General features: G+C 40.5%; 5 protein-coding genes and 1 pseudogene across 9 annotated transcripts; 3 read left to right on the forward strand and 3 right to left on the reverse strand.

The window, feature by feature from the left end:
* Positions 1–4,843: 4,843 nt before the first annotated feature.
* LOC127653246 (meteorin-like protein) lies at positions 4,844–22,274 on the forward strand. Its single transcript, XM_052139866.1, has 4 exons — positions 4,844–5,202; positions 10,048–10,436; positions 19,585–19,644; positions 21,401–22,274. Exons 1-4 carry the CDS (start codon positions 5,105–5,107, stop codon positions 21,712–21,714), a joined length of 861 nt encoding a protein of 286 aa, XP_051995826.1. The 5' UTR covers positions 4,844–5,104; the 3' UTR covers positions 21,715–22,274.
* A 37,492-nt stretch (positions 22,275–59,766) lies between these two features.
* LOC127652985 (ATP synthase subunit d, mitochondrial-like) lies at positions 59,767–63,506 on the reverse strand. Its single transcript, XM_052139452.1, has 6 exons — positions 63,416–63,506; positions 61,836–61,967; positions 61,306–61,402; positions 61,136–61,207; positions 60,262–60,324; positions 59,767–60,061 (listed from the first exon to the last, which is right to left on the reverse strand). Exons 2-6 carry the CDS (start codon positions 61,955–61,957, stop codon positions 59,930–59,932), a joined length of 486 nt encoding a protein of 161 aa, XP_051995412.1. The 5' UTR covers positions 61,958–61,967; positions 63,416–63,506; the 3' UTR covers positions 59,767–59,929.
* Positions 63,507–74,826: 11,320 nt separating this feature from the next.
* On the reverse strand, positions 74,827–109,723 carry LOC127652250 (nuclear distribution protein nudE-like 1-B). Its single transcript, XM_052138385.1, has 9 exons — positions 109,595–109,723; positions 101,883–101,977; positions 89,440–89,593; positions 86,465–86,613; positions 86,118–86,254; positions 81,305–81,478; positions 80,023–80,114; positions 79,700–79,845; positions 74,827–75,894 (listed from the first exon to the last, which is right to left on the reverse strand). Exons 2-9 carry the CDS (start codon positions 101,966–101,968, stop codon positions 75,804–75,806), a joined length of 1,029 nt encoding a protein of 342 aa, XP_051994345.1. The 5' UTR covers positions 101,969–101,977; positions 109,595–109,723; the 3' UTR covers positions 74,827–75,803.
* On the forward strand, positions 108,980–113,861 carry LOC127652286 (RING finger protein 222-like; annotated as a pseudogene).
* A 2,268-nt stretch (positions 113,862–116,129) lies between these two features.
* Positions 116,130–208,263, reverse strand: LOC127653119 (rho GTPase-activating protein 44-like). Of its 5 annotated transcripts, none has more exons than XM_052139652.1 (22): positions 208,051–208,263; positions 175,968–176,007; positions 175,727–175,846; positions 175,558–175,634; positions 167,161–167,272; positions 166,883–166,959; positions 166,677–166,794; positions 161,568–161,636; positions 161,239–161,320; positions 160,925–161,052; positions 159,357–159,468; positions 158,477–158,558; positions 157,004–157,084; positions 156,290–156,403; positions 154,145–154,236; positions 153,875–154,058; positions 151,580–151,600; positions 149,314–149,487; positions 146,543–147,055; positions 141,959–142,104; positions 140,023–140,097; positions 116,130–122,305 (listed from the first exon to the last, which is right to left on the reverse strand). In XM_052139652.1, the coding sequence occupies exons 1-22, from the start codon at positions 208,101–208,103 to the stop codon at positions 122,157–122,159; spliced, it is 2,619 nt and encodes an 872-aa protein (XP_051995612.1). In that variant the 5' UTR covers positions 208,104–208,263; the 3' UTR covers positions 116,130–122,156. The 5 variants fall into 5 exon arrangements, with proteins under 5 accessions (XP_051995612.1, XP_051995611.1, XP_051995609.1 ...); XM_052139651.1 differs by having other exon boundaries at positions 116,130–122,308; XM_052139649.1 differs by having other exon boundaries at positions 116,130–122,308; positions 139,720–140,097.
* A 34,133-nt stretch (positions 208,264–242,396) lies between these two features.
* Positions 242,397–260,453, forward strand: LOC127653111 (heparan sulfate glucosamine 3-O-sulfotransferase 3B1-like). Its single transcript, XM_052139639.1, has 2 exons — positions 242,397–243,087; positions 258,580–260,453. The coding sequence occupies exons 1-2, from the start codon at positions 242,591–242,593 to the stop codon at positions 259,196–259,198; spliced, it is 1,116 nt and encodes a 371-aa protein (XP_051995599.1). The 5' UTR covers positions 242,397–242,590; the 3' UTR covers positions 259,199–260,453.
* Positions 260,454–288,358: the final 27,905 nt, after the last annotated feature.

The following is a 288,358-nucleotide window of genomic DNA, read 5'->3' on the forward strand; positions in this document are numbered from 1 at the left end:
ATGTGATGAGGAGGAGGGCGTTGCCGGGCTGTGATAGAGCACGGTCGGCGCTGAATCAACAGCGGGACAGTAAGATAAGGGGCAGCCGGAGACGCCGGTTTGAGAGAGAAAGAGACGCATGCGGACACGTTGCATGTGTGTCTGTGTTTGTTTATGTTATTTTTATGTCGAGTTTTATCATTAAACTTTGTTTACTGTTCAGCCAGTTCCCGCCTCCCCCTTGTCCGTTTGTTATACTGTTACATGGTAGTATCACCCAGAGTCAGGTGATAAAGGAATGTACGTGAAGACAAGGCCGGCCCTGAATCGGGCTGAATCAGGACTTTTTTTAATATGACATGATATTCTGAATATTTATAAATAAAAATAAAATAAATGTAAAAAATCTTTATCTACAGTTGGATTGATTTGATTCAGATGGACAGATGTGCGTGTATACAGAGAGCACATTTCAAAGTTTTATGAAACACAGTTGTCTGGCTGACATTTTTGTGTTTACTGGCATTGTGAAACTGCATGAACAATGCAGCATGTCCTCCTTCTTCCCTGCGCAACACACTTGAACGAGACAGCTGGTTGGTTAATTTCCTGCCTCACTGTTTTGGTATGTTTATCTCCATGAGGGATTGGTTCTCAATTTACAAAGCAAGACAGAACGTTTCTTGTCATTTGGAGGTGTGAATCAGTGAGTGGTGATGTCATCCTATGATACATGGTTCTCCGAACCTCTTGTATCCTTCTTTATGTACACACACACACACACACACAGAAACACACCTTGACCACAGCAAACTCCACTTTGCATTTGCTTTTCAGTCTGGGGACTTTTGGTACACAGCTCAGGATGACTCATTCCCTACATGCAATTAGGCAATAACAGAAACCAAAAACAGCCAGAACAAATATCCAGTTCATTCCTTCTGAATCACCAGTTCTCTCTTACATGCAGGGTCCAAAATTAAATTAAACAAATAAAAACTGCAGGTTGGTAGTAACTTTGAGGAGCTTAAAGGTACTTTATGGAGCATAATACAATACATGGTTTAGTGATATAAATTACATTAAAAATAAAATAAAATTAGTTTACTGCAGTGGACATTTTACCATAAGAAGTTTTTCGAGATTGCTTTTTATTTCCAAAAGCTTTTTCTCCATGTGGCATAGACATATATGTACAATTCCTTGTATTTAGCCTCCCAACTTTATACAGTACGTTTATATATATATATATATATATATATATATATATATATATATATATATATATATATATACACACATATATACACAGTGCTGTGAAAATGTATTTGTTCCCTTTCTGATTTCTTCTATTTTTGTATATTATTCATGCTAAATTGATTTAGATCTTCAAATAAGATACAGTATTTAAAACAAAGGAAACCTGAGTAAACACAAAATACAGTTTTCAAATATATATATATATATATATATATATATATTATTGAAGCAAATATTTTGTCCAACACCTATATCACCCATGTGAGAAACTAACTGCCCCTTTAAACTTAAAAGCTAGTTGTGCCACATTTAGCTGCAAAAACTGCAACCAACCGCTTCCAATAACTGGAGATCAGTATTAACAACACTGTGGTGGAATTTTGGCCCACTCTTCTTTTCAAAACTGCTTTAGTTCAGCCACAATGGAGGGCTTTTGAGCATGAACTGTCCATTTAAGGTCCTGCCACAGCATCTCAATCGGGTTCATGTCAGGACTTCGACTAGGCCACTCCAAAACTTTAATGTTGCTTCTTTTGAGCCATTGAGAGGTGGACTTACTGCTATGCTTTGGATCATTGTCTTGCTGCATAATCCAGTTGCGCTTGAGCTTCAACTCACGGACTGATGACCGGACGTTCTCCTTTAGGATTTTCTAGTAGAGAGCAGAATTCATGTTTCCCTCCATTATTGCAAGTTACCCTGGCCCTGAAGCAGAAAAGCATCTCCACACCATCACGCTATCACCACAATACTTGACCATAGGCATGATGTTCTTTTAGTTGAATTCTGTGTTTGATTTACGCCAGATTTAACGGTACCCGTCTTCCAAACAGTTCCAATTTCAAATCATCAGCCCACAGAACATTCTCCCCAAACATTTGAGGATCATCAAGGTGTGTTTTGGCAAAATTCAGATGAGCCTTAATGTTTTTCTGGGTTAGCAGTGGTTTTCACCTTGCTACTCTTCCATGGATGCCAATTTTCCACAGCACTTTTCTGATAGTGGTCATGAACAGTGACCTTTATTGATGCGAGAGAGTCCTGCAGTTCCTTGGATGTTCTCCTTGGCTTTTTTGTGACTTACTGGATGAGTTGTCACTGTGCTCTTGGAGACATTTTGGAAGGTTGGTCACTTCTGGGAAGGTTCACTACAGTGCCAAGTTGTTTTCTCAATTTGGAGATAATGGCTCTCACTGTGGTTCTTTGGAGTCCCAAAGCCTTTGAAATAGCTTTGTAACCCTTCCCAGACTGGAATTTCTTTCAACCTTGGCATAGTGTGCTACTGGGTGAGGCCTTTTAGCCAACATCATGCTGCTGAAAAAGTTATATTTAGGTGTTGATTTGATTGGGTTAGGGCTGGCAGTAATCAGGCCTGGGTGTGTCTTGTCCAGTTGAACCATATTATATATGCAGTTTCATTGATTTGGGGATTTAGTAACTGAGGGGGCAAATACTTTTACACAGACCCAGTTGGTATTGGATAAATGTTTTGCTTCAGTAAATAACATTATCATTTAAAAACTGTATTTTGTGTTTACTCAGATTGCCTTTGTTTTATGAATGTTGTTTAAACAGTTTAATATGAGATATACTCAAAAACAGATGAAATCAGGATGGGGGAACATACTTGTTCACAGCACTCTTTCTCTCTCTCTCTCTCTCTCTCTCTCTCTCTCTCTCTCTCTCTACTCTCTCTCTCTCTCTCTCTCTGCTATATATATATATATATATATATATATATATATATATATATACCCTGTTTACATGACAATGAACCACCATGTTGGTTTTGTGCACCCCACCCCCCTTAAAAAAACTCAAACTTTTCTTCTTACCATTCAATCCTTTCAAATCTCTTTTCTCAAAGCAATAAAGTGAGTTAAAGTAAAAACAGAGGGGCACAGCTGTCAGCCAAAACACAAAATAAGATCCCCATGCACTAAAAAGAAACCCTTTCAGCTACCAAAGGTCATGAATGTGGGATGTTTTGATGTATGCTTGGGATTACAAAACCTAAGATGAACTGTATATATATGAATTGTTTACATATACAGATGCTATATATGTTATAGGATCTCTGTTCTGCTTGTTGTCTCTTCAAAGACATACTTATCAGCATGTAAACACTCACAGAGAAGGCATAATACGTGAAAACATCTGCAGGTGTCTCTGATTTGTGGTGCGCTTGTCCTGACATGCACAGGTTTAAGGAGGAGCCATATCATTATCCTGAGAGACAGCAGCAGGCCAGCAGTCAGCCCTTATTAAAACAACATATACTCGCGCGCGCACGCACGCGCACACACACACACACACACGCATCATGTATTGTGAAACCAGTTAAATAACTGTCTTTGACACCTCTAGTCTCTCCTGTCTATCAGGTTTCTTGACAACATTTGAGTATGAAGGAAGAATATACAAAAGAATATACTTTTATGTGCTTCGGTTTCAGTGAGACAAGTACATGTGAAATTGTGAATAAACCCCAATAAATAACAAGCCCCGAGGAAAGAGTTGGATAGTTTACTGACATCTAATTGTTAGTTTTTGTTGCCTTCCCTTAGAAAAAAAAAGTAGCCTACTTCGGCAGTACCAGAGTGCAGTGGTGATATCAGTTGGTAATGTCATGGTACCATGATATTGACTGATTAACCTCTTCATGTACCATATTACATGGTAATCCAAGGTAATTCAAAGTTAGTAGGAACAATAACTGATCTGAGTTTTACAGTTTTTACGGTAGGAACAGTAGGGAACACACAAGGGATTGCTCAGATTGGATGGCATGTACCACAGAGGGAACAGGTGGTCACAGATCAAGATGGCTATTTAAAATATATCTTTTTGACAATGTACCAGTAAACATTGAAACTCTTCTCAAGGCTCTTTCTCCACAACTCACTTTTTAGCTTGAAAAAGAAAGATAATAGAGGACAGAGAATGAATACATCACATGTATGAGTTTGTCTGCCATGTTTTTTACTTCACAGCACAGCTTTCAACAGATGCCTACACCAGAGTGTGTTGCAACAATAGTTGAAATGTTCTAGAAATGTTTTAGAACACTCTCATCTCAAATCATGCTGTGATTATCATGGATCATCAGATTTTAGTGGACTCATGTTAACTTGAGTGACATTCCAAAAATACTATGAAATTGTGAGATTCATGTAAATTATTCACTTACATTGTTGTGCTGATAATGTGATTTGTTATTATATTATAATAATACAGGAAAAATGCCATATAGAAGTATTATCGGTGGTGGTCACTGACTTTAGAACCCTGTATGTTTGCAATGTTTGTAAGGGCAAACAGATATAATTGATGACCTAATCTTTGCCATTAAGCAGGATAATGTTTTAATTATATGACAAAATCAATCATAGGTCTCGCAAAACTGCTACGGCGTTATAATTCGTCTTAATTAAGAAATAAACAACTGTAGTCAAAAACGCTTCTGCGCAAGCGTCGTGTCAGTCAGCTGGCGGTGACGCGCAGAGGAATCCAAGCAGATCCGCTCAATGAACTCTTGAGGAACGCGCCTCACTGGAGTAAAAGCGCTGCTGCTCACTGCGCATGCGTGTTCCTCAAAGCTCAACGAGCGTCCCTGCTTGGGTTCCTCTGCCACCTTCACTCGAGTAGAGCCGCTAAAGCGCTACTACACACAGAGCGCAACATGGAGTGAGCGAGATTTAGCTTTACTTTCGATGCTTGAGGAAATACTGGCGGTAGAAAGTCAATCGATACTGACGCACAACACGATGTAGTGAAAATACAGACGGTGGACTGTTTAATTTCGCTCTTGCAAAGCAGATCTATCAAGTATCGCGCTAGAGGAGTAGACAGCGGCTGGACAAACATGCTCTCGCCGTTCTTGGCGTATTTGCTGTCGGTTCTGGTTCTGTGTCGGATTGCGCGCTCCCAGTACTCAAGCGACCAATGCAGCTGGAGGGGCAGGTGAGACGTGCTCCAATGTGTTTGTTACAGTGCTTCCTCATTATTTACATTGTGCGTTTAGTCCATTGTAATTATAAATGTTACTTTTAAAACCTAAAGTACTGTAAATCTCAATAAATGCTGTTAAAAAGTTTAAAAACGTTTTTTATGTTTGATTATAATGACTATTATTATTTGTATGATGATGATGATTATTATTAGTAGCAGTTGAGGTAGTAATAGTTATATTAGTATTAGAGTTATGTTTATATAATATGTTTAGTATTTTACCTAATATTATTTAATATTTAAGTGGTGGTGGTTTTTACTAGCTTGTTGTAAATGGTATTATGGATGGTTGTAGTAGTGATTGTCTACATTAATTCGTTTATTTTATTATTAAATTTATTTATTTTTTTGTAAAACTTTTTTATAACTCATTTGTTTTCTTGGTATTTCTGTACGGACAATTTTCTTGACAATCTGCCTATAGCATTTAGAAAAAACAAACCAAGAGCTAACAGAACAGTGGTTTGATTTGACCGAACCAAAATTATTCATATATTTTTATATGCAAAGCACTGCATTTTTATGCAAAACATATTATTTTGTAGTTCTTACAATTTAATTTTGAATAGGCAAATAAGTGTATACTGTATACACTGCTAAGAAAAATACAGAAAGTTTTATAGAAAATCTAGAAGAACTTTGACTCCTGGGCATATAAAGAGCTTTTTATGTACTATAAAAACCGTAGTGGGTCGGAAAGTGGCTTTAAACTTTTCAACCTTAACGTGCAATTAAATGTGAAGGCTGTTTGGTGATAAATCTTTTACTAAAGAGGAGTTTTGTTGATGCTACTGATTTCTCCACCACATAACTTCATCTCATAACACTTCTGTTATTATTCCTCAACAATAGCTCCCTTCCTTTTGAGAAGTCCTCTAACATTACAGATTTTAGTCTCTATGAAGTCTTTTTACAATAATAAGAGTGACTGTGCTGTGCTCTTGAGTGTGGAGCCATAATCTGGTATTGATTTGCCAGGTTTTAGTTCAGCCTCTCAGTGTGGCTGAATTTCAAACGTTCTTAATGAAAGAGGAGACGTTATAAATGAGAAGCCGACTGTTTGTTAGTCTGCTCTGCACATGTGTCACCCCGGGATGCACATAATGTTTTGGTCCTCAGCTCTCATTTTGGTAAGATCTGAATGTGGGGTTTGGGCGACCTCAATTGCAGCAGGCCTAAGTTCAATGCTGATTGAAGATCTGCTCAAGGGTTCGGAAACAGATGGCTCATTTTCTGCCTAACTGACAACGAGCCGCAGACTTAAGGTGCGGAACCGCAGAATAATGTCTCAAAGTAGTGGAGAGAGTCTTTTGTGCTTTCGCTGGACAGCGGGAGGACTGCTGCCCGGACGTGCAGCTCCTTTTTTGAGGATTTGAAAGCGAGGGGAGGTTCAGTGCGTGACCTGCATTTGCACTTGCAAGCTCCAGATTCCGCTACTGTCTCCACACTTGTCTGTGTAGAGGCCCGTGTGTCCTAGGATCCTTTGACTTAAGTTGCAAAAATCCTACCCACGGCAGAATGCCAGTGCTGGATCTTGCCAAAGTGTTAGAAATGAGAGAAGAAAAGAGAGACGTATGTGTGTGTGTGCGCACATGTCCGCATGTGATGGGTCATGCAGCAAGCCTTGCGCATGGGTCTTAACACCTTGTGTGAAAAGACATTAAGTCATTCTTCCTGCTTTGATATGAGCTTTGGACCCGAATCTGGCGTAGACTGTTAAGAACAATTCCCCAAATGTTTGAAGTTTCCTTTGCTGTGTTTTGGACACAAGGCAGCCAAAGTAAAGCTGACAGAATTTCCACCATTATTTAGGGAGTTGGGTTAGGGTCACTTTCTTTAAAATATACTTTTAACAAAAGTATTTTAAGTTGTTAGCTGTATACAAATTAACCAGCCATTTTTTCAACTAAATGTTAGAATTTGGTGAGTAACATTACAAAATGATTGATAATAGCTCAAAAACCAAGTGAGCTGCCAACCTAGACAGCATTTTAAAGGCGTTTTAAATGCTGGTTAGGTTGGCAGCTCTCTTGGTTTTTGAGCTATTATCAATCATTTTGTAATGTTACTCACCAAATTCTAACAAGAATTCTAACAAGCGTGGTTGAGCACCTCAGCCTTTCTGAGTATACTCATTTGACCATGAGCCCAAACTTATGCTTTTGATGCATACACACTATGACAGCTTTGTGATACTCTTTAGTGGTGCATGCACCCACGATGGGCAAGACGCTGACTGTCCACGCATCTAGAAGTTTAGAGGTCGACCGATAGTGGATTTTACCAATATGATAACTAAGTTAGGCAGTACTTGCCGATAACCGATTAATCAACCGATAGTTTTTAGAATTGATACTGAATGAAAATAACACTAAAAGTAAAATATTGCTTTAATACAAAAATAAGTTATTTTGTAAATGTATTACAAAAATAAACCATACTGACTAAACCATGAAAAGGTATTATACTTTTTAAATGAAATAAATATTAGGCCTGTCGATTTAACGCGTTAATTCAGTGCAATTAAATTTACAAAAAATAACGCGTTAAAATGTGTGTATCGAGGATCTATACACATCTTTCCTGACAAAGCATTTAAATAATTTATTGCTTAATCTGAGAAACCCTTATAACAGAGCAGGACACAATGGCCAAAGAACTCCGCCAACTGTAAGAGGCTGTTCAGACCGAACGCTTTTGCAACCATCCATTTCTTTTTCCATGTTAGCGCATTAGACGAACGTCTTTATTTCCCTTTGTTTTTGTTTATTCAGCGTCTCGTGCAGGAGCACCGTTAGATGATGTGTCGAATGAAAAAATAACTTTAAAACATATTGAGACACCTGCTTTCTGTTGAACTTTATTTGTTGCACTGTGTCTAGCCTTTTTTAGCACAAGAATGGGATTGATCTGAATCATCGTATTACAGTGAGGATAAAAAAATTGAATTGAAGTCAGATGTTTCTGATTTGTTTATACGTTTCTCTCGACTGCATGAAGATATGAATTTGCTTTCTCACATTACTAGCTTTAAATATGCAACATAGCTGGTTAACGAATGCATAAAGTGACCAGCTGAGTGTAAACTAATGCAAATAGATGGTAATGGATGTTAACAATCGTGACATTTAAACATTTGTGTAGGACTTTCGTGTTTTTTTGTCACATTGTTCTAACCGCTTGAGGTTAGCTTTAATGTTAGTATCCTCTCAGCCTTGTCGGCAAACATACTGCTGTTCTCTACTAATACAGCATCTAGTCAACAAATTAATTACTTTATAATGATATGACAATGTGTACTGTATTCATATCTTTTCATTGTTGATGTTTTAAATCGCATCTGAAGTGTTCTGCTCCATGCAGAGTGTAGTCTCGCGTGTCAAAACAAACACCACAAGGGATCAGTGAAGTGATAGTTTTTATTGTGTCTCTAGATGCCACTTTCATACTGTATAACAACAGCGGACCCTTCCAGCCGCTCCAGCATTGGAAGCAATGGGGCAAAACTATCGGTGTGGATTTTTGCAGATAGTTCCAGAAATCTGTTTTCGGTGCCTATTAATCGGCAAAACCGATATATCGGTCGACCTCTCTTTTAGAAATAGTTGGCTGCACACTGGAAGTCCAGGCGTACTGAGCTAATGCACGTATTTGCGAGATGTATTGGATTGACGAAAACCAAAATATACTTTGGCCTTAAGGCATCATAGGTGTGTTCCAGATGAGAAGGCTGTTCCGAACAGTTATGCTGCCTCAAAGGCGTTGCCACATTTAGTGTTGCATGGCGAAGTTCTGTGGGCTACAAAAGCATGGGTAGAATATAAGCATGTGTGAAACCAGCAAAAAACAAATTGGCAAACAGTCTTTTTTTAATGCTAGACTTTAAACTCCACAAGAGTGAAGTTAAAAATAAACTCACCGCTAAGATGATTTCCTTGTCCGATGTTAATATTCAGTGCAGCAGTGTAGGAAGCACCGACCACACAGAGGTCACTGCCAACTTCCTATTAACGCTGCGAAATCTGTGAAGGGAAATTCTTCGCTGCCGGAAGTCCATCACTCGAAATTCATGATCCGCAGATTCCCATTGAAATTGGCATTGAGACTGTATTTCACCTGCAGAATTTTGCGGTGCAAAGGTAAATGTGACCGTGAATACGTTTTGGTCAAATTCACACAAAGGCAATCCTAGAATGCATTGCGCTAAGTGTCTTGATAAAAGTCATTAGAGATGGAGGATTGAGTCAAGAAAGAATGCCAATTATAAATATACTGAAGAGTAGGCATAGCCATACTAACGAGAATTAAAAATAAAAATGTATTCTTTTCAGATGTTTTGATGTACAGTATTAGCTAGGCCACTATTTATCCATTTTAAGATCACACCATTTACTGATAACTGTGCCCACTTGGCCATTTATCAGAACTGAAAATATTCATACAGTAGAATACTTTTGACCAAATTATACTTCGATCTTCCGCGTGCCGATACACGTTTTTTAGTGTATTGAGTAAATGTTGTAAAACAAAAAACATTATAATTTCATAATTTGCTCAGCAACATGCTCAAGTCAATCTACAGGAATCGACTGCGAGTTGAGTGTGAACTTTTACTCTTGTGAGCTTTGCACGAGGAACGCTTTTTGTATGTTGCTGTCTATGAGCATTTCCGTTTTAGTTATTTATAAGGCTACATTTCGCTTTGGTTGCTGCCATAGAAGGTAGCGCCGTTGTAGCGAGACCAGGGTTTGAAACAGAGCTTATAACTTATTTCTTCCTCTTTTCGTCTTGCTGTAGTGGGCTGACCCATGAGGGTCACACCCGGGATGTGGAACAAGTCTATCTCCGCTGTGCCCAGGGGTTCCTGGAGTGGCTGTACCCCACAGGGGCCATCATCGTCAACCTGCGCCCTAACACGCTGTCCCCAGCAGCCTCTCTTCTTTCTGTCTGCATCAAACCATCTAAAGAGTCCAGCGGAACCAACATCTACCTGGACCGGCTGGGCAAACTGCGACTGCTGCTCCGTGAGGAAGATCAGGCAGAGGGGAGAGTGCACTGTTTTAGCATCCAGGATGGGTCGCTGTTCATCGAGGCAGTGCCTCAAAGGGACATCAGCCGGAAAATCACAGCTTTCCAGTACGAGCTGGTCAACCACAGACCAGGAGCAGACCCACATTCATTATCTGGTATAAGTTTTTGATGTTCTCTCTTTTCTTCAAATGGCATCTTTGGCAGCAGTTTTCTTCCCTCTGTTGAGATATTTTCTACTGAAAGAGGAAGTTTGGTCAGAAGTATATGCTGCATGTTATAAGATAATTTACTTTTAGTAGTGCACTAGCATAAAGATGGACCCAAAAGCTAAAAAAACCCACCTATTTTGATTTCATGAGTTATTTAAAAGGACTCAAAAATGTAACTTCTGCTAATTTCTCCTTAAGAAAATCTACTTATCCTCATGTCTTGTCTTATTTGTCCAGGGGCCAATCTTCAAAGAGGACAAATAAGCAGCATAAATGTAGTCCTTATGACTTGTGTGCTTCATTTCAAGTCTTCTAAATTCATGTTTGAGAAATTTAAGTTGTTTCATTTTCATTTTTCAGATTCTCTGAATATTTATTTTTGCATATACTCTCATTTTTAGCATTCCAACACTAATGTAATGGGCTTTATTAAGTTTTCATGATTCCATGGTTTTTGTTTTAAAGGTTATTATTGCACGCAATGGTGAGCGTTTGTTTATTTTGAATAGTGTGCTAGCTGCGGCCAATATTTTCATGCCTGGCACTGTATGGTTTCTTTTACCTCAGGAAACATCCACCCCTCTGTGATGCTGAGAATGGCTGATCTGTGTTCATATTTGCACTGGAAAGTGATACTGATTTAAACCTTGTTTGCCATAATGACTGTATTTTCCAGGACTTGTGGCATAGTTCCCTTGGTATCATACTGGGACGATATAAGCACCCTGTTGTTTATATCAGTAATTTACTCCGGAAAAGCCTGTTTAACAGTCAGCCACTATTTAGAAATTAATTTTTTTAAGCAGTGCACCTGCCCAAACTGAATTACTAAAAGGCCTAAAGCAGTGTAGATACAGTTTATAAGTGGTCTGTTTTTCCACTCCCAAACAAAGCAAAAGTATTGTTCACTGTGTTCTCCCCCTCTGGGGGTATGCATTCATAGATGGCATGTAAATCTGGCTCTGATAAACACAGCACTTTGCAGTAATTTTGTAGTCATGGACACAGTTTAAAGGAACAGTTCACCCAAAAATGAAAATTCTGTACTCACTCTCATGTATTAAGCAAGATATAAGATATTTAGACTGGCTTTAAGAGAATGTATCTTAAATATAATTTAAGATATTGTATTATAGTGATAGTGTATTTTGTTTGTGTATTTCTTTCACTTAGTTATACTTCTGCAAGTGCAGTCAAGACAAAATATACTTTTATTCAAGATCTATTCTCTAAATATCTTAACAATAGCAACACTAAATATCTTAAAAAAAATATTCTGCAGTAGAGCTGCTAAGATTTTTGAAAAACAAAATCAAATCAAAAACGTATTTTGTTGCAGTGTATAATGTTCACTTCGATCCAACTTTAAAAAAAAAAAACTCTCGTATTAAAAAAGCTGTGTATTGCCAATTTTCATCACAATAAGAAATGCACTGAGACATATATTATGATACGATAAGTCACGAGCCATCACGTTATAATCTAGCTGCATTAAGTGAGCGTGCTCGGGATGTGCGTAAGCAAGGTGCATTTTCAATCTCTCCCCCTTAGATCGGGACACTTCATACAACTCATAGAAGAGGCGCTGGCCGCACAGAGAAATGCCAGTTTCGGAGTTTGTTGTTATTTACATGATCTGCTTCCATATTATCTGAACTTTAATAAAGCTATAACGTGTTAAATATAACCACATTTAAGATGTAATGCCGGGGTGTTTCCTTTAAAGATTCTCGACACGCAAGTTTTGCTTCAGCAGAGCGGCATCTCCAGCTCTGCTTATTCCACAATGAGAGTGCTCCTGTATTTACTTATTTAGTATTTTTGCATTCTAATTCCCTCATACTTTGCGATCTATATCACCTGAAACTGTTTGGAAAGTTTGGAGTGCGTCTGGACTGTGAGCTGTGTAATTCTTCCTCTCCTCAGTCTGGCCCGAACTGTAGTGCTGCTCTCATCATTAGAGTTTAAAGTGATCTCATGTTTCATTAAATTAGATCAAACGACTATTCGACAACGAACATTTATGTAGACAATTTTTTGTTGATAACGTTGACTAAACATTTCAGCCCTTTTCCGATACCTTTTGTTTTTTTGTATGAGTACCGATATTATCTTTTTTGTACTCGCCGATACAGTCCAATATCAGTTTTATTTTATTTTATGTCAGCACAACACCGGCTCCACACATCACAAGCACTTATATTTAAAGCACTGCATATGCAAACAATATATTTATTTATCTCATTAAATCGAAGCTTTTAAATAATCTCACTATGACGTGATTGTAATTTGTGCACTGAATGTTTACGTAATGTTCATAACATTTTTACGATTACTTGAGCGACGTATCAGACCCGATTACGACACCAGTATCGGGCTGTCCATAATTAACTAATATTAAATGTGTCAATTAAAGTAGATCTAATCCTGTTGCTTCAATGTTCAATTACATTTTTATTTGACATGTTTTTGTAACGTTTGAGTATTGTAACCAATCTCAGACAAGTCTGTTGCTCACTTCTGTGTATAATTTATAAAACATTTGAATTAGTGTTGTTTTTTTATGCTTCCAAATGGGCCAATGTGAAGTTGACCATTTAGGCAACTAGTCTTCATTTACAAGAATGCAGATGTATCGCACTGTCAATGTCAGATGTCAATTCTATTGATCGAAATTTATCGTAATTACAATATCAATGGAAATAATCATCAATTATGATTGATTTTGTCATAATTGTGCAGCCCTATCACTAGTTCTCTCATTAACTTTCATGAACGCGCCAAGGAGAGCTAGGATGAATTTGTAATTTTTTGGTCTGTTCTTCGCACGTTGTATTCTTCAAAAATCTTTCAATATAATGCATGATGCATATAGACCACTTTAATGGTGCTTTTTCTGTCATTTTGGAGCTTGAAAGCCCCAGTCCCCATTAACGTTCATTATATAAAAGAATGACCAGGATATTCTTAAGACCAGGATAAATATGCCTCATTTTCCACAAAAGAAAGTGTTGTGGGTTTGGAAGGACATAAGGGGTGAGTAAATAATGACAGAATTTGTTTAATTAAATTTTTTGGTGAACTATTCCCTTTAAGCAGAGTAACTTTAAACTGTGTGGCATTAAACATGTGGGCAATGTCTGTTTGGATCTCTCCAGAGAGGTTGTGTTTACCCCTTTTGGCAGAAAGTTTGTGATTTCAGCAATCTGAGTGGGCAGATCTGTAAGGTGACCTGTTTTCCTTTTTCAGAGCTTGCGAGGGTTTTTGCTGTCACCTCAGGAATGCTGACTTGCTGTGCTGGAATTGAGTAGCTTTCCATCACTTCAGAATGTCTTACACCAGCTGTTGGGAGGACATATTATCTCCATCTCCTTTTCTAACTCTCTTCCTCTTTCCCTCTATTCACCTCCATCTCTCTGGCTTCCCCTCCCTCTCTTTTTCCTTCATTACTCTTCTTTCTGTGCCTCTGAAGTGGTGGGGATGCAAGCAAAGTGGAATATGAATCTTTACTCCATTAGCGTGGAATGCGTAGGGGACCAGATGTAGCAGGGACACTATCTTCCCCTTCACCCTGCCAGCGTGTGAAGTGGTCGCGATCGCAGCAGCGTTGCATTAATTTGGGGTAGCGAGGGCCGCTGACTCAGATGCCAGTCCATTCCTGCGGTTCTGTTTCAACTTTTGCTTGTGAGCTGCCGCAAATCTTTGAAAAACCCATCTGCACTCCAAGCACGGCTTTGGTGTTCAGCATGTGAATGCAAGCCGCATTAACGCTTCACATCAAAACTTTACAAGGCCTAGACTTCTGTAAGATCACCAACTTTGAAGCTTTGGCTTTTGCCAGCTGTTGCGAAGCTGATGCCTGGATGACCTCTGGTCCCATTGGTGGTGCTTTGCTCCTTGTGTTGCAACAGCATCCAAGCTCTGGCCCGCTCTCCTTGCCCACAACTTCTACAGCAGACAAGACTGACCACATCCACTCATATCTGAAGGGTCAAGATATAGGCAACACTTTATACATTTTATAGTTTTGGCCTTGTTCCCAGATTTATTTACAGAGAGGGGGATGGGAAATTTCATGAGACCAATTCGAACTTGCAATGCCATCAACAGCACCATGGCTCAATGTGTTGGAGCATGTGTGCTAACCAGTATGCCATGGATCTAGTTAGGACACTCTAACACTCTTAATTAACACTCTTGGGTCCTGGGAGTACAAATCCCATTTAGTTACTCCACTGGGAATTACATTTTTAATGTCTTTGAAGGTTATAATAATAACCTTCAAAGAAAGACCCATTGTGAGCTTTGAGATTGTTAATCGACGGTATATGCTTCTGTTGAAGCCATCAGTCTGTTATTTTCAAATATTATAACAAAAGAAAAAAATTGTTCAATACCAGAATTTCTGGTGACGAACTACACCATGACGCACTGCGAATGATGCAACCAAGTTGCTCTCCCTACACTCTCAAAATACTTGGGGGATGTGACCCAACTAAGCCCACCCGAATCTAAGTTTGACATGTTTTCTAATAGCAATGTTAAAAGCCTTCCAATAAAGTGAGTATTAAATCAGTGATTAATCTCTCATCTAAACACTCAAGTTAGGTTTTATCATAAACTGACTGAATTAAGTTACTTTATTTAAATGTGAAATGTCTGGAGTGGGCTTATATGTAGTGTTTGTACCATTTAAGCCTACATAATTAGCCTACGATGCTTTTTAAAATGTAAATACTTTACATTTTACTAAATACATTTGTATTCATTTTTAGATTTGGACCTCTAACAGGTGTCCAGCAAACCTTAATCTTATTTGGACAGTTATTAGATTTTTTTTTCCCTGGACTGACAATAGATTTAGTCTGTAGAGTTGACAATTAATTCAGTTAACATGTTTCAATGGGTTATTTGCTCAGTGGGCTTATTAGGAACAATAGGGATCAATGGAAAATAAACCTCAATAATTTATAGTAGAGTCAAAGTAAACAATTTTTTTTTTTACATGTATAAAAAAAACTGTATATTTTACAGTGTAGAGCGTGTTTGTTATTGGTGTTTAAAAAAAAGAAAGTTATATGTCTAGATTATAATTACAGGCAGAGCACTAAATCTTGTTTGAACTCAAGAAGCTTCTTACATATTTTCATTTAATGTGGTTATCTGCTGTTTTTATTAATTTATTTTCTTTTACAGCTTTGTGAGCATCATTCAGGCAGTGTCCAGCACTAGCTCCAGAAACCCATGAAATCCATCTTTTAAAATGCAAAGTATTGCTGTTATATACCAAGAAAATAAATAATATCAAGGTATATTTGATTTATTAATCTCTTAATTTTTTTTAATCATTCCTCACCCAGTTTCTTCATCTAACTCCAGAGAAATAGCTTATTTTTGAGGTCTTCAAAAACAGAACAGGGTAAAGTACAAAAGTACAGAAAAGGTGAAAAGTACAAAAGTAAATTTTGCGATTTATTGTGTTAATTCAGTGCAATTAGTAATATAAAAAATAACGCATTAAAAGAAATAACGCAAGTAATCATGTCCCTGGAGTTTCAACTTTCAAAATGGCCGCCAAACATTTAATTGGCTCTAAATAGAAAGTAAAACAATACCAACAAATATGTGCATTTCCAAGAATCGTTTTATATCTATTTCTAAATTAATTGTAATAACATTGTGGACTTATATGGTATGTGGGCTTAATAGAGTCACTTTCCTTAAATATTTATATATAAATATTAGGGCTGTCAATCGATTAAAAATTATTAATCAAATTAATTACATGGTATGCCGATTGATCGAATTGATCACATATGTAAATGTTTGCTTTGAAAGCCCATCAAATAAAAATAATGATTAAATATTTGTAAAAAGTTATATTTAAATCATTAGTTAAGTTAAGCATTAGAAATATGGTAACTCAATAAGGTTATTTTTTTTTAACATTAGTGAACAACATTAGTTAACATGAACTAACAATGCACAATACTTTTACAGATTTTATTAGTCTTAGTTCATGTTCATTTCAACATATACTAATACACCTCTCAAATCAAAAGTTGTGTTTGTTAACATTAGTTAATTCACTATAAACTAACATGAACCAACAATCAACAATTGTATTTTTATTAACTAATTAACAAAGATTAATAAATGCTGCAAACAATATATTGTTAACTCATGATACCTAATGCATTAACGAATAGAACCGATTCAAAGAGTGGCTTTAGTATGCAATATATGTTTATTTCCATATTATTGAACTAATGTCATCTGCCTATAATTGGCCTACAGTTCACACAATACATTTTGCAATTGAATTCATCAATCAGTCAGATAGAGATTTATAATGAGGTCTTTTCTAAGGACACGTCAATGCACACCTGCATCAGATGCTTTTGGAGTGTCTTGTTTGCAGCGTGTCATAAATGCAGGTTTTAGGTAGCAATATCAAGCTAAACATAGTTTGAAACTTGGAAAAACATGTCTTGAGATCCCTGCATTAGTATTTGTGCTCCATCAAGCTGTGATTGAATGCAAGTGTTCTCATCTTGTTTTGTCTGCTGTCAGTGAGTGTGGTTTGGTTTGTTCTCTTTAAACGCGTTGCCTATATAAGTGTTGCTTACTCTCCCCTGGAGAAAATGTACTTCAAGCTTGAATTGCTCAGATGGAAGGAATATTCCTCATCACGGTCCATGGACATGATTACTTGCGTTATTTTTTATATTACTAATTGCACTGAATTAACACATTAAATCGCAAAATTTACTTTTGTACTTTTTACCTTTTCCCCCCTTCAGTGTTTTAATACTTCTTTTTTTTTTTGCTTCAAATGAAAGTTTGTGATTTTGTGTTGTGATTCACTTTGGAGCTGGTTGGTTTGGTTCATGGCTTAAAACTATTTGATGAAGGTTTTTATGAAATCCTAATGAAAAAATTAAAATATAAAAAATATTTAAGGAACAAAGAAAAAAAAAAAGTGGCCACGCACTGTTGCACTCTTTAAGCAACTAACTATCAACCACCCAGAATAACCTAGCAACCACATAATAATTGTGCTAAAAATCCACAAACACTCTAGTATCATGACAATGATCTTTGCAGGCATTTTCTTCTGGAAAAATCTAGTCGTTATTATATTTATGGAAATATTTTGAAGCCCTTTTGCCCACCTGCACTAACAGACACTGAAACATTTGGTCAGTTGCTTTGAATTACACCCCAAAATGCAACGCTGACAGTGCAGCCTTCACTCACAACCCATAAATCCATAAAACACCCATAAACCTCCACGCAGCCACCTGAATCAACCGGTCACACGCTTGGCCCTCGCTTGGCTGCAAGTGTAAGGGGGTTATGCTGGATTATATCTGTGCATAGGGGCCGTAATGACCCCTGAGCCACAAGACTGTGCCCTGATTTATATGTAAGAGAAAACATGCTGATCAAAGCCGACATGGTGCAGGCCGTGTTTAGGTTTTACTGATTGCCATGTTGCAGTCACATGAATGAGCGGCGACCTGAAAGCAAGGGAGTGTTATTCTCTTGTCATGTGTTGATATGGGTTGTAAAATGGTACAAAATGTTCAACTCAATCTAGGTTGTTGGCACAGGTGTGATGCAACATTGGTCCCTTTGGGCGTTTTTTTTTTTATTTATTTTTTTATTATTAATTAATTTATTTATCCAGAGCTACTTGTCCTTTGCTTGTTTGAGTTCTTCTCGGCTGGATCTCATTTGCGTTAGGGTGTGAAGATGCTGTGTGTGTTTGTCAGTGTTGTTGTAGTGGGGGAAGGGGTTGATCTCTTGTGTAGCTAGACTTTTGCTTTGACTAAACTGCTAAAAGTCTATCCCATACTGCAACTTTATTTGGCCAAGAACCACCCACTTATTAGAGCCGTCTGACTAACATTTACAGTGATCAATGAGTGCGTTTCTGTGCACATTCTTGCACTATTATGCTCATGTAAATACAATAACCCACATTCCTTTATCGGCGTAGAGGCCATAAACGGCTTCTGAATAACCCAATCAACACGGGCAAATTTTTGCCCATTTCGCATGCCATGTAAACACCTTACCCGGTGTTCTTACCGGCTCATCCATTGTGCACACATGTTGAGCGCATGTCTCGTCACGGTTTGACATCAAATGTAGAGAACAACAGGATTATTTCAAATGTCATCTAAATGCGGATTTCTTGATTTTTTTTTTCAATTGGCTGATTTTAGAGAGTAATCGGTGTATTGGTGTGCATGTAAATGGGCTCAGTGACTGTTAGTAATGTTCCTATGTGCCGTTTTGGGGCAGGGTTTTCTGAAACAAAGTAAGTTCATTGAAATAATAACTGCACCGTAGTCTGTGAGAACAATTGCATAGAAAATGCATGACGAGAGATGGAAATGTGTAGAGACTATTAAGTACATTACAGAAAATAAGTGCATAAAATTTCACAGACCTAACTAAGAAAGCAAAGCAGAATATGCTGTTCTAGTTTACTTTCAATGATGTACCTCAAATAAATCAAAGATTTCAAGGCAATAACCTGGCAAACTTTGGCAAATCCAGTGATTATTTAATGTAATTGTATCAACCTGGAGGCATTTAGAAACAATCAATCATTTTGCATAGTTTTGGGCCAATGCAGTTCATGGTAATATACATTTTTTTGTTTGCTTTTTGTATGATAGTGCTGTATCACCACCATTTACAATATCAATTCTGCATCCAAAAGTACAAATGGTTTCCCCACTGTTGTCTATAGAGGTTTTTTATTTACTTTATTTTTATGTGGTGCCATTTCTCATGGGCAACCCCTCATCTCCGTTTGGATAGATACTGACAAGCCATGAAGATAAAGTCAGCCTCCGCACAGTCAATAAATAACCATCTGCAGCAGATATTATGTCTTTGAAGGTCCAGTTGGGCGCAAGTGGCTGGTGTAGATGCATTAGTGTGCTGTAGGGTTGGCCTCTTATAGAGATTTCTAAAAAATAACATGGTACATCCACATATGTTGGTTCTTGTTTTGTTGCTTTTTGTGTAAGTGTTGAGTGTTTGTTCTGATTTTGTTCTTTTGATCTCTCTACAGCACCCTGCCAACCCTGTACCGATGGTGAACTCCTCCTGGCAGTTTGCACCAGTGACTTTGGTAAGACAAGAAGCAGCTTTAAGTAAATGTCTAATGTTCTTGATGTCAGAAATCCTAAAGAAATGTGTACAGAAAATTTCTATCATTGTTTGGAATCAATCCTTAAGGAATATTCCGGGTTTAATACAAGTTGAGCTCAATCAACAGCATTTGAGGCAAAATATTGATTATCACAAAAATGAATTTAGTCTTGCTCCTCCTTTTTAAGCAACAATCTTTGTTAAAGTGAAGCACTTACAGTGGGAGTGAATGGGGCTAATGTGTAAACGTTAGATCACTTACTGTTTCAAAAGTAAAGCCTCAATTCTTATTAACATGATTTTAGTGTGATAAAACCGCTTACTAACCTTTTCAGTGTAAAGTTATGGCCAATTTTACAACTTCGTTGACATGACGACGTTACGTGCAAAACCTAAATCCCTTAAATGACAAAGAAAATGGGTTTAAACAACATTACAGCTCAAATTATTCATGCTTTTTAACTGAATAATTAATGTTAGTGATTTTATACAATTATAAGCTTCACATTTCTGGCTTAAAACCCTCTAAAAATTGGCTCCATTCTCTTCCATTGTAAGTTCCTCACAGTAACTTTAATTTGTGCTTTTGTTTTAGTTTTTTTAGAGAAGAGGGACGAGTTGAATGTAATTTTTGTGGCAATCAACATTATGCCCCAAATGCTGTCGATTGAGCTTAATTTGTATTGAACTCGGAATATTCCTTTAAGCATAAAACAATTAACTTTCTTAGAATCTAGTAAGATCCGACTGAATAAACTGTAATTCCTACAGGTTTTTTAAATTTAATTCTTAAAGAGTAGAACTAGACTGATACACAGTTCTGGGCAATGAATCTGCCGATATTTGGCCATTTTGAGATTATCGGCTTTGGCGGGTAACTGCTTGGACGATTAACAGAAATGTTAGGAGCCATTCACACCAAACACGTTTCTTCTAAGTAAAATGCATTTGACGGATGTCTTTGACTGTTGTGCATCATCTCATGCATGAGATGCTGTGTCAAATTAAAAAATGTGTCTCAAGACATCTGCATTTTGATCCATTCGTTGCACTTAGTCTAGTTTCTATAATGCAAAAACATGATCATTGTTAACAGTCCCTTACTCCCACCTTCTGGTGTTAGTTCCCAAATCAACTGGTATCCTTGTCAATGGATAATAAAAAAAAATTTCAGTGAATTAAGTAAAGTCATAGTAAAATCAGTGTTCATTTAATCTCAACAATTTTGTTTACATCTTATTTGTAGTACCGGTATGTACATGTTGGCATCATATCGGCCACCCTACTCTTATCAGTACCAGTATCAGCACTGGTCATTGAAAAATCCATATGGTTCAAACACCAAATAAAGAGTTGGATATTATGTTATTTTTAAACCCTACTTCTGTTGTATTTTAATAATGTCTTGCCACTGGAGAGTTTAAAACCCTGATCTGATCTAAAGAATTTTACATTCCTGTTAAATTCCAAAAAGGACATTTTATCCTTTTGGCAATCATAACATTCATATTGGGAACGCTGTGTTCTAAAAGATTTAGTTTTTTTTTTTGTACTATATGAGAAAATTCCTAGTTGCTTCCCAGTTTTGAAAGAAATTTGAATCCTGTACACATTCTTAGAGGAGCGTTTTCACTAGGGATATCCTGTAGAGTAATCGATAAGAAAATATTACTATTAGACAAATAAATGAATGAATGTGGTTTATTTGGATTAATTTCTGTCTCTCTCCTCTACAGTGGCACGGGGTACTATACTAGACGTAACCCAAGAGGACAATCAGACGTCCGTCACTGTGTCCTTGAGTCGCCTCTACAGACAGAAGACACAAGTGTTTGTGTCAGGGGGTGGCCGTGCCAAACGCTGGACAGGCTTTGTGAAGATGCCCAGCCAGTGCAGGGTTAAACCCGGGGAGGGTGAGTTCCTTTTCACTGGGACTGTGCGATTCGGGGAGGCCTGGCTCAGCTGCGCTCCAAGGTACAAGGACTTCTTTAGGTTGTATCAGGACGCACAGCAGCAAGGGACAAACCCATGTCACTTGGACACAGACTGAACTCTCTCCAGGAAACCACATGGTCCACCCCGTCGCGGAAATCTGTGACCCCTCGAGCAGCCGTCTGTCTCTTTCACTCTGAGTGTGTGTATGTCTGCAGACAGGAACGGTTATAGATCAGTATAGACTGGAATATTGCCCTAAAATCGTCTTGCATGCTATCCCAGAAATCGCTGAGAAAGGCTCATGCACATAAAACATCTTACAAAGAAAACTAAAGTTGGACTTTTTAATTACTAAGCCAATGCAGATTTCTTCTGACATGTCTTAAGACATTTTCTGGTGTTTTGTTTTCCTTACAGTCACAATGTAGCAGACCTTGCTGTTGAATGTGTAAAAATGTGAAAGAAAATTCTAAAATGGAAGTCCCAAATGCTTTGTAAAAAGCTTGTTGTACAGTTTTGCAGTTGTTTCTATGACAGAAATATATTGAAGAAAAAGCCTGCTTTTTTAAATTGAAGTGCAATTCCTGCCTGTTTTTTGTCTTCAGGCTGTTCACTTGCAGATGTGTCTTTCCAAGGATTAAAACAAATGTTTCTCTTTGGAACAAAATCATGTGCCTGTGTTTTATGTAAAGTAGTTCAAAGCGCAGTTCTCTGCCATCCTTTTATGCATGATGCAACTACTTAATTTTTGAGCAAAATGTAAAATATTCAAATATGATTTATTTTGGGCCAGGGTAGCTCAGCGAGTAAAGACGCCGACTAACACTCCTGGAGCCACAAGTTTGAATCCAGGGTGTGCTGAATGACACCAGCCAGGCATCCTAAGCAACCAAATTGGCCCAGTTGCTAGGGAGGGGTAGAGTCACATGGGGTAACCTCCTTGTGGTCACTATAATGTGGTTCGCTCTCGGTGGGGCGCGTGGTGAGTTGTGTGTAGATGCTGCGGACAATGGCGTGAAGCCTCCACACATGCTATGTCTCCGCGGTAACGCGCTCAAGCCACATGATAAGATGCAGAAACAACTGAGATTCGTCCTCCGCCACCCGGATTTAGTTGAGTCACTACGCCACCACAAGGACTTAGAGTGCATTAGGAATTAGGCATTTATTTATTTAAAAAACTCAAATGTTACATACTTGGAGGTTGTTTTAATATGTTGCTAGGTGGTTGCTTACTAGCCCAGCTTAAAACAGCCTTTATGAAATCTCCGGTCCTTAGATATGGCTTGGGTCCCTCCTTCAATGTAATGTCTGGGATTTTATTGCCTATTTAATCAACCACCTGGTGAAAATTGTAAGTCGTGTTACAAAAGGATGTGTTACAAAGTAAAAAATGACAGTTTAAATATTAGAGTTATGGGTTTGTACTAAGTACTTGTTGCTTTCCTTAGCAATTACCACTAATCACTAGGTGTACTGGTTTCACAACAAACTAGATGATCATTTAACATTTACTGACATGGCTTTTTTCTTTGTGAAACACTTCCCTCTCTTAAAAAAATTCCTTTGTCAGTATTCACCAGCCTCATGTTTGTGATTAGCTGCCCATCCTCTGCCTCTCCCATTATTATTAAATCAGGAACATAATGCATAACATTCTTTATCCATTGAGATATCCAGACTCCCTGTGAGATATGTGAGGCTCTGTAGGTGGTTGTTCAATTGGTCCGCACCATATGAAATGCATTACTTCTGGCTTTAGAGCCGTACAGGAGTGTTATCATTCACTGGAGGCAGACGGGGCAGATTCCTCTCCACGGGTTGCTGTGGTGCCCAGGGAGGCGCTCAGTCAAGGTCAGAGTGAAAGGGCCCTTTGTGTTAGCAGGGACCGGTCTGAGAGAGCGAGACGGCTTCAATAGAGCCCTGTAATGCCATACAAAATGGAGGTATGGACTATTTGCACTTTGAGTTTGACCATTTCCGACTCATGTGGCTTATTTTCAGGGCATTTATTTATTTAGAACTATCAAACGGAAAGAGGGGAAGCTGTGCCAAAGAATTTCTAAAGTTACTAAGGAGTCTTTTGGTTACTGAGTCTCAGGTTGTAAGTTTTAGATTTGTATCTTATATGGGTTTTATATTTAATTACTATGCTTACAGTGTGCTTTCTTTAAGCTACAGTAAAAGCCTCTCTAAAAAAATCTTAGTCTTCAAATGAGAAATGTACTTTCTCCTATCCCAGTGTAATATGCAGAGACAACAATAAGTAAAACATTCATAGATTAATTTGATCAAAAACTGTAAACACTGTGTCTCTTTATAAATTCTTGTTCGTTTTAAGCGACCTGTCCAGCTTGACACAACAACATTGACTCTTTTGGGGGCAGGACTATCTGTTTGACCAACAGTGTAATCGGAAGGCTGTTTAAAAACTATGTTCATTTTTGCATTTATTTTAGAGCTGGTTCTAGTGGTACAGAAATTCATTTTGAGAGAATTTGTTTTTTGATTTTCATAATGAACCAAGTTAGAAAGTTCCCTGTATAATTTACAGCATTGGCTGAGAGATCATTTCTTTCATATGGTAGAAAAATGGACATTATAACTGAAATATACCCAAATTATTTTAGGAACCAATCAAATCATATTAAATTAAGATCAGGTGCTTGTGTATCGGAATGAAATCATATTGGGATATCTATATCGAAACCCAGCTATGGCCGTTGTGTTTTGGTTTTTGTTGTTTTTTGATTGTATGATATGCCAAATTAAAAAGTCTTAACTTTTAAAAAATTTCTCAAGATCCCCCTCCATTCTGTTGGGCTCTGTTTAGCTGTTTTTGAACGTAACAATGCATTTTATGTAAATGCCCCTAAGACATGTTTTAGATCAGGCTCAGATAAACCCAAAGCCTGTATTATTATAACCGGCTTCCTGGAGGCCGATTAGTCTAATAGTTGTTCTCGCAAACCACAGATTAGTTGATTATGAAAATGCATAGATTTACACATTCCTAATTTAAACATCAAACATAATTAGGGAAACTGTTTGTAAGAATAAGAAGTTCCTTCTTTTTGGTAGAGTTTGCCGTTGGTTCAGGGTTTTGCTTTGCGTATTCTCATTCAGTTTTACTTTGACGGAAACACCCTTGTCTCTCTGTAAGTGGCCAGAATTAGACAATTGCTTTTCCAGACTGATCTGTGTGCTGAATGGAGAGTCTGAATTCCAGTTCAATGGCAGCAGCCCTGAAATTACTCACTGGGAAATGCAAATAGTGTTCCCATGACAACGATGTGGTGCTCCAAGCTCCTATGAGGAGAGAGAGAAAAGAAAGGAAAAGAAGCATGGTTGTCCATTTTCACCGGCACTTTATAAGTGTCTCGCTGGCGGCACACTGTCCAAGTGTATCCAGACCACATTTGGCATCCTTTCCAAGTATGTTTGGAAAAATGAGGGGGGTTTATGAATAAGATATTCCCTAGAACTAGAATATGTCCTTGATGTAAAGGCACATTGCCAGTGGTGTAAAGTTGTTGATGTAGATTTATATATAAACTGAGGAAGTGAACCTCTGCCCCAGTCACCAAGATAAAGTTGCTATGTCTTGTTGAACGACCTTCCCCAAACTTGTTGTTCATTTGCACCAACACTTTATGAGTGTCTCGCATACCACATGCGACATCCTAATCATGATCATAGAGGAGGTTTTATGGATAAGATATTCCATCTGGAAAAGACTCAGACCTTGGTGTACAGAAAGGGCATACTACCACTTGTGTTATGTTGTTGATGTAGACATAAATAAACTGAAGAAGTGGACCTATGCCCCCAGTCACAAACATGAAGTTGCTCTGTCTTGCTAAATGACCTTCCCTAATGCTGTGAATATAGACTCCTCTGTTCTCTTGAGCATAAATCTTGCTACAGCCTGCAGTTTAGCAACCATTTACAAATCTTAGTAAGTTTCGGGCCTCTAATCTGATTGGATGAGTTTCAGACTTGCTACTCTGGTTTTGGTGTGTTTGCAACATTCCAGATAGGTTATAACTCTCTATGTTGCTTTGTGACATGCAACAGGTAATCATGCTTTGACTTCGTCTGTAATTATTTCTGTTAAAAGAGCAAAAATAGACTAAATAACTGGCCATATTGTGTCTAAAATGGAAGTTAGTTGATATTAACTTCTTGCTTGTAGAACTGTCATAGAGAAAGCCGGTGGCCAAAACTGATCTTACAATGAAATTCAGCTAAAGTGGGTCAAAAGTTTTTCAGCTAAAAAAGTCCACTGAGTGGAAAGCAAGTTGTTTTTATTGTAAATTATGTAATGCAGAGAAGAGGAATGAATTATTACCATACACTCTAACCCAAAACCTAACCTTAAACCAGTGGATTAAAAATTTGATTTTACAGGAAAACTGCAGCATCTTAATTGCATTCACCATACATTATGTGAATGCGATTATGTCCTGGTTTTGACACGAGTCTACTAGTGCAATATGCTATCAGTAATGCCACAGAAAAGGTAAACAAGTTAGGATTGATGCAAAAATGTCTGATGTGGGATGCCTTATGTCAGTAATTCAGCAGAATGGGGTCAGTAGTCACTTTCACACATACAGCCTTTTCCAAAAAATTAACAGCAATTTTTTGGTTAGGGGTCATGTGTGAACACAACACTTTCAAAAATATGAGAAGATACATTACAAGAAATGTTTTGATGCTATATGTGAACAGAGTTGTAAGATTAATGGTTTAAGCACATACGAGGTCAGAATGAGCTGAAGTAAAACAGAGATGATTTGGTTAATCTGGAGTCCAAAAATTTAATAAAATTGGACATACATACAGTTTAGTGAAATTATTCTATTTATTTGAAGGTGTAGAGGATTGTGTAGGAAGGACACAGGAGGCAGGTTGCTCCAAACCAAGGTAAGACTTTTTAATTAGTCACAAAGTAAAAATAACATCGCAACAGGACTCTCTCAGTCTCTGACTCTCCCTCGTCTGGTGGTTCTGTGGCCGTTTATATGCCTCTCTCCCCATGCTCACTGCAGTTAGAGACTGGTGTTAGACATAATTTAGCTCAGGTGCAAGCGCCCTTACCACATTCTCTCTCTCCGGACGGGTGCTTGACCACGCCCCCGCTGCCACATACCCCCACCGACCTGCCTACCAACACCCCCCCCCCCCCCCATTTCTGGAAAGGAAGTCAGCAACAGTCATCTGCACCCCCAGTCTGTGGACCACATTGAACTTAAAAGGCTGGAGGGCCAGATACCACCGGGCGTTAGTGTCCTTTATGCGGTGGGCCCATTGGAGTGGGGCATGATCCGAGAAGAGAGTGAAGGCCCACCCCAGCAGGTAGTATCGGAGAGTGAGGATCGCCCACTTGATGGTCAGACACTCCTTTTCCACGGTGCTGTACTTGGTCTCCCTCAAGGAGAGCTTATGGATGATGTACCTCTGTCTGAAGCGTCCGTCTGTAACAGGAAAGGGAGAGGGAAATTAGGTGCATGTAAAAGCGGCCCCCCACAAAGTGCGGCTTTAACCTGCATGAATGCCTGTTGGCACTGCTCCAACCACTGGACCGGGTCTGGAGCTCTCTTTTTAGTGAGGTCAGTCAGCGGGCTGGTGACATCTGAATAATTAGGCACAAACCTCCTGTAATAGCTAGCCAGCCCCAGGAACTGCCTCACCCCCTTTTTGGTCTTGGGTCTCGGACAGGTCGCAATCACCACTGTCTTGTAAATTTGGGGACGCACCTGGCCATGGCCCAAGTAGAACCCCAGATACCGTACCTCCACATGCCCAATCACGCACGTCTTGGGGTTTGCTGTGAGCCCCGCCTGCCGCAGCGATCTCTGAACCGCCCTCAGATGTTGCATGTGCCGCTGCCAATCATTGCTATAAATGATGATATCATCTAAATACGTAGCGGCGTAAGCTGTATGCGGTCAGAGGATATGGTCCTTGAGGCGCTGAAACGTAGCCAGGACCCAAAACACATAATGGAAGCGTCACAAATTGGTGCAATCCGAACGCCGTGGAGAAGGCTGTTTTTTCACAGGAAATTTTGACCCTTTGTCAAATACAATGTTTAACTAGAAAAAAAGTTTGTCGAGACAAACTTTAAGTTGGCTTGTGAAAGTTTGGACCAGAAAGTTTGAAGAAGTTTAAAGTAGTTTGAAGTTTAAATTAGTTTAAAGTAGTTTACAGTTTAAATTATTTTAAAGTTTAAATTAGTTTGTAGTTTAAAGTAGTTTAAAGTTTAACTTAGTTGCTAGATAGATAGATAGATGGATAGATAGACACGTTTTTAGCATGTTTTAGCACTTTGCTAGGCGATGCTAGCATGTGTTAGCATGATGCTAGCACGTTTTTAGCATGTTTGAGCACTCTGCTAGGCGATGCTAGCATGTGTTAGCATGATGCTAGCACATTTTTAGCATGTTTTAGCACTCCGCTAGGCGATGCTAGCATATGTTAGCATGATGCTAACATGTTTTTAGCATGTTTTAGCACTTCGCAAGGCAATGCTAGCATGTGTTTTCATGATGCTAGCACGTTTTTAGCATTTTTTAGCGCTTCGCTAGGCGATGCTAGCATGTGTTAGTACAGTTACACCTGTACTAGTCCCATCACCTGTCATTCATTTCACCTGCACCACTCATTTGTTCCTCTATAAATATCACAGCACATTCGTCTCCCGCTTGTTGGTTATTGTATTTAGTTTCCCGTGTCTTTGCCCCCCGCTAGTCTCGTCTAGTTTTGACCTCCTCTCGTTCACCTCTTAGCTTGCCAACTCCCACTTGTTATTCTTATTCTGATTACCCCGGCTTTGACCCCCTACGCTCTCGTTGACCACTCTCTCCTGGATTTGCCCTTTTACCCTATCTTGATTCCCCGGCTTCGATTTAACGCTCACCCTGACCATTCTTCACTGGATTTGCCCTGTTTTTGTACTGTTGTCTGCTTTGTTGGAATAAAGCAGTTTTCTCCAACATTGTGACTGTCTCGTCTTGTGTTTGTGTGTGCGGGTTACAAAATAACCAACCTCACCGTAGACAGTCACAATGCGTCACACGGAGGATTCGCGCAGCTCACTAGAGCGGAGAAGCACGTCACATTCGGCGCGAGGAGCTACAGTTTGGAGGCAGGACCAAGCGCTCGCGGCCCAGGGGCAGCAGGTATGTTCTTTGTCTGACTTATGTCACCCTGTTTCACCTGTGTCTGCCCCTGAGCCCGTTTATGCCTCCAGTGCATTTCTGAGCGCCGTGAGCCTTCAACCCCCTGAGAGGTTTGACGGCTCTTCGGGCGCTTGCCAAGAGTTTTTCATGCAAGGCAGCGGTGGTGTAATGCACGTCCTTGACATTATGGAGCCAGAGGCCCGACTCTTGGTTTTGCGCCAGGGGAGCCAACCCTTGGAGGCTTATATTATGGATTTTTGTGCCCTGGCCAACCAGGTGAATTTTGATGAGGTGGCTCTGAAAGACATTTTTCAATTTGGACTGAATGAGCCAGCCTCATCATTCATGCCTGGTGGTCACTGCTCTCTCAACCTGGCTCAGTTTATTGACCTCGCCCTACTGTGCGCTGGTTCCTCGTTTACTGTGTGGGAGGCAGACACTGAACCAGCGCTCCATACCACGGCCCCCGTCTTGAAGCCTACCACAGACCCCGTCTTCAAGCCTACCGTGGCCCCCGTCTTGAAGCCTACCACGGCCCCCGTCTCGAAGCCTACCACGGCCCCCGTCTCGAAGCCTTACACGGCCCTAGCCCCGAAGCCTGACACGGCCCTAGCCCCGAAGCCTGACACGGCCCTAGCCCCGAAGCCTTACACGGCCCTAGCCCCGAAGCCTTACACGGCCCCAGTCCCGAAGCCTGACACGGCCCCAGTCCCGAGGCCTGTCACGGCCCCAGTCCCGAAGCCTGTCACGGCCCCAGTCCCGAAGCCTGTCACGGCCCCAGTCCCGAAGCCTTACACGGCCCCAGTCCCGAAGCCTGACACGGCCCCAGTCCCGAAGCCTGACACGGCCCCAGTCCCGAGGCCTGACACGGCCCCAGTCCTGAGGCCTGACACGGCCCCAGTCCCGAGGCCTGTCACGGCCCCAGTACCGAAGCCTGACACGGCCCTAGCCCCGAAGCCTGACACGGCCCCAGTCCCGAGGCCTGTCACGGCCCCAGTCCCGAAGCCTGTCACGGCCCCAGTCTCGAAGCCTGGCACGGCCAGCGAGTCAGCGCCCATGCCCGCCACGGCCAACGAGCCAGCGCCCATGCCCACCACGGCCAACGAGCCAGCGCCCATGCCCGCCATGGCCAACGAGCCAGCGCCCATGCCCGCCACGGTCGGCGAGCCAGCGCCTGTAGCCTCGACCGTCCCCATGGCCACGTCCCCTGTTGGCCGAGGACGCAAGAGAAGGAAGAGGGCCCCTTCTCCCCAGTCTCGTCTTGTGCTCAAGACCGCAGAGGTTCCCTCAGAGTCTTCCACAGCTCAACCGACCTCTGCTCCGCCCTCAGAGTCTTCCACGGCTCTGCCGGGTTCTGTTCCGCCCTCAGAGTCTTCCACAGCTCTGCCGGGTTCTGCTCTGCCCTCAGAGTCTTCCACGGCTCTGCCGGGTTCTGCTCCGCCCTCAGAGTCTTCCACGGCTCTGCCGGGTTCTGCTCCGCCCTCAGAGTCTTCCACGGCTCTGCCGGGTTCTGCTCCGCCCTCAGAGTCTTCCACGACTCTGCCGGGTTCTGCTCCGCCCTCAGAGTCTTCCACGGCTCTGCTGGGTTCTGCTCCGCCCTCAGAGTCTTCCACGACTCTGCCGGGTTCTGCTCCACCCTCAGAGTGTTCCACGGCTCTGCCAGCCTCTGCTCGCCCCTCAGAGCCCTCGCGGCCTCCGCCTCACAAGCCTCCCAAGGCTCCTCCTCCCAAGCCTCCCAGGGCTCCTCCTCTCGAGCCTCTCAGGGCTCCTCCTCTCGAGCCTCCCAGAGCTCTACCTCCCAAGCCCCCCAGGGTTCTGCCTTTCAAGTCTCTCGAGCCTCCCAGAGCTCCGCCTCTCAAGCCTCTCAGGGCTTCTCCTCCCGAGTCTTTCAAGGCTCCTCCCAAGCCTCCCAGGGCTCCTCCTCTCGAGCCTCTCAAGGCTTCTCCTCTCGAGTCTTTCAGGGCTCCTCCTCCAGCCTCTCAGAGCCTCTCTCAGGGCTCTCAGCTCCCTCCCGAGTCTTTCATGGCTCCACCCCTCTCAAGCCTCTCAGGGCTTCCCCTCTCGAGTCTCTCAGGGCTCCTCCTCCCCTCAAGCCTCTCAGGGCTTCTCCTCTCGAGTCTTTCAGGGCTCCACCTCCTTCCAAGCCTCTCAGGGCTTCTCCTCTCGAGTCTTTCAGGGCTCCTCCTCCCCTCGAGCCTCTTAGGGCTCCGTCCCTCGAGTCTCTCAGGGCTCCTCCTCCCCTCCGGCCTCTCGGGGCTTCTTCTCTCGAGTCTTTCATGGCTCCCCCCCTCGAGCCTCTCGAGCCTTCCAGGGCCCCACCTCTAGAGCCTCTCGAGTCTTCCACAACCTTTTTCCCCGAGCCTCTCACGGCTCTACTCCCAGAGACGCCAGATCTTTCTATGGCTCCGCCTCTCGGGCCTCCTACGGCTCTACCCCCGAGACTACAGAGCCTGCCAGGTCGTCGCCTCGGGGACCTCCCACGGCGCCACCTCCATTGGCTCCACCTCCTGAGCCTTCCAGGCCTTCGCCCCTAAAGCCTCCTTCGGCTCCACCTCCAGAGCCTTCCGGGGCTTCACCCCTTGAGCCTTCTACGGCGCCACCTCCTTCGGCTCCACCTCTAGAGCCTTCCGGGGCCCCACCTTTAGAGCCTCCTACGGCGCCACCTCCCTCGGCTCTGCCTCCGGAGCCTACCAGGGCTTCATCCCTAGAGCCTTCTACGGCGCCACCTCCCTCGGCTTCACCTCCCTCGGCGCTGCCTCCAGAGCCCACCAGGGCCTCGCCCCTGGGGCCTCCTGCGGCTCCACCTCCCTCGGCTCCATCTCCTGAGCCTTCCTCGGCTCTGCCTCCGGAGCCCCCCGAGCCTCCCTCGGCGCCGCCTCTTCAGTCTCTCAATACCCCGCCTGCCGAGTCTCTCACGGCTCCGCCTTCCAAGGCTCCATCTCCCAAGTCCTCCACGACTCCGCCTTTCACGGCTCCGCCCCTCGAAACCTTTCCTCACTGGGTCTTGCCTGCTCCCCTTGTGACCGTTCCTCTTCCTGCCCCCTGGCCTCTTCCCTGGCCTCCTGACCCTGTACGGTGGCCTCCTGACCCTATTCCTGTTCCGTGGCCTCCTCCCAGGTCCCCTAGTTCCGTCCCTGTCCGGTGGTCACCTTCCAGGCCCCCGGACCCAGTCCCTGTCCTCCAGTCGCCTTCCAGACCCCCTGACCCAGTCTCTGCCCTATGGCTGCCCCCTAGATCTCCCGACCACCCGCCTGTCCGCTATGTTCCCCCTGACCTTGCCTTGAAACTGCCCATGGACTGTCTCATTTCCCACTGTGCCCCTTGGACTGCCCTCAATTTTGTTTGTGTGTTTTGTGGGTTGTCTGTTCAGGGTTTTTTTGTTTGTTGGGATCGTCCAGCACCACTTCCTCGCAACCGAGCGCGGCCGTCAGGAGCCGTCCGTTTTAGAGGGGGGAGTACTGTCACGAACCCCGCTCCTCTGCCCCATCCCCACTTCGTCGCACACACACTCACTCCTCAAGCTCGCACGCTCGTTCCGCCCCCTCGAGCTCGCACGCTCGTTCCGCCCCCTCGAGCTCACGCTCATTTTGCTCCCTCGAGCTCTCACGCTCGTTTTGCTCCCTCAAGATCTCCTGCTCGTTAGCAGGTCTCTCTCCTCGGGCTCACATGCACGCTCCTATGGCCAGAACATTATGACCACCTGCACTCGTCTCAATCACCCCTTTATTCGTTACACCTGTACTAGTCCCATCACCTGTCATTCGTTTCACCTGCACCACTCGTTTGTTCCTCTATAAATATCACAGCACATTCGTCTCCCGCTTGTTGGTTATTGTATTTAGTTTCCCGTGTCTTTGCCCCCCGCTAGTCTCGTCTAGTTTTGACCTCCTTTCGTTCACCTCTTAGCTTGCCAACTCCCACTTGTTATTCTTATTCTGATTACCCCGGCTTTGACCCCCTACGCTCTCGTTGACCACTCTCTCCTGGATTTGCCCCTTTACCCTATCTTGATTCCCCGGCTTCGATTTAACGCTCACCCTGACCATTCTTCACTGGATTTGCCCTGTTTTTGTACTGTTGCCTGCTTTGTTGGAATAAAGCAGTTTTCTCCGACATTGTGACTGTCTCGTCTTGTGTTTGTGTGTGCGGGTTACAGTGTGTGTGAAAATGACAGTTGGGATTTAAATTTCTGAACATTCCGCAATGTTAAGTCAATGGGAGTTTTTTCCGAGTTTGATCGTCATTTTTAGGAAAACCGTAAGTCCGATCAGTTAGAAAAGATATAGCAACTCGAGTCGGAACAGTTTGAGTGTCTGAGCCGAGTTTGGAGTATGTGGAGTTAAAGCTCTAGGAGGAGTTAGATATAGAAATTTCAGAGTAAGAAGAATAATAATATTAAGTTTATATAGGATTTCAGTAAGTTGGCTCTCACAAGCCAACTTAATAAAATCGACCAGTACCTATCCGATCAAGCAACTCATCAACACAGTACATCGGGTACACATCAAATTTAGATGTTAACTTTTCTATAATCCACACAGAAACGTACAGACCCATCACTCTTGGGAACAAGAACAACCGGGCTGGCCCAATCACTGTATTCACCTCCGGCCCGATCTCCGCCCCCTCTCTGGAACTACCGTAGCCAATGTCACAGGGACCGCCTCCCTCCACAATTTCAGGAGGTTGAGATGATATATTTGACATGAGCCCTCTCTATTGGTTCACTTTACCTCATAATCGAGATCCCCCACTCGTCGTGTGACCTCAAATAGCCCTTGCCACATCGCTGAGGTTTTGTTTCAGAATCCCCACCCGTGAGATTATTTTGAAGAGTGAGCACTACGTGCTGAGATGTTGCTCAGAGGCACTGCTTCCGGATATCGCGTCCACGCACTGTCCGCTCTAATGGCCTGATGAGGTCCATTCCAATACTCTCAAAGGGTACTCGATTAGCGGAAGAGAGCACAATGGTGCTTTTGGGATGGCCAGCGGATTCACCAGCTGACATTCATGGCATGCCGCGCACCAACTGCAGACATTGCCACCAATGCCCGGCCAATAAAAACGGGCTATTAAGCGGTTCAGTGTTTTTCTTTCCACCAGGTGACCTGCCATCGGATTGTAGTGAGCCACCTTGTAAACCATTTCCCGGCGGCTCCGCGGTATTAAGAGCTGGGTTGCATCTTCTTTTGTATGAGCGTCCTGCATCACTCTGTACAACCGCTTGTTTATAATTGCAAAATAGGGATATGAAAGTGCGACATTCGGGCACTTGCGTCAACGGACACTTCCACCTGAGGGGGAGAGCGGCGGGGCACTGTAGAGGTGGGGGGGTCTGTCCATCCCCTCGCATGGGGAACGGGCTGCGGTGGCGGAGCTCCGCGCCTCCAGGGGGCAGGAACAGGTTCTGGGGAGATAGCAGAGTGATGGGGAGGGGGGAACACACAGGGGAAAGGGGAAGAGAGAGGAGAAGAGGGCTCTTTCGCCCTTGTGTGCGCTGCCATATGGTCCTCCGCAAACTACAGTGCCCCTCCAGCGACAGCGGGCAGTTTCACTAGACCCACTCCACGGTACCCCTGGGTAGACAATGGACTAGCTGCTCCAGCACCACCTGATCTAACACACCCTCGATGTCGCGGGCTCCCGCCAGTAGCCATTTTCAGCATGCGTCCCGGAGCCGTTGAGCGAACGCATACTGCCGGTCGGTCTGCCCCATCTTCAAGGTCCAGAAAAGCTGGTGGTGCTGTTCCGGACTCCGACACACCCATTGCAAGATGGCCTTTTTGAAATCCTCATAGGCCAGGAGATTAGCCGAGGCAGTTGTTGGGCAGCGAGCTGGGCTTCCCCAGACAGCAGCGGAAAGAGCCTGGCTGCTCACTGGTCACACGGCAAGCACCAGATCTCTGCTGTTTTCTCGAAGAGATCAAGGAAAGCCTCAACATCATCATCCGCCCCCATCTTCGGGAGCATGGGCTGGGGCAGGGAACTGTGGCTGTCCAGGGTTGGAGCCGGGGCTCCAAACCAAGGTAAGACTTTTTAATTAGTCATGTCAGCACTTACAGCTTCACAAGTAACAAAGTAAAAATAACATCCCAACAGGACTCTCTCAGTCTCTGACTCTTCCCTCGTCTGGTGGTTCTGTGGCCGTTTATATGCAAGCTCTCTTACCGCTTTCTCTCTCCGGACAGGCGCTTGACCACGCCCCCTCTGCCACAGAAGGATATAAAAAAATATAGATATTTTAGAGCTGACTATAGAAAAAAACCTCAGTATATGATGCTCCAAAAATCTAATCCAAAGTCATATGATAAGAAGGCTAAGCAGCCAATGAAAGTTAACCGTGCGCGTCCATAACACTGCACCACAAAGAAATGGGGATGGCAAACAAGCGTTCAAAGTGGAGAAAACATTTAACTTACCACCCAAGACTGCACCCAAATGCACTCAGCCCTTTTCTTTTGAGACTCAGAACAGAGAAGCAGTAACATCAACAGTAGTACAACCATATGTACATCCATGTTTGTTTACATCTGTCATGCATCTCCTAGAATGGGGCGTGTGTTTCCACATGAGTTTGTGATCAGATTGACTTGAAAGCCAGAGTGATTCTCTTTTAATATGTGATGGACAGTTTTTGTCTGTAGCCAGTGCATCACACAAGTCAGTAAGTGTGTGATTAGTATTTTTAGATTGTGATCGCATTTTAGAAGTGGTGTATTGTAATTCAGCCTTAAAGAGCTTCTCTTCATCCAAGCGGACGAAGAAATTTGTTGACCGATAAAATAACTAACAACATTTCAGAGTTTAATGGCATTTTGGTGCTGATGTGTGAATGGTTGCAAAATGGTAAAAAGATGGAAACTGCTGCATGTGTGAATAGCAGATGTGGTACATTTACCAGCAATCCAACAGTTTTACTGCAATTTACCAGGTTGTATGTGTGAAAGGGGCTAATGTTATGGCACTGGAACATTTGGTAGCAACATGTCGACTTTCCGTGTAATCATGTTGGGTGGCCTTATTCCTACAGCCGAATCAAAATATCGTTTAATTATTACCACCTCAAGACATACACACACTCACACTTTTTGAGAGAGAATCCTTTGAGAGTTTTGTCACAGTGCAAAGAATATAATATAGCCAGCTGCATAAACAGAAGCCTTTGCCTACTGGTAGTGTCCACAGTGACCTTAAATAAAGCTGTATGGACCTAAGTCAGGTTAGACACCAAATTTTATTTGATTCAAAATTGAAATGAGGCTCAGGCAAAGAATTATAGTCTGTTCAAGGAGTTGTACTGTCTTCTAGGTCACAATTAAGTTCTACAACAGATTTTTCCCTAAAAAAAAATTGTAATTGAGAACATTTTGTTAATACGAATTCTGTTGCCTGAAACGTCAATGCCAAAATACACAACAGTAAAACCTATTGAACCATCTGTGTGTCTATCCCTCACAGCTACATTTCCATTCATATTAAATTAATATGGTGTTTACCCTGATTAAGATCAGCAAATCAGTTAGGACTACTGGGCGAACATAATTAATAATCACAAGCAAAGCTGAGACTTTTTTCTATTGTGATCCACCACTTTTAGAAATTTCTATGTTCGAGTCCTCCCAGATAATCATTAAGAGGTAATCGTTACATTTTAAGAGTTTCATTTTAACTTATCACAGTGGGAAGGAAAAAAAAAAAGGCAACTAGCTCCATAAAATTACAACTTCAAGACCAAGCAGAACCCTCTGCCAATAGATACTAAGCGATATGCCGAGCACTTACTTTGATTTTCAACAAATCAGTTTATACTACTAGGCAAACATTACGTCAATGATGTTTAGAATTCATAATCACACGTAAAGCTGATACGTTTAGTATTGTGTGTTCCCAGTCACCCCGCACACGCTTTTCAAAACGTTCCTACGCCCAGAGTAAAGCTATTTTCATTGCCCAGTTCTGTCCAAGGTTGAGGTTTGAACAGACAACACACAGTTTCCTGGATCCTAAATCCTATAATCACAATGAATGGTTCTGGTCCAATTAATGCTGAAGCATACATCCAACCATACAAATTATGAGAATACGGGAAACTATTCATTGAGGACATCCTTGGGGTGGACCGAATAAACATTGAGCGGTTAAGATATTTGCAGTAACAGCAAATTGCACATTGACTTGGCAGCAAGAGAGAAGGAGAGGGAGCCGGGGGTCCCGAGGGAGAGGAGATGGGCAAGTGAACAATGCAAGTGATTGGTGCTCTGCAGGCCAGTGACATCTCTCCTGTAGGGAAAGTGGAGGAATGCTGGGAATGTGTTGACTTCACACACGCGTACCTCCCGCAGAAGCCTGGCCTTGATGAGGGGAATCAATAGGAGTTCTGTGGTGTCTGCACGTGGCACCTCCTCCAGTACAAACACTACGCCTCAGCCCGGAGGACACCCACTGGCAAAACACTCGTGCGCAGACAAAAACACATACATCTCTCACTTGCAAATGTCCTTACTGCACCTGTGACCATGTTTTAAGCTTTTGCTTTTGCTTTATTTTTGTTCACTTAGCACTGCTTGTGCATGTCTAACTTTGAATATGGGAACTGAAAACTGACTTCACACAGGAAATGAGTGAAGGATCCACAGTATTCCATTAATAGCTTTAGTTATATGTATGTATACTCATACTATTTCTGCAGTATACACTACGTATGTACCCATAAGGGAACGGCCTATCCTGTATCCTGTAAAATAATAGTGTATCCTGTAAAATAATGCACTTGTCTTTCCATTTCTAATGTAAAATCAGACCATTATTTTCTTGACTCACAAAATTAGATTAAAAATGCTGAATTACCAAATCTCTAAAATGAGAAGCAGCTGATTTACAAGCAACATAATGAGGTCATGTGTCAAAAATGTACAGTTGAGGTCAGAAGTTTACCTACACTTAGGTTGAAGTCATTCAAAACAATTGTTCAACCACTCCACAGATTTAATATTAGCAAACTATATCTACTTTGCACATGACACTAGTAATTTTCCAACAATTGTTTACAGACAGATCGTTTCACTTTTAACTGACTATCACAATTCCAGTGGGTCAGAAGTTAACTGTGCCTTTAAGCAGCTTGGAAAATTCCAGATAATTATGTCAAGTCTTTAGACAATTAGCCAATTAGCTTCTAATATGAAGTGTACTGAACTGGAGGTGTACCTGTGGATGTATTTTAAGGCCTACCTTCAAACTCAGTGCCTTTTTCCTTGACATCATGTGAAATCAAAAGAAATCAGCAAAGAAAAAATTGTGGACATCCACAAGTCTGTGTCATCCTTGGGAGCAATTTCCAAATGCCTGAAGGTACCACATTCATCTGTACAAACAACAGTACGCAAGTATAAACACCAAGGGACCAAGCAGCAATCATACCGACACGTTCTGCCTCCTAGAGGTGAATGTAGTTTGGTGCGAAAAGTGCAAATCAATCCCAGATCAACAGCAAAGGACCTTGTGAAGATGCTGGAGGAAACAGGTTGACAAGTATCTATATCCACAGTAAAACAAGTTCTATATCAATATAACCTGAAAGGCTGCTCAGCAAGGAAGAAGCCACTGCTCCAATGTCCTCTGGTCTAATGAAACAAAAATTGAACTGTTTGGCCATAATGACCATCGTTATGTTTGGAGGATAAAGGGTGAGGATTAAAAGACAAAGAACACCATCCCATGGGGTGGCAGCATCATGTTGTGGGGGTACTTTGTTGCAGGTGGGACTGGTGCACTTCACAAAATAGATGGCATCATTAGGAAGTAAATTTATGTGGATATATTGAAGCAACATCTCAAGACATCAGCCAGGAAGTTAAAGCTTGGTCGCAAATGGGTCTTCCAAATGGGCAATGACCCCAAGCATACCTCCAAAGTTGTGGCAAAATGGCTTAAAGACAACAAAGTCAAGGTATTAGAGTGGTAATCACAAAGCCCTGATCTCAGTCCGATCGAATATTTATTGGCAGAACTGAAAAAGAGTGTGCGAGTAAGGAGTCCTACAAACCTGACTCAGTTACACCAGTTCTGTCTGGAGGAAGCCAAAATTCCAGCAACTTGTTAGAAGCTTGTGGAAGGCTACCCAAAACGTTTGACCCAAGTTAAACAATTTATAGGCAATGCTACCAAATATTATCAAAGTTTAAATAAACTTCGGACCCACTGGGAATTTTATGAAAGAAATAAAAGCTGAAATAATTAATTCTCTCAACTATAATTCTGACATTTCACATTCTTAAAATAAAGTAGTGATCCTAACTGACCTAAGACAGAGAATGTTTTTTACGATTAAATTTGAATTGTGAAAAACTGAGTTTAAATGTATTTGGCTAAGTTGAATGTAAACTTATGACTTCAACGGTAGCAAACTACTGTTTGAAACAATGAGAAGTTGAAATCATAAGAATTTGTATGAGGTGTCTGATACAAAAACATACAATGTTTATCCCATAGAAAAAAATAAACAAAACAATGAACATTTATTATGATTTTTTTCTAAGCTTAACCCCTAACCTAACTTGAAAAGTCTAAATTGGTTCACACACATTTACTTTCTTAAAATAAAGTGTTGGATAGGGAGCTAGCTAAAATTCGATGCCTTTATTGTACTGTTGTCTCTATGGGAATAAAAGTCATACCTTTTCATGCAAGCCAAGTGTTAAAATATTTTATGATTTCGCCATTGTTTTTATTAATTATTATGAGTTGTCATGATAGTTTGTTGGTTTTAATTGTTTAGCTTTGCATAATGTGTACTGTTTCACATACAGTAGTAGTACTACATTCAGTGTATACTGCTCAGTAAGCAGTACACTAGAATTCCATTCTGATACATTTTTGGTTAAACCATTCTTGCATAAATGATCACATTGAATTTATTAATTTATGTGTTTCATGCCTCTAGCCATAGTATACAGTGCATATACTATAATTAAGAAATGAAATATTATCTACAAAATCAATACCCAACAAGTGGATGAATCTCCAGAAGAGGTTCTGGAAAATCCATTAAAGTGTTTTACCTAATAAAAATAACATTGTGGTAAAAAATTACTTTTGAAATAAAGGGCTTGGATTAAAATGACACGGCAAGATCCTTGACGGCAAGAAATGTTCCATAATAATCAAATAGAGAAATCGGAGCACACTCCAACTAAATCATGCAAGACATCAATCCTTACTTTATAAGGAAAAAGTCATTCTTGCCTCGGTCATAGCCTCTTTATAAATGCTCTTTAGCTGTTTTATTCTGTGCAAATGTTTCACATAAACCCTATAGAGCAAAACATGCACATAGCCCACATAGCTTATGATAATTAGATTAAGTACAGGTCTGAAATGGTCACTGAATGTGAATGGCCAAAACCGAGCATGGAACTGTGTGGTGAGGACTAGTTTGAGTGTTTTATGATCGCCAAGTGCATACAAGTCTGTGGAAGTCCATGAAGACATCCCATAATGCAAAAACTCAACTGGATTTTGAAGGGGCATGGAGGTCTTCTGTCTTTGAGCAGAGCACATATATTACTGAAGCCTACATTGACTATACATTTTATATGTACTTTTACACCTATGCACTGTCAACCTCTTAAAAACGTCAAACAAACCCAGGTGTGCACCAAAAGTGTGGCCCCACTTTAAAAAAACATTAAAACATTGAAATACATCCAATAAAATGCACTTATTCTGTAACTATATGTTGTTTTTCAAAATGCACATTTGCTGCTACTGAGGTTGAGGAACTGTTAGGTTTAGGGTTTAGAGTGTAACTACAAATGTAATTAATTGCGGGTACTTTAAATTTAAGTGCAATAAAACAACACATTTGTACATAATATGTACATTGTATTAAATACTTACTGAAAGGACATTGTAGTTAAAGACATCTAAATCAATGTAGGTACAAAAGTACTAGTGTGAGATCACTCTAACGGCACTTTTCCACTGCATGTTATGGTTCGACTTGACTATACTCACTTTACTTTTCTGAGCTTGCTTTTCCACTGCAGTTTAGTGCAGCCTCAACTTGGGATACTAACACACAACAAAGTAGCAATGAATGAGTGGTGTTCTTGATTCTCAGCATGTGGCTGTTTTTCACAGCAAGATGACAAACATTGTTTTAAAAAAGGCTGATGGCAGCAAGATAAAATACAGCTAAAAAAAAAACAGGAGAGTTTGGGAAATCATACACCAAAGCGCAGATGAGGACATCACTGTGTTAGCTCAAAGACGACGCATGAGGGTAAGCTAACCTGCCATCTAGCTTATGGCAATGACGCTGGTAATGACGATTTAGTATCGGCTCGGGTCGCTTGTAACCTCGACCGAGGTGGAACTAAAAAAAGTAACAGGTATCTATCCACAGTGGAAAACCCCCCAAAATGTGAGCAGAATTGAGCTGAGCCGTACCGTGCAGTGGAAAAGCCCCATAAATGTACACTCACTTAACACTTTATTGGAAACACTATGGTCCTAATAAAAGTGTCAGACTTCTGCTGTTGTAGCCCATCCGCCTCGAGGTTTGAAGTGTTGTTCATTCTGAGATGCTGTTCTGCTCACTCCAATTGTACAGAGTGGTTATCCGAGATACCGTAGCCTTTCTGTCAGCTCCAACCAGTCTGACCATTCTCCTCTGACCTCTCTCATCAACAAGTTGTTCTCAGTGATTGAATATCTGCTACAAGTTTATTTTGACTTTAGCTTTTAGCTAAAATTCCAACCCCATTTGGAGGTCTCCGGCCTGCAGCTATGCCTACTTGGAAATGGACACTTAACTAATCTGTGAATTAAATAAAATGAACAAAGCCTTGCTATAAGCCTTGCTATACAGTGATTTTACCAAGAGTTTTTACCATGATTTTATCAAGTGTTGTTTTAAGGAACAAAGTGAAGCGGGACTATTATAAAACATTGGCATCAGCAATATGATAAGGGACACCAATAGGGTTTCCACCAAAATAGTAAAATATTATTAATTTTAGTAAAATACACCTTGTAAAATACGGGATCGTCTTGTATTTAAAGACAAAATGATGCTTCCCTTATCGAATCAATACGGGTTGCAATTTGTCCCGTATTTAAGCTGGTCAGATGGCGTCATGGTGAAATCGTTCCAGATCGCTTATTTAACAATGATATAAACTGGAAAATGTGACTACAGTGGGGTAGGGAGCATGTGAAAAGTCCACAAATGGTGCAAATAAAAATCACTGTGGATTTTTGTTTTATATAAATGTTCAATGAGATCAACAATGTATGTGTGTACAATACAATCACTGAGTGTTAAAGACAAGTACAGGTGAAGGGAAAAATTTTTAAAAAAAATTATAATAATTAAAAAAATACATATAAACCAATCAAAATACATACATAAATAAGATAAAGACAAATAATCAAAAAAATAAAAATATTTTTTAAAATATAAAAGGATATACTATTTTTATCAATAACGCATATTAACATAATGCATTTATTGCTAAAACAGTGGAGGATGTGGTCAGTATGTGGACTTTGCAACGAGAGGGGCGAACGCGCTTGATCTTGTTTACACAAACATCCCAGGCGCGTACCGGGCGGAGCCCCGCCCCCACCTCGGCTACTCAGACCAGATCTCTGTTATGTTAATTCCAGCATACAGACCGCTCGTCAGATGCACAAAACCGCTTCAGAAGCAGGTGAAAACCTGGCCAGCAGGAGCCATCTCTGCTCTTCAGGACTGTTTTGAGTGTACTGACTGGCACATGTTCAGGGAGGCTGCAACATATGGCGATTCTACCAACTTGGAGGAATACACAGCATCAGTGACCAGCTACATCAGCAAGTGCATTGATGATGTCACTTTCTCCAAGACCATCACCACACGCTCCAACCAGAAGCCGTGGATGACTGCGGAGGTGCGCACGCTGCTGAGGTCCGAGACTCCGCCTTCAGAGCAGGCGATAAGGCAGCCCTAAGAACAGCTAGGGCCAAACTGTCACGGGCAATCAGAGAGGCAAAGCGCGCACACGCCCAGAGAATCCACAGTCACTTCCAGGACAGCGGTGACACGCGGCGCATGTGGCAGGGCATCCAGGCCATCACCAACTACAGGACAACATCAGTTGCCTGTGACAAAGATGCCTCCCTTCCAGATGCGCTGAGCGACTTCTACGCTCGGTTTGAAGTGCAGAACGATGTGATGGCGAGGAAGTCCACCCCTCCTCCCAGCGACCAGGTGCTCTGTCTTACCACGGCAGATGTGAGGAAAACTCTACGTAGAGTCAACCCACGGAAGGCTGCTGGACCAGACAACATTCCTGGCAGAGTGCTCAGAGGATGTGCAGACCAGCTAGCAGATGTTCTTACCGACATCTTCAACATCTCTCTGAGCAGCGCCGTTGTTCCAACGTGCTTCAAGGCCACCACCATCATCCCCATGCCAAAGAAGTCTTCAGTGTCCTGCCTCAACGACTACCGTCCCGTCGCACTTACACCCATCATCATGAAGTGCTTCGAGAGGCTCGTCATGAGGCAGATTAAGACCCAGCTGCCCCCTCACTAGACCCACTGCAGTTTGCGTATCGTTCAAACCGTTCAACGGACGATGCCATCACCACAACCCTCCATCTGGCCCTCACCCACCTAGACAATAAGGACTCATACGTTCGAATGCTATTCATAGATTTCAGCTCAGCATTCAACACAATCATTCCCCAGCACCTGATTGGAAAGCTGAACCTGCTGGGCCTGGACACCTTCCTCTGCAACTGGATCCTGGACTTCCTGACTGGGAGACCTCAGTCAGTCCGGATCGGGAACAGCATCTCCACCACCACCACACTGAGCACTGGGGCCCCCCAGGGCTGTGTGCTCAGTCCACTGCTGTTCACTCTGCTGACTCACGACTGTGCAGCAATGCACAGCTCGAATCACATCATCAAGTTCGCCGATGACACGACCGTGGTGGGTCTCATCAGCAAGAACAACGAGTCAGCATTCAGAGAGGAGGTGCAGCGGCTGACGAACTGGTGTAGAGCCAGCCAACAACCTGTCCCTGAATGTCGACAAAACAAAAGAGATGGTTGTTGACTTTAGGAGAGCACAAGGTGAACACACTCCGCTGAACATCGACGGCTCCTCTGTGGAGATCGTCAAAAGCACCAAATTCCTTGGTGTTCACTTGGCGGAGAACCTCACCTGGTCCCTCAACACCAGCTCTATCACCAAGAAAGCCCAGCAGCGTCTCTACTTTCTTCGAAGGCTGAGGAAAGCACATCTCCCAACCCCCATCCTCACTACATTCTATAGAGGGACTATTGAGAGCATCCTGAGCAGCTGCATCACTGCCTGGTTTGGGACTTGCACCGTTTCGGACCGCAAAGCCCTGCAGAGTATAGTGAGGACAGCTGAGAAGATCATTGGGGTCTCTCTTCCCTCCATCAAAGACATTTACAAAAAACACTGTATCCATAAAGCAACCAGCATTGTGGACGACCCCACACACCCCTCACACAAACTCTTTACCCTCCTCCCGTCTGGCAAGAGGTACCGAAGCATTCGGGCCCTCACGGCCAGACTGTGTAACAGCTTCTTCCCCAAGCCATCAGACTCCTCAATACTCAGAGACTGGTTTGACACACACGTGTCCTGAGTTGCACTTTAATTACTGTCACTTTATAACTGTCTGCTACCCCAATAACTGCTATGTGCATAGAACATTATCTCATAGTATGTTATGTTTACATTTTAGAAACTGTCATCTTTTTGCACTACTGAGTACTGGTCGGCACTGCACTGTCTATTGTCCTGTTCATTGTCAGTAATTTGTTGTACTGTCCTGTACTTTTTGCACATGTTTGCACGTGTACTTTATATAGGTATATATAGGTAGTTTATATAGGTATTTTATTTCGTTGTGTAGTCTCATGTGGTCCTATGTTGGTCCTTTGTTATTTTTATGTAGCACCATGGTCCTGGAGGAACGTTGTCTCGTTTTGCTGTGTACTGTACTAACTGTATATGGTTGAAACGACAATAAAAACCACTTGACTTGACATGACTTGACTAGGGACTGTGAGTCGTCCAGTGCTGTTTTTATTGGGGCAGTTTATGTCTCTATTGATCTGTGCCGTGGACTCAAATGATGAATAAGTATATGAGTGTGTTAAATAAAATTGAGTCCAAGATATTATAATTCTGTCACACTGGATTTACAAACTTCCCCTTCTGCCATTCACCAATTCTGACTGTGTGTTGAGCCTCTGTCTGCTCACATGAGTGGATGAAGCCATTTACGTGGGACCTGTGAGTAAATACACACAGGGTATAGGGCCATCGAGAATGGCCCTCTCAACTCCCCCTGAAAGAGCTGTGTCTAGTTGTGAGAGGAAGATGTTGGACAAACACACTACCAAAGGCCATTTTGTTTACTTTCCCACCTCCCCCAGTCGCCATTTACAAAAAGCTGGCAGTGCCATTTCAGTGGCCCCATAGCAACAAGAGAATGTCACTGGGGTAAATACTTTCTCATGATGTCATGAATTCATTATCTTGGCACAATCAAATATTGCATTGTCTGGTACTCTGATAAGCCCATCAGTGAGGGGGATATGTTTATGATAACTTGGAATGATGCATCTTTAAATCAAGATAGATTTTTCAGTAAATTCAATTATATTGTTTACTGTAGGTAAACAGAATTAGTGTGGGGCCAGTGACCGATTTGAAGATTTACTTCACAACACACTAGCATCATGATTAGGATGACCAGATTTTTCAAGTCTCAATCCGGGACATTCACAGAGGGTGAAGCATATAACTTATAATTGATTTATTAAATTGTTTGGGGAAATGCCCACCCACTTTTGTCTGAACTACTGAAAGTAATAAATGTAGTCCTAAAAGATGTAGTTTATTTGATCAAAATTAGAGAAAATGTCTTTCAGCGTAGTGTCAAGTTTAAGGCTAGTGTATTTAAGCCTAGTTCAGCCATCTTGCTGGTCACCTCCCTCCTGTTTTATTCAGTTTCCCAAATTGTTATACAGAATTAAATGAAAATAAAATAAATAAATAACTACAAATATATTGTTTGTTTAAAATAAACATTTATAGTGACCGCAAAGCTATTTCTGTAACTTAGCCAGCTAGCTAGCTTACTTGGTAAATAGCTTGCAGTGGGAGGAGAACGTGCATAAAGTTATTGTTACCATTATTGATAACCAGATACTTTTCATTCTGATTTACTAATAGACACTGAATGTAATTAATATTAGTTAAAAACAGTGAATAAAGTGACTTGCCAACTCTCCAATAGCTAGAAGGAAAATGAGGTTCATTTTAAGCAGACTATTTAGCACAGACAAGACCACTTCTTTTAAAATGAATGGGAGACATCAGAACCCCCAACACCCAGCTGTTGCAGAAAAGGAAGTCCTTCCTTATAAGTAAAAGAGCAGCTTTTAGATACAGACATCGAATGTCAGTCAAACTCTATCTAAGTGACGCTCATGCTAAAGAAGCACATTGTATGATACCGTTGTTGTCAGGTTTTACTGCTGATTTGAAAAAAAATTTTTTTATCATAATCTTGACCGACCGTTTTGGAGATTTCGGTCTTTTCTCATTCAAGTAAATAGGAGCTGTACTTTCATGCCACTTTTTTTTTTTTTTACATAGAAAATAGCTGCACAGAAGTGTTCCAAAGATGGCCGCCAAGTGCATTGACTTGAATTATAAGGCACTAAGTTTTAAGACAGGGAGGCTAGCAACTGAAACCTAGACATTTAAAAAAAAAAAATGTGAATTGGAGGGACATTAAGACACACCTCATGAACCAGGACTGTCCCGGTAAACCAGGATGCCTTGTCACCCTAATTATGATGGTATATTGTAATTTTAGGACCCTAGTTACTCAAATCACAAAGCTCTTTTCAGTTCAGTTTATCAATATATGAAAAATATATATCAAATCTCTATTGTGGGCCTGGGTAGCTCAGCGAGTATTGACACTGACTACCACCCCTGGAGTCGCGAGTTCGAATCCAGGGTGTGCTGAGTGACTCCAGCCAGGTCTCCTAAGCAACCAAATTGGCCTGGTTGCTAGGGAGGGTAGAGTCACATGGGGTAACCTCCTCATGGTCACGATTAGGGATTCTCGTTCTCAATGGGGCACGTGGTAAGTTGTGCGTGGATCGCGGAGAATAGCATGAGCCTTCACGTGCTGTGAGTCTCCACGGTGTCATGCAAAATGAGCCACGTGATAAGATGCACGGATTGATGTTCTCAGAAGTGGATGCAACTGAGACTTATCCCACGCCACCACGAAGACCTACTAAGTAGTGGGACTTGGGCATTCCAAATTGGGAGATAATGGAATAGAAAAAAGCACTATTAACAGAGTGCATTGGTGTCAGTGTAGGCTTGATCTGCTCCCAGATCTTAAATTTGATGAGTGTACAGACATTAGCATTTGTAGAGGAACAACATCTCCATTAATTCAGAAGCAGACATCTCAGTCGCCTCTTCCACACTTAAATATCAGTGTTGGAGTCAGGCTGCAAAGCAGACTGTTTGTTCAGAGTACAGAGCGTTTGTGGTGTTACCGCTGCTCTAACGGAATCCCTGGCAACCATAGTGTCCCAGCCTGACCCAGACCCCTTCAACGAAGACGTAAGTGGACCTGAACTAACCCAGGATAAATTGAGTCATTAGAATAAGGGCAGACAGGGTCACAGCAGAGTCCCACAGACAACAGCCATTGTGAAGTGACAATGTTGGTTTGGTCTCAGCAGGAAACAGCAGTCGGATGGACTGTGATGATGGATGGATCTCTCTTTGGCACAATGGACAAGGAGATTGATAGGTGGGAAATGGAGACAGAGGGCCACACAGAGGTGGATGTATGCTGTTTGCTCGAAGGCAAAAGTGACAGTGATGGAATGAAAGTGGGCTTGAAGGACATTGACAGATACATTGATTTTATTCCACAGATGTGTGTGTTAATGTTTGTTGTGGAAAGATGGATATTTATTTTTGTGCAAATATTGTGGGATAAAGTTTATCCCACAAAATTGAATGAGAGGTGATGTTACAGTGATTTGACTACATTTAAGGAATATATTTAGGCACAAAGTGAACAGAGGGATAAAAGACACCAATGTTCAATAAATAATTGCATTTATTACATTACATTTTTATTATTATTGTTATTATCTTTCATTTTTATTACTATCAATCAAAATAAACTATCAATTAATATAGTTCATTTTCTTAACTGTAGCCTGGTTACAGTTGCCAAAGCAGCATTAATAGTTTGCAGCAACTTAATTATTATTATTTAGTCCCTATTTCGTCATTTATATATATTTTTTTAAATAAAGCAAAAATCGCAGTTACAGTGAGGTGCTTATGATGACAATCAATAGGGCTTTCTTATTAAAATACCCTATGTTTCCAAAGTATAGCCACAAGATGTAAACATTATAAATGTTACAATTATTTTATTGTGATAAAATTACTTAACCTCATCTGTGTAACGTTATATCCAATATCGCAACTTTGCTGCCATGACGAAATAACGCTGTTAGTCTCTGTAATCTGTAAATGCTGTAAAACCAATAAGTCCCTGATTTTATCATACTAAAATCACGCTAACACAGTACACATACTGACTGGCCCCATTCACTTCCAATGTAAGTGCCTCGCTATTTTCTTTTTTTTTTTTTTTATTAAATGAAGGATGAATCAAATAATTTTTTGCTGTAATCAACATTATGCCACAAATGCTGATGACTGAGCTTAACTTGTATTGAACTCAGAATATTCCTTAAAGTCAGATTCCTTTAGGTCAGAGTGCTCATGATTTACCTGGGGAAGTGATGGCACCAGGATACACTGTGGGAAGACAACAATCCTTAGAAGGGTGTGTGATGCTCTGGACAATGTTCTGCTGGAAAACCTGGACCCGGCCATTCATGTGGACATCAATTTGACACATGCCACCCACCTAAACATCATTACAGACCAGGTACACCCCTTCATGGCAATGGTATTCCTTGATGATCTTTCAGCAGGATAATGCACCCTGCCACACAGCACACATTGTTCAGGAATGGTTTGAGGAGCATGATGAGGAGTTCAAGGTGTAGTCCTGGCCTCCAAATTCCCCATATCTCAATCCGATTTAGCATCTGCGGGATGTTCTAGACCAACATGTCCGATCCACAGTGGCTCCACCTTGCAACTTACAGGGCTTGAAGGATCTGCTGCTAATGTGTTGGTGCCAGAAACCAAAGGACACCTCCATGGGTCTTGTAGTGTCTATTCCTAGGCATGTCGGCGCTGTTTTGGCAGCAGGCCAACAGCATATTAGGTAGTTGGTCATAATGTTTTGTATTTTGGATGTATATAATAAGTTTATAAAAGCCTTATAGATGGATTGATTTGGATTGTTGGGTTGCTAAGGTATTGCTTGGAGTGCTGGTGGTGGTGAAGTGGGCTAAAGCACATATCTGTTAATCAGAAGGTCACTGGTTCGAGCCCCATGGCTACCACCATTGTATCCTTGAGCAAGTCACTTAACTCCAGGTTGATCTGGGGGGATTGTCCCTGTAATAAGTGCACTGTAAGTCGCTTTGGATAAAAGCGTCTGCCAAATGCATAAATGTAAATGTAAATGCTTAGTGGTTGTTAGGGTTTTCTGAGTTGATCAAGTAGGTATAGCTGCTGGCTGGAGATCTCCAAATGGGGGGAATCTCCAAAAGAGGGCAGGGTTACTCCAAAAGGGGGTTGCACCAACTCAAAAAGGTGGCGTTACTTCCACACATGGTTAGGGTTAGGAAAAGGATAAGGTTAGGAGCTCCCGCCCCTTTTTTGGAGCTCTGCCTGCAGCTTCATTCTTCTCGAGTGGTTGCTAGAGTGTTCTGAAATGTTGCGAGGGCATTTCTAGGCAACAGACAGAGATGGATAGATGGATAGAAAGATGGAAAGATAGATTATTTTCATAAAATCTTTCAAGAAAATGTCTCATCATATTTAACCCCAAACCATTAAAAAAAAAAACTTCTATGCTGCATAAAGAAAATAAATCCGACATTTAGGATTACATTATTTTCTACATTATTTTCAGGACAAGTAAAGCTGATGTGTGTAATTTCTGCACCACTAGCGCCACGAAATGGAATTGCAAAAATAATCATTGTTTTCAAAACAGCTTTCTGAAAACGCCCCCTGTCGGAGACCTCCAAACAGGGGTGGAAACTCCAAAAGATTGTGGGAAAACTCCAGAGGGGAGTAGGGCTACTCCAGAAGAGGGTCGGGCCCTCTCCAAAAAGGGCAGCACTTACACCCATGGTTAGAGTTAGGTTAAGGGTTAGGTTTGGGCTCTGTGTTTCTTTGCAGACAGTTTGGATCTCCTGCTTCTTTTTGGAGCTCTGCCTGCAGCTATTTCTTACTCCCCTTCTGTTGTTGATCAAACAAACTGATAGTCCCACCCCAATTCATGCCATTGGTGGAATCAATATTGTTGTCTCTCTTGAAACCAGTTGCTCAAAACAAACAGAGCACTAAATAGCTTTCTTACAGTTGTCTCTGCATATTAAAATGATAGTTCAGCCAAAAATTTAAATTCAGTCATTATTTATATTTACTCACCCTTGTATTATTCTAAATCAGGGGTCGGTAACCTATGGCTCACAAGCCACAACTGGCTCTTTGTTAAAAATGTGGCTCGCGGGGTGTCTCACCATGCACTAACACATGATCATTTAAAACTTCTAGAGATAATTTTCCTGCAGAAAGTGTGGGTGCGATTGCAAAGCAATGACATGGTTTTGATTTCCTTTCTACCGAATTTGTCATACAGCCTACTCCTGGTGAACAAGGTTTGAAATTAACACCCGCCAAATGCATATTTTTCATGTGGAGTATTTTGCTGATGCACCAGCCACTGTGAAAGGCAACCTGTAAGACTTCTCAGAGTGATATATTACAAGGACCTAGACACAAAGACGCGCGTTTGACGAAACATGTGTAATTATATTTTGAAGAACAGACGAAAGAAAAACCGCCGATGCGTGTCTGATTTGATATGTGTGCGCAGTGAGCTCTGCTGTTAACAAGTGCAATGAAAGACTTCTGGGCCTTGTTTCCCAATAACTATTGATCTTAGCTGTTAAGAGCATGAATGATCATTATTTTTTATGTGCGTCTAGGGTATGAAATAGCACCCGTCACCTGTAAAATGTGACAAGGCTCAATCCAGTTCGAGAGCTCCTCGTTCAAATGCAGGTATTTCATGTGCGAGTGACCTGTAATACGTCTCAGAGTGACACATGACAAGAAATGCTATTAGTCAAAAAGACACGTGCTTGAAGAAACACACTTTATTATATTTTTAAGAACAGGCAAAAGAAAAGCCATCAGTACTCGTGTCTGATTCGCTGTTTGTTCAGAGCTGTGCAACTTTTTCTCTGTTTCATTCAATTGAAAACTGTTTGCAAGAATAATGTAGTCTATGAGGATGCTGCAAATGATGTCTGATCATCTCGTGAAGTACTGCAATGGAGCAGTTCACTCTTACACATTGTGAACGCAACTCTGCAGGTTCAGTAATATATACAGGTATCTTTGCATTAAAGAAACATAGATAATAAGTAAAGAAAAATAGAGCATATTACTTCGGTGAAGCAACCAAAAGCTATGCAGAATTCTGTGAGAGTGAGCACTCATTTTGTAGAAGGTTTTTTTTTAGGTTGATGGTTAAGGGGCCACAGTCAAAGGAATGATGGGATTCATTTGTTGGGACTGATGTGAGCAGAGGGGGAAGATCTAAGTCAGCACCTGATAGGATTAGGGAGCGAAGACGGGTTGAGACTGGAGGTGGTTCCAAAGCGACTGCATGTTATGTTGTCTGAAATTCCTCACTATGGTGGACACTGAGAACCTGCTCAGGTTTGGTTGAACCCGTTGTCCAGCTTCCCTCATTGTCATCCCATGAACAATGACATGATCAATGACGGTGGCATGAATTTCATCAGAAATTGGTGCTCTTGAAACTCCTTCCTCTTCCTCCTTATCCACCACCTCATACATTTACCTTTCCTCCTTGTCCGCCACCTCAGATGCAAACTCTTTCTCCTCTGCCTCAGTATCAACATTCAGCAGGCCCTTGCCACTTGCACTGGCATATATGCCATTCACCAATTGGTTTCTTCATTAGAAACAACTGCTAACAATTTTGAGTCTAAATGATGACAACTTTGTTGAAATTGTGTTTAACTTTTGCAGCTTGTGTTTATAATTTTGCATTACAAATGTGTCTCCATGCAAAATTTGCTTAAAAGTATAAGAATGTTCTTAGAGTTTTGAAAAAAATGTTTGAGTTCTGCAATTTGTGTCCAAGTAGGCCAATAGTGTTTAAGGTTTTCCCAAAAGAGTTTCATTCGACAAATGGGTTCAGGCAATTGACCGTTTGGTTCAGAGAATGGGTTTTAGTGTTTTAGCAATTCAGAAAAACTGTAATCTCCAAATAGCCACATAGCCAACTCAAAGAACCATTAAACATGGTTGCAGGCTTAACCATTAAATAACCTTTTAAAGGTGTATGTTAAAAAATAGGCCAAAATGAGCAAACACCTAACCAGACAGGATATGAGTAATACCAGTGAAAAGTGTCAGGTCTAAAATGTGTCATACACTGTGAAGAAAGGAACTTAAGGAAACATGAGAGAGGTGTTGTTATGCATTGGACGTCATCAAATTATTATCATTACACTATCTATGGCCTGTCCTGGTGTGATGACAACCCGTATGAACAGGGACAAGTGTGTGTGACAGCTGAATTATCAGATGTATAAAGAATGGCTGAGCAGAGAGAAAGTAGATATTAAACAACAGTCTAACAGTAAACACATGTGCACACGCTGTCCACCCTGGTTGCTGCACACGTGCACAATGCTGACATTATTATTCCTCGTATGGGCAACACTAAGAGATCTCTTTAGGATCTGACCCCTTGACCCCTGAGAAAAACAACTACATGCACAAAAAAGAAAACAAAGATGACTTGCATGTGTTTAAATACAGCTGGTGGGAGAGTAAACACAATCATGAGTATATTATGAGTACAGGGTAAACAGATTTTGAAGAGATGGGGCTGAAAATGTCAGTGTCTGCAGGATTCCCATATGAATACATAGGAGTAGGTGTGTCTAAACTTTTGAGTACTAGTGTACGTCCAGGAAATCTCCTTCTGTAATGCCATCCAGACACTGTTTCTAGCAGTTTGTATGGTATTCTCAGATAAAGAGTGATTTGTCACCATTTCCTGGCTGTGTAGTTAACTGTGTGGGTCATGCTCTGCCACAATGAACAGGGCATCAGATATTTCAGCAAACATACCATGAGCTCAGTCTCCACTCACTGACTGCATGCCTGACTGCTGAAACAGTTGTTGCTGTTTGCTGCTGTGAGCTGTGAGATTGATTATGGGTGGACAGACGTGCTTCTTAAACTGGAAAATGTGCTGACAAAAATTCTCTCAACCTCGGCTATCTATAACATGTAGAGCTGCTCAGGAATGTCAAATGCCATGAATACCCCAGTTCGACAGATACTTTGAGTAAATGGGAAATGTTCTATGAGTAGATATATGCCAAGACAATCTTTTTCCTCATGATATTTAATGAAACAACTGTTACATTAAAAAAAACAAAAAACATTTATGTAAGGCTAAACCCAGCATGCATGGAACGTTCAAACTGAACGTCAGAAAATGGTTCCTGTTTGGCTATTCTTTGGGGACCAATTCCTAATGTCCTAAAATGTTTAGGTTTTATTTTGATGTCCCTTTCAAGGCAAGTCAGTCCACTAGCGTTGCCATCTTTGGAACACTCCCGGGCAGCTATTTTCTCTGGAAACAAGTGGTATAAAATTACAGCTTCTATCTACTTGAATTGGGAAAGAATGAAAACGCTAAAACGGTTAGTCAAGATTATGATCATTATGACTGCAATGGTATAATTAATTGTGCTTCTATAGCTCTCATCATGCTAAAATTACGCTATTTTTCAGGCTTGTCCAGCTAATGTGCATGCACATTCTTGAATTGACTGACAATGATGTGTGTGTCTAAAAATTGACTGGTTCTTTTACTGGTTCTTAAGGACATCCTTTGCTACATCCACAATATTGGCCGCTCCATTTTCTCCCATTTATTGTAATACAAGTGTTCAGTCTCTAGCTAAATAGTGTCTGGTTTTATTTTTTATAACCATGAATAACATTCCCAAAATGTTGCCATGATATTTTTGTCTGCCAACTTATAAAAATGTTATACTAATGCAACCATGCTTTTTTCTCTCTCTCTCTTTTTTTTTTTTTTAAGTAAACATTTTTATATCAGTTTTTCTATCTTAAATTGGCTCCATTCACTTGCATTGTAATTTTGCTTTTTTTTAAGAAAAGAAGGAACGAACCAAAATAATTTATTGTGGCAATCAAAATGATGCCACAAATGCTGTCGACTGAGCTTAATTTGTATTAAACCCAAAATATTTCTTTAAAATAAACACCCAGTGACTGTAGCAAGCCAACAAGATAGTGAGAGAGCTAAATAGAGAGTGTGACATTAGATAGATAGATAGATAGATAGATAGATAGATAGATAGATAGATAGATAGATAGATAGATAGATAGATAGATAGATAGATAGATAGATAGATAGATAGATAGATAGATAGATAGATAAAAGAAAGAAAGAAATAAAGAAAGAAATTGAAGCATTGAAGGTCCCAATGAGCACAGTGGCCTCCATCATCCGTAAATGGAAGAAGTTTGGAACCAACTGGACACTTAGAGCAGGCTGCCCGGCCAAACTGAGTGATCGGGGAAAAGGGCCTTAGTCAGGGAGGTGGCCAAGAACCCGATGGTCACTCTGACAGAGCTCCAGCATTTCTCTGTGGAGAGAGGAGAAACTTCCAGAACAACCATCTCTGCAGCACTCCACCAATCAGGCCTGTATGGGAGAGTGGCCAGACGGAAGCCTCTCATCAGTAAAAGACACATGACAGCTCGTCTGGAGTTTGCCAAAAGGCACCTGAAGGACTCTCAGACCATGAGAAACAAAATTCTCTGGTCTGATGAAACAAATATTGAACTCTTTGGCCTGAATTATCTTATCACCTCTTAACACCTCTTAACACCTGGTCAATACCATCCCTACAGTGAAGCGTGGTGGTGGCAGCATCATGCTGTGGTGATGTTTTTCAGCGGCAGGAACCAGAGGTGGAGCCAGAGGGGTGTCCGGGGTGGCACTGGTAAGTAAGTTAAGGTTTAGCATCATGTTTGTTTGCTGAATACATTTTATGGGATGCTGTGTGAGTTAATAAGGCTCCAATAGGCTACAGGTTAATCAGATTAGAGAGATCGTTTCGCAATTTAGCATAACAATCCTTACGATTACATCTGCGCTAGTAATACATGCATATATCATGCAGTATAGAAGTTACAGTATACAAAGGTTTAGCTAATGTGGGGAAGTAGGATACAGCTTCAGCGAGTAAACATTTAGCCGTTTGAAATCGATTAGCTAGTTCAGTTACTTCAGTTCAGAGGAGGGCTAGCAATGATCAAACTGGTAACTTAGACTGGTTGTTGATTTTAATGTACAGTTATGAAAATGAGGATTTGTAATTAAGATAAAAATGTTGGTAATTGGATGATTAGATGTAACCATAGGCTGTCATATTTTTGCACAGGATCAATTAAACATGAAAAGAAAGGGAGAGATATCTTTTTAAAGGGAGAGTTCTTTTAAAGAAGCACAAACAGGCAGATCAGGTACAAACAGACCCCAGCCCTTGCATCACCACTGACCCCAGAGCAGCTCCCTAGCTGAGGCTAGTCGGAGTCAGTGTGGTCAGACTTCAGGACCACCAACAGGTCAGAGCATATACAGACACAGGCAGTCAGTCACATGCCAAGTTCAGGAATTTACGTTGAGATGATTTTGTCAGATTAAAAGGATAGTTCACCCAAAAATAATATAATAATCGTTTACTCACCCTCATGCCAATGCAAACCTGTATGACCTTCTTCTGCAGAACACAAAAGACATTTTGAAGAATGTTGGTAACCAAATAGTTTTGGGTTCCCGTCGAATTCCATTGTATTTTTTTTTTTCTATACTATGGAAGTGATTGGGAATCAAAACTGTTACCAGCATGCTTCAAAATATAATATTTTGTGTCCAGCAGAAGAAAGTCAGTCATACAGGTTTGGACGTTTAAAGTGTTGGTTCATGTGTGTTCTTGTTGTTGATGGCTGTGGCATTTATATTGTGATTATACACAAATTGTTCTTGTGTTATAAAAAGATGTATCAAGGGATGACACAGAGACTTCTTGTTCTGAGAAAGACAGTGAGCCACAGCTGCCAGGAAATGTTCAACACTTATAAACACTTGTAAATGATTTCCTATCTGTAAGTACTGTGTGCACAATTCTTTTATGTATTTGTTTTGTAAATGTGAGTTTTTTTTTTTTTGTAACTAAACTCAGCATTTAATGTAACAGACACATGGTACTGTATCTTGTCTCCTTGGTACTTAAGCATTATTTTCTAAAAATATTTAGGATGTTCAACACTTGTAGACACAAACAGAGTGACCCAATACTTTCCTCTGTGAGTGAGTGTGTGTGTGTGTGTGTGTGTGTTATTACTATCAATACCAGAAAAACTAATGTAAATCATACATAGCAATTTGTTTACATTTATATATTTAAGTGATGGATAGGTTTAGGGGATAGAAAATACAGTTAGTACAGTATAAAAATCATTATGGAAATTCCCCATAAAACATGGAAAACCAACATTGTGTGTGCGTGTGGACCCCGAAAGTAGCAGTGGCTACCCCAAATATAAAACTCTAGTTCTGCCACTGGCAGGAACTGGGACACTAGTCAGGATCGAGGGAAAGATGAATGCAGCAATGTACAGAGACATCCTTGATGAAAACCTGTGTGCCAAGCTTGTAGCATCATACACAAAAAGACGTGAGGCTGTAATTGGTGCCAAAGGTGCTTCAACAAAGTATTGAGCAAAGGCTGTGAATACTTTTTTTTTCATTTTTTATTTTTAATAAATCTGCAAAGATTCCAAAAAAACTTATTTCACGTTGTCATTATGGGGTATTGTTTGTAGAATTTTGAGGAAAATTATGAATTTAATCCATTTTGGAATAAGGCTGTAACATAACAAAATCTGGTAAAAGTGAAGCGCTGTGAATACTTTCTAGATGCACTGTAGATAGATAGATAGACAGACAGACAGACTAGATAACACACAAATGAGACATGTGATAATTATTTATCAGAAATGTATTTATCTAACTTTTTTATTTTAATCACTTTTATCATACTGAATTTTATAAAAGCAATAATTCACTCAGTCTGTTACAGCAATTTCACTAGTTATGGAGGTTTTAGGCACTTCATACGTTTTAATGTTTAACGTATGAAGTGCCTACGACATGGCATCAGGTGATGTATTGCTTTATTACCCTTAGTTCGTTTTTACCCCCTTTGAAGAAAAATACTTTATAGTCATTATAGACATTTTCATGCCATCTATCTACATTTCTACTTTCACAGCCAATAAGTATTATATAAATAGATCAACTGTGCCCTCTAGTTGATGAGGAATCAAAAGGCACTCACAAGCCAAGCAACGACAGGATTATTTTATACCAACCAAGTACTCTAGATTCTGAATGGATGAGCTGCATTCAAAGCTGTTGTAAAATAGTCGATACATGCACGCATGTGACAACACATTCTGTATTGATATTAATAGCTATTGTATTGCTGGGCAACCGTAAAAATCAAAAAGTTTGGCCAATTAACTATATTATGTAGCAGCAAATTGTTTATTCTATTAATTATTATTAAATAGCTATTTATTGAACATTGTCTTTTTATGGTAGTGCTGTAGCTGACATTTTTAAAGCAATAGGCCACTGAAGGCTGTGCATTACAGTGATTTTACCACAGTTAAGGGGGTATTTAGACATGATGTGGTCACCCATTTCCAGTGGAAAATTTACTGTGAAACAAGGACTTATGTGGCTTATTTCTTTAATTAATATATGAGACTGGACGTCACGTGACACCATGCAAGGTTCGGACGTGTGAACAGCGAGCTTTGTGCACTTTGCTAGTTTTAACACTATTATTGTCATAAACCGGTGAGATTCGATACACCCTGTTCCATAATTGTTCTAGAAAGACAATATTTCAAAGAATTCAAAATCCTTGGGTTCTGGAGACATTAAAATACACTTATGTGCTCAAGCTGATGCCCCTGAGCAGCAGGCCACGGACCAGGGTGTCGATATGGCCGGTGAAATGCGTGAAATTCGGCAAGAATTGTTGAACTCGACTTGGAGGATCTTGCTGTAATACGTACGTGTAATACGCTGAGATGGATACAAGAGTGGGGGATGTCAAGAAACAGATTGATTATCTGGAGTCAACAGAGAGGGAATTAGCTGCTAATTCACTAGAGACCAAGGCGGTTGTGGAGCGCATCTGGGAGAAACTGGAGGATATGGAGGTAGTTAGCAGAATAACGTCCATATTGTTGGAATTCCTAAGGGAGCAGAGGGTCAGAATATGGTGGAATTCCTGAACGGGCTCTTAGTCTGATCGAAATAACAGGCCATAAGCTGGAAATTGCGCAAGCTCAAAAGGCTCTGGTTCGGTGATCCGCTGAGGGAGACAGGCCCCGATCAATTCTGGCCAAATTTCTGAGATCATTCGATAAAGATCTTGTGTTATGCAAGGCGAGGGAAGGCTTCTTGGAAAAAAAACTGCATTTACTTGTTCCCAGATATTGGGCTTTCAACAAGAGACAAACGGGATTGCTTAAAATATAAATATAAACAAAGTCAATGGAGTAAGTTATTTTGTGGTACTCACATTGCAACCGAGTGGGCATGACATTCACTGATTGAGGAACAGAGTGCCGGTTTTGTTTCTTTTTGTGCTGGTTCTGCCTAGCGGCTGGAGTTTGTTTTGTGGAATAGCACTTCTTCAGGACAGCATTGTGGATGAATCTGCAAGTTCTTTGTGATTATGCCTGCTATTGGCTGAAGTTTGTTTTGTGGAGTATTTCTTGCAAGACAATGGAGTGATTAGGTCATTTGTTGCACTTATGTAGCAGCTGAATAGACCGGCTTACTTAACATTCGTTTGACTGGTTGGGGATAGGGAGGGGTAATAGTGGTGTTAAACATTGATTCTGTATATACACGTTTTTCTTTTCTTTTTTTATCTACACTACCATTCAAAAGTTTGGGTCACGTAAATGAAATGTTTCTCATGATCTTAAAAATCTTTTGACCTGAAGACCTATGCTTAAATGTTTGAAATTAGCTTTGTAGACAAAAACATAATTGTGCCACCATATTAATTTATTTAGTTATAAAACTAAAATGTAATAAAAAAAATTTTTTTTGAAATGGATGACTTGGACCGAATAATTAAAAGCAGCCAGCATACAGATGTGAACTCCTTGAATACTGTTTAAAAAGCATCCCAGGGTGACACCTCAAGAAGTTTGTTGAGAAAATGTCAAGAGTACATGTCTGCAAATTCTAGGCAAAGTGTGACCAATTTGAAGATGCTAAAAAAATAACACAGTTTTTATATATTTGGTATTTTTTTGTCACAACAAAATTCCCATATTTCCACTTCTATTAATCCATAGTTGTGATGACTTCATTATTATTCTAAAATTTTAAAATAATGATGAGTAAGTGACCCAATCTTTTGAACGGTCAATAAAACGAATCAATAAAAAAATGTTAAACAGAAAAAAAAAAAAATATATGAGATTTGAGGTACTACCATTTGCTTTTGTTCCAAAACGTTTAGTTTTTTTTGCAATAACAAAGCTAGTCCTTATTTAAACAATTCATATATTTGATTTATTTTTACCAAACATAAAACAGTAATGACTAATTTCAAGATTGGAATCACTTCTACAGTAGAAGCATTATCAGACCAGACTATACAGAGTCTCATATAGATGCATCACTTAGGAGCTGTGAGCATTGCTAATAAATTACAGGTCAGTGATAGGCTTGTGTGGCCAGTATGGATGTTTGGCCTTGTCCAGCTTGGTCTCTGGGAAGGTGTGGTTGAGATCTTCTATGGTCATCTGGTCAAAAGGAATCATGTTCCTGAACTTCTCAAGCTGCCAAGGATGAACAATCATAGAGGGAGAAATGAACAGATTTCCTTTCAATACTTCATTATTGTGAATTTTATCATCAATATCAGAAATTCTGAAGATTATGGAGGAGTTTTCTTTATACACGTTTTTGTTTATAACTGGATCTAATACCTTGCTTTAATCAATTAATATAATGCAGTAGTGGTGCATGTTTAACTCACCCCCTTCTCATACTCCGCAATGCGAGCTTTAGATGCTTCCAAATACATGGATGCGTTTTTGTTCTGGAATAAGTAAAGAGAAAACACAAGGTAAGTTTGTATCACAGTTTTCAATGCAACACCATTGTAGCCATTCTATATAACCTATATAAGTCATTCAAAGTTGGTAACATTTGTGAATAAATCAAAATATAAATTTCACATATTTATCACTTACATTTTAAAATACAAATAATAAATTACTTGTTTTTGTGTAGGTTAGAATACTCGAAAATGCCCATCCCTAATTATAACATACATGCCTTGGCGTGTAAGGGATATATTGAATATTGAGAGATGTTTCTGGAGAAATTACAAATTAAACACTGAGGATTTTGCAATGAATTTTATAAACTTTTTACTCAGCCAGTCAGTTTCCTTGTCAGATGACTTGTGAATGAGAACTTCAAAACAGAGATGTTTTATTTAGAGTCTTGGTTTTACACTTCAGTTACAAAAGTAGCATCCCTGTATTTTAAACATTTGCATTAAGAATTTTAAATATAATTGGCCATAGTGGTTGTTTGGTCAAAATCAACGTTCCTCTGATTGTGAAATAAAACAATAAAATAAACTTTTTTTTTTAAATCCTTTTCAGAGTAAAATACACCAATATTTATCACCAAAAGGTTGAACAATATAGAGATTATTTTTTCGGCTATGTTGCCCAGCCCTAGTAATGACTGTGATTCAAAGCATATTGCTAGAATGGAAGTGATGGGATGATTCGTAACAATTAAAATGGTTAAAGAGGTACACGTACACTTAATCTGCAGAACAAACAGTATCATATTTATCAGACATGACTGATTCTGTGTAATAAACAGAAACTCACAGCCTCCTGCTCCTGTGAATCAATCTTTGCAGTCTGAGTGTCCACTGGCTCAGGGACTGTCAATACAGCAAACTGTAGATTGAGAGACAGACATAAAGAAAGAGAATCCTTTATACACACTGCAGCAGAAGAAATGGAGTCCATGTTTAAGAGAAATCATTGAACCTTACCTTCTTCTCAAACTCGTCCACCATGCCCGCTTTAGCCACAACACTTCTGTAGTAACTCCAGTCGATGGGAGCTGGCTTCTCTGGTAAGGACGTAAGTCTACCAGTGAAAATGATTTCACATAAATTACAACTGAATTAGTGAATCTATTATGTAAATTTCACAAACTTTAATAAAATAAATACATTTCGATATCCTTTATCAAATGCTAACCAATTTGTAATTTAACTGAAACTTAAAAGCAGCATACAGAACACAAATGGAGCTTCAGTCAAGGTAAAAATCAAACATGACCAAAGACATTAGGACAGTACAACCCATTAACCATTGTTACTGCACACACCTGACCTTCAAAGCCTTGTTTTCAATTGCATATGAGGTCTACCCTGACTAAGGTCAATTTCAGTCTGTTGACCTGCACTTGACCTAGGGTTAAGAAATGTCCTCAAGGCCACAACGATGATCATTAATGGATCATCCATTGCGGGAAGAATATTTCATGATCTATACGTGTGGCAGTAAGCAGACGCACTTTGCTGTGATGGCGTCACTGCGGGTCTTCAGGCTGTTGAACATGGCTCTCTGGTTCGGTGGGACCCTCTCTGCAAAAGCCAGCCAATCAATGGCCTTTACAGCTGCGCGACGCCCTGCCATCTTTCTGTTCCTGTCAAAATATTAAAAAGAGATGGTTATTGGTAATGATATAAACAAACCCCTAAACAAGTTCAGATGTCATGATTTGGGTTGTGATTAGTTGTTTGCTATGCAAGTTTATCCCAGGGGCTAAATAGCTTGCTTTTGTATTATTATTTTGGAGTCGTAACAACGTAAACGTATTACAGTTTTTCCTCAATCGCTTTGGCTCAATTCTTGAATGAGAATTATTTTTTTCAAAACATTGTTCAAACTCTGAACAATTAGTTTCTTGTTCACACCAGATTGTAATGTCTTATTAATTTAAGCAAATTGCACGTGCTTTGGCACATGTGTGCAAAAGACTCAATACAATTGTCTACAATTTGTACAATAACTAAATGCACATGGCTTGCTGATCAAAACTGATGAGTTGATTCTCAGTGAAATTGTCACTCTTCACAACTTCTAAACATTCTTTCATCGTGTGTTTTTTTTTTTGTTGCATGGATGTTATTGAGGCAATTATCTGCTTACTGTATTTGACTTCACATATAAGAAATGTGTAAAAATGGACATGCAAATGTGAATTTTCTGTTTACATGTAACGCATTGCTACAAATATAAATTTACTGTAAACAAATGTGCATTTCCTTTTTCTGTGTACTACAGTATTGTACAGTACTGTTCCCTGTAAACTTTAACCTACTGTTGAAATCGGTATGTAAAAAGCTCAATGTGATACAAAATAGCATTCAGCTAGACAAAACTGACATTCTTGTATATTACAGTAAGCAGTCAGTGTCAACATAAAAGTAGAACATTTTTTTTTGGTATATAACAAACATTTCCAGGGTTGACTGCCATGGTGAAATAACATCTAAACGTTTTGAAAAGTACAGACAAAAAAAAACAAAAAAAAAAAAAAAAAAGTTTTAATTTAGGTGGCATTGGCCAATTTACTGACATAATAACTAAGTTTTGAAGCATGAATGAAATGTTTTGGGAGAGTTACTACATTTTGCAGACATGCAATAAAATTGTGATGTCTAATAAAACAGTTGTGACAGTTGCACTTATAGTTTAGATAATGTTACGACTGTTAAGAAAACTGTAGAAAAAAACTAAATATATCACACACACACAAATATTCAGGCACAGGTTGTTCTGACATTCAAGCGTACTGAACACATGCATCATTATCCAAAAATGTATTCAACAGTCAAAAATCACACTTTAAGGTTAATATGGTCATTTAAACGAATTCAAGATTAATGAGAAACTAATATCTGCTGTTTTGCAAACAAGTCAAAAAGACAAGGTCAGGACATGACTTATATAAACCAAATTGAACGATAATCACCCAAAAACAGTATAATTAATTTTATAAACATGAAAGATAAAGACTATTTTTCAATGTTAATCTAGCAATCTGCGCAGTTGTATTTAAGAAAGGACTGTATTTCGGTACGAACTTACTGCTCAAGAATCACAGCTGCAGCAATGACAGAAGCGTGATGGCCGCCGGACACCGGAAACACGATTAAGAACGGAGTGTCTCTCTACTGGCACATAGCGGACTGGATGTTTACTGAAACATTGTGTCCAGAGGTGTGTTAACTATGGGTACGTTCCAGTTGCACAATAGTGCCTTGTGAAGTGGACATTGTGGAGATTCATAGTAGTAGGGAGTGTATATGTTCAGCCCGAAAGTGTACATCGATATATATTTCAAAAGAAGTGGACAGGAAAATCTAATCATCATTCATTGTGCACCAACCTCGGTTGGGGTCAGTACAACAAAAAGTTTGAATACATTTGTAAAGAATTAATGCAGTGAAAAGGACCAAGACAGTTGTTTGCGAACATAAAGCACACCAGATCAGACTGATCACACAAACAACTGAACAATTGTGCCACTTTTGCGTGTGGTATTTCAATGAAAAAATCTGGGTTGTATTTACCACACCCAATCTAGTTTAACCAGATACAGTCATCACAGAAATACCTATGCATCTTGAGTATTTAATTTAAGTAATTGTCATTTCTTTCCATGCAAACACACCTCCTTTCTATGTAAATTATGCTAATTATAAATGTGCTTTATTCACAAAGATGGATCCTATTCGCCCGGTGCACTTAGCATTGCACTATTACCACCCGAGGTAAGCAGGCAAAAGAGATGTTTGCAATCATGGCAGCAGTAATTCATCATATAATGATCAAAATGACGGAGAAGATCCAGAAGCACGGTGTGGTCCAGTGCTCTTAACCATTTAAGCTCGACACAGCCTGCCAAGAGAGAAATAATTATCAAATTATCGTTGAGTCTTGAGCAACCAGTCATTTTAAAGCTTAGAAGATTTACTTTACAATGCATTTATGACCAAAACTGAACAAGTTCTTTGAAATTTGCAGACAAATTAGAAGTGTTCCGCTTTGATAATTTATTAATAATTTTGCACTGTATATATTATTATAATCGGCAGAAACATCAATCTGATCAAATGACCATGTGTCATATGTTGTTGGAAAGCTCTCAAAGAGTAGAATACAACCAGCCTTTATTTTACTCACAGACAAAAATATAGTGAGTAAAAACGAATGTCTTTGATATTCATGTTACATGTAAACAGTTGTTGCTTATAAGCTGCATTTTCCCTTTTTTCAAATGATGAAAATAAAATACCACAAACCATTACTTAGAGGAGGGGATTATCTTTAAAACGACCCCAACACAACGTAACGATGCATAGATCATTAGTTAATACACAATGTGCACACTATCTGGCTAAAACAGGTTTTCCTGGATCAGGTGACTATTTTGCAAATTATATAGTACTTAGTCCAGCGTCATGGAATGTTAAACCAATCATATCAGGATTCAGATCACTGCAACCAAAGGTGGATGTCAACCAAATATGGGCAGAGAGGATTGTTCACACTAATTACATATGGCCATCAGGATATGGCACCAAGTACCTGAAACAGACTCAATGATGGCTCAAATGACGCAGAATGGAACTGAATGAGATCATGTTAATCATGCCTGAATGCTCTGGAGAGAGATCATACCTTTATTCATTGTTGTGTATTTAGTTATTATGTACAATTATTTTATTATTTGTTTGGAGAGGCTTTTGGACACTTGGAGACGTTTTTGGGCACTAGAATAAATTATCTCAGTTACAGTTGACACAATTGGGGAAAAAACAGCAGTTTCTCGGAGCTACCTTATTTACATCCTGAAGTACAGTATATAATGTCAAATCAGAAAAATAAAAATGGCTCAAGTTCTTTTGTGATTTTTCAGCGGTTTCTTAATCTGAATCTAAGAATTTATCATAATCTATATCATTAAACAATTTGAAAAGTTTTTTCAAATGATACCAAACACTTCATCCTCTTTCGTTTTTTTATCAAGTAATAAGCCTTAAACCATACAGGATGCTGTTTGTCCCATATTTAAGCGTATCACACCCAAACTGCTGAGAATGCATCACAATCCCAGAGGAATGGACTTTAAACACACACCTTTCGCTAGCTGTGTGAGAGATTGGCCTTTGCTATGCTATAAGGATGGCACATTAGAAAAAAAGAAAAAAGAAAAAGAAAAAAGACTCAAGCCTAATTATGGGGAAATATTGTCTTTTTCCATTGATTGCAACTTCCTTCTTTTGGCAGAAAGTGGTCTTAACAAAGTTCGTCTCTTATGGAAGGTGGAAGTGAGATTCATGTACATTCAACTCAAAACGTTTTTTTTACTTCCCAGCTCAAAAAAATCTCTGTTCAGAGGAACTTGAAAAAACACAGTCTCTGAATGCATGTATCTAGCTCTCCCTCTCTTTCTCTCTCTCTCGCGTCTCTGGCGTGGTGCCTCTTTTTTATCTGTAGCAAAACGTGGCTCGCCTAATAGTGACTACGCCACCCCGAATTACCGGGGAAAATACTCTAATAAACAGGACACAAGTCCGTTTGCTCAGGAGAGGCAGGAGGCGTGAGTTCACGTTTAAACAAACAATTTTTATTAAAGAAAACCATTAAACAAAACAATAAATTCTTACTCCACAAATGAAAACAAAACCAAAAGAATACAGAGTGTAGATCACTGCCGGAGCTGAGACCCCCCGAAAAAGCAGGCTAGCTATAGCTGTATACAGCAAACAACACACAAGTTGAAAATCACACTCACTACAAATAGTGATCAAAGATAACACAATACTACTAACCCCTAATTAAATTGAAGCCTGTGCAGCTACAACCACCAACCCACTTCCAGGGACACTCAGCTCCTGTGAAATACAAAAAAAAGAAAACAAAGAAAAGAACAAAACCAAACAATAACGACAGAATCAATTTATAAAATAACAATCATCCATTAGAACAAAGACAAAGAAAATAACCATTGATACCAAAGCAATTACACATTCAAGACAACATTGTCACATCACACAAGTCACACGATCGGTCATAAAACTACACCAATGACCGAATCATTTGGCGGCGATCAAACCACGCATTACATCACCGTCATAAAACAGCGACGGTCATGCCGCTAAGGACTAGTGACGAAACCAACCAAATTCGTACAAAGACACATAAACAGAAACCAAATCATAAAACAAAGTGACCTTTTAAACCCACTCGAGTCGCCGAACAGCAGACGAAATGGGATCACTACAGTGATTAAAGTTCTAATTCCCTTAAAGCAGCAGACGTGGCTCACAGAGCAAGGGATGCGGACAGCAAGTTGTTAAAGTAGCTGCTCAACCTTGCTTTAATGCAAGCAGAGAGAACTCCTAAATGCAAATATTTATTAACAATCTAATTAAAAACGTTTAATAAAAAGTTACAAAAAACAATAGACAATGTACTCACCCTGATTTAGTATCGAGCACACACGTAACCACAGGCACACCAAAAGTCATACGATAAGTCCTTTAGTGAATCAAATCACAACAGCTGATACCCCGACACGGCTATTAGAAGGTGCCTCACCGATGGAAGCCCTGCCAGACTAAAAACGTATTGCAGATCACTCAAACAAACTTCCCGAAAGGTTACAACGATACCACATTAAAACTTACCTAAATGTGGATATCACTCCGAAAACACACACAGCCTCAATGGCCTAGGGTCACACTAAACACAAAGAAATAATGCAACATCACTTAATGCTACAATCAAAACAACCAGCTGCATAGCTGAAACACATACCTCTGCGGTCTCTTGGAATGAAAACAAGGGGGCGGGCTTTCGACAATGACGCATCCCAGGAGGCACAAACAACGAGTCTATATACGCTAAGGGTGGTACCCCATTGGCCCTATACGTGATTAGGATAACGTCACTCACTTCGCCACATATCTATATAATTCTTTTTGCAAATCGGATGCACAACCAGCACAGACAGCACGTGCAAATAAACAGTGCTTTTACAGGGCACAATTAATTCTTAGTGAATTCACCCCAGAGTGTGTAGAAGGGTGTAAACAATGTGTAGGTATCCTGTCAATTGCAATGCAGCTTATGTTTCAGTTGGCCAAAAAGTCCGGCAGGAGGTAGTATACTAGGACTGACACTGTAACAGCCAATGTTTTCACACTCTGTGTCTTGAGATGAAATGCCCACTTAGATAGATGTGTCCTGGTAAACGATCTCTCTCCGTCACACCACCATCCGCAGTTGGCCTTTATCCCTCTCAGAGGCTTAATTAGCCTGATAAGGGACCGGGTGTGTATAATCACGACCCGGACCCACCCTCCGCCCTGTCACAGCCAAATGTTGGAAGATGATGTACAGTAACTACACCATTCTGGGTAAGAAAATAATCTTTCTCAATTAACGACCATTCAGAATTAGCCATGTTCTCTTGAGTAAATCAGATCCTACATACAGCACAGTATTCTTGCATGGGGAGGGCATCCTGATTCAATTATATACTTCAAACCTCTCTGTTAATGTGTGAATAGACTGTAATTTGGTGCTGAAATAGAGTGTTTTCATGAAAAATGTAAATAGTCGCTGTTTGAAGAAAACTAATGTCCTTCATCTGCATATGTGTAAGGATTTTAAATAGGATGATCTGTAAATCAAATGCAGCTATTGTGTGTACACTGTGTATTTGTGTGTTTACAACCAACCATGTTTATTATTGTTCAATGGCATTGTCCGTAGGCCACATTTACATTGTTCTTGTGGAGTGCTGCAGTTGCTGTACAACAATAATTATTGGCAGGATCCTGAGCGGGGTGGGAATGGTGGCCAGCTCATTTGCACAGACAATGGCAAAGCTGTATATCTCTGCTGGCATTATCACAGGTGCGTATTTGGGTGTCCCATCAACTATGTACATTTTTGGCTCTGTCAATTATTTATTTAACCCTCTTAAAACACACTTTTCACACTTTCACTAGTTTACTTACAGTAACTAGTCCGCTAACAATTAGTGTTGTGTTTACTATGTGACCTTTAACATAAGGAAAAAGTTGAAATCAGCAAGATATTAAAGTGCCCGAAGTTAAAGAAACACTTACTGTATATATTACATAAATGGATGCAGTGGTGTGAAAATTATTTTATTTCTCAGTAGGCCAAATGAAATGGACTGAAACATTATAATCTTTACTTCTCAGTAAAAGGATTTTGTTTGTCTTTCCAGCCATCAGTCACCTTGGTGGGCCAATACTTTGTGCATCACAGGGCTTTTGCCAATGCCTTGTCTTCTACTGGCACCGCTCTAGGTCTGAGTACCCTACCCTTGCCAACTATCTCCTCAGCAGGTTTGGTTTGTGGGGGAGCTTTCTGGTGATGGGAGGGGTTCTGCTGAACTGATGCATTTGTGGGGCCATGATGCAACCTCTGGAAGCCAAACCAAAGACAGACGAAGAATAACCAACCAACTACCAAACAATTTACCATTCCATCATTATTATAGTTTGTACCTGTTTTTCTAGTTACCCTTCTGTCACTCACTCAGCATTGTATCGATATAGTGACACTAGGGGTCACTCTTGAGAGCCCTGAATACCTCCCATTCTTTGAGAAAAGGCCAATGAGAATTTGTGAGTGTAATTTGAATGGCACTACCCGGACATACGGGTATGAAACTAGCTGGAATGCCACTCCATTCAGATTTTTTCTTCGGAGTCAAGCAGTTGTACTATCAGCGAGCTGAATAATACTGCTGATCCATTCACCTCTTAAGAAGCGTATGCTGTAGGATATACGGTGCATTTCAAGCGGATTTCTCTCCGTTGAATGTCTTTTTGAAGACGCATCTTTATAAAGATGCCTTTCCGTCTTGGTGTGATTCCTGGTGCTGCCGTTATCGCTCCGCTTCCGATGGCCACGGGCGCTGCCTCAAGTGTCTGGGCAGCGATCCCACTGAGGCAGCATTTGTGGATGGTATATGACCATGGCAACGTTGTGGTCGCGGCTTTCCTTCTTCCGCGGGAATGCCCCCCGCGCTGTGCCTTCTGCCCACGGGTATGAGGCCAGACCAGCTGGAGCTGGAGGCAATTTTGGGAGTTCAATGGGCGTGGTCTTGCCGTGTAATTCCACGCGGACCTCCCGTTTCCCATCACACCCGTTTGCTCCCATCCGGTTCTGAAATGAGACCAGCCCGTCTCTCGGCCAGCATGACGTCTCTTTCAGGGCCTGCGAGCAGGATGAGTCTTTGATTGCTGCTTCGGAGAGCATACTGGCAACATTGGATACTGGCCCCAGTCTGAGGCTGATGCAGAGCTGACCACCATGCTTGCCCGGTCTGCCGAAAAGCATCGTGATGGACTGGAACCAACCCCTGAGCTCAAGATCCCTCACCCCATCTGCTCGCTGAGAGCATCCCCCTGCGGCGGCGAAAGCCCAGGCAGCTCCGCCTAAACCCGAGGCCAGTTCTTGGCCCCAGCGTACAGCCCCACGTGGGAAGCTGATGCTCCCATCTCTCGGGCTGGCACGAGGACCCAGAAGGCTCCTAAGCACCCCTGAGACAGACGACCCAGGGAGAGAGACATCCACTATGGAACTAGTATCCAGACCATTCCATCCCCAGCTGGAGGGCCGGGAGGTAAATCCTTTGTTTCCTTTTCTGTTTTGTTCACCGCACCCCGAATGGGCTGTGGTACCCACATAGTTAAAAAGAGAGCAGCTGTTGTCACGGCCACTGGACACCGAGCACCCGCAGCCAGGGCCCCATGAACACGGCCTCGCCGCCTTCGTGCTCCCGGCTGCACCACACTTATGGCCCGCCGGTTGAGACAAGTCTCGAGGATGGCCCAAGAGGCCTTCCTCCTCAGTTGCTAACCCGCCCAATGCCGGTTTCGAAGAGCAAGGTAAGTGCTTTGATCTCCCCCTCAGCAAAGCCTGCCATAGACAGAAAGAGTAAGAGAGAGTAGTATAGTAGAATGCCATTCCAAACTCGGCGATGTTTTTCAAAGTTTCAAGCATTTAATGTGATTACTTCGATTAAAATTTGTTAAGTGATTTACGACCCATTTTTTATATATATATAAATATAATATCAAGCTATATTTAAAATATACTGTGTTTAATTTTTATGATATTATTAGTTACGTTTGGAGTCATGAAAATGCATTTTAGTTTAGTTTCTTTTTTTTTTCTTCTTATGTTAGGTTTAGGGTTTTTATCATTATTATTTCATTTTCGTTTTTGTTAACGATAATAGCACTACTTTCCATTCATAAGGAAAGAGAGGGTCTGAAAGTTTGCCTGTTGGAATAACTTGGATGATGCTGGGCTTCATGGTGCCCCTAGTTTACCTGGTTCCACATGCCACCATGTATGGTATAGATCAGGACCAAGCAGCTGATTGCCATCCTCGGCTTAATAACTAGAACATCACCGTTCGGCCATTAGCAGCACTGGTGTTCGGTCTGCCTCGTTTCAGAGGAAGCTATAGCTTCATCTACCTGTTATCAATGGCAGTTCTGATCAACGGGTTGAGCAACTGTATCTGTGGGATGGCCACAAGTTTCTCAGTACTAGTGACTTATGTTATAGTCTTTGGCATTTCTATGAGCCTCATTAGCTCCTTGTTGTTCACTGTACTGATGGACACAGTCGAGATGAGCCACTTCCCATCCACCCTGGGTCTCATCAGCCTAATGAACAGCATTATGCTACTGATGGGCCCACCACTAGCAGGTAATGTGCATATCCTCATCCTGAGGGTTTCTTTCTATGTTTGACACTGCTGAAAAATTCCCATGCGTAGGCTTTTATTTGTTAATTGTGTGGGCTTTAGTATAGTGCTTTTATAGTCCTTTTTCTTTCTCCTTTTGTGGAAGCTAAAGAAAGTTAAGTCATAAAGGTTTAGAATGGCATTATACTGAGTAAATAATGAAAGAATTTTCATTTTTTACTATTTGACTGTTCCTTAAAAAATTTTAAGGTGGAAGAAGTCATAAGGAAAATTATTATTCTGTCCAGTTTTTCGGTTTGTGTGTTTGTTATTGAGGTGCTATTAAGGATATGTAATCGAATTGGGAACATTTCAGGCCTGAACTTATGTTAGGTGACAAGATAGAAAGCTTTAATGGGGCAGGACATCAAGCACTGAGGGAGTCCTCTCCAGTTACCAGTACCAATGCCAATGTCAAGGCACATGGCAGTGGCTGCTCTCACAGGTGTGGTGCTGATTGACACTTGTTGAGTGCATGATCAAGCAATGATGCTATCACTGTCTCCTCATTACCAATAGATCACAACAGTAGGGTTCCTGAAGTAAAATACCCATTTATTTTCTCCATAGAAAAAATTTATTTTTGTGATAATAATTACATCTTTCAAGAGAGATGTACAGTGAGCTCCAAGGTTGTTTATCAATGATATAAATGACTCCTCCGGAGGTCACATTTGTCGGCCGCATGCGTCATCGAGGCGGTCTCGTTTCAGAAAAGTATAACATTTCGAATGCAGTCTTCGAATGCAACCTTTTTTCACGGTAATACGGAGGATGCGTGAGGTGTATCCCTCGTGGGCACTCACAACCCACAATTCTTTGCATCAACGGAAATGTCTAAAAAACGACACCAATTTGCCCGTAAATATGATGTTCAAACACAAGAACTGTTAATTGCCAAGTTGAAGTACCTCAGTAGATGGGTGAATAGTATATAATATGTATAATTATATATAATTAAAATAAAGTATTAGACTAAAAGTAACCTGTAACATCTATTTTCTTTTCTCTTTACATCATTATAACACTCCTAAAATGTACCTCATAAGTTCCCTTCTAAAGGGACTTTCTTCCCGTCTCGCTCTCGTTAAAGAGTGGCGTGCTGACATAGCAACCATGTTACATTCCGTTTCCGTTTGTCCTATGAAGGCTGTCTTGTTTAACCGATGCTTGTTTAAAGGAGGACACTCGGTATACTGCTGCCTTCAATGGACGCCTCCTACCTAGCACACAGCCTTCGAAATGAGACACAGCCATTATGACCACTCACAGGTGAAGCAAATAACATTGATCATCTCCTAACAAGGCCTCATGTCAAGGTCTGGTTAGAAAAAAAGATTAGATGGTAAGTGAAAAATCACTTCTCATGTTCAGTGCAATGCAGGAGAAATGGGCTGGATTAAAGACCAGCGTGACTTTGACAAGGGCCAAATTGTTAAGACCAGACGACTGGGTAATAGCCTAATGTTTTGGCTCATCTGTGTAAATAACTAGAAGCATAATAATACCAGCATTTAGTGGTGTGGACTTATAAACTATCACACAACCACAGGATGTACAGCAGAATATTACTCAAATGCAGTATAATTTTCTAACATCTGCATTTATTGTAAACACAAGCTGGTAGATCATTATCTTGTTGCTGTGTCCTTTTGTCTAAAAGACATTAATTTTCAAAAGCCAAGCATTAAGATGACAATTGATTGTGATTAAAGTCAAGTGCCTTTAAGAAGTAATGTCAGAGACATTGAGACCAATGTGTGAATCAGGCTGCATGTTTCCCAACCCAGTTCCTGGAGGCACACCAACAGTACTCCTTTCTCTATTCATCAGCTGGTTAATAGAGACCACAAGACCTGAAATGGATGCAACCTATCATGGAGACATCCAACATTTTACTGTTGGTGTGTCTCCAAAACAGGGTTGGGAAACACTAGCCTAGAGTACATTTCAGCACAGTGATTTTGTTCATTTAAAACACATGATGTGTACAGTTTCTTTGTCCTCTATAGAAAATGGATTGGATCAGAACTGCAGACCTAACAATAACATTTCAATTATTTTCTATTTCATGGTGCCATGTGAGAATTAAAAATCAGTTGAAATCATTCCAATTCAACACACACACAAATAATGGATTCGATATAAATAGAGAAAATGTGCTGAAAAGCCGCCTTCACGTGATGTGTCATAGCTGCAAAGATTCACAAGGGTGCAGCAGTGTTGTGTAACTGGTTACGGCAAAGACACAAGCGCCAGAACTCTTCTACATTTGGGCCTACAAGCTTAGCATAAAAAAATAGCATATGGGCGGGGTACACTGGTGATGAAACAAGATGCCGTTTTTTAAAGGATGTGTATGGGGAGATGCTTCATTACGTTAAATGAACTGCTTTTGTGAGGAAACAACTCATTATTTAATCAAGCACCAGTCCGCTAATCTTCAACATGTTTTACAATAAGAAATCCTTTTGGAATGAACTGTGTATGGAGTTAAATCGATAAAATTGCATATGGACAATTTTGCGAAAGGTGGGTGTCAGTTTACGGCTCCCCCATTCATTTTTATGGTATCCGCAAACGGCGACTTACTGTCGTAACAAACTAGTTGACAGTTACACTGACAACCGCTCTCACCATGTAAAAAACCCGAAGATTGTTTCCAGTATAGAAAATCTCTAGCAGAGCATTTACGTTCCCCCCTCCCACTGAATGTCAAGAATGATGTTTGCTATATGTTATTTTGTGTACAGGTTTGTGTACGTTAAGGAGAGCTTAATACAGTAATTAATACTGGAAATGTTAATGATATACCTTTTTTTTTTTTTTTTACATCTCCCACACATTTTTAATAGAATTAATTTCTACTATTTTTGAGTCGTGCATAATTATCAGCCAACTATGTATCCCTTGTGCAACCTTCGGGACCTTTGTCTTTTTAATTTTAGTTTTTACGATCATTTTGTCTGTGTTAATGCCAACGGCATAAATGTTGCCAAAGGTGTGTATTTTGGGGGGAATTTTGATATTCCAACCTCAGTTTCTATAACACATCTATTATATATATATACACACGGTGTACACAAAATAGTTACACTCAGGACCTCCAGGACCAAAAATGTCTAAATGGAAACCCATTATTTTGATCCCAGTGCCATTAAAGCATAAAATCATGAATTCTATGATATTATGCTTTCATTCCAGAGGCCTGGCTTCAAAGTTCTTATTTAATATATATATTTTCCACCAGATGGCACAGTTTTCCTCATGTTTAGCCTATGGAGCAAATACGTGCCAATTTTCTGTATTATAGAGCACTGCAGGCCAATTGAATAAATGATGCAGCTAAAATTGTGTGGGTGTGTTGGTATGGATGTCAGAGTGTGTTTTGTATTGAGAAATGTGTGTGCGTGTAAAAAAAACGACAGTGGCATTATATAAACAAAATGACATTTAAAAGAGTTAAAATCCTGAAAATAAATAAGTTATAATCAAGGGTTAAATAACTCTAAAAGAGCAATTCCTAAACAAAATATCTATCAAGTTGAGCAGAACTATATCAGGCCCGCAAATCATACTTAATTTCCTAATATTCTCAGAAACCTGCTTATATAAGTAACAATTTGCTGAAATTTTAAAATTTACTTCAAGCATTTTTCAAGAAACATTTACTTGACACTTTTTCCCCCTTTTATTTATTTGCACATATTAGATAACCAATTCTACATCTTAATATATGATTTTAAATCAATGCACAGTATGTAAAACGCGATTGTGTGTCAACACATGCCATAAACATTCTGAAATAAATTAAACCGTTCATTGGCCCACTTTTAGTATCTACAGACTTTACTGGGCACTGCAGCTATGTTTACAAATCTATATACATGAAATATTACAAAATAGCCAACAAAGTGCGTGTTATCTGTGAAATAAAAAAATACATGGATAAATTAATACTTAACATGTGCTTCTATAAGTTTGCCAAACATAAAAAAATTGTGATAAACATAAGTTGGCTTCAGCTCCTCAAGTGAAATAAATAAACAGTGAGTATCAAACTCGCCAGAAGATCCAGAGGCACATGGGATAGAAATGAGGCTCATACATACATTGATAACTCCTGTGACGATGGTCACATTGCATGGATACTGATTTACAGTGAAAAGAGTTGATCAATGTAGGGCGATGCCATCATTACTTTTGCAGCGTGAGGAATCTAGACCCAGTAAACGTGAAAGTGAACATGTAATTCAGTCATTGCCACACACACGTACACGTGTACACACGTGCACAGTTCAGCATACAGCGACATTCACCTCAAAGAAAATCCCTTTATCGCCATTTTCTAAATATATTTTAAATTGTGCAACTCACTAAAACAAACTCACAAAGAAGCTGTGGTCTGACACAGACCTTTGTCATTTTGCTGGCTTCGGGTGAAGACAAAACTGAGAAATGCAGAGACCTTGTGAGAACTCAGGTCTACAGAGACACACGGTCACAGGAATGAACCCTTGCATGTATATGTCGGACACACGTGAGGCACGTCATTTCATCAGTCCCTTTTACACACACTCATACTATCACGCACACGCTCCTTCAAGTGTCCTCTCCATGTCCATGTGGTGTTGGGGCATGTGTGGAGGATTCTGGGAAAGTCCCTCACACACTGAGAGGGAGCATGCCAGGAGGAGGGACAGCACGTGGGGCAGCCATGGCGGTGAGAGTGCCGGGATCCAGCCCATTCATAGTCCTGTGAAGAACAGCAATGAGCAATCAATCGGTCAATGCAAATCACACATATTGACGTCATCAGGGATAGTTATGGTACTTTGATATATAACTTTGTATTAAATGATTATCATAGTCATATCACCATGATATTCAAGGTATTTTAAAGAATATAATGCTTGTAGTAACACCTGTTTACTCCAGAGGGCAGTAATTGAAATTTCAGCTGTATGAGCAACACGCAGATTATACAGTGAAGAAAACACTTCAGTAGGCAGAACAACACAAACATGTGTTATGTTCCTTCGTTCAAAACACTTGGAGCGCATATTCGAACTAAGGGATCTCAAGATGTGTTTAAAGATTGAGTATTAAACTATATTTAACTTGACACAGTGACCTAAACATTTTATGTTTATGATGCAACGCACCTGAGACGCTACACAAGCATGTCTGACGCAGGTGTACATTGACGGGTCCTTAAACAAGCCCTCATAATAAATCTCCAACTGATTGACAAATGCACTTGTGAAATGGATTGCTGTGAACTGTATGCCAATGTTTGACTTATGATAAATAATATGGTAGTAAACAATACATTGTATTCTAAAGACACTTTTTGTATTGTCTTATCAATGATGAACTCTTCTGCTACAAGAATGTAATGCATTTTAATTACCTGAATATTTTTTATTTGAGAGAGATATAGATCTTATATAGAATCTTGACTGCCCTATTAAGGCAATAACAAATTGTCAACATTATTGACACCATTGACCAACAAGGAAAGAAATCGTAAATACTGTCAAATAGTGACCTAACATTATGTAATTTTAAACCCAATCAGTATTACGCAATTTTTTTGGGTAATTAGTGGTGCTTGCAAAGCATCACTATTGCAATCTCACATACTTATTATTTTTTATTTTTATATCTCCATGCTACTAAAACTTCTGGCACCTAACTCGTCCCAAGCACCGTTTGGCGTGAGACCCACGAATGAGGTGTCAAATCGAACGGCCTATTGAGGACACGTGTGCTATGACTTTTATAAGCGTATCGGGTACGGTATTTGCCCCAGGGGCAAAAAAGCGGCCGAAAAATCCCATAGACTTAACATTGCGACAAACTTTGACGCATCACAGCTCCGAGCCAGGATTTCGCAGAAACGTGTCATTTGCTACATTTGAAGAGGCTGGCAGGCTCTGTAAGAGCATGCCTCAATATGGGGTAAAAGTTGCACCCCTGGGGGGCAGGAGCTGCCCAAAGTTGCCCCTATTGACTTACAATGGTGTAGGACGGACCATGAAATAGGCATTTTGTATTGAACATAGCTCTGGATCACAGTGTCATAGAGACAAGGGGGCGGGCTCATTTTACTCAGATGACCAATCAGTCTCTCGGGATCATTGTGAAGCTATCAAGCCACGCCCTAACAACAATTTAAAGCACCTTAGCAACAAGTCCCATAGACTTCTAATGAAAGACATCAAAGGGATATCTCCGGATAGAAGTGTCATAGAAACACAAGGGTGGTCTCGTTTGACTCGGGGCAGCAAACAGCCAATCATGAATCACCTCAACACTTCCTAGCCCCTCCCTACCAACCATTGTCGAGCACCTTAGCAACCAAAATCCATAGAGGCATATCTTCCATTCTGAATGTCACAGAGGCATGGGAGTTGGTTTATATCATTCATACTGATAAGCAGCCTTTGAAGTTTCACGATTGGCAGCTGCCAAGCCACTCCCTAGCAACTAAACAGAGTACCCTAGCAACCGTTTAGCTATAACTATATCTCTGCACCAGAAAATCAGAGAGACTTCTGGGTTGATTTATTCCAATCAGGATGGCAAGGACACTTGATAAGTATCACTACGGTAACTGCCTAGCAACCACATGGGGTTACCCTAGCAACAGAGTAACAAATCACATATCTCTGCATCAGAAAAACGTACAGACTTCCGGGTTGACTTATTTCGCTCGGGATGGAAAGGAGCCATGTATTGTATTACCTTGGTAACTGCATAGCAACCACACGGGCTTACCCTAGCAACCGAGTAACAAATCACATATTTCTGCACCAGAAAATCGTACAGACTATCGGGTTGATTTATTTACGACCGTGATTTTTGTTCTTTTCGAGTTACAGCATGCTGTTTGACGAGTTCAGCCACGGCAAGCACCACTCACATTTTCTTCAGGAAATGTACCCATCTAGTTTTTCTTCTTATTATTATATCTCCGTACAAAATTCGGCACCTAACTCGTCCCGCACCGTTTGGCGTAGACCCACGAATGAGGTGTCAAATCGAACGGCCTATTGATGACACGTGTGCTATGACTTTTATAAGCGATCGGGGGTATGGTGTTTTCCCCAGGGGCAAAAAAGCGGCCGAAAAATCCCATAGACTTAACATTGCGTCAAACTTTGACGCGTCACAGCTCCGAGCGAGGATTTCGCAGAAACGTGTGATTTGCCACATTTGAAGAGGCTGGCAGGCTCTGTAAGAGAATACCTCAATATGGGGTAAATGTTGCACCCCTGGGGGGCAGGAGCTGCCCAAAGTTGCCCCCATTGACTTACAATGGTGTAGGACGGCCCATGAAATTAAATTTCAAAGGGATTTAATATTGAACATAGCTCTGGATCACAGTGTCATAGAGACAAGGGGGCAGGCTCATTTCACTCAGACGACCAATCAGTCTCTCAGGATCATTGTGAAGCTATCAAGCCATGCCCTAGCAACAATTTAAAGCACCTTAGCAACAAGTCCCATAGACTTCTAATGAAAGACATCAAAGGGATATCTCCGGATAGAAGTGTCATAGAAACACCAGGGTGGTCTCGTTTGACTCGGGGCAGCAAACAGCCAATCATGAATCACCTGAACACTTCCTAGCCCCTCCCTAGCAACCATTGTTGAGCACCTTAGCAACCAAAATCCATAGAGGGATATCTTCCATTCTGAATGTCACAGAGGCATGGGAGTTGGTTTATATCATTCATACTGACAAGCAGCCTTTGGAGATTCATGATTGGCAGCTGCCAAGCCACGCCCTAGCAACTTAACAGAGTACCCTAGCAACCGAAAGTAACAAATCACATATTTCTGCACCAGAAAATCAGTACAGACTTCTGGGTTGATTTATTTCAACCAGGATGGCAAGGAGACTTCATTAGTATCACTATGGTAACTGCCTAGCAACCAGATGGGCTTACCCTAGCAACCGAGCAACAAATCACATATCTCTGCACCAGAAAACACTACAGACTTCGGGTTGACTTATTTCACTCAGGATGGAAAGGAGCCATGTATTGTATTACCTTGGTAACTGCATAGCAACCACACGGGCTTACCCTAGTGACCGAGCGACAAATCACATATTTCTGCACCAGAAAATCGAACAGACTTCTGGGTTGATTTATTTACGACCATAATTTTTGCTCTTTTCAAGTTATAACATGCTGTTTCACGAGTTTTGCCACGGCAAGCACACTCACATTTTCTTCAGGAAATGTACATTCTAGTTGTATAGTATTATAGTGAATGAAAGTAAGATGTTAACTACCTAAAGAATGAGACTTTTAAAAAAAAAATTTTTTTTAAGATAAAGTTGGTGTAAAATTAGGCGAGGGTAGGCCAATTACATTTTTTAACTGAATTAAATGTTTCATTAAAAAAAAACTTCAATAAAAGCTAATTAAAATGCATATTTAAGTAATGGTTTCAATCCTCTTGTCTTTCAAAATGAACATGCCAATACCATTGTAATTTGAGACTTCGTATTAGAGAGACTGAATAGAAAAACATCAAGCACTTACGTCTTGTCAAAAAACGTAGTGTGGATTGAATGAGAGAACTTTGTTGAGTTGCTGTTGATGAGGTTTCCATTTGCTGTTGCGTAATTTTTCCTTGCTGCCTGGTCCTTGGCAAAGTTCCTACAGGCAGCTAGTTTAGACTCCAGAGCCTGCACCAGATGAAATGTCACATGATTTCCCATTATCAAATATTTAGTTTAATTTTGTTGTGGAGCAGACCAAGACAAGTGTTCACAAACTGTTCTTTACAAGTGCGGGACTGGGTGTAAATGTGTAATTTATGAAGGGCCAGTTTCACACTTGAAAAGCTGAAATTCATGACTTACCCCGACTTTACGCAGAAGGTCACCAACAATATTAAGGGCTGAGATCCGTGCAGATGGTGTGAGGGGGGAGTTTCCGCAGCCATTGGTCAATGCTTTTAAAAAGAAAAAGAAAAATGAAGCAACATGGATGTGAAAATACATGTTCCTGCAGGTATTTGTGGTGCGGTCGAAATAGACTTGCGTTTCATCCACTTCCATTCAAACAAATGGAAACTTGGGAGAGTGTAAACGCATATTGTGTAGACATTTAATCTATGCTGTGTACCAAAGTTTTGGTATTGACCATGCAACAAGGTTTTGCAAAACAAGTTTACAAAAAAATAGTTTGACTAGCCTAATCTCATAAAATTTCCATGACCATGGTAACATTTTTGCAAACCAAAATGACACGCTGCGTTACACGTTTGGCTGCAGTTTCCCTGTGAAATGTCCAGAGGGGGGCGCCAAAAGTGAGTGAAATTGTTAAAATCAGACAAGGTGCTTAAGGTGAATTTTAGATGGATGTTTTAATGAGTAAAACGCATTTCCTAACCTAACACTTTAGCCTAAACCTAACCAATAGTGTCCTAAAAGATAAATGAGAAATGAACAAAACAGACATCCTTACCCTAAACCAACACCTAAACCTAATTGATAGTATTTTTGTCACAAATGCAACATAAAAAGCACATTTTCTGAAGCAACCACGTCATTTTGTGTAACTTCTATGTCATTTTCATCTCACTTGTCAGCTTTAATGCTTGCTGGGCTCAACACTATCAGGTGAGCTACCGTGGAAACTAACCACACTTGAATACACGTGTAAATGTAGGTGGCTCTGCAAAAAAATTTTTTTTCAAATGATACGTAAAAGTAAGAGTGACAAATAAGTGTTTATAAAGTCATAAACAGCCATTGTACTCATGATTTGTGTAAAAGTAAATAAAACACAGTTGTTGTAGCGCCTCTAGTGTTAATTTCACAAGGAAACTGTGGTAAAATATAGAACGTGGCAAGTAAAACTCAGTTTGCAAAAACATAGTTATAGTAACGTTCATTAAATGAGACTAGGTTGAGTTTGACCTAAATCAGATCTAAACATCACATCTCAACTCTATATGAGAAAAAAAAGTGCTCTAGATTATGCATTTTGAATAACTTTTTGAAAATAGTAGAACTAAAATTTGCTTTTTAGAATTTATAAACAGAAGCCCTTGCAGTGGCAGAAAACTTTTGCATACTTCAATTATAGTGTGACCACACCTTAAAAGTGTACTGAACAGGAAAAAAAGGGGACTTCTACCTTTCTGAGAAATGAAAGGATGTTCGATGGTCTTTCCAACAGGTGTGGCAGGGAGGGACAGGGAGGCCTGCACAGCTGAATCAGTCTTATCGATGTCTAAGGTGGGAGAGCTGGGAGCCGACATTCTCGAAACATCTGTCGTCCTCTCTCGTACAGCCAACTCCTGTCTCAGGTCTAAAAGAACAAGCAAATTTAGCACTGATAAACCAATGCAAACTGTGTTTATTACAACTTAAGCTCAGTCATCAGCACATGAATCAAAAGTACATTTACAGTCATACACTTACATGGGAAGTCTATGGGGCAAGTCACTACCCTGGAATAAACTCTAAAATAGATACAGTTTTGAACGTATGGCCTTAAGACTTAAACATATGTTAATGGGAGAGTTCACCCAAAAATCACTCATGCCATTCCAGATGTGTCTGACTTTCTTCTGCTGAACACAAACAAAGGTTTTTAGAAGAATATTTCAGCTCTGTAGGTCCTTACAATGCAAGTGAATGGTGGGAACTTTGAAGCTCCAAAAAGCACATAAAAGAAGCATAAAAGCAATCAAAATGACTCCTGTGGTTAAATCTGTCTTCAGAAGCAATACAAGTCAAGTCAAGTCAAGTGGTTTTTATTGTCGTTTCAACCATATACAGTTAGTACAGTACACAGCAAAAGCGAGACAATGTTCCTCCAGGACCATGGTGCTACATAAAAACAACAAAGGACCAACATAGGACCACATGAGACTACACAACGAAATAAAATACCTATATAAACTACCTATATATACCTATATAAAGTGCACGTGCAAACATGTGCAAAAAGTACAGGACAGTACAACAAATTACTGACAATGAACAGGACAATAGACAGTGCAGCGCCGACCAGTACTCAGTAGTGCAAAAAGATGACAGTTTCTAAAAATGTAAACATAACATACTATGAGATAATGTTCTATGCACATAGCAGTTATTGAGGTAGCAGACAGTTATAAAGTGACAGTTATTAAAGTGCAACTCAGGACACGTGTGTGTCAAACCAGTCTCTGAGTATTGAGAAGTCTGATGGCTTGGGGAAGAAGCTGTTACACAGTCTGGCCATGAGGGCCCGAATGCTTCGGTACCTCTTGCCAGATGGGAGGAGGGTAAAGAGTTTGTGTGAGGGGTGTGTGGGGTCGGTCCACAATGCTGGTTGCTTTATGGATACAGTGTTTTTTGTAAATGTCTTTGATGGAGGGAAGAGAGACCCCAATGATCTTCTCAGCTGTCCTCACTATCCTCTGCAGGGCTTTGCGGTCCGAAACGGTGCAAGTCCCAAACCAGGCAGTGATGCAGCTGCTCAGGATGCTCTCAATAGTCCCTCTATAGAATGTAGTGAGGATGGGGGTTGGGAGATGTGCTTTCCTCAGCCTTCGAAGAAAGTAGAGACGCTGCTGGGCTTTCTTGGTGATAGAGCTGGTGTTGAGGGACCAGGTGAGGTTCTCCGCCAGGTGAACACCAAGAAATTTGGTGCTCTTGACGATCTCCACAGAGGAGCCGTCGATGTTCAGTGGAGTGTGTTCACCTTGTGCTCTCCTAAAGTCAACAACCATCTCTTTTGTTTTGTCGACATTCAGGGACAGGTTGTTGGCTCTACACCAGTTCATCAGCCGCTGCACCTCCTCTCTGTATGCTGACTCGTTGTTCTTGCTGATGAGACCCACCACGGTCGTGTCATCAGCTGAACTTGATGATGTGATTCGAGCTGTGCATTGCTGCACAGTCGTGAGTCAGCAGAGTGAACAGCAGTGGACTGAGCACACAGCCCTGGGGGCCCCAGTGCTCAGTGTGGTGGTGGTGGTGATGCTGTTCCCGATCCGGACTGACTGAGGTCTCCCAGTCAGGAAGTCCAGGATCCAGTTGCAGAGGGAGGTGTCCAGGCCCAGCAGGTTCAGCTTTCCAATCAGGTGCTGGGGAATGATTGTGTTGAATGCTGAGCTGAAATCTATGAACAGCATTCGAACGTATGAGTCCTTATTGTCTAGGTGGGTGAGGGCCAGATGGAGGGTTGTGGTGATGGCATCGTCCGTTGAACGGTTTGAACGATACGCAAACTGCAGTGGGTCTAGTGAGGGGGCAGCTGGGTCTTAATCTGCCTCATGACGAGCCTCTCGAAGCACTTCATGATGATGGGTGTAAGTGTGACGGGACGGTAGTCGTTGAGGCAGGACACTGAAGACTTCTTTGGCATGGGGATGATGGTGGTGGCCTTGAAGCACGTTGGAACAATGGCGCTGCTCAGAGAGATGTTGAAGATGTCGGTAAGAACATCTGCTAGCTGGTCTGCACATCCTCTGAGCACTCTGCCAGGAATGTTGTCTGGTCCAGCAGCCTTCCGTGGGTTGACTCTACGTAGAGTTTTCCTCACATCTGCCGTGGTAAGACAGAGCACCTGGTCGTTGGGAGGAGGGGTGGACTTCCTCGCCATCACGTCGTTCTGCACTTCAAACCGAGCGTAGAAGTCGTTCAGCGCATCTGGAAGGGAGGCATCTTTGTCACAGGCAACTGATGTTGTCCTGTAGTTGGTGATGGCCTGGATGCCCTGCCACATGCGCCGCGTGTCACCGCTGTCCTGGAAGTGACTGTGGATTCTCTGGGCGTGTCGCGCTTTGCCTCTCTGATTGCCCGTGACAGTTTGGCCCTAGCTGTTCTTAGGGCTGCCTTATCGCCTGCTCTGAAGGCGGAGTCTCGGGACCTCAGCAGCGTGCGCACCTCCGCAGTCATCCACGGCTTCTGGTTGGAGCGTGTGGTGATGGTCTTGGAGAAAGTGACATCATCAATGCACTTGCTGATGTAGCTGGTCACTGATGCTGTGTATTCTTCCAAGTTGGTAGAATCGCCATATGTTGCAGCCTCCCTGAACATGTGCCAGTCAGTACACTCAAAACAGTCCTGAAGAGCAGAGATGACTCCTGCTGGCCAGGTTTTCACCTGCTTCTGAAGCGGTTTTGTGCGTCTGACGAGCGGTCTGTATGCTGGAATTAACATAAGAGAGATGTGGTCTGAGTAGCCGAGGTGGGGCGGGGCTCCGCCCGTGCAGCGCCTGGGATGTTTGTGTAAACAAGATCAAGCGCGTTCAGCCCCTCTCGTTGCAAAGTCCACATACTGATGGAATTTAGGGAGCACTGTCTTGAGATTTGCATGGTTGAAATCTCCGGCGACAATAAACAGTCCGTCGGGGTGAGCGTTCTGCAGTTCAGCTCATAGCCCCATACAGTTCACAGAGCGCTTCCTTAGCGTTAGCGCTGGGGGAATGTAAACTCCGGTTATGCAAACAGTGGTGAATTCCCGTGGTAGATAAAAGGTCTGCATCTAACAGTCACAAGCTCCAACAGCGATGAACAGTAACTAGAGACTAGCATAGAGTTCTTGCACCATTCCGTGTTGATGTAAACACACAAGCCACCACCGCGAGTCTTACCGCAGAGAGCTGTATTTCTGTCGGCACGAAACGAGGCGAGCCCGTCTAGCTGAATGGCGGCATCCGAACTCTGTCGCTGAGCCACGTCTCCGTGAAAACAAAGACGCAGCAGTCTCTAAACTCACGCTGCGTAGCCTGCTGGAGTCGGATATAGTCCAGTTTATTGTCCAGGGAGCAAACATTTGAGAGCAGGATAGGCGGGAGAGCCGGCCGGCTAGGGTTTGTTTTAGCCTAGCATGGACCCCGCCCTCTTTCGCGCTTCCGCTTTCTCGCACACCGCTTACGACGTCCTCTCCCGGCCACGGCATCAGGCGACGCCGAGGGCTGGAGGCCTGGTCTCCGCAGCAAGCCGAGTACGCGTAGCGCCTCCTGCAGGTCATCATGCAGCTTGGTTTTTGCATGAGTCTTATATTTGAGTAGTGTCTGGCGATGGTAGACACGAACACTGGTTGCTCCGATGTCCATGTGTTGCAAAAGTCGGGCTTTTTTAACAAAAATAGCACCATTGTGGATCCGGAGTGGCCGCTGCGTGCTACCGCGCCGCCATCTTGGATAGACAATAGATGTGGGTCAGAAACAAACAATTTTTAAGTCCTTTTTACTATCAATCTCCACTTTCACTTTCTTCTTTTGTTTTTGCTGATTCGTATTATTTGTGCATATCGCCACCTACTGGGCAGGGAGGAGAATTTATAGTACAAAAGGACATTAATACTGATCTGTTGCTCACCCACATCTACCATATCACTTCTGAAGATATAGTTTTACCCTCAGGAGTCATGGGGATTACTTTAATGCTTCCTTTATGTGCTTTTAAGACCTTCAAAGTTCTGATCAGCATTCACTTGCAATGTAAGGAGATACAGAGCTGAGATATTCTTCTAAAAACCTTAGTTTTGTGTTCAGCAGAAGAGAGAAAGTCAAACACATCTTGGACGGCATGAGGGTGAGTAAATGATAAGAGTATTTTAATTTTTTTGGTGAACCATCCTTTTAATTAGCTTCATAAAATCGCTTAATACGTGCGAGGATAAAACGAAGCGACGTGACACAAATATTGCTTTCATGCAGAGAGCATTAAAGTAGTAACTCATAAGAAATTCAGCCTAGAACAGTACTGCCACCACTAAAGCAGCGATTTAGACAAAATGTCAGCTCCATTAACATATTTTTGTACAGAATAACTATGTATAAGTGCTCATATAAAAATGTGTGCTGCATATTTCTGCTTTTAAACCCTCTTGCCCATAGTGTCATTGAAAATGCATTACTGTAAAAGCAATTCTTGTCTGTAGTAATGCCACAGATGCTGTCAACAGAGACGCTACTTCACTGACAAATGTGGTCTGAAGTAATCTACCTCTAGCCTCATCTTTCAGCCTCTGCACAGAGACCAGAAGTGACTCCTTTTCATCCAGCTCGCTCTCCAGGAAGGCGTTCCGCTCTATAGCCTGATTTAACCGCTGTTCGAAGTCCTCCAGAGATGTGATGGTGGCCCTGCAGCAGTCCAGACAGTCATTTTAAACATGCGGACCACTCATGCTATGTATTTAGGTTAGGCTTGGTAGGACTTGGTGAAATGTAAGCTAGTCTTGTGCTATATCAAAACTGTTTTCACAAATGTAGCATAGACATGCAGGAACTCTGGGTCAAGTCAGTTTAGAAAGACAAAGCTGGCTTGTGTACTAGGTATGTGTGTTTGTGTACCTTTTGGCTCTCTCCAGGTCGTCGTTGGCCTGCTCCAGCTCCCTAACATATCTGTGCAGCTGCTCCTTGATGCTGCGCGTTTGGACTAGGTCATCCTCCAGCATGGCGATCTGCTTATAGCTTTGAGCGTACTGATGCTCCAGTTTCTCCTGCAGTCAGGGACACACGGGAGACACATTCTGAGTCACCAGCACCCACAACTTGGGGCTCGAATAAACTTTACCACAGACTGCCAATGGAGGGTGAATTTGGCCATGAAACTGTATTTTGCATAGTTTTTGTTAAAATTATATTGTATGAAGAATTTGTATTGAATATTGATTAAAAAGAAAATAACATGATAAAATTAATGCAATTATTACTCCCCCTGACCCCAATTCCTTCTCTAGTTAAAACTGCAGGTGGTAATAAAGTTTGTCCAAACTCTGAAAATCTAGTGGAACATCAAATTATGACCCTGACAATCTTCGGTTGAAGGCGTTTTATGAAAAAAACAAAAAAAAGAAAAAAAAAACATTACATTTGTGTTAAACTTTCTAGAGCTCATGGTTTATTATTCAGTTATTATTATTTGGTTGATATTTCCAATTGTATTTATGATCTAATTTGAATTAGTATTTTTCCACCTTGTCGTAGAGTGATTTTTATGGTGGCAATACTATAATTTTGGCCACTTCATTATTTGGATTATATTTTAAAGTGTAATTTGAATGAAGAATGGATTAAGTTTTTCGTGTTTCAATAAATAAAGCCAAACCGACCTGAGCCTGGGTAGCTCAGCGAGTAAATACGCTGACTACCACCCCTGGAGTCTTGAGTTCGTATCCAGGGCTTGCTGAGTGACTTCAGCCAGGTCTCCTAAGCAACCAAATTGGCCCGGTTGCTAGGGAGGGTAGAGTCACATAGGGTAACCTCCTTGTGGTCACTGTAAAGTGGTTCTCGTTCTCGGTGGGGCGTGTGGCAAGTTGTGCATGGATCCCACGGAGAATAGCGTGAAGCCTTCATACGCGACATGTCTCCACGGTAATGTGCTCAACAAGCCACGTGATAAGAGGCGTGGATTGAAGGTCTAAGATGTGCAGGCAACTGAGATTGAGGCGAGTCACTACGCCACCATGAGGACTAAGAGCGCATTGGGAATTGGGCATTCCAAAAAAAAAACAGACAGCCTAACCTGATGGCTGATACAATCACTGTTAATACTATCCAGGATTTGTGTGCCAGTTAATAAATATGATAAATAGTATTCTCTAATTTAACAGGGCCAACATCAAAGTCCTGATGAGAACAACATTTTCCATGAGTTTAAAATAAGCGTGTCACTTTCATAGAAATGTGGCCTGACATTCAATAAGGATGCAGTTAATGCACAAAAGAATGTATGTCCATATTTCTATTTTTCTAATTCCTTGAATACAGACAGCCCATTTTTACACTAACAACTTATATATGAATATGCTGTCTTTTTTCATATTGCTGGAACTCCGGCAATGGAACCTCAGAATTATATTTCACTTGACCCAGCCCATTAGCGCATTCATGTGCAATTTCACAAAACCCATTTGCGCCTAGACTTAGCACATGCTTACACGAAAATACCAAAACATCATGGCCATGCCCATTGACTTTGCATGTATGACCTATCAAGGGGATCAGGAATTGGCTGGTTAGCAGGTCACTATAAGCCCAAAGGGCTGGTAGATGCTGGAACTACACCACCAGATGGCAAAAAGCACGTTTCTCCATAGACAGCCATTCAAAAGTAGCCGTGATTTATAACAAAATATTTTTTTATTTCCAAGAAACATTCCAATCTAAATGATTTAATGACATTATAGTACATCTTCATCCGTTGATTAATTGCTTTTGAAGGGCTTTTAAAAGCGTGAAATTTATTTTTATTTTTCCAATATATTCCCATTAACAAGTGATCAGTCATGTGACACCTAATCCCGGAACCGAGAGCAAAGATGGCAGCCTCCATTTCGCAAGCTACCTGGGAACACTGCACTAGCTGAGCACAGCCATAGAGATGAATGGGAATGCTAATGATAAATGGTCTGCACTTATATAGCGCTTTTTTTAAGCTTAGAGGTTACCAAGCGCTTTACACTGTCCCAATCACCTACTCACCTACTCACACACTCACACACACACACACACACACACACACACACAGCCTGCCATTGGGAGCAACTTGGGGTTCAGTGTCTTGCCCAAGGACACTTCGGCATGTGGAGTCGTGTGGGCCGGGAATCGAACCGCCAACCCTGCGATTGGCAGCCGGCCCGCTCTACCACCTGAGCCACATATAAATGGATTTATCGCATAAGGCTGTGCTTAATGCTCTTAGAATAGGGCCCTTCGAATTTAGCACACAAATCATTTGGACTAAGTTATGGTTATTTTTGGAGCTCAGTCTCAGTCTCTATTAACTTTAATTGTATGAAAAAGAGATGTTGTCTTTTGCGACATCTTTTGTGTTTTACGGAAGACAGTCATGTTGGTTTGGAAAGTGAGGTTAAGTAGATGATGATGACAGTGGCAGGACAGTGGACTTGAATGCTCCTCTAGTTAACCTACTTTATCCACTTAATTTCTATTAGCATATTGAAATAAGCGTATTGCTTCGGGTCGTGGCAAAACAATTCAGAAACATACTAAGGTCAATGGGCAATACCTAATCCTGCATTTCTAAAAAAAAAGCTTTGTAAATCAAGATCTCTGTTATGTGTCTACCTAAGCCCAAGCTATTATGAGGATACTGTATTTCGGTCTGGATTTTCAAATAACAACTTTGCAGCAAGTGAACTTTTCTGTTGAGTCATTAGCTTTCTATTTTCTTCTTCTTGATCCTGACATCCAATTATATGCTGCATATTACAGGGTAATGTTCTTTACCAAACACAGTAGCCACACTGCTGATCACTGCTGAAGGAAATCCCATTTAAAGATAGGAGTGAGGACCGTCCTACCTTGAGTGTGTCCACCTCACTCTTCAGTCTTTGATTCTCTGACTGCAGGTCTCGGATGCGATGTTCTGCCTGGCCCAGCTGAGCTTCCAGTTCAGCTTCCAGCTCTCGACTGCCCTCCTGAAACTCCTGCAGCTCCTCCTGAGCATCATGATAACTGCAGATACACAAACGTCAAAAGTCAGCCAACTGGAACAGCGGTTGCACATTCATCACATTAACTACACAATGCAAATCGTTTAGGACAAGTCAGCTGATGCTAAAGTGGATAATGAATTAGTCACTCATGTTTGGCCATTCAGACTGGAGCTACTTTGTAGGTCCTCGGGCTGGAATTGAAGCCCATTTTTAGCTAGGACACCTGTAAACAGGGTCCAAAATTTACTTTTTGCTATCCCTGCCAATGGAAAGGTAAATATAGGTACAGAAATGTTTTCTTTTGGTCTTTGCCTTTGACTTAATCGCATCACTCACAGTATCACGCATCACTTATGTCTCCAATTTGAACATTTTCACTTAGGGGTGTACTCACTTTTGTTGCCAGCGGTTTAGACATTAATGGCTGTGTGTTGAGTTATTTTGAGGGGACAGCAAATTTACACTGTTATACAAGCACTACACTCACTATAAATTGTAGCAAAGTGTCATTTCTTCAGTGTTGTCACATGAAAAGCTATAATCAAATATTTACAAAAATGTGAGGGGTGTACTCACATTTGTGAGATACTCTATATTAGAAAGTGCCATATTATTAGTCTTACAATTCGAATTTAACCATGCATTATTTTACAACTGCTAATAATAGGTGTCCCTTTCTGTAACCCAACCATCACATGCCCCACAATCTCAACCATGACCAAGCTCAATTTGATGTCTCAGCTGTCTGAAAAAACAGTTGTGAATGTCAGATGCATATCTTGGGCCAGAAAAGGTACAACTGCGATGAAGATCTACTTCATGCATTTCTGCTTTGACAAACAAAAACAAATGTTCACTTTGACCCCTAAAAGTCAGAGGTCAGGGGTCACATCCAGGCTTTAAATGAATAGTGGGGGGCAAAGTCTTTATAGCAAGTCAGTCCACTGTCAGCCATCTTTGAATGCTCTTGGGAGGCTATTTCCAGTCTTGCCAGTGCAGCTCCTGTATACTTAAGTAAAGAAAGACCAAAATCCCAAAAACGGTTTGTCAAGATTACGATCAAAGAACATAAAAACAAAAATCAGCAATAAAATCTAACAATACTGGTATCATAAATTGTGATTCTTTACCTCAGATTACACTAAATAAAGCAATTTTTCCAGCTTTTATAGCTAGTGCACATGTGCGTTTGATTGAGAGGTTATGTCTATATTTGAAAGGTGATTGGCTCTTTTAACTTAAGTCAGGACTTCCTTTCTACGTCGGTTGACCATTGGGCGTTCAGAGCTCCGTGGTTGAATGTTCCAATTTCTCTCATTCATTTAAATAAAAGTGGCCAATCTCTGCTAAATAATCTCTGGTGGGGGTCTGGTGGAAGGAAATTAGCTCAACCGTCTGTCTGCATGGTCGAGGTTGTTTTTAGACAGTGTTTTCCTAACCCATGTGGTACAGTTTGACAGGACACATTACTTTACCCCAGGCATTTTCCCACTGGCCTTCTCCTGTCATGAGAACATGGAACCTTAAATCAGTCACCTCCTCCCTCCCTTACTGATATACTAGACACAAGAGGCCTGCTTCCTCAGCACACTCACTCGATAACAGGAAGCTGCTCTGAACACCAATCAGATTACATAAATTATATGGACAATACATGTTTTTATTTTCTCAAGATAAAGTGAGTAGCGCTTGCTAGTGCAAAACTTGCCACTACAATGCTAGGGTGTTGTTAGCGGTTGTCAGAATGTTGCTAAGGTGTTCCGACTGTTTAAATATTGCATTGCTTTGCACTTGCTAGGAAGTTCTGAGAGTTAGCAAGGTGTTTGCTTACTGGGCCCCAAGTCTGTATGATATTCTGGTCTCTAGATATGGCTCAGGCAACTCTTTCAATACAATTCTATGGAATTATTTAGTCCATTTTGTCATGTTTGTTTGTTTGTTGTGTCTTTTTCCAATTACAGGGTGGATTTTGTGTAGTCTGTTTGTGATGTACTTATCCCATTCAGTTTGCCATTTGTTGATGGTGCAAGATATTATGATGGGTTTGAGATCTGAGGGTGGCATTGAGCAATTTTTAAGATCAGTGACCAAAGCCTTTAGCAGCAGTGTTTGCTTGCTCATATCCTGGGATCCAACAATGGCTAGGTATCCAACAGAAGTAGATAATTAAAATTCAGTGCCTCCAGGGACAACGGTTTGCTTAAAATCTTTGCTTTAAGAGTTGAGTGGTCTTTGAGGGATTTCAGGGCTTGAAAACATGATTTTGAATCTATTTTTATAAAACAATTTCTCTGCTGTGCAGTCTGAAAATAATAGCATTGGCCTCCGCTGTAAAAATCGAGCTTTGTCTGGGGATCCATATTCTGTCATCCGTCATGCGTTAATTCTACATTAAATCAAAATAAAAATCACAGTTCTTCTCAACAAACCCCAAGATTGTAGGCATTATGTCCATAGCACAAACGGTGTAGGATGTGATATGTGCTGATGTTTACTAAAGGGTTAGTGCTTTGTTCAATCACAAAAAGCAAAGTATGAGCAATAATAATAATAGAGATGCTGGCCTTTGCAAACAACCATTACCAGTAAATACGATTACGAATCATGCAGTCCCATTACAGGCCATTGGTTTCCTAGAACTTAATCGAAATAATGAGACAAAAACTTTTTTTGTTTTAAGTGAGCGTGTTGTTTTCATAGAAATATGGCCTAACATTCAATTGGCCTTGTTTCAACTTTGTAATACCAGTTATTTGATTTCATAAAGTCAACACAAAAGTCTTGATTCTCTGTCAAGTGAGTTAAAGGGCTTTAAAGACCAAATCATGTACAACTATTTCTACGAAAGCCTGTTTTGGTCCTTCCTTAGCAGGAAATTCCAGGAATTTGTGCACTTCCTGTACTCCACCAAAGCTCCGGGGCAGAGGAGCTGGAGCCCAAATGAGTGTGAGCAAGTGTTGAGTCGGTTTGAGAGTTGAAAGCAGCGGTGTGGAGGAGACCACCATCAGACACACGGTCAGCATTAGTGTCAGCAACAACTGTGAGCTGCTATTCCACTCATGATTAAGGCAAAAAAAATAGTCTATGCTGCATACTACCAGTATGCAATGAAACATTCATCAGGGTTTTTCCTGCATAGAGAATTATGAGGTGGCCGCCTCCGTCAAATTTCATGCCGCCTCCGACTGTGGATGAAACTCAGGCAGGCTGTCACATGCACATTGTCACATGAAAACAAATATTCTCTGTATGAAACCAACGAGAGGTACAGACTTTCCCATTTGAGCTCATTATGGTTTTTGGAAGAAGACACGCTGTGAATTTCCCTCAGAAGAAGTGCGTGATCAGATACGACATTTCTAACACAAAAACGGTCACAAAAGCACATTTTGTGAGAGAAAACTGGAGTCGATTATTTGTTTCATGGCCATGTTTCAGTTACTTAATTACTAACCACGCACAACCCTGATTTTCTCAAAAATGCAAACATGTACATCTCATGTTTGGAGGCTCTTATGTTACAACACTGCTGAGAAAGTGATGCAGTTAATTATTCATGCTTGACATGATGACTACAATCATGTCAACTGTATCTGGGCAAAAATTTTGTATTATCTCAAAGCAAGTTATGGCATATTGAACCAAGGTGGTGAGTTGAGCATGGAAGCCAAGGTGGATGGCGTAAAGCCTGAACAATCCGTGTGATAAGATGCGTGGGTTGACCATCTCAGACATGGAGGCAGCTGGGATTCGTCCTCCGCCACCCGGATTGAGGCAAATCACTATGCCACCACGAGGACTTAAAAGCACACAGGGAATTGGGCATTCCAAAATCTTACATATAACCACCTCCCCAAAGCCAAACAATTACCATATCCAGTGGCCCAATTTGCCCTCACATAAGCATCTGTCAAAGACACCAGGTGAAAAATTACTAATAGCCTACAAATTAAGAACTAAAGACAATTATAAAAATTTCTCATGGTTCGGTTTGTATCGCGGTTTTAGTGTCAAAGTTTCGGTATGGTTCAGCATTTGTTATGTTCAGGGAAAAAAAAAAATATTACTGCCAAATCAAAAGATATTCTATTTGGTAACAGACACTACAAGAGATTTTCCCTCACTATAAATCACCATGGTTTTACTGCAGTAACCATAGTTAAACATTGTATTTGTTGCAAAATCATAGTAACCACAAAAGTAAACATAGTTACATGGTTACAGTACTATAGTAAAATCAATGTTACTTTATGTAAAGTACAGTATGACTGTTGCAAAACAATGGTTAATTTGATCAAAGCTATGATTTCTGACAAGAAAACAACGGTGACAGAAGTCATTGTTACTTTAGTCATGGCTAATACAATATTACTATAGTAAAACCATGGTTACTATATTGCTACTACAGTATTACTACATAAATCCATGGTTAATTATCAAAACCATGATTTCATGCTTTCATAAGAAAACGTATCGGTTACCTAACGTAACCTCCGTTCTCTCTAGATGAGGGAACGAGTATTGCGTAAGCTAGCTTACGCTACGGGAAAGATTCATCTTTTCTGAGATATTGAAGCCAAAAAATTATCCTTCATTTTTGTATCCATTGTCAACGCAGTGCGGCAGCTGCAGACCTTGAGCGGGCTAGCTAGCGAGCTCATAGGTTGCTCTGCGGCAACTGCTGCAGCCTATAGACGAGCTTGGGCGAACTCGCATCCAATGAGAGGCGTCCGCGCGCTCACTGCATCAAAGCCCGCCAAAATGGGCGTGACTTGAGTGCATATAAGCGTAGTTCGTAGGCTGGAACCCTGGTTTTCATTGACTGAAGCGAAAAGTCGCTCGTGGCGCGAAGCACGGCCGGCTACGCAATACTCGTTCCCTCATCTAGAGAGAACCGAGGTTACGTTAGGTAACCGATACGTTCTCTTACGAGAGTTCTCTCGTATTGCGTAAGCTAGCTTACGCTACAGGAACCCATTGTCAACGCCGTGCGCGCCAAGCATCCACTGTATGAGCCCCAGGGAATTAAGGGGGACCCGGGAGCCCGTATGAGTGGGGAAATAATATTTGGCCGGCAAGAATGCGGGTCATTGATTGTGTAATACATAAGCACATAGTGGGAAGGGAACGACAGAGCAGCGGTGCCGGTCTGTGTGGAATGTGTCCCATCAGTGCAGCTCACCAGGGGAGCTGTAGCGTATTAAACCGCTAGTAGTTTTGCCTGCAGAGCGGGCACTTCCATATTGTAAAATCTGACAAAGGTGGAGGGGGAGGTCCATCCCGCTGCCACACATATGTCGTGAATGGAAATCCCGCTGGACCATGCCCACGAGGATGCCATGCCTCTAGTGGAGTGAGCCCTAATGCCCAACGGGCATGGCAGGTCTTTTGACGCGTATGCAGCAGCAATAGCGTCCACTATCCATCTAGATAGTGTCTGTTTCGAGCGGCGAGACCTTTGGTGCGCCCTCCGAGCGAAACGAAAAGCTGCTCAGAGCGTCTGAAAGCGGCGGAGCGCGCAGTATACAAGCTCAGTGCTCTGACCGGGCAAAGGAGATTGGCGTCGCGTTCGCTATCGGGTGCTGGCAGCGCCGATAGGGAAATGACCTGTGCTCTGAAAGGAGTACCGATCACCTTGGGAACATAGCCGTGTCTAGGCTTTAAAATGACCTTGGAGTCACTTGGTCCAAACTCAAGACACGCAGCGCTGACAGACAGCGCGTGAAGGTCTCCCACACGTTTGACTGATGACAGGGCAGTCAGAAAAACGGTTTTGAGTGAAAGGTATTTCAAATCCACGGATTGAAGTGGTTCGAAAGGGGGGGCTTTCATAGTTTCGAGAACTATAGAAAGATCCCAGATAGGAACCGATGGGGGTTCATCCTTCTAGCTTCCCTGAGGAAGCGGATGACCAGCTCGTTTTTACCCCATGACTGGCCGTGCAGGGGTTCAGCGAACGCCGCAATGGCCGCCACATACACTGAGCGTGGATGGGGATCTGCCCTTATCCAGCAGCTCTTGTAGAAATACGAGCAGCGACGACACCCCACATGTCCGAGGGTCCAGGTCTCTGTCAGTGCACCATTTTGAGAACACAGACCATTTTGACGCATAGAGTCTTCTCGTGGAAGGGGCTCTAGCGTGTATGATGGTGTTTATTACTCCTTCTGGCAGAGCGACGGGTAGTCGTTGATCACCCATGCATGCAGCGCCCAGCGCTCTGGGTGGGGATGCCACATTGTGCCGCGAGCTTGAGAGAGGAGATCTGCTCTCACTGGGATGGGCCACAGCGCTGTCAGTGACAGCTGCGTAAGCTCCGGGAACCATGTCTGATTCTCCCAACGCGGGGCTATGAGGAGCACCGAGTGACGCGTTTCCCTGATCCTCTGCATTACCTGTGGCAATAGCAAGATGGGAGGGAAGGCGTAAAGCGGGCGTCTGGGCCAGTCCTGGGCCAGCGCGTCCTCGCTTTTCGAGAAAAATATTGGGCAGTGAGAGTTCTCTTTGGACGCAAAGAGGTCTATCTCTGCTCTGCCGAATAGGTGCCATAACGTCTGGACTGTTTGAGCGTGCAGGGACCATTCCCCTGGGGGAATATTGTCTCTAGACAGTCTGTCCGGGCCGTCGTTCAGGTGGCCTGGCACGTGCGCCGCCCTCAGCGAGTGCAGGTGGCACTGGGACCAACTCAGTATGCGTTTCGTCAGATGGAATAGGTTCCTGGATCTGACACCGCCCTGACGGTTTAGGTAGGATACCACAGATCTGTTGTCCGAACGGACCAGGACGTGGTGACCCTGAATGACCGGGAGAAAGCGCACGAGCACGTACTCGACCGCTATCATTTCCAGACAATTTATGTGAAGGAGCTTTTCCTGAACTGACCATAGGCCGAAAACCGGAGAGCCCTCGCAGACCGCGCCCCAACCCGTGTTGGACGCGTCTGTCGAGATGACTTTTCGGCGAGATACAGCTCCCATTGTCACTCTCCTCTGATACCATTCGGCCAATGTCCAGGGCTGCAGAGCTGAAATACAGGTCTGAGTCACCTTGATGGGCTGGCAGCCTGTGGCCCAAGCCCGGCGAGACGCGCGGGTGTTTAGCCAATGCTGAAGCGGGCGCATGTGCAGTAAACCCAGCTGAAGTACTGCTGCGGCTGAGGCCATGTAACCTAGCACTCTCTGGAATTTCTTCAGAGGCGTGAGGCTGTTCATCTGAAAAGATGCGGCTAGTAGCTGAACACGGCGCGCGCGCTATGTAGATAAGCGAGCCGTCATTGCCACAGAGTCTAGTTCTATTCCAAGGAAGGAAATTGCCTGACTGGGCTGTAGTGAGCTCTTGGTCCAATTGACTGCAAGACCCAAACTGTTCAGATGGTTGAGGAGAACTGCTCTGTGAGACAGAAGCTCCATATGTGACTGTGCCATAATCAGCCAGTCGTCCAAATAGTTCAAAATTCGCAAACCCTGACTCCGCAGGGGTGTGAGCGCCGCATCCATGCACTTCGTGAAAGTACGGGGTGCTAAGGACAGGCCGAACGGAAGGACGGTGTATTGATAAACCTGGCCGTCGAAGGCGAATCTCAAGAATGGCCTGTGACGGGGATTTATCTGAATCTGAAAGTATGCATCTTTCAGATCGAGAGAAATAAACCAGTCCCCCTGGCTCACATGCGCGAGGAGTTTCCTGATTGTAAGCATTTTGAACGGTCTTTTTGCAAGCACCTTGTTCAAAACCCTGAGATCTAATATGGGTCTGAGGCCTCCGTCTTTCTTGGGAACAAGAAAATAACGGCTGTAAAGCCCTGACTCGCTCAGAAAGGGTGGCACTTTCTCTATGGCCCTTTTGCACAGAAGGCTTGCTATTTCTGAACGAAGCATGCACGCTGCTTCCGTGTTCACAGTGGTTTCGAGCCGCACTCTGAAGCGAGGAGGGCGGCGATCGAACTGTAGCAAATAGCCCTGTTGTATTGTGCTTAACACCCACTTGGATATCCCTGGAATAGCTTCCCACGCTTTGAAGCATAACGCTAGAGGGTGAATGGCCAATTCGCTCTGATTGCCGCACACAGAGCGCTGAACAAAATGTGTGAGCGCGTTTAGTGTGTTTATGCATGATTGCTCGCAGACAGCATGAACAGGCTGTTTTGTGAGTGACTTCCCGATTGGAATTAATGGGGAAAGAGTCACATCTGTTACGTGATGCGCAAGCATAGTCATGGGCACGGGACTTACACACAGAGGAATGTTTGCTGGCTGTGTAACAGAACGGGCAGAGAATGGGCGCGCGCACGTATTCGTGGGCGCATTTATTGACTCTAGCGCTCGAGCGGTTCGTAACCGCTTTATGTGACCGTGTTCTGGTGGGGACACGAGACATGCAGCGCTTGTGTGTAGAGGTGAACACTGGATTGTGGGCACATTTTCTACACATAGGGCTGGTAGTGTGACAGAGCGGCCAGAGAATGGGCGCGCGCACGCATTTGTGGGCGCCTTCATTGACTCTGACGCTCGAGCGGTTCGTAAACGCTTTATGAGAGCGTGCTCTGATAGGGGCACGGGATGTGTTATGCTTGTGTGTAGGGGTGAACACTGGGTTGTGGGCACATTTTCTACACATAAGACATGTTTGCTCTTTACAAGATTTATTTGGGTCGCCGTGAAAACGGCGTTTGAGTGCAGGCAAGCGGGCAGTGTCACCGGCTTGTTGGCTGCTAAATTCACCACTGCAGTAGCCTGAGAGAAGGGGACTGACGGGCGAAGCTTTGACGGTGGTCCGGCCGCGGCGGGACTGAGCCGTCGTTTGTTCAACAGTTAGGAAGACTTCGGCTGCTCGGGTTTCAGCGTTACCTTAGATCGAGGCCCGCGGGGGGGCAGCGGTCTGCGGCGGCTGTCTGAGCGCGATCGAGGGCGGCCGCCCTGTCGACGCTGAGAAGTCTGAGTTTGTTGAACTGGGCGCTGTGAAGAGGCTCGTGCAGGATGCTGATCACGTGAACGGCCTGCAGAGGAGCTAGCGCGACGCGGCAGGAAGAGGTTCATGGCTTGGGTGGCTTTCTGGACTTCTGAGAAGCGGTCAACAATGCCACTCACCGCGGAGCCGAAGAGAGCGGCGGAGAGAGCGGTGCGTTGAGGAACGTGGAGCGCTCTGCTTCTACCATGTCGGCTAGTGTTAGCCACAAGTGTCTCTCGGTCACAGTCAGCGAGGCCATGCACTTCCCTAGAGCTTGGGCTGCAGCTTTGGTAGCCTGAAGGGCGAGGTCTGTCGCGCTTCAGTAGATCAGTAACAGCCTCTGGGTGCCTGCCTTTCTCATCCCACTCGAAGAAGGTCTGCTTGTAGGATCTGTAAAACGGCCATTGAGTGCAGAGCAGATGCGGCTTGGCCGGCGGCGGAATAGGCGCGGCCAACATAGGTGGAAGTCGCTCTGCAGGCCTTAGACGGGAGCACAGGCTTGGAACGCCATCTCGCGGAGGGCGGACAAAGGTGTGCTGCTACCGAGTCCTCGACCGGGGGGATGGAGGAGTAGCCTCTCTCAGTGGCGCCGTCCACCGACGCGAGAGAGGTGGAGACGTGGGAACGGGACCTGGCTGATAAAGGAGCGTTCCACAACTTTGCAAGCTCCGTGTGTAATTCCGGCAGGAAGGGAGCGGCCTGGGCCGCGGGTGTAGAGCGGCGATGGCTTTGAAGAAAGCAGCCGTCGAGTCTGTTGGGTGCCTGCTCAGGGGGCAGTGACCACTCGAGCCCGAGGCGGTCGACGGCCTGTGTGAGGAGGCGTGTTAACTCCCCTTCGACTCCGGCGCAGGTCCTGCTGGATTCCTGAGCCGAGGCGGCGGCTTGGGAGCCTGACCACTCCTCGCTGTCCGAAGCCATGATGGAACAGCGGCCATGATCCTCCGCCTCGTCATCCGAGATGGCAGCAGTGCGGCCACTCGGCGGCAACTGCGCGTCCCGGGGGGGCGGGGAGGGTGAAAGCGATGCTCGAGGGAGAGGCTCCGGCGAGGCAGTCGCTTCAACCACAGTTTCCGGCAGCCTTTGTGAGCGGCGCTTCTTCCTGCGCAGCTGAAGGTAAGGCAGCGCGGCGGTTTCTGCTTTGAGCGCTTCAAGTCGAGCCCGCAGGGTCGACATCGGTAGCTCCTCGCAGAAATCGCATCCGCCCTCAGTGAGGGCGAGCTCTGCGTGCCCCAGTCCCAGGCAGAGAGCGCCAGATGATGTGGCGGTCTCCTGTGCTGAGAAGGGCGCGACATGAGGCGCAAGTGGAGCGAGGCATCTTGAAAAAGATGCTCGTACTCTTTTGTGAATAGTTCAGTGAGAACTAGCTTGCTGAATAAAAGGATACGTCGTCGGATGGCGTAGCTCGCAGGATGGCTGAAGGTGGCTGAGACGGCCGGCTTCTTCTAGCGCTGTCCACGCTTGCTTGATGCCCCTCGAACGGCGACGCGGCTTCCAGGTCAGCGATGCGAAGAGCTTCGCTGAAGAGATGAAAATCAGGGTTCCAGCCTACGAACTACGCTTATATGCACTCAAGTCACGCCCATTTTGGCGGGCTTTGATGCAGTGATGCGCGGACGCCTCTCATTGGATCGCGAGTTCGCCCAAGCTCGTCTATAGGCTGCAGCAGTTGCCGCAGAGCAACCTATGAGCTCGCTAGCTAGCCCGCTCAAGGTCTGCAGCTGCCGCACTGCGTTGACAATGGATACAAAAATTAAGGATAATTTTTTGGCTTCAATATCTCAGAAAAGATGAATCTTTCCCGTAGCGTAAGCTAGCTTACGCAATACGAGAGAACCTCTCGTAAGAGAACCATGGTGTGAGCATTTCCTGTCATTACAGTCATGGTTGCTACAATATGGTTACATTTTCATTAGGTAAATTTTCATTAGGGTCCTTAATAAAAACAAAAAACGAATTAACTCAATATTTTAACTTAACACCTGTATTACGCTAAATGCATTAGTGTATTTCAAACTCTACTCAACGTATATCCAACATTCAGAATCTGTACATCACTATAGAAGAAATAAACTTGCTATTAAAATGAATATGATAATGGATGTTATAATGTGACTCGAGTATTTTAATCAGATGCGGAAATGCCACATCTTCATCAATGAAGGGCAACATAACTTTGGCCATGACAACACCCCAAGCACATTAATTCTTATTTCATGTCTGTCCGAACTAGCACAGGGTGCCTGTTTTAAGATGGAAGGGAGTGTATCTGTGTGCCGTTTCAGGCTCACCCGTGTCTCTGAGCACCGCATGCTATATATCCTCAGGTGATGTCAGCGTAAATAGCAAATCAAATATTGGTGTATTACCAGTATACGTCACTCGCGTCGAGCAATGTCTGCACACAGTGCCTCTTTTTTTCATGTTTTTGACCATTGCTGTTGTTATTGATGCATAAAAATACGTTCTCAGACAGGAGACTTAAATGACGCAGGGGCTTCTCTCTTGTGGCTTGTTTTCTCCATTTGCCATTTTGCCAACTAACGTGTGCGAACTGTGATGTCATCAACTGATTTAACATACTAACAGTTCGTAGGACGGCTTCTCTCTGTAGAAAGTGGGTCACACTTGAAACACAGGCAGAGTGGGTCCATCTACAGAGCCATACACGAGCATTAGCGGAGGTTACAATTGCATGTCTGTTTGGTGCTTCATTTTCTTCACCAAACTGTATGATCCAGAACCGTAGAGTTCATTCTAGTTACCACAATTTGAAAAAAATATTATTATTTTTTTAATTCTGTAGAGGGTACTTCAATACATTATTAGTAGTACTCTCTACAACAGCATTTTATTATTGTAAAAAATATATGTGTTACGGTATCAAAAATCATCATTGAAGGCAATGAGAATACTTAAAACTAAAAAGTATAACATTTGGATGCGTTACAGTAATGAGAATGGGGGGTAAAATAAAATATCCTTAAATTAATGTAATAAAGCAAAAAAATCTTAAAGCAAAATATAATTACATTTTTTTTTTTTTATTGAATTGGGCCTAGGACATTTCTTGACAGTTTCCTTACTAAATTAGCTAATAAAGGAAAATGCTGTATGCGTGGGATCTCTAGAACTTTGTGAATAACGGATGTTCAAATCTGCTGAGCTTTCAGGCAAGTTCTGCACATGAAGACTTCTTGTGATCCCGGTTATGAGAAAGAGGAACAAGCCAACCTGATTATAAAAACACTTTATAGCATTTTTTGTCTGAAGTGAACAAACAGATGATTCCCTATTGTAAATAGCTCAGTTGATTGCTACATTTAACACAGCTAAAAATAAAAAATTATTACTTAATGACTTACTTCTTCTTGTATTTGAGAGTCAAACTCTTCCAGTAATCGATTTCCTCGTCTTTCGAGGAGAATTTTGGCATCATCTCTGTGTCCATGATGGGGACCTGTAGAAGCATATGGGAATTAGATCAGTCCTGAGACAGAGACCCAGCGAGTCTGTTACAACTCATCTCGCATTATTGACCCTGTACAACCCCAAGCAGATCAAAGGCTGAGGGCCCATGGTGAGTATCCTCATTTGGCACAAGTCTATCCATTTACCCCAACTCACAATACTTACTCAGCCCTTCACACACACACACACACACACACACACACACACACACACACACACACACACACACACACACACACACACACACACACACACACACACACACACACACACACACACACACACACTATATGGTCTCGCTTGTTGTCTCTGTTGACAATATTATGGGGCATTCACACAGAATACATTGCGGTAAAAAAATAAAATAAATAAAAAGGTGTGTGCCAAAATGTAACAAAACGCAGGAGTCTTGAGACGTTTTTTTTAATAGCTAAACTGATTTCAACTTGACTGCTTGGATATCCTACGATAAAATACATTTCAAAGACGAAAATACAGGGTTTCTTTGGGTAAACTATCCCTCATCTTTGGTTTTTGCCAACTTCAAAACCACATATTATGAAAGAACAGAGCAGCCTTTCCATTAGTAAAAATGCAGTAATATCAAGATTAATGTCAACAGATATTTTTAAAAACATTATGAAGTCTTGCATTTATATGCCTCAATGACTCTTGTGTGACTGAAAATGACCTCCATTCTTCATCCTAGTCTTGTTTTGGGACATCGTCTGATTGACCAGCACAGTTTCTTTCAGCGTTTCTCTGAAACCAATCTCTGTTTCCTCTCAATTAACTCCTATCGGAGGTCATTTTGTGTGCAACCGCTCATTAGTCCTGACATGATGAAGAGCAGAGTGCAGAAACTTTCAGCTTCAACTTTCCGAAAGGCATCTGTCAGTGACCCAACTTGTAGCAGATGGACATTGTCTGTTTCAAAAGCAGTAAGTATTGCACACAACTGTTCTCTGCATTCTTGAGCATCACATGGTATGAGCCAGCACTTCAGTTTCTGTGCATGCTTGAAACACAATGCAGATACCCAATGTAAATTACCAGAAGTTTCCATACATGAGAGACATTTTAAAAAGGAAGTCAAACTGAAACACAACCTAACAAACTTAATATCACATGATCTTTCTCATTTTGTTTTTTGAGTTCTCACGCTTTCCATTTCCAGTCGATCAGGATTACTCATTAAATAATTTTTCTAGTAGATTTCTATTTTCGTGTCATGTACTGAATTACCTACTAGGCTTAATTGAATATAAATCAGTGTAAATAACTGATGTTATAACATTGGCTTTTGGACAAGTTGTACTGTACACAAATACTCAAAGCAATATCTGATTAAATATTTTAAAGCCAAGCAAAATTTCTTTACACTACTAACAATACAAATTTCCATGACTTTCCAGGCCTGGAAACCAAACTTTAAAATGTTCATGACCATGGGACCCTGTAGTTATTAGCGTTAAACTTTACAATAAGGTTCTATTTGCATTTATTAAAATGTACCAGGAATCATGAACTTACAATTAATATTTTTAACAGCATTTATTAATCTTGGTTAGTGATGGTTTATAGAATACAGTTGTTGATTGTTAGTTCACAATGCATTAACTAATGTTAACATATACAACTTTAAAATAGTTTTATTTAGGGATGCACTGATACTGGTATCGGAATCGGTCCAACACCATGCTCATGTACATTGAGCCGTCAGATGGCAATTCTCCAATACCATCTGACGGATGAATGTCTTTCCGTAAACATTCAGCATACAGATTAAAATCACGTCATGTCCTAGTGAGATTATTTAACCACAAAAGCTTGCAGCATTTTAAATGCGAGTGCTTGTGAATGTGTGCAGCCAGTGTTGTGCTGACAGACACAAACTGCTCATATATTTAGAGATCCTTGGCTCATACACGGAAAACGCCATCATGAGCATTGCATGCTGTGTTTGTAAATGACAGCAGGCAGAGCGCTTATTCACTTTTTAGGACGAGTCCTATACAGACTACATATTTATTTATTTATATAGTAGCCTTTTGCGGTTTAATAATAACTGTGATTCAAGTAGCGACCGGCTTTTGCGGATTGGGAATCTGCGTAGTTACGGCAGAGCTCCATGGTCTAATGCTGCATTCCATTCAAATCGGATGAGGGACATTCCTACTTGATATCTCCAACCATAAATGCATACCATCGCCAGATGCTCAGAAGATGACGCTTATGGAAACAACTGCAATGCTCCCGTTAGCTGAGCAGGTGTTTGACTATCATCAGTGATGTCTCCAAGCAACCCAATTCATAACCAATTTGCAACGCTAGCATTTGTGGTACAGGTGGATGATTATCAAAAGATAGTATAATTTTGAACACCTACTACTCTGCTAATGTTTGTTAAACAAGCTTTAATATCATGTAAATGTAGGAAATTTTACAAATTTATCGATAATATTTAATAAAAGTGAATGTTTATCACTTATTTTGTACATCTCCCTGGGTGCCGACAAGATTGTGTGACGTCACACACCTGCATCTCGGTCGAATGTTTAAAATTTCCGCACAACTTTTCAAGTTGGAATTACGACTTCAAAGTTAAGTTTCAGTTAAGTTTCATTGCACTTTTCCCAGTAGGAAATTTGAAAATCCGACTTTCCAAGTTGAATGAAATGCAGCATGACAACACAGACACACTTCAAAATAAAGTGGAAACTTAGACAGAGAAAGCCTGCTTGCATTTTTAGCGACACGCACCTAATCATCTAGATGTAGAACACAGACTAACTATCGAAAATTAGTCAAAAGCTTACCATCGATATAGTGGATTTTTTTTATAGCGATAAATATCGAGATTGTTTTATCACCCAGTCCTACATCAGCTGACTACATGAATGTACTGGATGACCAGGTCATCCCATCAAAGTGTTTTTGACAATGCCAAGATTCATCAGGCTCAAATTGTGCAAAAGTAGTTCAGGAAGTATGAGGAATCATTTTCACAAATGAATTGGCCACCACAGAGTCCTGCCCTTAACCTCATTGAAAGTCTTTGGGATGTGATGGAGAATAATTTATGGAGTAATTCGACTCCCCCATCATCAATACAAAATCTCGGCCAAAAATGTATGCAACTCTGGCCAGATATACATATTGTGATGTTGCATAAGGTTCTCTAAATAATGCCACGATGAATGTGCGCTGTAATCAAAGCTAAAGGTGGTTCAACTAAATATTAGAGTACGCAATTTCTTTTTTTTGTCCAGGCAGTGTATATGATTTTAGACAAAGTCATATTATGATTATTTTAAATCCAAAATCTAACCTAATCTAAATACAATAAAATAACAACTCAAAAACCTATTTTAGCCCATTTTTAAAAACAAAATTCCATCAATTCAATTCAACTTTATGGAATTGTGTTATGAAATAGAAATTGTAAAAGTAATACCTTTTGACCAAAATTAGGTAATGTCTTTCACCATGCTCTACTGCCAATAAAAATACTTAAAAAGTCCTCTTAAAATGAACCGAATTTAAACCGTTCACTACAGCCAAAAATAAAGCAAATAATCCTGCTTTGAGGCCGACATCTAATTCTGTTTATGTTGTTTAGTCAGTCAAGATCAGTCAACATTAACACACCGGTGTGTAAAGTTATTAGCGAGTTTGTGCAAATTCCCCTACATCTGTATGATCATTCACTTAGAGACAATTTCCAAGAACATGTCATGCATTTAGTTTTTGGGTTAATTAGTCTACAAAAAGGAATCAAATCTACTCAAATACTCTCAAGTGTCAATTCACTCTGTTGTTTGATATGCTGTTTCACTCGTGCAGTCTGCAGCTAAAAGCCATTCACACCTCTGCTCAAGAGTAAGATATGCCTCTGTCATCATTATTTTGTCTTTATTCTGAACATTAACACTCTTTTATCCACTCATCTTTGCAGTTGTATCAGTGTCATCATATGTTACAATAACAGTATAACCGAAGCATATTATGGCAGCGTGTAGCCATTTAATGACCTCATGTGAATTTTAATCAAAGAATGAGACACAAAGTCATTGAAAATACATTTTAATGTCACATTAGTTAAGGTTTTACATGTAACGTCCTCATATGTAAATGCTCCTCTAAATGCATTACACAGTGGAGTGGCCGAATGTTTGCAAACAGTATAATGTTGCTCAGCTGTTTCAAACTTATTTTGGCTCTGAACGAAGAAGAACTTCTACGGAAGTATATCGGGGCCTTAAAGAGTTTCTGGTTGTAGCGGAGTTCATCTGTAAACTGTTCTGCTCATTTTAACATGTTATACTCCTTTGTCCACAACTACCCGGTGCTGTAGGGTATTTTTTATTTTTTTTGTATATTAACTTGTAGTGGCCAAAAATATTTGGAATTAAGTAAAAGTGAAGTTAATCTAGAGCACTTTAAACATAACGCACTCAGCGCACGTAAGCAAACGGAATGGCACATCAGTTACTCTTAGCACAAGATAGAGTTGTGGAGCTGAGAACTGTGCTAAAAGCATTGTAATACTGCACAAACACAATACAGACAGGACAGAGAAGTGAACATACACTTTGAAGTGAGCAGCATGTGCAGACTATTTATTTTATGAAATCGCAAAAGGTCACATTGCGATTAATTGTGCAGCCCTAATTGAAATTAATATTAACCAAGATTACTAAATGCTGTTTAAGTGTTGTTCATTAGCTAATGTTAGGCTAACTACTGTAATGCAGTTAGCGAACACAAATTTTTTTTAAAGATTTCTCTCATTAGTTTTTTAAACTGATTGTTTTTAGACATTTTCAATGAAATTTGAGGAGCTTGCAGTTTTCCACATATCCAGACATATGATGCCAAACCACCAAAGAGAAGAGCAGCGATTCCAAAAATACAAAGCCACTGAATTGTTTGAAGAAAGGGGCACATGCTAAAAAAAAAAATAATAATAATAAATATAAACATTTCCAGAATAATTAAGCCATCAAACACCAAAACAGTGATGGATTGCTACATTTGAGCAGAATAGGACTTACATTATTTGTTCTCCTGATGTGATGTAATTTCAATTGTGGTAATTTATATAGTCCCTACACAGAGTTCATCACCCACCCAAATCCACTACTGACAGTGAGGCCATCTGTCCGGCCACAGAGCGCCTGTCCTGCACCACAGGAAAAGCAGAATAGTTCCTGTCTATTGCAACAAATCCCACAACAGTCTCTGCTGGTTACCGAGCACAGTCAGAGCTTCTGAGGAGAGGCCAGACCTTTTTTTCTTTAATCAGGGTTGACATTATTTCCAGAATCACATTCCAGCACACACCACCCTGCTAAATAACATACCAAAAACACATGTCATATCCTCAAGGATATAGGGATGAGAGCTGTGCTACTATTAAGTTACCGGGACTGCTTTAAATTAGTGCTGATATATTTATTTGTATGTTTTATATCTATTTTCACCATAAATTACTTTTATGCATCTAAAGAAGGTTATTTATCAATAAGCCAAAACATTATGACCACTCACAGGTAAAGCAAATAACATTGATCATCTCCAAACAAGGCCACATGTCAAGGTCTGGGTAGATTATATGGCAAGCGAACAATCAGTTCTCGTAATCAACATGTTGAATGCAGGAGAAAATGTTATGGCCAGACGACTGGGTCAGAGCATCTCTGAAATGACAAGGTGTGTGGGGTGCTCCTGTTCAGCAGCGGTGAGTACCTACTGACAGTAGAATGAAGAGGGACAAATCACAAACCAGCGACAAGGTTTTGGGTGCCCAAGGCTCATCGATGTGTGAGGGCAATGAAGGCTAACCCCGTCTGGATCTAACCGACAGAAGGTCTACTGTGGCACAGAAAATGTTAATAATGTTACGGGAGGAATTTGTCACAACACAAAGTACATCACACCCTACTGTGAATGGGGCTGTGTAGCCACAGCCCCGTCAGAGTGCCTATGATGACACCTGTCCACCGTCGAAAGCACCTAGACTGCTGGGAAACCCTGGATCCAGCCATTCATGTGGATTTCAATTTGGCACGTTCCACCAACCTTAACATTGTGCAGACCAGGTACACCCCTTCATGGCAATGGTATTCCCTGATGGCAGTGGCCTCTTTCAGCAGGATAATGTGCCCTGCCACACAGCACACATTGTTTGGGAATGGTTTGAGGAACATGATGAGGAGTTCAAAGTGTTGCCCTGGCCTCCAAATTTCCTAGTTCTCAATCCGAATGACCATCTGCGAGATATGGTGGACCAACAAGTCTGATCCACAGTGGCTCCACCTCACAACTTACAGGACTTGAAGGATCTGCTGCTAATATCTTGGGAGCCAGATACCACAGGACACCTTCAGGGATTTTGTAAAGCCCATGCCTCGGCCCAACAGCATATTAGGCAAGTGGTCATAATGTTTTGGCTCATTTGTGTATCTTGAAATGTATTTGTAATAAACCTTATAATATAGTCAGTGTTGGGTAAGTTACTCAAAAATATGTATCCACTATACAAATTACTTTTTAAATTTTTTAATAAGATTACTTTATTACTCAATGGTAAATGTAATCACATTACAAATTAATACAATTTTAAGTTACTTTCTAAAAACATTTTCACAGAATTTATTTATTTTTACACTCAACGATATCAAAATAATCATATGAACATAATTTGTGTTTTAAATGTGTTCTACATATTGATTTAGGAATAGGTGTAACCCAAGAAATGTACTTAAAAGTAATTTACTCAATTGAAAGTCAGAAGCTGTTATCTGATTACAAGAATTTAAATGGTACTGTCTTACATTTTTATAATTAAACAGTAATTGTATTACAGTAATACGATTACATGCAACATTGAGGGGCTTGTGTATTTTTCATGTACAAGTCAGCTTTATCTATATTAAAATGTGTGTGACTTAACATTTTGGGTTTACGCCTAATTGTCAATAACGGCATGACGCAAGCCATATGGTACAGTAAATTCAAACAGTTTGGTTTTGTATATTTTCAGCCACCTTTATTCATGTAACTATGTAAATAACTTAAAACATTTAGTTACATAAACATACATTTAGGTATTTGTCATAAATGTTATGCTGTCATTTAGCAAAAAATATGTAAAATGGCAGAACCTGATTGTCACACAGTGTAAAAAGCAACTTGGTAAACTAAATGTCAGTTTACAACAGCTATCATCAGTAAAAACAGATGGTTGACGGCCTTGTCGTAAACACGAATCTCAGCTTCGATTCTTTGTGAATCGTTTGACAGCGTAATGAGAATCGTTCGGGTGAGGTACAGCACGACAGGTCCGCATTATGCGTCCAGCCTTGAAGACTAAAGGTTCATATCGAGTATATCTTTAACACAATAACCATCAAACCCAGCGACTGCCAGATTCATCGTTTAATCGATAGGATATTTGTCTACACATGTAGATTTCAGCAGCTCTTGGTCTCTGTCGGTTGGTAAATGACAGCTTAAAAATAAACCACCCGTTCTTTTAAATTACATATCGTGAACGCTTTTTGTGAAATTGTCTAAAACAATAAATGTCATCAAAATGTACCTTATCATGTCCTATTCCTGAAGTCAGCGAACAGACTCGGTGTCTCTCCCGTGCGCTCCAGCACAGCTGATCCAAATGCCAACGCGACTCCACTGTGATTTCCTTCTTCAGTTTCCGGGAAAACGATGACGACTCCGCGTCATTACGTCATTGAAAGACACACTCTTATAAATTATGCCAGTAAAGTTCCTCTGAATCCTACATTGACTATGTCAGCTGACATGTACGATTGTTAATAAAGGGATAAATTATCAGTGGTTTCATGTCCCATTTTACATTATCCACCTTTTCCTGAACGCGGAAGTGTTCCATTTCTGGTCTCCAGTGTTTTCACTCCCATTGGCGTATATTCTTAGCATGTAATGCAATGTTTAAGGTATTACATTTATAAAATTGGTCAAAAACATGTGGCTCTTAAGTCCCGATTCTTCACAAATTCGAGATGACTGTTTTTTAATGACAGTGCCTCAACTGAGTGAGATGATGTCATGAAGCGATGGTGCGAGCTTAGATACGTTGATATCATTAACTACTTTGAGTTGTAATGAGAACCAACACCAGCACAAGTTGAGCTTGAAATTATTTGTAACAAAAAAAAAAAAAGGTTGTTGTTCTGTCTGATCTGTTCTGTTGATCGTTTTGATAGTTTTTTCATTGCCTCTGGAGACCAGAATCAAAACACAGGCAATGGTATCATCATTGCGCCTCCCAGTGGTTGCTCAAGTAAACTAATGGTGCGAAAAACTATAAACGTCCAGTGAGCGGCAGTTCTGCGGACAGAAATGTCTTGTTGATGAGAGAGGTCAACGGAGAATGGCCGGACTGGTTTGAGCTGCCAGAAATGCTACAGTAACTCAGATAACCCCTCTGTACAATTGTAGTGAGCAGAATAACATCTCAGAATGAACAACACATCAAACTTACAGACGGCCCTGATAGTACACATACATCGCCCTGACATCTATTTGATGTGTGTGTTCACTAGAAGACATATTTTTAACATGGTTTGCTCATCTGCAATACATCTATAAGACTTATGTCAATAAGTAGCTATGTCTCGGATATCAATAAGACATTCATCAGATGTATTTGAGACATTTATGATTTAGAATGTTTGTAAATCAGATTTTTTTAAAGATGTTTAGCAGAGGTTCATTAGATTGTGACACTTTCCAGATGAAAAGATCTAGAATAGACAACTCGGAGACGTGTGCTATCTGGTGGATGGGCTACAACAGCAGAAGACCACGTCGGGTTCCACTTCTGTCAGCCATGAACAGAAAACTGAGGCTGCAACTGGCCTACCATCTGTGTACCTCAGCAGATATCCAGATTTGTCAGACAAGGCGATGTTATTCCAATCATCCACTGTCCTGTTTTGGTGAGCCTGTGCCCAATGCAGCCTCAGTTTCCTGTTCTAAACTGACAGTAGTTGTACCCGGAGGGGTCTTCTGCTGCTATAGCCCATCCGCCTTAATGTTCGACGTGTTGTACATTCAGAAATGTTTTTCTGCATAGCACTCTTGTAACACGTTTATTTGGGTTACCTTCCTGTCAGCTTTGACCTCTGTCATTAACCAGCCATTCGAAGCTTCCAGTGCACAAACAATCCAACAACAAGACAGATATAATATATATGTGTGTATATATATATATATATATATATATATATATATATAACTGGCGACCTGTCCAGGGTGTCCCCCGCCTTTCACCCAATGTTAGCTGGGATAGGCTCCAGCCCCCCGCGACCCTGTACACAGGATAAGCGGTTGACGATGGATGGATGGATGGATATATATATATATATATGTATATACACACACACACACGTATGTACACTTACAAATCTGTTATATACAGATAGTGCAAGGGAATGTAATAGCAGAAGAGGATATGTTGGATAAATATAAATAGCTAAGCTATGTATTGCACTTAATTATTGCTCAATGGGGCAATTTTAGCTGTTCATGGGATGGATAGACTGGTACGCAGTGCTCTTTACCACCGGCCAGAGGGCAACTGTTCAGACAGGTAGTGGGCAGGGTGAGGGGGTCCAGGGCGTTTTTAGCAGCACTTTTCCTCACTCTGGAAGTGTACAGTTTTTGAAGGGAGGGCAGGGAGCAACCACTAATCCTCTCAGCAGTCTGAAATGTCCTTTGTAGTCTACTGATGTCCGATTTCGTAGCTGAACCAAACCAGATAGTTATTGAAGTGCATATATATATAATATATATATATATATATATATATATATATATATATATATATATATATATATATATATATATTGGTATCACTTTACAATAAGGTTCCATTAGTTAACATGAACTAACAATGAACAATACATAATTTATTCATTACAGCATTTATTAATCTTAGTTAATGTTCATTTCAACATATAGTAATACTTTTTTTAAATCAAATGTTGTACATGTTAACATTAGTTACTATGATGAACTGCACTATGAACTAACATAAGTTAACAATGAACAATTGTATTTTTATTAACTAATATTAACAAAGATTAATACATGCTGTAAAAAAAAAAAAAAAAATCGGTAATTGTTCTTTATGATCCCTAATGTATTAACACATTTTAATGAATGAAACCTTATTGTAAAGTGTTACCATAAAATTTCATAAATAAATACATACATGCGCTCATACAGTCTAAACTTAATATTAAATATTCCTCTTTAATATTAGATTATTTAATTATTAATACAATAATTATTAATATTTATATTATTATTTAACTCTATGTTTTTGATTTGGCCTAGGCTATTTATTACATATATATGATAATGATATTAATAATTATTATTACAATTTTGGTTTCATTTTATACATTTATCAAAAGTTTCTTTGCACTTTGATAAATGTTCTCAAACATTTACTCCATGTGTCTATATGATTAATAATCGGCTATTGACCAGTTTCATGTGACATCAACCACACCATCATGTTTGTGAATTCCATTGACCTTCATTTCCTTTCAATACAGTTTTATCTTGCAAGTGGCTTCAATTCATTTCGCTAAAGTCAAGCAGAGACAAAGTGGGGAGAGCAAGGATAAAAATACATTTGTAGGTATTTGCTCATTTATTTAGGCATGTCAGTGATCTGTACACGTGTCAGTTATAAATAACATCATATGTGATATAATTAAACTGTTAATGCACATAGGATGATATTATTCATAACACCCAGACTGTATAAAGGTATGTGATAATTGTAATATTTTGACCAAATCAGAGCACAGATATGTTTACGGTAATGTACAGAGAGACGTGTTTACTCGCCGGTCACACATCACACTCGCCGGTGTACTGAGATGAATCTTGGATAAAATATATTTAAATGTCTGCGAAAGTCAAATTTGGCAATATGTGCACTGACTTGAAACCTAAGTAAACTTTCCTAGGACTCAAAATTACATAAAATCTTCCAAACAAAAAAGTATCCTTGTGTAACCTTTACCTTGACATACCTCTAGTTTCCTCTTCTATTCTAGTTAACAGTATAAGTTTGTCAAATTTGTTTGCATGACAATAGCAGCATCGTCACAGTGTCAGCAGAACAGCAGTGTGCACGCAGGAGTATCAGTTGTACTCTGTTTTTCTCAACACGCTATCAAGCTTCTTAAAGCGAGTCAAGGAGATTCATCTGGGACGATCTCCACCGGAGACTGGATGAGGAAGCTCAGGACAGTGAGTTTCCTGTCTGTTATGAGAATCTGTTGGACAGCGCCAGGACCCTCTGCTGGGGGCACCAGTTCTGCCATGACTGCTTGGTGCAAACCTTGGTAAATACCAGCCTAAACGGATCCATAAAACTGGACAATATCAGCTGTCCCGTCTGCAGACACCTTACATTTATCACTAAGCTCCACAGATTCACAGTAGAAGCCAAAAAGACTGGAAAGACTTTGGAGGTGCCACCAGTGCCCACTCCTGTATTCCCTGCTAGAGGAGGTCTTGCCTGTATCTGCAGATGTCTAAGAAGGATTGCATGTTGACTAAATAGAAGAAGACTCATCTGTCCTAATAGAGACCATTCAGTAGTGTTCATCATTAGTGAGTTTGTTCGACCCATGGCAGAGGGTGATGTTACTGACATTGGGATTAATTCAACCATACAGCAGAACTACAACAGTAATGGATGCAGGGTTTGCACCATCTCCTGTTGCCTTCTGGTCTAATTGATCACTTTTGCCTTACTGGCATTGGTGGCCGCCACACTTCCATGGGTTCTGTTGGCTTAAAGGTTTTTATGTGGTACCTAATGCATGATCAAGTCCTTCAAGACAAGTATTGATTATTTACTCATATACTTTGCCCTGGAAAGTCTTGACTTATTGAAAAAGAGATGTATTCTGAACTGATTTCACAAGTCACAATGAATGTTTGATGAAGAACAGAAGGTTATTATTTCCAAGGCTTGTTCTGGCCGGTCTCTGAGTGACTTAAGGGGAGGCATGCTATATGGTTACATAGTGTTTCATTGCAAAACATTTAATCAACCTTGAAGTGCTATAGCATTGATAAACAAATCTGTTTTGCTCTTGATCTAAATTTTCAAAGCTGCTATGATGAAGAAAATCTTGAGGCAGTCATGGCTCTCTTATTAAGTTACTGGTAGGAGATACGGACATTTAAAGTAGAGTGGATTAGAGAAGAAGGTGTTCTGGTTGTCACTAGATCTTGGAGAGACCATTGGGGGATTTTGTTACTACTTCCATTGACACAAAGTTTGAGAACATGGAAAGGGCGTGATGAAACATCAGTGAGCTTCCTTTCTTCTGCTTGCATTGCTTGTTAGTAATGAAACACACTCTCACTTGTCCAGAAATTCTTGTCACACAGACTAGAAAACTTCGAGTTCCAGCCCTGAAATTACTTACACCTCATATTTTGCTCAAGTTAACTGTTGTATCTATACACTAATGCTATCTCAATGTAGTACTAGTAGTTCAACCTATTGACCAGTGCTTTTTCATTGCTCAGAGGTTGTTCTTTCATATAGCTCAGGAGACTTAAAGGAATATTCTGGGTTCAATACAAGTTAAGCTCAATTGACAGCATTTGTGACATAATTTGTAATACCAAAAAAATAAATCTGTTCGATCACTTTAAACGAAAGTGAATGGGGGCCAATCCGTAAACATTAAAATACTCACTGTTTCAACAGTATAGCCACTAGATGTAAATGATATGTGTGCTAACATGATTTTAGTTTGATAAAATCAGTTACTAACCTTTTCTGTGTAAAGTTATTGTCAATTTTACAACTTCGTTTCCATGACGACTTTATGCTGAAATGCTAAAATGACTCTAAAATGTATGATATAAACAACATTACAGCTTAATGTCGAAAAAATGTAAGTGATTTTATATGCTTTACATTTCTGCCTTTAAACTCTCCAAAAATTGGCCCATTAACTTCCATTGTAAGAGCCTCACTGTAAATGGGATTTTTGCATCTTCTCTTATTTTTTTAATATAAGGAGGAACGAGTTGAAATAATTTTTCGTCATAAACAACATGCCATGAACTCTGTCGAGTTTTCAATTGTTTAAGTTTCACCTTTGTCTCAGATGTTTAAAAAAGAAATGAGACCATTGTTACCATAAAGTATATACTTTAAGTTAAATGGGTCATAGAATAACTCAGACAATTTGGTCGTGAAAGAATTTAATGAGAAATGTTTGAGTTCAGATTTTAATCTCTTAACTTTATCTCTAAATCTGAGCACAGTTTGAGCCACTTTTCCACTATTGGGCCAGTGCGAGCCAGGGCTATCATCTGGTTAGCCAGGGCCAATAGCCTCAGACCTCAAGCCCAAAATCGATCTGCATTCCCACCATCAGTCTAATATCCCTGTAGCCTTGCCCTAAAACCCACCCTTAATATGCTGCCCCGGTGCCAACGTCACACACCCCACCCATTTCACAAGCAAGAGAGAAACTCAAGCTGATGTATCCGACATTGGAGTCTAGGGTAATCGGCAGGCCACATGTGCTTGGCCCCTGGCCCTGAGGAGGCACGATGAAGCCCTGGAAGTGACATTGGGAACGCAACTGACCCCGGCACGCACACTTGAATTTTAATAGTGGAATTGATAGTGGAAACACGGTTATTGTGATCTCTCCGTAGTAAACAAATCATAATAATTAGTACGAATCCAACATCAAATAAAGTGCTGATACGGGGCGAGATATAATTTGATGCCTGTACTGTTTCAATTTGAAATTCTGTTTGCTGATTGGTTGGTCTCTATGGGAATAAAGTCATAGAGATTTTGCCCCCTTGAGTTGTGATGAGACTATCGAAATATCAAAATCATCTCACTTCTTTCTTGTGAGTTGAAACTGAAAAGCATAGGGTGATGCATATCAAATGTTATCTCTGTTAAACAATTTGAGGATTTAAACATTGTTATAAGAAAAACACAGTGCAATATAATCAACAACACTTTTTAAAGCACACAAGCAAACAAAAGCACTTACAACAGAAGTATTACAAATGTAGAGTTTAATATATATCTATGTATTTCTGACATTCTGATAAGGACTGCGGCAGGCTTAACAGTACACACTGTGTTCTTTCACTGATATGCGCTAAGCTGAGGAGGGTGTGATTTACAGGCAGATTTGTACAATAGTTGGGTAAGCAGAGGTGGAGAGGGCTGTACATTGTTGAATGTGCACTCATTAATGAACTCATCGCCTCTAAAGCACCTGTTCAAACATTCCTGTTTCTCGTCTTTGTCTCCCTTGATTATTAGCTGGTAACATTTTAATTGAAACACATGATTATCTTAAGAGAGTAACTAAATACATTCTATGTTATGTCTCAACTGCTTTCTGATCTTCACAGGATGATGTAAAGGGACAATATCCACCTGTCAAGACTATTGAGAAATAGATGTGTTTGAAATCATCATTTCAATTTGTCTCTGTTACTATTGTTAAAAAAAGATTCACGATCTGTTTTTTTTTTATCCATTCTCTTCTGAGCATTTCATTTCATGTTGAAAAGTTACCAATAAATTAATACATGAATCCACATTTTCTTCATAATAAATGCATTGGATGACCTATCATATCATTTTCCTGGATTCAAAACTGATCGTTTTAAAAAGAGAGATGTTTTCTAATCAAATCTGTAGGCCTGTACAAATCTCTGCAAATTTACACAGAATTTCATCAATCACAAAGTTCTGCAGTTCTCCTGCTTCTTACATGGTGATTTAATAAATATATTTAATAAATAAGAGTCTGTTTAACCCATTTTGCCATAGAAATGTACATGTAAGATTTAACACCAATCAGCGCAGAAAACGCAAAAAAAAAAAAAAAAGCATGGGTGAGCCTAAAATAAAAATGTTTAGATCACATCTCAACTCCACCCCACACACACACACACCAAAAAAGGAAAACAAAACAAAAAAACACCAACAAAATAAAGACGAAATAAAGAAAAGAGTAAATAAAATAATGGCAGTACAACAAATTAAGTATTGTTTTTTTTTTTTGGGGACATTACAGTAATGAGATTGGGGCAAAATATACTTAATTGTTATTAAATTAATTTCACAATGCAAAAATGGTCCTATATATAGGCTTCATTTTCTTTAAAGGAATATTCTGGGTTTAAAAAAAACTTAAATTGGCTGCATTTGTGGCATAATGTTGATTACAACAAAAATGAAATGTGACTCGTCCCTCCTTTTCTTTAAAATATAAAAAATATAGGGTTACTTACAATGGAAGTGAATGAGGGCCAATCCATAAACATTAAAATACTCACCACTTCAAAAGTATTGCCACAAGACGTAAACTATATGTATGTTAACATGATATTAGTGCAATGCAATTGCTTTCTAACCTTTTCTGTGTAAAGTAAAATGTAAACATTTTACAAAACGATGATATAAACAACTTTACAGCTCCAAATGATACACACATTTTAACAGAAGAATTTAAAGTGCTTTTATAAAATTATAAGCTTCATGCTTCCCCTTTAAACCCTCCAAAAATGGGCCCCATTCACTTCCATTGTAAGTGCCTCACTGTAACCTCAATTTTTGCTTCTTTTTATTTTTTTTAAGTAAAGGAGGGACTAAAAGTCTAAATTAATTATTGTGGTAATCATCATTATGCCACAAATGCTTTTGATTGAGTTTTTTGAAAGACATTGTGAAATTCACCCATGTAAATACTGTGTGTGCCAACTGAACAGGTCAAATTCTGTACTGTTTAAGCAATTTCATGGCTATTACATCCATCCATTCTTTTACTTCATATAAATGTATTGTGACCAATAATTCAAGAATTAAATCTGATGATATCTTTATAATAATAACATTAAAAGACTGGCTTAACTTACAAATGAAAAAAAATGAGGATCATGTGTACAGTATACTGTGTACCTATTCACCTTATCACAAAAGCATGTGATAACAGATGTAGTACTGAACTGGAATGAGAATGAGAATGAGAATGCATGTACATACTGTATAAAACCCACCCCATGCCTTCATTACAATTACATAAGCATTCATTATGACTGCTAACAGAAAGTGTCACCTTAACAAAGAAAATAAACCATGCGTCCATTGCAGTTGCTATAAGGTATCAAGAGGTGTTTACCCTGGTGCACATGAGAGTAAATGCTAAATCACATTCAATCAGCACACTCCAACAGACACGACTGCCTCCTCACAGAACACTGAGGAAACTGGCACGGACACAACCTCAAGTACGCACAAAACTCGCCGTTAGCGTCGGGTTATAAATACTGAATGTGAGGGCACTTGCAATTATCATTGTGTAATCACTACAACTAGTACTCTGTCACCAATAATCATTAGACTATATTTCATCAAAGAACACACACTGAGGCATATCACAGAATTCAGCAGAAAAAGTCATCTTGTCCCTGACGTACACTAATGCTTATTCAAAGAGAGAAAAAGAGTAAGTAAGCCATGGCTATTCCAATGTTGGAAGAAGAGTTCCTTGTATTCAAACAAACATGTAGCGTTCACTCCTTCCACAAGTTCAGAACAGAAGTGAACAAATGTTGCAGCTGGTCTGAACTTAATAAAGTCCTGCAGGTTTTGTGCAAGTTCAGACATGAGAAATTGCAGCATCCCGTACTGCCCTACAAAGGCAAAACACAGTTACTACACCAACACTGAAACCGAGACAAAATGCTTCAAAATAACGTGGGTTAAACGTCGTTTTTAGGGTTAAATTTGTAGTTACGGCAATTTTTTTTTCTTGCTGAATCTGTCAGCCTGCGCATAGTTGAGTCAAATGCATTTGTTTCATGACAGATCACAGTCAAAGAGGTCAGATTTCGGCATAACTAAATTTGGACAAAAATGTGTAGTTACTGTGTTTTGCCTTTGCAGGGCAGATTAGTCCCATAGTGTTGTCAACTGAAATAGATATCCAGACTTGTGCCATCCAAAGGCTTTTTAGGGCCTAAATCTTTGAGATGAAATTTGAAAACAGGTTTTCAGTTATAAATCTATATCTTTCCATTGATTTTATGGGGAGATACACTATACAGTGGCCCCAAAAAGTATTTTAGGAACATGGCATTTGAAAACAATATCGAACCAAGCAGCATTTATTTTAAAGAAACATACCAGAAGCACACTTTCCAAGTAAAACATTTAACACAAATAAGTTTGTTAGGTTTTCAATGATAAAACAATCGATAAAAGGTCGGTGAAAAGGTATAAAATCGTTTGTTTGCTGATGCCACTTGGTTTGATATTTTGTCAGTCTAATGCAATGAAATTCAGACATTTTAAAGTGCTTCTTAAAGGAATATTCTGGGATCAGAAAAAGTTAAGGTCAATCGACAGCATTAGTGGCATAATCTTGATTACCACAAAAAATAATTTCGACTTTTCGTCTCATCCCACCTTTTCTTTTAAAAAAGCAAAAATCGAGATTACAGTGAGACACTTACAATGGAAGTGAATGCGGCAAACTTTAGGAAGGTGAAATGTGAAGCTTGTAATTTTATAAAAGCTCTTCTATAAAGTTGTCGGTTTGTTGACATTATATCGTCATGGCAACAAAGTTTTAAATTTGGTTATATCTTTACACAGAAAAGGTTAGTAAGTGATTTTATCACACTAAAACAATGTTAACATGCATATTGTTTATGTCTTGTGGTTCTACTTTTGAAAAATAGAGTATTTTAACATTTACAGATTTGACCCCATTGACTTCCATTGTAAGTGACTCACTGGAACCCAGATGTTTTTCTTTTTTTAAAGAAAATGAGGAAAGAGTCCAAATAAACTTTTGAGATAATCAATATTATGCAACAAATGAGCTTAACTTGTATTGAACCGGGAACATTCATTTCAGGGTCAAAACATTTCTGGCAACTACTGTATTTGCATGGTAAGTTATATTTATGCAATCCTTTAGTTGCTATACAATACTAAGTTTGAACAAGTTTTATACAATTGATATAATCTGTTGAATTTGAAATATATTTTTTATGATAATAATATGTATTTATAAAGATTGTGTTTTTGACTTATGCTTTAAATTAAGGCTGTTATTGATAAAGGTCGGTTTAGGGATAATATCACTCTCTGGAATAACTCTACCTACATTTTTGACACATCTGCATTCATATTTCTACACATAGTTAATGGCTTACAAAAGTGCAAAAACTCACTTGCTATGTGAACCTGACAAAAAGTCTTAAGGGACAAAATAATACTTAGGACACCATCTCTATACAAGATAAATATGGCATGTCACTTTTCTGAATATATAATTCATATTTGCCTTTACATTTGTCCTCTCATTGACACTTATCTACACATCTTTATATACAGTCTAGGTATATACATAAGGGATTGTGTGGCACAGCACTTCAAGCACTTTGGAGGGCATGAGGGTGTGCAGAAAAACAACAGAAATTCCAAGGCAGTGCATTTAGAGTGCAACCACTGCTGGCAAAAGTCATGATGAAAAAGTTGTTTTTTATTATGGTCTGACCTATTTTTAGCACATGCTTACTAACGAGTAAAGAGTGAATATTCCAGGTTTCCTCATGAATAGTCCACAAAATATTTTTGTTTGTGATTACGTTGTAATTTCTAGTTGACGGAATATGTCTAAATTGAACATAACAAGAAATATTTATGTTCATTAAAGAAATGTCCATGACTTTTCCAGCCCTGGAAATATTTCAACGTTTTCAATGATCATAGGAACCCTGGGTTTCCCACCACTGGCCTACCTTTGACTTCAGGGACTGCATTAATTTGATTGGCTTTTTAAAGGTGCACTCAGTAATTTACTTCTAAAAAAAATTATAGTAATTTTGAAACATATGTATAAAATCATGACCACTCATGTGAGATGAAGAGTTCAGTCAAATCAGTAACCTTATAAAAGCTCTTTTATTTCCCTTGGAGAGGGTCCCCTCATGAGGGCGGCCATATTATAATCACACGACCAGCTGACTACTACTCGCTTAATCTCAGTAACTGCCCTGTTATTGGATACTTTCATTCATAGCTTAAATGAATCCTGTTTTACTGTGCATTGTGAATTTCTACAATGGCATTGGTAACTGATAAACACTGTGTTTGAATGATGCAGCATCCAGGCCACTAGGTGTCAGTGTTAGCCATACTTTCACATACTTAAAAAAAATGACTGAGTACATCTTTAAAGGATCAGTTGACCCGAAAACAAAAATTCTGTCTTCACTTACCCTTATGTTTTTCTGAAAGTGAATGGAGACAGATGCTGAAAAGCCTCAAAATGACACAAAAGAACCAGTAAAATAAAAAGTCCTTTGCTGAAGCTCTGAAATCAAATATGCTGACTTTAGACCAGGGGTGTAGATTCTGCCCACCATTTCATTAGTGCACTAACACAGATAAATGCACATCAATGTAACTATTAATCAAAAAATTGGATGTACTGTCAAGTGTAGGTAAGAGAGGACAAATATATCGACCTCAGCATTGCAAAATTAGACTTAATAAACCTGCATTCTATATGGCACCAAGTCATCTACAAAGAGTATGGCATGACATCTCCTTGGACCCTGTAGGGAAAACATAGAAGTCCCACTCTGTACCATTAGGGTGGGTCTTAGTTCCACGCCTCCAGCACAAGAAAGTGTATGAGGTTCCTTTAAAGTCAGAAAACTGCTTCCTATGTGCATTGTACTGTAATCGCAGCTCCGATAAGGCATAAATAAAAACACCACCATAAAATAAACACAACAACGAAACAAAACAGACAGAATCGTTCAAAGAGAAACAGGAATTGTAAGACAAAACTCCAGGTTCCTCCGCTGGCAATTTGAACGAAAACCATTCTGTTGCTTTTATTATGGCACCTTTTGTGTGGTTGGCATCATGTATCATCTCTCCTGTGGTGCCGGTGACCAGAAGAGGTGGGAATCCAGGGTTTGGGCTGGGTGGGGTTCCAGGCAGGCCTCAGCAGGATTAGGTGAGCTCCGGGCGACGCTGTCAAGCTGATGGGTAGGCTCAGGGCTCAAAGCGTGGTGCTCTGGCCTTCCTCCTCAGACACGGAGTCCCCGTCCGGAGAGCTGAGCGTGGAAAAGTGACATGGGACCACCCTGAACTCGTCCAGCAGGCTGTCTAGATTGACATTGATAGAGGGGATTTCCAAACTGAAGAGATCTGCTAAAGGATCATGGAAAATGATGGCCACAATGGCGTGACAAAGACAGGTTTACATTAAAACAGAGAGAAGCAATGGAAGTGGCGATGATGAAGATGTTGAAAAAAAAACGAAAGGAGAGAGAAAGCAAAAGTACATTCAGTTTCCAGGCCGTTGTTAGAGGCAAAGTCAGCGACGGGTGTTGACACTGTGTTGATTCTTATTAGGGTAATATGAAACAAAGTAATTCACAAAGCTTTATGTTGTTTTTATAGGAAGTAAAATTAAAAGAAACTATAACAGTTCATATCCACCAATCAGTGTTGGGGAACGCAACTTACCACTCCTAAAAAGTTAATAGGGTTACATCCAACATGACCACACAGGAAATCGATACGCTGCTTCTAAATGTTCATGTACCCGGAAATCGAACCCATACTGCCGAATAAAATGAGTAAATTGGTATTCTTGTTGACTGTATTATGCCATTTATAGTAAAAATACATTTTGCTTTTAGCGTCACTCTGTGGATATTTCACCTAAACAACACTTCCAGATTCGGCCACTTGGGCCAGTGGTTCGAATTTCGGGAAACAGACCAAATTCAGCAGCAGAACTTTCGACCTTCATTTGCCGAATTCACAGCATGATCAGTCTGTTAAATCGTTACTTTTTACAAAAAGTACGGAGGCAACATAAATGCAAACACAGAAATCTTTACATTATGGGAAACAATGCATCACATGATCAAATGTTTACAAAAAGTTGCCAATTGTGGTCTTAGTAAAAGATGTATGCTGATTTTCATGAAAATAGCAAAGTTTGGGGCAGCTCTTTGAAAAAAACCTAAGCTGCAACTTAAAACTTAATTCAAAAACAAATTCTCTGTAAACAACTCTAATTATCTTTCACAATTTTGCTTGTTCAAGAAAGTTATAGGTGAAGCTTCCAATTTTATTTTCCCATAAATAAATGGTAATGCACGCTACTTATTTAAAAAAGTTACTTTAAGCCATAAATTCAAAAACATTCGCTAGACGGATGTATTTGACAATTGAACTGTGTCGCATAAGGGCTATGTTTGCAGATGCCAAACATTTGCAGATGTAAAAGCATTGGAAGAACACAAGATGGTGATATAACTGAAGCTGGGTCACAGGTAGAAAAAGCACTGGTAATGTATATTACAGAGGACGAGCTGATGCGGCGCAGTAGATATCAGTCCAAATTTATGAAGGTTTTTGAACATCAAGAATTAACAAAGTGACATTGATGAGTTTGCAGGTTAGTGTATAAAAAAAGTGAAACTGCGCAAACTAATCAATTAATAATGCCGACATTTATTATGCAATTTCACTGTATGTAGTGTTGAATAGGTCTTTCCTTCAAGCTGTCAAACTACAAACCGACATTCTTGTAACTGAAAACACATTGTGTACCCTGTGTAGGCTATATGAAAGTATATATATTATCCAATATAAAATATATTATCCAGTGATGGCTTGAGTAAATAATCTTTGTCCTTTGATATTGATTCAGGTCAAATTTAATGGAAAACTATGCGAGTTGCGATCCGTGGCACTGCAGAATTTTGATGCTGAGCATTGGTGGTGTGTGCATACCTTTGTAGAATTTTTTTTTAAGAATTTTAGAACGCACCATGTCATCCGCCAGATGCGTCAGTGTGAGCACCCTGCTGCTCACACTTTACCAAATATGTGATGAGAAATATGTTTGAAAAGATAAACACTATTGTGCAATGAGAAGCCCCATTTATATCTGAGAAAATCTTGCTATATATATCAATAATCATTGGGAAAATCTTCTGATTATTGATGCATGAAAAAGGCATTGATCCCAAGCCTACTGATTACATAATGTACATTACTTGTAACATATAACCCCAACACTGATCACAATGACCAAAAAACTCCACACAGAGACAACGAGATGGTCGCAAAGTGAACATGTAGTAACAATAAGAACCTTGTCAGTGGGCTATGCGGATTGTTGGACTGTATTCTGATTGTGATGACCTCCCCAGCTGTGTAAGTATGAGATGGACGAGAATGGCGTAGAGTTTCATTGACACTCTGTGATGGATTTGATTTAGAGAGAGTTTGTTTGGGGTTTACCTGGGCCCACTTGTGCAGTGGTGGGTTATTGGAAGCAGGGCATGGGTAGGGATGGAGGATGTGAGGTCAGGGCCCAAGGCGTTGAGATGAACTTCAGAAGCGATGGCTTTTGCAAATGTGTGATGTTGCTCTGGAAAGTAAGGCTGTAAGCCATGCACAGACCAGTCTCACACCATGCACAGACTACACTGACAGGATGAAGAAGCCAAGCCCCACGACTTGGAGAGAAATGAGAGAGCTGGAGTGTTACGATATGAAACAGAGAGCAAGGCTACAGTAGGCCCCAGATTCAGCCACAGCACCAGGCCAGACGGTGTGAGATGAGGCTATGGCACGGGCACAGCGAGCTCTGGCTTACCCTAAATGTCCCCCTCACACTCAGCCCACACTCAGTCCCTGGCCTCACACAGCTGCAAGGTGCACAACGATGACAGGGGATAAAAGAGTCATACAACAATCAGTGCTCAGGAGAATGACTGACAGACATGCCTCAGATGAGACAACATACAGTCAGTGCCACACAGCAGGTCACTAGAATGATACAAACACCACAGAACCTTACTTGAGAGGACAGCCTCACACCTACGCTGAGACTATAAGAAGAGCTGATACTGAACTTTAAAAGGTGAAGTGTGTAATTTTTTTGATGCTAAATACTTCATTCTATTACTGTTTAATGTGGATAGACAACTATAAGTAGGCCACTAGTGCACTAAAAAGGGTTAACCTGCAATTGTTACATTTAAAGGGTGGTTGCTCTACACTTTGCGCGCCATTCAGTCCTATTGAAACGCATCTGAACGCAGGGTGACTAGAAAAGGCAAGCTCATGCGAAGACATTTGAAGTTGCATGAACTCTGACCTGAATCTTTATGACAAGAGGATGCATGATATTTCAAAGCCAAGTGTTTAATTGTTGCAGGAAAGTGAGTAGACAATATATTTAAACATTTAAAATATAATATTATTTGTAATTTGTGATGCATTATTTACAATTTCCTGGTTCGTTGCGTTTCCCGAAAAAAATGTGCTTGCTCAAAGCCTAGTGTGACTGCCGCTTAAGGAGCTATTTTGTACCTGATCTAACACTAATGATTCAGACATGTTAAATCAGTGGTTCGCAACCTTTTGTTGATGAACGCCCCCTACTTCATTCCCTTACCCCAGCTGCCTTACCCAAGTGGAGACGTTGTTGGACCAAGATAAAAACAAACACAAAACTCAATGTTTTTAATATATTAAAAAAATAAGTGAAAAGTTAAAATAAGTGAAAAACAATATTGCAGATTTTGTCCCACTGAAATACTCATTCTACATTACAGCATTGATTTTGAGTTGGATGTATATGTACATTTACTCATATCAACAACTTTAAGGTTACCTATAACATCTATAAAAAGTAAACCAGTTATATTTTCTTATACTAAAAGAAAAATATTTTAGCCAAATGTTTTTGGGATTTATGCATTTCTTTTTCATCTTAAAAAATAGTTTATTTTGCATTTGCCCTTTTTGAACATTTAAATTTATTCATTATTTATTTTAATACTTTTAACAGTAGTGTTTGTAACAAGACCATAGTAAGCACATGGAAGCATGGATCTTCTTCACTACCATGGTTAGATGTAACATGATTTATATAAACAAACGTCTAGGTTACATATGTAACCTCCGTTCCCCGATGGAGGGAACGAGACGTTGTGTCAGAGAAGCGACACTAGGGGTCTCTCTTGAGCGCCGATATTCACCTCTGAACTATGAAAAAAGGCCAATGAGAGTTGGAAACCAGTATTTGCATGTCCCGCCCCCGGACATATGGGTATTTAAGCGGCGCAAATACATTACGAGTTCATTCAGGATTTTTCTGAGGAGCCGGAAATGGTCCGGCCACAACAGGGGCTCGGCTCAGCGACGTGGCAGGGGAGACACAACGCCTCGTTCCTCCATCGGGAACGGAGGTTACGTACATAACCTAGACGTTCTCCTTCTGTCGCCTCTCCATGTTGTGTCAGAGAAGCGACACTAGGGGTCCACTTAAAAGAGCCATGCGCTGAGCCGTGTAACGTGATCTGCTGATACAGGAGTGAGCAGGTATTCCTACGCGCAGAACAACCAACTGTATCAGGCTGCACGCACTCTTCCCCAATGCCCCATTTAAGCCATCAGGATTCCTTATCGCTACCCTGGAGGGGGAACAAGGTGATCGCCACCAACATGGGAACGGGCCAGCCTGGCTGGGCCTCTTTTCTCTATGTTTCTCGTGATAGAGCAACTACGCCGGGCCCTTACACGCATTGAGGGAAGGGGGTCTTAGCCCTTATTAGGGCGGAGAAGACCCTGCGGAGGCCACACCTACCCGGAGGGGAGGCAAATTTTGAGTGGCAAATACATCGCATGGCCTATACTTAGGTCTTATGCGGAAAAGTAGTGCGTGGTAGATCCAGCCTCGCAGAGGGGGAAGCATACAGCACGGCAACCGAGGCAGCTGTAACTGCCTAAGGGAAACACGGAGTCAACTCCGTGAGGGGACAGAACCGTGGTTTTACACACAGGGGAGTCCGAACAGGAGGCCTTACCTGTGGGGCACCTATACCAGTACAGGGTAGCTTGTGGTACCGCGAGTGGTTTGGGTCGGCGAAGTTCCTCCAAGAGAACTGCGACCCACAAGGGCTAGGGAGGAGTCAACCAGTGTCCCAAACCTGGGATCTCCTGGGAATGAAGGCGCACTGTTTCCCTGGTTAGGGGAAGGCGCTGGGTGCAAGCGATTCACCAGGTCAGATCGTGGACATGCCACCGAAGTTCTCACGGGCTCGGTACCTGAGAGAACACGGACGATACTGACTCAACTCGGAGATTGTAGAATCTCGCAAAAGTGTTAGGTGTTGCCCAGCCCGCTGCTCTACAAATGTCTGCTAGGGCAGTGCCCCTAGCCAGTGCCCACGAGGACGCAACACTCCTGGTGGAGTGGGCTCGGACCCAGAAAGGGGGGCACGGCCTGGGTGTGATAAGCCAGGGAAATGGCGCCGACAACCCAGTGGGCGTAGTCTCTGCTTGGAGACAGCATTCCTTTCTGCTGTCCCCCAAAGCAGACGAAGAGCTGCTCAGAGCATCTGGTGCTCTGTGTGCGTCCAGGTAAATACGTAAGGCACGCACTGGACACAGCAGTGAAAGGGCTGGGTCTGCCTCCTCCCGGGCAGCTTGCAGGTTCACCACCTGATCCCTGAAGGGTGTGGTAGGAACCTTGGGCACGTAGTCCGGTCGCGGTCTTAGGATCACGAAAGTGTCCGCCGGACCGAACTCCAGGCAAGCGCCGCTAACAGAGAACGCATGCAGGTCCCCCGACCCTCTTGATGGAAGCGAAGCCGATCAGCAGGGCGGTCTTGAGAGAGAGGGCCCTGAGTCCAACTGAGTCAAGCTGCTCGAAGGGGGTCTCCGGAGTCCCATAAGGATCGACCGAGAGATCCCAGGAGGGAAACAGGTTAGGCCGGAGGGACCGTGCCTCCGGCACCTTTTAGGAACCTGACGATTAAGTCATGCTTACCAAGAGACTTGCCGTCTACCGTAGTCAGGTGGGCCGATGAGCAGGCAACATACACCTTGAGGGTGGAGGGGACAGCCTCCTCTCCAGCCTCTCCTGAAGAAACACGAGCACTGACCTAACTGCGCGACTTCTGCGGGTCTTCGCCTCGGAAGAACACCAGTCCATGAACAGACGCCACTTCAGGGCGAAAGATGCCTGGTCGAAGGGGCTCTGGCTTGGTTAATAGTGTCTATGACGGCCGAAGGTAAGCCGGCTAGATCCTCCGCTTCCTGTCCAGGGACCAGACGTGGAGATTCCAGAGGTCTGGATGCGGATGCCAGAGCGTGCCCCGGCCCCTGAGAAAGAAGGTCCTTCCTCAGGGAATTCGCCAGGGAGGGGCTGTCATGAGGAGCGTGAGAGCCGAAAACCACGCCTGCTTGGGCCAGTAGGGGCCACCAGTGTGACTTGCTCCTTGTCCTCCCTGACCTTGCATAGCACCTGTGCAAGAAGGCTCACTGGGGAAAAGCGTACTTGCGCGAGACCCGCGGGCCAGCTGTGCGCCAGAGCATCTGTCCCAAGGGGAGCCTCTGTGAGGGCATACCAGATCGGACAGTGGGAGATTTCCTGGGAGGCAAACAGGTCTACCTGGGCCTTGCTGAACCTGTCCCAAATCAGCTGGACCGATTGGGGTGGAGCCTCCACTCTCCCCGGGCAAGTTTTGTCTTGACAGCCGCCCGCTATCACATTGAGGTTGCCGGGATGTGAGTGGCGCGCAGTGACTCCAGTCGCTGCTGACTCCAAAGGAGGAGACGACGGGCGAGCTGTGACATGTGGAGGGAGCGTACTCGCCTTGGCGGTTTATGTAGGCCACCACCGTGGTGCTGTCTGTCCTGACTAGGAAGTGCTTGCCACGTAATCAACGGAAGAAATTTCTTCAAGGCAAGAAAAACGGCCAGCAGCTCTAGGCAGTTGATGTGCCAGCGCAGCGGCCTCAGTTCCACCGCCTGCGGCTGCGCGCCCGTTGCACACGGCGCCCAACCCAATTTGGAGGCGCCGGTTGTAACCAGAACGCGACGGGACACCTGCTGCAAGGGTACTCCTGCCCATAGAAAGCAGAGGTCTGTCCAGGGTTTGAAGGTTTGGCGGCAGGCAGGGGTAACTTCCACGCCGACGCGTGCGTGGCGCCATGCTCGTCTCGGACTCGAAGTCTGGAGCCAATGCTGAAGTGGTCTCATATGCATCAACCCCAGTGGCGGCCGCCACGGAGGATGCCATATGCCCCAGGAGCCGCTGGAAACGCTTCAAAGGGACCACGGTGCCTGGTTCGAAGAAGCGAGGCATTCCAGCACTGACTGAGCACGCCGTTGGAGAGACGTGCTGTCATTGAGACTGAGTCTAACTCCAAACCGAGAAAAGAGATGCTCTGGACCGGGTGAGCTTGCTCTTTTCCCAGTTGACCTGAAACCCTAAACGGCTGAGGTGCTCGAGCACCTGGTCTCTGTGTGCGCATAGTAATTCCTGCGAGGAGGCCAAAATGAGCCAATCGTCGAGGTAATTGAGTATGCGTATGCCCGCCTCGTAGAAGGGCAAGAGCCGCTTCTGCGACCTTCGTGAAGATCGCGAGGGACAGAGACAGGCCAAGGGGAGGAACTTGTACTGATACGCCTGGCCGTCGAACGCGAACCGTAGAAAGGGTCGATGTCGAGGGCTAATTGAGACGCGGAAGTACGCGCCCTTCAGGTCTACCGCTGCTAACCAATCTAGATGCTGGACGCCAGATAAAATTTGTTTCTGGGTAAGCATTTTGAACGGGAGTTTGGACAAGGTCCGATTGAAAACTCGCGAGGTCCAAGATCGGTCGTGATGCCGCCTTTCTTGGGTACAACGGCAAGCGCTGTAGAAACCCTTCTTCGCTTCGGTCGGAGGGACAGGCTCTATCGCGCCCTTGATTAGAAGGGAGGCGATTTCTCGCGCAGGTAGTGGGCATGTTCGCCGTGCACTGCGGAGGAACGAACGCCCATGAAGGGGGCGGAGACCTGGCAAACTGAATTGCGTGAATCGAAGTCGGATGGTCCGTGCAGCCACCGTGGACGAGCTGGGCAGTGAAAGCCATGCCTCTAAGCTCCGTGCTAGGGGCACCAAGGGGACGAGTATTTTGGACGCATCCGGCGGGCTTCGCGAGCGGTGCGGAACAGGTAACGCGGCGCCGGAGGCGCTGTGGCGTCCCGAGGCTCTGGTGCTGAGAATAAACTCAAAGCACTTACCTTGTTCCGCGCACCCGCAGGGGCGGGTTCGTGACTGAGGAGGAGGTCTGATGCTGGCGCCCTCTGGACTCGCCTGAACCGCCGTCCGGGAACAGTTGTGGGGCTGAGGGCGGAGCACCGCATCCTGGGCGCCGAGACTGTTGAGGCCTGAAAGCACAGTGCCGCGAGAACGGCATTTGCGGGCCATGTGACCCAGAGGTAAAGGAAATAGCTCTTTATTGAGAATTTGGTACCGCGAGCCCCGCCAGGGGTGCGGCAAATGAAAAACAAAAGATTCTCCTCCCGCCCTCCACCGGGGACGGAGTGGTCTTACCACCTCCGAGCTAACTTCTTGTCCTCTGGGTCCGCTGTCTCAGGGACGCTTGGGAGCCTTCCGGTCCTCGAAGGGGTCCGTGGAGGCAGGGGCGATGCTTCCTGCGGTTTGCTCGACGCCGGGCTGAGAGCTGGGCCCAGGTTGGGGCGGAGCAGAAGGTCTTCTGGTCGCGGGAGGACGCCTCGGCGCAGCAGGTGGGCCCTGGGCCGTGGCGGCAAGCTTGCGGCACGGCATGATGTGCGAAATGGCCTCCGTCTGCTTCTTCACCAGGGAGAACTGCTGGGCAAAGTCCTCAACGGTGTCGCCGAAGAGGCCGAACTGGGAGACAGGGGCGTTGAGGAAGCGAGTCTTGTCAGCTTCACGCATCTCAACCAAGTCCAGCCATTGCTGAAGTTCCTGGACCACCAGAGTGGCCATCACCTGCCTTAGTGCCTGCGCTGTGACCTTCGTCGCTCTCAGGGCGAGGTCGGTCGCTGAGCGCAGTTCCTGCAGCGTGTCGGGATCAGGGCCACCCCGTGCATGCTGGCGGCGCTGGCTTGGCGGACCTGCAGGAGAGCCATGGCATGCAGGGCAGAAGCGGCGCGTCCGGTAGTGCTGTAGGCCTTCGCGGTGAGCGAGGATGTTGCTCTACAGGACCGGGAAGGGAGTACAGGGCGGCCCCGCCAGGTGGTAGTGCTTCCGGGACATAAGTGGAGCGCAACAGCTCTATCCACCTGGGGATCTCCGCGTACCCGCGGGCGCTCCGCCGCCGAGGGTGGCGAGGGCGGATGAGCAGGTGGCGGTGCGACGAGTGGAGAGGGGTGCTCTCCACGAAGACGCCAGCTCATCATGCACCTCCGGAAGAAAGGAACCGGGGCGAGGCTGTGAGCGCGCTCAACGCCTAAGAACCAATCGTCCAGCCGTGATGGCTGTGGGGAGGACGGAGGGTTCCAATCCAGACCCACGCTGTTGGCTGCCCGGAAAGCATATCGGACATCTGTGCGTCGGCCTCCTCCTGGGCGTGCAAGCCTGAAGGCGGCAGCCCAGAGGAGCCCTCAGCATCAGAGCCCACGCCTCCGATGTCGCGGCGAACTCATCTGCTTCCATCGCAAGAGGGTAGGCAGACTGGCTGTGAGGCGAGTCGCCGCCACCTCGAGCGGGACGGAGTCAACGAGCGTGCCGGGCGCGGGTGGTCCGAGGGGCGTACCCGGCGGAGCTGCACCCGCTGCCATCCCCGGATCGTCTCCATCGCCAGCCGCATCGCCCTCAATCCCGTGGGAAGAAGGAGCGACGCGGGGCGGTTGGAGTGGCCTGCTTACGGTTGTAAGCAAGCCGCGATCGCTAACGTTAGTCATGGTCATGTTCTCGCAATGAGAACATGAACCATCCACAAACGCAGCCTCAGTGTGATCGCTGCCCAGACACACGAGACAACGCCTGTGGCCGCCGGAAGCGGAGAGTACTCTACCGCATCCAGGAACAACACAGGGGCGGAAAGTCATCTTTATAAAGACGCGTCCTTAAAAGGACGTTCAACGCCGCTGTGTTTTTGCTCTTTTAGAGGAAATTACTCTTTTAAATAAAATCACTCTTTTATGAATGAAAGAACTCGTGAGAGATCTTTTTTATCTGCAACTGTCGATGCGCTCAGGGGCAGGAAGTGCACAGCCGTGCAAACAGGAGAAAGCCGCTGTTGTGCGCCGTAGAATCCAACAGCATGCAGCAGAGGATAGCAGGAACTCGGTGTGTAAAACGCAGCAGTCTGCAAACACGACCATCGGCTCCGAAGAAATTTTCTGAATGAACTCCCATATTTGCGCCGCTTAAATACCCGTATGTCCGGGGGCGGGACATGCAAATACTGGTTGCTAAATCTCATTGGCCTTTTTTCATAGTTCAGAGGTGAATATCGGCGCTCAAGAGAGACCCCTAGTGTCGCTTCTCTGACACAACGTGAAGAGAGCGACAGAAGGGGAACTATGGCATTTTTGTAATTATAAACAGTAGACCTACTCTAAACACATATACAAACAATAAATACAAAATATAAATATTTATAAGTTGTAACAAAAATCCCTCACTCCCCTAATGTAGCATATGACAAATTGAATAGAGCTGAAATAGTGATAATATTTATTTTCAATCTATTTCTGTCTAAAGTACAGTTAGTTCCCTTCCGAGGGAACTCGCACTGCGTCGTTGAAAACGACTCTTTGGGGAACGCTCCTTAGCGTGCGCCTCTGAATTATGAATGAAACTATTCCAATCTTGATTGGTGTTGCGTCATGACGTAACATGTGACGGCATAACCGGATGCATAAAAGTGACGCCGGTACACACACACATTAGCTTTCGCTCTTCAGCAAGCGCTCTATGTTGAAATTGTTTGTCTTATTTGGTGTTGTTTGTCTGATTTAAAAATATTATGGCCACCGAACAGTTCAAGAAGTGCGTGCACCCCTGCCCTCGTTTCATTACGTGTAGGGACACGCACGCTTTATGTGTGAACTGTTTGGGAGCGCATACTGCACAGGCAGCTCTCGAGGGATCTGCCTGTGAAAGTTGTGAAGCACTACCCATGAGAGTGCTGCGCTCCGGTTGGCGTGCTTTGATGAGCACGGTCAGGCTCGCGTTCCCCACGGTTTTGGTCCCGCGTCTGTTGAGGCAGCGCGGCGATTGAAATCGCGGGATTCGCAGCGGATTTTGCAGATGAGAATGAGACTGCTGCGCACGTTCTCATTCTTCGTTTGAGGATCCCGAGCCTACTGTGAGTGGTGCAGAAGCCCGTGTCGCGGCTTCTTCTGCCCATGATCAGGTCCCGTTGCTTGAGCTCACTGCTTCCGAGGAAGTGGATATGCTCAGTATCGATCGCGGGCGACCGTGAGCCAAGCACGCCAGGTTTTGGCCAAGCTTATGAGGAGCTGATTGAGGTTGTGGCGCGTGCGTGGCCAGACTGAATATCAGCTGGCCACAAAATGAGCAGGGAACGCAAGTTGAAAGCAAATTAGGCGTGCATTTCCTGCGGCACAGATCACAACCTCAGCACCGGGGTTTGCCGTTTTCCCGATCTCCACAAAGATATCTAAAAGCGAGATCGTGGGGTAAACCGCGATTCGTCCCGTATCTCCAGCCCCAGTGTTTGATTACAGACGATGTTTTGGGGGCACGGGATATGGGCTAAAACCCCGGCGCTGCCTAGTAAGCCCTGCAGAGATACATCTGCTTTAATAAGTAGGGCTTACATGGCCGCACACAATCGGTGTTGGTTTCCCGCCGTCTCTGACGCTTCGGGCCACATCAATTTCCAATTTCAAAAAATAAAAAACACACATCAATTGTGGTCACCAGGACTGTATCGACTAAATCCTGCCGGTATCTCGCTTCAGGAAGTCGAGAACAGTGCTCGAAAAACACCCGAGACCAGCCTCGAGAGGCTGGTTCCCTTAGTAGATTTTGTAGAGGCGTGGAATCATCTTCCCAACATATCTGCATGGGTCCTGCATATAATAAAATCAGGGTACAGACTGCAGTTTGGGCACCGCCCCCCCCCAAATTCTCTGGGGTGGTGCAGACTACAGTGGTTCCGGAGCAGGCTCAGGTGATGGAACAAGAAGTGCAATCTCTGCTGCTGAAGGAGGCCATAGAACGTGTTCCTCATTCAGACAGGGAGTCCGGTCTTTACAGCCGGTACTTTATAGTTCCAAAAAGGATGGGGTTGAGGCGATTTTAGATCTCAGAGTTTTGAACCGGCCTTTGAGGAGGTTCAGGTTCAAAATGCTTACCATTCCTGTCATCGTGAGTCAGATCAGATCCGAGGACTGGTTTGTCACGATAGATCTAAAAGACGCCTATTTTCATGTACCCATCCTTCCATGTCACAGGAGGTTCCTGAGGTTACGCTTTCAGGGGCGAAGCTTACCAATATCGGGTTCTTCCGTTCGGCCTAGCACTCTCTCCCGCACATTCACCAAATGTATGGATGCAGCTCCTGCTCCTCTGAGACTTCAGGGCATCCGCATACTGAATTTTATCGATGACTGGCTCATTCTGGCCCAGTCTCGAGAAATGGCGATTCGGCATCGAGATGTCGTCCTTGGCCATATTCGAAGTTTGGGGTTGAGACTCAACACAAAAAAGAGTGTGTTACAACCATCCCAGTGCACAACGTTTCTGGGTGTTGTGTGGGACTTCGGTTACGATGCAGGCACGCATGTCTCCTGCACGTGTCGAGTCCGTTCTGGCGATGGTGTCCGGGTTAAAACTAGGCCAGGCCATCACTGTAAAGCAGTTTCAAAGACTGCTGGGCCTCATGGCAGCGGCATCCAACATTATACCTTTGGGCCTTCTACACATGAGGCCCCTCCAGTGGTGGCTGAAAGCCAAGGGGTTTTCCCCAAGGGGAATCCATTTCAGTATAATCAGAGTAACGCGCAGATGCCTTCGTTCTCTGCTAATATGGAAGAAACCTTGGTTCCTGTCCCTAGGGCCAGTGTTGGGAGCGTCATGTCGCCGGAAAACCGTTTCGACAGAGGCCTCCCTCACTGGCTGGGGCGCGGTCATGGACGGCCGCTTTGCCAGGGGTCTGTGGCAGGACCATCATCATTCTTGGCACATAAACTGTCTAGAGATTTTGGCTGTGTTCAGGGCTCTGAGGAGCTTCCTTCCAGACATCTAAAGTTACCATGTCCTAGTACGTTCGGACAATACATCAGTGGTAGCTTATCTGAACCAACAAGGGGGACTCGGATCAGCCCTCTGTGCAGACTGGCGCATCAGATAATTCTTTGGTCCCAAGGGAAAATACTGTCTATCAGAGCAATGTATGTTCCGGGGTTCAGAATCAGGGAGCAGACATCCTGTCGAGGCAGGGGCTGAGGCCGGGGAATGGAGACTTCATCCAGAGGTGGTGAAGTCGATAGGGGACAAATTTGGACCATCGGAAGTGGATCTATCCGCGTCTCGAGGGACGTCCCACTGTCCACTTTGGTTCTTCCTCTCACATCCAGCCCAACTGGGGTTGGATGCCATGGTACAGGCCTGGCCGAGGTCTCGCCTGTACGCATTTCCCCCGATCGCTCTGCTCCCGGGAGTCCTGGAAAGGGTCCGCCAAGAGGGCATCAGTCTACTTCTGGTTGCCCCGATGTGGCCGGCCCGAGTATGGTTCTCAGACATAATTTCACTCCTGATAGCTCCGCCACGGCAGATTCCTCTGAGGAGGGATCTGCTGTCTCAGGCAGGGGGCACAGTTTTCCACCCTCGTCCTGAGCTGTGGAAACTGTCGGTCTGGCCCCTGAGGTGGTTCAGTACCTAAATGCTGGTCTATCAGCGGGGGTGGTTGAAACCATACTTGGCTCTAGGGCTCCATCTACTAGGAGATTATATGGCCTCAAGTGGAATGTGTTCTCCACTTGGTGTAGAGAACATGAATTAGATCCAGTTAACTGCCCGGTGGCTTCAGTTCTGGAGTTTCTTCAAAATCGTTTCTCTGCGGGTCTCTCCCCTTCCACACTTAAGGTGTACGTGGCTGCCATTTCGGCTTTCCATGCACCACTGAGTGATGGGCCTCTGGGGAGGCACCAGCTGGTCATTCGTTTTCTCCGTGGTACATGGAGGATGAGACCGACAACCAGGTCCAGGGTTCCTGCCTGGGACCTGGCGGTGGTTCTCGAAGGGTTATCCCTGGCCCCCTTCGGACCCCTTCAGTCGGCTTCACCCAAGGACCTGGCGTTCAAGATGGCTTTTCTCTTAGCTATTACCTCTCTAAAGAGGGTGGGAGATCTTCAAGCCCTGGCAGTAATACCAGCTTGCTTGGAGTTTGACCCTGGCGGAGTTAAAGCCATTCTGCACCCGAGACCTGGCTATGTGCCTAAGGTGCCTTCTAACGCGGCACGGTCTCACGGTCCTGCAGGCTTTTCATCCTCCACCTCATGTGTCGGCAGAAGAAGAGAGGCTCCATTTGCTCTGCCCTGTCAGAGCTTTGGGCATTTACCTCGAGAGGTCCTCTTCTTGGAGGAGGTCGGACCAACTGTTAGTGTGTTTTGGGGTCACCTAAGAAGGGGCTCCCTGCCTTGAAACAAACCATTAGTAATTGGATTGTTCAGGCTATTATCTCGACCTACAGGTGCTAATTTGCCTTCACCTTTGGCCATAAGGGCTCATTCAACTAGAGGCATGGCGTCCTCTAGGGCTCTCTTATCGGGAGTGCCCCTCCAGGAGATCTGTGAGGCAGCCGGTTGGGCTACCCCGCACACTTTCATCAGGTTTTATAGTCTGCACCTCCCTAGTACGCCTGGCGCACGTGTGCTCTCGTCCTAGTTGAGTGCCTGAGTTCAGTTTCACTCTAGGGCAGGCCTTTTTTCGGTGCGTGGCCTAGTGGGCATTCGTTCCCCAAAGAGTCGTTTTCAACGGCGCAGTACGAAGTTCCCTCGGAGGGAACGTCTCGGGTTATGACTATAACCCTTGTTCCCTGAGAAGGGAACGAGACACTGCGTCGTCCTGCCACGCCCCTCAATGCCTGAGAGCGGCTTGCTTCATCGCTAGGCTAATGTGTGTGTGTACCGGCGTCACTTTTATGCATCCGGTTATGCCGTCACATGTTACGTCATGACGCAACACCAATCAAGATTGGAATAGTTTCATTCATAATTCAGAGGCGCACGCTAAGGAGCGTACCCCAAAGAGTCGTTTTCAACGACGTTTTCAACGACGCAGTGTCTCACACCAAATGTGATGGGAACTTTAATAGGAATTACTGTTCGGCGGTGGAACAGGAAAATTGTGTTTCAGACATTTGATATGTATATACCAGGGGTGGGCGTGAGTCATATGTGTCCCAATAATCAGTGGTTGAACACCTTTGCCAGTGCCAGAATTCGTGTTCACTACAGTATATACTGATTCACGGCATAGCGAGCTAGTGAGCTGATTGAGACACAAGGTGTTTTTAGCTCAGTCACCTTTTTGCAACCTGAATTTGTTCAGAAGGTTAAATATTTGTGACACCTGTTACAGTGTTCCAACATTATTCCAGATTATTCGTAAAATACCACTGTTTAAACTATAAAAACTATGGTACATTTTCATAAGGGAAAATGCAAAATAGAATAAAGGGCTCTGAAGATTTATGGACAAAGCTAGATTTCCTTCTGGGGTGGCTGTGGCTCAGGTGGTAGAGTGGGCTGGCTGCTAATCACAAGGTTGGTGGTTCGATTCCTGGCCCACACGACTCCACATGCCGAAGTGTTCTTGTGCAAGACACTGAACCCCAATTTGCTCCCAATGGCAGGCTAGTGCCTTGCATGGCTGCTCTGCTGCCATTGGTGTGTGAATGTGTATGTGAATGGATGAATGGGACACAGTGTAAAGTGCTTTGGTAACCTCTAAGGTTAAAAAAAGGTGCTATATAAGTGCAGACCATTTACCATAGATTTCCTTATATGTAAAATCTGTTCTCTTTTAATGCAAATAAATAAATAAAACTGGATAGTTTATTGTTTCCTGAATAAAAATAAAATCCATGATTAAAGTAAAACCTTATGTACTTAATTAGACATAAATAAATATGGCAATCCCTTAAAGTAGTCAGTTTATATATATATATATATATATATATATATATATATTTTTTTTTTTTTTTAATTGAATTAGCCTTATTCAGGGATTATTAATCTAACCAGCTGCAGATAAAGAACTATTGCAAATAAATAAATAAATAAATAAACAAAATAAGACGACTTAGACTTGGCCTTGAAAGACTTGGGAATTGACTTGGACCTCAGAGACTTGTGAACTGCCTCAAAGTAATAATAATAATAATAATAATAATACTGTATCATATTACTGTATAATGACAAACTGGACAACAATAAATATTTGTTGGGTTGTAATATTAATATATTCTGTAACAAGGGAATTCAAAAATGTTACTGCGTGAAGACGTTTGCACACCCTGTTCACTAAAAAACAATTTTTTTTGTAAAAATATATGTAGGTAAATATTGCTTTTTTTTAGCCCTGTATTGTGGAAAAACTGGAAAAATTATCTTTTAATTATTAATTATCTTTAACTAGATTTTAATTTAATTAAACATTTTGAATGTAATTGGCTACAATGGCTGATAGGATGAATTTCAAATTATGATTTAAAATAAATTGATTTGGTCGGTTGCTGGGGCCTAAGAAATCGTAAACCCACCCCTGGTCATGTGATTCTAACATGGCAGTCCCCACAAGGGGACCCACTCCATGTAGAATAAAACTGCCTTAATAAGGTTACTGATATGATTGGAGTCTTCATTTAATGTGAGTGGAAATAATTTTTTATACGTGTTTCAAAATTTCAATTCATGTCTTTAGAACATAAGTCTTTTTATTGAGAAAAAACTGACTGCACCTTTAAACTTTTTCAGTGTGGACAAGCAACTTTTGGAAAACATCTGAAAACCACAGTGTGGACAGAGAGCGTTTAGAAAACTAAAACATAGTTTTCAAATTTATCCGATTAATGCAGATGGCATAGATGCACAATTTTTACGTAAAATTGTTTTTTCAGTGCAGGTTAGTCTCACGTAGGCAGTATTTTTAACAATACCTTTAACCTTAAAAACCTTGTGGCTAACAAAGTGGCCAACAAAGCATGCCAAACAAACGCTGCAGCAACCACTTGCATGGCACACTGTAAATGATGCAATCAAGTCGGTCTTCCTACAAAAATATCTGAATATTTTGCAATAAATAAAAAATATACTGTTTCTATACTTTAAATCTATAGTTATATTTTTTCCATCGTTTATAATTAAATTACATCATGCACAACAGTTCATAGGATTGTAGTTCATGCCCTCATGAAAGATGGTGAGCAAAGGGAGAGCGTTTGAGAAGCTTATTTGAGAAGAGCCATTTTTGCAATTGCTTTTGGTCCTGCCAGTGGCACAAAAATTACACACTTCACATTTAAGAATTCCCTTTGTTTCCATTATTTTGTTAAAGTTGTACAGCTAGAATATAATACTAGGGATGCAACATAATTATAAAATAATAGTATACATCTTAACGGCAACTGAATCTATGGGCACCCCATATTTAGAGTCTTAAAGGTAGAACATAATAATCATAGGGGACCCAACTCCTTATAGTTCATCGCCTGCGTAGGACGGTGAGACAGACAGTTTGAGAGAGGGACGCTGGACCCCCACTCGTGTTGTTGCCACTGAGGCATGTTTACCTGTGGACATGCTCTCCCCGGGGGACAATCCGTCAAGTAGACCCTGCTCCAGGGGTTGGGGGGCCGTAGGGGGGACAGTGGGCGGCTGGGGAGGGGGCAAACTGGGTCTCTGTCTGGGCTTTGGGGTAGGCCGGGATTTTGTGAGTGTACCAGTAAGAGAGGGCGGAGAGGACAATGAATGGGGTCCCCCTAATGGGATCTGGCCAGGGGAAGAGGCGGGCGCATGTCCAGGGGGACAGCCCAGACCGTAAGGTGAAGGGGTACTTGGGGGAGTAGGGGACAGGCTGACCGGAGACGGCTGACCTGTGGATTGGTCTGACATCCCCCCCGACTGGCCGTAGGGAACCTTAGGTGGCACAGGGGCTAGTTTCTTAGAGGCTGTGAAGAGAGAGAGAGAGAGAGAGAGAGAGAGAGAGAGAGAGAGAGAGAGAGAGAAGACAAAATTTAATTTGCATGCATGTAAACTTTAAAGACCCTACTCGTTTACACATAGTATTAACATCTATCTTATGTGTTCACAAGTGGACAAAATTAAAGGTAAAATTGGTGTCAGGAACATAAACAACTCCCCAAACAGGACAAACTATAACAAAGGACCTATTACAAATACATTGGTGTTATAATAACAACAGCAATATCAAAACGCAATTTATTTGCATGAGATGTACATAAACCAAACATAAGCACACAAAGTGAGAAAATCAAATCCATGCACACAACTATGAAACTCTTATTTTGGTTAAATATCCAGGGTGTTTGTTTTGCAAGTGGTAAAAATCAGATTTATTTTTGCAATAAATATCTAATTCAATTATTATTTGTTATAAGTTTTTTGGTCTCAAAGCCTTTTGGACCTCAGAAGAATTAATAACACAACAGACAACGAATCTACGAGACTCTTAAAGAAACAGTTCACCCCAAAATAAAAATTCTGTCATCACTTATTTACCCTCAAGTTGCTCCAAACTCATATGACTATCTTTGTTATGTGGAACACAAAAGGATATATTTTAAAGAATATTGCAATCACTTTTTTCAAAACAATAGCACTTGATAATGAATCACTTTAAAGCTTACTAAAGATCGTAAGGGTTAATACGTTAGTCGATGCAACTCATGTGTAAAATTCCAAGTCTTCTGAAGCCATACAATCACTGTGTAAGATGTTGTAACAAGGTTTAAAATGGGCAAGGAGGAGGCGGGAACTGTCTGAAGCATCAAAGTAATATTTTTATGAAAACTTAAACAAAAGACACAAACATAAACACACACATGGCAGCTGCGTGTGGCTCTCTCTCTCCCGAACTGCCACATCCGGATGCATTTATCCCTCTCCTCGATTAGCCCGATTGGTGGATGGGAGTGCATAGTCACGGCCCGGCCCCGCCCACCTCCTCATCACAGATGTGCAGGCCAAAACTTAATTCGTGAATGCAATGGCCAATACAATGCAAATGACCAAAAACAAAAGAAGCAGACTGTGAAAGTAGAAGTGGAGACTTATAGTGAGAAAGGACTTAAATATTAATAATTTTCTCACCCCATATTTATGTCATTTTTGGGAGTTTTTGAGCAGCAAACCAATCCAATATGGCGCCACGTCGATAACATCAAATCTCATTTGTTATTGTGTCACTATGATGCCATGACTTTTGGTTACAAGACATGCAAGAACCAATGAGAGTGAACAACAACTTAAGAGTCTTAAATGTGTTGCATGGACTATTAGTTATTTGTTTGCAACATTCTTTAATATATCTCCTTTTGTGTCCCACAGAAGAATGAAAGTCATATGGATTTACATTATGGTGAGTATATCAAATAACTTATCATTATCGTGTTCTTTAATAAGGATGCCTTTTGAGCTGTCCCCAGCCCTGTGGTTACAACTTATCCAACTTATGTATTTAGCATTTTTTCTCCCAGCTTGTGTCAACCCTGTTACCATCATAACTCCCGCTTATTAAAATAATAGCATACAGTTCCATAAAAAAAAAAAACTCAACAAGTACAAGTAAGGAATTAAAATTACAATAAAAATAAAATCAGTTCAACTTAATTAACATTTACAACGGTTAACAATTGCAAGTCATGCAAAAAAATTATATCTTATGTAACTTGCCCACTTGTGATAATTGATAAAATGATAATAGCGATAATACCAGGTGTAAATGGTACATAAAAGGATTTTATCCTGACATTACTTTACATCAAATTATTAAAATCAATGAACAGGAACCTTTGTGTATGGTGTGGGGGCTGTGCTCTGCCGAGTGTGGAGACTGGCTGTTGCTCTGCTGACCGCTGACAGGGGGCACTGTTGCTCCTGACGGCTGCACAGACTTGTGGCCAATCACAGGAGAGAGCTCCTTGCTCTTCAGAGTGCTGGAGAGAGAGACAAACATGACTGCCTGCCATCAGTCTGTGCCCACCATATGATCATTGACAAACAGTGTGCAAGAACCCCTCACACTCCCCCATTGTAACCAATGAAACATAACAATAGCGCAACTTTTGATGCCCCGAATGAAAAAAAAGGCAAGCTTAAACCAGCCTAATGTGGTTTGCTGGTCCCCCAGTCTGGTTTAGGTTGTCTGTTTTGCTGATTTTAGAGGGTTTTCAGCACCTACCAGCTGGTCATTCTTGGAGTCCAGCCAAACACCAGCTTGGTCAGGTTAGGAAACGGTCTAAACCAGCAAAATACCAGCCTGGCCAGACTGGGAGACCAGCTAAACCAGCTTAAACCAGCTAATGTTTTCTAGTCTCCCAGCCTGGCCAAGACAGTCAGGCTGGTCTGGTTTAAAGCATTTGTCAGTTTGGCCAGACTCGGAATCCGACCAGAGCAGCAAACTTTGGTTTAAGTTGTTTGTTTTTTTAGTTTTTTTTCAGTAGGGCCACATTTTTTTTTTTTTTTATCATTTAAAATTATATATTTAACAGATGCTTTTATCCAAAGTGACTTACGGTATATTCAAACAACATATTTTATCAGCATGTGTGTTCCCTGGGATTTGAACCCTTAACCTTGGTGTATATAGCACACTACTATACCAATAGGGACCAAAAGGACTTGATTACACAAAATAGATGTTGTTTTTGTTGCTAATTTCTCAGCTAACACAAGGGATATTTTGAACATTCACTGCAGCCACCATCATCATTTAAAATCAAATCCCCATTTGATCTCATGTGGGTGCGAATTTTTTTTCAAAGACATGTGAAGGTGGATTTACAGAGAGTGTATTTCTCATCCGCATCAGCAGGAGAGGGATTGAGTGTCCTTGCACAGCAAACACACACACACACACATACACACACGCAGCATGCATCTTCAATATAACTGAGCATGTGGAGCTTGTTTGTCACCCTGACAGCTCTATTGAGGCACCTCTCTGTATACTCTGGGGAAGATAAATCTGTTTCTATGTGCACATATGGACACATGAGTCCTCTACATCTGTATCTGTGTAGACACACAGAGAATGAATCTGCGGTATCTACATCTATGTGACTGTGTTTGGAATGAATCCGCCACATCTATGACTTAATCGCTGCAGTTACCTGCATTGAGGAATTTTGAATGAAGGCTTATGAGTGTAGATGGGGTGGTGGAAGCTCTATCACCCTGTCTTGCTCTAAGACACATTTAACAGAATTAGTATGGCCTATACCAGTGGTTCTCAACTAGTTTTGCTTCAGGAAACACATTTGACATTGGACATAGGTTGCAACCCAACAATACAAAAATTGTTTGTTGTACAAAACATTAACTGTCCTTAAAATAAAACATTTACATTTATTAATATTAACATGAACTACACTGCAAAAATAATTGTATTCTTTTCTGGTAAAAACATTCTTTAAAAAGATTAACTTACTTGAAGCAAAATGACAGAATTTTCTGAAAAATAAATAAATACACTATTCTAACAAAATGTATATATATATATATATATATATATATATATATATATATATATATATATATATATATATCTCCGGGTGAACAGGTTTACTTCCTGGTTTCCACAGAACATTAACCCGTATCTCTGGGTGAACGCGTTTACTTCCGGGTTTCCACAGAACATTAACCCGTCGTGACAGGGCGGAGGGCGGGACTGGGTCGTGATTATACACACCCGTTCCATTATCAGTCTAATTAAGCCTCCGAGAGGGATAAAAGCTGATTGCGGACGGTGGTGTGACGAGAGAGAGATCGGTTACGGACATGTCCGTCATGTGTGTTTGTTTGTCTTTTGTTTAAGTTAATCATTAAAATATTGTTTATTTCGCCAGGCCGGTTCTCGCCTCCTCCTTTCCATTGAACTGCTTTACACCCATATCTCCGGGTGAACGTGTTTACTTCCTGGTTTCCACAGAACATAAACCCGTATCTCCTGGGGAACAAGTTTACTTCCTGGTTTCCACAGAACATAAACCCGTATCTCCGGGTGAACGAGTTTACTTCCTGGTTTCCACAGAACATAAACCAGTATCCCCGTATCTCTGGGTGAGCGCATTTACTTCCTGGTTTCCACAGAATGTAAACCAATGTCTCTGGGTGAACGGGTTTACGTTCTGGTTTCCACAGAACATAAACCTGTATCTCCAAGTGTATGCGTTTACTTCCTGGTTTCCACAGAACATAAACCTGTATCTCTGGGCGAACGGGTTTACTTCCTGGTTTCCACAGAACATAAACCCGTATCTCTGGGTGAATGGGTTTACTTCCTGGTTTCCAAAGAACATAAACCAGTATCTCTGGGTGAACAGGTTTACTTTCTGGTTTCCACAGAACATAAACCCGTATCTCCAAGTGAATGTGTTTACTTCCTGGTTTCCACAGAACATAAACCCGTATCTCCAAGTGAATGTGTTTACTTCCTGGTTTCCATGGGACTAGAACCAGTCTATCATAGAGTGTGTGTGACAAGCTATCTGTAGCAGCACAGGTGAACCCATTTGGAGATTGTGCTTGTCAGTAATTCGACAGAATGGGGTTGATTTCATGGTACATGAACATTCGTAAGCAGCATGCTTATTTTCTGTATGAGCAGAACAGACCTGCAAATCATTTTTGGATCACAACACCATTTGAGAACCACTGGCTATACTGTCCCTGCTGATGCTGAGCACTCGTAATAAAGATCTCACATTGATCTTTATTACATCAATGGTTTTTGCATGTGCGTGGCAAGCATTGGGAAGTTATTTAATTCCACTGACATTCCTGCAACCTTTCAAACAAATGTGGAGACTGATGATCTAAAAACAGAGCAACCTTATACACAATTCCCACTTCAATTAAATTTTTGGCCTACATTATTAGGGCCGTAAGGATGTGATACGCCAGTCTTGTTAGAAATTCTAATTTGATTTGATACATTTTGTTGAAGCCTTATGAAAATTAAAATACTTAGCCATTGCATTCGTCTTTAAAGTCCTCAAATTACAATGGCTATTCAACAGGGAAGACTTTGACTATGTGATGTAATGATTACATTTCATGTGAAAAGTTTTACTAATGAATGTATGTCTCTTGCTCTGTTCCAAAAACCTGGTGAGGTGCTACTAAGGCAGAATCCTAACAGAAATGAAACCTGTATAAGTGAAATTTAAAACGCTTGAGTTTATAGACCAAAAATATTCTTATAATAATTATTATTGTACTTGCAATCATATCCAAATTTTTGCATAGTGAAAAGCTTTTTAGAATGAGCCTTGCCAACAACTGAGGAATTAGCAAATCAAGGTTGTGTTACTGTCAACCCTTATGAAAATCAAAAGTTCAATGCAATTTGCAGCAAATTACCCACTGATAATTTCCACATGCATATTATCTTTGCAGCAAACTCGCGACGAATTGTCCATTGCTGCCAAATGTTTGCCGGAGGTTCACCACTACCAGCGAAGAGCTACAAACTTCTGGCAAAAATTTGCGGTGAATAAAATGCTCATGAGAGGGAAATTTGCAGCAAGATTGTGGCTAGTTTAGATTTTTTGTAAGGGAAGCCCTTCAGTATGTCCAATCCAAACTTCCTGTTTCAATAGGAAATACGAAAACACAGGGTCATTCCATGGGGTCATTTACATTCATTCATGTACAAGGGACTTGACTGACGCTAACAGTGGATTTAGTGTCAAACATTAGCATGTTGCTAAGCTAACAACTTGACACTCTAAAAAGCACAAAAATACATAGCACACATAAATATGGGGTGAAATAATATATATTTTATTTTGGATAGATTAGTTTATATTTATATGCGGTATTTCCTAGACTTTGCGTCACATTAGTGCATGGTTTCATGCTTAAGAACAGAGCTAATGTCTGTGTATGTGCATATTTCTGTGGTGTCATGCTGTGTAGCCCCATCCATAACTGTTACCCATAAAATGTCTTCTGACTTGCACTAGTGATGCATTGCACAACATTTTCACTTTCAGTGTGGACAGACAAATGACTGAACACTGGAAATATAGTGTGTCACATTAGTGCATGATTTTAGGCTTTGGAACAGAGCAAGTGTCTATATATAGTATGTGTATATAGCCTTGTCTTAAGCATCCATGTAACTATATGCAGCTCCATCCATGTATATATTTCAACTTCAAGGATCCGCTTTAACTAAAGGCCAGTAACATCCTCAGTTGCTAGGCAACCTCAATGTTACAGAACCAGCAGTATGAGATTGAAAAAGCAATAACATTACAAAGAAAGTTCAAAAATCAAGATAAAAAGCGGGAGCCAGCATGGAGGTCTCTAAGGTGAAAGCTCGAACAGTGCGGAGAGCCCTGTTGGCCGCAGGCAGGTGGTATTTACCTAGTCAGCCTGGGGGGTCCTCTCTCGCGGGCACATGGACAGGCAGCCCACGGCGGAGGGGCAGAGGAGGGTAGGCTAGGGGGGTTTCCTAGGCACATGTCGTGACGGGTCAGCACAAGAGGAGTTTTAACGTAGAGGGGAGAGGCGTTGGTGTCGGACAGAGCGGCATGCGGCGCATCACACATGGGGCCGTGTTTGGGGAAGTGCAGGCAGCTCGGTTTAGGGTTGGAGTTGATATCGAGTGAGGAAGAGGAGGAAGAGGAAGAGGAGGAAGGGGGTGGCAGGGGCTGGGGGGGGTTGAAGCCGGTCCAGCGTAGGGGCGGAGGTGGGGAGCTGGGAGGCTGTGATTCGGGGCCAGGGGCCACAGGCCGAGCACAGGGAGGGGGTTTGGGGTAGAAGTGGTGAGGGGCGGAGTGAGAGGAAGAGGATGGGTAAGGAGGGGGTGGCCGCTCCTCCACGTGCGACGCATAGACATGTGAGGAATCCGGCCGATTGGGCGACACATCATCTGAGCTGCAGATATTGAAAAAAATAAAGAGCAAACACAGGAGAGAGAGCTCTGGTCAAGTGCACACGCATGACAGCTTAACAGGAAAGTGGATTTTTAGCTCCAGCTGTGGCTCTCAAATATTATACAATAATTATAATACAAATTCCACCAGGATCTATTTTTTCTGCAAATTTGCATGTTTGTCTCAAGCTGATATGAGCATTTAGCCAGTTTAGCACGCGGCAATGAGCAACAGGTTTAACAAACAGCAAGCTTAGCAACGAAAAAGAGGCGCAAGGAAAGACTTCAGATTCCATTGGAGGAGAAAAGCACAGCGATGCATTAAAACAAGAAAATAAAAATACACTTAAAATGACCTTGTGTCTGCGCACTGCACCAAGTAAAGATACATTGTTTAGTAAAAGCCCAACCTCTGATGTGAAAATCAGAGAGGAATGTATTTTTCTTACCGTGTACAATAACCTATCTAGCGAAAGCACTGAAAGCAAGCAAGTCTCCAAAACCCAGAGCAGTTAAACACAGACACAAAAACCCTTTCATTGGCTGAAAGAGTCACAGAGGGGAGGAGCTAAGCCAGTCAAATCATCAGCCATCACAAACCCATAATGCAATGACTGAACCATGGCAAGTCATTAATGAATGACTAACATATTATGGGCTTATGGATTTGATTAGTGAAATTTCATGAATGGTACAGTAAGCCACAGCATGAATTCTTCACATTCAATTGATGAGACCAGTCGTAGAAAATTGTGACAATTTATCCTCACTAAATGACATATACTGACTTATGTACTGCATACATTTATGTAAAAACACTCATTGAGGGGTCATTCCTATTATGCAGTACCTTTTCAACTCATTTATAAGATGGATTTGCTTGTATTGTAATTTAAGGAAGAGTTTTTTATTTTTTTTACAAAGGACATATAAGACTTTCAGAAATATACTTTGGACAAGCTCATGCACTTAAACTTTATTAATTATAACTTAGGCTGTCAATCGGTTTGAATTTTTATTTGAATAAATGACCAATTAATTAATCGAATTCACCGCTATTAATCACATAATATAAATATTTGTGGTGAAATTATTCTAAATAGTTGTATTTGAATAATTAAGCAGAATTAAGCTAATTAAAATGCATTACATTATTGTGGTAGATGAGTAAATCATTTATAAGTCAGTACAAAAATTGGCTTTAGAATCCAATATATTGTTTATTTCCATATTATTGAACATAATCCAGTCATTGGGCTACAGTTCACAGCAATCCATTTTCAAACTGAATTCTTCAACAGTCTGAGATTTATTATAAGGGCTTGCCTAAGGATCCGTCAGTGTACACCTGCGTCAGACGGACGCTTTTGGAGCACTTCACTTTGGTCGTAAACACACAATTTTTAGGTGGCTGTGTCAAGTTAAACGTAGTTTAACACTTAGAAAAACATGTCGTGAGATCCCTGCATTTAGATTTGTATTCCAATAAGTGCTTGAATGCAAGAATGCGTGCACATCTTTTGCTTTCTGCTGTCGTGTTCTTGTGTGGTTTGTTCTCTGTTGAAGCTGCACATTCCCTGTACAGCGGAAGTTTCGCTTACTGCCCCCCCGGAGAAAACAAGAGGTACTATAAGCTTGAATTGCTCAGGAATATTCCTTATTATGGTCTGGGGACAAGATTAATTTCGTTATTTTCTTTTATACATAATTCTTTATATAATTAACCGCACTGAATTAACGCTAAATCGACAGCCCTAATTATAACTTGATTAGTTACACAATATAATTAGGCTGTCTAAGCGGATGGAAATAAAGACTTTAAGTTAGAGTTATTTAGGAATAAATAAAGAAACACCAGGAATTTTAGAAGTAGGTACACTAGGGACGTGACAAAAAACATTTTCCCTCATCATCCCTTCAAAATTTAAATATATATTTCATCCAATATATTAAGACATATACGATTGGGACATGAAAATGTACTGCATTTTAGGAATTGCCCAAGGCAAAATAAATAAATAAAGTGAAACAAGGAAAGCTTAAAAAGCAGAGAAAATGATGTCATTAATAGGCAAATCCAAGGAAAGCGAGAGATGAAACAATGAATTGCTGAATGGAAAACAATGAGGTCAAACATTACTTCTACTTTTCATTCATTAATGTAACTAGTTCAAACTAGTTATGTGAAATGTGTATATATGTATATTGCAATGATCATGACATAGAGATACAGTGTGACAGGGATAGTGTGTGTGTTTACCTGCCCCTGTCTGCAGGAGGGGGTGTGGGGGTTGGAGATGTTGCAAACTCGCCGGGCTGCTCTGTGATCAGGGTGTCAGCAGGAGAGCCGGGCGGAGTGGACGAGGCTTTACGTGTCAGTGTAGAGGAACCCTTGCCCTTCACCCAAGATGTGTCCATCACTCTGACACCCACACTGTCCACATAAAAAACAAAACAGATAGTAACCATGTGCAGAACACAAACACATTTAGATTTACTTTACAGGTATTAAACACTTTATAATAACCTTTATTTATAATATAAACAAGCATCACATTATTTAATGCTTAGTATCTCTTATTGACATTAAGTCTGTCCACATAGACAGGAAGAGGTCTTCTGATCAACATGTATTTTTTACATGATGTTCAGGAGAGAGTTAATTTGACATATTTATAATAATATATACACACAGTTATAAACCAGCATGCACTGGAAAAATTCTAATTGTGCAGCAGCCATTATATCAAATTTTAACCCGCTCTTGCCATGTTTGTATGCAATGTACATCAGATTAATATGCTACCAGATTATGAGTTAATGTATACACTTTTCTTTCTTTTACTTTTCTGAAAAATGCTTTAAAAATGTCACGAACCCCGCTCCCTCGCTCTGCCCCCTTGAGCTCGTACGCTCTTTTTCCTCCCTCGGGCTTCCACGCCCATTTTGCTCGTTCGAGCTTGCACGCTCGTTTTTGCTCCTACGAGCTTACATGCTCGTAGACTATCCCCCGGGCACACATGCACTCGCTCGCTTCCCGCTCTCATCCAGAACATTATGACCACCTGCACTCGTCCCAATCACCACGTCATTGTTTACACCTGCACTCCTGTTCATTGTTTACACCTGCACTCGTCACTATATATTCCACACGCATTCGTTCCTCCAGTGTTGGTTATTGTTCTAGTTTACCCCGCATCTTCGCCCCCCGCTAGTCTCGTCTAGTTTTGTACTCCTCTCGATTACCCCTTAGCTTGCCAGCCCCCCTTGTTCCCCTGTGTTTTCCTCTCGCTTGTCTTGTTTGTATATTGATTCCCCGGCTTCGACCTCACGCTCCCTTTGACTTCTCTCTCCCGGATTTGTCCCCTTGTTTATATCTTGATTCCCCGGCTCTCGACCCTACGCTTTCCTCGACCATTCTCCATCTGGATTTTCCCCACTGTACCTTCGCCTGCTTTTTGCAAATAAAGCAGTTTTGATTCTCATTGTGACTGTCTCGTCTTGTATGTGTGTGTGTGGGTCACAAAAAAACTGTAATCGTTTTAGTTTTAAAGGCTAGATTACAATAGCTTTCAACTTTTTATATTATGCCTGTTTAATTGCTTTTTCTTAATTTTTAAGAAAAGATTGAAAGGATAAATTTGCAAGAATTTCTCTTCTACTTTTACTACTACTACTACTACTACAAATTTACACTTCAATCCATTTCATTTTACTTTTCTAAATGTAAGGTTATTGAGCGCTAGCTAACTTGTTATGATAACAAGTCCAAGGCTTATTTACATTTTTCTCATTACTATCACACATAATATCAAAATTCACCTAAAGGAATAGTTCACCGAAAAGTACAAATTCTTGCATCATTTACTCACCCTTGTGCCATCCCAGATGTGTATGACTTTCTTCCACTGAACACAAAAAAAAAAAAAAAAGATTTTTAGGAGAATATTTCAGCTTGGTAGGTCCATACAATGCAAGTGAATGGTGATCAGACCTTTTAGAGGTCCAAAAAGCACATAAAGGCAGCATAAAAGTAATCTATAAGACTCCAGTTACTAAGTCTATATCTTCAGAAGTGATATGATAGGTGTGGGTGAGAAACAGATCAATATTAAAGTAATTTTTTTACTATCAAAGTGACCTTTATTTGATTTTTGGAGCTTCTAAGTTATGGTCACCATTCACTTGCATTGTATGGACCTACAGAGCTGAAATATTCTTCTAAAAAATTTTGTTTTTGTTCAGCAGACGAAAGTCTTACACATCTATGATGGCATGAGGGTGAGTAAATGATGAGAAGTTTTTTAAATTATTTTTGGGTGAACTATCCTTTTAAAGTTTGTTTAAGAAAGTAAAAAGTGTCCCTAATTGAAGAATATTATATATACACATACTTGAAAGTACATGAACGGCTGATGTGTTAAGAATTACATAGCAATGTTAATGACTTATTAAAGAAAGTTATTAAAAAGTGTTACCAAACACAAAGAAAGTCAATGTACTCTAGTAAATAAATGAGACAGTACCTTTGGATTTTCCTAATGCTGCTTTAAGTGAAAATAAAAGAATGAATTTAAAAGAAACACATGTAAAAATACAATTGTGAGTTGAGTAAGTAGAGTAAGAATAGATGGAGGAATGGAGGAGAGCATTTGAACATGAAGTCTGCAGCATGCAGTGGGGGACATCTGTAGTTTGACAGGATATTGGGAGATCAGGGAGGTTCAGAGGTGAGAACATGTCAGCCTAAATGAGAGGCTGGCGTTCCTACTTGCTGTGAAACCATTAAGACTCATTTACTTTAATTGCTTTTCCCCAGAGTGCTTAGGACATAAACAATTACACACTATGTCTCCCATTGAACACAACAGATCAACCCTAAAAACGTTGACTAGAGTCTTTAAAGGTGAAGTGTATAATTTACTACTAGCGCCACCAAACGGAACTACGAAAACAACCTTCCCGAATGCTTTTTGATCAGACAAACAGACAGTCCAACTCCAAACTCACACCATTGGTTGAGTCACTGGGCTCTGTTTCTGTGACCATGCTATACACAGCGCTAAGTGCAACGACTGTGCGCTAAGATTTATTGAATTTTAATGAGAGTGCTAATTCTAAGCACAACATTCGTGCAAGCGCAGTGCAAGTGGGAGCTGGTGGGAGTGTTTGCGCTATCTGTGCAATTAGCTATTTTCTTGGTCATTGCACTATGATGTCTAATATAGCCACAAAGTCTAAAATCAGTTCCTGCATTTGCAAATATACATTACAATACAATGAACAATGGGAGAGAAGAAAAGCATTTTTCAAGCAGGTGAAACACGGGCAAGCAGAACGAAGCCAATAGTCCCAGAGAGGCCGACAGAGAACATACATTTTAATTGCTGTGTAATTTATATAAAAAATGGTTGAGACTATGTAAGGTATACACATTTGTTGAGCGAATTTGCTCTCCATGTAATCTAGCTGCTGTCCAGGAGAAACAACTGAGAGATCTCATGTGTGCTTATTCTTTCCTATGGGTGTGTCTCTGCCAGAGGTAATTGCTCATAAGCTCCTTGCAGTTAATATGTGGTACATCTGTGGCAATGTTTGCCACAAGTCTTTGCCAGAACGCAATATTTTTGTAAGGGAGTCTGGAGTTAGGACTGTGATTAACAGAAGTCTGGATCTCCAGTCTCCTCCTCTGTATGCGGCATTTTCCCACCTGCTGGAGCATTGCAGGTGGCATGAGTCAGAGCCTGGCACATCTGCCATGTGTCTTTGCCGATAGCAACAGAAATCCAGCCCCCTCAGTGAATGATAAGCGAGCTGCGGCCCTCCTTCAACACTCCATCCATGTTGCCATAGAGACCCTGGTAACCCATAAGCCTGAAACTAGCTCTGTTTAAATAGAGAGCAGTTTGTGGGAGTCAGCTGACTCCTACTGAGAACAAATGATGCTGGAAGGTCATTGGATAAGGATGTGATTGACACCCCAGTCTAAGTGAATCACTTGCCGAACACATTAGCTATCTACCGCTGTCTGGTCCTCCACCTCTAATTGATTTAAGCAGCCCTGTCGAGCCCTGCCGGTAATGGGCAGTTAGTACAATGAGAACAGTGACATTTAATTTAAAGGAATAAATTCTTTCATCATTTACTCACTATTAGTTTGTTCCAAACTCAAAAGACATTCTCATTTTTAAACATATTTGGTAGCTCTTTACCTTGTAATAAAAGTGAATGTAGACTGACAAAAAAATCACCAATAAAGTGTAATGAAAGTTGTCCATATGACTATTTTCCAAGTCTTCTGAAGACATGTGATAGCCTTGCGTGAGGAACAAACTCAAATTTAAGTCATTATACAGTCATAATGTTCCCGTACTGCTCTGAAATACACTACAAAATTGTATTGACCGTTGATGCCATTGACGTTAAATGCAAGTCTCATGATGCATCAAAATAGGCCATATTTTCAGCTGCAGCAGAGGGGACATTTCTCAGTGAATAAGGACTTAAATTTCCATCTGTTCCTCACACAAACTATCAGAGCGTGAAACTATCATACAGCTTCAGAGACTTGAAAAATAGCACACAAGTTGTATGGACCACTGTCATGATACATTATTGGTGCTTTTTTTGTAATTTTCAAGCTTGACATTCCCAGTCACCTTTTGTTTTACATGGAACATGAGAGTGAGTAAATGTTGACAGAATTTTCATTTTAGCTTGAAATACTGTAAGACTTCCTTAAAAACAAGTAAGAATGCTGTAAGGGAATGGAAGAGTGTGGGAGGGATAGAGTGACGGCCAACAAGTACAGAACAACTCACCCATCCTTCTTGTAGAATTCCAGCATCATGTTGTCAGTAGCAACGCTGAGTGGGCGTCGGCCCTGGTCATGCTGCTGCTTGCGATCTGATTGGTCCATGTCTGGAGAGGGCATGGAGCTGTAGTTGGAGTTGTGGTTGGTGTGCACAGGGCTTCCGTAGCTCCCTGTCAGGTTGAACTCAATATCTAAGAATAGCCAAGAAAAATGAGTGCAAATCTCATGGGAGAGCTTGCAGTGTGTATATATGTTTTCATATCCCTTTCTATCTAACCTCCAGGGAAGAACCAGTCAGCATGTTGAATTATCGGCTCAACGATGCCAACAATTTGCAGGGATACAGTGGTCATCATTTCTGTTATGTTCCTGTGGAGATTATGACCCATTTAATCTACACATTTCATATCTCATAATAAAAACACAAAGATACGTTAAGATGCTGGTAGAATTTGATGCTACGCTAAAACTTTTTTTTTGTCAGTTACCTAAAAAAATGAGCTTTGTGCCGTAACTTTTGAATTAACTGGTTTTATTCAAGTCAAATTTTAAGTAATATGACTAAATCAACCTTCCTATATTAGGTTATACAAACAGAACAAAATAATTTTAAGGGTCAAGTCAGGTAGAAATAACTCTTATTAAGAAACATATTTACAGTCCCACTTTTTACAGTGTACTGGGCTCAGAAATATTCAGGGTTTGGCGCAAAATATCCCAGACCCAGATGTTTTAAATGGAAATGCCCCTGTAGTAAATTTCTGTATTATTATGGTCTGAGGACAGGTGGTTTAAAGAGTTGTGAGTGATGATGTAATTCCATAATTTTGATAAAATAGAGAGAACAATGATCCAAAAAATCTTAAAAAACAAAACAAAATCATAGATAGGAAGCATACCAGTAATCCACACGTGTTTACATACATATATTCAGAATCAGTATGATAGGTAGGTTTTAATGTACTTTTTTACTCTAAATTATCCTTCCTGCCCAATATGCACAAAGAATGCGTATCGCCAAAAAATAAAAAAGTTAAAGTGGAGATTTATAGTAAAAAAAAGGTCTTAAATATTTATCTGTTTCTCACCCACACCTTTCATATCGATTCTGAAGACATGGATTTCACCACTGGAGTCTTATGGATTACTTGCTGCTTTTATGGGCTTTTTGGACCTTCAAAATTCTGGCCCTCATTCACTTGCATTGTATGGACCTATAGAGCTGAAATATTATTTAAAATATCTTTGTTTGTGTTCAGCAGAATAAAGATAGCTTGGGATGGTATGAGGGTGAGTAAATTATGACAGAATTTAAATTTGTGGCTAAACTATCACTTAAGATCATTCTAGTGATCATCACTGATTAGTCTCAAAGAGAAAATTGTGCTTTTTCAAAAACTAATGGTAGGTAAAGTTGTTGGACTTGTTTTGTCACATGTCTAAAGAATCAGTGACATTTTATTGATTTCATAAAATTCAAGTTATAGGTTTAGTGCCACTGCAGACACTGTAGTGACCTGAGGCTCTCAAATATACACCGATCAGCCACAACATTAAAACCACCTGCCTAATATTGTGTAGGTCCCCCTCATGTCACCAAAACAGCACCAACCCACATCTCAGAATAGCAGTCGGAGATGCTATTCTTCTCACCACAATTGAGTGCCAAAAAACAAAAAGCATCCAGTGAGCGGCAGTTCTGTGGACGGAAATGCCTAGTTGATGAGAGAGTTCAACAGAGAACGGCTGGACTGGTTTGAACTGCCAAAGTCTATGGTAACTCAGATAACCACTCTGTATGCTATTCTTACAATGATGTTCTGAGATGTGGGTTGGTGCTGTTTTGGTGGCACGAGGGTGACCTACACAATATTAGGCAGGCGGTTTTAATGTTGTGGCTGATCGGTGTATGTATCAACTGTCTCAGAAGTGTTGTAAAATGTGCAATTAATATAAAGTTTTTTTTTTCTTAAAAAAAAACAAACAAATAAAAATCAGCTCTGTTAAAGAATTGTAGGGAAACAACATTCCCAAATTCCAAAACAGTAATAAAATCAAAATATACTAGACAGTAGAGAACTATTTATTATCATATAGGGGCTGACCAATTATTTTAAATATATTGTAGCATAAGGTTTATTGTGTTATGATATCTTGTCCATTATTTACAGCTATTTTTGTATTTGATATTGTTTCTATTTTATACATTACAGCCTTAATTGTTCAGTAAGTATTAAGTACTGAGTATTTGACATGTATGACTCATTATATGCATTCATAAGGATAAAAATGGTTTCATAAATGCACAAATGCACCTGAACATCATTTCCAGGGGACAAATATCACCCTTAAAAAAAAAGTTAATTTCTAGCTGCTCCCCACATAAATGTGAGTGTTAAGGCAAAGGAGGGAATGCACTCACCCCTCTGAATGTGTCCACAGCAGGTTGGGTCCGAGAACTATTGCAATATTACCTGGTGTCATTTTATTTGCGTCCTGATGCTCTGTGAGTTTGGCTAAGAATTTGATTAAATATCTGTTGAGAAAAGGAAAGAAATATATCTTCAATTTCAGTCTCAGCTTTGACAAAAGGGTTTCAGCTGCGACATTCACTTTTACATGATCTCTTCTGTTGCTGTATATTATCAATATTTCAGTGAGCTTGACTGAAGTGACTGAGGTTGGTGGACTCATGACCCATATAGACCCAGAGTTAACTCCAAATACAGCCTTGTCATATTGGCTAGGAGTAAATATTTGCCGAATGTTCAGAGAAATTGACACTGTACGTAAAATTGCACAATCAATTTGTATAAAGCTGTTTAATTAAATGGAAGCTTTGTTTGAATATAATCCCAATTTCATGATATAAAGTATTGGCCATGATATAACCGTTACTGTAGTTCTGGTCCTTAAATTTGATAGTATAACAGCATGCCTTAAATTACATAGTATAACAGCACTGGTACACTTTATTATTTGTATCACTCTGCTTGTCTTTGTTCACATCGTTCCAGACGCGAGTATATGAGTGGTGCCGAGTGGAAACGGAGTCTTGCAATTTTGTCTGGAACGTGTTTCTTTCTGTCTCTGTTTTCCCTCAGTAAGCATCCAGTGACTAACAGGTACCACATACCTGAAGTTGTTCAAATTGTCTGCAGGTAGTTTCTCACATGTAGACATCAGGTTTTGGAGCCTTTTATCTGTATCTTGAATACTAGAGAAGGATACAGGGAGATATGCAATTTGGTCTCTGAATATACTGCTGGTTTTTATGTAGATAATAACTCTGTTCCAAAGCTTAGTAAGCTGCCTTGTATTCTACTGTATAAATATGCTCACATGGAGTGGTGGTGGTGTAGTGGGCTAAAGCACTAAACTGTTATGCAAAAGGTTGACGGATCGATCCCCACAGCCACCACCATGGTGTCCTTGAGCAAGGCACTTAACTCCAGGTTGCTCTGGGGGGATTGTCCCTGTATATTATCAATATTTCAGTGAGCTTGACTGAAGTGACTCAGGTTGGTGGACTCATGACCCATATAGACCCAGAGTTAACTCCAAATACAGCCTTGTCATATTGGCTAAGAGTAAAGATTTGCCAAATATTCAGAGAAATTGACACTCTACATAAAATTGCACAATCAAATTGTATAAAGCTGTTTAATTAAATGGAAGCTTTGTTTGAATATAATCCCAATTTCATGATATAAAGTATTGGCCATGATATAACCGTTACTGTAGTTCTGGTCCTTAAATTTGATTGGTAAGCAGCATTCCAAGAGTGCTGATACATAGTATAACAGCACTGGTACACTTCATTATTTGTATCACTCTGCTTGTCTTTGTTCACATCGTTCCAGACGTGAGTATATGAGTGGTGCCGAGTGGAAATGGAGTATGCATAACAGTCACTAAACTGTTATGCAGAAGGTTGACGGTTCGATCCCCACAGCAACCACCATTGTGTCATTGACCGAGGCACTTAACTCCAGGTTGCTCCGGGGGGATTGGCCCTTTAATAAGGGCACTGTAAGTCGCTTTGGATAAAAGCATCTGCCAAATGCATAAATGTAAATTTAATGTAAATGTATATGCTGCTACCTTCTAATGGGGCATTCACATTGCACAGCTTTTGCATTTCTGCATTGTGTTTCTATTGTTTTCTTACGTAAACATGCACTAGACGGACGTCCTTGACAGATGAGCAGAGTATCACTGTTTTTCAGAGTCACATGCAAGACCTGCCGTTTTGAAGATGATCTGACCCAGTCGTCTATCCATCAAAGTTTAGCCCTTGTCAAAGTCTCTCAGATCCTTACGCTTGCTCATTTTTCCTGCTTCCAACACATGAAATTCAAAAATTGACTGTTCACTTGCTGCCTAATATATCCCACCCATTGACAGGTGCCATTATAACGATATATTCAATGTTATTCACTTTTAATGTTGTGGCTCATCAGTGTATTTTTTTTTATTTGTCATCTCTTTAAATGCTGTATACCAAGCAGCTCACTGGGGTTTTGGAACAGACCTTAAGTCTCACAACAATATGAAAATGGCTCAGGAAAAAGGGCAATGGAATGTGTGTTAGGCCACCGCTACTCACTTTGAGGCCTGAATCCACTCATCATAGAGTTCAAAGGTCATTAGAGGTTCGGGAAGTTCACGAAGATAAGACTTCAATGCCCCTGAGGGAAGCAGAGGACGAAGTGTAGATGTCAGTCGGTAAGGATAGAGTTAAAGATGCAGGAACGTGATGGAAGATGAGATTACAGCATGAGAACTAGGGTGATCACAGACAGCCCCAGTGTAATGAGGTGTTCTGGGGTCCCATCAGTTCACAAAAAATGTCAATATGTCCCCATGCTCAACAGGTGAGAGGTGCCCAGGGTTCAAACACACTAGGATTAAAAAACATGACTCTTATATTCCCCAGTTTGAGACTTAAAGGGTAAGTTAAAACTTAATATTATGTAATTATTTACGCATAAATGACGTTCTTTATTCCTTAGAAAACAAGAAGATACATTTTGAAGACGGTTGATGCAGCGGATCTTTCCTAGACAATGAAAGTGAATGGAAACTGAGGTTCTCAGTCCCTAACATTCTGCCTTATGAAACTAAGAAAAGTCATATGATTTGAAACAACATAAGGGTAAGCAAATGATGAATTTACATTTTTGGGTAAACTATCCTTTTAAAAATCTTAAATTGTAATGCAAATGAGAAAAGGAAAGCCTGACAGATAAATGAGCTGTCAAAAGCACAATCAGCATGCACTGCCTATCGGCTGTGGGCCCCATACCAGGTGGCACTGGGTCGTGTTACAGCCCCACTATAATGAGATCAAATTAACCTGGGACAGAATTTAATGGGAACTGCCTTGGGGTCTGACCCTTTGTAGCTGCAAAAAAGACAGTGTGCATTAAACAGTGAACACTTTTACATTCTAAGAGGAGAGAGAGAATGGATGCACAGATGCTCACCTGCGATGGCATGCGGGTCGGCTGAGTATTCCTGCACATCAAGAACCCCGCAGTCCAGCGATGCTTTCAGCTTCTTCAGCTTCGAGGCCGAAGGGGCCACTCGGAATAAACCCTAATAGTGACGGAAAGTGTAAATTTGGATTATTTGGCTATAAATGTCCTAAAAATCTAATGTAACCAGACTGTACCAGAAGGGTACAGTCACATGGTGTAACCTCCACATGTTCACTATAAAGGGGTTCGCTCTCGGTGGGGCGTGTGGTGAGTTGTGCTTGGATGCCATGGAGAATAGCGTGAAGCCTCCACACGTGCTATGTCTCTGCGGTAACACGCTCAACAAGCCATGTGATAAGGTGCATGGATTGACGGTCTCAGACGTGGAGGCGTTCACCCAAAAATTTGAATTCTCATCAATTACTGATTTATAGCAATATTGTATTGTATATAGTAATTGAGTACTTAGCAAATGCGTGCAGCGTCAAAGTATCACCATCTTGAAGTCTACATTATGTTCCAATCAGACTGGATGTCATGATTTATAGTGAAAAAAGATGACATTTTGGACAGTTTCTAACCAAAAACTAATCATATTACTTCAGAAGAAATGGATTAAACCACTCTAGTCGTATGGATTACCTTTATGCTGCCTTAATGTCTTTTTGGAGCTTGAAAGTTTTGGACCCGTTGACATACATTGCATGGACAAAAACTTTAAAATATCTTTGTTTTTATTCCGCAGAAGAAAGTGATTTTGAGATGGCATGAGGGTGAGTAAATGATATAATTTTTGGGTGAACTATATCTTTAAAGCTTCAAAAATGATTCAAAAATATAATAAAAATAGCCCATGTGATTCTGTCAATCCTAATGCTCAAAATAACCAATTGTGTTAAGTTGGGAAAAAAATGAATGAATCAAATTTGTTCCAATAAATGAACAACAAAGAATATTTAGAAGATTCTCTTTCTTTCGAGTTCATGAAATGGACACGTTTAATGTTTTGAGTTTAATTAGCTTGTCTCTTTAAATTTAAAGGAACTTAAATTTAACTGAAACTGGGCAGGGCATTTCTATATCCCAGCATGCTTTGCATGGCACTCGACAGGGTAAATGTTAAAATCAAGTGTTTGTGCAAGATTAATGTAAACGGGGATACTTGTTAGTTTTTAATGTTTTTTTGCGTTATTTAGCTCAAAACAGCGCAAGTTCTAGCATGAACATGTGCCTTCAGAAGACTAGGAAAATGATGCACAAGCTGCATGAACATTTTGGTGTATCACTGAAAAGTAAATAATAGACCAGAGAAGGTGGAAATCTGTTGGCTCCTGCTTTCTCATTTCTGGGGAGTCAAGAACGTGTTACAGTTTGGAAACAAATGATGACGTAAATTATGGCATAATTTTATTTTTGGGTGAACTATTCCTTTAATGTCTACGGACAGCATCTGTGACATAATGCTGTTTACAACAGTCAATAATTTGGACCTGCCCCGCAATTTGTAAGAACAAATGGGAAACCTGTTTACAGGTATAAATATGGCATGCTGTGATTTCTCTGCAGTCTCGCACCTCTTCCTCCATGCCACATTCTAGCAGCATGGTGACGCACGCCTCGATGGGGAAGGCGATCTCCCTGCCACTGATGGCCAGATGTTCCTCTAAAGGCTTTCCATATGACGGCTTCTCTATCCAGGCCTCTGGAACACATCATGACTAACGTTAATAACACATGCACATTAAAATGCACCTTTTTTGAGTCGGTTCAAACTAAATTCAAAACAATAGAAAGATGTCTACTGACAGACCCACACAGGCAGATGAAAGACACAACTGAACCCAATTTGTGTGATCACAAACTATAATGTGGAGGAGGAGAGCCTCACCTTGGTGAGCTTTGATCTGTGGCAGCACACTCTGCAGAATCTCCAGAGACTTCCGGTGGTACTCCGCCTGAACCTCTATGAGCTACAGGAAGAGGAATAAGAGGACACGCATGATGTAATGGTTCTCGCAACATTTCATTACAGTATCTTATTGATTTAATTGGTCATGTAGCATTGCATGCTCTTTTAAGAGTGGTTTTAAAGGTAAAGAATGTAGTTTCTGCACCACTAGCAACGGAATTGCGATTTGATTTTTGCAATTCTGTTTGGTGCCGCAAGTGGCAGAGAAATTACACACTTCACCTTTAGCAGTGTGCAGAAGTACTTGCCATTTGAAAGTAGTTTGCATAGTCTATTTCTTTGGCCACAAAGTTGTACATGTCAGCTGATAACTGGTCCTGCAGAGGGAGAGATGTATAAATTCGATGTTGTGAAATTTTGAAAGTTCTCATTTCGAATAAAACCAACTTTTTGAGATAGAAAGTCTCAAAGTGACTTTCCACATCCACACAAATCCATTTTTGTTTGAAAACTGTTTTCAGGTTTCTAATATAATCATTTTCCAAAGTATGCGATTATAGAAAGCATTTTCAAATGTCTCCATTTGCGGTGAAGATACAGATTGGTGTGGATGTGGCATACATTTAGGGTTGCCACTCTTGAACTTTTAAAATAAGGGACACTGAATTTTTAGCAATAAATGTGTTAATATGCGTTATTTTAGTTAATATACATTATTAATAAAAATGGTATGTCCTTTCTTATATGCTAAAATGAGAACTTTCCTGACCCATGACTTATAAAAAAAAATTACAAATTATATGTTAAAAATATATTTATTTTAATTTCTTTGATTATTTGTCCTATTTGTCTCTTTTATGTATACATTTTGCATGGTTTATACATATTAATAATTTTAATAATTATATTTATTTTATTTGTTTATTTTTTACCTTCAGCTGTACTTGTCTTTATGATTATATTCATACATTGTTTTATCTTATTGAACATTTATATATTTATAAAAAAAACACAGTTTTACAACCATTTGTGGACTTTTCAGATGGTCCCTTACCACACCCTCCACAGTATTAGCACTTTTTAGCACAATGTGTGAACATTTCAGATGGTCCCTTACCCACCGTATCCAAATTTTCTAACTTATATCAATGTTAAATTGGCAATCTGGAACGATTTCACCGTGACGCCATCTGACCAGCTTAACCCTTGTATGGTGTGGTCTGTGGGACCCGTTTAAATTTTTTTATGAAAGAAAAATTACACGATTAATAATTTTTTCAAACTCAGACTCATTGGCCATGGCTCATTTTCTGTGAGGAACATATTTCTGAACACATTTTCAATGACAACACACCATACACCCCCCTGCACATTTATATTACATACGGGATGTTTGGGTCCACTGGACCCGGGGCTAATAAAAGAGTGGAAAGTGTAGGTCCTATGTACCTTCACTCTGTCCTCCTTCTGTCTGGGTCTGCTGTTAGTATATGTGTGTGTGTGTGTGAGCGTGTATTTATCACTTTGTGGGGACCAAATGTCCCCATAAGGATAGTAAAACCCGAAATTTTTGACCTTGTGGGGACATTTTGTCGGTCCCCATGAGGAAAACAGCTTATAAATCATACTAAATTATGTTTTTTGAAAATGTAAAAATGCAGAAAGTTTTCTGTGAGGGTTAGGTTTAGGGGTAGGGTTAGGTTTAGGGGATAGAATATAAAGTTTGTACAGTATAAAAACCATTATGTCTATGGAAAGTCCCCATAAAACATGGAAACACAACGTGTGTGTGTGTGTGTGTGTGTGTGTGTGTGTGTGTGTGTGTGTGTGAGATTGAGTGAGTGAGTGAGTGAGTGAGTGAGTGAGTGTAAGTGTAAGTAAGTGTGAGTTTTGTGTTTCTGCCCCTGCCGTTCCCGCACAAGGTTGCAACAAAATTCAAGCACCAACACCGGCTGCTCTCACATTCCCGCACATTTTACCCTCTGCCTTGCGGGAACCAATCTTTTTTTTCTCATACTCTATCCCAGCTGCAAATTGGGGGTGGGACACAATAAGAGAGGTGGAAGGAGATGGACCAAACCCATTTACATGCCTACTTTGGGGTTCTTATCCTTGCTGGAGTTTTCCGGTCCAAAGGGGAATCCACAGAATCCCTGTGGGATGCAGAAACTGGCAGATAACTTTTCCATGGAACAATGTCTCTGGAAAACTTCCACATAATTTCCAGGATGATCCGTTATGATAACCGAGATGACAGACCAGCTCCACAGAAGGGAGACAAGCTAGCTGCCATCAGGACAGTGTGGGACAAGTGGGTGCACCGCCTCCCCCTGTTTTACAACCCTGGGCCTAATGTCACCATTGATGAGCAGCTGATGCCATTTAGGGGCTGCTGCCCCTTTAGGCAGTATATCTAAACCTGTATCTAAACCTGCAAAATATGGTATAAAGATCTGGACTGCCTGTGATGCCACTTCCTCATATGCTTGGAACTTACAAGTCTACACAGGGAAACCTGATGGAGGAGCCCCTGAGAAAAATCAAGGAATGAGAGTTGTCCTGGTCATGACTCAGGGACTCAATGGACACAACATCACATGCAACAATTGTTTTACCTCGCACAAGCTGGGACAGGAGCTCCTAAAGAGGAAGCTGACCATGGTGGGAACGATACGGAACATGAACACCACACAAGGGTTAAACACATGACAAATCCCATCCCGTATTGATTCAATATGGGATGCATCATTTTATATTTAAATACAGGACAATCCAGTATTTTGTGGGATGGGTGGCAACCCTACATACATTTGGAATGGAATACTAGCTTACAAATATTAAAGGAATATTCCGTGCTTAATACAAGTTAAGGTCAATCGACAGCATTTGTGGCATAATATTGATTACGCAAAAAAATATTGCGACCTCATCTGGGTATATGCATACAGGTGTTACGAATGAGGCAGCGAGGAGAGAGGATCTAAATGCAGGCTTCTTTATTTATTAAACAAACAAGCAAAAAAACACAAAGGAACAACCCTCAATGGGGAAAATAGAACTGAAAACTGAAAACTAAACACGAAGGAACAAGACAGAGAACTCGGGCAGGGAACACAAACCAGGCTAACAACAAACAACGAACGACCAGGAGTGAACAAAAAGCAGGGCTTAAATAACCAGGGAGTGATGACTGAATTAGACACAGGTGAGAACAATGAACAAAATGGCAGTGGTGATGACAGGTGGATTCTGGGAAGTGTAGTACATTTAACAATGACAAGTGAAACCCAGGGCAGACAACAAGGGAATCGTAACATAGCCCCCCCCAAAGGAGCGGCTTCCAGACGCTCCTCAGAGAAAAAAAAATAAATGAAAAAAAAAAAAAATCATCCAAGGAGTGAGGGGGGGGGGGCAAACAGACAGACCAGAGGAGCACAAGGGGCAAGCAGACAGTCCAAGGGATTACAAGGGGAAAACAGGCAGTCCAAGGGGCACAAAGGGCAGACAGGCAGTCCAAGGGGGCACAGGGAGCAGACAGGCAGTCCAAGGAGGCACAGGGGGCAGACAGGAAGTCCAAGGGGGCACAAAGGGTAAGGACAGGTTCAGGTGGTCTGGGAGCTGGCCACCGGGCAAGGATAGGTTCAGGAGGCCTGGGAGCTGGCCACCGGGCAAGGATAGGTTCAGGAGGCCTGGGAGCTGGCCACAGGGCAAGGACAGGTTTGGGGAACCTGGGAGGAGGCCACAGGACGGGAACAGGGTCAGGTGGTCTGGGAGCTGGCCACCAGGCAAGAACAGGGTCAGGAGGCCTGGGAGCTGGCCACCCGTCAGGAACAGGGTCAGGGGCCCTGGGAGGAGGAGCCATAGGAGGCTCTAGAGGCAGACCCGAAGGAGGCTCGGGAGACTCTGGGAGCGGAGCCGTAGAAGGCTCGGGAGACTTGAGAGGCGGACCCCTGGAAGGCTCGAGAGGCTTGAGAGGCGGAGCCCTGGGAGGCTCGAGAGGCTTGAGAGGCGGAGCCCTGGGAGGCTCGAGAGGCTTGAGAGGCGGAGCCCTGGGAGGCTCGAGAGGCTTGAGAGGCGGAGCCCTGGGAGGCTCGAGAAGCTCGGAAGGCGGAGCTCTGGAAAGCTCGGGGGGTACTGGCTCTTGGACAGTCAAGGCTACAGGCGCTGGCTCAGGGACATCGGAGGCTACAGGCGCTGGCTCACTGACATCGGAGGCTACAGGCACTGGCTCACTGACATCGGAGGCTACAGGCACTGGCTCACTGACATCGGAGGCTACAGGCGCTGGCTCACTGACATCGGGGGCTACAGGCGCTGGCTCACTGACATCAGGGGCTACAGGCGCTGGTTCACTGACCTTCGGGGCTGCAGGCATTGGCTGGTTGGCCGTGGTTAGCAGAGGCTGGAGAGCAGAGGCCTTTCTTCTCCTCCTCCTCCGGGCGGATGAAGTTAGCAGCGCTGGTTCGTTGACCACGGCAGGCGTGGGGGTTGGCTCACTCACTGTGGCTGGAGAGGAAAGCCCAGAGGCGGGAGCTGGTATCTGGAGAGGTGGTTCCCCGGCAGCGAACTCCTCCAAGATGAGTCCCACGTACTCCCGCCAGGTGCAGTCTCCGGTCTCCGGGAGTTCCCACCACCGGTGTTTGGGAACACCGAACCGGTACGCCACCTTCAGAGTGTGGTCATCCCAGCCGGTGCAACTGGCCACGTTGGTGAAAAAGTAGGAGAACTCCCGGACAGTCAAGTCTGCCTGTGTCAGCTCCATGAGGAACCCTGCTAGATCCATAGTTGGTCGTTCGTTCTGTTACGAATGAGGCAGCAAGGAGAGAGGATCTAAATGCAGGCTTCTTTATTTATTAAACAAACAAGCAAGAAAAACACAAAGGAACAACCCTCAATGGGGAAAATAGAACTGAAAACTGAAAACTAAACACGAAGGAACAAGACAGAGAACTCGGGCAGGGAACACAAACCAGGCTAACAACAAACAACGAACGACCAGGAGTGAACAAAAAGCAGGGCTTAAATAACCAGGGAGTGATGACTGAATTAGACACAGGTGAGAACAATGAACAAAATGGCAGTGGTGATGACAGGTGGATTCTGGGAAGTGTAGTACATTTAACAATGACAAGTGAAACCCAGGGCAGACAACAAGGGAATCGTGACAACAGGAAATGTGCATACTGTGCACAATATACATGCTATATACTCCAAAAATAGTAAGAGAAGTGTGGTAGTACAATTTTCCGAATTAATGGGTGGAGTTCAAAATGGTATACTACCATATTTATCTTGCTATTTCTGCCATATATATATATATATATATATGGCAGAAATAGTAAGAGCGGTATGGTAGTTTTCCATTCCAAATGCAGCAATTGATTACATTTATATGAAAGAATGAGAGAAATTGCCACCCTGCAGATCTCCATCCGATTGGCCGTCTCCTCCATCTCCTCTCTCAGGGAATCAGACTTGGCTCCGCACTGCTGCACATTACTGGGGTGACTCGAAGACTTGGATGATTGTTGCCACCTACAGAGAACAAAAAAACACGGTGAGAGCAGAATGCAGAGTGCAGAAGAATCTAATCTCAATCAGCAACATCACTGATATTCAGTACCGTGTTCTAGCAGAATCCATATCCAGGACAAGTTTGGCTAAATGTTTTCTCTGTTTCTGAATGTTTGGAATTTCCACCTAAAAGGCAAGGCGCATATGAAGATCATTTAATAATGAATCCGTCTTGCATGGAAACTAACAATACTTACAAACCTTTAAAGTTGAAGAGAAATCAGTATTGTTATTGAAGAAATGACACACTATTAAAGCTTTCAGAATTCAAGAGGGTGTATGTGAGATGTGGATCACTACAGAGCATTGAGAGGAAAATACACTCACCTCAGCCAGCACATATAGAGGCTCAACCACATCTCTTTCAATCTGAAACTCAAAGACAAGCAGCTCTTGGGCCAACTTCTCCTCTGTATCTCCACAGAGATTCAGCATCTTACTGAAGAAAGAGGCCAGCACTCGATTCAATTAAATCAGTTATGCTCAATGAAACTGCATTTAAGGAAACTGCGTTCAAGGCTGAATCCCAATCACACACTTCTGGTTGAATCTCACGAAACATATCAAAGTCATATTTCACTAAAAATCGAAAGGTGAAAAATCTAAATAGATGATTGTACTGAGAATTTGGAGGAAAATATGCTTTATTGTCATGAAAATAATGTTCCAATACAAATAATATTAAAAAGTATTAAAGTAAAAAGTAATTAAAAAAAAGTATTATTATTTTGATATTTACTTTAGATTTTTGGGTGAAATGTGACCTGGAAATGTGACTAATTTGCTGTTGTTAGCTAAATACATATTTTTAAACATGTAGTAAGCAATTACACCAATTTTGGGACATACTGTACTATACTGTAACTAGGGCTGTCAAATTAACTTACTATTAACTAACTAGTGTGATTAATCATATGAAAAATAATGCTTTACATGTACATGATCCGTATGCAAATTCTGTAATAAATGTACGATTATATATGCAGAAGAATTGAAACAACATATATCTGGATCTAGGAAAAACCCAGCCTTTCAGTTTGGAATGTTTACACGTCACAATTTACCGGCCTCCCAACAAGAACTCCCACCCAGTTAAAGCAGACTTTTCTTCTGTGCAAGGTTACCATCAGATTTGCACAACTCTAAAACATTTGATCTTAATCTAGCCTTGGTAGATAATGCTGAAAATCACTTTGAACTGTGGTAACATTTGTATAACTGATTATAGACTAATGGACCTCTTTAAAACGGGTGTAGCGATGTGCAATCACCTATGATTGATAAATATCATCTTTAATTCTGTATGATTCATCTCATTCCACTAAGAATGGTAACTATAAGGTTTAACTTGATAAAACGCAATGTGTAAAACCAATATGATTTTGTAACCAGAGAATTTCATGTTTTATTACCTACACGTATAACATTCATAAAAACACGTCATGTTTAGTATGTAAACATTTGTTTGTGTATGAAGAAAAATCTAATGACATTGAATATCATGTATCTTGTACCATTCTCAAGATAGAAAAGATCATGATTAAATATGCACTATTTTTGAGCGGGACATTTTTAAGAGTCTGAAACAAAGGACCATAACTCAACTGTCGGAAAAGCCCAGTTGACCATGTGACTCTGAAAAGTCACTTCTGATTGGCGCAGGACACCTTTGGGAGATGCGGCCAATCTCAGTTCAAATAGTTCCAAACAGGAAGAACTCTGGTCTCTCTTCTCTCTCCTGCCCTCTCTGCATCTTGCTCTTCAGTTGCTCTCTGCTCTCTGAACACTCTTCCTCCCATGTGAGATCCAAAGGAACTCGGGAATCGTCGTCCCGAGAAAAAGTGAGAAGGCCTCGCTTCACAGCTAAAATCATCATCTCATACAGACAATATATTTTATCATACAAAGAGATCAAAACATCGACGGAACTCATTTTCAACCAAGAACCGAGCAACATAAAGGATTGTTTCGCAGGTAACACCTCCAATATTGTGCTCAAAGTGCTGGGGTATTAATCAAATATTTTGGGTAATCCGATAGCAAATCAATGTAGACTCAAAGAAGGTTGAAATGGTTCTTAAGGCATTGTCGATAGACTCCATAGAGTTCATCTTCACTGAACTGATCAGTTATTTCACATCCTGTCTCTATTCACCATCCTGTCTCATATATGTGTTAGATTAGATTTATGTTTAGAATAGCAATAAAGTTTGTCTGTATTCAAAGACAATTTGACTGTGGTGTATTTTGATAAATAATCTCATCTCTGTTTATGAAATATTTCGCTTCAAAGCTGTACCTAAATACATGTGATACTATTTCCAATAAGCCATGAGAATAATATCACTCAATAAGTGAATTAATCATAATTCACTTATTAAAGATAATTCCTTACAGTAGAAATTGTGAGCTGATAGAATTAGACGTTGTATTATGTTTTCAATGGTGAAGAATGTATTAAGACAAATAATCTAGTTATTTGTCATTTATCTCATTTATAATGGTTGTCGAACGTGACTAATTCCCTTATACATTTCATTACCAAATATGGTACAACAAGGATAGTTTAATCCAGTCCATAGCTCACATATTTCGAGACCCTAAATTCCCTCCAAAATTTAACATGCGTGCAAATGACCCTACATACAATGATGGTAAAATGCGTGCAAAATACCCATTTTAATTGATTGAGTCAACATCTCTAAATGATATACACATACTAATACTGTGTTTGACCCCCTTTCGCCTTCAGAACTGCCTTAATTCTACGTGGCATTGATTCAACAAGGTGCTGAAAGCATTCTTTAGAAATGTTGGCCCATATTGATAGGATAGCATCTTGCAGTTGATGGAGATTTGTGGGATGCACATCCAGGGCACGAAGCTCCCGTTCCACCACATCCCAAAGATGCTCTATTGGGTTGAGATCTGGTGACTGTGGGGGCCATTTTAGTACAGTGAACTCATTGTCATGTTCAAGAAACCAATTTGAAATGATTCAAATGATTATCCTGCTGGAAGTAGCCATCAGAGGATGGGTACATGGTGGCCATAAAGGGATGGACATGGTCAGAAACAATGCTCAGGTAGGCCGTGGCATTTAAACGATGCCCAATTGGCACTAAGGGGCCTAAAGTGTGCCAAGAAAACATCCCCCACACCATTTCACCACCACCACCAGCCTGCACAGTGGTAACAAGGCATGATGGATCCATGTTCTCATTCTGTTTACGCCAAATTCTGACTCTACCATCTGATTGTCTCAACAGAAATCGAGACTCATCAGACCAGGAAACATTTTTCCAGTCTTCAACTGTCCAATTTTGGTGAGCTCTTGCAAATTGTAGCCTCTTTTTCCTATTTGTAGTGGAGATGAGTGGTACCCGGTAGGGTCTTCTGCTGTTGTAGCCCATCCGCCTCAAGGTTGTGCGTGTTGTGGCTTCACAAATGCTTTTCTGCATACCTCGGTTGTAACGAGTGGTTATTTCAGTCAAAGTTGCTCTTCTATCAGCTTGAATCAGTCGGCCCATTCTCCTCTGACCTCTAGCATCAACAAGGCATTTTCGCCCACAGGACTGCCGCATACTGGATGTTTTTCCCTTTTCACGCCATTCTTTGTAAACCCTAGGAATGGTTGTGCGTGAAAATCCCAGTAACTGAGCAGATTGTGAAATACTCAGACCGGCCCGTCTGGCACCAACAACCATGCCACGCTCAAAATTGCTTAAATCACCTTTCTTTCCCATTCTGACATTCAGTTTGGAGTTCAGGAGATTGTCTTGACCAGGACCACACCCCTAAATGCACTGAAGCAACTGCCATGTGATTGGTTGATTAGATAATTACATTAATGAGAAATTGAACAAGTGTTCCTAATAATCCTTTAGGTGAGTGTATGTAAATACCCTACATAATGAATGTTCCTACCAAATAGCAATTCAAGCTTGATGTTCTACCTTGATTTGGCAGTTAGGGGCAGTCAGCGGTCCAGCTGTTCAGGCAACGTGTCTAGTCAAATCAACTAGAGGAATTGGCAGCACAGCCTTCCACAGATGCGTTTATGGGCTCAAAGACAACTGGACCGACCACAACAAAATGCAGGAATCTCTAGACACGTTTTTTCAAAGTTTCAAACTACATTTAACTTGACACAGCATCCTAAAAACAACACATATGACTTGAGACGTTAACGATGAGACGATGCAACCAAAGTGAGACATTCAAAAACTGTCTGTCTGAACCATGAGTACATGACATGGGTGCATCTCAATCAGCTCCTAAGTTGATTGAGTCAGGGCACTGATTAGAGAGTCAGCCATTTCTAGGGCTGTCCCAATCGCAAAATTGTTCCAGTGCACTGAAACGTTCACTCCCTAAAAATTCCTGTGTCTCATTTCGATGGCTGTGGGATCTCCGGAGGTCGGATTTGTTGGCCGCATACATCACAGAGGCTGTCTTGTTTTTGTGAGAAGCAAGTAGGACAGCCTTTGAATGTGACCTTCTTTCACAGGAATATGGAGGATGTAAGACATCATTCGTTGGCACTCACAACCCATAATTGTCTGCGTGAGCATAAACTAACATATTTTTTCAGAAAATTACACAGATTTACCCGATGTTCAAATGCAAGTAATGTTAATTTCCAAGTTGAAGTACCTCAGTAGATGTCTGTAAAATATATAATAAGTAAAATTATAATAATATATAATGTTAAATAAATGATCAAATATAAAAGTACAGCTGCAAAATCCATTTTCTTTTCTCTCTACAACTGTTATACCTCTTTAAATGTTTACCTCAAAGATTCTATTCTCACTCAGAGCACTTACGCAGTTGGAGAGCGATGCGAGCTGTCATAGCAACCATGATTTGTTCTGTTTCCGTTTGTCTTACGAAGGCCATCTTGTTTAAACCAGGGGCATCGCTAGACTTCAGTGTCATCCGCTGCTTAGCCCACAGGCCATATTATAATCTAAAAATTAGAATCTAAAAATAACAAGAATCCTTCCTTCCATGACTTAATATAATTATTATTTGACAGGTAGGGTGGTCATTTTTTAAGCATATCACTGACACCGGTTCAGAATTTATATGCACAAACGACATTGAATCAAACACTTTTTAATTTAAATTGCAGAGGATCAAAGTGAAAATTACAACCTGTCGGCTCATTGTTAATTGTGCAGAAATTAACGCTAACAATAAAATCAATGTAATTTAACAATTTAAATGTGCAATTGTCATCTATATTTTGAGGAAAATGTCATTATGAGATTTAAGTTGTAAAATAAAACAAAAGGAAAGTAACATCAAATTGATGTTACGACTCCCAACTAAATAACCGAACAAGATGACTGGTGCATGCATTAAAATCTACTTGTGTGGATTGTTAAAAACAAAAGAAGATGAGAAATGAGGTTTATAGATTATATATTTACAAATAAGTCTTGCATAATAAAACCTCAGTACCTCTGATACAGAAAAGCTGCATGCCTGTGAGAGAAAACAGAAAGCTCCCACTCGAGGAGTTTGCGATGTGTCTGATGAACTTGAGCACGAACAGCAGGCAAAGGTCAAAGCACGAACTGTCAATTAATACAAGTTTGGCTCACTGATTGTGTTAATTTACATTTGAAGCCAGAGTTGCAGCCTGCCTTGTTGCTTTTGTACCCTGATGTAATGAACATTAAGTCTTCTTTATTACTTTTTTCATCATAAAAAACATTCTGGGCTATTAACAAAAGATCTGGGGCTTCAAGCCTATTAGCCAGGGTTTAGCTACGGCTCTGGTTTAATCAAAGCTAATTCTAAGTTAAAGAAACTTTGAATACCGCTGCATACAGAGGACGTGACCTGAAACAGCCTTCGTACTGGGACATACCCACTATATTCCCTTACCGGAAACGTTGGCAGGTCTTCTGAAGTCTTTCAAATTGTTAGAAGACGAGCACAAGTGTAATACTATGAAGTCAAAGGCTTATTTTCTCTTTAAAAGTGATGTAGCTTGTAATGTCTTTCATCCATTAATACCATGAAAGGAAAATGTCTCGGTTACTGTTGTAACCTTCGTTCCCTGATGGAGGGAACGAGACGTTGTGTCTATGAAGTAACACTAGGGGTCACACTTGGGAGCTCCAATCTCCTCGGATCTTTGAGAAAAGGCCAATGGGAATTGGCGAGTGGAATTTGCATGCCACTACCCCGGACATACGGGTATAAATGGAGCTGGAATGCAACCACTCATTCAGATTTTGTGCTGAGGAGCCGTGACAAGGTCCCGGCCTTTTCAGCGGGTAGTTCAGTGTTGTGCCAGGAGGGACACATGTCTCGTTCCCTCCATCAGGGAACAGAGGTTACAACAGTAACTGAGACGTTCCCCTTCTGTCACACACAACACTTTGTCGATGAAGCGAAACTAGGGGTCCCTATACAAAATGCCACAACTAACCGAACTGTGTTACGTGGACTGGCGATATGAGACAGGCAGATGTCTGTGTGCCTTGTAGCCAGCACACCCGGCCGTCACGTAACCTCCCCCAATGCTCTTACAGGCGTCAAATGGTCCCGCACACTCCTAATAGCATGGGCACGTAGCACCCAGGGGGTATAGCAAGTCCTGGGCGTGATATGCCATAGTAATGGCATCAATGACCCAGTGGGCGATCCTCTGTTTGGAGACAGTCCTCCCTTTCCGCTGTCCACCAAAGCAGACAAGGAGCTGCTCGTAGCTTCTAAAGCTCTGATACAAATAGATGTGCAAAGCGCAAACCTGACATAGCAATGCCAAGGCTGGGTCTGCCTCCTCCTGGGGCAGCGCTTTCAGGTTCACTACCTAATCCCTAAATGGGGTTGTTGGAGCCTTGGGCACACAGCCCGGTCTGGGTCTAAGGATCACGTGAGAGTAACACGGACCGAACTCCAGGCACCTTTCACTGACAGAGCTTGATGGAAGTGAGCGCCGTCCACTCACTCTAGGGGCTCAAATGGAGCACCCCGTATGCCCAGAAGGACCACAGAGAGGTCCCACGAAGGCATGAGATGTGATCTGGGTGGTTTTAACCTCCTTGTGCCTCTCAGGAACCTGACGATCAAGTCATGCTTCCCAAAATACTCACCGTTTACTGTATTGTGATGTGCCGATATAGCAGCAACATTCACCTTCAAGGTGGAGGGTGACAGCCCTCTCTTCTCAGGAAGGAAAGCACTGATCCAACTGCACATCTCTGGGGGTCTTCACATCGAGAAGAACACCATTTAGCGAATAGACGCCACTTTAGGGCATACATGTGCCTCATAGAGGGAGCCCTTGCCTGAGTGTGGGGTCGCGAGGAGAGTGCGGTCCGAGAACTATGACTCCAATAGCTTCACTGGATTCAGAGGTGAATGGATCAGCAGAGTAATTCAGCTTTCTGAACACAACCGCTCCGCTCCGAAGAAAGAAATCTGAATGAGTGGTTGCATTCCAGCTCCTTTTATACCCGTATGTCCGGGGAGTGGCATGCAAACTCCACTAGCCAATTTATATTGGCCTTTTCTCATCAATAAGAGGTGTTTAGGGCTCCTAAGGACGACCCCTAGTGTCACTTCATCGACACAAGAGGAACAATCTTTTAAATAACTTTTTAGAAGAAGGTTAATAACACACTCTTTTTTTCTATATTTAATCTAATTAATCTTGTATAATAACACTGCACATTTAAATATCTACAACGAAAATTTACGACAGTGTCATTTATACAGCGATGTTGTTGATTAACACCAGCTGTTTTTTAACATGTGAGCTTGTTAGTTTATCACAGGTAATTGTGTAAGTTGAACACCCTTGCCAATGCTCGAATTCATGTTCTCGATATACTGATTCATGACATAAGCAAGTAGGGAGCTGGCTGAGACACACCCCAACAATTAAAAATGGCTGAGACAAAAGTAGGCCAATAATATGGTTATATTCAATGGTATGGAAATAAAACAATATATGTTTTATATATGGTGTAATGTATTTGAATTATCTGAATTACAATATTTGTAATATATTATATTTATAATAATTTTCATTTTTATTTATAAAATGGTCTTTATTTAGGGGCCTTTCTCAGTAAATATTGACATTTGCGAATAAATTTGATTAATTAATCGGCACATCACATAATTATTTAACAATTTTACTCGATTGACAGCCCCAATTATAAAATCATAAAATTGCATCTTGATACCACTTGATACCCCCTTGCATGTTTCCTCAAATTCATACATTAAAAAAAATAAAAAATACTATTGCAGTTTCATTCTTGCAAACCTCAACTGAAAAAGATCCAAGAGAAGTGTCAAAAACTCTTCTTCTTTTCTATATCGTAAGTGGTTAGGGGTGACTTTAATTAAAAAAACAATCACAGATGCATCATTTGAAAATCTGCTGTATAAATTATGACATCCATGCTCCTTTTTTAACATACTTTAAACGTACTATGCAACATAATACTATATTGGAATACACCAATCCATTAGCATGCTAATCTGGTATGCTATATAGAACGAATAGTGTGTGATTTGGGATGCAGCCTAGGAGTCAAGAATGTAACACATGCTTTTCCAAAGCGACTAACAGTTCATTCAAGGGCATAGTATACATTTCTGTCAGTAGTGTACGTGTGTTCCAGGGGAATCAAACCAATGACCTCTATGTTGTTAGCACAATGAGAAGAGGCAAACGTGTACTGTTCTCACCCGAGAAGAGAATCATCTCCTAACACAGCAGCTCCCTCCACCATACACTGAGCAAGTGTTGTCAGGGGCAGCTTTTTCTGTACAAGGAGACATTAAAATAAAAGGGTTATGAGTCCATAAAAGTGTAATGTTGAAAATTATGGTAAATGATGTGTGAGTGCTAACTTACAGAGGGTGATTTGACTGATCTCTTTTCTACATCGGTGCCTTGTTGTCCCTGTAGACAGGCGGTCAGCTTTTTATGTGTGCCGTGAGAAACCTGCTTCACCAGGTCCAGACGCTTCTCCACCTGAATGCAAAATACAAACACATCTGAAGAGCAGCTAACACATACACACATACACAGGTGTGAACACATCTACAATAGACAAACAGACAGACAGAAAGACAGAGAGAGAAAGAGATGTCACCTGCAGAAGGTCTTCACTGAGTACCTCTGTTTTTTCTGCCCTGTAATTTTGAAGAAAACAGAAATTAAGGATGTACACCAGCAGCAAGAGACTTAGCTACATTTAATCCACATCAGTGGGAGCTCCTCTATCATGGGAATAAGTCTAAATACCATCTGTAATTAATTAAACACAAGCTATTCAAAACACCTTAATGTGTGCATGATAAGTATTTTTTTCATATGATACCATGATTTTTATCCTGCCTTAAACACTGATGATATCATAAGAACATCAAATAAACAAGCACCAAGCAATCAATGAATCAAAACTAAAAACTCAACGATACAATGATTTGTTGATTTTTATAATAAAAACAAAATCTATATTCCATAACAGTTATATTTATTAATAATAATAATTGAAATTAACAATTATATAAAAGAGGAATATATTTGACAATGTCACCCTACTATATTATTATAGTTGTCACCTTGATATTTTAGATTAATATTTATTGTATTATACTGTATGTACTATGTACTATTCTACTTGGAAACAATGACTGTTTGTTCAAAATGATGCTTCCTATAATAAAAAAAAAACCCTTTTAAGAGCATTTTGATATAAAGGCATGAAGGCTTGAAAAATTGGAAGATTGGAAGAGAGCTGTTCCAAGAGTTTTGGTATCTCACACCATCACCACTGGGACGTTTTACTGTTTGTATCACTCTTGTGTTGGTGGTATAACTAACTAGCAGTGCTGATGTGTCAGAGCAGCTAAATGTGTGAATTTTCATTTATACCTGTGACATTAAAGATTTGAGACAGCAGGTGGCGACAAAAGACCATCTTGTGTGTTATGAGTGAGTTGCGCTGACGTTGACAAAATGCATTAGTTCGTGCACAAGTTTCTTTGAAGTCATCTGGAATTACCTCTATGTAGAAATACATTTAAACTAACAGCTTCAGCAATACTGCTGTTCATAGCTGAGAGTCGCTACACACAGAGTAATCAAACATGCTCAGAGACAAATCCACAAGAATGAAACTGGCATCCTCCATTATTTCTCTCTGACAACAAAACACTTGAACGTGAATTAAATACTCAGATAGCACGTATGGCAGCATCACTCGACAATAAGAGCAGATTACTATAACACTACAGCTGAGGAATAGAGTTAAACTAACAGCTGCATTACCTCAATTCCTGTTTAGTTCCATGGATATTAAGCACTCTTGCTCTTGTGATATTGAATGTATATTTCTACTGTCAGTCAATTAATCGTGAACTTTGACACTATATATACTTATTTTCTTGTCAAAATGCATTTATTTCCATCTTAGAAAAGAAAAAACAATATGTAACAATAGAATGCTTTATTAACATTTTCAAAATAAAGCCTTCCACAAGAAATGCACTAAAATAGCACCAATTCGAGTAACATTGACATTTTCCCAAAGTCTAAGTGGGAGTTTAACTAATTGAAAGAACTAGTTTCCATACGTTGCATATTCATTGCAATGCAAATTAAATCTCTTAAACGTTTATCCTCCACAATATTAATCTGCCGGTAGACTGTGGCTATCCACTTTGTTACAGCAATCGCGAAGCTGCATTCATAATTCGTGTCAGAGCGTCAACGTCAGAGCCAAGCTTTGAACTCACCATGAAAAGTACTTCCAGACAGAAATGTCTCATTCTATGTTTTAGTGATAGTTAAGATTTGACTTGCTTCTGTGTTTATGTGACTTACAAGTACAATCTGGGCTTGTTTTGTACATCATACAGCTGACAAAGACTACTGTAACTCAGATAACCACTCTGTACAATTGTAGTGAGCAGAACAGCATCTCAGAATGAACAACACTTCAAACCTTAAGTTGGATCTCAAGACCCATCGTCTTGAGATCATCTTTTTATGTGTTTTGTTTTTATGTTGAAATTGTTGATTTCATTGTGTGTGTTTTTGTTTCTATATATTTTACTGTACAGCACTGTAATGGCCAACGACCATTGTTTTAAATGTGCTTTATAAATAAAATAAACTTGAAACTTGAAACAAAAGTAGAAGACCACTTCGGGTTTCAGTTCTGTCAGCCAAGAACAGAAAGCTTCCCTATTCTGATGGTTGATGTGAACAATAACTGAAGCTACTGACCCATATCTGCATGTTTTTATGCATTGCACTGCTGCAACATGATTGGCTGATTAGATAATTGCATGAATATGTAGGTGTACATGTGTTCCTAATAAAGTGGTTGGTGAGTGTATATACTGTATACAGTTCATAATATATTGCCTGGCCCTAATAAGGCCACAAACTTTTTAGAAATGAGTGGAGGATCAACACAGTCCTCAACTTCCATCAGGTCAGATACATCCATGAGTCATGAAAACCTTCATGAACCCCTTTGAATGCTCCGGAATGATATTTGGCTATTACAAATTTATAATGAATCACAGCAAGTCTGAGACCACGGCAAGGATACAGGTTCTCTCTTTCACTCTCTCTTCCTACTGAGTCTCAGATAAGCAGCATGACCCATATGGCGCTCACATACATAAAGAAGAGCAGGTTGCCATAGCAGCAAATGTCGGGGAATGAAAATAGACACCATAACATCTCCTTCCCATCCACGATCACAGTAACTTGTCAGAGTACAAGAGAGGGTCTTGATGTAGAGAGAGATGTAGAAAACAGCAGTATGCGTTAAAAAAATGAAGCAAGAATTTTGCTTGAGGCATTCTGGTGTTGTCTTTTCTGATGATATAACCAAGAAAGGCATCCATTAAGATCCATTCAAATTCTGTATTTTTTTATCATTTCACCATATTTTCCATTTTTTTTTAAAGTAGTTTGGGGGATATGTATGTGTAGTGCCGGCGCTGACTTACTGTAGTTACTTTTAAAGGCCTTGAATATCGCTCTTACAAAATCTATATGGACCCTAAAGATAAGACAAACATCATGTAAGCATGTGTCTGATAAAATCAGAGTTTGTATAATTGTTGTCAAACTCTCCATCCTGCTTTTGAGCTGCTATCTCCTCCATATCAACTGATTATAAAATAACCAACACACAAGGTGCCTGCAACAGATGCTTCAAGCTGAACAGCTCTCCTACACTGACTATTTCCCAAGGCAAATACGAAAACAAACAAGCAGGCTGGCAGCGGAGAGATGATGCATGTGAATGACCTAGTGCTGAGAGCAGAGCCTGCTGGGGCCGGGCCAGAGCTGAGAGGCACTGACCGGGTACTTCACTCAGACACACACACACACAAACAAACATATACACTCGTCCAGTCGAGAGGCTCAAAAAAGCACTTCTTCACAACCCATGGACAGCAGGAACGCTCTCACAGGTGGTATTTAGTTTGCAAACATCTTGTAGAAATGTAGTTTTTATTACAGCACTGTATTGATATTCCAGAAACATTCTGCTTAGAGGGTTTTCTAAATCCCTAACCCTAATTTTTAAACTAATGCAATTAATTTGGCTCGAAAGACTTCCCTCACTGTAAGTTTTTGCTGCCCTCTCTGAGCTACCACCTATGGCAGCTGAAGGCCCCCCTAAATTAAAATGTATTTTGAATTGCTGTGATTGTGCTGCATTGTGCAGCAGTTTCAAGTTCAGTATGCACAGACATATAGCTTGACACTGGAATATTATCAGATTCAACAGAGTGAATGAAATTCCTGCCATTTGGGTCAATTTTGAGCAGTGATATGGGATTTTTATGAGCCAGTCAGTGGCGTTACTAAGATAATATCCTGGGTGGGCATTTGGATATGTTGGGTGAAACTTACGCCTTTCACCGAAAAGTTGTTTTTTCCACTCAACGAATTCAAAATCATTAAATATGATGTACTCTTTGTTCATTGACTCATTCATGGGTGCATGCCCTCCAGCTGTCACAAAATATAAACAGATGTCCCTATTAACATAATTCATGCTTTAAATGTATTGTACATATACAATATTATTTTTGTTACGAAGGCAGACGAGGGCAGACGAGGAGTGGGGATCTAGATGCAGTTTATTGAAAATAATGAAGAAAAACGACTGCAACAAACAAAACATCCACGATTGGAAACTGAAATCTTAACAAGAGCAAACATGAACAGAGCAAACATGAACACGGATGAGGCACAGGGTCAAAAACACATACGTGACATTTACATTTAATGGCCGACTACGAATGGAGAAACAACAGGGTTTAAATACACAAGGATAATGATGATTAAATGACATACAGGTGAGAACAATGACTGACTGCCGGCAGTGATGAGGGCAGGGAATTATGGGAGGTGTAGTTTATGACAGGTGACAAGTGAAACACAGGGCAGACAACAGGGGATCGTGACAATTTTATAGAAATAAAACTATTTAAATTAATGAGCTTGAAAGTCAGTACTGTAATCTGATTTACAGTTTTTTAAATGTAATACACTACACTACTTTTTGTACTGTAAAGTAATTAGACTACAGTAATTAATTACTTTGTAATTAGATTACACCCAACACTGATTATATTACTCACACTATTCCTATTACAAGTTATTTTCCCCATTTCATTCAATCCTCGCAGACGGCCTTCACATGTTTGAATGAAAAGGCCCTACTCAGGGCTGCACAGTGACCCTTAAAGGGATAGTTCACCCACATTTATTTATTCTCTCATCATTTACTCATGCTCATGCCATCCCTGATGTGTATGACTTTCTTTCTTCTGCTGAACAGAAATAAAGAATATCTCAGCCCTGTAAGTCCATACAATGCAAGTGAATGCTGACCAGACCTTTCAAGCTCCAAAAATCACATAACAGCAGCATAAAAGTAATCCATCAGACTTCAGTGGTTATATCCATGTCTTCAGAAGAGTTATAATAGGTGTGGGTTGAAAACAGATCAATATTTCAATCCATTTTTGTTATAAGTTTCCACTTTCAGAATTCAGAATGTGGAAGTGAAGATTTGTAGTAAAAAATGACTTACATATTGATCTGTTTCTCACCCACACCTTTTATAACTCTTCTGTGTTTAGTAGAAGAAAAAGTCATACACATCTGGAATGGCATGAGGGTGAGTAAATGAGAGAATGTACATTTTTGGGAGAACTATCCTTTTGAGTTCCTAACCATGCATCTTCTATGCTTCTGACACTTAAATATGCACTGTCCACCCTTGTCCACCAGTAGCCACGCCCCTGTGGCCAATGCCAATATCTAAAGAGCAGGGTGGTCGATGGACAATATATAGTACAATTGAATGACAGCAATAAGACATGCTTATATGCTTCCTCTTTTAGGTGTTAGCACTGGTGCTTGTGAACTAAAAAAAATCATTTATCAGTAACACGCTTGACCAGGATAGAAGGAACATTACCTTGACCCTGTCCATAGCAACCTGCTAAAGTTTGAGTGCCCGAGATTTGCCAGTAGCAAAGCAGACATCAAACTCATTGTAAAATGTCTTTGTCGTAGGTGGAAATGACACTTATTGTGCAAATGGGTTACAATTTTTCAGCGCATATTATAATATTTTACACACAATAGCTTGAAATAAATTTCAAACTTATTTTACGCAAACTTCACTTACAATATTTAAAAACAGAAATTCTGCGAAATCCAAAGACAAGTCAGTAGGTTATGGAACTGACACTAAGCGGAATGACCACCACTGTTGGCTAATGACCACTCAAAATGGCTAATTAACAGCAGATATCATATATCAATCACTAATTATTACAGGCAATCTCCACTTCCAGAATGCCAAACAGTCGTGGCACTTCTTGTGTGAGCGAGGCAATTGTCTGACACTGAGCAGACCGCAGAAACAATGATTGGGTATGGACAACTCAAATCACAGACCTCAGAACAGTCAAGACAGCAGCCACACAGACTCACTTTCTCCTTCCCACGTCCTGTCCTGTCTGCAAAAGCACTTCCTGCTATTGTGACTTGAGTGGAGCCACGCCACTGCCGGGACAATCTGCATAATAGCCATTCTGCTGCTTTTATTTAAAGACAGCATCAGACTGTATCACTGCAATGAAGAATAGAGCTGCTATCAGGACTCTTATCTAAAGCCAGCAGCCCTGTGGTGGAAGGATTGTTTGTGTACCATCTGTTCCTTGGCTCTACTAATTCCTCCATCTTATTTAAAGAATGTTGCAGGCCTAAAACAGTTATTCTGAAGCTTTAGGCACCCTTTTACAGAGCAGCTACAAGATAATATGCTAATAATGCATTTAGGCAAGACAGAAAGGTTACTCCTGCTGAAAAGAGTAGAATAACTTGGGTGAATTGTCCCTTTAAGTCTGATTAAGTTGAAAATATATAGTTTTGCACATGCCTGGTGTGTTTAACTGAATATTGCATACAAGTAGTCTCCAGAAGTGTCTTTTAGTGAGACATGAGGACACAGCCCCAGTTAACTGGGACATCATGTAGAGCATGCTTCTTTCTTAAGCATGCTCTACATGCAGCCAAAGTGAGATGGAGAGAATGTGTGCAATTATTTGCATGGCAGAGGACCAAAATTGTGGATACTGATTATAACAGGTGTGCACACAAAGCTAGCAACACAAACAAAAAAATCATGATTTCTGGCATTCTGCTCACTTTTTTTTTCTTCAGTTATCGTGATACATCCTCTGCAGATTTACACACAACATGATGCAGAAAGCAGAACAGCTGTGGGTATGTCATTCTGCATGTGTGCAAACAGCCCCAGGAAGAAAGACAGAGACAGCCAGAATAAGAGCGCCTACACACTAGATAAAGCTCTGACGGAGCAGGATGGGATGGACGGGAATGTGTAATATGCATTTTGATGGAGTGGAAAAAGAAAGGTCAGCTTGAATGAAGTGGCACAGCTGGACCGACCTGTCTGAAATTCTCATTTGTCAACAGATACTTACATAAGAATGTATTGCATAAAACATACATTTTAGTAAGTTTCCCTCGATCCACCTGAACGTGGAAGTGTTCAATGATTCATAACGGAAGCCAGTCTCTGTCATTTTCACTCACTCTGTCATTTTGGCTCCATAGTGCATAGTTGCGATGACCGTCTTTTGAAAGTGCCTCACTCGAGTGGATCGATAACATAAAGCGATGGCCCTAGATTAGTTATATGTTGTTATCATTAACTTCTTTGAGTTGTACTGCACAAGTTGAGCCTGAACTCTTTTTTTTTCATTCCAAATAACACATACAATTGTTGTCGCTCATTTCGATAGTTTTTATATTGCTTCTTATGGAGACTGGAACCAGAAAACTGTCTAGTGGTTATCAGAATCATCATGGCACAGCCCAGTGGTTAGTCAGAATAGCTGTGGATATCTAGGCCATGCATCTTCCCCATTCAAATCAATGGACACACTGTTATCTCTGATGGTGCATGTAAGCGAGCATGTAGCATGAGCGGGCATTTCCAATTCATTCTCTTTGACAATGAATTGGAGGAAGAGGTGTGTCAAAAATTAGGGAAATGCTGAACTTGCAAATGATAGACAACAAACACCAGTGTCAGTCAATCACATTGTTACATATCACTATTTAATTCAGATTTGAATGCAGTTTGCATGCTTTCATCATAGTGATGTAAAATGATTATAGCGATAGATATGACAGCTCAATTGTTGTTATATTTCTCCTTGTAGCCAGACTGGACTAAACATTCAAATTCCTTTGTTCTCAACTCAATCCCCTTTCCCCTTTAATTCTGCTAAGGAATACATTCCCAGAAATTGCATGTAATCATGGGTGAAATAAAATAACTCTGCTCGTCATGTTTGCATGTAATTAAGAGAAACCGTGCACCTTTTTTTAGCGCTTTCTTTCTTGTCTTTTACTTTTAATTTACCATAACAGCTGAGAGCAAATCAAGACTAAGTGAGTCTGGTCATGAATCTGAATTCAAATATTTACTGTAAACTCAACACAACAGACGGAGCTACAGGACAGGGAAGGCAAGCAATTGCCTGGGGCCCCAAGCTGGGAGGGGCCCCCCACGGGTGGCAATTACAGTAGTTCACAGCAACGACACTTGAAACCAATGATTGGCAATGCTTAGTAGACCAGAATGACATTTATGAAAATCCCCCTAGTGGGCCCCCATCCCTTTAACTACGATCCATTTCAAGTAAGCGCGGGATGCAGGCATCATGAAGAGGACCTCTTACATACTGATCTGGGAGTCAGAAGAGGAAAAAAGAAAGAGGAGAAGAAAAAGCATGACTGTGCTGACTATTACAGAATCTGTAATATTTACTGAATTATCCATTCTCATGAAAAGACTGCCAACGGCTACACGAGTCGCGATGGGAATTATTTACATTCACAGCACGTTATTGTCCATACAATTCTTATTTTATCACAACAATATATAACTACATCATTAGAAAGACTCCAGTTTTGATATTTCACCACTGTTTTATGATTGAAATGTTACAGTGAGAGTACCTCCTTAATTTATATCGGGAGAAGTGCCTACACATCAGACATGCAAAATCAAATTGCGAGTTACGGACATAAACATGTAATAAAGACACATGCCGTTTAAAGTGAGCGCTCCTCTTTTTGTCATTGAGAGGCTTTAGCAAACAACATCCATTAGAAGTTTTAGTCCAAATATGTGTTCATTTAGAGACAATTTTATAGATTCTCCTGTTTAGGCCAACTTCAAATTTCTTTAGAAAAGATTGATTGACATTCAGGGGCAGATTCACTAAGAATGAATAGCGTCCAGTAAAACCGACTTTTCTTTGCATGCAGATCATAAAATCTGTATCATCATAAATTATGCAAATCAGGCAATGGCGCAAACACGCCCAAAAAATCGCTGCTGAATGTAATTTGCACAAGTAAAAGGATGTCGCAGACCACCGTATTTGACACACCCTGACAGGACTGTACAGCATCACTATGATCCAGACACCTGAATCATCCCTTAAACACGCAGAACGTGCACTTGGTCTACACCGCACATCTGGATATATGCCACGTTATAACACTCTTCTCAATCATTTGATCATTATTAGATTAATTAGGCTCCTGCTGATATGATCAGATGAAAATGTTCACAAAAATCTCTTTTAAATAAATGAATTTTACTGCCTACTTTCACTCGCAGTAATGGCACAAACTAAATTGCGGCAGGCAATTTTTGTGAAGTAAGTGTAATCTACAATAATACTAATTCAAAATGTTTTGCCTAGGGACCCAGAGTCCTTAAAATCGCCTCTACTCTTTCACTAAGCCATTACATCAAAATGTTAAGCTTGTTTTAACATCAACACAAAAAACAACGTGTCAATATGAGGGTATCCAATTATAATGTAGTTTTTCTCAAGACCAAAGTCAGAGTCCAAACTCGAGTACCCCAACTCTAGACTGTATTCAAAACAATAATATACCATAGGGAAGTAACATGATCACATGGGAAATCGACATGTTGCTACCGAATGTTCCAGTACCCTGAAATCAACATTCTGCAAATTACTAACAAGTGCCATCTCCCTTCAGACATTTTTGCATCCTTTACCGGTGTTACTGATGAGACATGGGTTCTAGTCCCATAGAAACCATAAAGTAATCGCTTTTACATAATTGAGTTCTAATCAAATATTCGGGAGGAGCTTGACAAGCCAGTCCTGTCAATCATAATGCAAGCACATATAAGCAGCCATTTACCTCACTCCTGTGACGATTCTTCCGGCATCCCTCCACCGCCCTACTCCTCCTTGATTATTAACCTTAACTAACTTAAATTAAGTATTCCTGAAGGGGGGGAGGGGGACTTAGAGCTTGAGCTGAGCCGCATGCTCAAACCTCTCATGCTCGAGCCACTCCTTTTCGGACCGCAAGCCACATTTTTACCCTTAACAATCAGTTACAACTTCCACTTCAGGGGCTAGGACTTATGAGAACTCAAGATATTCATTATGAGTGCTAGGTTCGAGGTTGCATTTCCCTCTAAGATTACATTTTACTTCACTGACAATAAGGTTTATGGTTGGGGTTTGGGTTATGGGGTAGAGTTAATAAAATATACATTTCTGTTGACTGTTTTACATAATCTACAACAACAACAAAAACTCACTTTACAACTTCACAGTGCGATCAGTCTGACCGAAGACAACCACACATGCTTTAGGCGTTCTGGGTGGTATTGAGCTGATTCCTTCCATGCCAGTGGAATATACAGCGAAGCAAAAAGAGAGAGAGAGAGAGAGATCGGACATCTGGCAGTCACATCTGCAAAGCTGAAAGCCTCATACTTGCAGGGCAACTACACTTGTTCGCCAACTCTGCATCAAAAATTCATTTGAGACAGAAAGGTATTTATTCCTTGCTGCCAGGCCCCAGTACAGGAGATGAGCCCCAGAAAACAAGTGAGAGGACACTTGACTGTAACACATGGGACAGGAGGAGATTTGTGCCAGAACAAACATCAAAAGCGAAGTATCAGCATGGATCTTTAAAGAGTCAGACTGGGTTCGTGCTCCTCTAGACTGTTTATTTTCAGAGGGGAGGAGTTTCCTCGTGTGATATCTGGCATGCACTCGGTCTGCCTATCAAGTCAAGTGCTGAAAGCCGATTGCATAGTTTGCTTTGTGGGAAAAACAGGAAATAACCCCAAACACAGTGGTCTTACTGACCACAAACATAGACAGGATGTGGATGTGAAGACAGAGTGTATATATTTGTATGTGTGAGAATTTGTGACTTGTTTATATGACTTGGCTTTTATATCAACTTAATCAGAAGTGGATAAATATAGGGGTCAGTTTTAATAATCGTGTGGGTGGAAACGCATGCAGAAGTCACATAAAGGCAGACAGAGAGCCATCTGTCACCCATCTCTCAGTACTTTACTCACATGCACATCCATTAAATAAGGATGTCTGAAACTAAAGCTTTAACAAAAACACTGTAGTTAAACTGAATCAGTAGTTACATCATATTAAATGTCATATGTTTGCATAATAAAACGTCCTTTGCCAGCACTGAGACAAGTAACATGTATCACGCACGTATTAACGTTCGCTTCAACAGTGGTCTGGATGACAATTGCTTGCACTAGGAAAATGTAATAGGCATTAAATGAATAACAACAGATAGCATATAGTTAATTATACAATAAACATGACAACAATTTTCATGCTTACTGCCACTCAACCTGGGATAGGCTCCAGCCCCCCGCGACCCTGTACACAGGATAAGCGGTTGACGATGGATGGATGGATGGATGCCACTCAACCCAGGCCAGTAGTGGTGTTAACCATCATGCAAACCATGCAATTGCATGGGGCCCTGGATGTTTGGGGGCCCCCTGATCGGACAGCAACACACTCAATGGGTGATACGCTGTTCTGTGTTCAGCTCGGATACACTGTTTTCATCGGTTGTGGAGTAGTTCACGTAAATTGTGAAGGCAAAGTGCTGCAGGTTCACCCAGTCGTGCAATTCCAAAGATTTTACTGACATTGTTGCTTCAAAATAAAAGACCCAGGTAAAGGTGAAGTCTGTACGATTGTATTTTATAAAACATGCCCTCAAAATAATAATACTAATTCAGCATCACACTATAAAAATAATAAACTTGACTGGACATTAATACATAATACTCAGCTAGGTTCCAAAATATAAGTGAATGAAGTTGTAGTTTTTGCCCACGTGTTCATTCACAAAAATGTTTAGAAAAAATATATGTAGGTATATGTTGCATTTTTATTACTGTATTGTTGTTTTGGTGCATACAAATTATATTTCTAACAGGAGTATTATAAGTTATTCTAAATACCATTCATCGTTGTGTTCATTTAGCAAAAAACTACATTTTTATTTCATCAAACATTTTGAATCAACTTGGTTACAATGGCTGAATAAAACAAAGTTGTAAAGTTGTTTAGGATGAATACAAAAAATCTGATTTCAAATCACTTTATCATCAACAGCCTTGAAAATATCAAGATTTTCTGAATTTTGTGAGCCATTTCGTCCTGCCCTGATGTGGTCCACTGGTTGGACAGTTGTTTGAGACTTTGGAAATCATAACCCCACCCCTGACTTAACCACTCGTTCCTATTTTTATGGTTTCTACAGACAATTTAATGCCACACAGAGGTGGCCTAAATCACAATCTTGGAAAACAATCTACATCATGTTCAAATGTTGAAAGAAAACAAGACATGCACTTGATTGTCATGACAGAGTTGTCATAGCTTGGCCGTGTAAAGACACTGTAGGAGTAGTCTCAGCCTAAGATGGCAGGCCCAAGGACTGTCCGTGCACTAACTGTATGATGTTTTTAGCACACAAAATTGGAAAACGCTTTCTCAATAACTGAGCACATATCTGATAGGCTGGTTTGATAAAACTTCCGCGAGTAGATGCACATGGGACGTTTTATCAGTCTGCCTGGAAACAGAATTGTGTTCACAAGGTTCCGCATTGATAGAATGAGAAACTTTTGAGGACAAAATAATAACCAGATTTGTCCAAGTTTGCCAGGTTAGTGACATCAAAGCTTTTAAAATGTATTCAGGGTTTGTTTGAGGCAGGTAGCAGAAAGTAAAGCAGATATCCAAGAGCAGAGCTGCATTTTCTTCTTTGTTTAGTTATTTCTGTGAAATACTCAGAAATTGGGCTTTGTGTGTTTGCTGTGCAATCGTTTGCAGAGACTCATGAACCATTATATCATTTATATATTTTATTATGGAATGATACGGTATATCTTTGATAACCACACCCCTAAAAACTGTGATTGATTGCTTTACAGTTTTTTTTACAGGGCTTTTCCTGTCCAACTTGAAGTCATTGAAGCTGCTATAGAACCCAGATCATCGCTGCTTTAATCAAAGATTTGGCTATGTGAGACTACTGTAGTAGCAGCCTTTGCCAAATCAATTGAGCTCCATTTGCTTCTGAATCTCTTCCATTCCATTTGCGTCATGGTCAAATGTTTGCTGATTTAAAGTGGTTTAAAATGTAAATCTTCAGGACTAACAGACTCACTGAAGCCCACATCAATACCATGACAATTTTTGCAGCTTAGTTTCCAGAAATAGTCTGGGTAAACTAGCGAGGTGTGAAAGTTTGATTTGTGAAAGTAAAGGAGCAAGGAAAATCCTATTTTTCATGATATGTCCCTTTAATAAATATCCCCAAAGCTACTGCCTTTTAGCAATACACTAATATTCTCAACATGATCTCATATAATCACGTTTCTATACCTACATTTTTGTTACATTTTATTTGCATGGTTAAATGTACATATCCCAGCACTTTCGTGATGAAATTAACACAAGAGGTGTTACAACAACAATGGTTTTTATTACCTTTCACACAAATCACAAGTAAAATAGCAGATTATCATAAACACTTTTCGACCTTTCCTCACACAATGCTATTTTATGACATCAAAACACTCTTATAACACATGACTTGTAAGGCGATACATTTAAACGTGTTCTTTACATAATTAAATACATTTACAAGCTTGCTCAGATGCAATCAAATTGCACCTAACCTAATGGTCTAACCCAAAGAAAATTTGAATGCTAATAATAAAATGCAACAAACCATATAATTGTGCATAGGAAGGATATCAAAATAAATAAACTTGTCAGCTTTAAAAATTAAAGAGAAAAATCTTCCAATATCTTTTGTTGTTGACAACAAAGTCAGTTATGCTTCCAACCAATTGTGCATCCAATCAAACTCCACTGTATATTGGCTATCAAAGCGAATAGCACACAAAACAAAGGCGCTACAACATAGGCTGCCATCTTGAATGTTTTGGGTTGAATGTATCACATGTCTGTCACAAGACAACAAATATGGCATCTTTTTTTCAGATATTTCCATTTCCCCTGTCCACACTATAATGCATAAACTGTGTTTTCAAATGTATCAAATTTATATATAATTTTTTTTGCTGTTAAAAATGCAGAAGGCCAAAACGTGGAGAAAAAGATTTGTTTTTGTTTCAAATGAAAACATAATAGTGTGGACGTGACCTAGATTAAGAAGCTACCAAAAAAGGCAGGTTTCAACCTTGTAAACCAATACAAAAATACAGCTCTTGATATGTCTCATGCAAAATCTGGGTCCTAAAGCAAAACCAGCTGAGAACTTCAATATATCATGTGTTAATATTTGATCAGCCTGACAATTTACCTTTCAGCATTTTGCAGTTAAGAAGCCATGAATAATTCAAATTTATATAATCAAATCAAATAATAAACTAGTAGTAGCAATAGTATATAATTGTGCAGAACGAACTGAATGCTCAAACTCTTCCTCCTCCTCTTTCTCCATCTCCTCCTCCTCACTCTAGGCCTTAGATGAGTATATCTGATAGGCCGACACTACTATCACACTGTGCCACCCACTCCCTCTCTCCTCTCTCTCTCTCACACACAACCTCACACAAGAGATGCTACATTTTAATAACGGTGAGATGGAGAGACAAAGAGTGAGAAAGAGGTAGGAAAATGGAGAGAATGATTGAGGCCTGGAGCGTTGGCGTTGAACTGAGAGGCATTTTCATGCAAGACCTGCTTTTACAATATCTCTCTACATAGTATATTTTGCAAATATTATGCAAGAGACATAAACAGGACACTGAAATTATAAAAATCACACATAAGGAATGACACGAGGCTACTCAAAGAAATAAACCCACATAATGGGGCCATGCTGTGATCTAGGTCACCACTTTATTAAATATGCAATATTAACTGCAAGGAGCTATAGAGACTTCAGACTTTTGCTTTCCTTATTCTGATTGCTGTCTATGATAAGTAATTGATATATATTTATTATCCTCTTTTTCTCCCAATCTTATCTTTTTCTTTACTTAGTAGGTCCTCGCCGTGGCGCGGTTACTCACCTCAATCCGGGTGGCGGAGGACAAGTCTCAGTTGCCTCTAGTTCTGAGAACTTCTATCCATGCATCTTATCACGTGGCTAGTTATGAATGACACCGCAGAGGCTCATGATACCCTCCGTGATCCATGCACAATTTACCAAGCACCCCATTGAGAGTGAGAACCACTAATCATGACCATGAGGAGGTAGCCCCATGTGACTCTCCCTAGCAACCAGGCCAATATGGTTGCTTAGGAGACCTGGCTAGAGTCACTCAGCACACCCTGGATTCGAAATCACGACCCCAAGGGTGGTAGTCAGCATCAATATTTGATCAGTAATTGAGATATTAAAGAAGTCTCATTTGTGTTTTTTCTAGGGACGTCCCAATACAAATACTGGGTCCGATACCACACTCATGTAATTGTAAATCATACCATCTGTACAAATGTCATTCTGTAAACATTCCTCACACAAATTAAAATCACCTTATGTCCAATTGTGATTATTAACCGCAAAGGCAGTGATATAATGAGAGGAATACAAAGTTTTCGTGTGCTGCACTCTTCAAAGTGAATGTTCATACGTTTTAGAGCTCCTTGTCTCAAACACAGAAAACACCATCATGAGCATCACGCCTTGTTTGTAGCAGATGACAGCGAGCAGGGCGCTAATTCACTTTGTAGCGCACGGCACATACAGACAACATTTTTATTTCATCAAATAGCAGTCTTTTGTGGTTTAATAATCACATTGATTCACATAGTGACCTGCTTTTCCAGACTGCAACCTGCTTTTCCATCAAAAACACTCAGAAACGAAAAGGGCTTCAAAATAAAATAACTCCAATGCTGTATTCTGGATTGTGCTATTAGGGTCTGTATAAAAGTATTGTTCAGCTTTCTTTTGATTATAGTTTTAGTAAATGTATTTGTTTCAACACCATTTTGTTGAAAACAATTAAATAAACTGTTGATATGGAATTCAGAAAAAAAGGTATCGGAAGTAACAGTAAACGGACATCGCTAGTTTTGGTAATTAAAAAGTTACAAATGATAGAAAATCTGAAGTTTTATATTCTACCCCACACATTACACAGTTTAACTTTCCTAACACATAATATGTGCTAAATTAATTACAGCACAGTTCTTTGTGATGCAGTTGGACCAATACCAAAATTGGCTTGTAACTTGTGTTTCACCTTCCTGGAATAACAGGATATACAGTAATTATCAATATCAAGTAGTGCCTACTTGTAGTGCCTAAGCTGCTGATGAGCAGGATATTGTTTGAAAAAGTGAGATGCATGGGTAATAGGCAACCGAATGTGAGATTCCTATAACATTAACAACACAAAGTTCTGAATAAAATAGATAGTAACAGCGAGATTAAAACAGATCTGGAAGGGCAAATTGGCCTGAGGGACAAACAAAATGAAGCAAGCATCTGAAATATCAGCCAGATTTGTACCATATATTACACCAGAAGGAAACAGATTTTGCTGAACAAAAAGCTGAATAATTTATTGTTAAATTATACAACCTCTAAACCTTTATTTGAGGCAAAATGCAGCTCTTCTGTTGCCTTTGCAGCAACCCCAATAACTTGAGAATTGAGTAAATGGTAAAAAGAAAAATAGAAAATCTCAACATTGAAAAAAAAGATCTTTACAAGGCTTGTTGTACGTACTGCATCAAGTTCCCTGAAATGAACACTAGAGGTGCTGCAATAATTACTTTTACTCACTTTCACACAAATCATGAGTAAAACTGCGGATTATCAGTTCATAAACATGTACTTTTTGCTCCATTCACAAAATGCTATCTTATGATATCAAAACACATTTACTGTAGTGCATAAGTTGTAAGGTGATACATTTTAATGTTTGCATTACATAATCAACTACATTTACAAGCGTGTTCAAGTGTGATTAATGCACAGTAGCTCAACTGATAGCTCATTAGCTTGCAACTTGTGATGCAAAGGCTATGAGTCCTGAAGAGCACAAAAATCGACACGTGAGACGAAAGAGTCATAAGCACCACAAAATGACGAGGTTGCTTCAGTAATTGTGTTTGTTTACCTCACATTTGCTTTTTATGTCACTTTCGTTTAGGTTTAGGGTAGGGAGCTAAGTTTCGTTGATTTAAAACTCGATACAGCATTAACCTTAAAACCTCATCTGTTTGGGAGAAAATTTAACTACATTTTAGAGCATGTCTGTGGACATTTCACATAATATCATGTGGCAAAAATGTTTCCACAGTCACAACATTTTCACGAGATCAAGTTCCTTCTTAAAAAGCTTAAACAGCAAGACTTCCTTGGTTAACCAACTTCACCAGAGAGACCCATCAGCCAGCACTAACCTGCATAAACCAGTGTGCACAAGCATTGTCCCAGTCTCTGCTGGCTTAAGCTGGTCTTTTCCGCAAGCAGAGTGCGGTCTGAGGATTTGGTCCATATGGCCCTGAAATATAGCCAGGGCCCCAAACAAACCGAATGGAAGTGTCAGAAATTTGTGTAAGCTAAACAGTGTGGAGAAGGCCGTTTTTTTCACGGGACATTGGCGTTAAGAGGTTCTGCCTTTTAATAACCCTTTGTCAAATCCAGTGTTGAGTAAAAGCGAGCTGTGCCCAACTGATCGAGTAACTCATCAATACGAGGCATTGGTTATGCGTCAAATATAGACACTACATTGACTTTCCTATAATCTACACAGAACCATTCAGACCTGTTGCTCGAGCAAGAACAACCGGGCTGGACCAATCACTGTGGGATTCCTCTATTATCCCATATCGAGCATTGTATCTAATTCTATCTAACTATTTTCTTTTTGTGCTCGGGCAGTTGGCAGGGATGGCTACGTACCCCTACCCCGGGCGCAGTCTCGATGTGGTGCTGGATGAGGTTTGTACAACCCGATAGAGGAGAAAACACGTCTTCAAATTCTTTCTGCAACTTGGCAACCTCTGTGACTTGATACAGTGAGAGGTGGTCTCCACAAGTGACAGGGGTGACATGATTGGCTTTTATGTTCACCTCCGGCCCGAGCTCCACCCTCTCTGGGACTACTATGGCCAATGTCACAGGGACCATCTCCCTCCATAATTTCAGGCGGTTGAGATGGTATATTTGACATGCGTTACCTCTATCTGTCCATTTAAACTCATACTCGAGATCTCCTATCGTCATGTGACCTCAAAGGGCCCTTTCCACTTGCAGAGTACTTTAGAGCTCGGTGTGGGGAGTAATACGAGCACTTTATGTCCTGGTGCAAATTCCTGTAGCCGAGTACCCCTGTTTTGCGTTCTTTTACGTTCCTGTGCTTGGAGCAAATTCTCCTGTGTTAGTTGACACAAATTTTGGAGTTTTGCCCTAAGATCAATAATGTATTGAATTTAATTTTTACTGTTTGAAGGTCCCTCCTCCCAAGTTTCCCATATGACGTCAAGCATGCTCTGCGGCCACCGCCCATACAGCAGCTCGAATGGGGAAAACACCGTCGAGGCTTGTATGCCCTCTTGAACTGCAAATAACAGAGACATTTATCCCAATTTCTAGCATTCTCATGCACAAACTTACGAATTGTATTTTTCAGAGTTTTATTAAATTGTTCCACCAATGGTGAATGGTAAACACTGGTGCAAATCAATTTAATACCCAATAATTCATACAGTTCGCATAGTGTTCGTCACATAAATTTAGTGCCTTGATCAGTGAGGATTTCTTTCGGAATCCCCACTCGGGAGATTATTCTGAAGAGCACCTACGCAACACTACAGCCTCTGCTAAGATGTTGCGCAGAGGCGCTGCTTCTGGATATCGCGTTGCATAGTCCACCAGAACCCATACAAAGTTCTGTTCACTCTAATGGCCCGAGGAGTTCCATGCCAAATCTTTCAAAGGGGACCTCGATTAACGGGAGGGGGAACAATAGTGCTCTTGGGGTAGATAGCGGATTCACCAGCTGACCTCACCGCACACTAACTGCGAACATCCCTGCGAATGCCTGGTCAATAGAAATGGGCCATTAGTCAGTTCAGCATCATTTCCTGCCCTAAGTGACATGCCAACAGATTATAATGAGCCACCTGGAATAACATTTACTGAAAAATTTTATCCTATCAATTTTTTTTTTTGAGCAAATGAGAAGCAGTAATTATGATTCATGTCAGGACTTCAGAGCAATTTTGAACTACACATGAAAAGAGCTTGTAGTCAAAAATGTCTCATTCTGAGCTTTGGTGATAGTTCATTAAATTGTTGATTATAAGTGTAGAAACAATATATTTTTTATTTATTGCTAAATATTCAGATATATACAATAATTTAAATAGTTTGAGAGTGTAGGGAGACCAAATTGATTACATCATCCACAGTGCTTCGTGGAATTGGGTGGTCACTGCAAAGCGATTTCACACTGAAAGTGATTCTGGTTTTCCTATAATGTTTCAGCATGAATTCTGCTATTAAACATGTTTTGCAGAAATAATGCAGAGTGATAGCTTTGACAGCAGCATATACAGTACTATCAACAACCTCTGAGCTTACAGTAAGTCTGCCTTTAAAGGTTTATGAGTTATCATTAAAAATCAATTAATCTAAGGGGAAAATAATTAAATTTTCAATTCTGGAACCAGACTGTTGTGCTCTTTTGCAACTGGAAGCATGTAAAGATGCCAATTATACATCATCTGTAGTGGTTGAATCCTGCAAGTAAGTCCAGAGTACTTTTATACAATTCAAACTCTACTGCAGTTCACATGAACATTGGGTGATTCACTGGTGCTCACTAAGTTTGAAAACAAAAAGCTTTCAAATCAATCAAATTACCAAACTCTGATGTCAAACAGCCTCAGAACTGCACCAAAGTGTGAGCTCTAGTGTGAATGCTCTTTAAAACATCCCCATGCAAAAACACACCACAGCAGCCAAATGCACTTCCAGTTTCTGCGCTCAGCTTGGTAAACCTACTCAATCTGGGTTAGATTTGTGACTGCAGATGCTTGCCTGTGGTCAGAGAGACGTCATGAGGAGCCTGTGTGCAAGCTCATTTGTAATATTTTCTGACCTAAGCGTGCATTTCCTCTGAGCCAAGCAGAGGGGGGAAAAACAGATTAAAAGAAACAAAGATTGTGAGGGGACCACAGTGCCCACTCCAAACAGTGGATTCGTTTTGGTAATTGGACCCTGCATTAGAGAGAGTCTGCCAGCCCTTAATTGCTTTTGCAGACATCTATTACTGCACCGCAATGAGTATTATTTCTAAGGAGTGAAGTTGCTTTCTCATGTCTTCACCATTCATTATGATAACACCATATTCTCCAACAGGTGGACTAGTATCCCTTTCTCTGTGTGCAATCAGGGCAGTGACTGATCACTAAGCAGTGGACGAGGAGCATCACACCAGCAGCATTCACATGAGTTCTGTCTCTGTGCTGCTGACACTGCACACCTGCATGCCCCCAAAGACACAGAGGTGGAGGCAGGAGAAGAGAAGAGATGGAAGAATAGCCTCTTTATAGAAGCATTTCTCTTCTACTTAAAAACTAGGCCACTGCAGAGTGACGAAGAGATGCCATGATGGCTGAAAAAAGACACTGTCCCTGTGACTTACATCAAATATAGGGTATGCTAATGATAGAGCTACAGTAGGAGGGCTAAGTCTCAGATTCTGAGCCCATGCTGGCACACATTGACCCTGCCTGTGTACTATGAATATTTTTTGAACTGGCAAAACATTAAAGAGCATTTTCTAGTATCTAAGAATGGAGGTGTCACAGTGTCTTCAAAGAGAGAACGACCACAAAACAGCAAACATCTAGAAACTCAGACATTATACTAAAGGAATGCAAAATATATTGGTGACCATATGGTATCTACCAATATTAGGAATATTTTTTTTATTATTAAGTCAAGTTAAGTTATTAATGTCTCTATTTCAAACCTTGAGAGCTGCCTAATGCCAACAAAAAAAAACAGGTTACCTTACAATGTATGGTAAAAAAAAAATATTTAACAATAAAAAAACATACCATTTTACAGCAAAATAAAATTAAAAATGTTTTTTTAGAAGTAAAAAGTATGATTTATCTTATAGTTAACAGAAAATGTATATAATTTTATCAAGACAATACACGTAGCATACTTTTACAACAATAATTGAAGTCCCTGCGTAACCCACATTTGCTTTTATTTTTGATAACAGTTATGCACATTGTGGTGTTTTATGTTAAATATGATATTGTTTGACAAGAAAAAGTATGTGAACCCTTTGGAATGCCCTACATTTATGTATAAATTTGTCTTAAAATCTGGTTTGATCTTCATATAAGTTACAAAAATGAACAAACACAATCTGATTTAATAACACAAATGATTGTATTGTACATATTGAATACATCATTTAAACATTCAAAGTGTTGGTTGGAAAAAGTATGTGAACACCAAGGCTAATGACATCAACAAAAGCTTAGCAGAGTCAGTAGTTGGCAAACCTGGATCCAATTAATGAAACAAGATTGGAGGTGTGGGTTAGAGCTACTTTCACTTTTAAAAAGCACTCAAACATTTTGAGTTTGCTATTCACAAGAAGCATCTGCTGACGTGAACCAAGCCTTGCAAAAAAGAGATCTCAGTTGATCTACAATTAAAAATTACTGCTTTGCATAAAGCTGGAAAGTGTTACAAAGTAATTTAGAAGAGCTTCGATATTCATCTTTCAAATTTTCTATAAATGGAAATGATTTAGTACTGTGGCTACTCTCCCTTGAAGTGGCCGTCCAGCCAAGGTGACACAAAGGGAACACTGCAGAATGCTCAATGGGGTAAAAAAGAGCCCTAGAGTGACAGCTTAAGACTTGAAGGAATCATCGGAACTGCTTAACATCTCTGTTCATGAGTCTACTATATGGAAAACATTAAACAGCCATGGTGTATATGGCAGGACACCACGAAAAAAGCCGCTGCTTTCCAAAAAAAACATTGATGCCAACCTGAAGTTTGCCAAAGACCACCTTGACACTCCACAATGCTAATGGGGAAAATGGTTTGTGGACTGATGAAACTTAAGTTTTAATTGTTTGGGAAGAAAATGCAGCACTATGTATGATGAAAAGGGCACCGGATACCAACATGAAAATATCATCCCAACAGTGAATACTGTTGAGGGAGCATCACAATTTGGGGCTGCTTTGCTGCTTCGGGGCCTGGACCACTTGCCATCATTGAGGGAAAAATTAATTCCCAAGTTTATCAAGATATCCTACAGGATAATATCAGGGTGGCTGAGTGCCAGCTGAAGCTCAGCAGAAGTAGGGTGATGCAGCAAGACCATGAACCTAAACCTTGAAGTTTATTCACAACAGAATGGCTTAATTTTCCACCTTTTGGAGTGGCCCAGTCAGAGCCAGACCTAAACCCAGTAGAGATGCTGTGAATGTCCTCAAGAGAGCCATTTAAACCAGACATCTTATGAATATGGCTAAGCTGAAGCAGTTCTGTAAGGAACAATGGTCCAAAATTCCTTCTGAGCAGGTCTAATCCACAGCTACAGCAAACGCTTGGTTGAGGTTATTGCTGCCAAAGGAGGATCAACCAGTTATTAAATCCAAGGGTTCACAAACTTTTTCAACAGCACTGTGAATTGGATGTGTTCAATAAAGACATGAAATATTATAACTGTTTGTGTGTTTTTAGCTTAAGCACATTATATTTGTACATATACATTATATACATCAAACTATGCCATTATGTTTGTCTATAGCATATTATGTTTGTCTATACGTGTGACTTTGATGAAGACAAGATCATATTTAATGACCAATTAATGCAGGAATCCAGCTAATTCCAAAGGGAATTACTTTTTCTCGCCATTGTATGCACATTTTATGCATGTCACAAGAACAACTCAACTTAACACTCTAAATTGAAGTCTTCAGCATTACCATGCAGTATGTTGCTAAGCTAAAGTTAATAAGTCCAAAAATATTAACAGCACAAACAAATATTGAGGGAAAAAGTCCATTTTAATTAAAATGGAACTAATTTTATCGTTACTTTTCTGTACTGAATGAATTAAATTTTTAAAATTGTAAAGTATTATAAAACGACATTTTTCTCAATTCTGTCCACCATCTTTAATAAATGTTTTTCACAGTCACTCTCTATACATTCTGTAACTATCTTATTCATAAAGAAATCATTCAATGCATTCTTAATTTTGCTGCCTAGTTTTGTGAACAGCCTATGAAGCCTTAAAATGCTGTTTAGGTAGGCAGTTCACCAGTGGTAGGTCTCAATCAGCTCCCTAGCTCTGGCACTGGCAAGGGTGTTCATCCACTGAACATTGGAACATTTATGACTCAATCAATCAACTGTGACACAATAACAAGCTTGTGCATTAAAACACAACTAGCATTAACCAACAATATCACTGTAGATATGACACTGTTGTGCATTTTCATTGTAGATATTCAAATGTACAGTAATAATGTAATTATGAAAGATAAATGACTTAAATAAAGAAATAAAAATATAAAGGAGTATATTTTTAATCTTCTTTATATTTATATATAATCTTGTAATATATCTTATATTTAACTTTCTCAATATTTAATATTTAAAAGATTGTTTCTCTTTCAAGGTCATTATGGATGAAAGAAGTTACAAACAACATCTCTTTTAACCCTTGTGTGTCAATAAACTTGAAATTTGAAATAAACATGATTTATATTTTTATGGTTAGCACGTTAGCACATTCTCAGCACATGAGACATTTGTCTAAGCGGTCTCGGGTATTTGTTTTAGTATAAATTATATTTAGTATGAAAGAATGCGTAAGAGTAAGCATCACATATAACTCAATAACTAAATTCTGCTTCATTCTGTGATCGGAATCCACATCATTCCTCGAGCGTCTTTAATCTATCACGCGTACAAGCATCATAATGCGCATGGATTAAAGGAATTTGAAATAACATCCGACTTGGATCTGATATGGATTACGATTCTGTGTATTCTGTACTGAGAATGTGCTAACGTGCTAACCATAAAAAATATATATCATAAAAGTTTAAGGACCACTTCATGGTCAGAATGGCGACCTTTTGAATCACGCTCGCACCAGAGAACTATTGCACCTCGACCTGTAAATGGCCAAAATGCTCTGTTCGATTTTTCCGAGACCCTCTACTCTTCCCTGTGGAACACGGAAGCTTGATCTCTGACCCACATTCTGTAGATCTGAAATTCTGCGGCTTGAATTTTAGAATATTGAATTTGGTGTTCTGAATTTGTTCTTTACCTTGAAAACTTGAAGCTGTATTTTTTAAAACTGAATATTTACAATGTAAGAATTCAGAACCAAAAATGTGCTGATATGAAATGTCCAGGATTAGTGTTTAAAAAATTCAAATTCAAACCTATTTAAAATGCAACGTAATATTACATTTGGAAAAATCACACTTATAATTCAAATTCAAAAGTCTATATTTCAGATGTACACAATTCTAATTCAAATTGTTTTGTCATAATTCTGGCTCCATAATAATAATACAGCAAACAGAAAATAGGAAAAAGCATGTACAGCGGGTGAAATAAGTATTGAACACGTCAACATTTGTTTCAGTAAATATATTTCCTGAAGGTGCTATTTACATGAAATTTTCACCAGATGTTGGTAACAACCCAAGTAATCCAAAACAAGAAACCAAAACAAATGAGCTCAGCAAAATATGTTATGTGTAACAATGGGAAAAAGTACTGAACACATGAAGAAAGGGAGGTGCAAAAAGGCATGGAAAGCCAAGACAACAGCTGAAAACTATCAGTAATTAAAAAGCAATCCAGCCCCTTGTCAGTGCAAAATAATATCAGCTGGTTAAGTCCCAACTAATGGCCTACAAAAAGGTCTCATTGCCAAGGTGTCACACAAGACACATCTCATGATGGGTAAAAGCAAAGAGCTGTCTCAAGACCTTCACAACCTAATTGTTGCAAAACATAACAATAGCATTGGTTATAGGCGCATTTCTAAGCTTCTGAATGTTCCAATGAGCACTGTTGGGGCCATAATAAGGAAGTTGAAAGACAATCATTTCACCATAAATTTGCCTCGACCAGGTGCTCCTCGCAAGATTTCTGACAGAGGAGTGAAAAGAATAATCAGAAGAGTTGTCCAAGAGCCAAGGACCACTTGTGTAGAGCTTCAAAAAGACCTGCAATTAGCGGGTACTGTTGTCTCAAAGAAAACAGTACGTAATGCACTCCACCGCCATGGCCTGTATGCAGGCTCACCTCGCAAGACTCCAATGCTGAAAAAAAGCATGTTGAAGCTTGTTTAAGGTTGAGGAGCTGCTTTTCAGCAAATGGTACTGGCAAACTTCACATAATTGAAGGAAGGATGAATGGGCAAATTTACAGAGACATTCTTGACAAAAATCTGCTACATACATCACCAATCACCTTAAATCCCATTGAAAATCTATGGAAAGAACTGAAGATCAAGATTCATAGAAGATTTGAAGACTGTTTGTGTGGCAGAATGGGCCAAAATCAAACCAGAGCAATGTATGTGACTAGTTTCTCCATACAAGGCAAGTATTAAATAAATATCAGTAAGCGTGTCCAATACTTTTTCCCTGTGTCATTTCACATTATTACACATAACTTCATTTGCTGAGCTCATTTGTTTTGGTTTCTTTGTTTTGGATTACTTGGGTTGTTACCAACATCTGGTGAAAATTTCATGTCAATAGCACCTTAGGAAATATATTTACTGAAAAAAATGTTGTCGCGTTCAATACTTATTTCACCCGCTGTATTTGCTCAATAGTCAAAACATATGAAAAATGGGGATATCAGGTGGAAAATATAAAATATTGAAATTTTGAAGCTCCGGAACGAAAACATAATATCAAAGAATTCACCATATTATGCTTTAATGGTACTGGGATCAATATGGGTTTCAATGTGGACATTTTTGTCCTTAAGGTCCTGAGTGTAACTATTTTATTATAGATGTATTATACTGAGGTTGAAATATCAAAATTCCCCCCAAAATACACACCTTTGCAAAATGTATGCCTTTTGGCATTAACACAGTCAAATTATATATATATATATATATATATATATATATAAAAAAAAACTACAATGAAAAAGACAAAAATGTCCTGAAGTTTGCACAAGGGTTAAAGATACAATAAGGCCTTGACTTCATTGTTTTACACCTGTGCTCATCTTCTAATGACTTTAAACACTTCAAAACATGAAGGGATGTTGTTCTTGTAAGGGATTATAGCGAGCAACAATGCTCCCTGGTTTTTAAGGTTAATTTTTGCGATTGAGACAATGCCCTGACAACTGAACTACGGAGCTGATTGAGACGCAACCTAGGTTTTTAAACAGTGATATAATATCAAGGTTTATTTTTGGCAACTTAAATGCTAACTCTTAATTTGAACTTAGAATGAAATTTTGATGATGTCAAAATGTGAACTATTCAAAAAGTTAAAAATGTTCTATGCCTGACTACTAACATATTAAACAGTTAGCCATCATATCTAATGTACATTACAATGTTTTGATGCTTGATTTCACCGAAAGTATGTAAAATAGATTGAAACTTAACTTTGACTAGCTTACTTTTTTCAACATTAAACAAAACACATAAATTCAGACAGATTTGAAATAAAGTACAATTAGAGCATGCTAACATGACTTTATTTAGCTTCACTGGAAACCCCTCTGGTTCCTTGTAGCTTTGCTGCAGAAGCAAATAATCAATAAGCTAACAAACACATCATGTAACACAACAACTTCAGCATATGAGTTTCAGTCTCATGGTCTCACAACATGACAGTGGCAATATATGAGATTTGATGAGTCATCCAATCTGAGCATAAACATCAACCTGGATTGCATTTCTACTGTATTACAAGAGGACACTGTTCTGATTGCTTGATCCGAACCTGAGTTTGATTCCTCTACCATTACAATACTTGACTTTGTACTACAATATGTTTGCAATATGTGTACCACCGTGAGTTCTAATGGCAGATGTTTACCACTGTTTCACAAAAATGAAAACTACTTACCAAAGGCCATTACTGTAGAGACAAGAAGCAATGAAAAATTCCTTATAATATTGGCAAATTGAATGCTATCAATAGTGATGTACTTTCACAAGCTAAACGGGATTGCTTTAGCAATAATTGTGAACCCCAAAAAAGGCATCGCTTTCATGAGTAACTGATGACATAAATTCACTTTAAAATGCATTACTAACCCATCTTTAAACAACCAATGGTCAGTGAAAGCATTAATAAGGACTCAATAAATAACAGATATACAGTATACCACTCATGGACGATTGTTCTCTGGAAGGATTCCCCTGCAATGTGTGGGCACTCCCTGTTGTGTGAACATGTTTGTTACGCTGGACCATAAATCAACATCTACACTGTTCCCTATCTCTGCTGATGGTGAAAAACACACAAATCTGAAAGCACTTACATACTGTCCGCTGTAAAAAAAACAAGCTGGCATTTCTGAAGGGCGGGGGAGGCTGCCACACTTCCTGAGAGAGAAAACACTAGAGGCAGTGCAAAACCCCACCAAAAAACAAACAAACTCACAAACACTCACAGCCACAAAAACATGAATGAGAGGACTATATATAAAGTCCCAATGAGAACAATGTGTGTAAGGGCACAAATACTGCCCATGAGCTAGACACACACATACATGTGCAGTGGGTGCGTAGTTATTTTCACCACATTGGGCAAATGGAAATCTGTTTTACGGATGAGAAATTAAAACAGTAGGGAGGGTTGGGGAAAAAGCTATAAAAGCATTGTGGACAAATGTTAAATGCCTTAATACAAATGTATAGCTACATCAAGGCTAGGCGGTATGACATATATATTGTTTAAGGTAGAAATATGTCCACATTTCTGGTAGAGATTCTGCTATACTGTTTATACCACGGTAGATATAATTGTGCAGCTACGGGCAGGACTGCTTCTGCAAAGAAACATGGAGTAATGTGAAAATACAGAGTGGGACATTTTCCAAACAAGTTAAGACTACAAAGTAAATGCTATTACGGGGATAGTTCACCCATAAATGAAAATTCTCTCATCATTTACTCACCCTCATGTCATTCCAGATGTGTGTGACTTCCTATTTCAGCAGAACACAAAGGAAACTTTGTAGAAGAAAGTTTTCAGCCCTGTAGGTCCATACAATGCAAGTGAATGGTGACCATAATTTTGAAGTTCCAAAAAGCACATAATGGCAGCATAAAAGTAATCCATACGATTCCAGTGGTTAAATCAATGTCTTCTGAAGAAAGGATGTGCCAGAAGGCGAATACCTTATTCGGAAAGGCACGAATAACGGATTAATCCGAATAATATAAAAAATATTCCTATGACTAATTATCCAAGAGACACAAGGATAAAGCGACATTTTAAATAAGCATATCCAAAATTACAATGAATTTATGAATCTGTGCAGCCAATATTTCTAAAGTGTAACATTTTGAATGAAAATGTGCACATTGTTATTTCAAATCGGATGGGTGTGAACTCGACTCTGTTAATTGTTCACGTCTGAAGCTTATCAAGTATAAAATTAAGATACAACATCATATACACTTTCAACTTCTTGAAATGTCTGTTAATGTATCAAACGATTCACACGTGAGTCCTGAGTGCGATGTTAAATTCCTGACCTGAAGTTGACCACATTTATATCCACATCAGTGATTAGGATAATTATCTGGTTAAGAACATTATTTTTATTATTATTTAACTATAAATATACTTAACTATAAATATAAAACAATGGTGTCTTATCATAAAAATTCCTGATATATATAAATATTATTATTATTAGGCTAATATTATGAAAAGGTATATACAAAGCACATTTTCGGTTTAAGCCCCGCCCACACCCGGTTCTATCCAAATACAGAGACAGATACAGATAATTTTGCCATATGAACAGATACATATAAAAATACATATAATGGATTCGCTGCACACCCCTATTCAGTAGCTAAATGATAGGTGTGGGTGAGGAACAGATAAATATTTAAGACTTTCACATTTTTCATTTAAAATGTTTTGGCAATTTACGTTCATTGTGCATATCTCTACCCACTGGGCAGGGAGGAGAATGTATACTAAAAAAGGACTTAAATATTGATCTGTTTCTCACCCACACTTATCATATCACTCCTGAAGATATAGACTTAGCAACTAGAGTCTTATGGATTACTTTTATGTTGCTTTTTTCTTTTTGGAGCTTCAATGTTCTGGTAACCATTCATTTGCATTGTATGGACCTACAGAGCTGAAATATTCTTCTAAAAATCTTTGTGTTTAGCAGATGAAAGAAAGTCAGTTACATCTGGGATGGCGTGAGGGTGAGTAAATGATGAGCTAATTTAAATTTTTGGGTGAACTAACCCTTTAATGACTGTAAAGCAAAGCAGTTGTTTTCGGTTGACTGGCAACATTACAACAGGGCACATTATTATAGAATTCAAATGTTGTGTGGTCACAGCAGAAACTATCTGTTTTATAAAGTTAGTTTCACTTTAGTTTTCAACTCAAGTGTGATATAATGTGACAATGTTTTTGCACTGATGTCAAGCTTATCATTTATTTGTTATGAATAAACTTATATTTTGGTTTGCATCCATCATTTTCTGAATAAAAATGACAATAATCAAATTAAATAAAGTGCTTTTCATTTTAAAAAGTATTTAAATTTACAGGATTGAGGCATTACCATGTTTTCTTATATAAAAACAAATTTCAATAAAATTACAGCAAATAACTTAACTACCAAATACCATTTCTGTGATATAAAATTGCTCTAATAGATGCTTGTCATTCCACCCACCCCTAATATAAACAAATGTCACCATGTCAATTGGGTATATACAGTAAGTTAAAATCACCTTTGTGATGTAAACCAAATAATTTTTAGACTACTTGCTGTCTCCTGCAGTCTTAATGTGTCAGGCAGCAGTCCTGGGCCACTGGACCTAAAATATAATGGAATCTTTGCCTCTTGAGTAACTATAGTGTAATTACATTGTAATTGCACACATATAACAGCATTATAACATATTCCATCCTCTGATAAATAGCCTTCTTGAATAGTTTAAAGCACAAAGATGATGGTGATAATGGATATCAGAAGTCAGTGAAACAAGAGCCATTGATCACATCTTACACTGCATTACCTCTACATAAGTCTGTCAAGGTCATGGACAGAGCATATAAGTACACACCATGCCACTCTCAGCTGGTATTGGGCAATGTGACTCTTGTGATAGTACATGACAGCAACATGCAAATCTATTTCACAAAGCAAACCTTAGTCCAGCATGCCCCTTGCCAGCCCTGGCACATATTATTGCATCTCAGGACACTACTGTTTAGGAAACATGTTGTTGCTCATTACGAACAGAATGCCACAGTGGACTACTACCACTGTTCCCTGGACATTGTGGAGGAAAGGTGGGGAATACTAATTCAGGTCTTACGTACAAACGCACACACAAAATGCGAAGCCCTGAGCAAAGCTGGAGCTGGGTTGGCCAGGCTTGCCATTTTCCAGTACCCTGCTAATGCCAGCCAGAGGCAATGAAAGCAATCTGACTTCTAAATCTGACTTGTATTTGAAATTATGACCCAAAACACTGATGCATAATCTCCCAGCAAGGAGTTGCCCGATAGCAAAGCACACCTTCTGGCCCTACGCACTGCCTTGTGTAGACAAGCTGTTCTCATTGCCAGGTGGGGAGAGAGGTGGGGTGGGCGAGGAATGTAACAAACAAACGGAGCATGTGAAAGGTCAAGTGTTGCACACCCACTCCAGCATAAACAGGATAAATATTGGTGCAACCATGATGCACAACTGACCAAAAATAAAAAAACATATCTCTACCTCTCTGTCAAAATGATGTTGCTTCTTTTTGTTTTTAAAACTTGATTTGCACAACCCACATTATAATGCATTATGTTCTGCATGCATGGAAATGTAAAGCAGGAGTGACAAAAAATTAAGAATTATTGATAACACTTTACATTAATATTTCCTTTGTTGAGAGATTATAAAAGGGCCTATTAATAAAAGTAATTTACAAATGCATTATAAATCATTGATATGCAGTTAAAATAACATTAATAAAAATGATGACTTTCATGTAATACTTGTCAAACAGTGGGCCATTTTATCTCATATGTTATATACATGCTTAATAAATATAGTTATTCATACTTAATACACTTATTCAAATTAATAATAAAAAAATAAATAAAATGCCTAAATGTATGATGAATGAATGAATGAATTAATATTTGTATTAATATTATTATTCAGAAACATCTTAATATGTCAAAATTGACTTTTGCTTTTAAAACATGTTGGCAGTTCTCAATATATTGCATAAATTACTTCATGTTTTAAATGGAAATCTGAAGCTATGCTGTCTGAAGCAATGATGACCTTCTACTACATCAGTGACAGATCTTGCTGATGTACTGCGCCCAGCTCCTCCTTGTTCCAGAGCTCAGTGCGTGATGAAAACATTGCGCCTTTCTCATTTTCCCTCATCTGCATCCATCTGCATCAGCTGTACATGTCAAACTCACACCTATCATTCAAACCAGTTACATCTGATAGAGCAGGGAGATAAAAAGCTGCATTTGATGGAAATACACCCGTGAGACGTTTGTGCGTCCTGATATCTGTGCCATGGGGAACCTCTGAGGGGCATTGCGCTGGAAAAACTACCTCTGCAGTAAACCATTTACGCATAATACGCAAAGGGGAAATGCATGCACCACCTCCGATTATGGATTTATAATAATGCATAACATTACATGAAGATGATAATGCATGAAGCTATTTAAAGATGCGTTGCGCAGTCAGGATACGTGATTTTTGATAGCTCAGACCAACACTTGTGTATAAACATATGTATTTTTACATGCACAAACCAGTGAAAGTTTGAATGGAAAAATTTATTCGAATGAACACTGAATTCGAAACCACTGCAGGTTGGGATGGTTTCCCATTCAAACTTTCACAGTTTTTTTTAATTTTTTTTATTATATAAATAAATAAATATTAAATAAACTTTGTCACGCAATGAAATGATCACATTACAAGATCATAGCGCTCACCTGCCAACAGTCTGGTTGGCGAGCTGTCGCATCCGATTGAATTGCTTCTTCATTTTTGTATATTTTTTTCTGCGTTAACACCTCAAGCGCAAAACACTCCGCATTTCTCTCAAAATAAAGGCCCGTATTCCGGTGCGAACATCCACATTATTCCCATCACACGCCCTCATTGCAAACATAAAAATGATGGAAACGTCCTAAGATACATCTTTCAATGCATTTTTGCGCTGCGCTCGACTGCTCTCTGTAAAATAGATGCTGCTTGCTGGGCGATTCTCAACTCGGCAAAGTGACAGCAGCGGAAAGATACGAGCGTGGTGTGGCATGGGAAATGTAGTTTTACACGACTCGTGCTTGTTTTATTGAGTCTGTGGAGCGAACTGTAGTTTCACAAGGGAATAGGCAAACAATGATAATAAATAACAAATATTAACACTATTTTCCGCCAAAACCCAGCAGTTAGCCTACTTTATTAATGTACAGTTACAGTAAAATCACAACGAGATCTTTATCCAGTGAAAGAAGAGAGCAGAACTTTCCAGATTATTTATTTATACATTGACACCTGTATAAAATTAAATAAATAAAGAGCAATACAGAAATAACAAAAGAGGCTATACAAAACATTGACACGACATATTCTAGGAGTATTATTGAACAGTAGCCTACGTGAGCTGAAATTTAGGTCTTTATAAAGATAAGACTGCCATCATGTGGCTGCATTTATGTAGTCTATACTGCACTAAAAAAGGACCATAGCCAGAGTCCTTTCTGGCATAGCCTCCTGTGAGTAGCGTTGAGAAGCCCGATTCATTTTAGCGAATTGGTTCGTTCGAAGGTTTCGTATCATTGAACTGGTACCAACATCGATTTCTCGCTTGATACGGTTCATAGACGTCCCTGTGGCATTTTAGGTTTCATTTTTGTAGTAAAATGGCTAGTTTTTTCACCTTTATAGGTTTTATCAAATCTTTATCTTTCCAACATTATCGTTAATAATAATGTTTTCATAGTGCTGTTGTCAAGATTAATAATGTTAACTAATAGCTGAATTATTCCCATTTTGTTGACAACATTGTTCCCATCTCACAGTTTTACTCCCAAACAAAGTCATCCCTACTGTTGGATGATCTGCTAAATCTTTGCGAATCGGTTCGAGCGAGTCATTGAAAGGAATCCGTTCAAAATAATGATTCGTTCGTGAATATTACATCACTACCCTGAGAGTCAGCAATGCTTTGTTATCCATGTTTTAAGTTGATATCTCCGAGAGAATGTCAACACTGACAAAAGTAAATACAAATTATGGTCAAGTAAAATAGCAGAAAATATTGAATATGTTAGTTTAAGCGTGGACTTCAAAATATTAAGTAAATTCTACATTTGTACTTAAATTCTCACTTTTATATGTAAATATTTGTCATGACTGGGTTTTTTTTTAACAATACGTCATCAAGTATCAATCGTTGTAGAAAAGTTAAAGTAGAAAACCATGTTTATTTGCTAATTTGAGTAAAATTAACAGGTAAATGTAATATGTAAATTTTACTCAAAGCAATTTCATCCGTTCTACTTCCACAGACTGAGCCGTTGGATTAGCCACGCCCCCACTCTCCAAAACTCCCACTCCAAAGATTCCAATATGAGCTTTATTGAGAGCAGAAATGGATGTTAAAAACAGCTGTAAAATAGCGCTCTCAGCTGACAACTGTTATGAACAACATGGCATAAAAATGCATTATTTCTTAATAATTTGCTGCAACTACAATAATATGAAATCACGCAAAATGAGTGACAGGCAGAAAGCGTCATTGTCTGTTGACATCAGACACATTTTTGTTTGCATTAAACAGTTAAGTGCTGTCACAGAGAACGGTGAGCTATCTCAGGACAGATCAGATTTTTTCTGTTCAGAAAGCTAGCACTTTTGCTAGCACTTCCGTGGTAGTTGTCATTGTAAGCGAACGGTTCTGAACACGGTGAGGAATGTTACAGTAGGTTTTCCATCTAGAAACGATTCGAGAAATTAGAAACTGTATTGATGTCGTGACTCATGACTTTGTCAATTGCCAAGGTCACTCATTTTTTTCTGTAGCTTGCCAAGCGCACTATTTGGGCAAAGTAAAAGACTGTACACTTCTCACACAGTCAGCACCAGCTGGACGTAAAAAAGTAGGACATAAGTCCTATTCCGGGCTAAGCTACGTCCAGCCTTGTGATAAATATTGACACATATTGTACCACCTAAAACTTTGACTAGGCACAGCTATGCCCAGCATAGAGGATGTGCGTCCATGCTGACACATTCTACCTCAGTGATAGTTGCCACGCCATTCACGTTGCTATGGTTACAAACTTAAATTTACTAATAAAATTAATAAACCTGTTTCCACTGGGTGTGCAAAGTAGCCTACACAAATTTATGAAGCAAGATTTATTTTAATGAAGCTGCATCTTTGCAGAGAATCCCAACCCGCCTTTAGCACCGTGGACAGCTCCGAAAATCACAGCAACTTTTTTTGGGGGGTATGAATAAGTTAAAGCTTAATGAATAAGTGTGACGAGGAGGAGGGTGTAGCCATGCTGAGAGGATGCAAGCTGAGTTGAGAGAGATAAAAGGTGGAGTCTGGGACGCCAGAGAGAGAGCTACGCGATGCACGCAGCAGTGTTCATGAGGAGCCACTGCCATCCACCAGGGGACAGAGGAGCCACTGCCGGCCAGCAGAGGGACAGGGGAGCCACTGCCGGCCACCAGGGGACAGAGGAGCCACTGCCGGCCACCAGGGGACAGAGGAGCCACTGCCAGCCACCAGAGGACAGAGGAGCCACTGCCATCCACCAGGGGACAGAGGAGCCACTGTCGGCCACCAGGGGACAGAGGAGCCACTGCCGGCCACCAGGGGACAGAGGAGCCACTCCCGGCCACCAGGGGACAGAGGAGCCACTGCCGGCCACCAGGGGACAGAGGAGGCACTGCCAGCCACCAGGAGGCAGAATCCCCTGGCATCGTGGAGGATTGCTGGACAGCTGGCGAGGACTGAATGGAGACGTGGTTGGGAACCAGAACTTTCTCTCTCCCTTCCCCTCCCCTCAACCTCCCCAGGTACCCAGGATGTGGGGAATACATGCAAGTGACGGAATGGCTGAAGGGGCAACACCTCCCCTCCAGGAAGAGAGGGGGTGGGAGTAAGTCAGTCCAGAGGTTTCCCCAGCCTGAATCGGGCAGTGGAAATATATGAAGAGGAGGAGGGTGTGGCCAGGATGATAGGATGCACACCCAGCGCTAAGATGCCCAATCAGCTGGAGAGAGATATAAGGTGGAGCCGTGGACGCCAAAGAGAGAGAGCGATGCACGTAGCAGTGTTCATTTGTGTGCACTTTTTGTTTGTGTTAAGTCTTTGTGAGTGTTTTATTAAAAGTCTGTTGATTGGTTCCTGCTTCCTCCTTTCCTGAACAAGTAGAGATCTGTTACAATAAGCTTGCATGTTTTCACTATTTGCAGGTTTATTTACATCATTTTTACTGTTGATTTTGTTGTTATGTTTGGTAACTTCTTGTCTTGTGAAGTCAAGTTCATTTTTATGAAAAAATAAATGACCTATGGATTGTTACCATCATCGTATTTTGTGCACCAAGTATTGAAATCTGCAAGCATATCCCAACATCATGTTATGCGAGGTGATGTTGTCTAATAGATTACATAGCATGCAATATGATTTTCTGTGTACAGCTTTTGTATGTCATGTGGTTCATGATTAAACATGTGTTTCTCAGGAAAAATATAAACGTAAAATGTATATGTAAACTGTTGAAAGTTCCTGTATTAACTGAAATGTTTAAGGTAAATTAACTCACTCACTTCAAGCAAGTCACAAAGATAAGAAGATTTTACTTAATTTTATACCATTCAAATTTACTAAGAAAAACTGTGTGCAAAAACATGAGATATCAAAATAAAAGTAAATCTTACATAATTTTATCAGTGTACATGTATGTGGCAGGGCGGAGGGCGGAGCCGGGTCGTGATCATACACACCCGGTCCCTTATCAGGCTAATCAAGCCTCCGAGAGGGATAAAGGCCGACTGCGGAGGATTGTGCGGGAGAGAGAGATAGTTTACGGACATGTCTGTCATTAGTGTTTGTGTCTGTTTAAGTTTTATATTAAAACTATTATTTATATTGAAAAGCCGGTTCTCGCCTCCTCCTTTCCATTGACCGCTTTACAGGAAGTACCCCCCCCATTTAATTATTTCAGTTTCCCTCCCCTTGTCCCCTCTCTTGTCCAGGTAGACGGGGATGACCTGCCGGCAGACGGGGAAAGAGGCACGCCCCTCCCCAGGGAAATGGGGGGTGTACGTCATGCCAGGGGCTCCCCTGCCTGAGAGAACGTGGGAAGAATGTGGCAGGGCGGAGGGCGGGCTTATCACCGGGTGTGTATTATTGACTGCTTTACAATGCCAAATTAATGTAATCCAATACTTATACTACTATTACTGCAACTACTATTTATTATATGTATAAGAGGATAATCACAAATGAAACAATTCCTGTTTTAACGCACAACAATACACTGATTACTCTCTAAAATCAGCATATTAAAAAATCTGACAAGGCAAGAAATCCACGTTTACACAATATTTGAAATGATTGTGTTATTCTCTACATTTGATGTCAAATGTACGCTAAGCGCACATTGGATGAGCCGGTAAGAACACGGGGTAAGGTGTTTACATGGCACGCGAAATCGTCGTAATGGGCAAAATTCTACCCATGTCGATTGGGTTATTCATAAGCCGCTTATTGCCTTCATGTCGATAAAGTTGTAATGATACTAGCAAGGACGAAGACGATGATATGAAGTGTAGACGAACCTAAGTGCAGTTTATTAAATGAAACGTGAATTCCAAAAACCCCAACAATAAACAAGTACTAAACAAAAACATGAACTTGACTTGACTATGACTTGACCAAAACAACCGTGTAACATTAACAATACTCAACAAAGGACAATGGCAAACATGAGGGTATAAATAAATGGACTTGGGAGAACACATGAACAAGATAACCAATCACAAGACTGAACTAATAAACAAGATAACTAGACAATGACCATGAACCAATGAAATAACTACAACTGAGAACAACATAATGAAACAATAAACAAATGAAAACAAGACACATGAACAGGAACTAAACTTTTCAAAATAAAAGACATGGAATCAAGAAATGAACAAAAACACATTTAAACATGACAAAAGGAATGCGGTTTATTGTGTTTACATGATCACACATGCTGTCGGCTTATTAAGCTTAATCAGTGTAAGAATGTGCATGTATACGCACTCGTTCAACACATTACAATGAAGAAATGCTGTGAAACATAAATGAAAAATATGTATCAAAAAGCGTTTGGTTATAATAATTTTAGTTAGTAATGCTTTAACTTTAATTAGAATTATGAGTAAGAAATATTTTTTCCAAGTCAGGTAATATGGACAGGATGTGCCTCTCCATCAGGTGGCATGCTTTACCAAAGAATTTCTGTGACACATTGGGCTGCAGAGAACAGTGCTTAAACTGTTGGTGAAGATTAAATTGACTTTACCATTAACTGCTCTCTCACATTTCCCCCATTGTCCTTCCAAATGACCTCTCTTAACTCTGTGACTCATTTGATCAAGGATGAATTCAAACACAATGTAAAGGACATGACAAGAAAAATAAATTAACTGTGGGAAATCAAGCTGAATAATTGGTAAGCTGTATGATCCCACTTGAAATATTACAAAAGGTAATTGAACTCTTTATGGAAAGTATGAGGACATGGCAGGTAAAGACTGTAGAGGAAGCAAAATCAAACTTGTTAGATGCAAAGATAGGAGCATTGTAACTATTCTGAGCCAAATGGGTAAAAATAGCTAACGTGAACACAGCACAGAGAGGTGTTGAAATGGTTATGACAGACAACCATAAGGTGTCATTCTGAAAGCGTTACAAAGTCTGTGATTCACACATCCAACACAGAAGTATGTAGTTGTTTGTCATTTAGCAGATGCTTTTAATACATGACCACCTACACTACACCAAGTAGATCTATAATACCTGGGGAAAGCTATCCATTAGCATTCTCATTAATCTCAATATCAGCTGCTTGGCTGGCTACTTTTAAAAGGTCATCAATGGAGAAAGATGCTTTTTTTGGCTAACTGGACCATGCTAAGCAGCCACACCATGACCCAAAGGGTTTCAAAGGGCTTGTTTAAAAAAACGTAGCCTTTAGTTTGTCACAGCCTGGAAAAACCATTTGCTACATTTGCTTGTCGGTTACAGGTGGTTTTAGCGGGTGGGGAATTCTCATTCTAGAGAGGATTTAATTGGACAAAAATCTGAAAAGGCACCAGCACATACGATGAGTCTTCAGCATTTGGGGTACATTTTCCCAGAAGAGAAAGTCTGTAAATGTGTAAATGTTTGTTAAATGTTTATTTAGTCAAATTTGATGGATACACAAGCCTGTAGTATCTCAAAGATAGAGGATTAAAAGCCCCAAAACTCAACCTTTTTGATTTCATTGGGCCTTTAAGTGACTTGTCCAAAGGCTCAATGGTGATCTGGGTTTTCAAGTAACTTTTCAGTTCATGGGGCACCCCAATCAGGTTTGTTCCATTCCTTTAAACACAACTCTACTACCACACAGACTCATGTGCACATGCTATATATATATATATATATATATAGTATACAGTATACATACGTACATATATATAGTATATGAAAAATAAATAACTGAAAAGTTTTAGCTATTGTACAAAATAAATAGCCATTTTTCACACTCTGGGTTTTGGAATGTGGAAGTAAACGATTGCTGGGTAAACTTTGACAGTGGTGAATGGGAGACCACAGCAAATTTTATTTTCATGTACCCATTTACTCCAAGAGCAAAAGAAGAAGCCCACTATTACATATTCCAGAAGAAGAAAACAGAGAGCATTGGATTAAGACAGTCAGATGGGAGAAGATGCCAAATTTACTGTCAATCTCTCAGCAGCTGTAATTGAAAACCCCTCGCAGCTGTAACGAACCCCGCTCTTCTGCCCCATCCCTGCTTCCTCGAGCGCTCACGCTTGCCACACCGCGAGCGTGCTCACTTCCCGCTCCCTCGCTCCGCCCCCTTGAGCTCGTACGCTCTTTTTTCCTCCCTCGAGCACTCACGCTCTTTATGCAATTACGAGCTCTCGCTCGTAACTCTCTCCCCCCTCTGACTCATGTTCGCATGCACGCTCCGGTGGCCAGAACATTATGACCACCGGCACTTTCTCAATCACCCCTACATTATGACCACCTACACTCACGCGCATCCTATCCCCACACATTAGATTCACCTGCACTCGTCTCGTCACCTTCATTGTTCACACCTGCACCTTCCCTATATATATCACAACCCTTTCGTTTCACTCGGGTTGGTTATTGTATGTATTTAGATTCCCGTGTTTATGCCCCGCTAGTCTCGTCTAGTTTTGCCCCTGCTAGTCTCGTCTAGTTTTGACCTCCCCACTGTTTGATTACCTGTTTAGCTTGCCAACTCTCTCGTTCCCCTGTCTTTGTTCCCGCTAGTCTCGTCTTGTCCTTAGCCCTAGTTGTTAACTGTTTTCCCCGCTTATCGTTCACCTCCCTCATTAGATCTGCCCCTTGTTTATATCGTTGTTTCCCGGCTTCCGACCTTACGCTCCCCTCGACTACTCTCACTGGATTTCCCTTGTTTTGTACTTTTGCCTGCACTGCTTTTAATAAACATTAAAAGCAGTTTCATCAACATTGTGACTGTCTCATCTTGTGTGTGTGTGATCGGGTTACAGAATAACCAACCTCACCGTGAGACAGTCACAATGTACGCCTACGGATTCAGCGCAGCTCTCTAGAGCCGGATTTTTGTGGCGTGTTCTGAGCGTGATTTGCGGCTGGGAGAGATTACCACGCACTCACGGCCCAGGGACAGCAGGTAAGCACTTTGTTTGACTTTTGTCACCCTGTTCTACCTGTGTCTGTCCCTGAGCCCGTTGATGCTCCCAGCGCATTTCTGGCGCCGTGAGCCTTCAACCCCTGAGAGGTTTGGCGGCTCTTCGGACGCTGACCAAGGGGTTTTTTGCGAGGCAGCGGTTATGTAACCCATAGCCCGCCCTTAACATTGTGGAGCCAGCGGCTCGACTCGTGTGTTTGCGCCAGGAGTCGACCCTTGGAGGATTATGTTGTGGATTTTTGTGCCCTGGCCAACCAGGTGAATTTTAATGAGGTGGCTCTGAAGACTATTTTTCAATGTGGACTGAATGAGCCAACCTCATCATTAATGCCTGGTGGTCGCTGCTCCCTCAACCTGGCTCAGTTTATTGACCTCGCCCTACTGTACGCTGGTTCCTCGTTTACTGTGGAGGAGGCAGATACTGAACCAGCGCTCTACACCATGGCCCCCGCTTCGAGGCCTACCACGGCCCCCGCTTTGAAGCCTACCACGGCCCCAGTCCCTAAGCCTGGCACGGCCCCAGTCCCTAAGCCTGGCACGGCCCCAGTCCCTAAGCCTGGCACGGCCCCAGTCCCGAGGCCTGTCACGGCCCCAGCCTCGAAGCCTGGCACGGCCAGCGAGCCGGCGCCCATGCCCGCCACGGCCAGCGAGCCAGCGCCCATGCCCGCCACGGCCAACGAGCCAGCGCCCATGCCCGCCACGGCCAACGAGCCAGCGGCCATGCCCGCCACGGCCAACGAGCCAGCGCCCATGCCCGCCACGGCCAACGAGCCAGCGCCCCTGCCTGCCACGGCCGGTGAGCCAGCCCCCATGTCTGCCACGGTCAGCGAGCCAGCACCTGTAGCCTCGACCCCCCCTGAGCCAGTGCCTGTAGCCTCGACCGTCCCCATGGCCACGTCCTCTGTTGGCCGAAGACGTAAGAGAAGGAAGAGGGCCCCTTCTCCCCAGTCTCGTCTTGTGCTCAAGACCTCTGCTCCGCCCTCAGAGTCTCCCACGGCTCTGCAGAGTCTCTGCTCCGCCCTCAGAGTCTCCCACGGCTCTGCCGGGTTCTGCTCCGCCCTCAGAGTCTCCCACGGCTCTGCCGGGTTCTGCTCCGCCCTCAGAGTCTCCCACGGCTCTGCCGGGTTCTGCTCCGCCCTCAGAGTCTCCCACGGCTCTGCCGGGTTCTGCTCCGCCCTCAGAGCCTCCCACGGCTCTGTCGGGTTCTGCTTCGCCCCTCTGAGCCCTCCCGGGCTCTGCCTCCACTGAGTCTCCAAGGGCCCCTCACGAGCCTCCTAGGGCTCCTCCTCTCGAGTCTCTCAAGGCTCCATCCCTCAAGTCTTTCATGGCTCCACCCCTCAAGCCTCTCACGGCTTCGCCTCTCGAGTCTCTCAAGGCTCCATCCCTCAAGTCTTTCATGGCTCCACCCCTCAAGCCTCTCACGGCTTCGCCTCTCCGAGTCTCTCAAGGCTCCATCCCTCGAGTCTTTCATGGCTCCACCCCTCAAGCCTCTCACGGCTTCACCTCTCGAGTCTCTCAGGGCTCCATCCCTCGAGTCTTTCATGGCTCCACCCCTCAAGCCTCTCACGGCTCGCCTCTCCGAGTCTCTCAGGGCTCCATCCCTCGAGTCTTTCATGGCTCCACCCCTCAAGCCTCTCACGGCTTCGCCTCTCGAGTCTTTCAGGGCTCCATCCCTCGAGTCTTTCATGGCTCCACCCCTCAAGCCTCTCACGGCTCTCAGCCTCTCAGGGCTCCCTCTCGAGTCTTTCATGGCTCCACCCCTCAAGCCTCTCACGGCGCCTCAGTCTCTCAGGGCTCCTCCGCCTCTCAGGGCTCCACCCTCCAGTCTCTCAGGGCTCCTCCCCTCTCAAGCCTCTCAGGGCTCCCCCTCTCGAGTCTTTCAGGGCTCCTCCTCCTCTCAAGCCTCTCAGGGCTTCGTCTCTCGAGTCTTTCAAGGCTCCCCCTCAAGCCTCTCGAGCCTCCCAGGGCTCGGCCACTAGAGGCTCCTATGGCTCTGCCTCCCGAGCCTCCTACGGCTCCCCTCCAGAGCCTCCTACGGCTCCACCTCCCGAGCCTCCCAGGGCTCGGCCACTAGAGGCTCCTATGGCTCTGCCTCCCGAGCCTCCTACGGCTCCCCTCCAGAGCCTCCCTACGGCTCCACCTCCCGAGCCTCTCATGGCTCTGCTCCCAAAGACTCCAGAGCTTCCTAGGGCTCCGCCTCTTGAGCCTTCCACAGCTCCACCACCCGAGCCTCCTACAGCTCTGCTCCCTAAGACTCCAGAGCCTTCTAGAGATTCAGCCTCCTGCGGCTCCGCCTCCCAAGCCTCCCTACTGGCGCCACCTCCCCCGGCTCTGCCTCCAGAGCCTACCAGGGCTTCACTCCTGGAGCCTTCTCACGGCCGCCACCTCCCACTGGCGTCACCTCCCTCGGCTCTGCCTCCAGAGCCTTCCAGGGCTTCACCTCTGGAGCCTCCTACGGCGCCACCTCCATGGGCTCCACTTCCTGAGTCTTCCAGGCCTTAGCCCCTAAAGCCTCCTTCGGCTCCACCTCCGAGTCTTCCAGGCCTTAGCCCCTAAAGCCTCCTTTGGCTCCACCTCCAGAGCCTTCCAGGCCTTCGCCCCTAAAGCCTCCTTCGGCTCCACCTCCAGAGCCTGCCAGGCCTTCGCCCCTAAAGCCTCCGTCGGCTCCACCTCCGGAGCCTTCCAGGACCCCACCACCAGAGCCAACGATGGTGCCGCCTCTGACGGCTCCGCCTTTCACAGCTCAGCCCGGACTTCCGGACCCTCTACCTGTCCTGTGGCCTCTTCCCTGGCCTCCGGACCCTATTCCTGTCCGGTGGTCACCTTCCAGACCCCCGGACCCAGTCCCTGTCCTCCAGTCGCCTTCCAGACCCCCTGACCCAGTCTCTGCCCTAAGGCTGCCCCCCAGATCTCCCGACCACCCGCCTGTCCGCTATGTTCCCCTTGACCTTGCATTGAACTGCCCATTTGACCCCCATGGACTGTTTCATTTTCCCTTTATGCCTTCTGTCCCCATATGGTTTGTGTGTTTTGTGTGTTTCTGTCCCCCGCGAGCTCACACGCTCGTTCTGTTCCCCGCGAGCTCACACGCTCGTTCTGTTCCCCGCGAGCTCACACGCTCGTTCTGTTCCCCGCGAGCTCACACGCTCGTTTTGCTCCCCGCGAGCTCACACGCTCGTTCTGCACCCCGCGAGCTCACACGCTCGTTCTGCACCCGCGAGCTCACACGCCGTTCTGCACCCGCGAGCTCACACGCTCGTTCTGCACCCGCGAGCTCACACGCTCGTTCTGCACCGCGAGATCACACTCGTTCTGTCCCCGCGAGATCACACTCTCGTTCTGTCCCCGCGAGATCACACACTCGTTCTGTCACCCGCGAGATCACACTCTCGTTCTGTCCCCCGCGAGATCACACTCTCGTTCTGTCCCCCGCGAGATCACACTCTCGTTCTGTCCCCTTGTGCTCCTCGCAGCCGAGCGCGGCCGTCAGGAGCCGTCCTATTCAGAGGGGGGAGTACTGTAACGAACCCCGCTCTTCTGCCCCATCCCTGCTTCCTCGAGCGCTCACGCTTGCCACTCCGCGAGCGTGCTCACTTCCCGCTCCCTCGCTCCGCCCCCTTGAGCTCGTACGCTCTTTTTTCCTCCCTCGAGCACTCACGCTCTTTATGCAATTACTGAGCTCTCGCTCGTAACTCTCTCCCCTCTGACTCATGTTAGCATGCACGCTCCGGTGGCCAGAACATTATGACCACCGGCACTTTCTCAATCACCCCTACATTATGACCACCTACACTCACGCGCATCCTATCCCCACACATTAGATTCACCTGCACTCGTCTCGTCACCTTCATTGTTCACACCTGCACCTTCCCTATATATATTACAACCCTTTCGTTTCACTCGGGTTGGTTATTGTATGTATTTAGATTCCGTGTTTATGCCCCGCTAGTCTCGTCTAGTTTTGCCCCTGCTAGTCTCGTCTAGTTTTGACCTCCCCACTGTTTGATTACCTGTTTAGCTTGCCAACTCTCTCGTTCCCCTGTCTTTGTTCCCGCTAGTCTCGTCTTGTCCTTCGCCCTAGTTGTTAACTGTTTTCCCGGCTTATCGTTCACCTCCCTCATTAGATCTGCCCCTTGTTTATATCGTTGTTTCCCGGCTTCCGACCTTACGCTCCACCTCGACTACTCTCACTGGATTTCCCTTGTTTTGTACTTTTGCCTGCACTGCTTTTAATAAACATTAAAAGCAGTTTCATCCAACATTGTGACTGTCTCATCTTGTGTGTGTGTGTGATCGGGTTACAGAAGCTGTAGTTATTCAGTTTTAAAAACGAATTCCAGGGTAATATAACACAAACAATAATATTATAAACTTACACTCAATATTTTAAAAAAGATCATATAAAAAATATACTTTTTTATTAACTTATTTAAAAAAGTTAAATAAGACAGAAAAACGCCATCACAGTCTGTGAAAAGGGTCTATAGTGCTGAAGGTTAGAACACTAAGCATAATTTATAAAGACATGTAGAATGATCCTAAATATGTCTTTCTTGATCAAACACACAATTCTACTTGTTTTTACAGCCCATTGGCCCTGTTTGGTAGACTTCTCTGCCTGGATGAAGGATCAGCTCCTCGTCTTTCCAGCCAACCCTGCTGTTGAGCACAACATCACCTTTCAGCTGGCTTCATCTAAAATAACACCTTCCAAAATGGTCAGAAATTTTGGGGTAACCATCGACAACCAACTCAGTTTCACCGATCACATCTCAAAAACAGAACAATCATGTAGATTTACACTTAAAACACTTAAACAAAACTCCTTGTTCAGTCACTTGTCATATCTAGACTGGACTACTGTAACGCTCTCTTAGCTGCAATTAGACCTCTGCAAATGAAACAAAATGCAAATGAAAAATTCAGCAGCATGTCTGGTCTTCAACGTACACCCCTTACTGTCCCTCTACACTGGCTGCCAGTTGCTGTACTTATCAAGTTCGAGGCTCTGATGCTGACATACAGAAGAGTCACTAGATCTGCTCCAAAATCTGCTCCTACCTAAAATCATTCCCCACCAGAAGCCTGTGGTCGATGAGGGACACCTTGTGGTAAACAATACAAAGAGGCACCAAATCACTTTCCCAGACTTTTGCCTTCACTGAACCTCGTAGGTGGAACGACCTTCCCAACTACATCCATGAACCAGACTCCCTCAAGAATATATATATTATCCTTGTTTCACTCCAATCTGTCTTGGAGAGTATTTTTCTTATGCAATTGAAACTTTGCAATGCAGCAATTTTCGTATTACTGTCGTAGTGTTGTATTATTGCCCTTTTGTAAGTCGCTTTGGATATAAGCATCTGCTATATGAGTAAATGTAAATGTATGCATAAAATAATTTCCTAAATGAAACTATGAGCGATTTCTACACACAAAATTAGTTTTCCTAAAAGTATTGCATTTTATAAATCATAATAATCTTCAAAGCATGCGTGACGTGTCACTCTATTGATTACTTCAGTCAGTCACTGACTTATTTGCTGTTGCATCACTAAAAGTCATAAAAAATTAAGTCACTGCACACTGGTACATCGCAGCATGAGCAAAAATATTAGTATGTATGCTTTTCAGTTGGCATACACATAAGAAAATCTTCGGAGGGCCGATACCATGAAGTTTAGAATCAAATCTGATCATATGTACAGTTCCCTGAACCTCCCACTCCAAATAATTTCCTTTCACGAAAAGCAACAGTACCGGCAGTATGACATGCTATGCTTAATCTATACAGTCTATAATTTTTTATTTTAAACTTTTCTTTTATTTAAAGTATTTTGTCTTAGCTTGTATACTATACATGGAATATTTGTACTTTTAATCAGTACTTTTAATAATATAATAATATTATGTCTATTTAAAGCACATTAAATGATCATTGCGTGTGAAATATGCTATTCAAATAAACTTTTACTTTATTTTTAGGCCTTAGGCCTTTACTTCCTATTTTACAAACAAACCTTTTCAAACCCCAGTTGACTCAAACTGTCCAACTGCCTCCAAAAAGTGCTCTCTGTTCATCTCTCTTTTGTGCAGTCCATTAGTAGTTAATGGGGCAACAGGTGGGCAGTGCACTGAGGCCTAAGGGTTCAGAGGCCTCATTGAGTAAGTGATACTGAAAAATAGCCACTCACTGCTCTTATCACAGGAGACCCATTAATCTCGATGGCTGGAAATTGAGAGGAGATCCTCTGAGCCTTGATCTCGACCTTCTGACCCCAGCTCTATCATTTGTTTTTATTAGTCTGGAGTCAAATGTTAATCACGTTCAAGCATTGATGGATCTTTTAGTGCTGTAAGACCTGTGCAGGAACTGTGCACCCGCAAACGAGCCGTTTCAGAGGCTCTCCTGACTACTTTAAATCAATATGTTGGGGATCCCAAGCATCTGCATATCCCCAAAAGACCCCTGCCTCTGAATTTCCACCCGAAAACCACTTCATCATGCTCGTGTATTACCGAGAAGAGACAGGAATGTAAGAGGGGAACAGGTCAAAGGGAAAATATCACAGCATATCTCCTACAATGCAAAGCATAAAGCTCATCTCATGAGCTCAATCTTACCCTGCATCTGAAAATGTGTACTTTCTTGACATACAGTATGAAAAAAGCATTATGTCAAATGAGAAGTATGTTCAAAAACTCTGTATTCATGATACAGTAGGCGAACAAAAGTCTACCCAAATGAGTGAGAAGGTTGTTCCTCACAGTTGTCTATTAATGTAAAAAACACACAGGTCAAAGGGAAAACAGCGATTGAAGTAAGTTCAGGAACGTATTTATACTACAGACCAGCATACCTACAGAACGTTCCTCATTGTATACACCGCAGCACTTTCCTGGTGAAATGAACACAAGAGCAAATTATTAGTTCATAAACACTTTTCACTGTATTCCTCACACAATGCTAATTTATGACATATAAACACATTTACTATAGTGCATGACTTGACGGGGATACGAGTCCTGGAGAGCACGCAAGTCGACGCGTGAGCTGAAAGTGTCAAATAAGCACCACAAAATGGTGCGGGTGCTTCGGCAATTGGGTTTTTATGTAACATTTGCTTTTTATGACACTATCGGTTAGGTCTAGGTTTAGGGTTTAGGGTAGGGAGGCAGGTTTTCTTGATTTAAATCTCAATGGAAAATGAACCTTTAAAACCTTATCTGTTTAGGAGAATATTTAACTTGCTTTTTGTACCTTTTTGTGGACATACCAACTAGAAACTGCTGTGATATGTGTATGAAACCACATACATTATTAACATTTTGTAAAAATCTCACCACAGTCACACAATTTTCATGAGATCAGGCTGTTCAGTTTCTACCTATAAATGATCACTTATCAGTAAGTGCTGAATTGACCATCTGTCCTGAACAAATGAAATTCCTTTACGGTATGCAAAATGTCCCAGATTTTAAATAATTTCCTTACACACATATAAACCCCTGTTTATAAGCACACTAGGCAAGATGGAGACTCAAACAAATACTTATATGAATAATAAGAATGTCTGTTTAATTTTAGTGAACTGGTTTGTTTGGATGATTGAGATTTTTCACTTTTGTGTGAACAGTCATTTAAACATTATAGTATACTTACTATAATGCTTTAATGTTCTGATAAACATTTCAATTTCATAACAAAATTCCTTCAAATTGAATTGAGTAATCTTTAACAAAAGAAATAAATAAATATTTTAAGTTTTATTTTACTTAGTTAAAATGGAATGGAATTTAGCTACGAAATTGAAATGTGTATCTTAAAAATATGCTAACTTTGTGTGTGCGTGTGTGTGTGTGTGTGGGGCATGTTTATGTGGTTTATGAGGACACTTTATAAGGTTACAAACTTGTAATTACAAGGGTATTTTGCTATAAATGTGGTTTATGAGGACATTTCTAGTGTCCCCATAATTTAAGTATACTAAACGATGTTTTATTGAAAATGTAAAAAAATGCAGAAAGTTTTCTGTGAGGGTTAGGTTTAGGGGATAGAATCTATAGTCTGTATAGTATAAAAATCATTATGTCTATGGAAAGTCCCCATAATGATAGGTAGACCAACATGTGTGTGTGTGTGTGTGTGTGTGTGTGTGTGTGTGTGTGTATGTGTGTGTGTCTGATTGTTTGATAAAATTATTTGCTCTATGTGCGTTAATTTCCATATCAAACAAGGAGTAAACAATCAGAAAAGAATATGTTTTTATGCCAGAAATACGTCTTTTGGTCTTTGATCAGGTGTCCAGGGATTTTACAGGGCTAAGGTGGCAACCCTAGTTTTAGTGTCATTGTAAAAAACGATATGGAAAATCACCCCTAAAAATTATTTGTCTTTAGGCCCCCAGAGAGCAAGCCAAATGCAACTGTGGCAAGGAACAAAATAACTCTATAAGATGTGAGTTAATAGAGAAAAAAACAAAAGAATCTTGGGAGAAAGCAGGCTCAACTGGAGGAGCCAGTTCCCATTTGGTTATACAGGATGAATATAATGCCAGTATAAGTTATCTATGTGTAACACAAGTCATGTATTAATTGAGTAAACAAAGAAGATGTTTGGTGGGCAATGTTTAAAACTGTAAAAAATAAAATAAATAGGATATTGACTGAACTGTAAGATTAAAGATTAAGTATTTTTGAAGCCCATCCTGAATTGACTGCGGAAGTGCCTTATTTGATGTCTATAGTTGCCATTCATTTATTGTCTATGTATTCCATTTTAAGAAAAGTGACACCAGCTTTGGTCAGAGAAGAGTTACCCGCTGTGTGATTGGATTGCGGTTGATAGCAGTTTATTTGCTCTGTAATCCATCCAAAGACCAAGATGATGCAGGCAGAGGTTATTGAGGTGTGCCTTGCGGTACTTGGCTGCATTGGCAGCAGTTTATCCTTACAAAGCCTTGCAAGGCTGGCTGAAACCAGTTTCCAGCTGCTCTGGCAGGCCTTATCATTTCTGAAACCTCTTTAATCAAATCCCTGTAGGCTATTCACACATTAAATCACCTCTTCACTGTATGATGTAGCATTTTTAAATGCAAATGTGGTCATCTGATAACCTTTAAGTTGCTGTTAGCATAAGTAAAAAACAAAGCTAACTGAGACTAAAGGGCTGTTGAAGGTGTCAAGTCCAGGTCGTGACCTGAGTCGGACACCCCCGATGTCTGCAGGGCAGGTTCACAGAACACGTGTGATCAGCCCAAACCACAACTTATTCACAAAGAGTGTCGTTTTACCATCTATTGAGAAGTTGTCATGTTTGAAGCTGTGTCTCTTACCACCAACTAAGAATTTCATTATCAGTGTGTTGCTTCATAGACTGACTTCTAAAGCTGCTAATGTTAGAGGCCAAGGGCACTGTTATTAGCAGCCTGTCTGTGCATGGCACATGTCTTCAAACAAGACTACTGGGATTAAAATGCTCTTCCAGACTGGGTAAGTAGAGACCATGAGAGATCTTTAAAAGGTATTGTAGCCATAACCCTCCCTCACGCCACGCGGCTAATGAAAACTTTGGGATATTAGGAGTAAGAATTTGTCTAAACTGGAAATGATGTTTCTAGAAGGATCGGGTGACAGAGAATGATCTCCACAGCTTTGAGACGCTAAATACAGGGCAGGCCGATGGACTTGATAAGCCAGTGAAGAGAGAGGTTCCTCCTCAGTGCTGTTGTTGGTGTGACCCTAGACACATATACATCACCTCTGTTTTTACTTGCAATGAACACATAATCTGTGAAGAAGAAAATGCAAAATAAAGCAATATAAAAACAGGTTTCACTTGACAAGTAAGACCAAAATGGATTTGAAAATAGGGTCAATCTCTCTCTAATGCACCCATGTCCAGTTTAGTGAAGCTCAACAACAAGGTAAATAGGTCTTAATGGAATAGTACAACCAGAAATGTGTTTTCTTTGATGAAAAGATCCAAATTTAAGGTACTCGTTGAAAATGCCTCTAATCTCATTTACACTTCTACATATTCAAATATGGTGAAATGAGACTGGTCACATTAGATGCAAGAACAAATTCCTTTTGGTGTCATTGATGTCAAACGCATTGTCACACAGCAGATTTAAATATCTGCAACCACAAATGAGATCTAAGGGCTGCGTGGAATGGAAGCTATCATGGCTTTAGACTAGAAGACTTGGAATATAGCGCATGAGTAATATGGACTACTCTTATTATACTCTCATAGTGTGAGTGTGTGCATGTGTGTCTGTACCACATAAGCCACATTCTCTGAGACACCTGGGTGTGTTAAACTGCTTTCTCTTAATCTCTTTAACAGTGTAAGGAAATCTGTGTTCTTGTATACATGAAGTTTCAGAATGCCACTTACTGCAAAAAATCTGGAATAAACCATTTTCTCAAGTGCATGTAAACTATAAACTGCACACCTACTGAAATCAGCAACCATGACACCATTCAAATTTCTCTGTTTGGGTTCCACGGAATTAAGAAAGTCATACAAGTTTGGAACAAAGGAAGAATTTTCATTTTGGGTCAACTGTTCCATTAAGGTCACAATGTCATTGGCATGGTTTATTTTCTTACACTGTATGAAATATACCAAAACACAATGGATTAATCAAATGAACCCATGAACTTGAAGTCTCAGGCAAATAGAGACATTATCATTACCTCTATATTTATCCATTTCATAGGTTTGACACCTATGTCACTCAGACCTCCTTTGAAGTGAACTAAAACGGTCTGGAGCTATCGAAGTTAGTCTGATAGGTGACAGCTACTATCCTCAGGCAAGGCCCACCCATGTTGTTTAACATCTCCTCAAATAAGCAGTGTATAGTGCACACCTTAACACATACCTGAAGAGGAATGGCCAAAGGTGTGTGTCTTTGCTGTATATGTTATGGTGTGCAGTTTGCATGCAGATAACTACAGTATGTGCAAAACAGTGACTTGGGGAAGCTGCTCAGGAAAATTTAACTTCACAACCATGTTGACACTTCAGAGAGCAAATGAAAAACTAAGTAAAGCTCTCTTTGTGTTGCCAATTAATCATAACATTGACTGAGGCTATTCATTAAAACAAATAAGACATTTTTAGACCAGATTTACTATGGTAACAGTGATTGGTGCCAGACATCTGCCATGCTTTTGGTTTGACAGATTAAAGAGGTGTTCAAGTCATGTTTGATTAAACGAGTGAAAGATAGATGAACTGATTCAGTATTTTTTCCAGTGTATGTAGATCCTTCTCAATTAGACTTGGGTTTCAAAGGAATAGGAAAATTAAATAGTGCTTTATACAGGAAGATGCTTTTTACATTTCTATGGGTTTGGAACACGGAAGTAAACTGCAGTGGGGTAAACGTCTGTGGCTATAAGAATTATTCAGACGTAAACACAACACAGTGGCGGAACCATTATATAGGGAGATCCAGATCAAAGCAGTTGGTATGGTGGTGCAGTAGGAGAAAGAGTATGTTAGTGTAGTATTAAAGATTGGTACACTGAAAAAAAAAATGACTAGTAAGATTTACTTAAGTTTTATTAAAAAGTACATTTTGATAGTATAAATAAATCAACAACAAAAATAAACTTCAAAATAAACATGCTGGTGCCAGCTTCGAAAGGTTAAGTAAAATGTACTCATTTTATTTGCCTGTGATATTTACTCAAATAAGCGAATAATGTTTTCTACTTAAGGATTGATACATGAAGATGTAAAGATAACCAATCATGAATAATATTTACTTTTAAGCTAGAGCGTTAATTTTTACATGTTTGAATTGAGTACAAATGTAGAATTTCCTTAATATTTTCAAGTTCACATTTAAACTAATGTAGAAAGTACTTGATCTTTTCTGCTATATTTACTTCGCCTCAGTGTAGACTATAAACTATTAAGTTTTTATGCTAAACAGTATAAGCTGGATAGTTGTTTTGATTTTGACGTGTGAGGAAACAAAGTAGTTTAGTAAGAAAAGAAGTGAGGTACTACATGCTAATTGCCAGCTAAAGGCTAAAGTGCAGTCTAATAGCAGGCTAAAGTTTGCCTGCTTTTTCTCTTGTACCAAATTTACTGTCACTTCGTCAGCAGTGCTATTTAAAATCCCATCGCAGCAGTGTTTCCTTTTTTTTAACGCAAAGGTAAAGAAAATAATTTACATGAAATAATTAAACAATTGCTACATTTATGTTGCTTAATAAGATAGAACATGTCATGACAAGCTGTGAAAAGGGTCTGTTGATTTCAGTAAAGTTTTACATTAGCATGTTGCTAAGCTAACATTGTGTGATTCTCTAAAAAGCATAAAAATACACAATACACACATTTTGGGTAAAGTAATACATTTCTAATTATACTGAACTACTTTTTAGCTTGTCAAAAGGTTTATGTCCAGGCTAATATGGACAGTTAGCAACCCTACTTAGGAGGCAGCATTTTAAACATTTCATAGTACATTTTGGAACAGCTTCATATTAGCCACTTTTCCACTAACGGGCCAGTGCGAGCTAGGGCTATCAACTGGTCAGGTGGGGCCAATAGCCTCAGACCTTGTCCCGCAAGACCAAAATCAATCTGCACTCCCACCATTGGGCCAATAGCCCTGCAGTGTTGCCCTGGAATCCTCCCTTAATATGCAGCCATTGAGGCAAAGCAGGGCTGGACTGGTAATCGGGCCGACGCACTTTTGGTTTGATCAGGGGCGGAATGGCCATCGGGAGAACCGAGTGGGCTGGTGGTTCGGCCGCGAAACGTTATGCAGAACGGACCACAAAATGGCACCGCGATATGCAGAAAAGTACAGCGAACACCATCCAAAACCCCCCCTGCTCAACAACATTTTGAAATTAGTGTCTTGGTGCTAAAACCTCTGACCTGACTCAAAAAAACTCCACCGTTGACACTGACCTTGCCTCAAACCTAAGTTGGCCTATTTGACCCAAGGGTTATCGGTGGGCCAGGGTGCTTGGCCATTGGCTATGAGGGGGCACAGTGAAACCACGTAAGTGTCATCGAGAGCACATCTTGCCCTAGCATGAAATAGCATGCCATAATTTGCCCAACAGTGGACAAGGTTGAAAGTACACCTAAAAGGCAAAATGTAGTAACTACACATTTGAACAAAACTGAGTTATGACCAAAATTGGCTTCTGCCCTGTAACAGTTTATTTGGCTCAATTATGCTCAGATTTTGAGAAAATGGAGTATAAAAGCTGCAGTAACTGCAAAATCCCAAGCAATTGTTATGCTTTAAAATGTTGCCTCTATAGGGAGCTCACTAGGCTTTGGACATAGTATCTGACAATTGAAGAGGAAAACACAGGTTAAAAGATCAACTGTAACTGACAAATTAGGTATGATCTTGCTTAAGCCTACATACAGAGAGTGAAGGTTGGAAGATTTATTAAATACATTTAGGAAACTCTTTCCGTTTATCAAACACACATAGTGTAATTTACCTGACTTGCACCGAAGAATCCTGGAAGAGTTTAAATAATTAATGTAATCAACCACAATCATAGGATTTGGAATTGCACCGTAATTCTGGTGCCAGATATCAATGTTGATTATTTTGGAACAATATCTTTCCACTCTAATGACTGTTGCCAGTGAGTCATAGTTTAAAAGGAACTATGAACTCACTGTTTATGGTCCTCTCTCCTTCTTTTGCTCTTAATAAAGCCACTGATTGCAGTACCTTTGACCAGTTAACTATAAGATGAAGTGACTTATATAATGGTGGCCATTTAAGGCCCCCATGCATCCTTCCTCGCCCAAAATATCTCACTCAGATGCCTAACTTCCTGGCAGGCAACTATTTCAGACAAGCTGTTCAACATAAAAATCATGCTGTATGTCCTGATCAGTTTCCCAGTTTGGCAAAACTTTTGCAGAACTCTTTCTCAACTATATCCAACCATTTAAACGCATGCCCGAATTCATCATAATATTTGTTAATTGATGACCTTTCCAAAACAACACAATGAGAGACTTGCATTTCTTGAGGGAGACATCAGTGCTGGCAATGCCGCACAAGAATAGTATTAAAGTGTAAATGAAACATGACTTTAAAGCTGCTTTGTTGTTAGCATGACCCCAGGCTCTGCATGAAAATAAAAACAGTGCATTGGTATCTGTATGGTGTTAATGCAGCTATATGGATAAATAGATGCAATAAAGGGATGAAAATAGATATAAAAAAAGTATTACAATGACATAAGCATTCATTTTCAACTTACTGCTAGAGGAATTCACAGCAATATTGATTAATGAGTTCATCCATAATGCTAACAACAAAGCAGCTCTAAAGCCACATTTAATTTACACAGAACAAAAACCTAAAACCTAAACTTACCTAACCTAAACTAAGGTGCACTCAGTAGTTTTTTCCCCATTAACCCTCCTATGGTATTCGGTCATTTTTTATCTAAATAAATTGGTCAAACTTTATATTAGGTGGCCTTAACTACTATGTAATAACATTAAATACATAAAAGAATTTTATGTTTTTAATAAAAAATTCCCACATTTGCTGCTACTGAGGTTGAGGTACAGATAGGTTTAGGAGTAAGGGTAGGGGTAAATTTAAAATTGAAACTACAAATGTAATTAAAATGCAACAGCATGTGTATGTATATAATAAGTACATTGTATCAAATGTTTAAGTACATAGTAGTTGAAGCCACCTAATATAAAGTGGGTCCAATAAATGTTGAAATTGAATAAGAATGGTTTCCTTTATCCGAGCAGTACAAGACATGGTGAATTTTATTCCATTTGCCAACTGAACATACAAAAAAAAAAAAAAAAAATTGGGCTTGATTCGATAAGTCTAAGTGTTTTTTTATTTTTGGTAAAAAAAAATTAAAATTGAAATACCTTTGGTATTTGCAGTAAAAATTGACTGACCATTGAATATGAATGGGAAAGACCAAAAAACAGAGCATTATTTTCTTTGATCTGTCAAATACAATCAATAAATCAGCCACAATGCAGAAACAAAAACAGACAGAAATTACAGGGTTAGAGTCTAAAACATCCTCAGTGCATACACACCCACTTACACACACATACACACACACACACACACACACATGTTGGTGTGGCTATCCTTATGAGGACTCTCTGTAGACATAATGATTTTTATACTGCAGAATCTATAGATTGTATCTCCTAACCCTACCTGGAGAGAACTGGTGAGACTTTAACACAGCACTTTATTTTTACATTTGTCAAATAAAACCATTAAATCAGCCACAATGCTAAACATACACTCTCAGAAATGATGGGTTGAGAGGACACACACACACACACACACACACACACACACACACACACACACACACACACATGTTGGTGTGGCTATCCTTATGAGGACTCTCTGTAGACATAATGATTTTTATACTGCACAATCTATAGATTGTATCTCCTAACCCTACCCCTAAACCTAAACTTTTAATTGACTTGAATTATGGGGACACTACAAATGTCCTCATAAACCACGTTTATAGCATTATACCCTTGTAATTACCAGTTTGTAACCTAAAACAATTCCTTGTAAACCACCCAAACCCGCCCAACGCATACAGAGAGAGAGAGAGAGAGAGAGAGAGAGAGCGAGAGAAACCCAGGGCATCAATAAGTGGAGCTCTACAGCCTCTTTTGGTCATTGTTGGCATTACAAGTCTTCTGTTGTTTTCCAGCTGATAGCAGCAATTTGTCACACTCACAATCACACACACACACACACACACACACACACACACACACACACATGTTGGTCTACCTATCATTATGAGGACTTTCCATAGACATAATGACTTTTATACTGTACAAACTATAGATTCTATCCTCTAAACCTAACACAACCCCTAAACCTAATCATCACAGAAAACTTTCTGCATTTTTACATTTTCAATAAAACATTGTTTAGTATGATTTTTAAGCGATTTGAATTATGGGGACACTAGAAATGTTTACATTTATAGCATAATAACCTTGTAATTACCAGTTTGTAACTTACAAAATTGTCCTCGTAAATCACAAAACACACACACACACACACACACACACACACACACACACACACGTGCACGTTTGCAAAATACATTTTTACTATAGAAAGTTTGAAATTGTAAAATATTTGCTTTGATTCTTCTGTTTTATACTATAATTTAATTGTCACACAATTTTACTGTTAATTTCTGTTTCTTGATGTTCATTTTATTGAAATTATTATACATTTACTTTGAGTTCTTACATTTTTATGTTTTAAGTGAATTATTGGTATGAAATTTCTTTTTTTTTTTTTTTTACAAAGAGGAGACAATTTTGTGTCGCTCTTTGTAACACCATGGTCAGGTCTGAGGACAAGCATAAAAACAGACACTGCAAAAACTGACATTTCAAATCAATTTTAAAATGCTAAACTTTGACAAATAATACTTTGATTGTGTCTAAATATATATTCAAATGTATATCTTGTGATAAAATCTAAAATTAGGTTTCAACAAGCCATCAGACTTCACAGTAGGTGGCTCCAACCATCTACTGGCTGTTTCTGGGAATACATGGTTTTGTTATGTTATTTATATTTTGATCACCAGATGACAGCAATCTGCCTACAGTATGTCACATCCTCACATTCTTCATGTTTCAACTTATAGAAGTGTAGGTTCTGAATTTTAAATGTTCTTCAATAAATATGCTTTTTTGTATATGCAAATTACTTGTAAAATGCATACATTTACATGAACATAAGATCAAAATAGCATAAAATCCCAAAAGAAATGTATCATTTTATAATTCTTACTTCAGGGGGAAAAAAATGGTATCATTATCATCATCATCATCATCATCATAAAAAAAAAGGGGTGGGGGGTTACACATCTAAACCTTCTAGTCAAAAATGACAAGAATACCAAAGGAGGGTGCCATTTTTGAATACCATAAAAGGGTTAAAAACTTTTACTCCTTAAGTAATTCATTATAATTTTGGAGTAAATGTACAGTATATAATAATGATGACTCAGTTGAGATGAAGACCACAGTCATATCAGTAACCTTTTAAAAGCTGCTTTAATTCTACTTCACCTCATAGGGACTGCCATAGGATCACATGACCAGCCGAATACTTGCTTAATTTCAGTAACTGTCCTGTTAGGGACACTTTCACTTAATCATGGCTGACTATGAATAGTGAATGTCTACAAATGGCATCTGTAAATGAAAATGATTGAGATAGAATGATGCTGCATCCACGCCACTAGGTGTCAGTGTAAGTCCAAGATGACATGAACAAAAACTTACTGAGTGCACCTTTAACACTATACTTGTGCTGTATTGCCAGCACTGATGTTTCCCTTAGGAAACGCAAATCAAGTTCTAACGATCAATTTAAAATTACTACTATTATGGCGTGACCAATAATATTGGTAATTTACAATTCCACACTGCACCACAATGTTTTTCATATGACCAGATGAAATTGCCGAATTCAACGTTTTATTTAACGATTTGCTGCTGTTTTTAAAAGGAATGCATGTTATCTTAAAATATTTATTTTTGCTATGGATTGCTTCATATTGCCATTACCACAAATAAATATATGTTTTCTGTAGTTATGGAATTTGTCACTAACCCTTGTTAGGATAGTTAAACAGAACACATTTTTAATCAAGGGAACATTACAGAAATAATTATGTTTAATACGAACCCAGCAGCTGGATTTGTGCCTGATACAATGTTATTTTCCCTTATTTGGGTATAATATATTGCTAAACAAATAACATTACACTGTCGAGACATGTTCTTTAAAAACAAATGCCTTGATTAAAAAAATGTTTTTACTTGCAACCCTAAAGTGCATGAAAATATCAGTTTTGAGACACTTTTGGAGTCTGTGTTGCTAAATCAACTCTGTCAGATTGGGTGGATGGATTACATCTGGACTCTTTACAGCGGTTATTATGACTGATGTTAACCCAGTGTTGACTGAAAAAGAACATTACTCAGTATTCTCTCAGATTTTTGCTTTCACCGTTTTAAGACATATCTAACTATTATTATTTTGGCTTGAGAAACCCTTCACTGCTATTGTACTGTCTGTCCCTAACCATCCATTATGCCCTAGTTACCACCCAGAATGCCCTTGCAACCATTAATAAAACTTAACAACTGTCTAAAAACCACCAGAACACCCCTGCAACCAGATATCAATGCCCTAGCAACTACCCAGAACACCTTAGCAACCACTTAACAATGCCTTAGCAACCACTCAGAACTCTCTAGCAACCACATAAAGTAGCATTAGATGTCAAGTCTATCTTTACTGCAGTATTTAAACTACATAAGGCCTCTACTAAACCACACTTTTTCAAGCCAACCATCAAAGTTTGTCTTAATAAACTTTGATTTTCCAGTTGCTAATATAACTGGCTGTACTTCTGTAAAAGAGGTACTCTACCACCAAACTTTTAATATAACTGTAACTGTCAATGTCATTATGGTAACGTGTCATTGCATTGTGCCATAGAGTTTATGGGAATCAGGCAGATGGAGTCGTCATAGAGTCTCTGAGAATGTGAACCAGGGCAGCAGTTGGAGGTCAGAGACACTGAACACACAATCCTGCTGAAGAGCCTCTGAGCTCTGATGATTAGGTGGTCTTATGCTTTATAACATTTGCCAGCAACAACAGAAGGACAAAATAGCTGGATAAAGCTGTCTCTAAAGGATAATGCCCTAGAATCCAAGTGAACTTGGACCTCAGTAGAGGAGATAAGACAGAAGTTCAGCACGCCTGTGGGAATTTATAAACATTTAAAACAGTCTTAGCCTGAACAAATTACTCTGAAGCGTGACTTAAGGAGCCTGAGCAGTGCGCTGATCTGCTTTTCTGTAGAGTTAATGAGACTGTCATTAGCGTCACTGAAATCTGCTCTTCCTGTTGTGCTGTTTGTGCTCCTGCTGGAGATGGCAACTAATGAGGGCACCGACTGCTTTGTTGTCCTTGGTTATCAGAGTGACTCACTCGCACAAACTAACAAGGTGTACAAGAAGCTGAATGAGAATTCATTTAGATAACATTCCTGAAGTAATTTGCTGACACAAAGGATGAAATTAATGCATTAAAGTCCTTCAGATGTTGTCAGAACAACATTAGTGTGTTGAAAACATTTGAACTAAGCTATAGATTAAACATCAAAGAGTAATTTACTAAATATGTTCCTGTAGCTGAATTGCTAGCGTGTGGTGCTAGCAACATGAGGGTGATGGGTTCAGTGTATACAGGAACAAGGGAAGACATTTACTGATAAAGGTACAGTTTGAATTTATCCCCTTCAGGCTTGTTGTAGAACACGTATGCCAAAAAACTTTGATCTGAAAGTTCTGCCTCCACTTTCTGATTATATTTGTCATTTTATTGTAGGAGAACCCCAGTAAAAAAGCTTGGTGACAGAATCACTCTGAAATACAATCAGTGTTTGTGATGATATGCAGTTGAGTGCGATCGCTGATGAGAACGTTCAAATAAGAGCATGTCGTCTTGTTGGTTCTTCAGTAAAAGAAGCTTACTGGTCACTTGACGAGATCACAAGAGTCCGCCTCTGTGACAGAAATATTTTTTCTAACAAGTTTGATTTGCTTTTCCAGTTCTCAGAGCCATTATCTCAGCATAGTTCATCATTTCAAATGTATTACCCTCCTTTTGTGGTGCTGTTGAAAGCATGTTGCACTAGCAGCTTTATAGACACAGATTCTAACCCATTGGGAAACAGGAAGTAATCACGTTTGCATAAACAATGATGAGCACGATTCAGAGGTTGCTTTTTCGCTCCATAAATGGTTAGATGTTAGTGTTTTGGTTAAGGGTAGAGTTAAAACACCATGTGGACATTTCACTCAAAAATAGTATCCCCAGATTGCAGGCTGGATGATGGGGCAGGAAGACATGTTGGGGCAGAGCGTCATGTGTCGCCTTGTCCCTAACTACCAAATTGCTCAGACACCAGGGGGAGATCAAACTTAAAACAGTGAAACAATTTAGGAGGAGGGGGAACATGAGGACGTTGTTGTTGTGCGAGGTGAGTGAAATGGGTCGGTTTTTTTTTGTCGTCTTTCTGTGTCCAATGACACTTATGTTGATGTTTTCCCCCTGAACAACATTTCCCATCATGCACCTTCCAGACATCCTTATCACAAACACTTGCAATGTTTTTAGTTCCCATTTGTATATATAGCCCTCATGGTTCCCTTAGTTTTTGTCAGTTCTTGTTTGTTTGTTAGCATGTTAGTTGATGTACGTTACATACAAATCAGCCAGCAAACTGTTGATGTATTTTGTATACATTTGTACCAAAGTTTGATTTTCATCGTTGTTCCTTCTTCATCTTCTGAGTTTAATAAATTTAAATAGTACTGCGTTTGGATCTACTCTGGCTCCAGTGGTCTCCGAGCTATCTTCAACGAAGAGCACTTTCTCCCCAGTCTCGGTGGTCCTTGAGATCTCCTTCGTTGAGCCTCCCATGGCTCCGCCCCTCGAGCCCCCCATGGCTCAGTCCCTCGAGCATCCAGTGGCTCAGCCTCCTGCGGCTCCACCTTCCGAGCCTCCCACTTCAGCGCTCATGACCACGGAGGCCGTTTCCCAGTCACTGCCAGCACACCGAGGTGACTCCGCCCACTGAATCTTCCATGACTCTGCCCACTCCTCCAGGACTCCTACCCCAGCGGTTCCATCTGCCTCTTCTGAAACTCTTCCTAAAGCAGTTCCGCCCACGCTTTTTCCCGAGACTTCGTCCGCCTCTTGATACTCCTCCTCCTACATCTCCTGAGTCACCTTCTGCTCCAACCCCTGTGGCTCCACCTCCAGAGACTCAAGCATGGCTGGACTGGGGAAAAAAAATCGGCCTGGGATTTTACAAAGCAACTGACCAAAAAGGTAGGTGGGCGTTTGAGCCAAAAGTTGTTGAGTGGGGGGCTGTCCTTTTCTGCATATCGCGCCACCGTTGTGGTCCGTTCTGCATAATGCGGCAGCTCATTTTAGCTTATCGCGGCCCATTCCCTTAGTCTTTGTTGCTTCTTGTTTGTTTGTTAGCATGTTAGTTGATGTACGTTACATAAAACGTTAGCCAGCAAACTGCTGTTGCATTTTGTTTCCTTTTGCACCAATGTTTGATTTTCATCATTGTTCCTTCACCTTCTTCTTTTTTTTTTTGTTAAACAATTATAAATAGTACTGCGTTTGGATCCATGCCTCTGGCCTCGTCCAGCACATTTATATGCTTGAGTCTGACTAAAATCATACCAGTCAGATTTTTGCAAAGTCAGCCTTACAGACCCAGATTATGCTATTGTAGCTCAGCTTCTTCCAGCATGTATACATGTTGAATGGACCACTATTGGACTAGGAGGTGTGTTCATGCTCCAAAAGAGTTAATGTATTGCTGACACTTCCTCAGCTGATGTCCTTCCTTTACATTTTTGAAATCACATTGTGTCATGTACACTGGGACCGACAGAGAACGACTGTAGCTTGACTACATAATAACTGGACTGACTGGAAAGGTCGTAGAAAAGTCATGAATATTATTTGGTCAAAAACCCTGAAGTTCATTACTTTCATGAAAGGCCAACCAGCAGTTACCACCAGGATGCAGCTTTTTTGGCCATAAGTGACAGGAAAGCTGTGCAAATCAATATATAGCTTTAGTATTTGATCTAATGGGGGATCAGAGGAATACATGTTAACATGGTGCAGTTACAGATATTCCATTGAGGGAGATATACAAGACCACAAGTCATTTGATGTGTCAACTGAACAGCTCCCTGCAAACACACAGTCAGGTTGTGTGTGTGTCAAGTAACGGGATACATGTAACGGGATTACGTATTTAAATACACAATATAAGTAACTGTATTCCAATATAGTTACAATTTAAATCATTGGTGATTACAATACAGTTACATTCATACAAATCAGTATTTTGATTACCGAAGAGATTTTATTGTCATTGTGCAGAGTACAGGTACAGAGCCAATGAAATGCAGTTGTTTTCACATATCCCAACTAAGCTGGAGTCAGAGCGCAGGGTCAGCCATGAAACAGTGCCCCTGGAGCAGGTAGGGTCAAGGGCCTTGCTCAAGGGCCCAACAGTGGTATCTTGATGGTGCTGGGGCTTGAACCCCCGACCTTTCGGTCGGTAACCCAGAGCCTTAACCGCTGAGCCTCCACTGGCCCCTAGAATACACGTTGGATAATACTTTCTTTTTTTCTAATATGACCTAGTAAAATCGTATTCTTGATAAGACTTTTTTATTGTTTTCCAGTAAAAATTTAAAAAATCCTTTTGATTAATCTTGTTTTAGAAACAACACTGCATAAAATATTTAGGTTTTTCAGAGAATGTATTTTTAACATGTGTATTTTGTCTTACTGTACTGTCAGATTTTTTATAGTCAAAACTATTTTAAAAATCTACCAGCGCTGAAGAAGTAATCCAAAGTATTTAGAGTATGTTACTGACCTTGAGTAATGTAACGGAATACATTACAAATTATGTTTTACAGCATGTATTCTGTAATCTGTAGTGGAATACATTTCAAAAGTAACCCTCCCAACTCTGTGTGTGTCTACGCAACACAAAGCATAATGGACTGAACTGATCTGCCCATATGGTCTTCCAGATGCTGGAGCAGTCTACGGTCTAGATCTCTGCACTCTTACCCCTCAGGTGTTTTTGTTCCAGCCATGGCATCTCCTCCCTTCTAATCCCAGAGTCACATTGAAGTGCCAGTCATGTTTAAGGGAGGCACTCAAAAAGGACAAACCACCACGTTATAATATATTACTTTTCAGATTTTCTTTTTGTCCCTCACTACGATTTTGTGGACATATTCTCCACTTTCTCAAATTCCTGAACACCTGTTATTAGCACATATGAAACAAGGTGAACATTTGATATTGGCAGGTGTGTAGGTCTTAAATATTTCACAATGTACTGTAACAGCTATATATATATATATATATATATATACACACTCACCTAAAGGATTATTAGGAACACCATACTAATACTGTGTTTGACCCCCTTTCGCCTTCAGAACTGCCTTAATTCTACGTGGCATTGATTCAACAAGGTGCTGAAAGCATTCTTTAGAAATGTTGGCCCATATTGATAGGATAGCATCTTGCAGTTGATGGAGATTTGTGGGATGCACATCCAGGGCACGAAGCTCCTGTTCCACCACATCCCAAAGATGCTCTATTGGGTTGAGATCTGGTGACTGTGGGGGCCATTTTAGTACAGTGAACTCATTGTCATGTTCAAGAAACCAATTTGAAATGATTCGAGCTTTGTGACATGGTGCATTATCCTGCTGGAAGTAGCCATCAGAGGATGGGTACATGGTGGCCATAAAGGGATGGACATGGTCAGAAACAATGCTCAGGTAGGCCGTGGCATTTAAACGATGCCCAATTGGCACTAAGGGGCCTAAAGTGTGCCAAGAAAACATCCCCCACACCATTACACCACCACCACCAGCCTGCACAGTGGTAACAAGGCATGACGGATCCATGTTCTCATTCTGTTTACGCCAAATTCTGACTCTACCATCTGAATGTTTCAACAGAAATCAAGACTCATCAGACCAGGCAACATTTTTCCAGTCTTCAACTATCAAATTTTGGTGAGCACTTGCAAATTGTAGCCTCTTTTTCCTATTTGTAGTGGAGATGAGTGGTACCCGGTGGGGTCTTCTGCTGTTGTAGCCCATCCGCCTCAAGGTTGTGCGTGTTATGGCTTCACAAATGCTTTGCTGCATACCTCGGTTGTAACGAGTGGTTATTTCAGGCAAAGTTGCTCTTCTATCAGCTTGAATCAATCGGCCCATTCTCCTCTGACCTCTAGCATCAACAAGGCATTTTCGCCCACAGGACTGCCGCATACTGGATGTTTTTCCTTTTCACACCATTCTTTGTAAACCCTACAAATGGTTGTGCGTGAAAATCCCAGTAACTGAGCAGATTGTGAAATACTCAGACCGGCCCGTCTGGCACCAACAACCATGCCACGCTCAAAATTGCTTAAATCACCTTTCTTTCCCATTCTGACATTCAGTTTGGAGTTCAGGAGATTGTCTTGACCAGGACCACACCCCTAAATGCATTGAAGCAACTGCCATGTGATTGGTTGATTAGATAACTGCATTAATGAGAAATTGAACAGGTGTTCCTAATAATCCTTTAGGTGAGTGTATATATATACACTGTACATACACAATCTCCAATTTGGGCTCTGAAGCAAAGCCAGCAGAGAACCAGTCTGAATGCACAAACTTATATTTCAAAGGGTCAAAAGCTGCATTTCCTATTGATGGGATTTTGCATTGAATTAAGCATTTTACTGTAAATTAGTCTTGATCTTACTCAGAGCGTAGCTAAGATTTTCTATAAATCATCAAAGTCACCCATTGCACCTGTCTTCCATTGAATAACTTTCATTTTAGGGGAATGAGTTATATAATCTAGTTTTGAAGATCCAAACTATTTAGCTTAGTAGACATGCAAGTGTTTGTCCTGTTGCTTTTTGCTTGTGGAAGGCATGATCTGACATGAAGCAAATGTGTCTCACCACAGATACGAGTGCATGCAGGAAATATAGATATACGCATACACACCGTGTGGTAGATGAGATAAAGGGATTAGTGGGCAGTGGCAGTGTGCTACTCAAACTCTGATTGACGTGGCAGCTCTGGCGTAATCCTGATAATCCCATTGAATGCTACAGGTGCCAGAGGTCCAGCGCCCCTTACCTGAGGCCAAACACACATTCACACTGTTCTCAATCGTTCAAATGTTTCTCTATTAACTTTGCCTCCCCACTCAACATCATGTGTCTTTAAAATAACATCATCTACACCCTGCGTCTCTTTTCATGTTAAGTGTTTGGTGCCACTGTGACATGTTTATAGACACAAGGAAGAGACGAACAGTGGGAGTTTTACAAACAACTCTGGATTCGTGCCTAAACAATTCTGTATCATGAATACTCCATGAGATGACAGTAAAAACAACTGTTGTTAATTTAATGGCATAAGTTGTTGCATGAATGATTAGTTTTTGTTGCTTTAAATTATACCTCAAGAAGTTCCTCAAGAACAGATCTGTGTAAATCCTGATATTTTCCTTTCCTTTAAATATGCATTTACCTTACATGTTATGTTTACATGTTTAAGTCTACATACTTGTAAAATGTAGAAATAACTTTTTTTTTTAACCTTTTTTCCAGATAGCAGATCGTAACTTTGATTTATATATATATATATATATATATATATATATATATAAAATATATAATATTATATTATTAATGTGGAACAGTAAAGATTAAATGAGACAACTCTTTTCATACAATGTCTTAATCTTCAACCAAATAAATACATTAATTTACATATTTGTAGTACATCTGTGAAAAGTGAAAATTCCAAACGTTCCAATTGTTACATCAAGGAGCAATTTATGGGCTGATCTGAAGAGTTCATATTTTAATGAAATTTTGTTTTGTTGATGTAACCTAATGCATTTAAGTTTAATTGGTTAATTATTTAAACTTTTATCATCAATTAAAAAACTATTTTAGGCAAAAGTATGATTTAAAAACAGTTTAAATTAAATATATTGAAATAAATGTATTAAATAATATTTTATAAATAAAATATTTGTATAAGTATTAATAATATTAGTTGTATTTAAATATTATATTTATTTAAATATGTATTTAATTAATTATATTTCATATTTCATAAATAAATAAGTATTCTTAATTATGTTTTTATTAATTCCAATGCAAATGTATAATTTACATGTACTAAACTATTATATAAAACTTATAAAATAAAAAAGGTTAATATTCCTCATTCATTTTAATTGAATATTTTTCATTTATTTTGAATTCATAATGTTGTACAATATTTTAAGAATGCATATATATATATATATATATATGAAGCAGATACTTCACAAACAATTTTTACAGTGTAGATTTGTAATTATTTAATATTTAAGTAAATTAAATTAGAAACATGTTGAAACATCATATTATAGACATCATACACTTACTTACATTGTTGTTTATGAAATGTCTAGAACAAAGTCTCAATGACGCCCTCTGGTTGGTCAATCCCACTGCCAATCACACGCCCCTCTTATTTAAATACTGTGCAGGGCCCCTGATGCACTCAGATGACAGTTACCAGTGCCTGACAAGCGCTCGTGCTATTTTAATAGCTATGACCTTCTACATCTCCAGCACTGTCTGAGACACCAAAATGAAATGAATTCAACATCTGCTGGGGATTCATCCTCTTCTTTCCCTTCTTCAGTGGAGATGCCTGCTTGTTACAGGGATCTATGCGGAGGAACAAGTAACTTTGTCAATATGCCCTATTGGACATTGGTATTCTACACCGGAGAGTCCTATGGAATATAGTCCGCTTTGCCACACTTCTCAGCCGGTGAAAAATCAACTTTTCTTGTTGTGCATCATGCTGTCTCTGTGGGTGTACATGCTCTACTGCTGCGTGGGCTACTGCTCCACCACACCGACTTTCATGCTGGATGAACGGAGCAGGAGGATGCCGCCACCCACAGCTCTCCAGAACCAGCCTGAAGAACTGGAGATGTTCCTCAAAAGCCAAACGAGGGACTTATTAAATAACGAGAGCGATGCTGACAGCAGAGGAGAAGGCTGGGAGGAGAATAAGGGCGATGTGACTTATGACGAGGACTCTGGAGTGACAAATGCCCCGAACGGGTCCGAGATAAAAAAGTTGCCCCAAGCGATTATTATTGGGGTGAAGAAAGGAGGAACGCGCGCGCTGCTGGAGTTTCTGCGACTTCATCCGGATATCCGCGCGGTGGGAGCGGAGCCGCACTTCTTTGATCGCAACTATGAGAAAGGACTCGAGTGGTACAGGTAAATGCATCCAGTCTGGGATTAACCCCTCAAAACCTGGAATCAGAGCAAACAGTATAGCTAATGCAAACTGGTATTGATACTTTTGGTTACCGCATTATTGTCAGACTTGGCAGATAATCGGATTAAGTTTCCGTACTGATCGTGGAATTTGGTGACTCACATGCGTCAATGTAGAGTAATTTATAGGCTACTATGAGAAAAAAAAGAACACCAAACAAGAGTCTTTGATTATGCATTTTATCATTGCTAATATTTTCAATATTCAATATGGGAAAAGGCATCAATACACAAAAAAGGTACCCAAAATAATAACAAAGGATAAAGTGGTCCAATAATGTTCATACCAATACAACAAAGATTCCTCAAATGTCAATTTATTTTGAGATTTTTGAGAATATACAAATAAAATAATACTAGAGATAATAATAATAATAATAAAAAAAACTAAAAAAAAAGTTTACATTTGCTGATGAAGTTTATAAGGAATAAACTGAAGAATCTTGGTTGTATTGGTTTCAATTGCATATAAGGCTGCATATTAAGATAATAGTCTAGTGTTTATGATCAAATAAAAAGTTATTATTTATGTTGATTGTATTTTAGTCAGATTTGGTTGAAATTGATCCAAACTGTTTGCATGTTAATAATGTGTTGTATAAAGGAATTTTAGACCAGGAGTTTCAAGCTTTTTAAGAAACATGATCCCTATGCAAAGGACCCCTTTCTAAAATATAAAGACAGCTATATATTTTCAGACCAGTTTACATTATACTACAACATATTGTTTGGTAAATAAAATTATTGGCTTTTACATTATCATTGTACTAAAGCCAAAAGACAAGTTAAATAAATATTTCCGATAAGACAAAAGTTGTCATGAGAGATCATATCTTTCACTATTATTGTCATGTTAGATTTATACATTGGAGGAGGAACATAATCAGTTAAATTTAGGTTTATAGAATAGTTCACAATAAACTTGTGTTCCAAAGACTTTTTACAGAGAATATGGATTTACAAACCCCAATGTTCAGGATAAAGTTGACAAAGGTAAGAAGAAACAAAGATACAAAAGTACTATTCTATTCTAGAAAGTATAGAGTATAGTGAAAAGAGGTAGAGATGAACAGAAATTCACAAAACTATATGCAAATTAGTTTTTATTTCTTATTGACTCTCAATTGAAAAGACAAAAGACAGTCAATCATCTTATAATTTCTTGCCAGTCTTAAAGCGGGTATAAACAGTAATGTTAAATCCATTCATTGTTAACATTTTTACAGCCATTTTTTTTCTCAGAAATTTTCCATGGACCCCATACACCACCCTCTGGGCCACTAGGGGTCCCCAGACCCCAGATTGAAAACCCCTGTTTTAGACAGTTCTCGTTGGTTGATAGCTTATTACAAACAGAATAAAGCTGGTATATGGTATAGCTACTACAGAAATCAAGAGAGAAAAATGGCAACTTGTTGATTGAGAACATGTAGTCACCCACAGTTATGTAAGCCTTGTAGGAAAAAAATATTTCCAGCACAGTCTGATAATTTGGGAATGTGAAGACCTAGATAAAATGTTTAGGCTCAAGACAAGCATAGCCTAAATAAACAGAATGCTCTCTGCTTGTGTAACTCCTCTCATAGTCAACATTATCAATCATTGGAGGTAAGTTTGATCCTCACCCATGATTGGTGGTATGCTTTATTCGTTTACCCCACAGCTACATCATGAAACATTAGATGCAGGCTGAGATAATACATGTCTTTCCAATCCGTGGCTTACATGTGATAGTCAAGTTGTGGTCTTGCTTAGCCAGACATATGACCATCAGCATTAAAGGGATAGTTCACCCAAAAATGTACATTCTCTCATCATGCACTCACCCTCATGCCATCTCAGATGTGTATGACTTTCTTTCTTCTGCTGAACACAAAGATTTTTTGAAGAATATTTCAGCTCTGTAGTTCCATACAATGCAAGTGAATGACGGTCAGAACTTTCGAGGTTCAAAAAGCCAATTAAGCTAAAAAAAATATGATAAGTGTGGGTGAGCCACAGATCAATATTTAAGTCTTTTATAACTATAAATGTCCACTTTCCCTTCCACATTCTACTTCTTTTGTTTTTGTCGATTCGCATTGGCATTGTTCATGCAGATCACTACATACTGGGCAAGGAGGAGAATTTATTGTAAAAAAGGACGTAAGTATGACTTTTTGTTTGTCAGTAGACCAAAAAATTATGGGAATTTGGGGAAAAACAGCCCCAAATCATGATGCTCCCTCCACTGTACTTCACCGACTGGATGATGTTTTCATGTCGGTATGCTGTGTATTTTTTATGCCATACTTAGTGCTGCGTGTACTTCCCAAACAAGTCAACATTAGTTTTATCTGTCCACAAAATATTTTCCCAGTAGGGTTGTGGAGTGTCAAGGTCAGAGATGTTAACCAGTTCCAATGATTCCTTCAAGTCTAAAGCTGTCCCTCTAGGGTTCTTTTTTACCTCATTGAGCATTCTACGGTGTTCCCTTTGTGTCACCTTGGCTGGACGGCCACTTCTAGGGAAAGTACATTTATGCATTAGTATTCTGCATTAATAGACAGCTTGTCTAACTGTGGATAGATGAATATTTAACCCTTTCCAGCTTTATGCAAAGCAATAATTCTTGATCGTAGCTCTTCTGAGATCTCTTTCTTAACTGGGCACAGACCTTATTCACAGCAGCACCATCTTTGATTTTTGATGGGAATGACAAAGAGGCTGTGAGGGATAAATGTATAAGTCTCTTTAATGGGTTGCACTGCAGTATAAAGTGTTTTTGGATCATTCCGTGGACAAAACATTGAAAAAACATCTTTTCAATAACATTGAGTAGACAAAAAAATATAGACAACATGAGTTGTGGAAAATCAAATGTGATATAGGAGCTTTCACAGCTTTATACTGTGTGTGCCACTGAAGAGATGGTATGTCTTCCACTCACAGCCTCATTGTCATTCCATTAAAAAGCAAAGATGGCACTACCGTGAATAAGGTTGATGGTCCTTGTCAGCAGATGCTTCTTGTAAATAGCAAACTCAAAATGTTTGAGTGCTTCAGTCAATGTAGCTCCACACCTCCAATCTTGTTTCATTAATTGGATGTCAGGTTTGTCAACTCCTGACTCTAGTTAGCTTTTGTTGGTCATAAGCCTAGGGGTTCACATATTTTTTCCAACCTATACTGTGGATGTTTGAATGATGTATTCAATACGTACAAGAACAAATACAGTAATTTGTGTCTTATTAGTTAAAACAGAGTGTTTTTTTTTATAATAATTTTTGTAGATTAAATGAAGATCAAACCAGATTTTAAGATACATTTATATATAAATGCAGGTAATTCTGAAGGGTTCACATATTTTTCTTGCCACTGTATTTGCAATATTCATCAGACAATCAGTTAATGGACTTTGGGCATTCTCTAGGTACTCTCTGAGGCTGAGTATAAGCTAGTTGTAAGTTTACTTTATTTAGCCAGCATGGCAATATTAAAAGGATAGATTTTAAAAATGAGTAGATCAGTTGATGGTTGTTTAATCATGTGTACCCTGATTTAACTGTAAAATATCTATTTAGTATGAGTCTAAATGGGGTAGTGTGTTAAAAATCTTCAAAAACAGTTTAGAAAATACTCAAATACTAAGTATTAAGGGTAGGACAAACATAACAGCTTTTATTGTGCTCTACTACCAGTTACATCAATTTGCCACAAAGTGACAAATTCTAATAAAACTATGAAATTTGTTCCATATAAACTACAATCACTGTTTTTTACATACACAAAATATTTCCCCATTCTTTTGGACAATAAGCAGAGAAAGATGCATCGCATAGATTAACTTTGTCATTGTTCACGTTGATATAGACTTTTCTTTGGAGGAATTTGAGGTCCCAGTTCTTTCACTATGACCAGCACAGTGGGAATACAATGAAGTGGCAAAGAGCAGGATGAGCTCCTTTATCCAGGGGGCCCAACAGACTAATTGTGAAGCAGAAACATGGAGAGAGGAGCATGTAGCCAGGTGGCCAGGTCTCCTGTGGAGGTATCAAGCTCTGCTGCTCTGTAAGCATAACATAGAAGAGGCTTCCATATGCTCCCTGTGGGAGGTGTTCAGAATGATGACTGAGCACAGCAGGGCTTTATAACTGTACATGCAGCTTGACTTTACACAAAGCTTTTGAAAGAACCATAAGGCATAATGAAGTCATTGATTGTTGTTATAGAAGACATTCATTTATTGATCTTTATGATTTTGTTTGTAAATCTGAAATATTTATCCCTTAACAGTTGATTTAATTTCTGATCATATCAGATGGGAATACCATGGTATATACTGTACAGTACAGTATATACAGATACCATGGTACTGAATTAGCACCATAGAAAAGGACCTGGTGAAAAGATGTATGCAGAAATCATATTGTGTCTTTCATTTACTCAGGACCAAATACCCTGGCATTGTGATAGAGTTAAGGCCAAATTATACTTCGGATGTTCGCTTTGCTGATCAAAACGTGCAGAGTGCGTGTGCTGCAAATTTTGTAATCAACGCATTTTGTGCAGACTGTTTGCGTGTGGCCAAGTTTTTCTCGGCATGCGGACAGTCCACATATGTGCGCATCGTCGGCACATGTGCCTGCCATTGACTGTACTAAAGAGTAGGACAAAGCAGTCGAAGTGCATGGTCAAAAAAGTATACTTAGAAAGGCAAAGCCGTCTACCAGACACAATCCGGGACGTGGAAAAATGAAGTATGTCTGGGCCTTAACAGGCAGTAGCTTGTTTGTGGATGGCAGATGCTGGCAGTAAATTGAAAATGATTCTATTGAGTGCATTGCTAAAATGGTGAATGTTTCACAAGGGGACGTGTGGAACCCCTGAGGTTCTGCATTAACCCCAGTGAGAAAGAGCAGGCGATTAGAGTGAATTGTGTTGTTACTTTCTTCACTTTGTATGCAAATGTGCTCAGAGGGTGAAAGTGCTTTTTAAGAAACACAGCAGGATTTCTTTCAAAAAAGCTCTGGGAAGAATAATGGTAGGGTATTCTTAAAAACAAGCTTGCAACTTTTCTTCTGTGTTGAAGAATAGATATTGCTGTTATGTTTGCTAATAAAATTGCAGCTAGACTTTGGATCGTAAGACAAGCAGATTGAAGAGAATAATCGATATATATTATGTAAAATGCACAAAAATTATTTATAAACCATTAGCTCATCTTTTCACTAGAACATTAAACTGAATAGACAAATCTATTCCAAAAAACTAGTGAGCTGCCTTAGTGTCTATTGCCTACATAGGCAGCTGCCTTCTTAAGTAGGATCTTAACAAAAATGTAATAAGTGACTCATTTAGGACACTACATAGGCAGCAATTCTGTGCGTCTCACTAATAGCACTCCTCACGAACAACAGAGGAAGCTCGACAAACAATTGATTTTAATAGAGTTTGGGGTTAGCATGTTGCTAAGCTAACACAACTGTTTATTAATACGTTTGAACAATGTTTATCAATACTTATCACTATTGAATGTACTATAAGTAGCCTATTAACACACTACTTCCACCATGTTGGATAGATTTTTGGATTTTGTCACAAAGCATTTTGCCTTAATATTTAGCCAAAAGAAAGTTCCTTACAAGGCCTTCATATCAAGAGATTGCCTAGGATGCACTATATGCTGTCTACATACGTAGGCATCTCACTAGGTTTTGGAACAGATCTTATGTTTTTAGATGTAGTTTTAGCCACTAAAATCTAATCATCCACTCTAGTATCTGCAACATGTCATATACTTCCCTACAGAAAGATCAGTTTTCATCTGCATCTCATAGTTAAATGCTGTGTTTGGTCTTAATGTAAACACTAGTCTGGCTGATGTTTTGTGTTCATGTAAAGTTGACAACCGGTCAGTTGTTTCTGAATGTTGAAGAGGAAATGGGAGTGTAACACAAAACCCAGGTGGATTACAGACTTTCAGACTAGACAAAAACTATTTCATTTTCTCTAAATCTGTCTTTGATCTGCAAACAGAAATATTGTAAAATCACAGATTTGGAGAGCACTCTGAAGACTCTGCATGAAGGAGAATATAAAAGGCTTTCACATGTATCATAAGACGTTATACTACTGTCACAAAAGAACCTAGAGCCCTCAAACTTGTGCTTTGATGTGGGTCTGGAACGTGTCCCTTAGAAACTCTGTCAGATTATTTGAAGTAGCTGCATACCACCACCTCTCGTAACCTACTGGGTTTTTTGAGAAAGTGACGTTCCCAGAGGAATTTCTTCCCATCGTGGCAAATGGGTCTCTGCTCTTAAAATGACCCCATGATAAGCACCCATTTTGCTTGTCAACAGTTGGGAAGAATATATTAAAGCAATAAGGTACAAAAGACTTAGCTATATTGTGAAATATAGTCATTTGTAATGGGTGTCCAACCCTTCAGCTTTAACAACATTACAATATCAATATTAATAATTATGTAATTAATAATTATGTGAATAAATATTAGCTATATAGCACTGCATTAAGTGCCTTGCTACTTTAAAAAACATAATACAAATGAATAAGGATACAAATATTTAATATACATTTTAATGTATTAATTAATTAAGTATAATTATTATTATTATTACAGTAAATATTACATTTTACTGTACAGTAGTAGTATATTACTGTCACGATTGACAAAAATAAGTCAAATTGTGTGTTTTTGATCATTTGAGGATTTTTGAAGTTTTTTTTTATTAATTTGATTAGACACCATTCCCCTTCTGTCACTCACTCGACATTGTGTCAATGTAGTGACACTATAGGGGTCACTATTGAGATTCCCGAACACCTCCCATTCTTTGAGAAAAGGCCAGTGAGAATTGGTGAGTGGAATTTGCATGCCACACCCCCGGACATTCGGGTATAAAAGGAGCTGGAATGCCACTCCATTCAGATTTTTTTCAGAGCTGAGTGGTTGTAATATCAGCGAGCTACTACTGCTGTTCCATTCACCTCTTAAGAAGCGTATGCTGTTGGATATATGGCGCATTTCCAGCGGCTTTCTCTCCTTCTGACGACGAGTGCAGATTTCGCCCCTGGGTGCTTCGACACGTTGAACGTCTTTTTAAAGACATGTCTTTATAATGATGCCTATTCGTCTTTGTGTTATTCCTGGATGCGGTCGTTATCTCTCCGCTTGCGACGGCCACGGGCGCTGTCTCACGTGTCAGGGCACTGATAACACTGAGGCAGCGTTTGTAGATGTTCATGTTCTCATTGCGAGAATATAACCATGGCAATGTTGCGGTCGCAGCTTTCCTTCTTCCGCGGGAAAGCCACTCTATCCACCCCCCCCAAGCTGCACCTTCTACCCACGGGTATGAGGCCAGCCCGGATGGCGCTGGAGGCGATTTGGAGGGTTCAATGGGTGGGTTGTGCCGGTTAATTCCCCGAGGACAGCAAGATCATTTGCTCTCTTCCGGTTCTGAAATGAGACAAGTCCGCCTCACGGCCAGCATGACGTCTCTTTCAGGGCCTGCGAGCAGGATGAGTCTTTGATCGCTGCATCGGAGAACTCACTGGCGATGTCAGATGCCGATGACTCGACTGGGCTGACACCTTCAGGTCTGCCTGCCCAGCCTGAGGCTGACACAGAGCTGACCGCCATGCTTGCCCGGGAGCATCAGGTTGGACTGGAACCCTCCACCCTCCCCTGAGTGCTCGAGACTTGATGATTGGTTCCTGGGTTCGGGCGCCACTTCCTGGGTTCCCCCAGGTCCCTTTCTTCCCAGAGGTGCACGACTAACTGACGAGGTCATGGAGGGCACCTTTTGCTGCCCGAAACAGACTTCCGGGTTCGTTTGCTCTCACTACCCTCGACGGCGGGGTGGTCCACGGGTAACAGAGGTCCCTCAGGTGGATAAGGCAGTTGCGATGCATCTGTGCCCACAAAACGCCGCCACCTGGCAGGATTGACTGGCGCTCCCCTCCAGAGCCTATAGAACTATGTCGTCTGTGGCAACCAAAGCGTACAGTCGGACTATCCAGTGGCACTCCGCCCTGCATGCCATGGTCGTCCTGCAGGTACAGCAGGCAAAGGCACTAAAAGAACTACATGTGGGTAATCCTAATGTGCTTCAGGAGTTATGCTCGGCGACCGACCTCGCCCTCCAGGTGACGAAGGTCACAGCGCGAGCACTCGGGCAGGCGATGTCCACCTTGGTGGTCCAGGAATGCCACCTCTGGTGGAATCTGGTCAAGATGAGGGACACTGAAAAAGCTCAGTTTTTCAACACTCCCATCTCCCAGATTTGACTTTTCTGCGACACCGTTGAGGACTTCGTCCAGCAGTTCTTGGCATTGAAGAAACAGATGGAGGCCGTCCAGCACATCTTGCACCGGGCGTAGCTCAAGATCCCGCAGCCCTTCTGCTCGCAGAGGGTGTCCCATTGCAACAGCAAAAGCCCAGGCAGCTCTGCCTAAACCTGAGCCCAATTCTCGGCCACGACATAGAGACCACCCCCAGCAGAAAGCTGATGCCCCCCATCTCTCGGGCCCACATGAGGACCCGGAAGGCTCCTAAGCACCCCTGAGATGGATGACCCAGGGAGCGAGACATTCGCTATGGAGCTGGTGTCCAGACCACTCCATCCCCCGCTAGAGGGTCGGGAGGTAAATCCTTTGTTTCCTTTTCTTTTGTTCGGTGCACACCGAATGGGCTGCAGTACCTACATTGTCAAAAAGAGAATGGTTTCCTCACACCTTGGGTCATGTAATCGGTGTCCACATCCACCGTCGTCACGGCCGCCGGACACCGAGCACCCGCAGCCAGGGCTCTGCGAATGCAGCCTTCGTGTGCCCGGCCGCGCCACTTTTTCGGCCCACCTGTTTTGAAGAGTCTTTGACGAGGGTCCGATACTGTTTTTACCTAGATTGGGTATCAGTCCGACAAGCCCGATACAAATCCGATACCACATGTTGGTCATTGAGATTACTGTCAAGATCAAGGAATTACAAAAATAACTTTCAAATTACCATTAAAATAGTCCATATAATTTGTGCTTTTTATTCTGGCACTTACAATCATCCAAAAGCTTTGTGAATTGCAAAAGGCTGATTTAATAATAAATATACAGTCAGCCTGCACAGCTAAGTAGTCTCTGGTACCACACTTTGCTGAACAGCTGTCCTTAATAATAATAATAATAATAATGTATTATTATTATTATTATTAGAAATTACAATAAAAACAAATTGGGATAAAAAAATTACTGTGTGATTGAAAAGTGCTTTGATATACTAATAAAACTAAAATTAAATAAATAACAGAGAGAGAGAGAAAGAGAGGGGGGGAGAGAGAGAGAGAGAGAGAGAGAGAGAGAGAGAGAGAGAGAGAGATCCGAAACCATTTACATGTCCAGATACAAGTTAAAATGTGTAAAGAGAACTGGCTTCTTTTCTACTGAAGACTATCACTGGAATTACTGTTATTTTTATGGTCCTGCAGACCAGTTAACAATACAATTTTGCACATGCTTTTATGCAATTGTTTTTGCTTTCCTATTTCGCATGTGAGTTTCTCCTGTACTGACGGATTTCCCAGCATGAGCTCTGTAATGTGCGATGTAATTAAAATAAATCTTACCTTACACTTCACAGCATATGCACTGGAGGACAGATTATATCAAAGCGGGTGCACTGAAGGTCAGATTATACACTGATCAGCCACAACATTAAAACCACCTCCCTAATATTGTATAGGTCCCCTCGTACTGCCAAAACAGCACCAACCCGTTCGCTGTTGACCTCTCTCATTAACAATGCATTTCCTTACACAGAACTGCCACTCACTGGATGTTTTTTGTTTTTGGCACCATTCTGAGTAAATTCTAGAGACTGTTGTGTGTGAAAATCCCATAAGATCAGCAGTTACAGAAATATTCAAACCAGTCCTTCTGGCACCAACAATCATCCATGCGATTATCTAATCAGCCTATCATGTGGCAGCAGTGCAGTGCATAAAATCATGCAGACAGGGGTCAGGAGCTTCAGTTAATGTTCACAGCAACCATCAGAATGGGGATGTGATTTCAGTGATTTAGACCGTGGCATGATTGTTGGTGCCAGATGGGCTGGTTTGAGTATTTCTGTAACCACTGATTTCCTGGGATTTTCATGCACAGCATTCTCTAGAATTTACTCCGAATGGTGCCAAAAACAAAAAAGAAAACATCCAGTGAGCAGCAGTTCTGTGGATGGAAACGCCTTGTTGATGAGAGAGGTCAACAGAGAATGGCCAGACTGGTTCGAACTGACAAAGTCTATGGTAACTCAGATAACCACTCTGTACAATTGTGGTGAGAAGAATTGCATCTCAGTATGCTATTCTGAGATGTTGGTCGGCGCTGTTTTGGGGGCACGAGGGGGACCTATACAATAGTAGGTAGGTGACATTTATGTTGTCGCTAATCAGTATGTATTATCAAACATATAATGTGTTTTGTACATTTTTATAATGATTGATTATGAAAACACTTATATCACTATTGGGGCTGCAATTAAAATTCACTGAACAATAACAACATTTTCGAAAACAAACAGGAACTCATTAAACAGTGATGTAGCTGCTAAAAAGTGCTTTCTTCTCAGCATCTCAAACTGTCCTGATGGAACATTAAACAGCGAGACTCACACAGACTTTAAAGGCATAAACATGAGCCTTTGAAGTGCTACCTGATAGCAGATAATGTAAACATAGGTTTACTGAAACCTCTTCAAAAACATGATTTAATGTAGACACAGCTTACTTCTCTCTAGACAAAACACAAGTTAATAACAGCCATGTAACACAGCAGGCTCTCTAATTTAACCCTGTGATAGTGTACTTTATTTCTCTGATAATCCAAGAGGGAATCTGCATCTGAAATTGTGTCAGGTAAAATACTATATGATGCCATACCATCTACAGAATTTCCCCCGTTTGAAGAAGGAAAGCCGTGATGCAAAGTCGCCATGGACATATTCTCGCAATGAGAACATGAGCCATCCACAAACGCTGCCTCAGTGTGATCGCTGCCCAGACATGTGAGGCAGCGCCCGTGGCCGTCAGAGGCGGAGAGATAACAATCACTAACCCTTTAATAAAGTTCAATGTAGCTACTATGATTGGATCATTTGAAAACAATCATTCTAGATTGTTCCTTCTTTAAAAAAAAAAATGGTTATTGGGATTGTAAATATCTTGCAGTATAATTTTTCTCGTCATGTTTTGTCAACTGTATGTTCACTGTAAAAATTTATATAATTTTAATGGTAAAAGACTAAAAATGCTACAGAAAAAAAAAACGTTAACTGAATAACGAAAATGTTTAGAGTTTGTGCAAGTGACACTGATCTCTGTTTCAACATGTTTATTGGTCAAGAGCCACTATTGATGAACTTTATGTCATCATGTGTCTTTCTGTAGTTACTACGGTGATTAACAAATACCTTATAAGGTAAAAAGCAGATTTTTACAGTTTCAGTAGGTTAATATTAAGTTTATGATTCCTTTTTTTACTGTAATTTTAAAAGAATTTTCCTTTACGGTGCCAGCGTTGTCATGTAAATTACAACAGTTTAAAACTGTAAAATGTACAGGTTATTCTGTAAAGTTGTTTACATTTTTACTGTATTTTTTACACAATTATTCTGGCAACCACAGCTGCCAGTTTTTATTTTATTTTTGTGTGTGTGTAAAATCAACAGGATTTTTTCTTTTTTACATTGTTGTGATTAAACCATTTGATAATAATTGTCATGATGTGGCTTTTTCATCTCGTCGTCTTTATCGTTGATAAAAAATAAAAGAACCCTTAGTCATTTTCTTGCCGTACCTTCCCTGACAACATTTCTGCCTTGCTTTTAATATAAGACATGTTGGTATCTGTCTGCTTACATGCAAAATGCATACAGCTCTGATGCAGGTCTGTTTTGCTTGGGGACCAAGTGGAAGGTTTGATCGTGCTTTCCCTCTGGGCCACTGCAAAAGGCTTACAAGGCTCTGCTTGTATATCTAAGGGACTGCAAGCGTAATTGCAGAGATACAGTGGTTCCCCTTTCTCCCCACATGCATCACTCTCTCTCATTAGGTTTATTTATTTTTTTCACATCCCATATTATTGATATGGGTCCAGGGAGAAATAACGAGAGAGAGGTTTCTTATAGTATATAAGATGCACCACATGCATTGTGGTAGGTGGTTAATGAGCTCGGCCCACTGCAATCCCCCTGACAGGCTTAGCTCTCATCCCCAGTCTCTTCAATACACTAAGGAACCAAATCTGCTTTCTTCTCCTCTCCTCTTTTGCTCCTACAAACCCTTTCCCCCCTCTCCTTCCCAGTAATTGCCTAGATATTATCTATTAAACTTTGTCTTGTAGGAGAGGTTAAGACAACATTATACACTAAGTAATGCCTCACAGCTAATTTTATTTTGAAACATCTGTCACTGTCAAAACTCTCAAGCAAACTATAAATAATGGCTTTGAATAAATTATTTGTTATTTCAGGCAGAATACTGGACAGGCTTGTTCAAACTGGGTAGTATATAAACATAAATCTTGTTTGAGAGTTGAAAAGAGTCACATTAAACGTTTTTTTATTTATTGAATTTTTCCCTAAGGTCCACTTAGTAAAGTTTTTATGTGCCAAAAACAGTTACAATTTTGCCTTTTATGATTGATGTTTACTCTTTCTCTGACTCTTAGAATTACAGTATATGTGACTTTCTTCTTATTTATTTATTTATTTTTGCTGCATTGCCTACAAGACTTGTGAAATGTGAAATGAGTATTGCTTTGCTGAACTTGTTTGTGAGCTGTGGTTTCTTCTCAGGTAAAATATAATTTTAACTCAATCTCTCATACTTCAATAACAGCCTGCCTTGCATTGTGACAGATTCACAAACAAAGATGTGCATAAATGTGCCTTTCAAATGGGTAAGATCAGACTGAAAAGGCCAACTCTTGTTTTTAGGACTACTGTAAAATTACTATATATATATATATATATATATATATATATATATATATATATATATATATAGGCATGTAAATATATGTGTTCATGTGCTCAAGTGTCCAAATATATGCATTGGTCTGACAGTAAGTTGCAGAAGTTCAGAATGAGCCATTTTTGAAGCTTAATTTCAATAAATGGTCTTTTTTTCAATGGGGAGGAGGTTGAATTCTATAAAGTTTTCATAGAACAATGTATTATTGTATATCAAAAGATTAAGGGAAGTTTAATCCTCATGATATGACTCCAAGAAGTGACTTGGTGATTGGAGGTTTGACTGTAAATGATAGCATTGATGGCATTTTCCATACACTGATCTGGAGATTGTCCTCTTGTGACCAGTCTGTTTACATTTTCTGATACCACATTGGCCCTGAGTTTGTTCCCACCATAATGTGCATTATTGCAAGTGTTTGGCTTTGTAAACCCCATTTGACCTACTTAGCCATTCGCCCCTTGCTAACTAAAGTTTAAAGGCTAATTTGCCAAATATAGCAGCTGGCCTGAAACAGCGTTATCTGTTATCGCTGAAGAGAAATCTTATCTTCATACTTATGAACAAACCTAGCCTGAAACAAAACATTGGGGAAAATGGAGAATGTTGTATAGTTTATGTAAATTTCCAAACTTTTGTGTGAAACAGCTTGTGTTCTGTATTGAGTGAGAGCATTGATGTAGCAGAGAAGGATTATTTAAGGAGGAGAGTAAGGTTTCTATAGTGAATGACAGGTTTTATAAATGTTTCTAAATGCAGCAAATTTTTAGTACTTGCCATTTCAGTCAAATTAATTTATGTATATCAGCAAACATTTGATTAATTTTGTAAAATTTTACACCGTGAAAATAGCTTGTATTTGTCCAAAATGAATGAATATGTATTATAGTGTCAAAAAAAAAAGTTCCTCAAGAAATATGTATGAATGAACCTGGCATTGTCCGTGTTTCCTCTTCTTTCCGACAACAAAGCACTTGAATGCGATGTTCTCATAATTACCACTTCTGAAGTGGGAAGTAGTATAATTCCAATAGCCCATGAAGGCAGCACAAGTTACTGTAACTCAACCACAGATTGGTTCCAGTGTCTGTGTTGCAGTCTCTCAAATTTAGTGATGGTTGGTTATGGATCTGAAAATATACACTGCCTGGCCAAAAAAAATCACATACTTTAATATTTTGTTGGACCGCTTTTAGCTTTGATTATGGCGCGCATTCCTGACGGCATTGTTTCGACAACCTTTTGCAACGTCGCAACATTTATTTCCATCCAGAGTTGCATACATTTTTGAGATCTTGTATTGATGACGGATGAGTCAAACCACTCCGTAAAGTCTTCTTCAGCACATCCCAAAGACTTTGAGTGAGGTTAAGGCAGGACTCTGTGGTGGCCAATTTATGTGTGAAAATGATTTCTCATGCTTCCTGAACCACTCTTTCACAATTTGAGCCTGATAAATCTTGACATTGTCATCCTGGAATATGCCTGTTCCATCAGGGAAGAGCAAATCCATTCTTACACTGATCGCTTTGGAATAGCATAAATCTGGACTCATCATACAGTGCATCATTGCAGTGGCCAGTTGCTGCAGTGCTCTTTTAGTGTGCTTTGCTGCGATTCTCTGATTGGTGGATTTTCCCCATCAGAATCAAGGATAGTGTACTGTAGTTGTTCACCAGGAATTATGCTATTAATCTTGTTTTTTTCTTAAATGAAGCTGAAATAATTAAAGACTGATGTGTTCAACTGGGCAACTACCATCGATTAGCAACCTCAATGTAGGTCTGCCTATAAACAAGTTTTCATTAAAAATGAATTCCCATATGGAATTTTTACTTCCAGAACCAGACTGTTGAGCCTTATTGTAACTCCCGTAAATATTGTAAATACAACTTTACCAGTAGAATGATAAAAATCTGTGCATCCCGATTCTATGGAAATTGCATTAAGCCAATCTGATTAAAGCTTGAAGTCTTGAAAGTGCTCTTGTTCCTGTTGCTCAACTGCTAGGTCATGTTTCTAATAACACCAAGAATGTGGGTTTGATTTCCAGGGAACAAACATATTGATAAAATATCTACCTTGAATACACTGTAAGTCGCTTTGGATGAAAGCATCTTCCAAATGCACACATGTCTTTGCCGTTTTTGTGTGCAATCCGACAGTCATATTGAATATTGAACAGAAATATCCATAGGTGTGCTGTCTGAGACTGAGAATATACTCTTTCAGACAGGGAACAGCTTTGGGAGCTTTGTTAGGACAAGAGAAAAAGACTGTATGGACATGGTATGTACCATGATCGTCCTGCTGTTTTTCATATCAGAGTGTCTATCAGAATGTTTTTAAGTATGAATCTTCCTTTGTTACTTACCCACCCTGTGCCTCTCTGCTCCTAGGGAACTAATGCCGAAGACTTTGGAGGGTCAGCTGACCATGGAGAAGACACCGAGCTACTTTGTAACCAAGGAGGTTCCAGGCCGGATATATGCCATGTCCAAGGGCACCAAGCTGATAGTTGTGGTTAGAGACCCTGTAACCCGGGCAATTTCGGACTACACGCAGACCCGCTCAAAGAAACCTGATATCCCCTCCTTTGAGAGCTTGACTTTTAAGAACATCACAGCAAACCTAATAGACACCTCCTGGAGCGCGGTCCAGATCGGCATGTATGCCAGACATCTGGAGCGATGGCTGCAGTTCTTCCCCATGAGCCAGTTCTTGTTTGTGAGCGGGGAGCGACTGATCAGCGACCCCGCGGGGGAGATGGCCCGTGTACAGCACTTCTTGGACCTGAAGAGGGTGGTCTCGCACAAACACTTCCACTTTAATCCAGCCAAGGGCTTCCCCTGCCTCAAAAGACCTGAAAGCAACAGCAAACCACACTGCCTCGGCAAAACGAAAGGTCGAACACACCCAAACATTGATCCGGATGTGATTCAAAGATTGAGAGACTTCTACAAGCCATTTAACAAAAAGTTCTACCATATAACAGGTCATGATTTTGGCTGGGATTGAGATTTTCTCTTGAACACATTTTTTTTGGAAGATAATTAATTGTAAAAAAAAAATACAGAAGTCTATTTTATCATAATTTATTTAAGAGTAATATACTCACTCCGCTGCCTATCTGTTGTTGTACAAACTGTAAGTTTCTACTTCATACATTCCAGTCGAATCTGTAAGCTTGATATTTAATAAGCTTGATCATTTGCATTTTCAAATGGGAAGCACTGTTTGACAGAGGAAAAAAGCACAATGAAACTAATTACGGGTATATGATGTGATATGATGAAGTCTCTTCATCCTGCACTGGGAAAATATTCTGATCATTTCTCAATTCAGTTGCACAACAGGCCCTAATTTCTATTTTAATAAACATTTTCTTTCATCTGTTTCACAAGGATACCAAAATGCCATCATTCGTTTTCTTTAAAAGGTTCAGTAATTAGTCTCGACTGTTTGAAAGCCACTTCTGAAGGATCAATACACTCAAAGCTATACAACAATATGGCAGAAAAATTGTCTTGCACTGATTTTTAGGACACCAGCTGTATGTTTAAGATAATTTACGTAAATATACTTCAGCATTACGCACAAAGGAGGGAATTCACTAATAATGAATTGAAAGTTTGTGCTGAAAGGTATGTGCATGGTGCAATTCCCCATCTTGATTTAATTCAAATACACATGGTGCAGCGCTATACCAGTGCAAATAATGACTGGATAAACTTTCACCCCAGTAACTGTATTACAGCAGTGCCCAATACTTTGGGTCCATATTTGTATTTTTGAGGAGTGAATACGTCATTGTTATTGTAGTTCTTGTTATAAGACAAAGAATAGAAATGGAGACAATGCTATCACATGTTCTTTGATATGGAGACGATGCTTTCACATGTTCTTTGATAATGCTGATACACAGAAAAGCATTTGGACATCATATTACTGTAAGACCTTTTATAAAATCTAAGGGATTTATCAGTATGAATATAATAGGGACAAGTTCAGTTAACTCAATTCATAACTTTAAAGAAAAGCTAGTGGAACTTCTCATCATATACATTTGTCATACATAAATGGTTGAGTTTTATTCAACCCTTATTGTATCAGCCTCAATTTTTGTCTGCCACTTGTTTTTATAATTAATCTGAAAATGTGTACAAAGTAATGTATTAACTATAGTTTTTTTTACAAACTGCAAACCAAACAGTTTTGGCAGGGGCACGCAACACTGAGTTTTTCTGTGCCGTGATGAAATAAATCTATTTTTACCGGAGAGCAACGTGTCTTATGTTCTATTGTATGTTTTATTGATGCGATAAACTGTTTACAGTTTATTTTTTATGATATAATACCTGTGCATACATGTATGCTTAAAAGTCTGGCAGCCAGTGCTTGAGCATATTGTAAATTAGGTGTGGGTTACACTTTATAATAATGTTCATTAATAGCATTACACAGAATTATTACATTATATAATGCTTAACAGATCTGTAGCAAATGTTAATTTAAATAGTAAGAATTGTCATGAAGCCTTGATTCAAATATAGTTTTATTGCATTGCATATTGTTGAAGAGTGCATCTCTGCTCTAGATGTGACTACATTTCTTAAATGCTATTGTACTGTTATGAGTAGGCCAATACAGAATTCAGCTAATTTTTTCACAGAATTGGAACGCCTGTTATTCACAAATTTCTACAAATTCACTGCCCCTTGCATGTTTATACAGTCCCAAAAAGAGTAGAGTACTGTCAGTTTGTACTCAGTCCCACTGTATTTCAACCTGGTGACTGTTATCTGGAGCTTCAGGAGACTGTGTAGCCTTTAGCACTTAGTGTCAGGTCATAGGAGATGTTTTTTGAGACATTTCCCATGGGCTTCTGAAACAGCACCTGCTGTGACTGACTCATCAAGACCACTGTTACCTAGGACACACTCTTGCATTAAAAACAGGAGGTAAAATTAGGTAAAAACAGGGTCTCACGACATGTTATTAAAAGTTTAACTATTTTCAAAGCTCAAGACAATACAGAATTGAAATAATAATGACTTTTGCTTTAACACTCCCCCATCATCGATTGATTAAACGCATAGTGATGCCACAAAATAGATAGTAAGTGGTTGAAACAATGTTGCTGTGTTGGATAGCTAGGACTACATATTAAGCTTGGATAGGAGAAAGTATTTCATCAAATTACAAAATAATTACACACTTTAGCTGAAAGCAATCATGACATGACAAACAAATATGTCCATATAGCTTGTTTACGTAGACCTACAATTAAATAATAGTGCTTCCTATATGAACGGGCCTTCAAAACTTCACTCTGGATGCTATTTTTATCTGTAAAATGCGTTTCCTCTTCAATTTTATGTGATCAACAAGCAAATGATTACCTCTATCTATCAGACAATCTTTAACTGCTTACAAATCGCACTCATTAAGCTGTTAGCAGATCATTAAAGAAACCCCTGGCAATAACAGAATGCCAGCCAGAACTTGTGAAGAATGCTCATCAGCAATAATACTGAGCGTGTGTAGAAACACCCTGTAAATGCTTTTTCACAGTTGGGAGGTAGTTGTTTGCACTGATACCTGCAGGCTGATATGTGTTAAGCTGCTGTTGTTTGGCGGTTGAGAAAAACATAGTACAGACACCTGAAAATCCACATGAGTGAAAATCCACAAGCCCTGCTGCTATTAAGAACATAGCAAAATGGCCCCAAAACTCTGTGTTCTAAAAATCATATATACTGTACCTGGATGTGGTTTGTTATTCATTCTGGGAGATATTTTTTCAAATTTGGTGTGGTTGGTCTGCCCCACACACTGTAAAAAAGAATTGTTGAGAAACTTAAACAATCAAGGCAATATAATGCAGTAAGATTTTTTGAGTACTCTCAACAAATGATTGTCTTCATAACATTGATTTGTTTAGGTTTGTTCACTAAATGCAAAAATTCTTGTTGAGAGAACTGCACATTTTTTGTTCAGCCAACTATCAATTAGCAATACGATAACTTTCATTTTGTTACCATTTAAAAATTGTATTTACTTGACGTTAACTGCATTCATTGCCTCTGGAGAGAGGTATGTCTTGCAAGGCAGTAAATACAATTGCTAGACATAGACACACAATATACCTCAACCCTTAACACATACAGAAAACCTCAATCAACAAACCTTAATAAGTTAAAAGATGAGCTCCAAACATCACTACACAACATTTGACTAACAGTGGCAACATATATATATATATATAAAGTCAATAAACATCTAAAAAAAAGCATATGACACTAACCACATAATGTATTCATGGTGCAATGCATGCTGGGAACACACAAATCAATTTCAAAATTGTTTAACATGAAACTGTTTGTCCAGACAACTCTGTTAGGCTAGTTGGGACAAAATGCAGGCAATATTGTTGGTCTAACAGGTGTTTTATTTTGAGGGAAAGTAATTCACACAGGGTGTAAATTCTGGGAGTGATGGGGGCAGGTAGCAAATCTGAACTGAAATTGTTTTAATAAAATACTGTATTCAGAATTTTACTGTGATATCAATGCACTTTCTGAAACCAAAACATATTAATGTAAAAAAAAAAAACCTATTGCATTGTATTGTGAAATCCATCAGTGGTGGAACACCATTTGGATGATTTGAAGTCACTTTGGCGATTATAGTGTTTCCTGTGGTAGGGAACTTGGATGTCAAGAATGGCGAAATGTGGATGCCAATCTTGAGGACATGTAAATGGAGTGACTTAGGCTGCATCGTCAAACAGGAAGAACACTCTCTTCTCCGGCTCCTCTCTTTTGAACTCTTCTTCTGAAGCGTCACTTACTTCTTCCAGCTCCTCTGTGCCATGTCCAAGGAAAACTCAGGACACACAAAGTCCTGGGGAAGCCTCTCACTCTCTGCTCTAAGGTTAACACACCCAACGGGAGTCGTGGGTCCTCCGTGCAGAAGGCATCACTTCAAAGCCCACCTCATCATTCATCCAGACAATAATCTAACAAAGGTCCAAACATCAATGGAAACTTTCGACCAAGAGACAAGCAACACGAGGAAATGTGACGACACGCAAGTATATCTCCACACTTTTGCTCAAAGTATTGGGGTATTAGTTAAATTATATTCCTGATATTTTTTAATATAACTCCAATTGTGTTTGGCTGAAAGAAGAAAGTCATAAACATCTAGGATGGCTTGAGGGTGAGTAAATTATGGGATAATTAACATTTTTGGATGAACTAACCCTTTAACTAATCATGAAAAGTGTAAATTAAAGTGGTCTATTTTGGTCTACTCCTGCAGATGCCCCACACAAAATTGTATTAGTCTAAATTAATTGAAATGACAATATCAAGGGAAAATAAATCACAGTACAATTTTATATTTGTATCATTTATGAATTAACAAATGTATCAGTTCAGTTCACAGATATTACAACAATAGCCACTTTTCTACCGTCTGGCCAAAGGGTTCTTGTTGTGAAACCGTACCGTTCTGTGCTGATCCAGACCAGTTGGCATGGTTACAGTTTCTTTTTCCACTGTGGTGATTGAATATGCATAACAAATACCTCAGCTGGTGACAGCATGAGAGGTAAACATTGGAACTAGTGGGCTTGGGGCTATCCCCAGAGTTATTCCTCTGCTAAAGCACATGGGGAAACATGTCCCATGCCCAACAAAGAAAAGCAAAGAGAAAAAGGCAAGCGGTTTGCCATCAGGGGCGGTTTTTGCCACCAGATACGAACATTCAGAAAGGAAAATTTCCCTGACTAGCTAAAAAGGAAATTAATTGACAAAATATGAAATGGGTAATATAATGATATATGAGCTTTAATGAGCTAACTAGCATAATCTAACTCTCTGATGAAAAAGTTGTGTAGAAAAATAATGTGCTATACAGTTAAACCATTATCAAAAATTCAAGAAGACACACCAAACATGCACAATTTTAATAACAATTTATTAAATTCACCATAGCTAACTTTGCCAGCTACCTACAAACAAAGAAGTTACCTTGGCATTGGCAAATTGACAATCGTGAGAGGCTACATACTAATGCCATTCGACCAGCATGGTTGAGAACGGTTAGCTAACCGTGCAGTGCGGAGAAAGTTTTGTAATCGTGCTGTTCCGGAACATGCTAATGTGGAAATGCTACTGGAACCGTTCAGCCCAATGGTTGAAATGTGGCTAATGTTTCAGTCACCATGGCTGTTTGTGCTGATAGCTTTAACGACACTTCAGGATTGTAGCAACACCACCCATTTTTAAAGCTGCTGTGTGTATCTTTTCAATGTTAAAATATTTCTCCTATTGCTGCTTAAAATGCAGTAAATAAGCTATTCAAATTTGATTTCCCCAAAAAGTGTAAAAACTAAGGCTCTGCAGCACTTTCAAAAATGGTTTCAGGAACATGCTAATGTGGAAATGCTACTGGATTTATCTGGAGAAAGCTTACAATTAGCATTTGCACTCATCTCAGTGGACCCTTTCACATATTCAAGTTTGAACACAAAAATAAACTATAGCAGGTTAAACCCCATCATAGCAGTGCTGACAAGTTTGTAAGATTTTTTTAATTTAATGCCAGGGTAATATAACACAAAATATTTGAATACATACTAAAAAATATGTAATCTTCAAATATCAATAACTACAGTCTTGACCAACACAAAATAGCTGTTTTAAAGTATAGAAGATGTACTTTACAATGCACATAGGCATTATGACCAAAACAGAACAATATCTTTTAAATTTGCAGACAAATCAAAAGTGTTCCATTTTGATAATTTATGAAAAATTTTATTGTAATCAGTAACATAACAAACTGATCATATAGCCATGTGTTCATATGCCATTGTAAAGCTATCTAAGTGTATAACACAACAAGCTTATTATTGTTTTACTCACAGACAATAATATCGCGAGTAATAGCTAAGTGCATGTCTTTGACATACATGTTACATGTAAACAGGTGTTGCTTATAAGCCATGTTTTCACTTATAACTTCATGAAAAATAAACAGAAAATAAAATATCAAATACCATTAGAGGGTAATTCTTAGAGTAGGGGATTCTAGTTAAAACAAGCCACATACACCATAATCAGATGCATAGAGCATTAGACAATCCACTTGCAGAACATAATGTGCTATCTGGTTAAAAACATGTTAGCTTTCCTGGATCAGATGACTTCATCTGAAATGGTGTAGTAGGTTGTGTAGCATCATGGAACGCTTAACCTATCATATTAGGATTCAAATCACTGTAACCAAAGGTGGAAGTCATCCAAATATGGGCAGAGAGCATTGTTCACTCTAATTACATATGGCAACCAGGAGATGGCACCAAGTACATGAAACGGACTCAATAATGGCTCAAATGACACAGAATGGAACTGACTGAGATCATACCTGCATGATTTGGAGAGTGATCATTCCTTTATTCATTAATGTGTATTTAGTTATTACGTACAATGATTATGTTTATTTGTTTGGAGAGGCTTTTGGACACTTGGAGACGTTTTTGGACACTAGGATAAATTCGATTGTAATGCTATAACTCTTGATTGCTTTGTCGTATCAACACAAAATTGTACTCAGTTACAGTTGACAAGACTGGGAACCTGTAGTGTAGTCGGGGCCATACACACGTATACACAGTATGCTTACTTTTTCACAGGAAGTTTGCATATAACACTTCTAAGGATCAGTATTTGCGTATACCCTTGGTATACCCACTTGTTTTGCTGCTTCAGAAGTCCATAATCTACTGTTGTCCGTTTCCCTTTAACTGTATTGGATGCTGTTTTGTGAAACTGGAGATTCTTTGATGTAATTGGTGCATTATCACGAATTCTGCTATTCCCCACCCCTGACAACCATTGACACCGCCATCATCGACTGAGGGAATTTATGACATTGAGTGGAGAGAGTGAGAATCACTCACACGATGAAGTAGTATGAGGTAAAATTAATGAACATAATATGCTAAACATCCTGTAAAATAAGGAATCATTCTGTATTTACGGGATTCTTTAATTGCATTCCGTATGAAATACATGCACAATGCTATTTGTCCCATATTTTAGCATCACACACCCAAAATGCTGAGAATGTTCCACAAATGCAGAGGAATTGACCAGAAACACACACACCTTTCACATGAGTTGTGTGAGATTGTTGTTTTACACGGATGATCAGTGACAATCAGTGCATGTTTTCTGTCAGCAGCAAGATAATTTTGTCAAAATCATATAGCATCCGAGTGCATGTTAACTGTTTCCTACCATTGGGATTTTAAAACACTAGTAAATGCACCTATTCGGGACATGCCATAACATTTTATTGCATATGTCAGAGCTCGTTCTGGAAGAGAGAGAGAGAGAGAGAGAGAGGGGTAAGAAAAATGACATTACTGCATTTATTGAAAATAAAAGTACAGTAGTAGAGGTGTAGTTAAAACACTTAATGTGATTTTTTTACATTTCCCTTGTGATAAACACTATTTACCACCAAAACAACGACACTAATCCAAGGAGAAATACACTATTTTCATGTTAAGCCTTTTCTCTCCCTTTTCTTTCCTCTTCATTGTATTAAATAATTTTAATTTAAATTTTAATAGAGGACGTTCATACTGAATGTGTTTTTGTGTCCATCCACGCTGTTTTTCAATGTAAAGCAGCGTCTCGCACAGTAATGTCTGTAAATATGGGTCTTTCCTAATTCTGTGACATTTCAGTCCCCCATTTCAAGTGTGTGTGATATTTATATTGTTTAATTTCAACTCATTACAATTTCGATTGGCTTGTTAAAAAGAATAAAAACGTTTTATAATGTTAAACACTTAAATATGTGGGTTTAAGAGTTACATTTTAAATAATTGAAATTGTTTTCTATTTCACTGTGTCATTTTCTCATGTCCCAAAAACTTTGACAAAATAAATGTCAAATGTCAATGTATTTTTCCCCCACATAAAGGTAAGAGTTTAGTGTTAAAATGTCAAAACACTTTTTATGTTAACAGAAATAAAATCTTAAATATTAGTTTACAAATATGTTTCATCAATCACAGAGCATGTAGTGGCTCATTTATCCAATGAATGGCCACCCTGATGCTGCCCATTTAACTGGATTGACATCTGAATTTTTGTGATAATTTAGGTTGACCAGTATGACTAATGCAATATTGAATATGTACATGTAATGATGGAACATGAAGATACTTGTAAAAGTATGTTTTATTTTTCAAAAGTTTCAAGGCCGGAATGTCACTGAAATTTAGGAATGACCCATTTACGACATGTACAGAGTTGCAGTTCTACGCAGTCTACAGTAAAGTGCAGTCTACAGTAAAGTGCAGCCTACAGTAAAGTGCAGTCTATAGTAAAGTGCAGCCAACAGTAAAGTGCAGTCTATAGTAAAGTGCAGTCTACAGTAAAGTGCAGTCTACAGTAAAGTGCAGTCTATAGTAAAGTGCAGCCTACAGTAAAGTGCAGTCTATAGTAAAGTGCAGTCTACAGTAAAGTGCAGTCTACAGTAAAGTGCAGTCTACAGTAAAGTGCAGTCTATAGTAAAGTGCAGCCTACAGTAAAGTGCAGCCTATAGTAAAGTGCAGTCTATAGTAAAGTGCAGTCTATAGTAAAGTGCAGTCTACAGTAAAGTGCAGTCTATAGTAAAGTGCAGTCTATAGTAAAGTGCAGCCTACAGTAAAGTGCAGCCTATAGTAAAGTGCAGTCTATAGTAAAGTGCAGTCTATAGTAAAGTGCAGTCTACAGTAAAGTGCAGTCTATAGTAACTGCACTTGTACTATAGACTGCACTTTAGCTAGACTGCACTTTACTGTAAGGCTGCACTCTACTAGTAGAGCTGCACTAGACTACTGTAGACTGCACTTTACTAGACTGCACTTTATAGCTAGACTGCACTTTACTGTAGACTGCACTTACTATAGACTGCACTTACTGTAGGCTGCACTCTACTAGACTGCACTTTACTAGACTGCACTGTACTATAGACTGCACTTTACTGCTAGGCTGCACTTTACTGTAGACTGCACTTTACTGTAGACTGCGTGAGAACTGCAACTCTGTACATGTCGTAAATGGGTCATTCCTAAATTTCAGTGACATTCGCCTTGAAACTTTTGAAAAATAAAACATACTTTTACAAGTATCTTCATGTTCCATCATTACATGTACATATTCAATATTGCATTAGTCATACTGGTCAACCTAAATTATCACAAAAATTCAGATGTCAATCCAGTTAAATGGGCAGCATCAGGGTGGCCATTCATTGGATAAATGAGCCACTACATGCTCTGTGATTGATGAAACATATTTGTAAACTAATATTTAAGATTTTATTTCTGTTAACATAAAAAGTGTTTTGACATTTTAACACTAAACTCTTACCTTTATGTGGGGGAAAAATACATTGACATTTGACATTTATTTTGTCAAAGTTTTTGGGACATGAGAAAATGACACAGTGAAATAGAAAACAATTTCAATTATTTAAAATGTAAAGTGCAGTCTACAGTAAAGTGCAGTCTATAGTAAAGTGCAGTCTACAGTAAAGTGCAGCCTACAGTAAAGTGCAGCCTATAGTAAAGTGCAGTCTATAGTAAAGTGCAGTCTATAGTAAAGTGCAGTCTATAGTAAAGTGCAGCCTACAGTAAAGTGCAGCCTATAGTAAAGTGCAGTCTATAGTAAAGTGCAGCCTACAGTAAAGTGCAGCCTATAGTAAAGTGCAGTCTATAGTAAAGTGCAGTCTACAGTAAAGTGCAGTCTACAGTAAAGTGCAGTCTATAGTAAAGTGCAGCCTACAGTAAAGTGCAGCCTATAGTAAAGTGCAGTCTATAGTAAAGTGCAGTCTACAATAAAGTGCAGTCTATAGTAAAGTGCAGTCTACAGTAAAGTGCAGTCTATAGTAAAGTGCAGGCAACAGTAAAGTGCAGTCTACAGTAAAGTGCAGTCTATAGTAAAGTGCAGTCTAAAGTAAAGTGCAGCCTACAGTAAAGTCTATAGTAAAGTGCAGTCTACAGTAAAGTGCAGCCTACAGTAAAGTGCAGTCTATAGTAAAGTGCAGTCTACAGTAAAGTGCAGCCTACAGTAAAGTGCAGCCTACAGTAAAGTGCAGTCTATAGTAAAGTGCAGTCTACAGTAAAGTGCAGTCTATAGTAAAGTGCAGTCTACAGTAAAGTGCAGCCTACAGTAAAGTGCAGCCTACAGTAAAGTGCAGTCTATAGTAAAGTGCAGCCAACAGTAAAGTGCAGTCTACAGTAAAGTGCAGTCTACAGTAAAGTGCAGCCTACAGTAAAGTCTATAGTAAAGTGCAGTCTACAGTAAAGTGCAGCCTACAGTAAAGTGCAGTCTACAGTAAAGTGCAGTCTATAGTAAAGTGCAGTCTACAGTAAAGTGCAGTCTATAGTAAAGTGCAGTCTACAGTAAAGTGCAGCCTACAGTAAAGTGCAGTCTACAGTAAAGTGCAGTCTACAGTAAAGTGCAGCCTACAGTAAAGTGCAGTCTATAGTTAAGTGCAGTCTACAGTAAAGTGCAGTCTATAGTAAAGTGCAGTCTACAGTAAAGTGCAGTCTATAGTAAAGTGCAGTCTACAGTAAAGTGCAGTCTACAGTAAAGTGCAGTCTATAGTAAAGTGCAGTCTACAGTAAAGTGTAGTAGTGGGAAGTTCGGATCATTTTACTGACTCGGATCTTTGAGTCTCGTTCAGCAAAATGAACGAATCTTTTTTCGAGTCATTTCGTTCATTTCGTTCATTTCAGCAGAATATAATTAAATGTCATGTTAAATAGCCCAAAACATCAAGTAGTCTACTTACGAAAATGTTGATTCAATTTGAAATAAATAAATAAAAATAAACTATAGGGTAATGCAGCCAAAGCCAATTTATAAGAAACCGAAATGTTAATTTATTAATTGGGTCTTAAGTTTAAGCTATTGCAGTTAGTTCACCTCACCTCCCTTTTCTCCGCCTCTTGTGTCATCGGGTTCGAACTTCAAAACGTTAAAAATACTTAGTTGTCGATGTCGACTCGTCAGTGTCTGTGTGTGGGTGGTGTGGTGTGACACAGCAGCCAATGCACTCACTGACTGCATGCACATGCAGCATACCGGTCCGGATCCGGAAAGATAAATGATTAGTTCAAGTCTCGACTCTCGAGTCTTCGGGTTTGGGTTCGGCCGGGTCCGAGTCTTTCGTTCTTCCTGTCAGTCCCATAGAGACTATGCTGTCAGAACCGGAAAGAGAAATGATTAGTTCGTCTCTTCGGTTCGAGTCGTTCGTTCTTCAAGTCAGACTCACAAACCCATAGCACAGCACTAATGGACAGGGACAATAATAAGATGGACCTTTTTTATTTTTCAGATGATGTTTATTGTACATATATTTTGATAATTGTATGTTAATTCCCAACATATAAAACAATGTACATTCAGACGCAGTCAATAATACGAATCTAATGTTTTATTTGATGCGAGATACCAGCTGTCACGTGACAAAAGAACTACAGTCTACAGTAAAGTGCAGTCTATAGTAAAGTGCAGTCTATAGTAAAGTGCAGTCTACAGTAAAGTGCAGTCTATAGTAAAGTGCAGTCTATAGTAAAGTGCAGTCTACAGTAAAGTGCAGTCTATAGTAAAGTGCAGTCTATAGTAAAGTGCAGTCTACAGTAAAGTGCAGTCTATAGTAAAGTGCAGTTTACAGTAAAGTGCAGCCTACAGTAAAGTGCAGTCTACAGTAAAGTGCAGTCTATAGTAAACTGCCTTATTTACACCCTGAGATGTATAGTCAAATCAGAAAAAATATTTTTCATAATCTATATCATTAAAAATTTATTTTTTAATGATAAAGACATTTTTACAGTTATAAGCCTTTCATTTTGGGCATGCCACTGAAATTGGACATCTTTAAAAACACTAAAACAAAAAATGCAAAGGGTCCATAGCAGTTGCTTACCTGGCTCATGCAGTCCTGTACTATAATATAAGGTTTGAGAGAGAGAGAGAGAGAGAGAGAGAGAGAGAGAGAGAGAGAGAGAGAGAGAGAGAGAGAGAGAAGCTGGCAGTAGTTCCATAAACCGTTAGTCTTGCTCTAGAAGGTTTTGTTTCACAATTTTCCCATTCAGATAATTCCAGGAAAGGATGACTCCAGTGAACTAAACTTTTTTAATTTTAGTTTGAGTGTTATCATATTTGGGCTGAGTTTCCTTACCGTAAAACCTCATTAAAAACTTTTAAAACAAATTATAACTTGACAGCATAAGGCCTGGTGAAGAGCACAGGACATGACGTGATTAAGAGCAACATTCTGCTCAGAGGTTAAATCCCTTTTGTTTCAGTAGCTGTATAAGCTCTTGTATGCTGGGTAAAGCAGTTGACTTTCATAATAACAGAGATGTAGGCTTTAAGCTTTGCCAAATAAGATTAGTGAATTTTACATATGGTAATCAACATGGTCACTAATCTGAGTTTTAGAGTTACTTGAGTTTCACTGTCATAAAAAATGTCTTTATTGCTGATTATATACGCTTTTTATAAATTCAGTATTACTTACCCATGAAAAAAGCTTTATTTACAATGAATCTAGACATGCGACTGCAAGTGTAAATGGGATGATAGATTATAATAATGTTATGATACTAGATGTTTTAATAAAACCACATAAAGAGACTGTACATTTTTACAAAGCCCATATTCTCTCAACCAGCCATTGACTATTTGTAATTCTCATTTAAATTTAATTGTATCTTGTTGAAAGTCCATTACAAATAAAGACATCATGAGGATATACATATATATATATATATATATATATGTGTGTGTGTACCACTGATCTATTATATATATAGATCAGTGGTGTGTACACTTTTTTATATCCTCATGGATGTCTTTATTTAAAAATGTACAGTAACAGCTGAAATACATTTTAAATACCAATAATCATAAAATGTTTGCATGTTTGTATTCTGTAGGGTAAATACAATATGCGCACTGTTCAAAGTTACATTTTTGTTTTAAAATACATATTTAATTGGTTTGAGAAATTTAATGTATAACAAAATGTGCATGTTCAGAGAGGTATCATGGAATGCCATGTTAGCACGCTGAAACAGCAATGTGATAGATTGTGAGCAGAATTATAAAGCAATGGCTTACATGTGATTGGCTGGGAATTACCCAGCTAATGTTGCGATGATGTACAGCTGCTAGTCTTCCCGCTAGAACTACGCTGCGCTTACATTTCTATCAGGAAGACTCGCAGACCTGAGTGAAATTGAATGTGACATTTATTTGTTGAATATAAAACAGAAAAGTAATGTCTCTCTCTGGCGTAGGCCCCATCTGGCGGTCCGAAGTTGTAGTACTCGGAACCGTCATATCCTGCCGGAGACAGGAGGCAGGGGCGAGGAGCCTTCCCCCAAAAGAGAGAGTCTGATCGTGTACGAGCCAGGTCTTGTGTTCAATCTGGAGAAGAGGGGAGATGTGGAGATGTGAACACCTAGATTTGACATGAAACGGGCAATATATCTGGCATGGTTTTGCAATACCTTTGCAATAGAAAAAGCCGTGCAATAGGGAAAGCCACATTGTTTTTTCTCCCCTTCTCCTCGAGTTTGAGTTTGTCCTTGTGCATATTATTTTTTTTTCCTCTCCTTGACTGTGATTTTGGGCCCTCCGTCAAGGGCCCCTGGTTGTGTAGAATCTTTGCCAAAGACAAACAACGTGGTATGCGGCCCTACGTTAGGTCGGTGTTGCTGTGGAGTGTCTTTGTTGAAAGATAAACATTTGATTATGAAAAGCTGTTTGAGGTATCTTTGCCGAAAGGTGAACAACATGCATAAAGCCATACGATTATGGCGACGTTGCATGCAATCCCTTCGTTGAAAGAAAACAACATGTGATTATGAAAACCTTCTGATGAGGAAAAAGTTGTTTGAGGTATCTTTGCCGAAGGTGAACAACGTGCGTAGAGCCATACGATAATGGCAACATTACGTGCAATACCCTTCGTAGAAAGATATTCCATGAGGCTCAAGCCCTCGAGCGAGGGCGGCCGTTGTTTATTGGTCATCTTTGCCAAGATGAACAGCATACATAAAGCCATACGATAATGGCGATGTTGTCGTGCAATACCTTGTTGAAAGATATCCCGTTATAGTGTGAGCTTTCCAGTGAGGGCGGCTGGCTTGTGCAATACCTATGCAAAGGAACCATGCTTGAGATTATGGAAGCCCTGGCAAGGGGGGTAGACATAGTAATACGCTATCATTGCGAACAGTGGGCGTGCTTGAATTGAATCGGATGTGCTGGGAGAGAGCCACCAACCACCAGCAGATATGCATGAGAACTTATTGCTGATGGAGAGTTGAGCTTGTTTGATGATTTGGGTTAGGTTGACTATTTCGGGTACGATTGGGGAGACCAGCGGCCAAGCATCTTCATTGTGGATTCCAGTATACCTCGAAGGGTGCCAGTAGAAGCTGGTCTGTGGAACTCCTGCGAAACGAAGGAGGGAGTCAGAGATTACATTGAAAAACCCAGGAATGTGTCTGGCTGATATAATGAAGTTGCAGGAAATAATCTGCCATGTCAGACGTCTCATAAGGGACATGATGGTTCGAGGAGGACCAGCCTTTATTGATTATAGTGACGCTGCGGAATTGTCACATAAATACGATGCGTTTGCGTGTCTGAAGGAAACCCATATGACGATGGGTGTGGAATAATAAAGGCCTCTTTTAAACTTCTCTTGTTGATGTAGCTTGATAGAACTATTTCATTGGAGGGTATAGTGGAATGTTGTTTTGCTGGACCATATAATGAAGTGCTGTATGAATAAACGTGGAAGGATTTGATAGCTTGGGTCTCTGTGTCATTTCTTTCTTCCCTCAGCTGAGCTGCATTGAGACGGGGATTGTATTAAATACATTAAATGACGAAATGATCTAACAATGGGATTCATTTCGAAGAGAGCGTATGGAGCGTAGGAATCATTCTGGCCATTTCCCTGTGAACCATGATCCTAGAAAGGAGGGAGCCGCATCCGTGAATAGGGACATGTCATCCGGAGATTCGCGGCAGCCATCATCGATTGATAGGTAGGAGAGGTTGTGTACGGAATGAGCTAGTGTGAGGAGGCGGGAAACGAAGGAGTGGCCTTGAGGAATGATAAGCATGGCAAAATTGAGGTGGCCTGATAGGGAATGGAGATTGCGTTATGAGACCCAAACTGACCAGAGAACGACGTGCAAATAGACCTGGGCAGGGCAGGGAAGCTTGCGTGTTTAGAGAATAGAGCTGGAGCAAATATGGTGAGAAGAATAATGTCTCAGCTTCATAAGAGTTTTGTTGTTGGCTGTTAGAGTGAACATAAGAGTCTTCATGTACTCCCGGCATCAGAGCCGCTGAAGACACTGTGGACAGTTTTTTTTTAAGGAGATGTGCCCCAAAACATACAAAAAAGTGTGTATGTTTGTGCAAATCATTTTACACCGGACTGCTTTGTGATTGTGTGTCAATATAAATCGGGATCTTCAAAAAATATGGTTCTCAAGCATGGATCAGTACCGACTGTTCGTGTCCCAGCTTTACGTCCTGAAGATGCAAGTATCGCACTTTATATTTTGTGAATATTTGCAAATCACCTTACCGAATGTGCTTGATAGCTGATTCCACGGCTATTGCGCTAAAGTTACCATTGTCTCTGACTGCATTCATGGAGACCAGATATTCATAAAATATGGCTGAACTACGGTATTTACGCTGTAGTGTCTGAAACGGGAGCTGTAAAGGCGCAGCCCCCTTCTGGAAAGGGGACGGGGAGTGGCAGCTCATTTGCATTTAAAGAGACATGCACAAAATCAGCGTGTTTTTGATTCCGCCCTAAAGAGACATTTATAACATGGTATAGTAAATGATCCGTGGGTTATTTTGAGTTGAAACTTCACAGACACATTCTGGAGACACGTGGGACTTATTACATCTTGTAAAAATGTGCTGAGTCAAGCTCATTAATATAATCTTGTTACTGTTAAAGGTTTTATCCAATGATTGACAGACCTACTTACCTGCGACTAAAATTTAATGTTCCTGACCATTAAAAGGGAACGGCTCATATCGAAATGCTTTGATACTTAAAAGTAATGTAGTTGGGCTGACATGACTGTTAGACTCTGAGCTTTGAAATTTGGAACATGGATAAAGGCCCAAGTGCTTGAAGATCCCCATAGATTGAAATGTGGTCTGAACAACGATGAGTGAATGATTTATGAAGACATGCCATATCAATTTCGGCACTTTAATAAGGCAGAATACAGGGCAAGAAGAGCAGAGAGTCACAACAGAGAGCCTTGACTCCACCAGAAACAACATAAAGTTCAGATAGTCCAAGGAGGATACCTAGCACATCCAGGTCAGGTTTTTAAGACAAATAAAAGGGATTGTAACTGTAAATCATATTTTGTATGTAAATAAATCAAATTATGTACTTAACCATTTGTAAGTGATGAAGCGTGGCTTGATCGTATTTTGACATATTGCAGGCAAAAAAGCCATGGAAAAAAGAAAATCCACCGAGAGAGAGAGAAGGCAATGCTACAGACAACCGAAAAAGCTGCAACATAAACATTTTGATTGTAATCTTACTCCAGATAAATTTCATGATAGTTCAAGATAGTTCAATTTTATTTTTATATATTGTTTTTCTCTAAATGTTGTAATCTAAAGAGCCTTCTTGTAATCTTACTCATGATGAATTTCAATATTTTGCTCAATAACCTTTTAATCATTACACCTTTTATGCAATAAGAAGTCCGTGGTGTTATATTATATCTGTGGTGTTACTTCAAAACAGATCTGAAATTTCTTTCCTTCAGAGCCATTTAATCTTACAATTTAAAGTTCTTAGAGTGTAAAGTGATTTTAATGTTTTAGTATAAAAACTATAAAGGTAGCACAGACAATTTTTCATGTCTTTTTTTTTTACTTATATCAAAATATTTACGAAATTAAGCTATTCTCCTTTGGCAGAAATAGGGGCCAATATGAACAATTAAACATATTTCTTTTAAAACCTGAAATTTAAATAAAACAATGAAACTGAATATTGCATATTCCTGCTTATTTTAGAACAAACCAGATTTTACTTCAAATACTGGTAACACCATTGACATAAGTGGTTGTGTCACCAGTATTTGATAAAAATTATTTAAAAATAAAAATGTCCTTAAGCTTCCATTTTACTGGATACAGCATATTAAACACATTTTAAATCCATAGCAATAAATTGTATTATAAAAATCTGCCCCTCGTTTGCATCCCAATTGAAGAATGATCCCATTACAAATCTTCCCGCCTTGACTTTTGCAACTACTTTTGCGGAAAACCCTGTAGAAAAACTACCGTTGTTGGGTGGGGGTGGAAGCGGGGTCAATGAAGTTGTCACCAATCACAAGAGCTGGAACAATCGTAACACTGGTAGATTAATTCTCAATCCTTCCACGTATCCTCAGAATGATCATTATATGTTATAAATTTGTTTGCTGTCTGATTTTGAGTGAAAAGTTGGTCTGTAAATTAAATAAGCCATATCATTTATGTATTGAAGTTATCCAGCCAAAGAGTGAGTGTTTTCCTTTCAAATTGTGCCCCACAAAGGCAAAATGCAGTAACTAAACTAACACTGAAACGTCTAGGTTACATATAACCTCCGTTCCCTGATGAGGGAACGAGACGTTGTGTCGAAGAAGCGACACTAGGGGTCTCTCTTGATCGCCAAATATACCTCTGATCTATGAAAAAAGGCCAATGAGAAGTTGGCAGACAGAATTTGCATGTCCCACCCCCGGACATATGGGTATAAAGGTGGAGAAATGCGTCTGTTTCATTCAGGATTTTTTTGAGGAGCCGGAAATGGTCCGGCCACAACAGTGGCTCGGCTCAGCGATGTGGCCAGGAGGACACAACGTCTCGTTCCCTCCATCAGGGAATGGAGGTTACATATGTAACCTAGACATTCCCCATCTGTTGCTCACTTCAACGTTGTGTCGAAGAAGCGACACTAGGGGTCCAATTTAAATCAGCCATGCGCTGAGCCGTGTACGTGTTCTGCTGACACAGGAGCGGGCAGGTACTTGACGTGCCAAAACAACCAGCTGTATCAGACTGCACGTACCCTTCCCCCAATGCCCCATAAAGTCTTCGGAATCCTTATAGTTACCCTAGACAGGGGAACAAGGCGACGTGCCATGCCAACCTGGGAACGGGCCAAGCCTAGTCGGGCCTCTTTTCTCTCTATGTTTCTCACATAGAGTCAACGGCATAGAGTCAACGGCTACAGACACAGCGACCGGGGGGCAGTGGGAACTGCCCAAGTGAGACGCGGGTCGGCTCGTAAGGAGACCGTACTGCGGAAAATACACACAGGGGGGAAGTCCACATAGGAGCCCTGACGAACAGATAAATTAATAAGTAAATAAAGTTATTTGTGGACTAGTTGGAAATAACAATGTGATGGCATGATTGTTGCAGAGAACTGTAAAAATTACAATCAAAGAGAGAAGAAAAAAAGTCAACAACTTGCTTTCATCCGTACAGTATTTTGTCTGTTCATCCTCGTCTCCTCTTCCTCTTTGACATCTAAGGGCTCTCTCACCCACACCATGCATTGTGTAGTACCGTCTGCACATTTTGTGTAGTATTGCTGTTACCGCTATCACTTTTTTGAGTACAGAGCAGATCTCCCTTTGATTGGTGAATGTCCCTAAAGAACAGCTTCCACGCGTCTCCTTATTTTGCGCTCTGCAATGACACAGTGAACCTCGTTCTATTCAATTAATGCTTGTTGTCATTAACAGGACCATTCACAGGGCCTCGCTGTCTTCACTGATCCTGGAAGCAATCTCGACCCACAGAGAAATGTTTTAAAACAAAATATTAAAATGCACATCTGATGAATGAGGAGTGATTGAGTAAAATAAATATATAGTCCTGCACAAAACATTTGCAAAACAAAATGCAATTATGTGGTGAATTATGTTGTACATTTAAGAAAATGTGTTTAAATATTTCCAGCAAGCTAAAGTACAATAGTTTTTAAAGTTATGCACAAACATAATGAAGTTGCAAAGACAAGCAGCACTATACGGTCACATTTCAGCACTTCACGTTTATGGACAGCATCTCTCTCTTAAGTAGCACTTCCACACATGTTCATGTTAAGTGCAGTTTTGGGAAACGCACGTAAAAAATAACGAACGTTCGTAAAATCTCTTGTAGAAAATGCTGTTAATTGCAAATATCAATCGTTATTGGGTCCAGATTTGTTGCATTATCTCTTTAATTTATGAAAATAAAACATCTAAATATATTTTATTTTATTGTTTTCTAATTGTCTTGAAAACTTGTTTTAAATTTTACACTATCTGGGCATTTTGTACACCAATTTTTTATAGAAGACTCTCTAAAGACCTTAATATGTATATCATTTCAAACCAATAACCAGTCATTTAGATGTTAGGACATAAAGCACATTTTAAGTCTAAAGAGTCTACTGCATATGTTACAATGTTTTGTCAGGCAGCTTGTGTTTGGTAAAAATGGGCTTCATGTGGTAACATCTAGATTAACTGCTTTTTTAAATGAAAAAGAAAAACATCCTTTAAAATGACTGAATCAGCCTGATTACATTACTGAAAGTTATACCAAAAAAAGTTATATTTTTAAGATAGAAATAGGTAGAAATAGATCCTCAATTAAAACACCCCATTTTCAGTGTAGGCTATACGAAATCTCAAGCTTTCTGGTAAATTAAATTAGTAAATTCCATTTGCTCCTTTTAATTTGATCCAATATTTGTTATTAAAGCACCATAAAGTTGATTTTGGACTTACTTAATATAATTTTTTTTTTAAATAATATATATATATATATATATATATATATATATATATATATATATATATACCTATGTTCGTCTTGTGCCAAACATTTCATCCCCCTCACTTTTAAAATGATGGCTATGCCCCTGAAGGCAGCGGAGGCACCTGTGTATTATCCTGCTAATGACAAGTATTTATTGAATATAACGAGGTTCACCGTTATACGATTACACCAGAGCACTCGTTAATCTACAAGCATTTTCAAGTACTACTTAAGTTATGATGCTTTTGGGAAATTGAACCCAAACTAAGATGAAATGTAAGCTTGATTCTACGATCTACTTAGGCTTACAATACTTTTGGAAACAAGGCACAGTTTAGGTAGCACAGAGACATGGCATTTTTTCCTTCCTGAATGGTTTAGTGCCACCAAGAGGCTGGGTTGTGCACTTTTTTTGTGTCCTCAGATTTACCTCCTTCAAAAGTGTCCAAAATTGGGTGAAAATCTATAATTTTGTTTGTGGTCACACCTGCTTTGTACATTTTGGTGTATCGTTGCGAGGGTATATCCAAAGTTCAAATTATTTTTGATAATTAATGATATTGGGACTCCAGAGAAGTTGTTCAGAATCAGGAGAACTATCATATAATATGAATAATGTGTGTCTGAGTGCAACACCACAGAATATACAACCATTTACATGCATGTAAAATGGCCACACAAAAAATTTTGCACAGACCTTTTGGGCCAAGAGACAAATAGGCCCACGTTTCATAATGATTGGCCTATTAGTGTCCCAAATTTTGTGAAAATATCTCATTATGTTTAAAAGTTATAACTGTGGCCACGCTTACTTTGTATGTTTGACATACCGTTGCACCGATGAATCTAAAGTTCAAACTTTGGATTTTGAATACTATTGATATTGGGAGTCCAGAGAATCTTTCTGCATTGGTTTGGTTCCAATCGGGGGAATGGCCTAAGACTAATTTAAAAAAAGTAGGCACTTGAGTCTGTAGCATAGGGTTCAGGAGCTATGGTCCAAAATGTCATGGTTACTGTTGTAACCTCCGTTCCCTGATGGAGGGAACAAGATGTTGGCCACTACCTGATCTACCTGTGCCATGCCGATCCGGTCCCAAATCAGCTGGCCCACCTGGGGGTGGAGCCTCCACTCTCCGCCAGGCAAAACCTGTTGCGACAGCGCATCCGCAGTTGTGTTGAGGTTGCCGGGGATATGAGTGCCGTGAAACGACCTGAGTCACTGCTGACTCCAAAGGAGAAGATATGACATATGACGAGAGCGCACACTGCCTTGGCGATTTATGTACGCTACTGTCGCGTTGCTGTCTGAATGGATCAAGACGTGCTTGCTCGAATCAGCAGGAGAAACCTCCGCAGGGCAAGGAGTACAGCCAGCAACTCTAGGCCAACGCAGCCGGGGCTCTATCCAGCTCTATCTCGGCTGGAGGGACAGGCTATATCGTATCCTTGAGTAGCAGAGTTGTATTCTCTACCTGTAAGGTGCTGGCGTTTTCGCCGCACATGGAATGAGGCGGGATCCTGGCGAATTGAATCGCGAAGCCGAGTCAGATGGTCCTGGTCAACCAGCGCGACGGATTAGACAGCAAAAGCCATGCGACCAAGCTCCATGCTAGGTGCACTAAGGGGACGATGGGTGGGGCTTCGGAGCGGGGGAACAGGTAATAACGCGTCGGGAGGCAAAATCGTGTCCTGAGGCTTGGGTGCTGAGAAAAGACTCAAAGCTTACCTTGCTCCGCGCACCCGGCAGGGGGTGGTTTAGAGTCTGAGGAGGAGGTCCTGTGAATCTCATTAAATCTAAGGGCCACATCACATAGACATTTCTTTGTACTTTAAGCCCCACCAAACAAATATTACAATTAATTCTAATTCAATTGAAAGTTTAAAAGTTTTCAGTGTAGTTTGAATAACTTAATATATCAGGACAAAAAATAGCATAACATCATCGACCCTAAAACAAATTTTGTTTGCTGCATCAATGCTGCATTTTTACAAATTGTTTTTAAATACGTATATTCCCCAACAAAATCGTGCTAAACTGCATGCAAACCTCAAACTCCATTGCTCCGTGAAGATCATGCATTCCTGGTTGCCTCTAACAGAGCTAACACAAGCCTCATTTAGTCAAGATGGCAAATCACTGTCCCTACATTAGTAGCAGATGGTAATATCTATCCCCTACTGGCAACAGACTTAAAATAAGCCTGATCTCAGCTAGAAAGGACAAAAAGAGACAAAGACCCTATATTTCCACTATAGGACTGTGACCCTGAACCACTGTCATCCTCATAATCACAGTGCTGGGGCAAGAGGACCCCAATGAGATTGGAATTACCTATATGCTGTCTGTCCTTGTCACCCCATACAATTTGACCTGAGCACAGTGTGAACTTTATCCATTTGGAAAGCTTTAAATGTAGGGGTGTAAATTAATTGAGTAAAAATACCTTATTTTTTGTTATTTCCACTTTACTCAAGTGTAATTTAACTTACTTGTACTTTTACTTAATACTTTAAAAAAATAGCTCTTTTTACTCCTTACAATTTTATTTAAACTCTTTTGCTTACTGGACTGAAGCTGCCTTTTCACTGCATCCGATAAACAAATGAAGTGTCACACGGGGGCTGTTTGGAGTTCTGACTATCTGCAGAGGCGGAATTTTGAATCTGATTTGAGCTTTAGCAATTTAATTTGCACATGTAATTTACTTACACACTTGCCTTAATATTTAAATAATATCTTTGAATTTCTACTCCCTATTTGCTTTATTGTTGAAAAAAATATGTGCATAAGTTACCCGGTGGTTTACAATAAATATTAAATAAAATAAACTTTTAAAATAAAAACATCATAATCAACTAAATTCATCTCGTAACATTTAGCTTCATTCACAAATTATGTCATTGAATAATACATTTATTTTATAGTCTATAATTCAATTATAAACAAAACATTTCACTGCCCAAAATATCCTAATATTTTATTGTGCATGCTTGAATGTTGTGAATGGTGGACAAATGCTGTAAAAGAATGTATTTTAAGCAGCTCATCAATGCTTTGAAAATAGTCAGTCATTAATAAATATGTGCTGTTTATCTGTTTAGAGTATCTGTCTATGCTATAATGCTTTTTACAGAGTGAGTCAGTGAGAAAGAGAAGCCGGTAGATACTGTTTCGGATGTGAGTAGTACAGAGAGCAACACACACACTTTGGTTCCGGCTGTAGAGCCCCTGCAGCAGGGCATTTGGGTGACGTCTCGGCGGCATACTCGCTCAGCAAAGAGACACCACTCTCCCATTCCTGTTAGGGTTTCCAATCTATTCTCCCCACTCAGTGATACACCCACTGTGAATCATGTTCAAAGAGCGCTTGTTTTTGGCGATTCTATTGTAAGGAACGTGGAAATAGAGACTCCAGCCACTATTGTTAATTGCATTTCGGGGGCCAGAGCGTCTGACATCAAATCAAATTTACAAGTGCTGGCTAATGCTAAACGTAGATTTTCTCAAATTGTTATCCATGTCGGCACTAACGACGTCCGGCTTCGTCAGTCAGAGATCACTAAATATAATGTTAAAGAGGTGTGCGAATTAGCAAAAATGATGTCAGACACTGTAATATGCTCTGGTCCCCTCCCTGCTCATCGTGGTGACGAGGTTTATAGTAGATTAGTGTCACTGAATGTCTGAGTCGTGTCTGAAGAATAAAATAGGATTTATATACACTTGGAAGAGTTTTTGAGGTAGATCTGACCTGCTAAAGAGAGACGGACTCCATCCCTCCAGGGAAGGTGCCACTCTCCTCTCTAGTAATTTGGCCCATAGTCTTAATAATGATAGCATTTGACTAACTGGGGCAGTTAGTCAAATGCTAGACAGGAAGCAGACAAACTGGTTCATCTGAACGTCTGCTAGCTGCCTTGAGGTGTCACACAGGTCACATAAACTACAACACATAGAGACTGTATCACCTAGACATCTCATAGAGCCTGTGTCTGTTCCCTGAACTACCAAACACAATACCCTCACTAAATCATTTAGAAAAATTTTTATTAAGGTCAAACTTGAACAAAACAAACAAATTAAAAATACACATCATATAAAAATAGGGCTACTAAACATTAGATCTCTTTCTACCGAAGCACTAATTGTTAATGAAATGATTACAGATCATAGATTGGATGCACTCTGTTTGACTGAAACCTGGCTTAAACTGGATGAATATATTAGTTTAAATGAATCAACTCCCCCAGGTTATTGTTTTAAACATGAGCCATGTCTGAAGGGTCGAGGAGGAGGTGTTGCTACAAATTACAGTAACGTTTATGGTGTTACTCAGAGGACAGGATATAAATGTACGTCTTTTGAACTAATAATGCTTAATGTGACACCGTCAGATATAAATAAAAAATCTCTGTTGTCTTTTGTCCTTGCTACAATGTATAGATCACCCGGGCCTTATTCTGATTTCCTTGGTGAATTTGCAAATTTTTTATCAGATCTTGTAGTTACTGTAGTTAGAGCCTTAATTGTTGGTGACTTCAACATTCACATATATAATTAAAATGATACATTGGGATTAGCATTTATTGATATTCTCAACTCTCTTGGAGTCAGACAAAATGTAACAGGACCAACTCATCGCCATAATTATACGCTACATTTAATTCTGTCATATGGTGTTGATGTTGATGTTGATAAAATTCTGCAGGAGAGCGATGACATCTCAGATTATTACCTCGTCTCTTGTATGCTGCAATCAGCTAATGTTACTTAATCTACACCACGCTATCGTTCAGGTAGAACTATTCTTTCGACCACTAAAGATAGCTTCACTAATACTCTTCCAGATCTATCTCATATACTCAATAAACCCCAAAGCCCAGAAGAACTTGATGAAATAACAAAAAATATAAATGCAGTCTTCTCTAGCACTCTTGATATTGTCGCCCCACTTCGATTAAAGAAAATTAAAGAAATAAGCCCTGCACCATGGTAAAATGATCACACTCATGCTCTCAAGAGAGGAGCACGGTAAATGGAGCGCATGTGGAAAAATACAAAATTAGAAGTATTTTGTGGTGCATGAAAGGATAATGTCTGTAGATACAGACAGGCACTACAAGCTGACAGGTCAGGATATTTTAGTAAACTCATAGAAAATAACCACAACAATTCTAGATGTTTATTCAGTACTGTGGCTAAGTTGGTTAGGAATAAAGCCTCAAGAGGACCAGATATTCCGTTGCAGCACAAGAGTAATGACTTCATGAATTTCTTTACAGATAAAATTGAAATAATCAGAAATAAAATTGGAATTATGCAATCATCTGTCATAGCACATCAGAAAACAATGTCTAATAATTTTCCTCACATGCAACTGCAATCCTTCTCTGTCATAGGTCATGAAGAGCTAACAAAACTTATCGAAACATCAAAAGCCACGACATGTTTGTTAGATCCTATACCAACTAAGCTCTTAAAAGAGGAATCCCTTGTAATCTCAGAACCTCTTCTTAATATTATTAACTCCTCGCTATGCTTAGGACATGTCCCAAGAAACTTTAAAATGGCAGTTCTCAAACCGCTTATTAAGAAGCCACAACTTGATCCTGGAGAATTGGCTAATTATAGACCGATTTCAAATCTCCCGTTAATGTAAAAAAAACTAGAAAAAGAAGTATCCTCCCAAATATGTTAATTTCTACAGAGAAATAGTATATAGAATAAGAATAAGAATTTCAGTCAGGATTTAGGCCTCATCACTGTACAGAGACTGCACTTATCAGAGTTACAAATTACTTGCTCTTATCAACTGATCGCGGCTGCATTTCTCTCCTAGTGCTTTTAGATCTTAGTGCTGCATTCGACACGATAGGCAAGAATATGTTGGAGTTGCATTAGCATGGTTTAGGTCATATTTAGCAGACCGCTACCACTTTGTCTATGTAAATGAGGAATTGTCAAACCAAACAAAAGTAAAATATGGAGTGCCACAGGGATCAGTTTTAGGGCCTCTGTTTTTCTCCATGTATATGCTTCCCCTGGGAGATATTATCAGGAATCATCTAATAAGTTTCCACTGCTATGCCAACGATACACAACTTTATATTTCTTCAAAACCTGATGAGATTTCACAATTCTCCAAATTAGCAGCATGTATCAATGAAATAAAAGATTGGATGGCCAGAAATTTCCTTCTATTCTGACAAAACAGAGGTTCTAATTATTGGACCAAAAAACTCTAAAAATAAGCCACTACAATATAATTTGACTCTCAATGGATGTACTGTTACATCATCTTCAACAGCGAAGAACTTAGGTGTTATATTTGATACCAATTTGTCCTTTGAAAATCAAATTACCAATGTTTGTAGAACAGCATTCATCCACCTAAGAAATATTGCAAAATTACGGCACATGCTCTCTGTTGCTGATGCCGAAAAACGAATTCATGTGTTCATGACCTCAAGACTAGATTATTGTAATGCATTACTAGGAGGATTTTCAGCAAAATCAACCAATAAACTTCAATTGGTTCAAAATGCAGCAGCCAAAGTGCAAACGAGAACCAAAAAATATGATCATATTAGCCCCATTTTATCAGCGTCACATTGGCTATTAATTTAATTAATTTAGTTCCGTATTAATTAAAAAATTCTGTTAACACCATGGAAATCTAGGCCCGCGGACGGGCCCTTAAATGTACAAAATAAAAGTATGCGATAAACAAAACAGCTGTGTGTTACATTGGTACACATGCCACATATCTTTGGAAAGCTACATTTCTTGATTTTCTATTGATATAAACCATTTTAAGATACAATCACAACAGCAGGTACAATCTATATCTTTGTCAGACCACCAACATATAAACAACCAATAACAAAATTTAGGCAACTCACCTATGATGCCTCATAGTTGTACACTGAGCCATAACTTCCCGACAAAAACGGTGTTGTTTCATTGTCAAATGTCCAAATGATCAAATCAAGTAAAATGTTTAGTCCAAATCACAGTATTACATCAATAAATATCCACAGACTCTTGTTCCATCATTTCAAAGCACCTGGCAGCTGTGCCTAATCTTTCACATATTACCGTAATAACTTCAGTTCAGATGTAAACATTTCCTATATCCGGTATCAAAATGGAAGCACGCACTCTGGCCTTTCGATTGACACCTCATTTGACCCAATAGGAGCTTCCATGTCCTGTCCACAGCCTTCAATACCCAACCACCATCTGTGTCGAGTGTAAGGGCATACCCACTTTCCTTTGTTTACTGATCAAACCAATTACATTGAAGAGTGGAAATGACTGACGATCGTATAGCCAATGAAATTCTGAAAACAGTGATATGCGGCTTTAGTGGAACTATTAGATGACGGCTCTGTTATTCCTGTGCATAAAGTTTCCTCGAGTTTACCCCTGCTGTAGCCTCCGTGCGTAAATGCATGCAGAGCTGCTTTGGAACTGTTTACACATTTGGCGATTTAAATATGGTGAAACGGACTTGAAAAACAGGATTTTCACCCCAGGATGTGATATAAGAAGGCATTCATTGTCAAAATTCTGAGTTTGGAGATGAAATTTCTGAAAACAATACAGATGATTCAGAGGCAGATGGAGAGATGAGACACGGCTCTGGACAAGTAAGTGTTTTCTTGTGTTTATAACATATATTACTGTATATTCCGCATAAATAAGCTTTAGTTTGAATAATGAATACACATTTTGTAATTACCCTTTGTCCTGTGTTTCCTCAGTGAGTGTTTGAACCGTTTGTGCGTGTTTTTAGTTCATTGTTTGTTTCAGATCTATTGACATGCTATATAGATGTTTTGTATATTTACTGTAAAATATATATATATATATATATATATATATATATATATATATATATATATATATATATATATATATATATATTAGTAAATAAATCAATAAATATAAGTTGAAAATAAGAATATATGTTGTGTTTGAGAGTCTATTTGTTACAATGCGGGAGGTGGGGGAGGTGTAGGGCCATCTATTTGTTACAGTGCTGAATTCATGGGGAGGTGTAGACCCATCTATTTGTTCCATAGTACATTGGCAAAGTATACAGTATTTACAGTAAATATACATACAATAATACATTTTTACACACTCGAAAAAGAAAAACTAATATATATATATATAGAATACAGAAAAGATGGAGAAGTTGTGTCTAGCTTTGTAAATTACATTTATTTATTATCCCCCACTCAGCAAGCGGCCACATAAAGTGGAGCAGCAGGACAGCACCTCATCAAGAGAGGAGGGCTTTCAGAGAGACCCTTGCTGAGGAGCATGGCAGAGTTGGGGTCTCAATCCACAGCCAGACCCGTATCTCCTGCTCCACGAAGAGCACATCACAGGCTGTTGCACATCACCAAATCTTGCACCGCTGGTCGTCTGAAGTGCAGGCAGTGTCATGCAAAGACACCAATGAAGTACTCTCCTGTGTTGTGCCTATGTGCTTTGTACACAAATGTGACTGCTACAATGACTGGCATGTTGCTAGAAACATGTACAATTTTATAATGGTTTGTAAATACTTTATGTAAAAATTAATGTAAATAGTTTGTTGTGTATTTTTTATATAAACAAATTGTCCACCATAGCACTAGTTTTGACTCTTTTATATGCACAACATTTAGTTTCAAGAAGGGAAAAGGCACTCTAATGTGTTTATGCATCAGTTACTCTGTGTCAGCAAAACTAATAGTGGATCTGGATATGGAATATGATAGCTCTAAGTGTCATCTTTCATTAGAGCCCACAATTATGACTGTACGTTGAAGCGTTCAAAAGTTGCAGCCTTTTTGTCCTAGGTTTCCAAAGTGACCTTTTGGAGTATCCAAAAGGCACTTTTGTAAAACGCCTGGGTGTACCCTTAGAAAAACATGTGTAAAATATTCATTTTTTTATGATATTGTTATAACATTTGAACCTGGACTAGGTAAGGATTCATGCTGTGATCCCATTGTGTTCTCAAGCTAATAGCTACAAGTTATAGTCATCTGCAGGCATCTGTATGCAAAAAAAAATTTCAGGTAGGAAAAAGAAAATTCTATTTCATTGTGTTCAAACTTCTATTACTCAAAATCAGTAGCACTTACAGTAATTCTGACTGCTGGAGAAAAAACTTCAGAGTGCCCCCTTTCAAATGTGACCAAAACC

The sequence above is a fragment of the Xyrauchen texanus genome, chromosome 12 (assembly GCF_025860055.1).
Source record: "Xyrauchen texanus isolate HMW12.3.18 chromosome 12, RBS_HiC_50CHRs, whole genome shotgun sequence".
NCBI lineage: Eukaryota > Metazoa > Chordata > Actinopteri > Cypriniformes > Catostomidae > Xyrauchen > Xyrauchen texanus.

Bases quoted from the DNA above. Each gene is read 5' to 3' on its own strand.
- LOC127653246 (XM_052139866.1), top strand. From the start codon at position 5,105: ATGCTCTCGCCGTTCTTGGCGTATTTGCTGTCGGTTCTGGTTCTGTGT. The intron at 10,437-19,584 runs GTATAAGTTTTT...ATCTCTCTACAG, and splicing joins AGACCCACATTCATTATCTG to CACCCTGCCAACCCTGTACC. The intron at 19,645-21,400 runs GTAAGACAAGAA...TCTCCTCTACAG, and splicing joins AGTTTGCACCAGTGACTTTG to TGGCACGGGGTACTATACTA.
- LOC127652985 (XM_052139452.1), bottom strand. From the start codon at position 61,957: ATGGCAGGGCGTCGCGCAGCTGTAAAGGCCATTGATTGGCTGGCTTTT. The intron at 61,403-61,835 runs GTGCGTCTGCTT...TTTCACTGGTAG, and splicing joins AGTGACGCCATCACAGCAAA to ACTTACGTCCTTACCAGAGA. The intron at 61,208-61,305 runs GTAAGGTTCAAT...CTCAATCTACAG, and splicing joins TGGACGAGTTTGAGAAGAAG to TTTGCTGTATTGACAGTCCC.
- LOC127652250 (XM_052138385.1), bottom strand. From the start codon at position 101,968: ATGGACACAGAGATGATGCCAAAATTCTCCTCGAAAGACGAGGAAATC. The intron at 80,115-81,304 runs GTAGAAGTCCCC...TCTTTTTAAAAG, and splicing joins TCCTTTCATTTCTCAGAAAG to CATTGACCAATGGCTGCGGA. The intron at 79,846-80,022 runs GTAAGTCATGAA...CATCTGGTGCAG, and splicing joins ACCTTCTGCGTAAAGTCGGG to GCTCTGGAGTCTAAACTAGC.
- LOC127653119 (XM_052139649.1), bottom strand. From the start codon at position 208,103: ATGAAGAAGCAATTCAATCGGATGCGACAGCTCGCCAACCAGACTGTT. The intron at 175,847-175,967 runs GTGACATCTCTT...TTTTGCATTCAG, and splicing joins TCAGTGAAGACCTTCTGCAG to GTGGAGAAGCGTCTGGACCT. The intron at 175,635-175,726 runs GTAAGTTAGCAC...CTCCTTGTACAG, and splicing joins GATCAGTCAAATCACCCTCT to AAAAAGCTGCCCCTGACAAC.
- LOC127653111 (XM_052139639.1), top strand. From the start codon at position 242,591: ATGGAATATAGTCCGCTTTGCCACACTTCTCAGCCGGTGAAAAATCAA. The intron at 243,088-258,579 runs GTAAATGCATCC...CTCTGCTCCTAG, and splicing joins AAAGGACTCGAGTGGTACAG to GGAACTAATGCCGAAGACTT.